Here is a 219,482-nt window from a genome sequence, read left to right as displayed (position 1 = left end):
AAAATTGTTGCAACAATCAGACTCACTTTTTAAAACACCTTGTAGAATTGGAACCAGGAGATGTGCGTTCATGAAAATAACACAATTGTTATAGAATTTTGAATAGGTCAATGAATTGAAAACCGTTTTCTTATCACCCATACAGATTTCGAGAGAAAAATTGTTGCAACAATCAGACTCACTTTTTAAAACACCTTGTAGAACTGGAACCAGAAGATGTGCGTTCATGAAAATTACACAACTGTTATAGAATCTTAGGTAGATTGATATAGTGAAAACTGTTTTCTTGTCACCCATACAGATTTCGATAAAAAAAATTGTTGCATCTGACTCATATTTTGAGTCTGTAAATCTGTATGGGTGACAAGAAAACGGTTTTCACTATATCGATCTACCCAAGACTCTATAAAAGTTGTGTGATTTTCATGAACACATAACATATTTTTCCAATTCTACACGGTGTTTTAAAAAGTGAGTCTGATTGTTGCAAAAATGTTTTTCTCGAAATCTGTATGGGTGACAAGAAAACGGTTTTCACTATATTGATCTATCCAATATTCTATAACAGTTGTGTAATTTTCATGAACGCACATCTTCTGGTTCCAATTCTACAAAGGGTTTTAAAAAATGAGTCTGATTGTTGCAACAATTTTTCTCTCGAAATCTGTATGGGTGACAAGAAAACGATTTTCACAGTATTGATCTTTCCAAGATTCTTCAACAGTTGTGTAATTTTCATGAACATACATCTTCTGGTTCCAATTCTACAAGGTGTTTTAAAAAGTGAGTCTGATTGTTGCAACAATTTTTCTCTCGAAATCTGTATGGGTGACAAGAAAACGGTTTTCACACTATTGATCTATCCAAGATCCTTCAACAGTTGTGTAATTTTCATGAACATACATCTTCTGGTTCCAATTCTACAAAGTGTTTTAAAAAATGAGTCTGATTGTTGCAACAATTTTTCTCTCGAAATCTGTATGGGTGACAAGAAAACGGTTTTCACACTATTGATCTATCCAAGATTCTTTAACAGTTGTGTAATTTTCATGAACATACATCTTCTGGTTCCATTTCTACAAGGTGTTGTAAAAAGTGAGTCTGATTGTTGCAACAATTTTTCTCTCGAAATCTGTATGGGTGACAAGAAAACGGTTTTCACTATATTGATCTATCCAATATTCTATAACAGTTGTGTAATTTTCATGAACGCACATCTTCTGGTTCCAATTCTACAAAGGGTTTTAAAAAATGAGTCTGATTGTTGCAACAATTTTTCTCTCGAAATCTGTATGGGTGACAAGAAAACGATTTTCACAGTATTGATCTATCCAAGATTCTTCAACAGTTGTGTAATTTTCATGAACATACATCTTCTGATTCCAATTCTACAAGGTGTTTTAAAAAGTGAGTCTGATTGTTGCAACAATTTTTCTCTCGAAATCTGTATGGGTGACAAGAAAACGGTTTTCACACTGTTATATATTGGGTAACTTAGTGGACTGTTTTAATAGGTCTTTGAAAATTATCGAGTAGTTCGTTCTGTTCAGTGGTGCTAATGATTGAGAATTAACTAACAATAATAATGATATCAAAAAGAGAGAATTTAACGTGTCTGTGATTTCCTTACCTTGATTTTGGTCACAACGGCACTTGAGGAATCGGTGAATAGAGAGAGAGAGAGATAAGAAACTGCACTTTTCCAGTACAACTGCAGTTTTCTCGAGCACTTTCGGTTCTTTCTCCGGAATCGAACCTTTTGTCTATATGTTCTTCCTCTCGCGGCAGACAGAAAACCACAGTCTTCTCGCGATAAGAATATAAACAAAAAAAATGAAAACAAAAACTCTACTTAATCAGACAAACACACTATACAGGGAGGTGGTGACGATACACACACTATTGATCTATCCAAGATCCTTCAACAGTTGTGTTATTTTCATGAACATACATCTTCTGGTTCCAATTCTACAAAGTGTTTTAAAAAATGAGTCTGATTGTTGCAACAATTTTTCTCTCGAAATCTGTATGGGTGACAAGAAAACGGTTTTCACACTATTGATCTATCCAAGATTCTTTAACAGTTGTGTAATTTTCATGAACGCACATCTTCTGGTTCCAATTCTACAAAGTGTTTTAAAAAGTGAGTCTGATTGTTGCAACAATTTTTCTCTCGAAATCTGTATGGGTGACAAGAAAACGGTTTTTATTATATGGATCTATCCAATATTCTATAACAGTTGTGTAATTTTCATGAACGCACATCTTCTGGTTCCAATTCTACAAAGTGTTTTAAAAAATGAGTCTGATTGTTGCAACAATTTTTCTCTCGAAATCTGTATGGGTGACAAGGAAACGGTTTTCACTGTATTGATCTACCCAAGATTCTATAACAGTTGTGTATAAGTTTCATGAACGCACATCTTCTGGTTCCAATTCTACAAGGTGTTTTAAAAAGTGAGTCTGATTGTTGTTTCTCTCGAAATCTGTATGGGTGACAAGAAAATGGTTGTCACTATATTGATATACCCAAGATTCTATAGGAGTTGTGTGATTTTCATGAAAACAAGGAATCCCAAAAAATTATTCTGATTGTTTCAACAATTCCTTTTTTGAAATCTGTTCAGATGATAAGAAAACTGTCATCACCAAGTTAATCTACTCAAGAAACTATGGAAGTTGTGTGATTTTGTAGACGCACATCATCGGATATCATTTTTATATGGGGTATTGGAAAGTAAGTCTAATATTTCCAATTTTATTTTTCCCTAAATTTGTATTGTTGATGAGAAAACGATTATCAACGCGTCAATCTACTCAATATTTATAAAAAAGTTTTACACCAAATAGTCCTAATAATTTCACGTTCAACCTATAGTGAATAGTTATTTCCAGCCACAGATAATAGTACGGGTGCTAATAATTTCGTATCCCAACCACAGATTTTTATTTTCCTCTACGTCAGTATGTGTGGCCAGAAATCTGTGGATAACTTTACGCCAATAATGTTGATTATAATAGTGGTATAGTGATTCTCCATTAGATATATCTGAGAAAGCAAATGCAATAGTATCTAATACCGGCCAAGTGTGTGAAGTGGAGTGTTCCATACAGGCCACAGCCTGTTAAGAATTAGTGACAATTTATAGTGGTAAAAAGACTCAAAAAATCTACATTATTTCGTCTACCTGTGAAGTTAACACCTAACTACCAGAAATAGTAAAATAAACTCAGTTTTCTTCAGTGAAAAGTGCACGATTTTTGAAATACGAACTATCTCTCAATGATTAACTTGACTCAAAAAAAGGGGATTCTCAACTAAAACGAAACATAAAAAACACTGAACTGATAAGCATACAACTTTCTGTGGAATCCTTAGAATCTACAACACCTAAGCAGATCAGTGGCGCACACAAATAATTTTCTTTTGGGTAAAAATGGTAAACTTCAAATGCTGCAGAAACAAACCTGTCCCATCCTACTATATCTGTACTCAATGCCTAAACATTTTTCATCAAGCATGTGCACTTCGCAACAAAAACAATTTAAAATTTCTGAAGGATAACAAAGTAATCTGCTGTTCAAATGAACTTGACAAGCCAGAAGATAATTCAATCCTGGTAACAAGTATGCTTGAGAAAACAATTGAAGAGCTTTCAGAGGATGCGGTGGCAAAAAATAAATATATAAAAAAAATGAAAAGTGATATGGTCACATTCATCAGGAATGCGGAAAAATCGGAAGAGGAACAAAATGAGTTGTTAAGAAAGCAGGAACAGCTGCTACTGGAGGCAAAATTTCAAATTGATGAACTACAAAAAACAAACGAGAATTTGAGCACTAAACCCACCTGTTCAGTCGGTATTCAAACCAACTCCAAAAGTACGAAACAAATTTACACACAAACAGATTCTAGTAGAAGCACGTCTGTCTCCCAACAAACAGATAATGAAGAAACTATGACAAAATTTCAAAAATTTCAAAATGATGAACTACAAAAAGCAAACGAGAAATTGAGCACTGAATCCACCTGTTCAGTCGGCTTTCAAACCAATTCCAAAAGTATGAAACAAATTTACACACAAACAGATACCAGTAGAAGCACGTCTGTCTTCCAACAAACAGATAGTGAAGAAACTATGACACAAAAAAAACATATTTATAAACCCATAATGAGAATACAACAAACAAGAACGAAAATATCGAAAAAGAATAGAATTTTACTGGTATCGGGGATTCATGGTAGGGAATTAGCTAATATTATGAACAATATGACTACAAATTTTATTGTCCAGTCTTTCTTAAAACCCTTCGCAAATGACGACGAACTGATTTCCACAGCTATAGAAAATTCGAAATCTTTTACTGAAAATGACATCATCATTCTATGGACAAATAGACTGCACCAAAATCTAATCGACAAATTCCTTCTGAAATCTCAGCATACTCGCTCAATTGTAATATCACAACCCTACAGATATGATTTGAGAGACACAAATCAAGTGATTTATGAAAATAATTTAAATTTTTTTAAAGCTTTGCATTTAACAAAGATACAAACCACATTGTTCCTGGATTGCAACAATGTGGTAAGAAGATCAAACTATTATAGAGATGGCATCACACTGAAGAAGAGTGGGAAATTCCTTATCAGTAAATCAATTGTAGAACTACTGAACCCCTTCAATAGAGTAGATTCGAAGCAAACCATTTTACAATCTCAGCCAAAAATAAATAATCAGGAAAGGGCAGATCACTCAGAAAATATTCATAATGAAATAAATAACATTAACCCCTGCAACTCCGAAGATATCATCACTCATCCCCAGTCTAGTAATTTTTTATATCCCCGACTCTCCCAACTGCAAATAGGCCTTTAAGAAATAAACACAAACATCACCTCAAAAATTATCAAGAAGTATTAGTGACCAACTCAATCCTTTACAACGGCTTGACAATGAAACAAAAAGGAACACAGAGTGATGTACCAGCTAACCTACAGACAAATTCTTCAAATACTGAAGTCACAATCATTCATCAGAATATACAGTGCCTAAAAAACAAAACCCTGGAAATAGAACTTTTACTTGAAAACTTAAACCCGAAACCTATCTTTATGTGTTTCACTGAACACTGGTATACAAAACAAGAAGAAAGTTGTATGAAACTTAATGGCTACGTACTCAAGTCAGTGTTTTCCCGAGAACACCGCATACATGGCGGATCCAGTATTTTTGTTAGAGAAGACACAAGTACTTATGTTGAAGAATGTACTGAAATCTGTCAATATAGTGTTGAAGGGCATATAGAATGTTCATCAGTTGTAAGTGTGCCAAATCGGTTAATTCTGACCTGCGTATATCGTCCTCCCTCTGGAGATACTGATATATTTTTCAATTCATTAAACCAACTACTAGATGTGTGTTTGTCAAAGTATGCAATGTATGACTTGATCTTATGTGGGGATTTTAACATAAATTTATTGAATAATAATCCAATACAAAATTTATTTTTAAACGTCTTAACAACTTATAATATGCAACAAACAATTTTTGAGCCAACAAGGATAACAAAAAAAACTCGAACACTTCTAGACAACATTTTTGTCAGCACAAAAAAAACATATCGTTCAAAAGTTTTGAATACTGCCTTGTCTGATCATGAAGGACAAGTTATAACATTAGATATTTCAAATGAGGAAGGGCATAGTACCACACAACTCAAAAGAATATTTTCTAGGGCGAAAATGGAGCAATTTCGAATAGAATTGACCTCAATGAATTGGCAAGAAATACTTTCTACCGACGACCCAAACATAGCATATGGCATATTTTATGACCTAATCAAAAATCTAGTTAACATTATTTTCAGGCTGAAAAAATGCTCGAGAAATGTTAAAGACTGTAAAAGCTGGATGACCAGGGGCATTAAAATATCCTGCAAAAATAAAAGAAAACTTTATCAGATGAAACTCCAAGGAAAAATTTCACAAGACTATTTACATAAATATTGCAAAATACTTAAAAAAGTGATTAGAGAGTCAAAAAAATTGTGTGACAACCAGTTTATTAATAACGCTACCAATAAAGGGAAAGCAGTGTGGACATTGGTACAAAAGTACACAGGGAAAACAGAAAAGAAGAACGTTTCAATTCTAAGAAATATTGATAAAGAAGAAAAAGATAAAAAATTAATCTTAAACAAAGTAAATAGCTTCTATATAAATCAATGTTCTGAGTCTATCGTCATGACAACAAATGAACATACAAGTTTACATCCAATAAATATAACCCTATTTCTTGCACCAACAACTGAACATGAAGTAATCTCTACAATAATGTCACTGAAAAATCTAAAATCGGTTGGCTATGACGAAATCCCGGTAAAACTCTTGAAATATGTTGCACGTGAACTATCAACACCCCTAGCAATTATTATAAACATGATGCTTAATAAAGGAATATTTCCTGACAAATTAAAAATAGCTCATATAAAAGCAATCTTCAAAAAGGGTGACAAGGATCAAATAAAAAATTACAGACCTATAGCATTATTATCAAATATTAGTAAGATTTTTGAAAGAATCATATATAATCGTCTTATATCCTACCTTGAAACATTCGAACTATTAAGTGATACACAAAACGGTTTTCGAAAGGGTAAATCGACAACAAGAGCAATTTATCAAGCTTTATGTTCAGTCATAAATAGTCAAAACAACAAGAAACATAGCTTAATGATTAACTTAGATCTTTCAAAAGCTTTTGACAATGTCAATCATAAAACATTGCTAAATAAACTTGAGGCTTATGGAATCAGGGGAACCTCAGCTAACTTGATAGAATCATACTTATATAATAGAAAACAGTACGTGGTCGAAAAATGTCACATCACAAATGAGGTTATAAGGTCTGATGAACTAACAATAATTAGAGGGGTACCACAAGGATCAATTCTAGGTCCATTGCTGTAGATTCTCTATACCAATGAACTACAAATGGACAACAACCTAAACACTATACAATTTGCTGATGACACAACCGTTATCCTTGAAGAACAAAATGGAGATGACTTGGAAAGAAATGTGTTCAATGCTTTAAGTACCCTGGAAGCTTGGTTTGCACAAAATCACCTAAAGCTGAACCCTAATAAAATACAGGCAATCAAATTCTCACAGTCAGCTGAAAATGATTATACTTTTTCGGATGGTAAATCAACAATAACAACTAGTAAAAGTTCAAAATTCTTGGGAATTGAGCTAGATTTTAGACTAGATTGGAAATCTCATCTGGATACTTTGTCAGAAAATGTTGCAAGGCATTGCTATGCCCTAAGAGTCATCACTAAAACAATAAATGTTCAAGCGTCAATGTCTGTCTATTATGCACAAGTCCACTCAAGACTTAAATACGGCTTAATTTTTTGGGGTGCATCTGTGAACGTTAAAAAAATTTTTTCACTTCAAAAACGTTGCCTTAGAATTATTCATAAATCCAAACAAACTGATAGCTGTAAACCTTTATTCATAGAAAAGAAAGTACTAACCCTATACAGTCAGTATATTCTCGACAGCATAATGTTTATTAAAAGCAATCCAAAGCTTTTTAACGACTTTGATAAAGCACACATCTACCCAACAAGAAATAAAGCAGATTTGGTTACTAATATTCCTAATTTTACTTTTATTCAGAAAAATATACCGTATACTCTAATAAAAATCTATAACAAACTTCCAAATGCACTAAAAAGCCTCTCTAAAACAACACTCAAAAATAAACTTAAAAACTTTCTTCTAAATAGAGCATACTACTCAACTGATGAATATTTTAAAGATACCATCCCTTCAGATTTTACCTGCTGAAATGTCTCACATTTAATTGATTTTAATTTTTAAATGTTTTTAACTGTATATTTATTACACTGACATGTTCTACGCTCATCTGGGCATTTTACTTCATTGTAATTGAACAAATAATAAATAAATAAAAAAAAAAAAAAAAAAATCCAAGTTAGTATATGAGAAAACATATGACCAATTTTGTGAATGGTGCGACAAGAAGCGTATAAGTAAAGGTTTCTGAAAATGTACTTTTATGCTATTTTGAGAAAAAATGAAAAATTATAAAACCTCTTATGTTATGGAGTGTCATCAATGTTGAAAAGTATATTGAATATCAAGGATTGATATAAATAAGTTTTCAAAATTGGTCCCGCTCGTTGATAACAAAAGCGTTGGATACCGAGGAAAGAAATCTGAAGCTTTGTTAAGGGATGATATCAATAAATTTATTCTAGATGCTGATAACGAAACAAGTTTACTTTATAAGTTACAGATATAATCGATATTTGCAAGATTAGTTGAAATTTCAATATTATTTATTTGTAGGTTGTCCTAATTTTGGGTATCAGATGTGCTTTTTGCCATGAAGAATTATTACATATAATTATTAATGCCATTGAATATGCTGGATATATATTGATTGTTAAAATACCTGATACCTATTAATTGATTACATTGAAATATACCGCATACAAAAAGTAACATATTATTTTTTGAATATTCGAGAGGAAAACCAACATGTAGGGGGATGAATAAAATAGGAGAAATTTACAGCTTTATTGCAAAATGGCTTGGAAAAAAGCTACACAAGTCAATGTTTCAGGAGAAGCTCTGTAAGTCTTCTGATCAATGCAGGGGGCAACATCACATCCATAAAACGGTGCGGTGGTTGAAAATCTGCCTTCCTAGCAGAAGCATAAGAAGATAGTTTGAATAATAAAATTGAGATTTCTAACAGAATATTGAATTGTCCATCTTCCTTCAAACAAATTAAAATATCTGATATAATTGAGGAATCAACTCTTCAAGAAATATCTATTGTTTCTGATCAGCAGCAACATGAAACATCTTCGAAAATTTATGTTGGAAGTAATTGTTCAAACTTAATAAATGACATTTTTTTCTGATGAATAATCAATCAAAAATTGACTATAAAATTTAAAAATAAAGTTTGTGAAGATCAAATCGTAAGGTGTAGTTTTTGAAATTACTATGGATCTTCATCAAATAACGGCCGAATCAATACTAAAAACTCACAAATCGTTCGGTCTAAAGCTGATTCAACTATTTTAGTTACTTGTAGCTTGTTTTTTAGGAAAGATTGAAACACATTGCCGTATATTTCATTTTATCTTCAATTATTTTACATGAGAACATTAGCAACAGCAAATTTTCCAAAATCATGGGGTTTAACACTCATTTTGATCAATTGAGCTTGGTGTGTGAGAGATAGATGTGATTATTTCCAGAAAAAGGAAATAATACTATAAACTCAGTTTTGAAATCCAAATTTTTAGAGATAGGTATGTGAAATTATTCGGTTAAACAGGTTTAATGCATTCAATCAGGGTGAAATTCTGTAAACGCTTTTTAGCGTTTTGTTTTTATGCATCGAGGGAAATAATAATTTTTTAGACAACCTGCATCTTCTGATTGAATCCAAATCATCACATTTGGTGAAACTAGTGTTTATTTCCTATTTGATAAATTCAAAGGCAGAAGCTGAAATTAGTTGTCAATCAACAACATTGACATAATTTCTTATTTCAAAACTCCTTGACATCTGTCGAAGAAGTAAAGAAATAAATAATCAAAAAGGAACTGCCAATATTTTGAAGACGGAGGCAGATTTTGGCCTCCGAAACGTTAAGCTAAGTATCGTATTATTTCTTAACAATTTTACGACAAGTTACTGATAAATAGAAGATTTTTCTTTGTGAAAAATACTTTGATTTTTACGCAGTAACTTATCGGGGTAAACTAAAAAGTTTGCCCTTCTACACTTGTATAAAGTTCAACATTATAATTTTTATATTTTTCAGATTGTGGAAGGTAACAAATAGGTACCCAAAAAAAAGGTCGATAAAAAACTGATTTTCCTCCACAAAAAAAATTACTCATGGAATAGTTAAAGAAATATCGAAAACTTCTTCAATAATTCTATCAAAATTGCAACCTGCTTATATTCTCCTTCAAAAATTATTTTCTTTCAATAATAATAGTTTAATTCGATGAATTTTCAATCATAATGGATACATTAAGGTCAAGCATTACTATGGCGAAGTAAACAGGAGAATTCTAAAAAAGTTCCAAGAAACTCGTCTTTGAGTATTTTGTCCAGTTCACGTTTTGCTAAAGCTATTTTTTCTAATTGACATATTACAAAGTTTTATGAAAAAATTATTTTGATTACATACATAATGTTATTTTTTTTGCCACCTAGCTATGGCTATTCGCGATCCGTTTAGCCATCCATCTAGGGATATTCATGGCTATTCGCGATCCGTTTAGCCATGCATGGACGCCGCCAGGACTGTTTTCAGAGAGATTCCTCGCATCTACACATATTATTAACAATATAAGTAGTTCATCAAACGACTCTGAAGTTGATGTATTTCTTGATCAGTTGAATATTATCTTAAATTACATAACAAGTAAATATACAGAAATAATAATATGCGGAGATTTCAACATAGACGTCACAAGAGAAAGCCGCCCTAAAAACAACTATTTGACTTACTTGAAATGTTTCATCTTATTTTGCCGTATGCTGAACCAACGCGTAAGGCAAAATATGGGAAAAAGATAACTTCTAGTGGACTGGATTATATAGTTACCAACATAGCGTACGTCTCCTGTGAGGTCTATGATATGGGGGTATCAGATCCTGGACTTCCTCTTTTCCTCTCGGGAATGTATAGATGGGGTCAAAATATCACCAGTACTTCATATAACTTTTTTTTCCTAAAAGTCTTCGTAACCAAGTTACGGGTCCTCGAAGTTACAAAATGAAAAATGTTTTTCTTTGATAACTTTTCAAGTGAATATTCAAAATCATCCAAATTTTGGTAATTGACTAAACAAATGAATTCCGTCGATGAGCTTTCATGCAGGAGTCAGTTGTTTTGCTACAAAGTCAGGAACGGACTACCCCCGATGGTCCACACCCCAAAACTTTGAAATGACAGATATTTTTCAATATTTTTCAACAAAATAAGGTTACTTGGACAATTTTATGAATAAAAGTACTCGTGTGGAAAGTTGATCGGAGCAACGAGTCTTGATAAAAATGTAGTTCTACTCGACGACATCAAACCCGCTCGTCCACCATTATTTGAAATGAATAATTATCAAAGCAGAAATAATAATGATAACGTTAATTCAACAACATTTATAACAGGAATAATACAAAGTATGCTAAAATGAAGTCGTAAACAAAAAGTACGGTACCTATATGGAAGTTTAAGTCACAATTGTGATAGCAGATATTTTTTCAAAAGAAATATCAAGTTCTGTAGATTCGTGGTGTTTTTAAACTAACAAGCTACTCTACTATGAAATATCGAATTCATTCCATATTTTGTATGTACATAATACGTGTGGAATAATCACGTTTCGTGTTGATCAGTTATCTGAATCTCATGAAACTCAACATTCGAATGTTTCAAATTCTTCTTCACAGCTAAACTGTTGAGGAGTTTCACTGATAATTATAATTTTATGGGAGAAATTCTTTAACACGAATCTAAATTTAGCTGAAAAAACGCACATCGGAAAAAATATTTACTATACTAATAAAAAGCAAACGAATGAACTACAAAAACGGCTGCACATGATCAGGTGAAAAATATCCAGGGAATAATTATGTTCCATTTCTTTCACAGATGTTGACAAAAAAACCTTTTAGAAAGTTTTGATAAAAAATGAGAAACTGGAATGCGATTTTGTTTTGTTGAGTGGTGCGTTGACAAATGACTATCATTGTATTGTCAATATTCTATAGGATATTTTGAATTTTTTTGATATGGCCGAACAGTTTACATTCAATGAATATGCAGATATGCATGTATTTTATGGACGAGCATTTTGTAATGCTGCAGAAGCTCGTCGTCTGTATTCCGAGCATTTTCCCAATCGAACGGTACCGTCAAGAGAAACATTCGAGCGTGTCGATCGCAGCTTGAGGGAGACAGGTATGTAATAATTGATAATTAATTTGAGCACGTTGTTTTATTTCGATATTATTGTAGGTACAGTTTTGCCAAAACGAGGTGGTGAGGGCGCTCCTAGGACTGTACGTACCGTTGTATTGGAGGAAAATATTTTGGAAGCCGTCGCTGATGATCCTTCAATGATCATCAGAAATCTATCAGAACAGTTCCATACATCCAAGTCCACTATTCATAGAATAATTAGGGAACAACTGCTCCACCCATTTCACATCCAGAAGGTACATGCCATGACACCTCAAGATTTTCCAGCAGACTGGAATATGCCAATTGGTTCATGGATAGGCAAAGAGAGGATATGACTTTTATTAATCGAGTTTTATTCACTGATGAAGCAGGTTTCAGTAGAGATGGAGTTATCAACTCTCATAATCTCCATATATGGGCCGAAGAAAATCCCCATGGGATATTGCAAACCAAACACCAACGGAAATTCAACGTGAATGTTTGGGCTGGTATCATAGGAAACCATCTTATAGGACCATTCGTTCTACAGGACCGATTGAATGGAGAACGTTATTTGGAGTTCATTCAGAACGATTTGAATGGACTTTTGGAACATGTTCCATTGCAAACCCGAAGAGATATGTGGTTTATGCATGATGGCGCTCCTCCTCGTTTGATTGTGCGTGACCATCTGAACCATATTTTCCACAATAGATGGATTGGTAGAGGTGGGCCATATTCATGGCCACCGCGGTCTCCGGATTTAAATCCATTGGATTTCTTTCTGTGGGGGCATCTAAAAAGCCTTGTTTACGCTACACCTTTTCACACAAGAGATGCATTGTTGAATAGAATAACATTACATTGTGAAGCCATACGAAACGACGCTGGAATGCTATTTCAAGTACAGATAGGGTGTCTTCGCAGACTAAGAAAATGTATAGAGAGAGAAGGTGGTCATATCGAGCAGTTTCTGTAGCGGATTTTTCATTTCTGTTTGCTCTTGAGGCTCTTGAGTTTCGTTAGTTAAACGTGTTTGCATTATAAAAATTCGTTATGAACATTTTACCTATCATTTCCATTTTCCTTAAAAACTAATATTTTCGAATAATGGTAGACATCTCAGGATGAATGTTGTTGAATCAACGTTATCATTATTATTTCTGCTTTGATAATTATTCATTTCAAATAATGGTGGACGAGCGGGTTTGATGTCGTCGAGTGAAACTACATTTTTATCAAGACTCGTTGCTCCGATCGACTTTCCACACGAGTACTTTTATTCATAAAATTGTCCAAGTAACCTTAATTTGTTGAAAAATATCTGTCATTTCAAAGTTTTGGGGTGTGGACCATCGGGGGTAGTCCGTTCCTGACTTTGTAGCAAAACAACTGACTCCTGCATGAAAGCTCATCGAAGGAATTCATTTGTTTAGTCAATTACCAAAATTTGGATGATTTTGAATATTAACTTGAAAAGTTATCAAAGAAAAACATTTTTCATTTTGTAACTTCGAGGGCCCGTTACTTGGTAACGAAGGATTTTAGGAAAAAAAGTTATATGAAGTACTGGTGATATTTTGACCCCATCTATACATTCCCGAGAGGAAAAGAGGAAGTCCAGGGACACCCTGTATAATGAATGAAATGAAAAATACAAAATACATTGTCACTCGGAAAATTAATGACGTTTCAATATCAGAATTTAAATCACTATTAATCGCGGATGACTTCTCATATGAACAAAATGAGAGTGTTGATGTCATGTTCAATAACTTCTTTTCACATTTCCAATGGTGCTTCGATGTTGCAATACCCAAGCAAAAAATGAAACCATCAAAAAATCGAGTTCAGTAAAAATTCTATTTTCAAATGAACTCTATGCAAAGCTGGATGATCTAAAACAAATTAATTGGTTGCGGAAAAATACCAATGATCCTGTAATACATGAATACTATAAAAAAAACAAAAAGGAAATTGATAGAGAGATCTCCATTGCAAAAAGGGATTATCATACAAATATTATTCAAAATTCCAACAATAAAGTGAAAACACTATGGAACTTAGTGAACAACAAAACCAACCGCATAAAACAAAAACAGAAAATCACCTTAAATTACAATCACAAAATCGTAATTGAAAATAAAGATATAGCAAATGTATTTGGAGTTCACTTTGCTAACTCTGTCAAAGAGAAAATAGATTCCCTTGATCTCCCTTGCGATATGTGTACCAAAGTTGAAGTGATGAGTCCAAACTCCATGTTTTTCGCTCCCGTTACTGAACATGACATCAAGCAAATAATTCTTAACTAGAAGAAAAAATTTTCTGCTAGCATTGATGAAATTCCTGCCACAATTGTAAAAGAATCAGTTGATATTATATCTAGCACTTTAACGTTAATAGTAAACAACTCTGTAATGAGTGGAACATTCCCAGATGCACTAAAAATCACAAAGTCGATTCCTATATTCAAAAAAGGGGATACACAGTGTGTTGAAAATTTTAGGATGATTTGCCTCCTCAGTTGTTTTTCCAAAATAATGGAAACAGCAATGTACAACCAAATAATCAACTATTTAAACAAATATAATATTATTACTTCATCTCAGCATGGACTTCGACCTGATTTGACACAATATATATATGATAATATCAACGAAAACAAAATTGTAGGAGGACTTTTCTTTGACCTGTCACGTGCATTCAACACCATAAAGCACGAGTATTTACCAACCAAATTAGAGGCAATAGGTATACGAGGCCCAGTTCAGCAGTGGATCCTATCATATATATCTGGGAGGACGCTAAAGGTGCAGATTGAGGACGAGTTCTCTGATAACTTTGACATTACAATTGGCACTCCCCAAGGTGGTGTCTTAGGCACCTTGCTGTTTTTGCTTTATGTGAATGATTTACCCACTCACATTAAGCATGGACAAACCTTTATCTATGCGGATGATACCACAGTTATTATTGTGGCTGACACCGCTACTGAATTCCAAAAGAAAATTAAATTGGTTACAGAGAAATTTGCGCACTGCTATGAGATGAATCATCTAATTAACAATACAGACAAAATGGTGTTCATAGAGTTTACAAGTCCCCTAAGGCGAACACACAATCTTACAATAAATATTGATGGTATTGAAATAAACACATCAGAGTCAGCACGATACTTAGGTATGGAACTAGACTACAAGTTCTCATTTAACAACCAAATAGATTCTATTTGCAAAAAACTAAATAAACTATATTATGCTTTCTATACACTCAAGTCAAATTTTCATAGACCTTACTTGATTAATTTATATTATGCACTGGTATATAGCACCATCAGCTGCAACATCATAGTATGGGGAAGGTCCACAGAAACATCCAGAGTCTTTGGAATACAAAAAAAAGTTCATCAGAATGATATATGATTTAGACTACAGAGAATCGTGTAGGAACACCTTCACAAATAACAATATTTTAACATTCACATCTATTTATTTGTATGAATTACTGACATAGGTATACCTTTTTAAATAAAGGAAAACTAAACAAAAACAGTGAGTACCACAGATACGATACGAGAAAGAAAAATTACTTTCACCTACATCCCATACTCAGATCACATCACAAAAAATCACCTCTGTATGCAGGGGCATATTTAATCAACTTATTGCCTGAAAGCATGAAATCGGAAAAAAACTTTCAAACATACACTGAAAAAATTCTTAATCCAAGGAGCATTTTATACTTTAGACAATTTTATTCAAAAGTGTGGCTGATTCATTTTCATCTATGTAGTATGCATTATACAGTGTGTCAATTTGAAAACTTCCCACCCTCAATATCTCCCTTCCAGTACATAATATGAAAAAATGGTCAGACAGGTCAACTTTATTTGCAAGGGGGACACTCTGAATGAATATTTTCAACCCTCGGGGTTCAACCCCCTAGGAGGGGTGGATGTTACCCTCAGAATTTCAAATGGAAAGGGGGGTCAAGTGGCACATCATTTTGAAGGGCATTCAATTCTCTTGCCGACGGTGCCCTCATTTATTATTTTCCGATCAGCAGTATCCGAAAATGTAGTTCTAAACTAATAGAAGTAATTAGAATTGGCCTATACTAAAATGCCTGGTTATCAAGTTAGTATGCAAAGAAATACAATTTATTGACTCTCTTATAAGTAAAACTTGTGATGACGGGTCAGCTTTTCAACTTTCCATCAGGGGTAAAATTAGACAAGCCTCAAAAAATTTACATTAATTAGTTATCTGATTTCGGTGACTTTCATTTGGGTTTATTATCGGATTTAAAACTCTTATCCCTTTTTTGTTACTTCTGCTATAAAAAGTATCGTTTTTTGAGCAAAAAAGGTGTTCATTGCATTCAAGCCATTTGGTAGTACTATCATTTCAGTTTCATTTGTTGAGCTGATCAGCGATACCTTAGAAAGTGTATAAATTGTAAGAATGGTTTACACTATCCAAGACCGAATTGAAATAATTTTTATTTATGGAGAGGTGGGCAAGTGCGCACGAAGGGCGGCATCTCTTTTTAATGAAAGAAATCCAAATCTTAATATAAGTCACCGGTATGTGCTTGATTTGGTGACAAAGTTTTCCGAAACTGGTTCGGTGAAGAATAAAAAAAGGAATAACCCCAGAGTACTGAATGAGGATGCTCAAATTGAGGTGTTGGGAACATTTGCTGCAGAGCCGACTAGCTCCTTACGATCAGTAGCAGAACAGACGGGAATGTCACACGAGACTGTAAGGAAAGCACTGAAAATGCACAAATTTCATCCATATAAAATGCAGATTCTCCACGAGCTCCATGAGGATGATTATGACAGAAGAATAGAATTCTGTGAAATCATGACTCTTCGAATCAATGCTTTACCTAATCTTCTGTTCAATATCTGTTTCAGTGATGAATGTTCATTTTTCCTGAATGGCAATGTTAATAGGCAAAATTGTCGCTATTGGAGTGACGAAAATCCTCACAATTTTCGAGAAGGACATACACAACACCCACAAAAAGTTAATGTTTGGGCTGGTATTCTTGGAAATGCCATTATCGGACCTTTATTTTTTGAAGAAAACTTGAATGGTGATCTGTACCTAGATATGCTTCCAAAATGTTCGAGAGGAGTTCGAAAACAGACTGTATTACTGTTTAGAGCAGAATGGACAACATTTTGAACATATTATCAGATAAAGCGTAACAAGATGGTTGAAATTTGTTTTTTGCAATTTAGTATTTTTTGTTTGCGTATTTCGTTAACTAAGTAGTTCTACATTCCTCTCACATCCACGAATTCGAATATTACTCAAGGGTTGGAACGATGCTACCTAGTACGATGCTCACCTTTTCCAATAGTCCATTACAATCATTTGTTTTGAATACCAACCTGAATACCAAACATCTAGTGCGGGCGAGTTTTAATCATTTATTCTTATTCAGTTCTAATCACCGTTCGTTTGGAACGTTATTGTTCAAAAACTGCTCATCAAAAACTAATGAAAAAGGTATCATTGGCAAGAGAATTGAATGCCCTTCAAAATGATGTGCCACTTGACCCCCCTTTCCATTTGAAATTCTGAGGGTAACATCCACCCCTCCTAGGGGGTTGAACCCCGAGGGTTGAAAATATTCATTCAGAGTGTCCCCCTTGCAAATAAAGTTGACCTGTCTGACCATTTTTTCATATTATGTACTGGAAGGGAGATATTGAGGGTGGGAAGTTTTCAAATTGACACACTGTATGTACTGTTTTTAATATGTATCCATCCAATATGTTTTAACTTTTGTGTGAAATCAATTTTTAAGACTCAGTTCGAAATGGGATCACTGCGAGATCTAAAAATATGGTTTCAAAAATTCATTTGATATCTATCTCCTCAGATGTCGAAAATCATATAAAGTTTCAATGATATCAAATTCATCAGTCCATAAAATTCAATCTACTTATAAATGGGACAAAGATTAAAATTTTTTATTGTATAGTTTTTGCTAGTAATTCTGAATACTCAATTAATTTAATTTATAAATTTTATTCAATTAAATTCGAATACATAATATTTACTGTTTATATTTTTTTTATTACTTTAAGTACAATCAATTTGGTACTGCTAAGTACTGAAAATTTTTCGCATTACAAAATACTAAAAAAAATTTATTCAAATTTTCAAGTACCATTATTCAAGTATTTATATTTCAAATCCATTTTCATAAAAAAAATTGTATTGATATTTTCAATCTTCTTCATTCTGGAATAAATGATATATTGTAATGTCGGTACTTTTTAAGAACAAATCTCTCAATACAATAAAAATTCTATCTAAATACACAGAACATGATTATTGTAACCGCTTGGTGGAATGCGCTACGCACTCTTAGACTCTGTCGATGGTTGGCGTTATTACTTGGGAGTCCCAGCTGTAGCACTGATACGCGGAATTTGTTCGCAGATCAATTGTTGGTATACTCAAATCTGCTTAAACAACGATTTTATTAGATAATTTATTGCATAGGTTATTAATTTTGTGTGCAAGTTATGACCGACATTAGACGATTTTTGTTTAAAAAATATTATGATGAAAATGACTCCCCTCATAATAAATCAAAATAAATCAAGCAGATGCAACGTTTGATTTTTCAAGTAGAAGCACAACTAACCATTACTGGTTAGTTGTGCCAGGTTGTGTCTGGACTTTATTGGTTATCAAGTTAATGATGATTTACGTTTGGAATTACTAAGACATCCTTGACACCCTAGCAAGACATACAATTTTAAAAAGTATGTAAACCTTGATGTTTTATGACATGAATGGCTTACATCATATCCGAGGTTAGCTTACACAACTTTAGCAAAAGGACCCCTGTGTAAGATATTCGTATGCTTTTCTTTTTATTTCAACCTCCAGTGCAACACGGTCTACAAGGACAGTTCATTGTTTCTCCTTGCCTCATATTTCAAGTTTCATAGAACTGCTGTCTCACACGACAAGTAAGTGGCATTGTGACGGAATGGCTTCATCAAATACATTTGAAAAAAATGGACTTAGCGTTCATGAATTTTTAAATACGGAATATCACAAGGAAACTTTGATTCATTATTTCAACAATGTCAATATAGGTGAACTTAGTGCTAAAAATAATGGTTCATCATCATAATTTCCCTCTCTGCTGAAAATTCAACAATTATTTTTGCTCTATAGTCGACAAAAATTTCTGTGATCATTTCATTACGAGTTAACCTTACGGTTTATCTGAATAATACACAAAAATGATCCGACAAGCCATAGCATCCAAGTTTGTCCAGCAAACCCTAATGCCACACACGGTCAAAGGCCTTAGAAATTTCAAGCGCATCAGCTCTCGACTCTTCATGTTTCTCGATTGCGATATTCCAAACGTGGGTGATATACGATAGAAAGCCATATTGATGATCGCTCAAGATGTTGAAGTCTTTCAAATATTCAAGGATATGGTGGTTTACGGGGCTCTACATAATTTTTGATATCACTGATGCGAAGCGACTGGTCTATTAGTTATTTGGAATATTTTTCTTGCCGTTTTTTGGGAATGGGCTGAACGTCAACAATCTTCCAACAAGAAGATAAACCCCTTCCAAAAATCAAATAGTTCACTCCTCCGCATCTTCTGCTGATATACAAGACATAAATTTAGCTGTTTGAGAAGAACTTGAATTGTTATTTCTTATTCCACTCTCATTTTGGCCCCTATCAAATTCAGTGAAATGATTGGGTGTAAGAACTTCACAAAAATAACGAATATTTATTGTTGTTGAGGATTATCTATTTGATAAATTTTCATTTATGTATAAACACTAATAGACTATAACTTCTCAGGGAGAATCATGAAGTAAAAACAATAAGTGGAGCAGCGAACAGCTCATAAACTATTATTATAAAACTAAACACTACAACTTTCAAGCACATGTGTAATTTAATATTATATAATATTTCACAAAATTTCGTCCTTAAATTGAATATATCAATAGATGTGTAACGTTTTTACCGAAAAAATCACTAATTTTCCAAGCCTAGTCTTTTCTGTATTATTTTAATGTTCATTCAACGTTCATTGGATAATCAGTGTTAGTTGCTTCTGTTGTATGAGAACCTAAATTCCTCTTTTTTCTACGAGAACTGGGAAAACTGACAGATGTGTTTGAATACTGAAAGGAGCAATTATATTTCTTATTCAACTTGTGAATGAACTCTTCTTTCAAGAGTTGAAGACACCTACAAAAGAATAACTTGTTACATGTTTCAGAAAACCTGTTATAACTTACAATCTGTATGCAGGAGAAGTTCTGAATCTACCAATTTCATAGCTAGGGGTATGAGGTTTATGTACTATAAAAACATCTGGCAAAACTATGAACTCATAGTTTTGTGCCTCCAGTTCCATTATGTGAGACACCTTGTTCCAACCAAATCCAACAAATCTCTCATCATAAGGAACAACATCACTTCTAACGACAATATAAGGCTCATAATCAACTTTCCATTTGACCTGTGGAAAATAAATGTTTGTCAAAAGTTTGTACACATACTGCGAAATTAATACCTTGTAGGGTTTTGAAGTAGTTTTCCAAATTTGATAATTTGTCGCAGCATGTCCTGGACTCCATATATTTGACAAAAATGGTATGACGGATCTATCTTCCATTTCCTTGAGAAGTTGTTTCTTATCTACAGGTGCTTGGCCACCGTATTTTTGAATTTCAAATGCAGGTACTATCAAGGCCTACAATGATATTACGTTGTGATTACTTATCAATAACAAATGGTTTGTCGCTGTTTTCAGAGTTGTAAACAATGTTCGAAATAAGCAAGTAAAATAAGCATCCCAAATATTGATTTCAATTATTTGATCTTCAATCTCTGATGTTCAATCACGATAATTTGAGTTCATTTTTCAATTTGCTCAGATGCCTTGAACAACCGATTCCACTCTGGCGGACTCGCTTTACCATAACATTTGGTAACGCTAGAGCCTAAACAAAGCAGGTCACTTTCAGGACGATTTCTTTAAACTCTTTTTTCCTGTATCTCACTATTGAGATTATCCGTAGTGCTCAAAAATACTCAAGAAGTACAACTGTGGCACTTGACTCATAGGGTCAATCTTTTGTTTTACATGGATGACCTTAAGCTTAACCTTAGCCACTGAAGAAAAGAATCTCCATCAGATAATACGTATGTTATTGGTATCGGGATAGACAAACGTGCAACGGTCCATCTCAAAATAGGACGATGCAGAGATTAAAAAGATCATGTACAGCTCATAGAAGAAACCATCCTGCATCATATGAATGACCAAAAGACGTATACTTGCCGTGTGGTGGAACAACGCCACCCACAGTGAATCACTCTCTCTGCAGTAAGTTTCCCTACTCCTCTGAAATAGTAAGGTGGATCAGGAATAGCTCTATCAAAACGACATAAAGACCCGAAAAATTATGTATTCCAGGATATTTTGCATGCCAAATCATCCGTTAGACAGTTTTATCTTTCCCAACAACAGGAAGGCCGTGGACTCTCATGTCTGGAATGGCACTTAGCTTAATAGATATGGAGCTTGTAAAGTCGTTAGGAGTTCAGATCTCCTCCTCTGCATGGTTCGCAACAATAAGTGAACAGGAATAGGAGTATTTTTCTTCAATGCAGCTGCCCAAGCAGCTGATGTAGGTGTTCCCCAAGGTAGCGTTTTGGTCTCACTTCTTTTTGTTTTATATTTGAACGATATTGAACTTTTTATTGAATCTGAGTTCATAAACCTATTTGCTGATGATATGTTGCTTATGTGTAGCGATATGAATTTAGATAGAGGTATTCATAAAATGGATAGGATTTTAGGAGCAGTAAACGAGTATTTATGCACTAACAAATTGAAGTTAAACGTAACAAAAACAAGAGCAATGATATACACCACGAAATATAAATACAGTTCTCTAGATATCAACGGTATCAACCTCAATATCAATAACGAAAAAATTGAAGTTATGTCATCAGTTAAATACCTGTTTTCAACTGGATAATTTTTTAAATTTTGACAATCACTTTGAATATATACATAAGAAAATATCGAAAAAACTATATTTACTCTGTAGAGTAGCACAAAATTTGTCAATGCAGTCCAAAGTAACAGTTTACAATACCATTATTCAACCACACTTTGATTATTGTGCATCATTATTATTTTTATTTAGCCTCAATAAATTAAATATGCTACAAAAACTACAAAATCGAGGGATGAGAGTAATCTTGAAAACAAATCGCCGTACTCCCATAAAAAGTATGCTTGATTGTTTGAATTGATTATCAGTTGAAAGTAGACTCTACTATTTTACAATGACTCTAGTATACAAAATTGTAAATGGAATGGCACCAGAATATTTTAAAGATTACATCAAATTCAATAAAAACATTCACAATTATAATACAAGAAATTCCAATATTATACATATAAACAAACCAGCAGTCGGAAGTACCATGAATTCATTTATTTTTTAAGGGCTTCCCCGAGTTCAATGAATTACCAGAAGAAATTAAAAAAAAATTCATTCTAAAAAATTTTAAAAGAGAATTAAAAGAGAATTCAAAAAAAGTAATAGAATACAAATTGTATAGTTATGTGGAATTATTTGGGACATTATTGGCTATCATCTATTGTTTTTAATTGTTCGTTAGGGTATTTTTATCTGTAATGAAACAAAATATCACTGTTTTAATAATAATTTAATGTATATATGTACCTATATTTCATTATCTATTTAAATGTTACTTAACATATGATACTGAAATCTTTATATATAATATTCATCGTCTGGCTCCATGCTAATTTAAATCTCAAATTGTTTAAATTTGAAAATGTTTGCATATTTTTTTTTATATTTCATTGTGCTAGTGTTATTATTATTAGGTTTCCTATTTCAATAAAGATTATTATTATTAATACAATATGTCACGACAATTATTTTTTTGAAATTATAATATATACTTATTTCAATTTTCGACACTGAACGAGGTAATCACAACTCTGTCACTGAGGATTAACGAGGTCTTATCTTTAAAAGTGCGATTTATGGCACGCCTGACCTGTGGGCTCGAAGCACCTTTTCACATAGCGGTGACCCGATCCCAATTGGCTACCTTCTCGCCTGGCCTTTGCTTTCCTCAGGTCAAGAGTGCTAAAGTCAAAACTGAGGAATTCATTATAGCTTACCAGGTCTTAAACACCTCAATTCAGAACCCAACTGCGGGGCGCCTAAGACCCTAAGGCACTTGCAATCGGCAGGTTCAGCAAACATGGTCTCAGACGACTGTGAAATACTGATTGTTTCTAATAAGGGCATCATTGACAACTCTCTATATCACTTCCTTGATGTACTTTATTTATTAATAATGGATAACAATAGTGATTGTATACAATAGGTGCACACCATCGTGATGGCTGATTGACAACTGGATTCGCTGCCGTGTTGCCGCTTCTACTGAATACATGACAACGACGACGAGACAATGGTGTTGCCTTATACTCCAGGGGAAACTGAATCTTTTGTGGGGAATGAGAAGTACCAAATTAATTAAAACTACTCATTTTTGCACCCTCAGGCTTATACAAGCTAATACGCCTGATGTAGTTCTTCTCGATCATCAGGGTAGTACGACATTAGTCGTGGAATTCAGTTCTGGCCGAGGCAAATATTGTTCAGAAAAAGGAAGAAAAATGTATGAAATATCAATATATCTTCCTTGAACTTCGCAGATTCTATCAAGACCACTTTGGTAAAATTGTTGTTCTGATTATTGTAGTCCTTGGTGGAAAGATGCCTTCCCTACTCTCGAAACTCAAGGTCACACCAGCTTGCAGAAGGCTGTTATTTTTGGCTTAGTGTTTCTGCTTAGGGCACACAACTCTCGGACTCAATGCTCATTCACTTTACGGTGTTATCGTTTGATGGCGCCCTCCAGATGAGTCGGACAGGGTAAAATAATATCAATTTCATTCATCGTGAAATGCAATGCATATGCAAGAAGTATATGCGTATATTAAACCAAAGTGATAAATAAAGGGTTTTCTTCTGAGGATGTTAGCTGTGTACCAAAAGCTAGTAAAAGATATGAATATGCAAACAAATCAAGTACTATATAATATTCAGTATCTACAATATAATATCTTAACATATATACAATACATATTAACAGTTGTATGTACAATAAGATTTGATGCTTATAACACGATTTAAAATTTTGATTCGATTTTAGGGTAAATATCTATTTTTCATTCATTTCACCATTTACCATAAGATAATGTTATTAGTGTAGTTGTAATTTCTACTTCATTAAATAGTTTTAGAAACAAATGGCGCACATGTTTATCATCTACTAACACATCTAAGAAGAAGTTAACAAAAATCACCTATATTTTATTTCTGGTTTCCGGCACTTTCATTTTGGTGGAGAATGTAGCAGAGAGAGAGAGAGAGAGAGAATATGCTTTATTGTATACATGATAAATCATGGTTACAAAGCTTAAAAATAGTGCAAAATAATACATATAAAATATTAAAATCAGTACAAGGTGTGTGTACACACACACCAACAGACACACACATGCATAGTACATACATTAAAAACACAATAAAGTCCTAAGCCTGATTCAATTTTTACAAGAGAGAAAATATATATATATATATATCAATCTGGATAACAATGTGTGAAATTATGAATCATATACCTGAACCACTATTTCGCTTTACGAATATTTAAAAATGAACTATTACTAAGAATTTTGGAGTATGAATAGTACAACTATGATAGCGTGTCACTGAAATATTCCTCAAGGTGGTAATACGGTCTAACAACCAAAATATTTTTTACAGCTTTTCTGAACTGCTTAAGAGGTATAATGTCTTCAATTTCATCGGGTAAATGATTGAATATTTTGCATCCATTGTAAATGAATGAATCTTTAAATAAAGTGGAAGTCGGTCTCGGAAGTTTAATATTATTGTCTTGTCTAGTAGTGTAATGAACTTGGGGTGACCCAAATCTGTCAATATGTTTCTTTATTAATGTAACAGTTTCAAAAATGTATAAAGCCATTACTGTTAGAATTCCGAATTGTTTGAATAAAGGTTTGCAAGAGTCGCGATAATTAGCTTTGGACATATATCGTATAGCACGTTTCTGTAAAACCAGAATACTATTAAAGAGATAACTACTGCAGCTTCCCCAGAATGCAATACCGTAGCGCAAGCGGGATTCGATTAAAGAATAATAAATCAATTTTGCCGAATGCAAGTCTAATTCCTTGGCTACCAATTTAACAGCAAAACACCCAGATGATATGTTTTTCCTTAATGCTGAAATATGTTCATCAAATTTTAGCTTACCATCAATAAATAGTCCTAAGTATTTAGTATATCCCTTACTTTCAATGCTACTTACTCCAATATTGATATCATTAAGCGTACATTTGAAAATAATTAGATTTGTTTTTTTAATATTAAAAGAAAGTATATTACACTCACACCATTTGGAAATTTTGGATATATCTTCAATGATTATTTTATTTAAATTCTGGAGAGACGGACTGTGCCAGATGATGGTAGTATCATCGGCGAATAAAGTGAATCTACCGGATATATGTATACTTGTCAAATCATGTATATATAATAGAAAAAGAACTGGACCTAGGACAGACCCTTGTGGAACGCCAGATCTAATTGTTTCTAATGAGGAAGATTCTGTAGACTTGACAATTTGATTTCTATTTAATAAATAGGACTCAATCCACTGGTATGAAAGTCCCCTAAAACCATAATAGTTCAGCTTCTGCAGCAGTATTCTATGATCAACACAATCGAAAGCCTTGGAGAAATCACAGAACACTGCCGCAACTACCTCACCCTCATTGATTTCAGTATAGATATCATATAGTAGGTTAAAAACGGCATCGATTGTATTTTTATTATTTTGGAAACCAAATTGTGAATTGCTGATGATATGTTTGTTGAGAAAGTTTATGATTCTTACTTTCACCAATTTTTCAATGAGCTTAGCAATAGCAGGAATAAGTGCGATTGGACGATAGTTAGAGGGATCATTAGGGTCACTTCCTTTATGTAATGGTACTATTACTGACGTTTTCAATTGTTCCGGAAATATTCCAGTGTTGAAAGATTGGTTTATCAGGTGAACGAGTGTTTCAAGTGCTTCATCAGGAAGGTTCTCAATAATACTTATGGAGATTTCATCAATCCCAGTTGTTTTTTTATTTTTGATTATAGCTACCACTTGTTTTAGTTCTTGAAGTTCCGTTTCATGCAAGACAAAGGTTTCTACTACTTTGAATCGTTCAAAATTCTCTAGGGGATCATCATTTGATGTTATGTTTTTTTTTATATTACCAGCGACTGAGCAGAAATAATTATTCAAAGTATTAGGTGAAATAGGTAGATTATTATTTCTAGCTGATTTCCCTCTAAGTTCGTTAATTATTTTCCAAGTTTCAACGGTTTTATTATCCGATTCGATTATTTTATTTTTATAATGGCACTGTTTAGCCTGTTTAATTATTTTCCTATAAATATTTCGATACTGGGAGAAATAGTTGTGAAAACTTTCATCTTTGGTATATTTTCTTAAATAATGCAAGCAACGCAAATTTTTTTCTGATATTTTAATACCTTTAGTAATCCAAATTTTTTTCTTCTTAGTTTTAATTTTTCGAATTGGAAATGATTCGTTGAAGACATATAAAGAGGAGTTATGGAACTCTGAGAACTGAATATTTTCATGGAGTGAAAGAATCTTTTCCCAGTCGATGTTTGAACATTTTTTATGAAAATTACTGTAATTACTTTTACTAAATATTCTTCCTAACCTATGATTCTTTTGATTCTTGTCCAAGCTAATATTTAAGGTACACATTATGGCTTCATGATCAGAAAGGCCTGAAGGTAATACTTTACATGATATAGAATCATCATTCATATTAGAGCAGATGTAATCAATAGTTGATTCTGAATACTGTGAGATTCTTGTTGGCGAGTCAATATGCATCATTAGGTTATATGAATCAAGGAGATTATTCAAATATTGTGTTTGATGGGAAGTCTCACTGTAATTAATATTGAAGTCACCAGTTAATATCACAGTAGAAGAAATTGGTAACTGATCAAGAACCTGTTCCAAATGATTGAAAAACAGGTCTATATCAGAAGATGGAGCCCTGTAAATGCATAAAATATACATATTGATTTGCTTGCAGTATATAACTGAAATCTCAAATGATTTTTCAATAGTTAAACTTGTAAAATTTATGTTCTCAAATCTTAGCTTCTCAGAAAGAGATTTTTTAATAAGTATCATTGTACCACCATGAAGAAATTCAGATCTGCAGTAAATTGATAAAGTTAAATAATCAGCCAAGAAAAAAAGTTCGTCAGCTTTTAGCCAATGCTCAGTTAATAAAAGAATGTCAGGTTCACCTATACTAGTCAAAAATGCATAAAGTTCATTACTCTTGTTCCTAGCTGATTGAATATTAAGTAACATCAAATACATTGACTGTTCACTCCTGACTTTACCTATAAAAAAGGTATAGTTTTTGATGAACAATAAGTATCAGTGTTCTTGAACTGTTCCTGAGTGATTCCTGTCACACAGCAATCATTACTTGATAATAAATTGATTGTTTCTAAATCCCAATTATCAATGAGGTCCATTAGTGCTTTGGCAATATGAGTTTTTGGAACTTTTTTTAGTGAAAATCCATCAGTGTTGTAGTTTTTTTTGCGAATAACATTATTGCACTCAAAGAATCGTGCTGTACAACTGCTAAGTCTAGAGAGATATTTTTTGAAATTTAAATTGCTTTCATAAATCTCTTGATTTATATGTGCAATGTCGTATCTAAATGGCTCTGAAATAATAATTCTTCGGGTGTGAGCAGATTGTTCAACGAATTCCTTAGCTATCATCTGGTTAACTTGATTTGTCCACAGAATGACAATATCGTCGTGAGTGAAATTGTTAGATAATTGGAGTGCAGTTCGAGCTAATTCTCTATCACAGGCTCCTTGCTTCACAATAGAAGATACAGAATAAAATAACGTTTTATTAGACAAGTAATGAGCCAAGTCTTTACCATGGACATTCGATACTATCAAAATTCTTCTTTTGGTTGTTTTCAAAGAGGTATTGGTTCGTTGACATGTTATTTCAGGCTTACGAGGGTGAGTGAGTGTTGTTATATTAATGTTCCTACCTTCTATTTCGTTGTTGTAAGTCGTCTGTTTCAGTTTAAGTAGCTTCAGTTCCTCCACATATGCCATATTGTCCATTGTGAGTGTTTCAATTGATGTTAGCATATTATTTTTGATGATGTTGAATTCTTCAATTTCATTCATTAATCTTTGTAGCTCTTTAGATATTTCCTCATTTTTATCTAAAAGCTCTTTATTTCTTTTCAGCATAGCTACGTTTTCTATCTTCAGCTCATCAATATTCCTTTTATATTCGTTTATGTCCTTGATATAGCCTTGTTCCGTATCAGTCAATACATCTTGTAGATCTAGTGAGGATCTGCGTAGTCTTTGTATGAACATATCCTTTTCTCTGATTTCTTGATTCAATTTATCCACAGTATCGATTAGATGCTCTAGTTTTTCTTCGTATTTGAAATTATTTGTTGCTGCCTCCGAGTCTTTCAATTTTATTTCTTCTTTTAGTTTTACCATATGAGATTCAAGTGCCGCACGATTCTCTTCCTCCCTGGTTCTTGCGTTGGAACATTCTCTCGAACATATGATTTTGTGACCTTCCACATTCGTTGCATATTTTTTCCTATCTAGACAGCTGCTATGGTAAATGTTATAACATTGTAAACAGCATACTACTGAAAGTTCCTTATTTTTACAACATTTGAAGTAAGACGACATTATTCAATAAAGGCAACATTAATAATTGAGTTACCTACGCCACTGGACTATTACTTCTTTATCTGGATGTTGATAGACTTTTTCTTCTGTTGGACTGTTTTTATCATTCAAAGTTTTTGTGCCATCTATATTTTTGCTATTATTTTTTTTTTTGTAGACCACAGATATAGAACTGGATATTATACATAATTGATCGACAGGCAACACTCCACAGCTAAGTGATATGCTTCTAATAATTATTTCACTTGAGAGAACTTTTCTTTATGAGCGTTCACATATAAAATTTAAAGGATTATTCAGACTATGTCGGCTGTTATAAGCTTATTTATGAGAGCACTCGTTTGACATAAATAAAACTTATTATAAAAAAAAATCAAGTTGAAACTATGGAATAAAAATTGTGGAGGAGATGCAGAAAAAAATTGTAGAGTTCTGAAATTTCTTACTTTTTTTATCAGTGATCCCATGGAAGAAATATGTTGTCTAAGAGTATCATACAAATCCTTACTAGGCAGAAAGTCAATATCTGCCAGAAACACATAAGGAGTGTGCACATTACTCAGTCCAATATTTCTCAAAGTATTTATTGGATAGTACTCCTGAAAAATAAGTTAATCAGAAACTGCTGATCCAATTATATATGGAGAACTCACTCCTTCTTTGAAAACAGCATGATATGCCACATTCAACCTTCCTTGCAATGTCTGAGAGTGACTTATGAAAGTAATACTTTGTGACAGTTCATAATCGGTCACATACAATGTTAAACTTATTGGACCTGAAATATCTTTAAGCTCACAAAAACTTTCACATGAAAATAAAATGTTAGCAATTTTCTCTGAATACTAACCTGACCACGATTTGACAAGCTCTTCGATCATTTGCAGCCTGTCAAACGACAACTGAGCAACAAAAGTAATATCATTGTCGACTGACATATACTTGTACTCCCGAAAATACAATAATGTCCTCCAGTGACTGCTGGTGAGTTTACGTAGCTCTAGACAAAATTCCCCAGATTCGTTCTGAAAAAAAAGTGTTTGGAAAAAAGTTAAGTCACCTTACAATATATGAACTCACTTTTATTTCTCCTCGAGATGCATCACAAGAGTGCAATTTTTTTCTTAGAAGGTTTCCATTGTACTCTAAAAACCCTGTTGCTAAACTACGAAAATATTCCCCATCTTTATTCTCAACATTATATTTCTTTGGTGAATTCCAATGGACTATCTACAAACAAATATTTTCATTAGGATACAGATATCATGTAAACTTAAAATCAGTAATAAGATCAATTAGATAATGGTTAGTGAAATACAATTTTTCATAAAAAATTTTGTTGGCTTTTGGTTTTGAATAATTAACTTAAAAGAAACTTTTAAATCAAATTATACAAGTGACTCAAATTGCACACAAAAAAAGTGAATTAAATATTTTTGAAGAAACCAAGCGCACAGGTATTTCGCAGAACTTTACTTGAAATAATTAAATATTATTTAATGAATCGAAGAGGTTTTGAGACAGAATTTCTCAAGTTGTCCTTCTTCATAAGATACTTTGACTGAACCACATGGCCTCAATCCAAAAATGTATTTTCTTGGCTTTAAGCCTATTTTGTTTTATATAAGTCAAATATTACAATGTACAATTCACTTAGCTTGATACTTCCTGTTGCCTGACAAGTGAGCACTGATGATGATGAAAGTCGAAAGCGCTTTGCAAGAATTTTAAAATATTATACACTTTAATACAAAACCTCTTCGATTCATTAATTCAAATAAGTGTATTCAGCTTTTCCAAATCCTTTTAAATATTATTTTATTATTGTATATTGTATTCAAACAGTTCAACTGAAGAAACTAGTGTGCAGTGAAACACGAGTTGAGTAAAGTTCATAGTGTGAAAGTTTCAAAGTATAAATAAAATGTTGGCTGGCAATAGATTATTTTTACAACTTTAGGTCCGATTTTTGGGCAGAGTTTCAATGCAATACCTTCGGTGGGACCTTGTTAGTTTGAAGTATTATTGCCGTTCGTCAAAGGATATGAACCTATTTCAAGAAGCCCTTTGAAAAACCGCTCACACTACAGTTGTACTGACAGCAATCTTTGTAAGTACAGGAAATGGATAAAAATACTTGAAGTACACCAGGACCAACTCAGGAGCACAGTAGACTTCCCAGAAGTTTAGGGTAAATTTTAAAAGACTTATTAATTTACAGTAAACAATAATTAATTTGACCGAAAGTTCCAAGTCTGCTGGAACTGCAGCATTGTCTGGCGAGAAATTGAAAAAGAAAAAATACCAAAATCTTGGAAACAACTATCTGTTTCATCCAGTAGCGGTTGAAACTTTTGGTGTTTATGGCCCGGAGTCTCTGTTATTCGTTCATGAACTCGGAAGGAGAATAGGCCAAGCAACGAAAGATCACCGTTCTACCTCTTTTTTGATAGAAATAATTGATATTGCTATTCAACGTGGCAATGCTGCTTCAGTACTTGGAACTATTCCTCCTTCACATAATTTTGATGAGATCATGCATTGCCCTAATTTCAGTACGAAACTGAAACCTCTTCGAAACAAGCCAAAATATGTGGATATTTATCAGTCTCCTATCAAGGTTAATTCACAAGTGATTGATCCACCTTCTTCTTTTTCAGTGCGGTCAGTGGACTCAGGTCATTCTTGGCCCCAAAAAATGAGTTGCATTCCTCGTAGAATTGGTACCATTTCAGTGGAAGCGCTTCTTGAAGCAAGAGCCGAATCGATCCCTCTACGAAACCCTTTTTCACTTGGAAGGATCGATCGCAGCTTGAGAAATGATTCTTATGGAGATTCTGTGAAACGTGTTCTTCCTTACGAATCAGTAGAGAGTTGTCCTAAAAATCTAGAGAAGAAAATTGGATTGGATAATTTAGGAAACACTTGTTACATGAATAGCATTTTACAAGTGTTGTTCATGACGAAGAATTTCAAGAACGAAGTTTTAATAATGAACGAGAACGAGAATGTTTCCTGCTTATTCATCAAACTCAAACAACTGTTCATGCAGCTGCAGTTTCGTAAGAAGGTATCATCTTTCCCTCCAACCGATTTCCTGAAGTCTTTGAAGTCCACTAAATACTCGTTAGGGGTTCTTATTGAATACTCTTCGTGAGCAAAACAATAGCAAAATCAATACTCCCAGCCGCTCTGGACTGAATGATTCCGTACAACCCATCTCGTCTTGTGTTTGTAAATCTTTTGCTGGAAAAATCCTCACTTGTTTACTTTGTGGTAAATGTTCAAGAAGAACTGAAAACTTATGTGAATTTCTGAAACTTCATCTAGCTTTTCCTAATACGACTAATTACCAGTCCGTGCAAAGCTTATTGTTAAATCATCTGAAAATGGAATTTTTAACAGGCGATGATCGACTGTATTGTCAAACATGCGCCAAACTAACTGACTGTTATAAGGAAACAAGTATAGCTGAGGCACCAGTCAATCTAATAATAACACTGATGATTTTCAAACAAGACTCAACCTCTAACGGAAGCAAGAAACTCTTTGGAAGGTTCGAAATAGATGAACATTTCAACCTAGCAGACCACTGTTATAATATTCATGCAGTCATTGTTCACTGTGGTTCTGGCGTTGAATGTGGTCATTATTACGCCTTGGTCAAAGAAGAAACGGCCTGGTATAAGTTTGACGATAGTCGTGTCACGAAGTGTTCTGGTGATGCATTGAATTTATTGGAGCCTCTGGAGACACCCTACATTTTGTTTTATGAGAGAGAGGACATTGTTAGATCAAGATCTTCAGATGATGTGGTGCTGCAGGTTTTTCCGGGTTTTCCTGCAGCTGAAAAAGCAAATGCGCCACTGGAATCAATGAAGTCGCCCCGGAGCGCCAATTAATTTTTATTGTTGTATTTATTTTATTTTTATCGTTGTTTTAACATATTGTAATAATTTTACAACTTCATGCAATAATTTGACCGAACTCCCAAGTTCTAAAAGTAGTTATAAATTGGAATATAGATCTTCATCAGTTGATTAAGGAATACAGATATAAAGCTGCAGTTAGAGTTCAACATCGTAAAAGCTGCTTCCGAGAAAAAGAAAAGTCACTTGAGAAGGGTAACCTTGTTCGAAAAAACAAAGTTGTAAGAGATAATCAAATAAACACTATAAATTATGCAAGGCGTATTGAAAGTACGACCCCAATATAATCATATTTGTTTTTGCAAATACTACTAGGTCAAGGATATGTAAACATTGAAAGCAAGCACTCCCATTTCTCTGATTATCCCCTTACAGCTAGGTTTCTGGTTCTGGATGTGTAGAAACGTTCGACGAAATCCAAAGTTACTTTTATAATCGAAAATACAAACATGAATCATAACATAACATTTTACAGAAGTTTAGAAGCATTCTTGTCCCAAAAAACATTTTTATATGGTGAGTCAATAAAATTAATTACAAGATACCCCTATGGAGAGCTAACTTTTTTTGTACAAATCTTAAATGTGTACTGAGTAACCTGTTTCATAGTAGAATATTTTCATGCTGTTTGAAATGGCATATTATCGGTGAAGTGTTGTGATATACTGATTGCAAGAAAGAATTAAAGTAATACTCAAATATTGCAAAACAACTGAAAAGTAGCAAGTAATAAAAACTTTACGTCATTTTGACATTGATGGAATTGACACACATTAACTTAGAAGCTTAAGTTCTCACAAGACTGAAAATTGGTAAACCAAGTTTATCCGACTTCACCGAGCTGTCCGAAGAGTTGTAGGAAAAACAAAATTCAGATATAGAGTTACCCAATAATATAGACATTTATTGTGTTGTTTTGATGCAACAGTGAAGGAAAATAACAGAAGATAAGTTCATCTTAAGAAACAGAATCAGTTCTCCGAAGATCCGAAATTGTTCGTTTTTGCAATATAATCTACAAAATTAGAATTCTCGAATGAAAACGTTTAGAATGTTTAAAAAACAATAAAATCAGGAATTCCGGTAATTTACTGAATGATCAATTAAAATTGAGTAACTCCCCTTCACTAAATATTTTTTCAAATGTGGAAACTGGGATATAAGCTCAGGTAATTTATTTCATTACAAACTTGGGTAAAAACCAGGTACTTGAAATGTAGGAACTTCAAATTGTAGAATAAGGTATATTTAGCATTGAATATAAAGACACGCCCGAAGAAGCCATTGTCTGACGAAACACGTGTTGCGTTTTTGTAAAATCGTTTAGTGAAAACCTCAAAAAGTGTTTTTTGAATACGTTAAACAATAAGTGCTACATTTGTAAAAAGGTTGTCCACTTAGCTAAACAATGTTATTTCAGAAAAAAGATTGAACAAAAAACTGTTAAACTTTGTACAAAGAATGCTGGTTTTTTGAAAGCTCAGAAAATTAAAATAAAAAAGGTGAAAACAAAACAAGTGATATCAATGCATTAATGGTATTCTCTGAAAATAAAATGAAGAAACGATTAGTTGGTATTTGGAAACTGGAGCCAGTGTGCAGCAACCAAAGACTCTTTAAACAAATAAAGTGAGCCATCTCAGTGGTATATCAGAGTACTTTAATGTTAAAACAATTGAAACCCTAAGTAATTGGCACTGCAAGCTAGCACACCAAAATGTGAATAATATAAAAAAAATCCTAAGAAACAAGAATATAGATTTTATTGATGAAAAATTTGTACAGGAATCCCTCGGAGGAGCATGCTACTTTCTTTTGCTGAATGATGATTTCACCAACTATAGACATGTCTACTTTCTTAAAAATAAAACAGAAGTAAAGAAAAATTAGGAAAATTTTATATCATTAGCAGAAAGAGAAACAGGTCACTGTAAAAGGCTTCCAATAAAAAGTGTAACATTAATAGATGTTTATAGCTCAGTTGCAAAACTGCCATCAATTAGGATTTTTTTAGCTTTTAATCTAACAATATGAATAGGAGTGCCACAAGGGTCAGTTCAGGAAAACTAAAGAGGTTCGATGAAAAGGGGCAATCGTCAGCCTGTATCCAGCAAGCCCCGTAAAAAAACGCAGATGCCCTGTCACGGAGACCATGTACCGATGACTGCTCACATTACCGACGAGCAGAATAGAAGGAAGCAGCTATTTGTAGAACTACAGCTGTAGACGACAACTGGAGGACATTAAGATCAGGAAAGACAAACAGAAAGACCCAGATCTTGGTTTAGTCATCGGATAGAGGAAAATTAACCAAAGACCATCTTGGCTGGAGGTAGCCGTTTATTTGCCAGTGGTTAAGTCCTACTGGGCCCAATGGAACTCCCTTGCCTTGAAAAACGAAGTTCTGAAGCGGGTGTTGGAGTCTGAAGACGGTAGAGAAGAAATGCGTCAGACAGTGGTACCCAGGAACAGACGACGGGAGGTGCTCAAAGAAATCCATGAAGGAGTCACTGAAGGACATCTGGGAGTAACGAAGACCCTCCAGAAAATAAGACAACAGTTTTACTGGGTTAATCGTCAAGCCAACGTCAAGGAATGGTGCAGAAAGTGTGCTGTATGTGCTGCCAGTAACGGACCTCGGATACGACCGAACCAGCAAAGCAGCATTTTCCAGGAGGAAAATGAACTGACTTTCCAGGAGGAGACTCAAAGACCTACAATGCACAGGGTTTACAGCCATCCTGTGCCACTGACGAATTGCGGAGTGGCAAAGCCATTGTCGATCCCGAACAAGAGTTCATGCAGAGGTAGAAACGGACAGGACTTTCGAAACATGAGATGTGTCGCCGGCGGGCGTAAAACGCAGAAATATCGACGTACAGCAGCTGGAGAAGGCCGTCCGACGCCAGGCGTCAAGATGCCCCCAGGCAGCAACCCTTAGAGATTCCTGGGATGAGTGGGGTGTTTTGCGCGCAGGAGCGCATCACATCTTGAAGGTGCTGGAGGGTGGTGGAAGGCCAGGTGGTCACCCTGAAGGTGAGAGAGGTGAGAAACTGTATTGACGAATCTCATCCTCTCAAACTTATTTTAAAAAATGTATTGACGTGTCTAATTACTCTGTGTTTCTAAGACCAATAACATTATTATTATTATTGGTTTCAGCAGCTCAATAGATTAATTACCTTGATCTAATACCTGATTCCCTTTTTCATGTAAATCCCTCGACCGTGGAAGATCTACTCCATCATTGTATCACCTGTAAGTCTACAGTTACGAGAAACCCCAGTAGATCACCTGACAAGAGCATTGCTGGCAGAGGGGTAGCCTTTCCGGAAGAGTATACCTCACCATTCAAGGAGGAACGAAGTCAACATTTCAGAATTAACAAATATAGTCAGAACACAATAGACCTTTCATAAATTGATAACTCTTGTCTCTTATGAGTTGAAACCATATATTTACATTCAATCATGTATTTTTTTTTGAATAGTTAAATCAATTCTCGACACTAAAATTTATATTTGAAATAAATTGTTATTTGTGAACTTCCCATTTTCCTTTGACAGCAATATCTTTCTCAGGAAGGTTTGGCTTCACAGGCTTGTTTTGAAAAGGTCGCAGTTAGTTTTTGGATGTCTCACTTGCTTTAAGAATTCATTTCTTATCAATTTACTAAGACAAGTATCCCTAATCCACACCCAATACTAGTTCGGGGTTTTAAAAAGTTCATGCAGTATCAATTAAGATTTTGTTTGAAGGTGATTGACAATGTTTCGTGATGAATTTCACTAGTTTAAAAAACACATCATCTGAAACACATCAACAGCGTGAGACCTTCCATCACTTTCACAATGGAGAAGGAAATCCACAATGAATTGCCATTCTTAGACGTTTTGGTGAAGAGGACCGACACTAAGTGGGAAACATCTGTATACCGAAAACCCACTCATACGGGACAGTATCTGAACCACGAATCCAACCACCATCAATCGACAAAAAGAGGAATCATCAAGACTCTATTAGACCGTGCTTTTGGGCTTTGTAATACAAAGGAAGGTCTCGAGAAGGAACTAGACATCATCAAAAGTGATCTTCAGCGGAATGGATACTCCAAAGCGATGGTAGAAAAGACTTTGGCCAAAAGACAGCAGGAGCCTCGCAAGGAAGAGAAGCCGTCACAACCAGTGCTTTCACTTCCCTACATCAGAGGATTATCGGAGAGGATAAGAAGAATTGGTTCCAAGTACAACATTAGAACCTGTTTTAGATCCGGTAACACTATCCGTAGCAGCCTCACGAAAACCAGGCCCCCAAACGCGGACTGCGATTCCAAGAATTGCATTTACCGGATACCCTGTGAGTGCGGAAAATCCTATATTGGTGAAACTAAGAGGCCATTGAATATTCGCATTGCCGAGCACAAGAAGCACACACAGCGAGGAGAAACCAGCAAATCAGGAATAGCAGACCATGTTTGGACCCATCAACACAACATCGAGTGGTCCCAAGCTGAGATCTTGCACAGAGAGGAACATTGGTTCAGGAGAAAATTTAAGGAAGCCGCATACATGTTGTCCAACAACGTATTCAGCCAGGCCAGCGTAGATATACGAAACATATGGAAACCCATCATCAAACGAGAAATGACCAACTCCCGCCAAATCGGTCATCTCTCACGGAATCAGTGAAGCGGAAAATGGAAAGTAGAGAAAGTGAAAGTATTTCAACGACCTATAAAATAGTCATCTCTCGGAGGAATCAGTCCAGTCATCACCCGAAGACGATTGTAGATACCAACAATCGAAACGTCGTGAACTAACGTGACTTGGAATCTCTACACTTTTTTATTTTTATTATTTTCTTTTTTTTTTTTTTTTTTTTGCATTCCTTTAATTTTTATTTATTCAATTATTATATTTTTACTTGTAGGTTATTTTACTATCATTTCATTTCAGGTTTATTGTTGCTTAATATAATTGTTATTTTCAACTATTCTTTTTTAATTATTCTTTTTTACTTGTTTCAGGGATTTCAAATCATTTTATAGACAATGGAAGTCCGAACTAGTGAAATTAAGATTTTGTTGGAAGTTATGATGTTCAGCAGACACTGAGCCTTTTTTGAAACGACTTAAGTGCTGTTGAAGGGAATTTTCAAGTTTCTGGGTAAAGAAAATCTGTTGATTCGGAACTTTATTGCTAGGTATTATCTTTTTGAATATTATTGTACATCTTATATTTTATATTCATTAGCTATTCCTGAATAACTCCAAGTACCTATATACTTTCTTCAAAGCCCTAAACTAATTTTGGGTGTGGGTACGGGACACATACCTTAGTAAATTGATTGATACTGAATACAAAGCAAGTTTGACCTCTGCATTCTCAGCTTCCTCAATTGGGAGAGGACCGGAAAGAATCAGAGATAACAGAGCAATATAGGGAAATGAAAAGTTTTGTCCCAAAAAATCAATTATTGCTTACTTAGCAGCATTCGATAAATATTGTGCAAATCAGTCAGCAAAGTTTCTGTGTTCATAAATTTTATCGAAACCATATGAAAGAGTAATATTTTTAGCAGCATGAGATTCCTCATGCTGCTAAAAATATTAGCGATTCATTCTGTGAAAGTATCTATAGAAGAGAAACAAATCTTCAACCTTTCTTCGATACTCTAAGATTGCTCGAAATCATTTCTAGATCCTCAATAAGATATGCAACCTGCTACTGTAGGTGAAGATGTGCAACTGCAGCCGATGTCTTGGAATTCAAATGGAATAACAAGACAAGTGTGTTGTCGTCAGCAAAGCAATATATTGTATTCTTGTTTTTTCCAATAAGTCGTTGATACATAATAAAATAAGTGAAAATTTGATCCACAATTTAATTGCAAAAAGGACTTCAACCATTCGATTTCATGCAATATTCCAATTCCAAGAGATTGCCGGCGGTCATTTGTTTTTTCCATCTATATTCAGGTTTTTTCTCTGAACTTCGTCAACATGGATCATTTGAACTTTCAAAATGTGGACAAGATGGTCTGCTATGTTGGTCTCAAACAACTTTCAGTTATATTTTGACGGTTTGCTAACTTGGTCATTCCATAGTTCATAGGAGTAATTTCACAATGAAATTCGGTTTATAAATTGCTTATAACCATTAGTTCACTGCAGAATCCATTGATGTACTTTATCAGAATGAGTAATACATCTCGTACGTGATTTTTCTTGAAAAACCTGATGTTAACTTGAAATTAACAAAGTATTTTTTGATACATTTTGAGATATCCCGTGCTTCGCACATACGTAAGATATGAATATTTTCCTTATGCGTTCATAATTCTCCCAAACCCTTTTCTATTTATTCATGTTTACAATAATTTTCGACCAAAAACTCTTATTGCTACACCATTCTTTAACAAAGAGTTTAAAAAAAAACTTCTGTCATATTATCAAATGTATGAATAAAACACTACCAGAGGGGATAGGACTCACACTTCCAATGTTCATAATGCGGAGCATAAGATTATTCGAAAGGTATTATGTTCTATGAAAGATACATTAATTTTATCTCATCATATAATAGGTAAGACAGAACAGTTAACAGCTTTTCCTTCTGATTCAATACTAAATCACACCCTTTATTCGACCTTCATTATAATTTAATAAAAACCAAATTCCAACCGAGTTATTTTAGATAAAAACAATAAATATCCGCAATTTGTAATTACCTTCACTTTCCTGTCTTTATAACACTCATAGCTTAAGGTATGATCACTGAGCTGCGTATTCCAAACACAAGGCACTTCGTAAAGAAGTTCTGGGTGTTCCTTCAACACCAAATTTATTATGTCCTGATCAGCTAACTGGGTGGAACCATATATAAGGGCATCCTTCTTAGTTAGATTTGACCATAATTTAGGCCAATCAATCTTCTTTAAAACATATAAATTGTACAACAAAACGCCCGAATTGAAGCTGAAATAGAAACAAGTTGATCTACTGAGGTAACACTTCATTGTGAGATTTTCACTGAACGCGTGCTGTTCTGTAAACTGTTCAGTGAAAATCTCACATTAAGTGTTACTTGAATAAGTTATGCATTTTCATCGAATACTGAACCAATTCCATAACATACCAAGTTAGTCATATAGTGAGAACAAATAGTACCTTCCCTTTTCAAGTTTTGAACGAAAAAAAAAACATCATGGTCGGATAAAATTTAGGTATCATTTTAAGTATTTTTTGATAAGAAAGAAAGTAGTCTTACCATCACTCGCTACCGAGTAAACTCACTTCAGAAGATTATTTACAAATTCATTGTGGAATGTTTCTGGGGTAATTTCGTTAGGAGCACCTCTTATTCTAATAGCACCTCTGGAGTATACTGTGGTTGTGAAAAGTAAACTTTAGTTTTCACCAATTCTCAAAATAATATAAGCGTGTCATATCAAGTAATGCACGGGTCCTCCTCTAAGGGATTACCTATTCACTGGTTTGGATAATTGTCATCTAGGCACTTTCAAACCAGCTCTACGCGATAGAAATGTACCTCATCTGGCTGAAACCAAGTATTAGTTGAAAACTCATTCAGCTCTGACAATTTTTCAAACCAGTAGACAGGCAAACGTGATACTTCAGAAGAGCCCACTACATCAGTTGATATAACGCCTCTAGATGTTTCTGAAGGAATCGTGACATTTGAAGTGTACGATACACAAACACAATTTATTTCAGAAGTCGTGGATAGAAAAAGAGGTGCTTGCAACGATATCACCCCAGGAATATATTATATTGAAAAAAAAAATTGTAAACAGACTTCTTTATTGTCAGGGAGTGAATAAAAAGCATTTTGAATATTTATTGGAATTTACTGGAGTGAGCTTTGCACATTTTTTTTTAATCGTAATATTTAGTTTGTAAATCGTAAGCACCAGCTCCAGAAGTCACATTAATCACATAAGTCTCATTTTTTCATTTAGTGTATGTGTTCAGTTTAAATATTCTGAATTGGAAGTCTTATTTCGTCCTGTATTTTATCTTCAATTATATCATCATCACCATTGTCTTTTAAACGTGTATTCCTTAATAGTGAATTTTCACGATAATAATAATAAAAATATTATTTAGTAATAATAATTATACTTAATCTTATTTGATATGTGGTTCACAAAAAATTACACAATGAAGGCAATTGGTTTATAATTGTTTAAGGGCTCAAGCAAAAGTTTTATTACAATTTTTTATTTGAATAGTCTTATTGAAACTATTAATATTGTGATATCTGTTGATGAAATGGTCATTTGTTCTTTTCAGATGTATGTACACTTTTACAATAAATCAACGCACCATTTTGAAATTTCAAAATGTTGGCATTGAAAAAAAACTAGTATAATTTTATAGTTTGTGAGGCACGTATAAACTATATGTGGAATCGATATTTATTGACTGTCGAAACCACATGTCTTTGGCCACTTGCCTGGCCAACGTCTTTTAAAAAAATATGGACCTATGACGCCGCCAGTCCAAAATCCACACCAAACAGTGACTTTATAGGGATGCAATGATGCTAACATAATGTATTTTTTGCCACATTTACTATTTATTCCTTTGCAGGTAGTTTGCCGACTACTTTATACCAGTTATTATAAATTTCTTATTTATTCTTGTGTATATTTTCCAATTCACCAATAGAAACATCTTGTTGAATTGTTGCATTATTATATGTTACATTATTGCATCTGAAAATATTCTCTTCTTTCGCTATGATACTCTTCACAAAACACAAAATATGAACAGCAATCCTCTATAGATTAAAATGTTTCATATCAGCATTTTTCTACCCTTTGTGCTATTACTCACAAAAATACATGATTTCCTAAACCAGTGTTCAGTGTATATAAATGATGGTTGCATTTCAAAAGTTGTCATTAGGTCATCTACTTCTAAAACTTTATTTTTGAGTGATTACATATTTTGATGAAAAACCAAGTAGTGATTTCCATTGAACTTGTATTTTTGATCAGGTGTTGTATGAAGTTCACATATTAGTTCATCAATTATGCTATTTTTATGGTCAGGCATGAAAAAGCGATTTTAGATTTAATCAAGTATGAACGAAAGCAAGTATGAACGGAAATATATAAGGGGTTGAAACCAATAGTGGTCGAACACATAACGTATACATCCATAGTCTGGTGGCCACAGATGAAATAAACGACCGCTATTAACAAATTAGGCCGGATACAAAGACATGCATGTTTAAGAATAATCGAAGCAACGAAAACCACTACAACAGCTGCATCGGAGAAGTGAATTTATATATATATATATATATATATATATATATATATATATATATATATATATATATATATATATATATATATATATATAAAACATAAAGAATACTGGGAAAATATACCCAGGGACACATGGAAAACCCTTATGAAGGGAATATCCGAAAAGAGAACTGAAGAACTACGTCAACAAAGCAGGGATCAATTTGGAACAATTACGAGGTTACTTATTTATTTATTCAGTATAAACGGAAACCCCTGTTTTACAATGATTGAATACAAAATTATATAATTAATATCCTACACAGTAAAAACCAACTAAAACTGATATATAATCGCATTAAAAACCAACATAGTAAAAACATAATTAAATAGAAAATACATAATCCTTGGCCTCCTGTTTGAATACTTCCAAAGAATTATGGAAAAAGTTGAGACCTGACTCGTTAGCCTCTCGAGAAAACCATTTTCCTGGAAATCTGACTCTTGATAACAACAAACCGCCCATCTTCGAGGGCGCTAAACGCCCAATAAAGAACGACTGGGAAGTCGGAAGAAGAGGTTATCACAACACCGGCAGTTGAATGGGAGCCCAGTCTTTTCAGCCCTTCAAATCTCCCGGAGAGGATGGTATATTTCCAGCTCTTCTTATAGGATTGTCTCTGGCTAGAAAGGGTATAGAATCGACCATAACTGGCTGGATCTATGCCATGCTTGTAAACAGAACTGCAACTACGACTCTTCAAGGCGAGGCTATCAGGTTCAGGGTCACCAGGGGCTGCCCTCAAGGTGGGGTACTATCTCCCCTTCTATGGTCGCTCCTGGTGGATAGTCTGCTTGATGCCCTCGACAGAAGAAAAGTCGATCTGCAAGCTTATGCGGATGACCTTGTCATCCTGGCAAGGTCCACGTCGGGAAGGGTAGCTTGTAATATCATCCAAAGCGCGTTGGACGTTGATCACAGTTGGTGCCTGAGGGAGCAGATGTCTGTCAACCCCAGCAAAACTATGTTAATCCCCTTCACCAAGAGAATGAAATTGGACGATCTAACGCCACTTTCCCTCAATGGTGTGGTCATTCCATTTGGAACGGAAGTGAAATATCTTGGCATTGTCCTTGATAAAAGACTCACCTGGAACGCTCACTTGGAAAAAGTTTTACACAAAGCCAGACTTTCTCTATGGACATGTCGAAGGATTTGTGGTGAAACTTGGGATTTAGGTCCCAAACAAATCCATTGGATTTATGTGATGATTGTCAGACCAATGATCACGTATGGTGCAATTGCTTGGTGGCCGAAGGCTTTACAGAAAACGGCCCAAGCGAAGCTCTCTGGCTTACAGAGACAGGCTTGTCTGGCTATCAGTGGTGCCATCTCCATGGCCGTCAGCGGCCATGGAGATCCTTCTTAATCTACCTCCTCTCCACATTTTTCTGGAAAGAGAGACTAGATGGACTTCATACAGACTTGTGCACATTGCCAATTGCACAAATCAATTCAATGCAGAGTGCAACAGACTGTTAGTTGACATTGGAAGTCACAGCATTCTGGAAATGACCTCTGACTGTATGCCTCCAACTGTCAACTACGAACTACCTTATAAAGTACTATTCCCGAGTAGAGAAGACTGGATCCTGCGGGAGAAGGAAATATTAAGAGCAGATAGTTGTTGATTCACAGATGGATCAAAAACAACATCCGGTTCTGGTGCAGGTGTTTTCAGTCGCAGACCCAGGACAGAGTTATCTACCTGCCTAAGAACTTATGCGACTGTATTTCAAGCGGAAATTTACGCTATTGAATTATGTGCGGAGAGATTGGATAAATCCAACCTCACTCAAGTCAATAAAAATATTCTCGGACAGTCAAGCGGCGTTGGAAGCTCTTGGCTCCCACCGAGCAACGTCTAAATTGATAGCAAACTGTCAAAAAAGACTCTCCTCGATAGAAAGACTAAACAGATTGTCTCTGATCTGGATTCCTGGCCATGAAGCTGCTGACTCTCTTGCAAAGGAGGGTGCTGCAAGCGGCTTCATTGGACCAGAACCTGTCATTGGCATCGCTTTGCCAAACAAACAATTAACACCTGGATGGCAAGAAGAGTTATAGACTTCTGGCAGAATCTTCCAGGATTGGCTCACTCCAAAGCGTTTATTCACCCTTCGAAGCTTGATTCCAAACAGTTGTTGGACTACAGTAGGGATGAACTACGATGTCTAACAGGCCGTCTTACAGGTCACTGTCATTTGAATCATCACATGCAGAGACTTGGACTGTCGGAAGACGTTGTGTGTGTCGCCTCTGTCTGGAAAATGATGAAATTGGAGAGCATATACTTTGTGCCTGCCCCGCTTGGAACCGAATCAAGTTCTTTAGTTCGGCAGATCCGTACTCTCACCATCTAACCTGAAATACCACTCACCATACAAACTAATCGGCTTCGTTAAGAAGCTGGGTTTATTTGACCGAGTGTGAATAGGTGTGAGCCACAATAAACCCTTATGGGTTGCGGTGGAGGGTCGAATAGACCCACTCACTTTAGACCTACCTACCTACCTACGTTAGCCTCTCTCAGAATTCTTGATAGAGGACTATAGTGTCCATAGTTTGTCACGTGCCTGTTCACCATGAAGACAGATGTATCATCCCTTGTTTCACGTTGCTCCACTTTAAAATTAATCAAACTGAGTAGTTCAGGACAATAAAAGTGCCCTGACAATATTTGCCCTGGACACTATTCATGGAGAGGATACCTGAACAAAAGAAAGCTGTACAATGCAGATCTTAACTACAGGCAATGCAACAAATACAGCTCATCTTGTTTGATGCAAATTTGAGAAGGCTCTAGATCGCAGGAGGCAAATAATTTATGGACTTCTACAAACCAGCACATGAAACAATATTGTTGGAATGGGTACCATCAAAAAGATGGGAAAAAACCTCAAGAAACCTATGAGGAAGAAATGAGCGAGACAAAACATCTCTCAGGTAGTAGGAAAAAACCGTGTTCAGAATGATCCAACATTCCTCCACAATTATCTACCGGGTAAAGTTTGTTGTCCTCAGCGATATTAATTTGAGAATAAAACAGTGACATAGAGATGATAAAACTATCTTCCTAGCCTTTCGAAAAGAACTTGAATAATGTATTCTTGATCCCGTCGATTTTCAATAGCGAATTCGAGATTAGGAGGAACCCTCTGTTGCAATTATTTAATTGATGAATTTTACAGTTTTTCGAAACATGAGTTTCTGATCCAATTTCCAAACATCTGAATTATGTAACTTTCGAGTTATTGTTTGTTTGATGTGATACAAGGTACCATTTTTATTGAAATTTGCGATGAAACAACCTAATAGAATAAATAGAGGATGGATAATTGTATATAAGTGGACAGAATGAATTTCGACTAGTCCGATGAGTCTTGTACTTTTGTATAAAATATTATAAAAAATGAATTATCTATATATCACTTCCTATTCCCTAGCAAAACATTGCCTGTCACTGTATGCATTTATCCAGTATTAATTATGGTTTATGCATTTTACACTTCCAAAAAATTATACCTCATTCCAAATTACTTGATCTCTGAATTGATTTCATATTAAATTTTGTAGTCGTGAAAAAAATCAATAATTTATAATTCAAGGATTTCTATTTGAATAAACTAAGATAAGCCACCAGCAGGACTATTGTACTAAAAAGCTACAAAAAAGCTATGGCTGTAGTTGAGGTACAACAGTATAATTACATATGTCAACATTTTACTGTTTTTTGGGTGTATCACCTCCCACAATTTGAAAAATAAACAAAGCTAAATCAACAGAGAATCTGCAGGATTGTATATGTTTGCCATAAAGGAATATTTGACCTAGGCTACTTTCCAGAGAAGTTCGAGAAAGCCTTAGTCATTCCTCTTTTTAAAAAAGGAAATAGAAGTGAATAACTACCGACATATTTCATTACTTTGTTCTTTTGAAATTATATGAAAAAGTGTTGGCTACTAGAATAGTGAATTACTTAGAGTCAAGCAATATACTATGTAATAATCAACATGGATTTATGAAAGATCATTCCATAGAAACCCCTGCCTATGATTATCTCAACATATGCTCTAAAGTTGATGCCAATAATTTTGTAATTAGTATTTTTTTGATCTGTAAATGGCATTTGACACTGTTTCACCAGATTTTCTATATATAAATATAGAGAGGCTTGGGTTTCCACATAACATACTGACTTGGATTAAATCTTATGAGTGGTCGGCGGGTCGGGACATGGCCACATAACTATATTTGCAGGTGATACCACAATGACAATCAGTGGGTCTACACTGGAAGATATATTAACAAGAGTCAAAGAGGTTATTGATGGATATACGTCATGGTGTGAACGCAATCATTTGATATTAAATACCTCCAAATCTGTTTTGATTAAATGTTATAACAAAAAAAAACATTCCAGATGGAATGGATATTACATGATGTTAAATTTCTAGGTACTATGCTAGATGAATCTTTAAATTGGGATCTACATATTGATGAGATTTGCAAGAAACTTAATGCAGGATTCTTCGCGATTAAGCAAATGAAATTGCTTGTAGATAAAAAATCTCTTGCAATGGCACATTGTTGCCCAAAAACACATTATGAGACTGATTTTTGATATGGATTATTGTGATATATATATATATATATATATATATATATATATATATATATATATATATATATATATATATATATATATATATACACACACATCGGAAAAGTCTAGGGATATTTTTTAAAATGGCAATAATTTTTTTTAGATCGCTTTAGGGAAAAAAAGTTGACGGGTGATTATTAAACGAATGCAACTTACAACAAAATTTATTAAATGGTCAAAAATACTGAGTGCGCATATAAGCAAAACTAAAAAAAATATGGCTCTTCTTTGGCACCCCGAAAAAAAATCATAATACAAAAAAAATTGGAATCAGTGCAAAGAATGGCCTCCACGCTGGTTTATTACGGCCCTACATCTATCGTGCATCGACAAAATGAGATTGTCAATGTCTTGTTGAGGTACATTTGCCCATTCAGCGATTGAAAGCTCTCTCAAATGAAACGTTGTGTGAATGTTCCCCATATGCGGAGTAATTCTTCGTTGAAGCATGTCCCACACATGCTCGATGGGATTCAGGTCCGGTGATTGTGCTGGCCATGGCAATACATCAACTCCTTCGTTGGTGAGCCAGTCAGTCACTAGACGCGCGACATGTGGACGAGCATTATCGTGCATTAGGTGGAAGTTTTCACCAACAGCACCAGCAAACTGACGGACGATAGGTAGAAGAATGGTGTCGAGGTACTGTCGAGCTGTGAGGGAGCGATTTGGAAAAACAAGATCGGTTCTGCCGCCGATCATGATTCCGCCCCATAGCATTACTGTACCACCTCTGTATGTGTGGACTTCCTGGACGTGTCTCAAACGTTCATTATTTCCAGGTCGTCTCCACAGTCTTACTCGACGAGAATCTGGATGAAATCCAAATCTGGATTCGTCTGTAAACAAAACTGTGGCCCAATCATTTGCATCCCAGTTTTGATGTTTTTGACACCACTCTAATCTTCTACCGCGATTGCCTCTCGACAAAGGTGGACATCTAAGTGGCCTTCTGTTGTGGAGATCTGCTTCATGCAGTCGATTTCTGACAGTATCACGACCAATGGTTACCTGGTGCGTCTGCTGCAACACGTTAACCAACTCAGGTGCTGTGATTGTCGGTTGTCTTCTTGTGGTTAAGACCAAAAATCGGTCTTGAACTGCAGTTGTAGCGCCTCCTCGCCCTGGATGTTGTTCGGCTGGACTGCCAGTTTCACGGAAACGCCGCCACAATCGACTGATAACACTTTGGGAGACCCCCAAACGAAGAGCTACATCATTTTGTCGCATGCCACCTTGAAGAAGCCCTACAGCTCTATTCATCTCAGCCAATGGTAAGTGATGGCGTTCCATGTTAAAGCACAATATTTCCAGTTTAATTGCTGAGCAAGAACTGCACAGAATGTACAAACTCGACACTTTCAGATTATTCATTTTAGCCGAAAACCTACAGTTTGTAAAAAACTTGATAAAGATTAGTTACCGTTTTTGCAGGCTTTGTTCAACCCATAGAAATCTACAGGGTGGTCGAGTGTACCAATTTAATCGAAATTAAACGACCTCATGCATTTATTTTTATGATATTTAGTATGTTATAAAAATATCCCTAGACTTTTCCGATGTGTGTATATATATATATACAAATGTGTGACGTGTGTAAGAAATAATCTTGCATCTTTTGAAACGTATGCTTCTACTCATAATTATCGTATGGTGGTATGTTAAAGATACTCTCGCACAAATCAAATACATTTAAAAATTCTTCAATATACAATACTATCTCACTTTACAATAAATTGCCTGATTCAATCAAGGAGTCAAAATCATATATTATTTTTAAGAATAATACGAAAATATTCTTAATTAAAAAAATGTTATCATAGTTTAAAGACTATTTGAGTGTTAATTCCTGAGAATAATTCCCAATATAATATAATATATGTATTTGTTTAAATTGCACCATTTGTATATTGGGTGCCGTGATTTATGTTTTTGAATTTATATTGTATCTTTATTCTTCTTTAATTTTTTATCCAAGTATGACTTACTATTGTTTTCATTCTTTATATGTATATAACATATATTACAATTGTTGACTCAACATGGATACATTAAGTACCGAAAATGGTTAATAAAATTATTATTATTACCTACTAAGGCAAGGGGTTGAAAACGGAAATATAAACGAAACTAAAATGAATTCTCAGAAAACATCCTATATGTGTATTCATGTAGACTATTGAATATGACATTTCTTTCCTTCTTTTAACGTGTGTCAAAGTAAATACAACTGTTTGCGATTGAGGCGGTGTCTAGAAGTTGATTTTTGGGGTTTTGAAATCAGAATTACTTTTGATCATCTAAAGAAAGCTAAGTATAGATATTTAATTTTTCCCATTGAGTATTCAATTTGAAGACAAAGTTTATCAATAGGACAAGCTATACCGACTAATTGGACTTTTCATCAGTTTTATTACGCAGTAACTTTTTGGTGTGAACTTTTCAGTTTGCCCTTTATTAGACTTCAGCAGACCTCTAATAATTTCGCTTTATTTTTCAGATTGTGAAAAGTTATATATAAAAAAAACCAGTAAGAATTGTTAACTCTTCCGCAAAAAATGTCTTTCAAAAAAATATGTTGACATATCTACAAATCTCATATAGTCCAAATTAAAGCTTCACAGGAAAAGACACCTAATTATCTTATTCTGATTAAAAACAAAATAATATTCAATGAATAGTAAGAGAGTTGCTTTTTGAAAGTTATATACCTTTTGAAGTGGTTGTTTCATAACCACAATTTTAATTTATCTTTCACTTCTACTTCAAGAAATTTGTCATAATTGATTTGCATTGTGACAACTTTCTTAAACTAAAAGTTTGGTGTATGGAACCGGACAATAACATATAAGGTATTGAGGTATAAGGTATTCATATTTTTCATTCATCTATGAATGAAAAATATGAAAAATTCTCGAATACATTACAAAGTCATTTCTTTAGGACATTTCCAATGAAGAAAAAAAATCCCCAAAAATGTCCCAAAATCGTGGATCACCGATGAAATCAAAAGATCGAGTGTACAGTTGAAAGATCTGTATATTCTTCAGAAGAATTACCCTATTTTGAAAGGTCAATATCAAATACAAAAACGAAAACACCATAATCTTGTGGAAACTTGTGGACAGTTATCAATAAACTGAAAAATAATAAGAAACCCATATCATCCAATATAAAAATCTCCCATGAAAATAAAGAAATCTCCTGTCCTGATGACATTGCAAATCTGTTCAATAATTTTTTCATAGGTGCTCCCAAACAGGTTATAGACGATATACCACAGGTTGAAAGTAACAACTTTGATCATAGCCTCAACAGAAATCTTACTTCAATGGTTGTACTTCCTTTCACCGAGGAAGAAATGCTAAATATATTTTCTAAACTCAAAAATAAATGTTCGTCTGGACCTGATGACTAACCTAACAATATAATAAAAGAATTCAAAAATTATTTGGTGAAACCTATAACTCACTTAATAAACTTTTCACTAGAAACAGGCATATTTTCCGACGCTCTCAAAATAGCGAAAGTGATTCCACTCCATAAAAAGAAGGAAAAAAATATAATGAATAACTATAGACCCATATCACTTACATCAGTTTTTTCCAAACTTTTTGAATATTGTATGCTAGAGAGGCTAAACTCATTCATTGCAAGGTTCAGAATTATCCCAGAAGAACAACATGGATTCAGAAAATCTAAATCTACATCTACGGCAACCACAGATACATATATACACATTGTCAATGAATTAGAAAAAAAAGAGCCCTATAGGCATATATTGTGACTCAAGTAAAGCCTTTGATTGTGTTCCACACGATCGACTACTTGACAAGCTTTGGTCTTATGGTATCAAGGGATCTGCTTTTAGCTGGTTCGAATCTTTTCTCAAAAATAGATATCAGTATGTACAAATATCTTGCAATGAGAATAGCGGTCGAAACACAATTCACCACTCTCATCTTGCACCTGTGGAAGTTGGAGTTCCTCGGGAAAGTGTTTTTGCTCCAGCTCTATTTTCAATCTACATAGCAGACATTGTAAAATACCTATCACATTTTAAATTAACATTATACGCTGATGATCTCTCCATATTAGTATCACAAAAATCTCACGATCTCAATCAACAAGCTTGCAATGATCTCATGGAAAAAATCATTCTATGGTTCTCCATATCAATGCTAGCAAGATACAGTTTATTATTTACCACACAAAACAGAGAACTGCTGAAAATATAGAAATTCATTTAGGGGAAACGACTCTAGAGAAGTGCCACACCATTAAATTTCTAGGTGTAACTATGAGTGATACACTTGATTGGGAATCTCACATAAGTCAAACAATAAAAAAATTTAATAGTAAGCTTTACCAGATCAGATGTCTTCAGAGAGTAATTAATATAAATGTTCTTAGAAATTATTATTTTGCAGGAATACACTCCCGACTATCATATGGAATTTTGTTATGGGGCACGTCGTCTTCAGCACAAAAACTATTCCTAGTACAAAAAAAAATGCATACGTGCAATGTTAAATAAAAATCAGAGAGAATCATGCAAACCTCTTTTTAAAAAATTGAATATACTCCCACTTTTCTGCTTATATATATTGGAAATTTCCTGTTATATACATAAAAACAGAAACAAAATTTCCTGTCACAATGAAATCCATAATTACGCAACAAGATTCAGTCATCATCTTTACACACCCCAAAATCAGTTAAATATATGCCTGTATGGCCCTATTTCCAATGGATTTAGGGTTTACAACCACCTATTGACAAAACATCGATCAGGAGGTATCTTACTTCAGATTCAGAAAAACGCTGAAAACATACTTACTGGATAACTCGTATTATACTATGGACGAGTTCTTATCTTCGTAGTGAACTCTCTTTGCTCCTTATAGCATTTTAAAGTACATGTATTGTTTGCCTAATCTATGTTCAAATTTCTTTTGACTTGTTTGATACCTTTTAGCTCTTTGAAACCAATAAAGATTATTATTATCATTATTATAATTTATCTGGATATTTGATTATTTTTTTAAGGACAAAACACAAGCACTACAGGAAAATCCCTAAAGCACTCTAAGACCGGTGAATGTGCGAAAGTAGTGATTCCCTTTGGATTTGAATCGCTGGAGATAAAGTGCATTTGGAAAAACGTTCTCAGGGAGTTTATTCCACATAAACGCAGTGATCTGAATGAAAGAGTTTTTGAATAGTGAAGTTCAAGGTGTACTGAGTTAAACCTTAAAACGATGAGCAATCACAATTTGTCGCATATTTCTGATATGTTCCGCTCTTGGTGGAATCAAATATGCGAAGTCACTTGAACATCTCCCGTGAAAGTATCTATAAAAGAGAGACAAACCTCCAACCTTTCTTCGATGTTCCAGACTATCAAGGTTGCAAGTAATGTTCGTGTCTCCAATTAGGCGGATGGCTCTTTTCTGGATGGAATTCAGCAGCTTCAGGGTCTGCTTAGGGGCAGAGCTCCGTACACAAGAACAATACTCCAAAGAAGGTATAATCTGAGCTTTATAAAGCATAAAAAGTTGCTGAGATGTGTACAGTTTACTGGTTTGGGACAGTGTTCCAAGCTTTTTGTGTCTATTTTAACCCCAAATAAACTTATCGAAGTAGAAAGTGAAATTGTGTGTCCTGACATTATTATATCCGGTTCGGAGACATTTATCTTTTTGGAGGTTGGTCCCAATCAACTTGGATGATTGGAGTTCTACTGTACATAGTCAATAAATTTAGGAGGTGAAACAAAATTGTAACTCTAAACAGTCACTGTACCAAATTGTCCAAGCACCAGCAAAAGCATATATAAGCAGATATAAGGGTCAATAAATAACACTTGAAAGTACCTCTTTCTACAAATCAAATTTATTTCTGAAAATTGATTCGCTTTTCAGAAACCTTAAATTATAGTATCCAAAATTTGGATACGCATTACTTTTTATTGTATTTGAATGACAAATATTACCCTCTTCCAATGGCAGGCCAAGTATTGGTTCCTAAGTAATAATCACTTTGGTTTTCAACTATGCCTATTCCCTGTAACAAAAAAAGAGCATCAACCCATACTAAAAAAAACTGATTTTCAATAACTCATATTTCAGCATGTAATTGTAAATCTAATAATTTATTTCCAAATATCAACTGCAGCGGCTATTGTGGTATTAGACTTGTTTACTGTTCAGACTTTATTAACTATTGAATCCCACCCAAGAAGCAGTATATCTATTAAAACCTATAAAGTGGCTACCTAATGGAATTGTATTGGTAACTTTTAAACCATAAGAGTTAGAATGTAGGTCAAGAAGAAAAAAGTTGCATTCATAGAAGCACTGTCAGTTGGTTCAAACAAATCGAGAATATCTGGGCCGGTTATTTGGATATCATAAAAAAATTAATTCTGTCATTTTGATTTTTTCCCTCGTTATTTCAAAAATGTTAGACATTTTTTATTCGATATATCCCACAGGATATAAGAGACATTGGGATGACCAGAAGTTTCTGAAGTCTGTGAAAGAATTTTAATGCAATCTAGAGCCTTATACTATAGATGAATATTTTAACACTCCATTTTAAATTTTATTTTCTTAACGCTATACTTCTATGTGCATGTGAAGTAATTTATTCAAATTTTGTATCTTCCTACCGTTTGTAATTTTGTTTACTGACGTATTTTTCGGACAAAGTTTTTTTTTCACCTTTTATACAAGATTTTTACATTACTCTGTAGAAATAAATGAATATCTATCTATCTATCTAATCAGATTTCGAACCCAATGTTTCGTACTCTCTGGGCCACCACCAACCTATTTTTTTTCAATACAGACCTATATATTTTATGACACTTTTCAAAATAATTTTTCACGCTGATATCCACGATATATCATACAATGTTATTCAAAGTTGATTTTCAGGTGATTTTGACCTTTATCCAAATTTCTTTGGTTCGGATCTGTACTAAATTTACCTTCAGTTTAATTAACAACATGCAATACATTTTGCAATTCACTATCTTAAACTGGATGGAACGTATCGGAATCAATGCAAGAAACAAGTAATAATTATTTACATATTCCGAAATAAAAAAAACCTAATTCATAATAATCAAACGCAACTATCATTTATTTGAAAGAAAAAATAAGTGATTATCCGAAAGTAAATAAAAATTAATGAGGTAAGTGTTCGAAATGTCCACCATTTTGTAAAATGCACTTTGCGGTTCTGGAACTCAGAACTCCTTATACATTACGGTCGGTAGCCAAGCAGTTCGGCATGGGTGCTTTGTTCACTCACTCGAATTGACTGCCGTGTTGGTCGGTGGTTCAAGCCCTAGTCTGAACGATCGATCTTCACTTGCTACCGTCCAACCCGTGTTAGGAATCACACGTTAAAAGGTAAGACCTCGTTAATCCTTAGCTCGCACAAGTTTCGACCTCTGAGAGTTGTCGTTCGTAGGGGTGCGACAGCTGGTTAACGGAAAAATATTTTAAACAGATTTTAAACAGAGATTTGCTCATTTCGTCTCCTTCAAATTTTTTCAAGATCATTACGATATACTTTTTGCAAGGCTTAGTATTCAAATTTAAAAACATTGTATCCACATCTGTTGACTTTTTTCTAAATTTAATTGAAATTGGGTCAGAACATTGATATCGTTGACAGACTTGTTTTTTCGTAAAGACTCTAATTTTGAATGTATTATTTTCAAGTAGTAGGCTGTGGATGCAAAAACATAACAAGAAATGTCATATTATTTGTCACTTCGTTCATTATTACGTCACAAGAACTTCTTGTCGTTAAATACTTTTCTGTGTAATTTACATCATTGAAAAAGTAAAATCTGGTTCTATTCAAAACAGAAAGAATCCAACGTAGCGCCCTTAAGAAAAAATAAAGTTGATGATGGTGGCCGGAAGACGAAACGTCGGATAGCAAATCTGAAAACAAAATTATGTAGCAGGGAAAAAGTGGTAATGTGGAAGTGCAATTTATTTCCAAATCCTTTGAAAAATATAGCCAGAAAAAAATAAAAACCATTCTCCGAAATTTCTGTTTTTTCCGGATATCTCCGGAGATACCTTAAATTTCAGAACTTTCTAACGGCATATTGTTAGTCAGGTAAATGCGCAACATTCCCTAATTTAACCATCTTCGTATCTCTCATAGTTTCCGAGATCCCAATGGTGAGGATCGTTTTTGAAACACCCTGTATAGGGTAGTTACTCAGTAAAACCGGTAAAACAGACATAATTCAACTTTTTCAAATGGAACACCCTGTATTTTTTCATTTGTATGAAATGTTTCTACTACTTTTTATCAGAAGTATACTAAAAGAAAAACTGATATTTTACAAATTATACCCAGTTCTATTATTTGTTGTAACCACACAAAAATATTTATTTACGTTCACTTACTAAATTTTTTTTCAATATGAACAATAACGCCTATATTTTTTATTGAAAAGAGGATTCCAAAAAATGTTAAAAATGGCAACCATTTTCTGCAACACATAATGTCAGTCTTTTTTTAAATGAATCCTCTACACGTTCCAGCATATCCTCTGGTATTTCCCTGAAAGCTCTAGTAATTCTTCACTTCATGTCTTCTATAGATGTTGAAGGAGTTTAGTAGACAATCCATTTGATAGACCTCCATGAAAATTCCACCGTTACCTACCCATTTTTGATTGAAATGATCAATGAGGTATTTCCGTACCTTAGATTAAAAACGTCTTGTTGTAGCCACGTTCTGAGTCATGTTCCATATGGAACCCAGTCCAATAAATTCGGAAACTCATGCGGAAGAAATCTTACATATTTTCAGTTCTACGGACTGATAACTTATTTTCCAAAAATTCCACCCCAAATATTCAGTGACCAACGCTGTTGATGGTTCAGGCAACGAACAAAATTGGGGTTTTCCCTTGCAAAATAATGCATGTTATGCTGATTCACAATTCCATTTTAATGAAAAATCACTTCATCAGAAAATAACACAAAATCGAAAAAATTATTTTCTCGATTGATCTTTTCTAAGCCCCGTCGGCAAAATTGAACACGTTTTTCAAAATCTTTTCCTCTCAACTCTTGCATCAATTGCACGCTTGTTTGAGAAAATACCAATTTCCTGCTCAGGTCTCGGGTACTCACATGGGAATTTTCAACAAGATGAAGAGCAATTTGAAATGTATTCTCTTCATTTGTTACAGGGCAGACATGTTTGAACTTCTCGTGATTGACATTACCAATTCTTTCAAATCTTGTTAATAGAGCCTGAAATGCCCTTCCATCTGGTTGTCTTCTTTCAGGGAACTTCTCTTCGTAAATCCTAGATGCAAGGAGGCAGTTTCCATCACTTTCCCCCAAAGCATAGACCATTTCCACAATATCTTCCAATACATAATTCATGATAAAAATGATTAAATCTACACGCAAAAGAAACTTCAACACATGGCGGTTATTGACAAATTCTGAGATTCATTTTTTGATGTCAGTCTTGGATAACTGAGTTTTTGAAGAAAAAATCAGTATAAATATTCTTTAGGTTTTTACGCATTTCTTAGCATTGAAACCGCTGATAACTATCACTAGATGGTATGAAAAATGCTAATGCACTAGCGATTAGTTTGAATAATCGAAAAACAAATTTAAGTAAGTGAACGTAAGAAAATACATTTTTTGTGGTTACAATTACTAATTCTTAATATAGTTTGTGAAATATCAGTTTTTTGTATAGTATGCCTCTGATAAAAAATGTAGTGAAATGTTGAAACATTTCATACAAATGAAAAAATACAGGGTATTTCATTTGAAAAAGTTGAATTATGTCTGTTTGAAAATGAAACTTGACCGGTTTTACCGAGTACTCTATATATTGTTTCCGAAAGTTGAGATTCCACAAATTACCATAGTGATTTTGACTATTTCTAAAAAAAAAAAACACTTAATTGCTGTAGACATGCGAGTGTTGAATTAAAAAAATATTGTCTGCAAAATAGGTTTTTCTGGAATAACTTGGCAATGCCGCAATCGAAATTCGAAAACAAAAATTCCTTCAACAGCTAAGAAAAATATGGAATCGAATGACGTATTTATATACTGGGTGTTCTATTTAAAAAAATATATAACTTTGGTTGGCCATGTTCGGCTGATTCACTCAGTATCTGAGAAAATGATTTTAAAATGAAGTATTTATTGATATGACTGCGAAAAAAATTGAGCAGTTCAAAAAATTGTTTCCTCTGATAGCATTGGACCGAGGTAATCTTGTTGACTCACCCTGTATTTCAATTTGAAAGTAAAAATATGTTGAGAGTTTTTCATGAATTAGCTATTATTTTGTTGCCTTTCGGCTATTACCTAATAACTAACAAAAATTGTTTCATTGAAATATCACAGTACAATTTTGTTTTCCAAATATCAAACTTCTTTCTATGACATCAGCTAATTTATTACCTCCAGAAAATTCATTTGAAATAAATTTCAAACTAGTAACATAATTAAATTAATTTTAGAATATGGATTACAACTGAGAATTATCTCAGCACTATTTTAAAACGTTTGAAATCCCTTCAGTTGAAAGAAAAATGTTCACACATTTCATATTAATTTTGATTTTCACAAAATTAGTAGAAATTGCAAATACTTTAAGAAATCATAAGGTATTTCGGCAATACAAGTGATCACCCCTTCGATTTATAGTAGCAATAGATGAAAAACATGAATTTTAATGTCCTCAAAACTGGTGTATGTATCAACCCTAATATAAAATAACATAGCACAAAGCAGTTGAATCGGAATTAGTTCACTTTCTTGAAATCTTACTTGCTTTTTATTGAACTTTCTGAATAACTTCCACAACTCATAAATATCACTCATAACAGTCAAATCGGTATCCAATACTAATATTTTGCTGGTAACTTTCAATGGTATTATTTTGGGAAATAATAGCTTCAGCAACCCATGAATCCCAGAATAGTGGCTGTTTGGGATCCACCTAATATCAGCTATGAATCTGTTCAAATCATAAAATGTTGCATTTACTGAAAAAAAGTCACTCTTCCAAATATTCATGATAAGTATCACTTCACTTACAAACCTTGAGGAACATTCCAACTATTTATCAATTTCCTTAAAATATTTTCTGAAATTTTATTGGTTATAATATGAAAATGTAAAGGATTCGCCCTGTGAAAATATATGGATTTCAGAAGGGTATGGAAATACACGTTGGCATTATATCCTGAACAAACCACTCCAATATGAATTATTTCACATGGATCATCCTTCAAATCATTTTTAGAAGTAAAACCTGCTCCGACATAGCTCTTGTCTATATCATTTTCTAAATGTACGACCTCTTTCTTACGAGTTGGCAGACTTGGTGCTGAAATGAAGATTTTCAAATTAGAATAAATATGTTTGTCAAAGCAGTCAAAACTTACAAGTATACAGTTTGGGAACCATGTTGATGAAAAGAAATATGAAAATTATGACTAAAAATGGAATAATCATCCATTGTCTCGAAAATTTGAAAAATCCATGTTGTCTTTTGAAACGAATTTTACAAGTTTTTCAAATATTGCTGAAAATGTTGCGGTACATTCAGGGAGAGGCTTCTGAAAACAAGAGTAAGAGTACACTGTACTATTTTTGGCAAGAAACACAAAGGCAGAGCTCCTGGTAGATATATTTCTAATAAATGTATCTATTGTCCTGGAAGATATTATTCAATCTGCTTTATTTATAGGAGCATTGTTCACTTCATATAGAGTCGTTGAAAATTATATTCTTTGAATCATTTAATCATTTGCTAGTTAACTAATTTTGAAACTTTTGGATTCAAGCTTACATTTGTGTACACAGTGTTGCCATAGTTCAATTGTCATATTATATACACCATTACATCAATGAAGATGCATAGAAACCCTGATGTTTGAACTGAATCGTTTTTCTTTGTCAAAATCTCTGGACGGGAGAAATAAGATTGACCAACTTCATACACATGTTGATAGATGGGACAACAATCGTTTCCAGATGTAAACATTGGCATGCGGTTTGCGCCTTTGCGAATGGGATGCAGAAGTACGTTGGGTCTCTTTATTGTATAAAGGATTTTATAGTGCCGTAGATCGAGTGTTTTCGTCACAATATTTCACATATGAAGGGGTCCAGGTGATAACACCAACCAATTTAAAATTATCCATAAATTCAGCACTATTTGTTCTTCACAACGGATTCAATATCTCCCGGAGCGTAGGGCAACATCGATGTCTCTTTAATACCTTAAGAGTGCCGTAGATGGTAATAAAGCACTTTTAGGGCCGCGTTATGTCGATGGATATAGGTCGAGACCGCATATGCTGGACATGCTGACAGCAAGTGCATTAGGGTCTCGGATGCCTCGCGCCGGATCTGCACCTTGTGTCAGGAACCTCTATACCCATCACGTGGCTGCGGCAAACTAATGTGTTGAAGACACCATCCTGATATGCCCTGATGAACCCCTCAGTTTACAACTTCAGCCCACTCGACCTAAGGAAAGCCAAGTCAGCCAAGGATAAGCCCTTGTGTTGCCACTTCTGCGGCAACACAAGGGCTTATCCTTGTGTTGCCGCAGAAGTGAGGTGATCTCTGCCGCTTTTATATGAGCCTTTTGCTGAACGGGTTCTAACTCGGTGACAGAGTTATGATCACCTTGTTGAATGCTCCAATTCCTGCTCTGTCATGGTCGCGGACCATGCATAGAAGGAATTCCGAACAGGCTACAGGTTATTATTACTATTTTCAAGAAAAAATTCAAAAACAACCAACTCAATTTACAGAAGATTTAGAAAAATTTTGCCAAGATAATGAAGCAACCACTCCAACAGCACAAGACGCATCCACTTCATCTGTTCAATCAACTCCGAAAAAAACGCCTTCTGCTATTCCTACTTAGAGATAGAGAGAAATGTGATGCTATGCTAGAAACAATTGAACAACATTTTGAGAAACCTAAGCCGAAAGAAAATAGATACGACATTCTTGGAAAAAACGTGGCTCTGAAAATAAGGAATATATCATATAACACTCAAAGATTGGTAGCAGAAAAAATAACTAATGAAACTTTATTTATGACTTAGACAAATTCTGTTTGTCAATCTGGTTAACAGTGAGCCCAAAAGTGTTTCTTTATCTCGTCAGCATATTGATAATAATAACAATGGTTTTTCTCAATAGTCTGGATCAAGATATTTTTAGTTGCAATATGCTTTAAGTGAGGGAAGCGATAGTTCCCTTCTGTCCCTATCTTTGTATTATTCAAATTTCACAGACTGAATTTTTAATATTTTGTTTTTTACAGTTATTTTCCTGTTTTGTACCTACTAGAAATTATAACTTTTGTAATAGATTTCACTTACCTTTGAAGTCGGAGGTGTACTGAGTTGAACCTCAAAACGATGAGTAGTCACAGTCCATCGCGTATTTCTAATATGTACCGCTCTTGGTGGAATCAAATGTGCTAAGTCACTTAAACATTTTCCTGAAAGTATCTATAGAAGAGAGACACATCTCCAACTTTTCTTTGATGTTCCAGACTATCAAGGTTGCAAGTGATGTTCGCGTCTCCATTCAGGCGGATGGCTCTTTCCTGGATGGATTTCAGCAGTTTCAGGGTATGCTAATAAAATACTTCATAGAAGGTCTGATCTGAGCTTTATAAAGTATCAAAAGTTGCTGAGGTGTGTACAGTTTTATGGTTCAGAACAGTGTTCTAAGCCTTTAAGAAGCAGCCTTTGCAATTCCAGCGACATGATTGTGCCAAGACATATTGATGTCAATTTTAACCCATAAGAAAATTATTGAAGCAGAAAACGGAATTGTCTGACTCGACATTATTATATCCAGTTCGGAAAGATTTTTCTTCTTGGAGAAAACCGATGACTGGGTTTTTGTGGTAATGAATTGAACCTGGTTGCTTTCATCCCAATTTGAAATCACTTCTAGATCCTCATTAAGATATACAACCTCCTGCTGCCGGTGAACATGTGCCTCCGTAGCCGATGTTTTGGAATTCAAATAGAATGACAAGAGAAGTGTGCTGTCGTCAGCAAAGTAATATATTGAATTCTTGTTTTTTTCTAATAAGTCGTTGATATACAATAAAAAGATGGTTGGAGACAATATGGATCCTGGGAAACACCGGCGTTGATGGTGAAAGTATTCGAGAGACATCTATCGACGGCCACTTGCAGAGAACGTTTATTCAGGAAGCTGAAAAGCCATACACAAAAATGGTCCGACAAGCCATAGCATCGAAGTTTGGCCAGCAGACCCTCATGCCCCACCCAGTCAAAGGCCTTTGAAATATCAAGCGAAACAGCTCTTGATTCTCAATGTTCCTTGATTGTTTACTCCAAATATTGGTGACACAAGGTCGCCTGTTGATATTTGTTTCCGAAAGCCATATTGATGATCGCTCAAGATATTGAAGTCTTTCAAATATTTGAGGATATGGAGGTTTATGGATTTCCTCATGATTTTTGTTATCACTGATAGAGAAGCGACTGGTCTATAGTTAGTTGGAAGATTTCTCTTTTTGAGAACAGGCTGAACTTGAGCAATCTTCCAACAAGAAGGTCAAACCCTTTTCTTGTTAGATAAGTTGAAAAATCTGCAAAATACTGGTGCGAGTTCATTTGCGCACATTTTAAGTACGATGACGGGCACTTCATCAGGGCCAGAATCCTTGTTGATATTGAATTGTTTCAACATTCGCCTGACTAGACGCTGTTGAAAAGTAATTTCCGACATTGTGGATTCTAGTGTGGAAATAGTGAGTGGTGTAGGTGTCTTTCCCAAAAAATCGACTGTGGAGTGGGATGCAAATTGTTCAGCTATAGTACATTTACTTTTTCTATGGCTGTTGTTGCAATTGAACCATCTGCTTGTGTTAGTGGTGGAATTGTGGATTTTGTAAAGTTCTGATTAACAGCTTTAGCTACTGACAAGAAGGATCCAGACCCGTTGACAACTTATGCAAATTATATTGATTGACTTATCTATGTCAGTGATTATCTAGTTCTGTGCATTTATGCAAGCTTTTGAAATTTTGACCTTGATATATCGAGCATGCGCACTCGGTCCGTGGATCAATGTCTTCTTTCTAATGGCCAGTCTAACTTATGTCTGTGAAATTCTTTGAATCGTCTTAACCTAATGTTGGAATATTATTCAATTTTTACTAACAATGAATTTGTAGAGATATTGATAAGAAGTGGTGAAAGACATGTCGAAAGATACCCGCTATGGTCTATTGTATAGTGAATATGAGTATTCTCCATATTTACGTATACCCTTCGAGAAATTTGCAATAGTTGTTGTTTGTTTTCCATTATTTGCGTTCATATTTTGTATTTCCTATTCCGTCCTTTTTAATTTTGAGAGCGCAACTTATACACATTGTGATGTTTATAACATGCTACCTTCCATATCAGCAGCAATTGGTAATTTTTCACCACAAAGGGAAATTTGGCAAAGTGCCATTGCCATACACGCTGTTCCTAGGTTTTACATAGCTTTTGAGTACTTAAACCACCATTGCAGTGTTCTTCCACCCCAGGATATATGGATTGCACAAGTAGCTTTTTCTCTGAATCTGATCGAGAACATTGCCCTTGTATTACTTTCATTTTTTACTTCTTCACAGTCATATGGTATGATAATAGACTATTTTGTCATCTTCTCTTCACTACTCATTATCATTCTGTTCTAGCTGTACATGAAAAAGCTTTCGTTACCTTCATAATAGGATCTGAAATGTATATGATCTTAACCTGTTTTCTACAAGGTAGATTCAAGAAACAATCAAGAATCAGTTTGAAATGGAAGAAGCGATTTCTTATCATGAATATGGCTGGGATTGTGGCGTCTGTATATTTTTTCTTGAGACACAATTCATTTTGTGAGCCCTACAGTAAGTCGAATTCAGCTGTTTATGTAGGTCAATAAAATACCAAGTAATATTTGATTACGTTGGATTCCTACCTATTATCCTCCTGAAAGAACATTGACATAACACAATAATCATAGTTATGCAGGTGTTGGGATTGTTTTTATTTAAATCGAAAGGGGATATTTAAAAAAAAATTTTGGGAGATTCACATATTTTTTTTGTATAAAGATGGAAAAGTTGAAAGCCAGAACCTTTGTTTTTATTTACTTGGAACTTTCATTGAAGAAAGTTCCAAATATATTGGCATGATGGATATGTATAGACATTTTTTAGTGGTTTCGATTTTATTGTCTCAATTTTAAACATGTATATGGTTACATTTTAGTTCCAATTGAATCTTTTTTTTTTTTTTGGCCTGTAAGATATCAAAATATTACATTTGAATTAGTGGGTACTTTTAATGTAAATGTTGGATATAATTCAACAGGAAGTATTTTTAGCTGATCCCACTATTGCTACATCAGAAATGGAAAGAATTTCGAGATTGTCTAAATTTGATGAAAGTCGAACATTTAAGGTTTCATCAGTGGTGTTAGGCTGCACCATTACTAGACTCAACTGTTCTTAAAGGACAAATCTGAGTAAATTAAGGTGATGACACGATGACATCTTCCCACACAAAACAAACAAGGCATTGCCAAGACAGTCTGTTGCAAAGCCAAGTTTTTACTGCGACTGCCGAACAATATTTGTCTTTCACTGCAAGGCAACTATATGAAACCAGAGCCCAAAACAAAAGTTGCCTATTTCAGGGACAATGAAAACCATTTTCTCAAATCCTGACAATAAATAGCCATTTTTGAGATATTTGCAAAAAACTGAAATTGTTGTTGGATTTCATTTATTGATTTTCTTATTATTCATTTCAAATAATTATAAAATGAGGCAGAGGAATTATTTCAATTTGAATTATAAACTGGTATAAACTAATTTTCGCTTCAAAGTTTCGTCCATTGGATCCTGTATCAACTTTTTTCCCAATGCAAACATCAAGCCTGTTTCATCAATTTCAGAATAAAACTCAATCATATATCAAAATACATGTATTTCTCATTATATTTCTCGCAAAAAGTGCAATATGGGTACAAACCAATATTTGCATATTTATTTGATATATAAAAAAATCAGAGTAAATCCTGCTTATTAGGCTTTGAGCTCAAGAAAGCTATGTAGGCCATTTACTTAAAATTGATAAGTTAAATAGATAAAAAGGGTCTTTCATTTAGCGATTCCTATCATTAAAATTAAATAAAACAAAGTGTGTTTGAGATATCGAATTTTTTATTAGTTTGAAAGACCTATTGATGCCATTATGTGTGGAATATAACATCGTTCAAATGTATGCCACGGCTTGCTCCACCCAGAGCATGACTGTGGTGCATAAATTAAGCTGAATATGACCGATGGTTTGGGGTAAGATGGCTTTGAGGACCGCCGTTGTTTGTAGCTTATTCATATACCTGTGACTTAGGAAAACCCTGCCAGAAAAAATCTAATAGGGTCAAATCGCACAATCTTGGTGACCTCCACGTGAGATGTCCATGCCCTCACACCCCTTGTGCAGAATATCCATTCTGGTATGAGCCAGAAGAAGTTTATAATCATGGACCTATAGTACTCGCCGTTAACAATGATAGCCTGGTCAAAGTCCTTCTCAAAGAAATATGGACCGATGACGCCGCCAGCCCAAAATCCAAAACGAACAGTGACTTTTTCGAGATGCATTTACATTCAGTTCCTAAGTCAGTTGAATTTTTTGCGGGTACCTATAGGCCCAAGTCACGACGCAAAATTCGCCAAGTTGTTGTCTGCGAAAGGCCGAGTTCTTGTGAGCGACGCCAAATCGACTGCCTCGGAGTCTCCTGCACACTCTCACAGACAGCAGCAATATTTTCAGCAGATTTTGCGTTGCGTCGACATATGGATGTTGGTCGATCAATGATTGAACCGTAAAATGAGCGAAGCGCGCGGTACGTTGCCCGAACAGATCGCATTTTTTGATAAAATAATTTCATTATTTGCATGTGTTGTTAAGGCGCTCTCAGAGCACTGCATGTGCGAAACTAGCGATTCACATTGGATTTGAATCGCTGGAGATTAAATCCATTTGGAAAAAAGTTTCCAGGAAGTTTATTCCACATAAACAGTGAAGTTCGAGGGTTGCTGAGTTGAATCTCAAAACGATGAGCAGCCACAGTCCGTCGCGTATTTTTGATATGTACCGCTCTTGGTGGAATCAAATGTGCCAAGTCACTTGAACTCCTCCCAAACCTTTCTTTGATGTTCCAGGCTATCAAAGTTGTTCGCGTCTCCAATCAGGCGGATGGCTCTTTTCTGAATGGAATCCAGCAACTTCAGGGTATGTTTGTGGGCAGAGCTCCACACATGAGAACAATACTCCAAAGAAGGTCTGATGTGAGCTTTATAAAGCATCAAAAGTTGTTGAGGTGTGTATAGTTTTCTGGTTCGGAACTGTGTTCCAAGCTTTTGAGAAGCAGCCTTTGCAATTCCAGAGACATGATTGTGCTAAGACATATTGGTGTCCATTTTAACCCCTAACAAAGCAGAAAGCGGAATTGTCTGACCTGACATTATTATATCTGGTTCGGAGACATTTATCTTCTTGGAGAAAAATGATGCCTGGGTTTTTGTGGCATCGAATCAAACCTGGTTACTTTCACCCCAATTCGAAATCACTTTTAGATCCTCATTAAGATATGCAAACTTCTGCTGCCGGTGAAGATGTGCCTCCGCAGCCAATGTCCTGGAATCCAAATGGAATGACAAAAGAAGTGTGCTGTCGTCAGCAAAGTAATATGTTGAATTCTTGTTTTTTTCCAATAAGTCGTTGATATACAATAAAAAGAGGGTTGGAGACAATATGGATCCCCGGGGAACACCGGTGTTGATGGTGAAAGTATTCGAAAGATATGAACGTTTATTCAGAAAGCTGAAAAGCCATACACAGAAATGATCCGACAAGTCATAGCATCGAAGTTTGGCCAGCAGACCCTCATGATATACACGGTCAAAGGCCTTAGAAATATCAAGCACAACAGCTCTTGATTCTCCATGTTTCTCGATTACGTTATTCGAAATATGGGTGGTGCAAGCCGCTACCGGCTTGCACCATGGCAAGCCGGTAGCGGCACAGATGCAGATGGCTGTTATTTTTGGCTCACTGCGCTTGTTCAAGGTACATGATTCTCGGACCCAATGATCACTTACCCCATTGTGTGGGGAGTGGTTGTTTGTTGATAATGCTGGCGCGCTCTCTCGAATGTATCAGGGCTTCGGGGGATAGGGCCTGACCAGCGCACAATACGGTGAAAAAAAATGCTTAAGACATAATCTTGTTCTTGTAGGCAAAGCTTGGGTAGTAAATACTTAAAAAATGCAATACATACCAAATGAAATTGAAATAAAAATGGTGCCTGGGTACAAACTATGTTAAAATGGAGGATATAAAAGATATGTATACATAAAAGAGTAAAAGTCAAGTTTATAAAAGAGTACACATAAAAAGTAACAACCTTAATAAATAAAGATAAATATGAGTAAGTCAGTTAAAAACTATTGTTAAAATATTTGTTCAAAGTATAATATGGTCTATCAGATAGAAATTGTCTGACTAACTTCCTGATTAGATTTATATTGGCAGATCTTATGTCCATAGGCAAATGATTGTACATTTTTCGACCGTTGTAAAATATGGAGTCTCTGGTAATGTTTTTAGTTGGCACAGTGAGTTTCAGAGTGTGTCTGCAATTTCGATTGTTGTAATGGGAAGAGGATGCAACAAAATTTAATATATGCTTATTCATTAAACACACAGATTCCAGTATAAATAATGCAGTTACCATTAGAATATTATGTTTTTTGAAGAAGGTTCTACAGGAGTCTCTTGGTTTAAGGTTTCCTATATACCTTATTGCCCTTTTCTGTAAAATTAGTAGACTTTTGAATAAAGTTGGACTGCATGCTCCCCAAAACGGTATTCCGTAGTATAAGTGAGAATCTATGAGTAGATAGTACACCATCTTTGCAGTGCTGAACCCCAATTCTTTATAAATCACTCTAACCGCATAACAGCCAGAAGAGACTTTTCTAGTGAGTTGTTTAACATGATCCACAAATTTTAAATTCTGGTCAATGAACACTCCTAGAAATTTAGTGTTATTTTTAGATTCCAGTGATCTATCTTCAAAAAAAAGTTTGTTAATTGAGCATCTTTAACTTTTTTTAAGTCGGCAGATATTATTTTGTGCAACTGACAAGTGTTTTTATTATTCCAAATAAGGTGAACTTCCCAGAAATATTAAGCTTGGTGAGGTCATTAATATATAATAAGAAAAAAATGGGACTTAACACAGAACCTTTTTTTTGAAAGTTGAGTTGTTTTGACCATTCGCGTCCGTTCCATTAAATAAGAATCAAACCATTTGTGAGTTACTCCTCTGCATCTATAACGTTGGAGCTTTCTCATCAGTATTTTGTGATCAACGCAGTCAAATGCCTTTGACAGGTCACAAAATACTGCGGCAGTCTTTTTACCGACATTTATCTCAGAATAAACTTAATTCAGAAATGAGAAAATAGCATCGTGCGTATTTTTATTAGTCTGGAAGCTGAATTGATTTTCACTGATGATTATTCATGAATCCAAGTAGTCGTTTTTTAAATAGTTTTTCAGTGATTTTTGCGATGGTTGGTATGAGAGATATAGGATGGAGATTAGAGGGATCATCAGAATCTCCGCCCTTATGCAGAGGAATAACTACAGAGGTTTCTAGAAAAAAGAGGACCATGCCTATTTGAAAGGATAAATTTATCAGTGAAACCAGTACATTTAGGGCACTAGGAGGTGTATCATTTTGATCGAAATGTCATCGTAGCCTGCAGTATTTTTGTTTTTAATATCCATCATGGTATCAATTAATTCATTAATGTTGGTTTCATAAAGAGACAGATTCTCATCCACGCCCAAAATTTTTAGATGTACAAATGGACCATATGGGCTAGCAATATTTTAATTTCACTCATATTTTCTGCAATAGAGCAGTAAAAGTAGTTTATAGTATCTAAATAAATAACTAATTTGTCAGATGTAACTTCAACAATATGGTCGTTACCAATTGTTCGATTGATAACTTATTTATGTTGTAGAAATTCATATTGAATATAGGATAAAGAAATTAACTATTATCTGATTTCTACTAAGTTTTTCATTTTTTACTTTCGGTTTTGCTTTGTTGAACCATTCTCAAGTAAACTAAGTAAACTGAGTTTACAATCACCCGAAGACGATTGTGGATACTAACAATCGAAACGTCCAGAAGTAATTTGGTTTGGAATCCTTTAATTTTATATTTTTAATTTTCATTTCTTGTTAATATATTTTTTTTTAATTTTTCAGCTCGTGTTAATAGTTTAATTTTTTTTTTGGTTGTTGCTTGTATGTTATTTCATTGTAATTTAAGTTTTTTTGCTTAATATAATTGTTACCTTTCAGATTATCTTTTCAATTTTTTTACAGATTCTTTCAGGGATTTCAAATCAATTTATATCATATTAGACAATGGAAGTTCGAACTGATGAAATGTATTCACTTTCTTCAAAGCTACATTTATATCTTTATGAAATATTGACAACAATGTATCATCAGCAAATTAATTTATGAAATCTCAGTTATGTCACGAGCTATTAAAAACAGAATCCAACAGACTCTCGGAGGTTTTTCATATTTCTTTTAAAAATATTTTTTGTGGAGTAGTCAAGTTTGCTGTTTTTTTGTGTTTAATAACCTTCTATAATAAAAATAACACAACTAAATAAATGGCAAACAGAAGTTGAGTATTGTGAAATTTAAACCAACCACTGTGTCCAGTTAATCAGTTACTTATCCTATCCATAAATTTTGCCTACAAATTGAATAAACAATAGAAAAAAGGAAATTTCTATACTTAGCTTTTTTTAGATGGTTGACATTTTGAAAAATAATCCTTTTCCATTTTTGAAACCCCAAAAAAATTGCAGATCACATATTCAAAATGAATTAATTTTAGATCCATAGTTGAGTATACATTTCCCATTCAGTGATTTGTATTTTTTTTAAATAATCTTCAAACCATTTTAATGAAGTTCCTTTGATGCCAGTTGCTTCGAAATTTTTAATTATTATCCAATGAACAATTGTTTTAAAAACTCTAAGTCTGTGAAAACGGCCACTGCATAATCTCCATTACCTAAAAAGGCTCATACTGTTTGCTGACATTGCAGTATAGTATATAGTACTATATCAATTCTGTTATAAATTCCTGTTTTTTCTAAGTAAACTAACCATATCATTTCTCAGTCTTTTATATCTAAAATTCAATTGTTTCTAATAGACTTTCTAATTCAACTTTCTAGTTGAACTAGACTTTCTAGTTCAACTTTCTAGTTCAACTTTCTAGTTGAAAAAACCAGACATCACCAGAAGATGGCAAATGAGACTTTGCCGAAACGTTGTGAAAATAATCCTTATTGAAGGGGAGAAAATACACAGCACACGGAGCGAAACCCGAGAAAACAGCTCATCATATATATATATATATATATATATATATATATATATATATATATATATATATATATATATATATATATATATATATATATATTAATGTAAGTCACAAACAGGATTTGAAGCTTTATTACTTCTATTTAATTATATGCGAGCGCTTTCGATAGCTGGTCGTACTATCATCATCTAGGCTCTACTCACCGGTAGAGCCTAGATGATGGTCAAACCACCAACGCTGACATAAAAACTTGGAAAGTTGACTTGGGTGTGTGTCACACCAATAGGTGGTTCAACTTATGTTTCGCTTGCGTTTACGCAGCTATTTTCATCAAGTACTTTCTCGGTTTTTTTCTCATTTTGTCTTCAATCGAGGACCGCCTGCCCGGTACTGACGATGCCCAATAAGTTGAAACAGCTGTCTACCGGTGGCTCTTAAATTGAAATGAAATATGGGAATGATCAAAAAGTACTTATCTATTTATTTTTTGATTTTCATGGAATTATTTTCCAGCAGCTTGACTGCGGACCTCTATTTATGAATTACATACAATATATGTGTTTCTCGAAGTTTTTCTCGTCATTGTATTGTCATTCAATTCCCGGTCAGAGGTACCTCAAAAAAGTAGGAATATTTAATTTTTGGGTCTGGAACTCAAAGCTATACCTACATAAACTGCACATATTGGATGAACGTGTAATATAGCAAGTAACAAGCAGAAAAAATTAATCTCGAATACTGCTAACCATATACGTCGTTCACGATTATATGTTCAAATTGCCTTCCATTGTCCACATATTCCCTATTGCAATAGTATTTCTTATGGCAATTGTCCAGCATTTGTGGAGTTACAGTTATGCAATCCCTTCTCATTGTTTCTTTCAATAAGTCAATATTACCCAAGGTTACAAATATTGATGTTGTTTTTTTCGGAGACAGACGTCGGGAAACACATGTATTGTAATTTGTAGCTGAATTCGTCATTACAGTAGCTACAAAAATCGTATTTAAAAAAATTAAGTTGATGATTAAATCTAATGAATGAAACGTTGCATTGCAAATTGGTTTGTATCAGACTATAACAATTAAAAAAAGTACTGAAAGTTTACCTGCTTTTTTTATATCATTCGAATTGGAGGCGGTAGAGCCAAAACACTAGTTTTTCGCCAATATTTCAAGAACAACCATTGATATTCTCGATCTGAAATTTAACCAACCTTGTAGGTCATACCGTTTCCGAGATAGCAATAGTGGCATCAGCTAAATAAAATGGACTGTATATATACATACAGGTATATATATATATATATATATATATATATATATATATATATATATATGTACATACATTCGCATTTGTGCTGTTTCTGCAACCAAGTATTGCCTAATCTTGCACTTGGCTATACCGTACTGATGACAGCTAATGAGCCAGAAACACGTGTCAACACGTGTCTGCGGTTTGCTTATTTTCTGAGTGCTAAGTATAGGAATTTCATGTTTTCCATTGATTATTCAATTTGTAAGTCAAAGTTAAGAATATGACCAGAAATAGTTCAGAAATTTATATTACGCAGTAACTTTTCGGGGAACTTATTGCACTTCAGCAGATTCTCTATTGATTTCGCTTGATTTATTTTTCAGATTTTGAATGGTTATATACACCCAAAAACAGAAACAGAAAATTCGTCTGCCTTATTTTTTTACTATTTGAAATAGAGGTGGTAACGTCAACAAAAGAAACCGAACAATTTTAGTTTTTCTCGAATTTTTCGAAAAAGGCCATTGATAGACGTGATTTGGAAAAGTTTTATTACCCCCCAAAATTGTCTAATTTATCCAACCTTGTGAATCTTACTTTTTCCGAGATAGCAATAATGGGATAAACTATAAAAATGGACTGTAATACAAATACATTTAATCGAAACTTGCTGAATAATAATAAATTGAATAATTACAATGAATTGGGAAATAATGAGTTTGAAGATACAGAGTAAAAATGTATGGAAATCTCTATAAAATTTACGGGTCTGCTCATAAAATAGTAGATAAAAGTTTACACCCTAGATAACTTTCAACATGGAATTTAATAGTCCAATATGATTTTACCGTAAACCTCATTCTCAAGGTAATGTATTTATGTCTAGGGTTAATGTAACCTTCAGAGGTTCAATAAAGATCAAAGTCCATCATCGTAAAGTTAGAGGCGAGTGGAACTCGCTCTAAAAGAGCACTCCAAAGGAAATAGAATCCTTCTAAGTCCACGTCGTTTTTGGGTTACGATAAAAGTACGATTAAGGGTCACGTTAACTCTAGACTTAAATAACTATGAAAAACCGAAGTTGACCTAGAAATAACTTTGAAAATAGTTGGGTGAGATTTCTAGGGGCTTCCATACTATTTCCTCACTCTTTATAAAAGTATTATAATTGTAAGGAAACACATGAAATGTTTCAATCTTTGGGTGTAATTTCTGTAATGTGTAATTTTTTATTATTAGCGTTGGGATTGGGTTGCATCTATCCAATCTGAAGATCATATTCCACTTTGCCTATTTGTAACTATTGTCACAGAAAATAACAAGTATTTTTAATTAATAGTAATTTAACATCTCTAATGATGAACACTTTGTTTTAAGAAACATTCAAATATTTCCCTGCAATGTAGAGGTTCTCCTTTTTTTTGCATTTCTGATTAGATCAATACGGTCTGGTATATGAATCAATCCCATTGGATTATGTACCGATACATGGAGGAGAGCCATACGTTGTTCACCTAAGTGTAAACAATTCTGTGTGACATTCAACTGTAACAACCCTTTTCACAAGTGTGGCTGAAACAGCCTGTTTGACAAGAAGAGTTCAGGTTAGGTTAGGTCCTAAGTGAGTGGGTCTATTCCGGCGTCATCACACAAGGGTTGCAACAAGATTTGGAATAATGAGTTCCTATCGTGCTCCTTACAATAAGTTTATGTCCTAGGAATATCATTTCAGCAAGGTCGAGTTTCCTCAAAAGAGTCATTGCCTAAGTCAAAGTTGACTGTTTTTGAGCATAATGAAAAATTTTCAGTACAAATCATGAATTTGTGTTAATATACAAGCCCAAGTATGATGTATGTGAAAGAACAGGCACCGATTTTATACAAACATTACTTTCCCACTCTAATCGATTATAAAAATGCAGCGATAAGTTGGAAAAGTTTTGTTTCGTATGAATTCATTCATAGGTCAATGTTATATAGTAAAATGTATAGGGTTCGTAGGATGGAGCAAGGCTCCATATCTCTGATCCCATAACATTTGAATTCATTTAAGAGAAAGCAATAATCAATTGATTCGGAGGTTTTTTTTGATATCAAAATATATCTCATTAGTTAATCACCTTTGTCAGTGAGACAAACTACATATTTAAGTGACTGATGTTTTCTGATGATTCACCAGCTAAAAATCATACTGGATTTTAACTATCTCACAGATTTTTCCCAGGCTATTCAGGTACTAAACCACAGGATGATTCAGATGATATATTTTTTATGACTCTTTTCACCTCTTTACTATTAGTTGCTTTCAAAAAGAAAGAAAAATGAATCCTATCAAGGCTAATTTACTCTTTCATAATGCTAGGTGCAGATTGTTGGATGAATTCCTCAACAAAGAGTTCAGTGCACGAAATTTGGTACCCAGGGTTTTTTGACGTGGGAAATCATAATTTCTTATTAATTTTCATGTAACATCTAGAGGCGTTGCCTACCTACGCTGTCATTATTTATTACAAATTGCCCTAACTTTTTTGACAGTGAACTTTTGGTACTTTTCATGAAAAAACCTAATTCCCACACGTTCTCCAAGTAAAAAAGTTACACTTCCTCAACAACGCTGTAAGTGATCGTTTTCGAGATATTCATTATTTTCTATATCGATGCATACCTATTACCTACTTAGCTCATACGACGAAGTGAAGTTGCAGAGAACATTACAAAAACTAAGTATGTGGTGAATCTCGTCAAAATAAACAACTTTTTCCTATGAAATGTTTATCGAATTATCATTCGTTTTCGAGATACAAATTGTTGAAATTTTTCAAAACATGGTTGGTTTGTTATTTGAATCTTTTTTAATTTTCATGTAAACTCTAGAGGGCTCTGCGTACCTGTGCTGTCATTATTTATTTAAAATTTTTAAAAATTTTTTCATGAAAAGTACTAAAAGTTAGGACAATTTGAAATAAATAATGACAGCGTACCCTCTAGATGATACATGAACATTAATACGAAATTATGATTTTCCACGTCAAAAAAAACCCCGGGTACCAAATTTCGTGCAAATAACTTATTTTTTTGCAAAAGTTATTAAAAGTTATTTTTGAAAAATGAACCGTTCAGTTTCACACCTTGTATCTCCGAAATGAAGCATTTCTAGACACAAGTTTATATAGACTTTTTTTCTTAAAATGGTCTCAGGAATACGTCAGTTGAATACTTTAGAGTACTTATCTTATACCCTGTAGACACGTGATGAATTTGAAATTTCATTCAGAATTTTTCGAATCTTAATTTCTAAAAATATGAGTTGCATAGTTTTTCCATACTAAAATACATGAATTCCTCACATGGAGATATATCTAAGTGAACTGAAAACAGATGTGACAAGTGTACAGTAGGTTTCCTTCATTTGAGGACAAATATATAACAATTATATCTTCTTTCAAGTTTATATTTTGCAGTTCTTCAAATGTACACTGGGATTATCTGGAATATATATTTTTATGACATTGTTTTTTTACAAAGTTAATAATGTTAATATGACTATTGTCGATAAAGAACTAACTTATGAGAATGTATGTTCTTATTGTATATCGATAACTTACCTCGATCGATAACAAAGGGCAGGTCCTCATTTATGTAGATGATTCAACAATTAACTGCTAGGCTATGTTAGGTTAGGTCCAAAGTGAATGGGTCTATTCGACCCTCCACCGCAACCCGCAAGGGTTTATTGTGGCTCACACCTATCCACACTCGACCAAATGAACCCAACTTCTTAACGAAGCCGATTAGTTTGTATGGTGAGTGGTCTTTCAGGTCAGACGGTAAGAGTACGGCTCTGCCGAATTCTAAAAACCTGTTTCGGTTCCCAGCGGGACAGGCACTAAGTATATGCTCTGCTGTTTCATCGTTAATGAGGTAGTCGGATAGTCAAGGTGCAAGATTCCCACCTTGATACCCGCGACAACCTTCTCATATGAGGGTTTTTGCACGTCAGCTACACCTGACGACGCCTTAGATTCAACCGTGCAGGGTTTTTCGCCTCTGGTTTTGGTGAATAATCACTTGAGCGTAAACGTTTGCTCATGGGGGGGTTTGTTTCTCCACCTGAGATAGATTCTGCATTCGCCGCTCAAGAATTTGGTGCAGGGCGGTTTCATAGGGTACCCCTCTCTTGAGGAGACGACTCAGTCGTTTCCTGGCTGCAGCACCAAACCTTTTTTTAGGGTCAGTTATTGGATCAGGAGTTGGAGAGTTGAGAAGCTCTCGCTCCTGATCTAATTTTACATGGAGGTCAGTTGGAGTCGTAAGCTCGACATCCATCTCCTCTGTAGACTCGCTCCTGATCTAAGTTTACAGGGAGGTCAGTTGGAGTCGTAAGCTCGACATCCATCTCCTCTGTAGACTCAGCGCTAGAAAGAATTTTTAAGTTTCCTCTGTCCATAAAAGTCCAACGATTAGCTTATGATTGAGCCATCGTTGGGATGCCGTTCAGTTAGGGAATAACAGAACCACAAGTGATTCTGTCATTCCCGTATCCAGCGGGGGTACGTGGAAGTAGGCATCCGATGGCCGGTTTGCTCAACCCCCAAGTACCAAGCCAATGCACTCGCCAAAAACAGCATGCACAGTGGTTCAGGCAGTGAAAGACAGCCATTTTGACAATTAACTGCTAACGATACCCTTGACTCAATGAATGATATACAACTAGTAGTAAAGAATTTCACTCAATGGTTTGAGAGAAATTAATGATGTGAATAAAATGGTCCTCATCTAATTCAGTAATACTCAAAATCACTTGAACAACATAAAGTTCAACATATGCCACACTGATATCTTAGCACCAGAAAGAACAAAATTCCTTGGTATAGACTAAACTGCAAATTAACCCACAACAACCAAACTGATATCATATTTAAAAAATCTGAATAAACTGTATTATACTTTTACTAGTCTCAAATCTAACTTTCACAGAAACTACTACACGGCAATCAGCTGTAATATCATTACATGGGGTAGGTCAACTGGAGTATCACGAGTGTTCATTTTAAAAAAACGATTTATGAGACTCATTTTAGGCATGGACTTTAACGAATCTTCTAGAAATACTTTCAAACGGAATACTATTCTAACTTTCCCATGTATTTACCTATATAAGTTATTAATTTATACATTTAATAATAAGATAAATTTACAAAAAATAGGGATCTTCACGAGCAGGATACTAGATATAAACACAACTTTCACCTAAATCAACTTAACAAAACATGGTACACAAAATCTCCCCTGTATGCTGGCGGCTACTTTTATAACCTGCTTCCTGAATGCGTAAACTTAGCAAAAAACTGTAAAATAAATTAAATCTATCCTAAAGGAATTTTTTGCTTCATCACTGATTTTATTCACTAACTGAATACACTGATTCAATGTTAGGTCTACATCCAATGAGCTATAAACAATTCTGCACAGTTTCAACATGTTTCATATGTATTTTTTATTTTCAACAGGTTTTGTAAATATAGTTGGCATCCAACTTTTGAGATCAATTACTTACTGTCCTTACATGTAAATAACTTATTATTCAAACTTTTATATTTCTTTTTATATTTATCCTATCTTTGTGACTTATGTCATGTAAATGATTTATGGAGATTAATAAAATTATCTATCTATCATTATGAACATTATGATGCACTGTTTGGAACCTTTGGTGTAGTAATGAATATTACTAGAGTTTTTTTTCAACACCAAATCGTTATTTTTAACACCTCAACACGTGTTTCGATCACTAAGTGATCATCACTTGGTGTTGGGAAAAAACTCCAGTAATATTTATAATGAACATTCCTTAAATCTTGATGAAACCTTTATACATTTTTTTTTGCAGTTTACACACTATTTGCTCTCTCCGAATATGTCGTTGTCCTTTCGAATATGGCGTTTCACATAACGGCTCATTATGATTTCCAAAATAAGGATTTAGTTGTCTACAAACACGGCGTCGCCCTAACGGAGAGATAATATTTGGTTATATAGCTAGTCATTTAATTTTCAGTTGATCAGTTTTATATAACTTCAATTTATATATATTTATATAATTTATATAACTCAATGAAATGTTTTATGATATTGGTATTCCTTCTTTTTAAGATCTTTAATTTGTTGACAGTGAACTGACGTGATAATATATGGGTTTTCAATTTTATAACCCATTCGCCCTAATTTTCTCACAAATGACTGTAACTATTTCAGTATTTTGAATTGGAAAATTGAAAATTCTTTTGGAATATTTCATTGGGTGTGAAATTGTCTGTAGGTTTTGTAAAAAAAATTAGTATTTTGGAAAATGTGATTTTTTATACACTATTTTTTCATTGAATTTGAGAAGACCATTAGAATAAGAAAATCAAAAGTGACTTGTTAATATGCTTCGCGAGAATGTTGATGAAGACTTGTTTGGAATAGGTATATCATTCAAATTAAACTTAAAATTCATATTGAACATGAGTTTTTAAAAAATTTCCACGAATATTTTATGAAATGGTTTTTATCTTATAAATGATTGATTTTCTGTTTGTAGTCAATATTCTCGCATAATTACAAAACATGGGGAAAAACAAATACATAATTTACTTCCAGAAAATTGGATGGTACAATTTATCATTGATAACAATTACAAATTATGTGGTGTGCTTGTCCACTTCTAAATTGAAATAAACGATTTTGATAAAAAAACTCAATACAAATTTTTATTACTTGTATTTGAATTTTACCCCAATTCACTTTGTGAGAGATGTAAATATGTAGTTTAGTATTTATTTATTACAAATTTTATCAGAATGTGATAATTATAGTGAAAACTTCATAAGTACCCTTCTAAAAGTGTGATTGTTTATATTTGACATTGCAGCATTTTGAATGCTATTGTCGATCACTTTCTGTTGATCCACTGGAGATTTTTGAATGCCGCAATGCTGTTTATTGCAGTTTTCTATAAAACTGATTTTATTGTATTGTACAGACTGTTTTGTGTTTGAAATCAAGTAATGTTTCTTACTAAAAAATACATTTCCGAAAGAGTTTAGTTAACTAGCCGATGGGAACTAATACCCAGTTTGAGGGTATTTCTGATTTGTAAATAACATATCTAATTCCAAAAAAATTTTAGACATTTTTACTTTCAGACGTTTTCTACTATCAACTAAAAAATAATTTCGATTAGTTTGTTAGTCAGAATACTTATTTTTATTTGAAGTTTGAAAATAATAATACGAAAAGTTTACTCAATTTAGCAGGTCTTTGAGAGGTATGTTAGGTCATAGCTTGTTTTCTGCTGCTATTTTGCTAGGGCAAAATTCATACAATAAGACTCAATATTTTCAACTAGTTTTTGTGAGGGGAAACATTTTGAATTACTTTTTTTATTTTCATTCACAAGTAGAAGTATTATTTCTTATATTATTTCATAAATTTTATATCACTCTATATATCCTCCATTATAATGATGTTTTTTGATAAACTTTCAATTTTCTTTGTAGTGAATGGGTTCGACTGATATGTTTTTATTCGAAATCTACCGTTATTCATAACTTATATTCAGCTATATTTCTATTTAGATTTCCTTTCTACTAACTAATTCAATTGCCTCTCTACGTAGACAAAAACTTTTGGATAGTCAAATAATTCTGAGCTTGAGTTTTTGAGATTTTCAGTAATTTCGTTGTACTTTCATTAAATATAAGTTAACGAATAAATATCAAAAATGAGATGTCCATGCAGACAAGTTTGAAATAAAAAATCTAAGAACTAATGGCTGATTGTCATTCCTCAATCTCTGTTAGAAAAATAACTTCTCTGTAACAAATTTTGCCAAATAAATATTTGGAGAAATAGAAAACAAATGAATACCGTTATTGGATGAGAATTGTCCGAAATATTCTTCAACTATTTTCATATATGAATTCCCATTCTATATCTAGTCAGTTTTTATCAAGTTGTTACTGTGTTCAGTATCCGTTTCAAATATCGGACAGCCTGTATAAACTCATATCTATTTGTATTCATATACTTACTGACTTTCCTGTCTGATGAAGAATTTTAGCGAATTTCTTTAATTTATCCAATACTAAATTTTACATAGAAATGAGAGTTAATTTAATTCGCATTCTTTAGTCGAACAGGGAAGAACATAATTAATGTAAATTCGTGTTGCACAATTTAATGCATATATTTGCACCAATTCATTTGTATTGAAAATGGTGAAAAGAAAAGTTAAATGCACCAAATATTTTTTATTAATATATTGTCAAAGGAAATTTAAGTGGATGTGGATACTAATAATTTTTTATAGTTCTGGAAAGACTACTTGGTAATATTGTATTTTGGTTGTGGGCCATTTCAAAGAAAGGTGTACATACTATGTTCCAGTATATGGATGTAAGTAGAGAAATGAATAAAAAGCTGAAGTACACGACCTGAGTAATCAGTTGAGTTGAAGAAAAACGAGAAAACGAGTGTTTTAATGTCAGAAAATTAGTTGTGGAAAAAATTATATAAACGGTTATACCGGAATCTGGTTACAACTTCCTTAATTCAAACGTAACACTCTGTATATTTTAACATTTTTGAATACCTGACATAATTCTAATGTGAATTTATGCAATACAACCTATACCAAAAGTGAACCATTCTCAAGATATTCATTTATTTACCTAAAGAAACTAGGTATTCTGCTCTCTAATTGTTATCCCATGAAATTCAAAAATTTGATGGAGTACATATATAAACTATGATTGGTTCATTAAAATACCTAATTTCATGGGCTTGTACAGGTAACAATTCCAAAATGTTATACAAATTGTTGGGAATCAATGACTAATTTTGAAGATATAAAAATGGGTTGATACTCAAATTTTTCAAATGAAACGCCCTGTATTTTAAAATAATTAGTAATTTAAGATAGATATGACATTTCGAGATGATTTTGACTCATTTTCATGAAACATTCCCTATATCAAAAATCAACCGTTCATTAGATATTTCAGTTGTTCACCACAAAACTACGGTTTTTTTCCTCTCTGTGCAAGATCTCAGCTTGGGACCACTCGATGTTGTGTTGATGAGTCCAAACATGGTTTGCTATTCCTGATTTGCTGGTTTCCCCTCGCTGTGTGTTTTTCTTGTGTTCGGCAATGCGAACATTCAATGGCCTCTTAGTTTCACCAATATAGGATTTTCCGCACTCACATGGTATCCGGAAAATGCAATTCTTGGAGTCGCAGTACGCGTTTGGTGGCCTAGTTTTCGTGAGGCTGCTACGGATAGTGTTGCCGGATCTGAAACAGGTTCTGATGTTGTACTTGGAACCAATTCTTCTTATCCTCTCCGATAATCCTCTGATGTAGGGAAGTGCAAGCACTGGTTGTGATGGCTTCTCTTCCTTGCGAGGCTCCTGCTGTCTTTTAGCCAAGGTCTTTTCTACCATCGCTTTGGAGTAGCCATTCCGTTGAAGATCATTTTTGATGATGTCTAGTTCCTTCTCGAGACCTTCCTTCGTGTTTTTTGAGAAAACAAGTGAACCTCTCGAAAACGTTTAATTTTTTCTATAGGGTGTATTGCATACATTTACATTAGAATTATGCCAACTCTCACAAGTTTCTCAACTTCTGAGAGTTGTCGTTCGTATGGGGGCGACAGCTGATTAACGAAAAAAAAAACGGAAAAAACATATAAAAATGTGAAAATATACAGGGTGTTACAATTGAAGCAAGGAAGTTGGTGCCAACTTTCGGTATAATTGGAAATGTTGGAAAGACGCCATTATTTTCATTGAATAAAGAATATTGAAAAACCTACATTATATGGAAATCATCAGGAGGTACCATTTTGTTTTCTTCAGAATTGTGGACTGAACGAAAATAATATAAACGTTGACAACCTTGATTTTTGCTGTTACGATTTCAGGGGACGATATTCGCATTCTGTGAATTCCTGAACTTCTTGAAGACTTTAAGAAGTCATACAATCTGAAATATAAATTTTATCTCACCGAATACAAAGACTAACAGTGCAAAAGTTATTGAAAAAAATAAGTGTTCCAAAATGGGGCATGGTTTTTCAGTTCCTTACCAGTTTTCAGATATGGCAGACTCGAAACTGGTTAAAATCTTGCCTGGATCTAAATAAAGCAATATAGTTTGCCTTCCTTCTTCTTTCAGCTCAGCTTTTCGCCATTTCGCTTTTAGTCTAATCAACAAGTTCAAAAACATGAAAAATAGAGATAAAGGTCCTAAAAATATGAGCGATAGCTCATTCGATTCAGAGTCACCTCTAGAAAAATGTGTTTGAAGGATTTTGGTGCAGGTAAAAAATTGCAATTGTTAACAAAATGAGATTTAAAAAAAATGGTATTTAGTTTTTCGTTAATAACTCAAAAAATATTAATATTTAAGCAATTTTGAATAAAGCTCGTTAAAGAAGAGGAAATTTCCGGTAAAAAAGTCCCGACTCCCGAAACTCTATCTCCATTATTTATGTCGCTAAAGTTTATCAAAAGAAATATTTTTTTTGAAATTTGAAAAAATCTAGTATCTTTTCAACACTTGAATGAATCGAGTCCCGTAGAAAAAAAGTTTTATCACCATTTTTCAAAAAGTTATTCAATTGTTAACTAACAAATTTCTTCCCAATCTCCGTTGGCATAAATAATGGGATGAAAGGTATAAATAATTGGCCTATAAATTTTAAACTCCGTGGAGCCCTGCGATAAAAGTTCATACAAATTTAATAATTTGTTGATTATGATTTTTTATAACCATTGCAGAATGAAATATCTAAAAATTGTTGGTAAACATTTTTTTTTCAATTGATATTTAGCTATGTCTGTTTTCACATTAAACAGTGGCATTTATCAATATAGGATATGAATTTTTCACGTAATTTGTTTATTAAATTGTTTTAAACAAATAGAGAAATTCAATATTTTTGAAAAATTTTTTTTGCCATTTTGTTGTCTAGAGATAATTATGATTAAAAACATTATTTTTTCTCAATTTTAATCATTAATTATTTAAAATCGATTTTTTTATATTTCGATTGTTTAAATAATTAGTTGAGAAATATTTTGCTTTTTGATTTTAAAAATCATAATTTACACTTTTGAATAGTTTGGCAAACATTTTTTAAAATTTATTATTTAATTGTTTATTAGTTTGATAATTTGTTATAAATAAATATTGACCAACGTTATATTTTTTTTCTGAAGCAGAACAAAATTATAAAAATAGCTATTAAAAATTATAATAAATAAAAAAAATTATGGCACTTTTTTATATATAGCTGTTTTTATAATTTTTTTCTGCTTGAGAAAAAAAAATATAACGTTAATCAATATTTGTTTATAACAAATTGTTAAACTAAATAATCAACTGAATAATACATTTAAAAAATAAATTTTGCCAAACTATTCAAAAGTGTAAATTATGATTTTTAAAAGCAAAATTATTTGTTAACTAATTATTTAAACAACTGAAATAAATATAAAAAAATTGATTTTAAACAATTGAAAATTAAAATTTAGATTTTTTTTAAATCATAATTATCTCTAGACAACAACATAGCAAAAAAATTTTTTAAAAAATATTGAATTTCTCTATTTGTTTAAAACAATTTAATAAACAAATCACGTAACAAATTCATATCCTATGTTAATAACTGCCAATGTTTATTGTGAAAACAGACAGCTAAATATCAATTGAAAAAAAATGTTATCAACAATTTTTAGATTACCTATTATGAACTTTTATCGCAGGATCGTATGAAGTATATATATCAAAAGGGCTCCACGTAGTTTAAAATTTATAGGCCAATTATTTATACCTTTTATCCCATTATTTATTACAACGGAGATTGGGAAAAAATTTGTTAGTTAACAATTGAATAACTTTTTAAAAAATGGTGATAAAACTTTTTTTTTCTACGGGACTCGATTCATTTAAGTGTTAAGAAGATACTAGAATTTTTTCACATTTTTAAAATGACATTTTATGTTATAAAAAAAATATTTCTTTTGATAAACTCTCTTTAGCGACAGCGCGCGTTATGCCGTAACAAAGTCTATTTTCAAAGTCAAATTAAAATTATAAATAATGGAGATAGAGTTTCGGGAGTCAGCACTTTTTTATCGGAAATTTACTCCTCTTTAACGAGCTTTATTTAAAATTGCTTAAATATTAATATTTTTTGAGTTATTAACGAAAAACTAAATACTATATTTTTTAATCTTATTTTGTTAATAACAATTGCACCAAAATCGTTCAAAAACACTTTTCTAGAGGTGATTCTCAATCGAATGAGCTATCGCTCATATTTTTAGGACCTTTATCTCCATTTTTCATGTTTTTGAACTTGTTGATTAGACTATTCCTTTTTTTTATGATGTTGAAATTATTTCAAGACGATAGGTTTTACATACGTTATTAGAAATGCTTCTGATATCTTTATGATACTCTATAAAGCTGCCCGAACCTTTCACACTACTTCCTACTTGTTGATTTCAGATCACTGGGTATTCTTATTATTGGCCAATGAGGACTTCCAATGACCTATTACGGGTCCTCTTCTCGTTGAGTTGATGGAAGTTTGGCGAAACTAGTGTGTAAACACGTACTTAGCACCATGGACGTAGCATGATACGGGCAGGAAGGGGCAGCTGTCCCCCTTTAGAAGAACGGTTTTTCGCTGGTAAACTGTAATATAAGACCTAATATACTAACTGGCTTGTGAAATCCAACAATAGGCGATGTGATCTCTAATATAAAATGTCACTTATAACGACAATTCATAGAGTAGTTTTTTTTTATAGAAAAATGAATCGTAAAACGTTCAGTATAAACCCAAAAGAACTTAAAAAGAATATTAAAGAACCCTAACTAAAATAGACAGGAGCGGAGCGGGTGGGTGGGATGTTGTGCGCCTTAATAGGTCGTCGCTAGCATTCATTCTCCACAAGTTATACCAATATTTCGATAAAGTTTATTATCATTTTCAGGGAAAAGCTACACATTTTGTACGATGGTAATAATATGAAAGGTCAACTTACTGTTAATGAGGTTGGCCGGGTCGAAAAAGATGTTGCATTTAAAAAATTGAAACATGTCAATACAATAAACAAAGTCACCAATTAAAAGAGGTTGACTCCTCACAAGATACAAAGAAGAATATTACATTAAAATTTGATAAAAATCGATAATTGTTTTAAAATTATGGACTACCGGTAAAAGCCATGAGGTTAGGTTTACAACACCTCTTCACTTGTTTCCTCCTGAAGACCAATGAGGACGTTGTTCATTCAATTTAACATATTTGATTTTTGGGTTTTCTCCTTGAGTTACTTACAGAACAGCAGATGACTCTGATCACACTTGCACCAAAATCAGTTCTCTTTTGTTCCATGGATTATCATCTACAAACAAACACACCTTTTCAAACCAAATTACATGACAGCTGACAGTGTCAATTGTTCTGTGTCTCTCTTGTTCTCAATCTTATGGCTTTTACCGGTAGTCCATAATTTTGAAACAACGATTTTTATCAAATTTTAATGTAATATTCTTCTTTGTATCTTGTGAGGAGCCAATCTCTTTTAATTAGTGACTTTGTTTATTGTATTGACATGTTTCAATTTTTTAAATGCAACATCTTTTTCGACACGGCCAACCTCACTAACAGTAAGTTGACCTGATGTTCCCAATTTATTTCAGAATAATCAAGATATTTAACAGCGTAGGTATTTTTGTTTTAGAGTCTTTGAAAAGGAAAAAAAGAAGAAAGTAGAAAAAAAGGCCGAAAGAATTTATTAATGACAACCAGTCAAAAATTGGATATGATTAAAAGTTGTTGGTTATGAGAGTTATGATTTTGCCAAAGATGCCGAAGCCGCTAATCTCAAGTGTAAATTCAATCATACTTGGTTGCAAACTTATTCGCCCTGGCTGGTTTATTCTAAACGTTTGAGAAGTGCAGTGTGTTTATATTGTTTGTTTTAAAAATATTCATGAATAGTGCGTTAAGCATGTCTCATCATAATATCCATAATGCCTGTTTATGAATCTGGCCAAAGTTAAGATGGGTGTTCTACAATGGCTGGAAGTACTGGTGGCGTTATAAAAAAGACCGAGGGATAAATATAAAAAAGCCTTATATTTTCATTATGCAAGCCACACATGTTCAACTTAGGATTAAATTATTTAAATCAAGTGCCAGAAATACGAAACACAATCGGCACGTTGTAAGACATAATCATTTTTTAAGAAAATATGTTCCTTAGATTCCGGCATCATGTGAGACACACTGGTCGCAAGAATATAAGAGTGTTGCCATTTTTAAGAAACATTTTGAGGAAATTATTAGTTGACTTGCAAATATATCTACAGAAAGGAATGCTGCTGCAAGAAAAAGTGCTTTTTAGTTACATTGTGCTGCTACTAAATCAGTATTCATTATATGTATTGCATTGGTAGCCAAATAATCAGGTATTTTGGAACCTGTTGCCAATGCATTGTAATCGAAGACCATCGATTTGTACACATTTGCGAATCATATTAGGAGAATTACTTTTATTATTAGAGATCATCGTGGTAACGCAAACAAGAGAAGTCAAAATATTTTAGACGTTTCATTGGAACTGATTTGCAAATTCTGGAGCAAGTTTTTAGTTTCGAAGATACTAGATAAATAATTCACTTTTGTTGGTATCCTGCTGGTATTTTGGAGAATTTTTCGGATAACATCAAAATTTCTCAAGAACTTGGGATCGACAGAAAACTCAAAAACCATTCTGAGCCAAGTTCTGGTTTCATCTACATGCTTTACAGTGAAAGTTCCAAAAAAAGACAGAAAACGACTTCTTAGTTGGCCTTCGCTGTCAAGACTTGGTTTTGAAACTGTTTAGCCTGAATGAGAAAGATTTTCAATAAATTGATGGATGTAGCTGTTATTATGTGGTAGGAGATCATCATGAAATATGAGAAATGAAAATGTCTATGTTTTCTACCAATTTAATTTGTAAGTAAAGTTACTGCAGTTTCGTCCTATAAGGACATTTTCAAACTTATACTTACATTAAACTAAAAATGAATGATAATATTATTATCCCTTAAATAACACCACTGTAGGTAATGACATTAGTACTTAACTTACACAAGCCTCTTGTGAGTTTATTTGGAGAAAATAAGGGCATCCGGAGTGAAATCGAGATCGTTTGCAGAGATGGGCAGTATTCATAGCATCATTCGAATACGTAAAGGGCAAAGAAAATTATATGCCAGATTGTCTCTAACGAATTGTTTTGCAGGTTAACACAGTCTCAGGAGAACACGATACTAAGGGATACCGGTTTGGATCAGGAGGTGGAGAAGCATGTGAGAACATGTAACCCTTGCCGTGAAAATAAGGGAATTCACCGATGGAAGTGGTACAACCATGGCCCTTGAGTGAAAAGCCATAGGAGCAAGTCCATCTGGATTTTTTAGATCCCATTCAATAAAGGAACTTTCTCTCTGCTAGCTATTGACACTTATACGAAGTGGCCAGAAGTATTCGAAATGAGGACTATCACAACGAGGGACATGGAGATGAAATTGAAAGCGATATTCGCTAGGTTTGGTCTACCAGACACCGTAGTGTTTGATGGAAACATTTTTTAAAAGTAATGGAATTCAGTATCTGACTTCACCACCGCACAACCCAGCAAGTAACAGAGCCGCTGAAAACATGGTTCGTACATTCAAATATAAACTTAAGACAGCGTTAGCAGATCTGTCGAACAAAGGAGTACAACTACATATACCTACTTGTCTTTCGTTTTCTAATAAACTACAGGAACACAGAGCACTGTTCAACAGGAACATCACCTGCACATCTGATGTTCGGACGCCCAGTCAAAACGAGGTTGAGCCTTTTACATAAAAGAATCAACAAGCCACAAGAAGCGACAAATGTTACCAATAGAAGGCAGGAAAAATACATTCCCGAGAGGAAGAAGCTGAACACCTTCGAAGAGGGAGAGGTGTGGATTAAGGATTACAAGACAAAGTCCGAGAAGAAATGGGCTAAGGGGATAATCATAACGAAGATAGGAAATTGATTTACTTATGTAAGCTTCCAAAGAGACAATTATGGAAAAGTTATACAAATCAAATTCGGAAGGGATGGGGGAGAGAACTGCGAAACAGAGAAGCAAAAAGCCTTGCAGAGGATTGATGAGGTCAGTAGGGTAGGTCGAAATATTTCCACAGTAAATACCATGAGCGGAGAAAACGATGTAACCTATATCACGAGAATAGTCCAAGTAAGCACTGGGGAGACACACAGTGTTGAAGGTAATGGTCTTAAAGATATGTCAAATATAACCAATGGTATGTTTGAAGAGTTTGTCATATTAAATAGTAAAGAGGTTAAGAAAACTACAAATGCTCACTCTAGTAACATGCCCGAATTCACTTCACTAGAAACTTGTAACCCCCACTTAGAAATAAGGAGTAGTTCTAGTAGATCTAGAAGGGCGCCAAGTAAATTCAATTGTTAGGATATGTTTATTGTTTAAGCAATGTAGTGACGTTAACAATTTGAACCTCCCGCTAATGGGATAGAATATGTATGCGCGACACATAGCCAAAGGCAGGAGGAAGGACACTCAGTATGGGATGTGAGTTACGTACTCTCGTATGTAGGTATATGTCAAGAAGTCAAGGTGTCGTCCGTATCTGTAACTGAATGTAACCGGTGTATGTCATTGTACATTGAATGATAGGTGTAAACGAATCAATCTGGACTCAACGTTATTCCCATCAACCCACAAACATTACAGGAACAAAACCAGAAAGCTAAACACAGTGTTGGATGTATAATAAACAAGGGCAATATACAATATTTACAGAAATGAACAAAAACTAAATGTAAGAATAATAGGTAATAATAGAAACAAGAAACTAGACGAACCATAATAAGACATTTGCTGTTAGCGATCACTTCTGGCATCGAAGACTTCTGACAATGATTAACTGAAACAATTAAAATATTACGGAAGTACTACTAATAATATGAAATATAAACGCGCGTGTACAGGTGCGTGCCTGAGGGGGAGGTAATGGGGTAATTATTCCCCTATAATCATGACTACATAGAGAAAAAATTCTAACATTTTTTATTTTCAAACTCAAAAAATGATGTATGATGAAGACACAACTATGGGTTTTTACACCTATATTCTAGTCTTCTAGCTTCTAGCCACAACAATGAATTATAATCGCAATCAGTGTGGCGCATTATGGAGTTGAGTGAACAGGGTTTTTATTTGTTATTGTACGCCGACGGCCGAATTCACCAAGCAGGTGCTTATGTTAATATATTATGTGTTTGGAATGAAAAACTCAAAATGTACTGATCGAGTACATTTTGAGTTTTCTGAATATTACTGGAGTTTTTACCCAACACCAAAACGTTATTTCAACACCTCGACTTTCGATCATCAATTGATCATCTTCAAAAGGAAGATCAAACTGAGGATTATTATACAATCACTGTCTATTTTCCTGTCATTGATAGTGTTATAGAGGATTTCAAATTCAGATTTAACAATAAAGCTGTGTTCTATTTTTCAAATGTACCTTCCATCTGCTTGGAAAATTCACATGTACAGCTGACAAACTGTAAAAATAATTTGGTAGCATTTTTGTCCCAATTAACTACAAGCGAATCTGAAACTTCTTTGTGTACAGTAGATTAACATCAGAACTGGAACTATGGATAAATGAGCGGAAGAATTGTCACGAAAAATCTGATACTGGAATCGATTCATCATTGCGGTGTGATAAAAATTATTATCTACCCTTTAATTTATACTATTTTACATCAACCATGTCAGACACTCGTTTAACAGGACTTGCCTTGATAAATATTCATCGGGATATAAAAATTAATATAAATAATATTATATATAGCGCTTGAAAAGGAATTTGGAATTTCCAATTTAATACCATTCATCCATTAGCTGATTAATTAACGGAAAAACAGATTTCAAACAGATTTTTTTTAAATATAACCTGATTTTGTATTTTTTTTTTGTTTTGCCATGTTTACCTATATATTTTTAGTTATACATTTTCTCATTTTTGAGTCATGGTTTTCGTTTTGAATAATATTCTATTTATTTATTTTCAGGTATACATTTTCTCATTTTTGAGTTATTGTTATCGTTTTGAAGGTTATTCTGTTTATTTATTTATTTTTTCAAATGATTGAATACGAAAACCTTACTTTTTAAAACGTATATGAACCCTTCATAGTAAATATTGGGTCCGAAATGGGTGATTACCCCCCCTCCCCATGGAATTACCCTAGGCACGCGCCTGCGCGTGTACAGATTAAGGACCAAAAATAAGGGGCGAAAATTAGAATACACATTAATAAAGCTTAAGAAACAATAATGGCCAAAGACTAATTGAATAATCTGAATAATAAGTGACAAATACACCCACAGGTAAACTAGAGACGTAATTAGCGAATCAGAACGAATAATTATAAACTAGGTACATGATGAATGAAGAATTCAATAAAGAGATCAAAGATACACGAGTTAGAAGAGGTACAGAGCTGTATTTCAGCCACTTACTGGTACTGTCAAAAATTTGAATAGAACTTTTTTTTTTGTTATTTTCATTTTCTTCAGGTTGGAAATTTTTCCCTTACCCTTTCAACTGTCTTTCATCAGGAGGACGAGTGGTTCATAACTGAAGGTGTTTTTTGGTAACGACATAAAGATCAATGACCTCTATGCCGCTCTGGCCTTGTGTACCCCTTCCTGACTGGGGTATTTGATGAACAAACTGTTAATTTCAACAGACATCGTGGAGCCTTCACTCAACCGAGCGACGGGGCCTTCTGAATCGAGTGGGATCGTCTATAGTGTAATCTACAGCTTCCCTAACCAATGAGCTGTCATGAGATTCCGCTGACTCGAAAACTCTCTGATTCCTCAACTGAATGGACTGCCGTATAGTTAACAGCTTCAAATCTCTGCGAATCGCTTCATTCCGCACGAACCATGGAGTATTCACCAGCATCCTGATTAGTTTGTTATGCAACCTTTCCAAAATGGAGAGGTTTGATGGAGCGGTTTGTCCTCAAGCGCATGAAGCATACATAATGACAGGCTTGAACATCGTATTGTATAATAAAATATTATTTTTAAGATTGAGCTTGGAATTTCTGTTGATCAGAGGATAGAGTTTGACTATCCTCATTTGTACTTTGCCCTTGATATAATTGATGTGATTTACTCAGATGAGTCGGCGGTCTACCCAAAGACCTAGATATTTGACTCGCGTTTGCCATTCGATTCCCTGTCTGAATTCGTGACTCTTGTGTCTGGAGAAATGTTACGTCTCCCCAAATCTATCGCCTGACTTTTTTCTGGATTCACCTGAATCTTCCATTCCAGGTACCAGCGTTCGAGGTCGTCCAATGCGCGTTGCATGTAGAGGACCGCCAACCCTCGACCCATGGAAGAAGCGAGGAGAGCCGTATCATCAGCGTAAAGAGAAATCTTCACGTGATCGAACCTCGGAAGGTCGCTCACGTAAAGGCTGTACAATAGTTGAGACAGCGCAGCTCCTTGATGCACTCCAGCTTGGATTTCCCTGACGGGAGACAGGGTTCCTTCAACTCGGACCTGAAATGATCTGCCTTTCAGAAAGGACCTAATCCACCGGATCAGGCCCCGAGACAGGTCAAAATCGAGCATTTTGTATAGTAGACCTTCATGCCATACTGTGTCAAATGCTTTCGAAGCCCAGGAGGACGAGATGGACTGTCTTCCTATTGTTTAGCTCTGAGATGGAATGTTCGACCAGTCTCAGGGCCTGCAGCTCGGTGGAGTGTGCCCTCCTGAAGCCGAATTATTCATCAGGCAGAACATTTCGGTCTTCAACTTCTTCGGTCAATCTTTGCAGCACAACACGTTCAGCCTACTTAGCCGTTGAGCAAAGCAGACTAATCGGACGATGATTATGGGGAAACAGTGGGTTCTGGCCCTGTTTAGGAATCATGACGACTACGGCATGCTTCCATCTTCAGGGGAAGTATCTGAGGGCGATTGAACTGTTGACTATGTCCAGTAGGTATCTGATGAAGTTCTCCGGGAGCTGCTTCAACAACCTATCGTTGATTGAATCAATTCCCCTTCTTGGGTTTAATAGGACATGTGAACAAGGAATCAACGAAACATCTAAAGTACACGAAACTGAAGTCAAGTCAAAAATGATTATTCAAGCTTTTGGATAAATTACAAAATATTTGTTATAGTGTATTTTGTGTGGGGCCCTGCTATAGGCTTGTGACTCTTCAGGGTTAGTGGATTGTGTGTGTGAGTGTTGTCTTGTGTAATGATGTCTAATGTTGTGTTGTCATATGTTCCTCTTGTTTTTCCGTTGTTCCATTAGAGTAGTTCGGGTCAGTATATGTACATATGCAAGCTGAGACAAACAGATGTAATCAAACAATATAAAGAAGAAATAGAGATGAATTAACAAAAAAAGAAGAAGAAATGACAAACCTACCTGCGTAATAACAATACCTGTTGTATGGTCGAGTTGATTGCAATAATCACTTTCTATACTGATAGTTGATGTGTTTATTAATTGTAATAATAATCGTCACACAACATTAGATCTGTTAGTTGAAAAATTGAAATTGTAAACAAGTAGAGTCGCTATATGAACCTATGAAACATGATACTACATTTCTCCCTACCAAAAACAAAACAAGGAATGAATGTTTTACTCAGTCACGATAACGAGCAGGCAGTTTTCCGTTCCGCGACGAGTTTTTTCTGGGCTTCGGAATGATGGCTTGTTCTTCTTGAATGCTGTCGTCACTGACTTGGAATCTTCATCTTGCAATGCATCAGAAACACATTTCAAACTGGAAATATCTCAAGTATTCTTCATTAGTTGATATTGTTCCCTTAATCTTGAATAACACAGTTCAAATTATCTGGTTGCTTCAGCTTGTTGGCTGCATGCGTTGAATGTTTTTGTAGTACTGTTTGATATGTTTATCTGTCTTCTTAACTTTTAACTTGTAGATGTCATATTGGTGAATTTTAAATCATCTGAATAAGCGTAATTTTAGTTCTTTGTATATTTATGAGCAAATCACTTTTTGTATGGCTCCAAATTACTATTTTATGTGTATTGGCATATGTTGCAGGTCTAAAAGCAGTGAAATAATGCAAATAAATTGCTTGTGTTTGTGTGACTTTTTAACCGTCTGTTGAAATTTCATGAAAATCCTTAAGGTTACCATATTCGCTACTTTTTACCTCACTAGTTTGTTCTCTCACCATAAAATGTGGTATGGTTGAGCTGATTGCAATAATCACTTTCTATACTGATAGTCGATGTGTTTATTAATTGTAATAATAATCGTCACATAACATTATAGTCGCTATATGAACATGAATAACAATTGAATTCAAAACCTATGACATATGATACTACAATATCTAGGTACTAAAACTAGAAAGAAAAATCATTAAAGGAAGTATACAGGGTGTCCCTGGACTTCCTCTTTTCCTCTCGGGAATGTATAGATGGGGTCAAAATATCACCAGTACTTCATATAACTTTTTTTCCTAAAATCCTTCGTTACCAAGTAACGGGCCCTCGAAGTTACAAAATGAAAAATGTTTTTCTTTGATAACTTTTCAAGTGAATATTCAAAATCATCCAAATTTTTCTAATTGACTAAACAAATGAATTCCTTCGATGAGCTTTCATGCAGGAGTCAGTTGTTTTGCTACAAAGTCAGGAACGGACTACCCCCGATGGTCCACACCCCAAAACTTTGAAATGACAGATATTTTTCAATATTTTTCAACAAATTAAGGTTACTTGGACAATTTTATGAATAAAAGTACTCGTGTGGAAAGTCGATCAGAGCAACGAGTCTTGATAAAAATGTAGTTTCACTCGACGACATCAAACCCGCTCGTCCACCATTATTTGAAATGAATAATTATCAAAGCAGAAATAATAATGATAACGTTAATTCAACAACATTTATCCTGAGATGTCTACCATTATTCGAAAATATTAGTTTTTAAGGAAAATGGAAATGATAGGTAAAATGTTCATAACGAATTTTTATAATGCAAACACGTTTAACTAACGAAACTCAAGAGCCTCAAGAGCAAACAGAAATGAAAAATCCGCTACAGAAACTGCTCGATATGACCACCTTCTCTCTCTATACATTTTCTTAGTCTGCGAAGACACCCTCTCTGTACTTGAAATAGCATTCCAGGGTCGTTTCGTATGGCTTCACAATGTAATGTTATTCTATTCAACAATGCATCTCTTGTGTGAATAGTTGTAGCGTAAACAAGGCTTGTGGAAAATATGGTTCAGATGGTCACGCACAATCAAACTAAAATGAGGAGGAGCGCCATCATGCATAAACCACATATCTCTTCGGGTTTGCAATGGAACATGTTCCAAAAGTCCATTCAAATCGTTCTGAATGAACTCCAAATAACGTTCTCCATTCAATCGGTCCTGTAGAACGAATGATCCTATAAGATGGTTTCCTATGATACCAGCCCAAACATTCACGTTGAATTTCCGTTGGTGTTTGGTTTGCAATATCCCATGGGGATTTTCTCGGCCCATATATGGAGATTATGAGAGTTGATAACTCCATCTCTACTGAAACCTGCTTCATCAGTGAATAAAACTCGATTAATAAAAGTCATATCCTCTCTTTGCCTATCCATGAACCAATTGGCATATTCCAGTCGTGCTGGAAAATCTTGAGGTGTCATGGCATGTACCTTCTGGATGTGAAATAGGTGGAGCAGTTGTTCCCTAATTATTCTATGAATAGTGGTCTTGGATGTATGGAACTGTTCTGATAGATTTCTGATGCTCATTGAAGGATCATCAGCGACGGCTTCCAAAATATTTTCCTCCAATACAACGGTACGTACAGTCCTAGGAGCGCCCTCACCACCTCGTTTTGGCAAAACTGTACCTACAATAATATCGAAATAAAACAACGTGCTCAAATTAATTATCAATTATTACATACCTGTCTCCCTCAAGCTGCGATCGACACGCTCGAATGTTTCTGTTGACGGTACCGTTCGATTGGGAAAATGCTCGGAATACAGACGACGAGCTTCTGCAGCATTACAAAATGCTCGTCCATAAAATACATGCATAACTGCATATTCATTGAATGTAAACTGTTCGGCCATATCAAAAAAATTCAAAATATCCTATAGAATATTGACAATACAATGATAGTCATATGACAACGCACCACTCAACAAAACAAAATCGCATTCCAGTTTCTCATTTTTTATCAAAACTTTCTAAAAGGTTTTTTTGTCAACATCTGTGAAAAAAATGGAACATAATTATTCCCTGGATATTTTTCACCTGATCATGTGCAGCCGTTTTTGTAGTTTATTCGTTTGCTTTTTATTAGTATAGTAAATATTTTTTCCGATGTGCGTTTTTTCAGCTAAATTTAGATTCGTGTTAAAGAATTTCTCCCATAAAATTATAATTATCAGTGAAACTCCTCAACAGTTTAGCTGTGAAGAAGAATTTGAAACATTCGAATGTTGAGTTTCATGAGATTCAGATAACTGATCAACACGAAACGTGATTATTCCACACGTATTATGTACATACAAAATATGGAATGAATTCGATATTTCATAGTAGAGTAGCTTGTTAGTTTAAAAACACTACGAATCTACAGAACTTGATATTTCTTTTGAAAAAATATCTGCTATCACAATTGTGACTTAAACTTCCATATAGGTACTGTTCTTTTTGTTTACGACTTCATTTTAGCATACTTTGTATTATTCCTGTTATGAATGTTGTTGAATTAACGTTATCATTATTATTTCTGCTTTGATAATTATTCAGCGGGACGAGCGGGTTTGATGTCGTCGAGTAGAACTACATTTTTATCAAGACTCGTTGCTCCGATCGTCTTTCCACACGAGTACTTTTATTCATAAAATTGTCCAAGTAACCTTATTTTGTTGAAAAATATTGAAAAATATCTGTCATTTCAAAGTTTTGGGGTGTGGACCATCGGGGGTAGTCCGTTCCTGACTTTGTAGCAAAACAACTGACTCCTGCATGAAAGCTCATATTCACTTGAAAAGTTATCAAAGAAAAACATTTTTCATTTTGTAACTTCGAGGGCCCGTAACTTGGTTACGAAGACTTTTAGGAAAAAAAGTTATATGAAGTACTGGTGATATTTTGACCCCATCTATACATTCCCGAGAGGAAAAGAGGAAGTCCAGGGATACCCTGTATAAAAGCGATATGAAAATTGAAAGGAGGAAGTGCTGAAAAATCTGAGAAAGCATGATGCTAAAGCACTGACAAAGCTATTCAACAAAATATGGAAAGAGAAAATACCAGTATACTGAAAATCAGGAATGGATACTATTTTCGTTAATAAAAAAAGGATAATTGCGAATGTAAAAATTACAGAACGCTGAAGCAAGTACAAGTAGAATACAGAAATTTGAAAATGCTAGTAATCACGAAATGTGCATTCGAATATTTTATTTTCATATTTTATGGAGGAGAAATTTGAAAATGCTAGTAATCACGAAATGTGCATTCGCAGAAGATTTAATAATATTTAGTAAAAACGAAAACGAGTTACAATTCACAATACAATTCTAATATATGAAGCACTGAGCCAAGAAGACTGAAGTCATAATAGGAAAAGTGTTTTTATCAACATCTATTGAAATGAACTTAGAAGAAGAGGACAGACAAAAACATTCAAGGTTTTGGCAGTTGAAATACAATAAGGTAGCAAAAATGACGCTGAAATAACTCAACTACGCGTTTCATCAGAAAGATATCCCAAAAAACCAAAATTTCCATCTTCAATATTTTAGCCCATTTTTATATACCATGAAGAATGCTGCATTCTATCTAGGGAACAAAAAGTAAAATCTAGGCAGTGGAAATGAAGTACCTCAGGGTTGTCAAAGCCATTAGCTGAAAAAATTGTATCCGATAAGTATCCGTACGAGAGGAAATCCAAAACAGAACCAGGCCTAAAAACCATTGAAAGACAATAGCCAAAATGGTTTGGCCACATAATGAGACTAGCAGATATAGGACTAACGAAAGTAAAATGGCAGACATACTTGACCTATCTGTTAAGAAAAAAACATCCATTTATTCGTAAAGCATATATTGTGCAAAATTCAATTCTTCTTTTGAAATTGTCGTCATATAGGTGTTGAAAAATGTTCATTTTGTACGGGCAAAATTTATTTAACTTTAACCTAGTGCTTTCATGGCACATTCCTACTTGACCTGCCACAATGCGAAGTGATGAGGAGGGTTCTGCAGCAAATGTGTCTAAAACGTCTATTTACGCTGCTTCATCTAAAACACTGATATTATTTGTGGTTTTGTTAGCAACTGCACCAGTTTAGGTAGTAAGTTTAGGACATATTCATGATTTAATACTAATAATAATAATTCTTTATTCTCCAGAAGGACAATACAAGTATTGTATAGGAGTAGTCGTTTATCTAAAATTAACAGAACATGATAACATTCAGTTAAATTGTTTATAACAAAACAATAAATTTGCAGGTATTATAGTCGTTCATCTATAGTAATGGTGAACAGTAAAAGTGAACATTAAAAAATAATAATATGATAGTAGGTACATACTCAGTTAATTGTGTAACACATATTTACATATACAGACATACATATATATACATATATACACTTATACACATATATTCACCCAAATACACAAATAACACACAAATCATAAAGGATTTACAAATATTTATTATAGTGCCTGATCGACTTTATAATAGCATCTTTCAATTAGTAAATGTTTAAGACATTTTTTAAAACATGTTAAGGTTCGACTCTCTCTTACATAGTCTGGTAATTTATTAAATAATAAAGGACCTAGTGAGCTTGGAGAGTTTTTAGATAATTGGACCCTAGAAAAGGGTATATTCAGCTGATTTTTTATTCTTGTGTCAGGTTTATGAATGCTAGATCTCATTGAAAAACTGTTATAGTTACTAAATATATACACACAAACTTCAAAGTCAAAAAGTGGAGGTAGCGTCATGATTTTACATGTTTTCAATACGTCAACACAGCTTTGTCGAGGGGATAGACTAAACATTACTTGGAGTATTCTTGTTTGTGCAACAAATACATCATTAGCTCTCGAAGAGCTTCCCTAGAGGAAGATGGCATATCGAAGTCTGGAGTCTACTTGGGCATAGTAGAGCATCAGCAAGTAATCATTAGACATTGAAACAGATTTCAATTTATTGATTAAGATTTTACAGTGTTCTCCCAAGGAAATATGTTCGTCTATATATAATCCAAGAAATCGGACGGTTTATCAACTGACTGTAAGTCTCCGAAATCAACTACACTAGCTTCTTTTTGTCTATTATGAAAGCGTGTACATTTTGTTTCATTTGTATTTAGATGAAGTGAGTTGGCTCTAAACCACTGAGCCATATCAAAGGAATTTTTTTTTACATTTCTGACGTATACAATATTAATCCCTATCTGATACACTAACTGATGTATCATCAGCGTAAACAATAATTGAGCTATTACATATCTTCATAATATCGTTGATATAAAGCATAAATGAGGTATGTCCTAGGACCGAACCCCGAGGAACACCTACTTCAGAATAATCATTGCACGATGACATATGGTTACCAATAGTGATACGATTATACCGTTTACTCAAAAAAATTTTATCCATTCATGAGTGATACCTCGGATACTGTATCGAGACATTTTATTCAATAAGATTGTATGACTGATGCAATCAAACGCCCTGCTTAGGTCGCAAAATACCCCAATAGGGCACTCACCCGCATCAATGCATTTAATGACTTCAAGAACATATGAGTGTATTGCAGTTGTGGTCGATTTATTTTGCTCAAAACCATGTTGATCCGCAGTTATGATATTGAAATGCTTGAGATAAGATAACAATCTCTCCAAGAATGATAATTCAAATATTTTGGAAAAGATGAAGGGTACCGTAATTGGTCGATAATTTCTTATTAGGGAGGAATCACCTTTTTTATTTACAGGTGTAATTTTACCAGTTTTCAAAGCTTGCGGGAATGTTCCATTTGCAAATGATAAATTTATGAGATAGACTAGTGGTGTCATAAGATGTTTAAGAACACGTTTAACGATCACATGGGGCATTTCATCCGATCCAGAGAAAAATTTATTTTTCAGTTTTCTGTTGAGAATGACAAATAGTTCATGTTCATTAAACGGTAGGAGGAGAAAAGAACTAGACTGTATTTCAATATTATTCAAATATTTATTAGCTGTATCTTCATCAAGCGATTCAATTTGTGAAATTAATTTATGTGGTTCTTCTTTGAAAAAATTGTTGAATATCTCAGAAATTTCCTCAGGAGACTCGAATATTTTATTTTCATATTTTATGGAGGAGATTGATTGCTTGCGCGATTTATTAGTTAATTCATTCACTATACACTCCATGCTGCCTTAGTAGGGTTGTCTGAATTATTTATTTTATGCTGAAAGTAATGTTTTTTTAAGTTATGTACTGAGCTTTCGTGCTTTTTCTTTTCTGCTTTGTAGAAATCATTCAATAGAGGATGTTGGCTTTTAAGCACAAACATGTCATTTAATCTTATGGACCTCTTAATATCGTCAGTAACCCATTTGCAGTTGGGCTGCTTCGTACGGTGATGTTTATATTGTTTAACTTCAGGGAAATGTTCATCAAAATAGTACAGGAAAATTTATAAAAAATATTGAAAGGCACCATCCATATTTTCCATGGTGAAAAGAGACTCCCAATTTCCATTACAGATATCAAATTCAAATGAAGTAATTGTATTCTCGGAAAAATTTCGCTGATTGATCTTGGCTCATCAACCGGAAGTCCGGGGTCAAATTACTGATGAAATATAGTTCATTGAACATTGTTTCCTTCTTCTTGTGCATCTTTGATATTCCCTATAGATAAAACGAATTTCTGTTCTTTGTTGCATCATTGTTAAAAATAATTTAATAAATACAAAACTCGCAAAACAAATTTTACAGTAACTTGATTTTGACAACCAGAAATGGCCTCGGAAATGATAAATGAAGAATAATTCAACAAAAAACTCAAGAATGCTTCACCTGGGTCCTTTTTTTCTAAGGTATGGGGAGAGTTTTCAACTTGTGATATGTGGCAAAATAAGTAGAACGACTAAATTAGTTGAACATTGAAATCATATCACAAAGTGTTTTTTATACCTTCATTACAGTTTTCACCAGATATTTTGCGAACTGTTAACATGAAAGGTCTAGTGGGTACCTATGTAATATTTTTGAAAAGGTAGTTGAACAATCCTCAAGACGAGTTATCAGTCAACTTCTTTTTCTTTGCATTTGAGAATTTAGGGGTTGTCTATATGTTCAACTCCAAGTGAACGCTTGGACCTGACGAGACTTGGGGGTCAAGGAGATTACGATACCGTCTTCCAGTCATGTAATTTCTGTTCCAGGTGGCTCTTGGAAATGGCTTCAAAGCAGAAGCCGAAATGTTGAAAAGATGAAAATTACAGAAGCGGTTCAACCCGGATCATTATTAAACTACACTTAATTTCGACATTATTAAAAGAGTTTATATAGAAAAGTTGTTTGAATTTGAAAACAATATTTAGATTTGAAATCACATCAGACACCTACATAACAAAACAAAAAACATCCATTTCTGATGGTTCTAGCCTCATAAAGAGTACCTACTAGTATCTCATATACACCTCCCGCATATTATAATAATATTTTATGCAAAATGCAGTCCAATTTATTATTCGAAGTATATCGATGTTTATTGAAAATGGTTTAAATTTTTACTAGTTTTTTGGTGCAAAATTGGTATTTGATTGATATCTTATGTCCATAATAACTATCAGTATAATTTAATGACAAGAAATAATTTACCAAATTAATTATTGCTAAACAAGTGAGTAAAATAAATGTATAATTTACGATTACTTTAATCATAGTGTTACCTCAAAGAGTGGTATTAATTTACATATGTATTAAACATAAATAAAAACCAATTTACAAAAACGATCAGAAATTTGAATAATAAATCACTAAATCTTTAAATTTCCACATCTCTTTCTTCCATCGCTAAATATTTCATTGTTCGTTTCAATTCCCATAGAAAATAGTTATAAGCAAAATTTCATATTAGTATTACTTTCCTATCCTGAAAAAAAAATATTTTCAAGATTTCATTCCACTCGGTAAATGGCAAGCATTAGGTGGGCGGTTTAAACATCCCAATAAATCAACAGACTATCGAGTCGAGTCATATAAGCTACTCTTACTTAGTAGACTTCTAGTACACAAACAGCGCTGTAGTGGAGAGGATGCCTTCATTTGTTCCACGCATTGGAACATGTGCTTCGCGTATTTGATCGAGGAGAAGATGAATTGTTTGTTTTAGTCTTCGAGATAAGATTTGTAGTATCTTGTTTTGACTTTATAAAATGTTTCATTCTTTATTTTTGTTTGATGGCTTTGTGCACTGATCGAGGGTGAAAATCAAGGATAATCTTCCTATTGAGGGTAGCTTGTAGGTATGTATTTATTTTTTTGATGTTTATAATGAGAAGATGATTTTTATAATGAATATATTGGTTTTTTTTTGCTTGTTCGTCAGTCATTGATAATATTTTAATTTCATTTACATGAACAACATTATTATGTCACACATTTCGACAAGTGATCCTTAAGTATAGCTCATGAACATATGATGATGTTTTGAAAACATTTTTTTTAGTAGATACTCGAACAAAATTCGAATAAAACTACACACGTGTTGTGGTTTTGTAAACACCCTGTGGCACCACTACCAGCTGTATTAATCACTAGTGAAGCAGCCAAAACACTGCGATTTTGTAAACTGTGTAAAAATAAATCACACAAGGTGTTTGTAATATCTACTTTTGTTATGATTTTTCAACAAGTATCAAAATTCGAATATTTTTATTGTTCAATTCAGGAGGACAACAAATAAGCAAATGCTAAAGAATGAAAAAAAAATTAGTTATGTTAATGTTTCAGTCCGAAACACGTGGGGGAGACCGGGTACAAAAGTAACACTTTGTTCTTTTACCTTGATTTCTGGCTGGGTGCTACTGTTGTCATTAAATTATTATAACAATGTATAAATTCAGTTTATGTTCTTCATACTAGTAGCTCGATTCATCATATTACGGTGTAATAACACAAATCAACTTCTGTATTTTGAATGTTCAAAAATTATATATTTAAAAAAACATATCAATGAAAATTATTCTCAGTTTAAATAATGTTCTTAATAATTTAGTATAATGTTGATCATTCTTTTATAATCAGACTTTTATAATTTAGTCATTATTGTCTTATTCCACATGGGACCACATTTTACATTCGATACATTGTATCCATTGTTCATTTGGTCGACTATTGCCAAAAGTTTCTAAACTGACAAGACAAGCAATATTCGTCGTCAGATTTATTTTCTTTTTCTTTAGGTGCCGTCTTTGTCTTTTTTCCTTTTTCCGTTCCTTTGCAGACATTAATTTTTTCTCATCTTCATCAGTATTCGTTTGCAGTACCATTTTCTTGGCTTTATTTGGCTATATAATGTTATAATGTTACATTATATTTTTTTTGCCAGACCTCTAATTTTTGCACCATCTTTGAAATGCTCCTCAGCCGGTTTTCGATACATTTCCGTGTCGGTAGTTCCTCGTTCAGTAGTTTTAATGCGTTGTTGCGGCATTCTGTTGAAGTAAAGACACACATAAAAATATGATAGATAATTAAATCATAATGGGGACAAAACATGTTACTTTTGTACACGTCTACATTTTTGTCAAAACGTGCAACATAACCTTGAAACGGAAAGTGCTAAACGGAACGTGCTTGCATTCAAGCAAGAATGGATATGCAAATATTCAGATTACTATCTTCTTTTTAAGACTATGTTAACATTCAATAAGAATACGTCGAAAAACTTGCTTTTGATTTGTGATTTGTGGATAAATCTAGAGAGTATTTGTTACTTTCGACCCGCCGTTACTTTGGTACCCGCTCTCCCCTACTTTACCCAATCACAAGAAATGCAATACTTTTCTCGACACGTGTTTCACCAACCAAGTTCAAAAGATGAAGAAAACTCCATTAGTATTGCATTTCTAGTGATTGGAAGAAGTGCTTGTTCTGCTTTTGTTCACACCACAGGTTCCAGTTTCATGTTTTGTAATGTTTCAGTCATCTGAAAAAGTGCTCCAGTTATGATGTAGATTCATTTTAGTTCAGTGTATTTGAACTACTAGTACGTTAACACGAAAAAACACCGAAATGGTAGTTTTATTCAATTTCATTTCATATAGCTACTCATTTTGCCCGGATGATATTTTTCTTTTCCACATAAAGCTAAAGGGTTTCAAATGTATCAGCCTAAACCCATGGGACAGCTCGAAGCCTCTTATAATTTTATAGGAAAACAATTATGAACGAATTAGGGTTATAAAGGTCAATTATGGCAGAAATTTATAGTGGTCAATACTTCTAAACCAATCAACCGAACAGTATCATTAGCACTGTTTCAATGAACTTAAGAATCTACCTTATAGTGAGACCAAATTGATTTGAGAGCAGTGCTCAATCCCACTTATCACGAACAAGAGATGAAACAGAATCATTTTCATTATCCTGGGTCTAAAAACGAAATAATCAGGGCTTAAGCAGGGCTCAGTTTTAGGACCATTATTATTCATTATATTTATCAATGATTTGCCTGAATATGTGAGGGACTGTCACATAACCATGTTTGTAGATGACACCACTGTTACAGTCACTCGACATACTATGGACGACGTGGTAACCAAAATTAGTAACATTATCGATGAATTCACTTCTTGGTGTGAACGCAACCGACTAGTCTTGAACACCTCAAAATCATTGACAATGAAATTTTATAACAGGAATAATAATACTCAAGATGTAGTGTTCTCTATTGATGAAATAGATATGTCATAAGAAGTGAAATTTTTAGGAACAATTGTGTATGAAGCCTTGAATTGGAACTCTCATATTGATAGTGTCTGCAAGAAACTCAATAAAGCATTTTTTGCAATAAAGCAGATGAAAAACTGCTTAGATCAAAAAAGTCTGATTAGCATCTATTATGCAATGGCCTTATCACATATTTCCTTGAACATCATGTCTTGGGGGTGCAGTTCGGATTTCAACAGGGTATTTATAGGACAGAAACGTATTCTGAGACTAATTTTTGACGTGGAATATCGTGAAAGTTGTAAACCAGTTTCATAAGAATGAAATTGCTGTCTGTCCCAGCACTGTATATTTTTAAATGTGTAGTTTTTATTAGAAAAAATCTTACAACTCTCACAACTAATGGATCCTCTCACAATTTTTATACAAGTCACGCTGATCAATTGAGAATACCCCTCCACAGGACAGCTAAATTCTAAAAATCATCCCTATATAATGGGATAATCCTGTATAATAAACTGCCATCTTCGATTAAAAATCTGAAATCCGAAAATGTATTCTATAGCCGTGTTAAATCCTTGCTCATTGAAAAGTGTTACTATAGTGCCAGGAATACCTAAATGATAATTTAATGTAGTTATTTTCTGAATAAGTCTAATATGAATGTCATAAATGTTATTTATTAGTGTTATAGTATGCTTTATGTTTTTAATTAACCTGCCATATGTACATATGTACATATTGTCTTCTTTCAGAAGATTTTCTAGAAGATAACCCGTTTGATGTTACCTAATCAATATAACATTTCCTCTTCTATTAAATTCCATAATAATTCTTAGAAATTTTAAGTTGCATAAATCATTCCTTCAAGGCACCTGAAACTTTTGTTTGACTAAATTTGGCTCCAGCAGCTTAAGCCAAGTGATATTTGAAACTTTATAACTTCTATTTATTATAAGCGAGCGCTTTCGATAACTGGCTGTGCTATCATCTTCAAGGCTCCACTGAAATTGAACGTTTCATCCTCTTGTTTATTCTTTTATGCGGTTAGAACGCCTTAGGGCAGGTACTGCAGGAACTGTAGGTAAATTTGCCTGTATTTGTGGTGGATTTTCTCTAGGTTTACTGTTTCCAGGAATGTGTATTGTTTTTTGTAGTATATTGAATGTTAGGCCTTGTTGTGTTTTGATTTGTATTTGTTCCTCGATAAGTGAATTAGGACGTTAATTTTATGGATGTTTAAGTTTTCCCAGATGTCCATACGGTTTCCTTCATTGACTTGTTTCACGAGTTAATGTTCTCTGGTTCTCTGGAAAGTTATGTTTGTTTTGTATGGCGTATGTTGCGAGGTTTGATTTATAAATTATTCAGTTTATGTATGCATTTTTATGCTCGTCGTACCTTTGGATCAGTTTTTTCTTGGTTTGGCCGATATAGAATTTGGTTGAAGTTTTTTGGTTTGGTGATCTACGTATGTGAATGCAGTCCATCGTTGTGTTGTTTCATCTGTTGGAGTAGTTTGATCCTTGTCTGTATTTTTTGTTTAATTCTACTTTCTAATGTATCTATTGTCTTTTGGGTGTATCCGTTCTCGTTCGTTATTTGGTGTATGGTTTTCCTTTCCTTGTTCCGGGCTTTAAGGCTAAATGTTATCCTTAACATTCTGTATATGAATGCGTTATAGGCAGCCATGTTATGTGATTGTAGGTAGTTTGAACTTGCGGGTATGATGGAGCTTGTTTCTGTAGGTGTATATCGCCATTTGAAATTGTGTTTTGTTGTTATATCCAGAAATATTCAGATTTTACTAATCTCAAATCGAACTACTTGATTAACATGTATTACGCCCTTTTCTACACGGCAATCAGCTGTAATATCTTTACATGGGGTAGGTCAATTGAAGTATCACGAGTGTTTATTTTACAAAAACGATTTATAAGACTCATTTTTGGCATGGACATCAACGAATTTTGTAGAAATACTTTCAAAAAGGGTGGTACTATAACTTTCCCATGATTTTACAATATAAGTTATTAATTTATATATTTAATAATAAAGATAAATTTACAAAAAATAGCGATCTTGACGAGAACGATATTAGATATTGAACAACATGCATTTAAATCAATTTAACCTGCTTCCTGAATGCATGAAATTAGCAAAAAAATGTTTAAATCTGACCTAAAAATTGTTTTGCTTCATCACGCATTTTATTCACTAACTGAATACATTGAGTTGAATATTAAGAACTACATCCAATGAGCTATATACCATTTTGCACATATTGTTTTATATGTACATTTTATTTTATATTTTTACCGAGTTTTATGAATTTTTGGCATTCAACTCTTGACTTATATTTATAAAGATTTGTTTCTGTATGCTCCATCAGTTACTTATTGTTGTTACGTGTAAATACCTGATTATTCAAACGGTTATACTCATTTTTATATTTATCTTATCTTTATGACTATCCTTGGACTTATCTCATGTCATGTAAATGCTTTATGGAGTTCAATGAAATTATCTATATATCTATTATTATTGACCATTCAAAGTAGTTGTTAATAAATAAATGTATCCAGTGAGCTAACCAACTACAACCTTGATAATACATTAGTACATAATACATATGTCTATAAAGGGGTTCCTTTTAGAGTCGGCTAAACCTTTTTGACCCTCTCTGTCAACTGCACAGAATATTTGCATTTATGAGATGTACGTAAACAATTCCGAGAACCATTATTTGGAATTGACAAACTTATTCGAAATCTGCTCTCGAGCAATGTGTTGAAAACTAGCTAAATTAGTTTTGCCAGCATCCGGTCCAGACGCAGCAATATTTTTCGAATGCTATTTACAATAAAAGTAACCCTACGACGAAAATGTTTCAAGGAATGATCAGTAAAATATCTTCAAAATCCACTTTTGCATAACGTTTAAATTATGTAATTTATATAGAGCTTCATCCTAGTATTCTATATAACTGGAATTGAACTTACAAATGCAAGATATGTTTTCAAGGAGTACAGCGAGATATTTGAATTTGATAAGCAATCCCCTTAGCTCTCAGTTTATTTTAACATGATTAACCTGAAGGTACCTTCTTAAGTGCCTGCCTATGATTTTTCCTAAGTACTTCGACCTATCTTTTTAAATGTTGCATTGGTACATAGTATGACTTTTCATCATTAATTGTTAAACTGTTGAATTTGAACCAATCACATACACCATGTAAGTCTTGTTCGGCTTTATTTTTTATATCTGTCCAAGTTTCTTCCTCATAAAGTATTGCCATTTCATCAGCAAAACTGATGATTTTACCTGTAGATCGATATGTCATGAGACGGTTTATGTACAGAGAGGTCCAAGAACCGTTCCCTATGGAACTCCATAAGAAACAGCCCTTGAAGAACTCACTTATCTACTGATTTCTATTACTTGTTTTCGTTCTGACAGATAGCTCTCCATTGGTTGGTATGAGAATCCTTTTATCCCATAGGATTGGAGTTTTTTGTGACACACTGTATCGAAGACTTTTGATAGATCTACAAAAACGAAAATTAGGAGAATTTTTTGTCTATGGCCTTATAGATATCAGGGGTTGAAGCATATATTACATCTTCGCATTCAAACAGTTTGTTGAACTCTAAATTTTCCAAAAAATGTTTACATTTGTGTTTTCACGATTTTCTCAAATATTTTAAAAAGCACCGACAACAAAGAGACTGACTGGTAATTTTCGATTTTTGCCCTATTTCCATTCTTGTATAAGGGCTTTATGATTCCTAACTTTAAGCAATTTGGAAATTTACCTTGCAGTAAAAAATTGTTTATTGAATATGTCAGAGAAGCAATAATAAAATTCTCTAGCTCTTCAACCGTTTCAAATCTAATAGTATCCCATTCAGGGGATTTTTTTGTTTTCAAATTAATTATCATGTCTATTAGTTCTCCTTCACTCACATGTTTCAAGAATATGCTATTACTTAGATTGTCGATATTTTCCGAAAAAGTTGGTGGTGCTGTTATTTTTTGACGCATATTTTTGTCCCAGTTCACTATAATATATGTTGAATTGATTATCAATTTCATGTTTAGAATTCGGGATTCGGTCATTAACCTCTATAGATTCGATTTTTGTTTTGGAATTTCGTTTCGGACATATTTCGTTAAGAGCATTCCATAATCCGCCCGAGATATTGGGACTTTTGGAAATGATTTCATTCATGTAATTTATTTTTTGAAGTTCTGATTTTTCGACTAAGGTTATTCTTGAGAATTTTTACCTCTCTTTTAGTGTAGTATTGCCAGAGTTTATTCGTAATTGATTGTATACCTCATTTTTTTCATTTACATTTTCAAAATATCTGATGTTATCCACGATCTTCTTATTTTATTGGTTTTCAGTTTTATAGTTTTGGTGTGTTTCTGAATATATTCTTTAATTATACATATGGAATTTTTCATCGTTTCCTTTACATCTCGGGAATTGTAAATAGTTATTCATTCTTCTTTTTCCATATCAATTGTTTCGAGATTTTAACTTCTTGTCCAATAAGAAAAATATTTGAAACCCAAGATTTGAAAATTAAATGACCAAAATATTCAAATGAGTTGAAGATATGAAAAAAAATGACAGAATGAAATATAAATCTACTGATCTGAGTTAGATTTGAATCAAGAACATAGAAACATTTTAAATTGAAACAAATGTTATTGACAATACATAAAATCATGAATATGCTGAATATAATAGATAGGTGATAATGAATTCAAACTATTGCTTCGGTTGTTACGTGTACACAATGCCATACCTATTTTTTCTTGAATATTATATTTCACTGTGAGTCCTTTATTTTTTATTATTTTTTATATTATTTTGGTTATTCTATGGACTCACTTGAATGTTTTAGATGTTTTATTTTTAATAATCAATTAAATTCTCAAATAAGGGGTACTAAATTTGTTATTGTTTCTTGGCAATTAATGTCCTAACCTCTAAAGGCGACACGATGCGACAAGTTGTAGCATATAAACAGGAAGTTGGAGTTGGAGTCAGGTTAAAGGTTGGTGCAAATTCTCATCAATATCTGGAAATCGTAGCGACAAGTCGTTGCGTGTAGACAGTCACTCCGATAAATCGTTGCGATCTAGACGCCAGTTGTGTCGTAGGGTCCATGTTTATTCTACCTGTTTTGTATTTGTTGTGAAATTTTACCATTTTCTATGGTGTAATCAGTTATGGTTCTAGATTGACCAGACCAAGTAGTCGTACTTGCTTAGATCACATTTTCGTGAAGACAATCAAAAATGCAACTGAAATAAAATCATAGGTACTTATTTGAAACAAGCATTACGGGTCACTACAATGGTTGCTGTAACTTCCAATTTGAAAAAAAATCAAGTTAATGAAAACAGAAAAACTAAGAATTACGCTAATTATGATCTATTCTTCCCAAAAAATGAAATGATATACTAGAAACACAGAACACCTTATATGAATTAGAAGACATTGATGAGATGGCTAAAACTTTTGTAAATAGATTTACTTTTCTGATTGATGAAAACACACAAACAGTTGAACATGAAAATTAAGAAATATGTAGAAAGAAATGGGTTACATCAGAACTAATAACGATGATACATGTAAAAAAACCAAAAATATCAAAAGTTATTGAAACAACCCAACGATATTACATTGAATATCACTCATTTGAAAATAAATTGTCTATATAGGTTACTGATAGATGCAAAAAAATATGTTTAAATATGTTTTTTCCGTTAATCAGCTGTCGCACCCCCACGATCGACAACCCTCAGGAGTCAAAACTTGTGCGAGCTAAGGACTAACGATAACTTACCTTTCAACGTGTGATTCCTAACACGGGTTAGACGATAAAAAGTGAAAATCGATCGTTCAGCCTGCGGCTTGAACTACCGATTCACACATCGGTCGATTGAGAGAGCGAACAAAGCACCCATGTCGAACCGCCCGGCTACCGACCAAAGAAAAAATATTCCTCCATAAAAAATCAATGAGGGTATAAACAGTTTTAAACCACACTGGAAATCTGTTAATGAGTTATGCAATAAATCCAAATCATCGACAAAAATAATGAATGGTAAATTGAAAACTGGCACAATAATATAATTATTGATAAATTTCAAATATGCAACTCATTTAACAATTACTACACAGATCTCGGACAATCATATGCGAACACGATATTGAAACCTCTTTCACGGAGAGGAAACAAAAAACTTTCATCTGTTTCGAAACAGATGAACATGAGGTGCGAGAAATAGTCATGGAACTAAAGTCAATAACAAATCTCCGGGTCACGGTGGTATCCGCTAATAAACTTCAGAAATTATTTCAGATGAAATCAAATTACCTTTGACGAATATTATTAACAAATGATTCGAAACCGGATGTTTTCCCAAAATATTCAAGATCTGAATAATTTAACCATTATTTAGCGCCGGATTTAGACTTCGACGGCACATAGGCAGAGCATGTAGTGGAGGCTCTCAAATCGTTTGTGGTTAGCTGTTGAAATTTCTATTAAGGCACAGTTAAAGAAGGGAGCCACTGAATAAATTGGTTAACATAAAATTTATTCAAAATCAAACTAGAGGTACCTACAAGCTAAATCATTTTTCGTCTGATTTTCACATTAATGAACGTATCGATAATATCGTCGATGTCTGTTTCCCTCAAAACATCACTCTCTAAACTAAGGAAAGCCAAAATATTTAATGTGTCCACGGTCATGAAACTTCGGAGTTTCTTTTTCAGTTTCAGTTTCGAAAAGGATCTTTTAGCCTTACAATTTGTCACCATTAGTGTGAGATAAATTCTCAGAATTACCTCAAAGTTGGGAAAGCACTCTTCAACATTGTTTTTACACAACAATTCTTGCATCCATCTCTAATAGCTAATCTCTCCTCTTCTTTTTTGTTCAAATTCTTCATAGTGAACTATGAATACTTTGAATTGTATGAATTCGTTGCCACCTACTACGTCGTCGTAGTAGGTTTTCAACAAGTTTTGGCTGGCATACAAAATTTCTTGATCAGAAATAGTTGTTGAATTTTTCAAAAATCCAAATCGTGCATTTAGAAGTGAGTACGCGTCTATTCTCTTCTGAAGAGCGGTCATGAGCTGGTCGACAACTGGGAGGTAGCTTTGAGTTCTAAATTTGTCCGAGGGTGAACTTCCGAAGCTTGGGGGCAATCTAAAGTGAACAACTGGACGTTTCTTTTTATTTTTCTCCTTTTTTCTTCTTCATAATTTCGGCAATCAACTAGCTCGATATTCATTAAAACTGTCTCTTTTATTTTCAATGGTTGATTTTAATGAAGTAAGCAGTGCCGCAGCAGTGTTCAAGTCCAATCTAGAATTTTGTAGGCTTTTGCTGACTTTGTTTATATGTCCCAAAATATTTTCCCAAAAAACTGTATATTATTATATAGCTGTTTCTAACTTTGCAGACCGGTCATGCAGATCGACAGCTCTTGCTCTTGATTTAGCTGTGTCTTCTTCGTCCTCAATAATTTCTTCAAGGGCATTTATAATAGTCTAAGATCCGGCTGCAGAATTAGTGCACTCATCGAGTACATGTTAAAAACTACATTCTTACACATATTTATCCCTAGAAGAATACATTTCTACTAGGTTGCCTCTCAAAACTTGGCCGCTAATATTTTTAATTGAATTATTTTCAAATGATTTATCGGAAAACATTTCATTCATTTGTTTTTTGAATAAAATATCGTTCACTTCATGACAATACACATGAAGACTCTGAAAAACCACGGTTGCCGTTGCGCACTTGGCCGCACCTCATCGCAGCCAGGTATAAGCAGGTATGATTATGATACATTTATTCGTTCATAATGTATATTTATTAGCTATACATCAAATTATAGCTGAATTTTTTCTGTTGATCATGATACACGGTTGCCTAATTAAATCTGGCCGCAAATAAGGGTTGCTGACTATTAAAAATGATAAATATTGAAGGTAGAGTGAAAAAGAGCTAGCGCGAAATATTACCAGTCAGAAAAGGATAGCGAGTACCAGGTGTACGACACTTTTGAGCCATTGCGCATGCGCCTGATGATAGTGTTCTCAACCACCAGTTAAAACAATAGTAGATACAACTTAATAAATATTCCAAAAAAAGTCTTTTCAAAATGATAAATGTAAAAATTACTCACGTAAAATAAAATTTTATTGAGCAAGTACTGTTTGAGTAAATATTATATTTTATTCAAATATTCAATCATTTATTACATATAACTGAAGCATTTAAGTAACTCAAAAATTAAACAAACGTATCTTATCTATCTGTAAATTTTATTTAAAAATCTGAATCATCAGAGCTTTCATTTTCCCTATCATAGCAGCTATCACTTTCATAACTTTCATCGCTAGAAATATCATAATCATCGTCATTATTGGAAGAGTTGTTTGTGGAATCACAGAGAACATTTTCAACTTGCGTTGGAGCTGAATCTCCCAGAAAACATGTTGGTTTTAGACAACCATCTAATAGTTGCCAGCCGTTATTTTCCGCGCTGTACATGATACAATTCGGCTCAGTAGCATTTAACCACATTGAATTAATAAAGATCGTCCGCAACAACTTTTGTTTCAAAGACTTCCAACACGGTGGAATGTGCATTGAGTCGAAACCTTTAATTTTTTTCATAAATTTTTCATTATTTTGTTTTGAAGCGTACGTTTTGTTAAATAATAAAAACCTTGCGGCGTTTACACTTTGACACTTTAGAAGTCCATACATGAGGCACGTAAAATGTTGGACTGCATCAGTTTTACTTTCATTAGATGTCGATAGGATTTGTCAAAGACGCAAAGACTTGCTGAATTTGTAGATGCTTCATAAATATTTTCAAGGGCCGAATTTTTCCTTTGCTGAAGAATGCAGCTGTGTAGTCGCAACCAGTGTATGCGTGAAAAGCAGGAAGAGCGAGACATAACGTTTTGCCTAATTTCATTGATAAGTCTGTACAGTTTATGTAAACTTCATCCTTTTTATAATTTTTTTTGATGAACTGTTTGCCAACCAAATTTGCAAATTAGGAAATTTATGCATATTACCTAATAAAATTACTAAAACGTCAGTGTCTGTTGCTTTCACCAAAATTTTTGATTTTTCAAGAGCTTTGCTTATGTGAAAAATGATCCTTGTATCAGCTTCTTCATGTTTACATGCTAATTCAGTTTCTTCAGTTTTCACTACGAGATTATTAACAAACGAATATGAAAAACATTGCTCTACAACAGTAATATAATTTTTTTTATTTTTCAGTATTGTAGCAAACGAATCATCAGCCCAATGATTTGCAAAGAATTTTACGAGGGCTTCTTTGAAACGAAAATTCTGGTACTCGCTATCCTTTTCTGACTGGTAATATTTCGCGCTAGCTCTCTTTCACTCTACCTTCAATATTTATCATTTTTAAGAGTCAGCAACCCTTATTTGCGGCCAGATTTAATTAGGCAACCGTGTATCATAATCAACCGAAAAAAATCAGCTTTAATTTGATGTATAGCTAATAAATATAGGCAACCTAGTAGAAATGTATTCTTCTAAGGATAAATATGTGTAAGAATGTAGTTTTTAACATGTACTCGATGAGTGCACTAATTCTGCAGCCGGATCTCGTACTATAAGACCTTTGAAGCCTCGCAAGAGTGCTTTAGTGGCTTCAACTTGACATGACCAACGAATTATTGTCGTTCTTTCGGGCACAAGAATAGATTGGTCACTTTTTGCTTCTCTTACACAGCGACTAACTGTATTGTACCTGTTAGTTGAAGCAGTAAAATATACATACAGCTCTTCTAAAAAATCAAAGAGAAACTTATTGCTCTGAAACAACAACTGGCTGCCGATTGTATGACAAGATTAAGTGAATGCCCAACACACGGCACCCAAGCTGCTAGGCTGTTTTTTTCTCTTGTATTAAGGCTCGTACCTAGGCCAGTATATCTGCCACTCATTGCAGAAACATTGTCGTACGACTGTCCACGAATGTTATTCAGATCCAGCTCGTTTTGTTCTATGCCTTATGATCCTGGTTAGGCATAAACATAAGAAAACGCTCAACAGGAGCGTGCCCCTCAATAAACCGAATCACTAACGCCAATTGGTCGAGATGGCTTTTGTCAGGAGTCGAGTCCAGAGAAACTGAAAAATATTTTGCAGTTTTCACTCGATCCTAACGGCTTTTCCTAACATTTCAAGCAGTTCCTCACAAATCGTGGATGACAAGTAGTTTGTGTGACCACTTCCGCGGTTGCCATGTTCTTCTAAATGTTTTTTTTAAAAACACCGTAATTAGCTAAAAGTTTCGTTGTCCCCTCTGAATGCCAATCCCCATTCGCTAGAAAAGCTATGACTCGCAATACTTTTTTAAGAACTTCTGTCCAATATTTAACACTTTTTTCCATTTGCTCCGACAGTTCTAGATCTATGCGACCAATTCGTTGGGATCGCCCACTATAATCGATTGAAGCCTTTAAATGATTTTTCGAGTTTTCATGTTCAATCAATCGTGCGACGGCATTTCTCTTATCACAAAAACCCTCATGGATAAACTGGGTAAACTCACCCGTACGGGTGAGAAAAGATTGCATACAAAACAGAAGAGATGCCCTTTGCTTGGAGAAAAACATAACCAACACTGTTTTTTACCCTCACCGTTTTTTGTTCTTTGAATGAAAAAGCATTTCTTGCATTTGCTTGAATATATATTTGTTTTTCCAGACTCGGTATAAAATTGCGGGGCTGAATTTTTATCGAATGGTTCCTCGTTGCAATACTGAAGGGAGTTTTTCGTCTAACTATTTGTAACAAAACTCAGTATTTTTTTGTTTCTTCTGATCTGTTATCGATTTAATTTAAATTTTTTTGTGGTGTGGTGGCGACCCCTTGTGGTGGCGGCTCATAGGCAACTGCCTATGTTACCTATGTTCAAATCCGGGCACTGCCCTTATTTATAAATGGAAATGAAACTGAAGTGGTCAATTATAAACCCTTTTCCACATCATAGCAATACTATTTGAGAAAATATTTTAAAAACGTTTGGTACGCTTCACAAGAAAATTGAAATTAACTGTTGACAGTCAGTGTGACTTTAGAGAGGAATGATCGACAGAAGATGCAATTCTATAGTCAACATCTTATATATATGAAGCTTTGGATGAAAAAATTTCACACTGAAAAATTGTGAAATTGTGGTATTACAGGAAAAACAAATGACATATTCGAGATCTGTTTGAATGATAGCATGCAAATGGTTTGTATAGGTGGTGTATTGGGTAATCCTTCCAAAGTGACTTATGGTGTTACGCAAGGGACATTATTGGAACCAATTCTCTTTACCACTTATATAGACGATTTGCTGCAACATTTTGAGTTTCGCAGACGATACGGCTATCGTCTACAGGAAACCAACATGGCAACAACTGAAAATATAGGCGGACTTCTTAAAGATCGAAAGATCTTTAAGACATAGTGAATTGACTATAAATTTTGATAAGACAAAATACCTTCTGCGTCATACATCATCCAATTGCCAAATATAGGACACCTCAATATAATAGATCAACAAAGTAATTTCCAAATACCTGAAACTGACACTATCAAATATCTGGGAGTAACATTGGACAGACACTTACGTTGGAATAGTCACATCAAAAACATGATCAAAAAGATTAGAGGTACTCTTTATAGATTCAAATATCTGGGAAATTATCAAGATGCAAAACATTTGAAAACTGTACTTTGCACATGTTTAGTTGCAGCTTACATATGGAATAAATTGTTGGTAAAGAGATCTTTTCTGTGAAATTAAATGTCTAATGACTTTATAGCATATTATTTTATGTTTCTCAATATTGTATTTCTTTCTTACTCTATTTTGTAAGTTGTTGAGATACTCCTAGTACTAATTCTTATATTACTAACACGCAATGTATTCTTTATAAATGCTTCTGTGATTTGTTTCTTGCATCGCCATCTATTACTATTTCTAGATTAATTGTTTCATATGAGATTTTTCATTAAAAATTTTGATATAGCGATTTGTTAGAAACTCGTTGAGATCGCTTCATATGAAGAAAATACGGTGCACGAGTTCAATTTCCTAGATAGAAATAATGAGGATAATAATTGTGTTTGAATGGTATCGTATTGTTTACTACTCTGTGGTATCATCAATAAACAAAATAGCCGTTAGGTACTTGGCGGTTATAGAAGAGTTTCGGGTGACAAATCTCATCCCCACAAGTTCCCAATGAAATATTTTTTATAGCATAACTGAATTATCACAGAATATTCTTAGATACTTCTTGTTATAATATGTAATGAAAAATTATGACTGCCCGACGCAACTATGCGGTATTGGTTTCAACTCTTTTAACAAACAATAGTTTTTTCATAGATCAAACATTTTTAGCATCACCAGATTTTCACAGAGTCCCAACAACCAAAAACAGTTCATTTTTTATTGAAAAATTTGGACTGCCCGAGAGGACCTCCTCAATTCAAAAGATTCCAATGAAATCCATTTTCTAGCATCACTCAATTGTCATAGAATATTGTTACGGTTTTTCCCGTTGGTATACCAATAATTGACTGTACACTGTATAATAATTAAACTTAATTTTATTTCACTTTCAATATAACAAAACAGTTTAACTCAAACTTCAAATATTATTCAAATATCTATCGCCTTACTAGATCACTCCGCGTACTGCACTGTCACTTTCACTTTACTGTCTCGATAGGCGAGTGGATCGCGTTTATATGTGGCAATCGAAAGCACTGGAAAATTCTTTGGAATTCCATCGATGCCGATGGCATATTCTCGCAACGTCCAGAACAGCCGCGACCATCGTACATTCGCGAAATGTCAGTCGGACTGGGAGCGTTCGTAGCCACGTCACAATTGTTTTATGGCTACCAGTGGCGGTCGGCGTTATTTCTCAGGCAATTCTTATACGTTATAGTGAAAAATAAAATAAATAAAAAAAAATTGTACTGAAAACTAAAAAATTATTCGGAAGGTCCTAAGAAGCAGTCATTACAGCACTCTCCCAAGCAATCTACGGTATTTATCAGATAAAAAAATCGTTGGGCGTAGCGTAACCTGAGTAAATATGTAAATACTACGCTCAATGTTTTTATCATTTCTGTTTATCTGGCCAATACCATAGAATGAGAGGAACAAACTCAAGCCAAACCAACCGGCCACCGTCTCATATAGAAAAATAATTGATATAATTGATTATTAAAAAGGTGAAAATCCACTCCCCGTCTTCCTGAGCAGTGACACTTTTTCAGTTCAAATCGTACAAATTTCGTCAAGCAGGTTCAATTTTTTTTTATGAAAAGAACTAGGAGACTTTTAGACATTCTTTAAAATTTTGGAGATGTGAAATTCGTTTTCTCTTGGAAATACTGATTTCATTGATTATATAAATAACTACTCAAACCCAAACCGAATTATTTAATAATAATAATGTTTTGCAGTGTAAAATTCGCGTTCTGCATTTCATAGATATGTTAATCAACATTATATTCGAACGCCACTGGTCAGTGGTGTTTTCGGAGATTTAGTCTGTTAAGTCTCTTCACACCGTTTAATTCATTCATTATTTTGTTAAGAAAATGTCTATATTCAATTAACCGCAAAGAAAAGAAAAATCAGTTTTGTAGCTATGATGTGTGATGTTTTCAATACTGAAGTTACTATGTAACATTGTGTATATGCAATTTCTATAATTATAACTTATTAATTATTGGTGTAAACTTCATTCTAAATGCTGTCAGAAATGAAAAAAAATATCAAATCATCGATTTAGTCATATAGATAGAGGTAAATATCATCAATAAGGAATAAAAAATAAATCACAGTATTATACGTGTAGGTATACCTAAATATGCAATATTTGACTGAGCAAAACCCGCGAGACTAAAGTCCATATATAGCTTGCTTATCTTGAAATTAATTTGGCTGATGTGATAAGAATGTTTATGAAACCATTCAGAAATTGAGTAAATTCAAATTCTCAATTTGAAATAAATCTTCGGCACGTGTAGATATTTGTTATTGTATGTTTTACACTACGTATTATCCACAGGAAATCCAGGGCAATTGATTTCCAGGTTCCAAAAATACGAGATGAAATACTTAGTTAAAGAAAAAGTTTGAATGTGATTCATTTTATGTTTGCGAATACGAAATTCGAAAGATACAAAAATAAGTACTTGTAAAAACGATTTGAATACAGTAGTAAATAACAGAAAAAATAATGAGAACAATATACCAATATATCTTTATTATCTATCTATGATTATGATAATAAAATACTAGTATAGTTTATTATTATTGTTACAAAAAAGGTGATATATACTGATATACAGTTTAATTACGTGTTTCGCTTCAAGCTTTAATAACTTCTTGAAATTTATGTCAGGAAAAAACTTATTCAAAACATATTGAAGATGATTTTATTATTGATAAAATTTCTCTCCTCAACAATTTTGATAAAGTTAATAGTTTTCAGGATAATGATTCAGAACAGAAGCTGATGCTACGCATGAGTAGAGAAGGACGCATAATTGAGAGCGCGCGTTATGAACAAAAAATAGGTATAAACGATCAATCATTTTCAAATCAGAATTAAGGATATTATTGCACTCGGGATTATTGAAGAATGAAGAACAAAATATACAGGGTAATTCACATTCGACCCACACCATTGGGATCTCCTTAACTACAGGAGATACGTCGAAGATCAAATTGGGGCAAAGTTGCGTTTTTTTTTGCTTAACAAAATACTGTTTTGAAAATAGGAAAATTCTGAGTATTTCCGGAAATATACGAAAATAACTGAAAATCGGAATTATCGTTTTTTTAGCGTTATTTGACAACATAGCTCAAAACTAAAAACACATTTTCATTGATACTTTTTTTCAGATACACGTTTTCATGTTCAGATTTGCTTTCCGATGTTTTGTCTTCTGGCAATCATCATCAACTTTTTTCTGTTATGGGCGCCATATTGTTTTCTCTATACAGAAAAATAGTGCTTCTCATTTTGATTTCGTTGATGTATAATTTGTTATGATTTGCTCTTCTAAACCATATGTATAAAAAAAACAATCTGAGATGGTCATGACTCCATCGAAAAATTTTGTTTAATATACAGTTGTCAGAGATCATTGAACATCATAAGTTTACACAAAGACTTCAGTCAAAATGTCTTCTTTCTCAAATGAAGAAAAAAGAGATATGTTGAAACTGTATTACAAATTTGATAGGGATAGTAGGAAAACAATACACATTTATTTTGAATTATATCCAGAAAAACAACAGCCGAATAGAACATTATTCGGTATTTTGGACAAACACTTGGCTGTGTACGGTGCATTTCAAAAACCAAGAATAAAATCATGAGCATGTTAAAAATGCCCAAAAAGTATTATACACCCACTGTGTCATATTCTTGCTCTCCATAGATTCTGTTCTCTAAAGAAAATTTCCAAAACTGTAAGGTCAGGTGACCTTGACCCTGACTGGTTCAGAATTTCCTAACCACCTATTAGAAAATCTTTGGTGTGAATAATCGCAAACTGCTCTTTTATTGTGTAGAGGAGTTCCATCATGCTGAAACCAGCAGATATTATAATCAACAAGAGGAAACGTATCCATATATTTTTCGATTTCGTTTCCTAAAAAGCAAAGATAGGTTTTTCCGTATTAAGTTAGAGAAGAAATGAGGTCCAAGTATTCGGTTGTTATAAATTCCAGCTCACACAGCTCACATGAAACTGAACTTGCATTTATCTAAAAAAGAGACAAAAATAATTATACTTCTTCGAACATGGAAAGAACAATTATTTCACTTCGGCTAATAAGTTATTTCTAGTATATTGTTGGAAATCATGCCCGAATGAAAATAACGCCCGGCGCCGCTGGTAGCCATAAACGAGGCGTGACGTGGCTACGAGTGTACGATGATTCCTCGCAACTCTAGAAGCAGCGGGAATAATGCTGCGAACTTTGGCGAAATTTCTACGGCATGCGATTACGATATTTAAAGGCTAGTCACAAGGATATCTACACAGTCAAATGGACGTTACAGTGCGGTACGCGAAGTGATCTAGTAAGGCGATATACATTCAAATAATAGTTGGAATTTAGTTGAAGTGTTTGTTGTATTTAAAGTGAAATAAAGTTGAGTTTGATTATTCAGTGTAGTCAATTATTGGTCAACCCACGGGGAAAAACGTAACATTTGGTGTCGGAAGTGAAATAATTGACTACAAATTTACGGTTTTATGGTGAGAACAAGGAGTATCAATTACGACGAGATGGAAGAGCTTACGGAAATGTTCAAGGATTTGCAAGCGGGCCTGACGGGGAATGAAAATCGCAGAAGACAGGAAGATGAACGCAGAAAAGAGGAAGAAATATTACGCCAAAACGAAGATCGTGAAATACTACTAGGTATTTTGAAAAAACAAGAAAGAAACAGAGAGGAATATCATAAATTATTGGTAAATATTGAGAAGAAACAAGAAAAAGACAATAAGATGTACCTTAATTTATTTGAAGATTTGAAATCTTCCCAAGTGAGTAAAGAAGGAAGAATTTGAAAATGTCTTTTAGGAAAAGGGATTAGAACAAACAGTCGATGAGAAGTTTGATGGGGACGGAAGGAAATTTGAAATGAAATAGTTTAAAAAAATTGAAGAGGTTGTCCGGAAACTTCGGAAAGGAAAAAGTCACGGAAACGCAGATACCCTCTCAAGAAGACCATGCCTGATATCAGGATGCAAATTTTGCCAACGCCAGGAGGACAAGGATACCCAGCTACCAGAAGAAGAACTTTCCACCAGACGTGATGAGGTCCCTTGTCCAGGGATACGGACAGCCAATTTGAGGAATCACCTGACCACGGTGTGGAAATGTTGAAGTGTTTGTTGTATTCAACCTTTTCTTCATGGTTTCTCCTCAAAGGCAAATTTCAGGGGGCGCAAATATTGTTTGTGAATTGAAATAAAACAATAAAAATATATTCTACATATTATGGTCAGTATGAAAAGGCATTTTTTCCAACGCCTCTTATGGTACACACATTTTAATTTCTAAGAAGTCCTATATGAGGCTGGAATCCGGGTATAACTTATATGTACAACATACACATTTGGTTCGTAAGGAAATTGCCTTCAAAATGCTATTAGCTAAGAGGAAAATTTTTTCACTCCATTAAAAAAAAGTGCCTTAATCAAGTTAGTGGTCACAATGTAGACATTTTCAACACTAAACACTAGCGAAGTCGTTTTAAACAAAAGAAATATTATATAAAGTAAACAATTTACTCTGTTAGAAAGGATTTTTGCTATTGTTTAATGTTGAAATTATCTGGGTGTGAGCATTCGCTATCTCTATCTGTCTAACACTTCCTAATACACAATATCATTCGTTTTGCCCTCTGCTTGAAGAATAACCAAGCTTGCAGATGTACTCACACGGTAACAGGCAACATATAACTGACCACGTGAGAAATAGTCTTAATTGGATAGAACTGGCTGATACTTGTTGAAAATCCATATTAAAATTCATCAATACAGTTTATTGTATGATTTTCTCTATAAAGGGTTTGAAAAAACGCGACACGTGTTTCGCTATAAAATGGCTTCTTCGGGCGTGTCTTTACTAACTATATTCTACATATTCAATGCTTAATATACCTAATTTTACAATTTGACGTATCTACATTTCAAGTACCTGTTTTTTACCTAAGTTCGTAATGAATTAAATTAATTTAAATTGAATTAAATTAAATCCCAGTTTCCACATTTGAAAAAATATTTGGTAACAAGGTATTATTCAATTCCAATTGATCATTCAGTAAATTACCCGAATTCCTGAATCTATTGATTTCTAAACATTCTAGAATATTGAGCTTCAAATTCTTCTCTTCTAAATGTAACACGTCGTATTCATGATTGAACTCATGTCCATCTGCTAAAAGGTGGTTTGCAAATGTGGAATTGGTTTTTCTATCTACAAAACTACTTCTATGCTCTTTAAATCTCTAGGAAAATGGTCTCCCTGTTTGGTCAATATACAGTTTCGGGCAAGAGCCACAAGTCAGCTTATCTATCTGACACCGAAGTTTTGTCTTTATTGTTTTTAATAAATTTACTCAGACTATTATTCGTTCTGTGAGCTACGTTTACGCATTCTTTATTTAAAAAACGAGCAATATTATTGGTTGATTCAACTAATAATGACAATGTTCTATAACTGACGTTATCGCATCTTGAATTTGGGTAGACCAGGTCCATGGCTTGCTTTCGTAGATTTTTGGGCAGAATGGAGTCTATAATATCTACCTTAAACCGTTGTTGACCGCGATTTGTTTGATCAAAAGCAGCTCTCTCTGAAAATTACTCTCAGGCAGCGGAATATTCAATACTCAATAAACATTTACTTTTGAAATGTGAGGATAAACCATTTGTGTAACCAATTTTTCATTGACACTCGCTAGAGGAAAATGAAAGAATATAGAGCTATAAGAATAACACCTAAACCGATATAATTAAATATATAATCGTAACTGTGGCACCCGCTTGTGTGTTTTTTCCAGCACACTAAGCGTGACGACTTCATTATTACCTATTTTGCTACTGAAGTTGGTCTCATTTTTTCAAATGGATTCTATTTAAACGAACTCATCCGATATTCAACAGGAAAGTGAACATAATAAACAACATGTACTAGAAGAGAACTTTCAATTACATGAAAGCAATGATAACATTGCGAAACGAATGAAATTTCATCTCCGTGTATTACGGTAACGCCGAAGTCATCAGTGAAAGTTAACGGTTTCTGATTATAACCGAGGTAACCTTGTCTTCTAGAAGACAACAGAAGTGTTAAATCGAAGATTCTCGCGGGTTTCATTCCGTGTTGTGTTTTTGATCCTCACAAGGACCATATTCACGATGTTTCAGCAAAGTCTCATTTGCCATCTTCTGGTGATGTCTGAATTTTGGACCAAGACTGATTCTCTGCAACTCTCTTTCCTGATTTATAGGTGTGGCGGGTACCTTTCATCGGAGTTATTTTCCCTACCTGAGTTGATCTGATTACATGTGCTGGCCTACCTACGTTTGTCATTTTGCTGAATTATCACGTGCCGAGTTTTGCTATTGGGGTTGTGCAGTCTGTTTGATTTGGTGGAGTGATACGATGGATCTCCATGCTGCTGTTCATTATCTGCCAGCTTTCTTGATCGTGTAATCAGTGATTTCGCCACCGAGTGAATTTGTTTTGAATGGTGGTGTCAATTTGCGATCGGGTATCTGTTAGTGTGTGTTGTTTTTTGATATATCGTGTAGCCTAGTGTACGGTTAGGCTTTTTCATGATCAACACATGAGAAATGCTAGCTGGTTATCTTTTACAACTTTTTTCGTGAAGTTGATCCGATGATGAATTCCATTTAGGTGATCGTGAAACCCTGAAAGATCTTGGTGCCCATGTGACCAAATCACGAAAATGTCATCGACATATCTCAGCCGGAGTTTTGGATTCAGGTCTGACGTTGCCACTGTTTTGTTTTCGATTTCATTCCTAAAGAGATTGGCAATAATGGGAGATAGTGGCGATCCCAATGGTGCCCCCTCAATTTGTCTATATCAGGGGTCGGCAAGTAGTTTTAGGTAGGGTTCGGATACTGTCGGAAAATTTTAACAAAGCCCAGAAAAAAACAACCGATAAACATTATTTGCCACCTATGTATTATTTTGGTTTCAAATCAAATTCTGAATTATAAAACACAAGACTTAAAATTAATGTGACGGTCTTGAGCAGGTTTTTTATAGTTTGGTTCTTGAGAGGAACAGCAAATTAGAAGTGTGTTTTCAAGGTGGGCGTTCGTTAATCTCGAACGATATTTGTTTTTCAAAAAATTCATCTTTGAGAAATATGTTTCACATATGTATGTCGAACCAAACATAGTGGCGAAATGTATAGCTAGTTTTTTGCAATATTCATATTTTTCTGGGACATTTCAGCCCAAAATTTTTCAGTGGATACCGTTTTATACATTTGCAAAGACACATCTTTTTGCAAATCAATTATTATCTCTATTTGATGGGATGTCTTTGACAGATTGAACAACTTGGTAGCCACATCGGTCGATTCTGCTGCTACATCAACTTCAAATGGTGATTTGAGAAACGGATAGCTTGCCCATCTCTGCAAAGTATTGGAATCTTGTAGCAAATTCGTTTCTAAAATCGGCCAGAAATTTTATAAACACGGTAATGTCTTCTTCAGAGTTCTTTTTATATTCAAGAATTGTCGAAAAATGAATAAATTCTTGTCTTGCAATATCTTTTTCAAAGATATCCAGTTTGCGACGAAAAGCAGACACGCTTTGTATCAGATCACATATTAATTTTCCATTTCCTTGTAATTCTGTGTTGAGCGCATTCAAATATTTCAAAATATCTTTTAGAAAAGCCACGACCAGCATATTACGCTTGTTATAAACTCAAAGTGCTTTCTGGCCCCCCCCGTATCTAAGTTTTGCAAGAAGGAGGTTACTTCTTCTTTTATCAGCCAGAAATGTTCAATAACTTGACTTTTACTTAGCCAACGAACATTGTTGTGTTGCAAAGAAAATAACTCCTTGAAATGTCGGAGCTGATAAGCAGAATGAGACCTCATAAAATTTATTAACTTGACCAAGCTGTCCATCACTTCTTTCAGTGTAGCACTAAGCTTTCCACAAAGGGCTGCCTAGTGAATTGTGCACTGATACGGTATTATATCCGAGTTTGTATTCCTGATTGTCTTTACTATACCTTTTTCTCTGCTAATCATTGCTGGGACCCCGTCAGTTGAAAGCGACACCATTTTATCATAACTAATGTTAATAAACTCATCAGTGACCTTGAATAAATCTTCTCCTCGAGTATTACCTTTCAACGGCAATATTGCTAGCAACTCTTTCCTGAAAATCTGACACTAATATCAAGAAATCTCATGAAAATAGACATTTGTTCATCATCAATAATGTCACATGATTCGTCAAGTGCTATGGCATAGCAAGGTGCCTTGTGCAAGAATTCAAGAAGAGTGTTTTTAATAGCAGCAGCTAAAATTTCCGTTTTTTGTTTATTACTTCTAGCTGATAATGGAATCCAAAAAGTACAGTGACTACTTCCAACATACATTCCTTCACCATCTCAGAATCTGAAAATGGTTTTTGGTGTTTATTAAGCGTCCAGTACACATGTAACGCTGCTTCTGTGGTTTTTTCTTGCTCGCTCATGCAACGAACTAGTAATTTCGTGCTTTTTTTGTAAGAACTGAGATATGCATATAGTTTTCCTTTACGAGCCTCACTGCCAAGAGGAATTTTTTTGTGAAATTGCTAATGAATTGATTCGACACTTTTATTGCATTTAAGGCACACTGGAACCGCTTAAGGCCTATCAAGCAGCGTAACACAATATTGTTCCGTCCATTCTGCCACGAATCTCCTATTTTCACTGTCCACTTTACGCTTTTTAGGATTAATATTTGGATAGGTACGAAAATATTATGAAAACGCTAAAAAATCACAAAACAAATGAACGAGTCTGCTTTTTCCCGCTCACACTCCGACAACTCCGATTTCGATACTTGCTCGCGCTTGTTTCAACAAAACAAAACAGTTGCAAGCGCGCACAAATACACACACACACACGGTAGATGAGAAACTTATAAAACCATATCAGTTTTAGGTACTTGTAAAACAGACTGACTAGGCAACTTGAAATAAAATAAGTACATACTAAGTTGAATTCTATGCGGCTTAAACATATTACTTTAATTGATAAAGGTGTACTATACCTTATCTACGTATTAATTTATACTTGGTATATAACACATTACAATATTTGGCGGTCCGAGGTTCTACCTTTCGCGGTCTGCAAACGGACCGCGGTCCACCTGTTGTCGACCGTTGGTCTATATCGTTACTCGTTATAAATGAAATACGTGTTTTTGATGCAATTTTCAACCAAGGTGATGATATTTTCTTCTGGTTTATATTTATTTCTGATTATTTGTAGTGCCTTTACGGGTGGGCACATGGGTGAATAACGAAATCACATGAAAGCTTACAAGGATATCGTCTGGGCTGTTTGTGTTTTCCGTATATCTATTAAATGATCGGCATTGCGTATGTACGAATTAACCTTTTCCGCATGTGGTTGGAGTGCGTGAGCAACGTGTTTTGCTAATTGATACACTGGTGAACCTACCGAGCTCGCGGTTACTCTAATTGGTGCTCCTTCTTTATATCAGGGGAGCCCACGATGCAAAATGTGGATTTACTCGAGCGTCATTGAGACATATTAGGTTGCAAAGCTTAGATCAGGAGTCTCCAAACTTTGAAGCCTTCGGGCCATAATGATTTTTTTAGTTTGTTCCAAGGGCCAATTTTTGCCCTTAACTATATTTCTAGACTAGGATAGTCGCAAAGTGCGTGACCTAAGCAAACTTACGCTTTTTTGCATTTCAATTATTATTGTGTATTGTGACACTTAACGACATCTAGTGGCGAGTAGTGGTACTACGTACTATCTTTTTCAGCTACCCGCTAGGTGGCATTAGGCGTAATTAAATATTTGGAATTACCGCGTTGGTTCGAGAAAGTTCTGGTTCTAGCTAATGTATTCCGATCACCTCGAAATGGCAGTAATAATTGCATATAAAAAGGCTAGCGGCGCAACTGCGAGTTAGTCTGCGTAGGAAAGGCGAAGGAAGCGAAACTGTCTATTGTGAAATAAAGTAACACCCGTCAATAAAAGTATTTTGATCTGACTTATTGTTTTTATGTGTGATTTGTAAGTATGGAAAAGAAGCAAAAAATCGACAGTGAATTCAGAACGTTCCAAGAAAAATGGAACTTTCAGTATTTGGTGATTGAGTCCAGTAATAAGGCGCTATGTTTAATTTGTAATGAAACCATAGCTGTTCTCAAAGACTTATAACATTGAACGACACTATGAATCGAAACATCTTCTAAGTTACTCCAAGTATACAGGAAATTTGCGGAAGGAAAAATTTGAATCTTTGAAACGTGGACTCAAATCGCAGCAATCTTTTGTTTACCAAACCGAATACTGAACAAGAGTATGCCCGAAAAGGTAAATTTATTTAAAAGTGTCAGTTTGTCAACAAACACCGTGGCTCGGAGTGTGCAAGACATCGCAGAAAATATATCATCTCAACTGTCTGACGAAAATGGACATCATGAGTCAACGGATGTGTCAGATACTGCTCAGGTGTTGATTTTCATTCGCGGAGTAGATAAAAGCTATGAAGAACTTCTTGATATTGATAGTATTCACGGCACGACAACTGGGGCAGATATTTTTAAGGGAGTTGAAAATGCCATTAATAAAAAGAACCTTCGATGGAGAAATTTGAAATCTATAACAACTGATGGAGGCAAAAATATGTATGGTAAAAATAAAGGAGTGGTTGCACTTGTGTCAAAGGCTGTAGAAAATGATGGTGGTTCAAAACCATTAGTCTTACATTGTATCATTCATCAACAGTCCTTGTGCGGAAAATGTTTGGAATGTCTGAAGTTCTAAAACCAGTCATATCAGTTGTTAACTCCATCAGATCCACTGGGCTGATTCACCGACAATTCCGCGAGTTTATTCAACAGATTGGAGAAAATGATTTACCATATCATAATGCCATACGCTGGCTTAGTTGCGGAAAAGTCCTTGAGCGATTTGTTGAACTTCGAGCAGAGATCGAAATTTTTTTAAATGAGAAGCAGCGCCCTTTTGCCGATTTAGAAAATAGTGAATGGATGTGGAGGTTAGCCTTCTATGTCGATTTGACAAATCATATGAACGAACTGAATTTGAGATTGCAAGGAGAAAATCAGCTTCTCCCTGATTTATATACCAATATCAAATCCTTCAGGCAGAAAATAATACTATTTCAATCGCAATTACGTAACAAATGTTTCACACATTTTGAAACATGTGAAATCTTCAGCCACACTACAGAGACTGAATTTCCCGCCAATTTTGCAATCGAAACTTTGAGTGCTTTGAAGATAAATTTTGATACTCGTTTTTTAGATTTTGATTTCATTGCGAATGAAATTGAGCTTTTTCAAAATCCTTTTGATTCTGACATTGAAACCCTGGCTCTGGAAGTCCAAATGGAAATTATTGATTTACGGTGCAGTGATATGCTCAAGAACAAATATCAAAATTCATCTTTGTTGGAATTTTATAAGAGTCTTCCACTGGAACAATTTGATAATTTGCATAAATTTGCTCGTGGGTTGTTTTCTGTTTTTGGTACTACTTACTTGTGTGAGGAAACGTTTTCCAAGATGAAGTACACAAAGAATGTTTACAGATCTCAATTAACCGATGAGCATCTTAAATCTCTTTTGATAAGTGCTACAAGTAAAATTGCTCCACAACTACAAAGTATTGTCGGTGGAAAATCGCAATTACATAAAACTCATTAGTGTTTTTGTTTTACTGTGATTCATTTCAATTATTTGTTAGTTATTAATATGCTTAAACTTATATACTTAAGTTAAGTTTTCTTTGTCATCATTTCTGTCGTTAAGTTTTACCTTGCAAGTAAATAAAACCGAGTAATTATCATTCTGTATTTTCTTCTTCGACTTATCACAGCAATAGTAACAACAATTAGGTAATCATTGGCTGTCGCGGGCCATATTGATGACAGTAAATCATTGGCTGTCGCGGGCGGGATTGATGACACTGGCGGGCCGGATTTGGCCCGCGGGCCGTAGTTTGGAGACCCCTAGCTTAGATGATAAGAAAAAAAATGTTATATAATATATACCTTTTCATCGGTGGGGGAAGGGGCTATAGATTTTTAAATATGTAAAAAATACTGTTGCATGGACATACTCGAGCGCGTCAGATATTGATAGCATCAATGTCCTACGTAATTTTAATAATGTTGGTATGCTAATCTGATTGTTTGCATGATGTTGGTGGTTGTACGTAAGGGTTAAAAGCGAAAAGAAAAAAATTCAATCTAGCGCGAGTTACGTGGTCATAGTTCCCACGACACGGCCATTCACACGGAGATTCAGCTGAGTAAGAGATATTCCAGGAATCCCTTATCTCGACATGCAGTTAGCATCCAGTTAACATTATATTAATAATCATTCTGTTTGTAGCTCTCGTAAGAGACAGTCGTCTCTAGTTTGTAAAATAAATTCTTTTTAAAAAGTTATTTTCTCGTTCCAATCATTTAATTGGCGCAGTCGGTAGGATTTGTGCAGCGTGAAAACGAACTTTTTGCGTCGTGGAGTTTCAACCCCTTCAGCACAAATTCAACAAGAATCCTTCGAGGACCACCCAGAACGAGCGGACAAGGAGACGACAGAGCCCCAGGGAAGCTGCAAGGAATCAACGGAGAAGGAACTGGAACTTACAAGTAAGTGCCAAATATTTCCTTCTTGCCTTCACGAACCCTCTGTATAAGGACTTCGGCGAAGATATATAGTATCGTTCATTGCGAACAAATTGTTGTCTATTCGAGACGAGTAATTTTAAGAAACTATTTATTGAGAAAAACAATTATTTATTTATGAATGAAATTGAAGATATTTTATCACGATTGAATAGTTTATCATTTCAAGAAAGTTCAGCAAATAATACTGAAAATTTTGATAATACTTTTCAACCCACAATGGTTCCACCAATTCCACCCCAACCAACTCAAATAAATTGGAACCTTTTCAAATCTAGAATAAACAATTTAAAAACTTTTGATGGTGATAGCAATACATTGAACAAATTTATCAGTAGATGCGATGCTATAGTTAACGCGTACAATGTGTTTAATGATGCTTCACTTAATGAACACGTTCTTGAATGTATTCAAGAAAAATTGACAGGTAAAGCCGAGTATATGGTTGGTAACAGAACCGAACTTAATACTTGGGACGCCTTAAAATCTGCTCTGAAACAATGTTTTTCGGATAGGAGAGATTTGGACTGTTTAGTTCAAGAATTAACTAGAAGTCGACCCCATAGAGGAGAAGACCTAATGACATTCGGTAGTAGAATTCAATTAATCAAAAGTAATGTAGTTCAAAGAGTCAGTAACAACCCAGACTTAACTCCAGAAGAAAAACTTTACCAAACAACTCACTATGATAAAGTAGCCCTCAGCACTTTCATTGCTGGTTGTCCTGGTATTTTGAGAAATAATATGCATCTCAAAAAGCCAGCCTCACTGGAAGATGCCATAGCATACGTAAACGAGTTCGAAAATTTTGAAAAAATGTATGGTTCGTTAAACGATTATAAACCAAAGTTCAATACTTTCGGTAGACAATCCATCATGCCAAACGTCAACCAAAATGGCCCTAGATTTATACAACCTCAAAGACAAAATTTTCAAAACGAAAATTTCTCTAACCCAAATTATTTTTCAAAAAATGAACATTTTTTCAATCCAAAATTTTCAACTAGACCTAATTGGCCTAGCCAACCAATTAATATCCAACCTAGACAATTACCACCGCAAAGATACCCTACAAACCGAGAAGTTTTCGGACCTCCTCAGAATGTTTTTAAACCAAAAAATATTCCACCTAATCAATTACCGAAACCGGAACCCATGTCCACTACATCAAGAAACCCAACAAAAATGTCTCAAAGACCTTTTTCTCAACAAAACAACACTTTTAGGAACCCTAATAATTACCGAAACCCTCAAAAAATGTTTACCCCAAGTCAAAAACCCAATTTTATATCTGAGGAATTATTTTCTAACGAATACGATGAATTTCCCCAATATAATGACACTGATCAACAATTTTATGATAATCCCAACCTTAGTGAAGAAGCATACTCTTCAGAAAATGCTGTTTATTTAGAAAACGAACCAAATTTTCAGAATGAATACTTAAGCGACATAGATTGTGATGAAACTGGAAATTTTCATTTAACAACCCAATTCGAAGATCATACTTAGCTGAAATCAATGCATTTTGTAACAATGCATTACCTTATGTCGAAGTTAGTCACAAAAATAAAATTATTAAACTACTAATCGATACTGGAAGTTCAAGATCCATTATTAAACCATCTATTATTGAAAAATTATTCCCAAACAAAATTTATCATTCAAATACTATTATCAAAACGGCTTTAGGAAGTCAGAAAGTAAGGTACCAAGCCTCGATACCTGCTTTTCCAGAGTTCAACACAAACTATGAAATTACTTTTATTTTATTTGATTTCCACGATTACTTTGACGGAGTTTTAGGATTATCAGACTTGATAAATATGCACCTGAATATAGACCTTGTTAATAAGAGACTGATAGGAAATCATGTTGTAATTCCTTTCAAATTCAGACAGTCTACAGATACGAGTTTTTCTTTCTCTGTCAACCCACAAGAAAGAGTACTTAAATATCTGCCTGTCACAGTTCCTGAAGGTGAAATTCTTACCCTTGAGGGAACGCTTAATGATCTTTTCATCCCGCAAATATTGACAACTTCAAAAAATGGTTACGCCCTTATGGAAGTACAAAACCCCACCGATAGAACAATATCAGTGAAATTGATACAACCACTTCCTGTAGAGAGCTTTCAATCCTCTACTTTCGAAATGTATTCTCATGAAACTTTCGAAAATACAGGGACGGACTCACCTAAACTGGCAACCGAAATTAATATCGCTGATTTGATACGTACAGACCATATGAACAAGGAAGAAACAAATGCTATACTGAAACTCTGTAAAGAATTTTCAGATATATTTTTCAAACCTGGAGATAAATTAACATTCACCTCCAAGGTCAAACACGAAATCAAGACCACAGACGAAATACCCATACATACCAGACCATACAGGTATCCATACGTTCATAAGAGCGAAGTTCAGCGTCAAATAAAAGACATGCTTGAAAAAAATATAATACGACCAAGCTGTAGTCCCTGGTCTTCCCCGGTCTGGATAGTTCCAAAAAAGATGGATGCTTCCGGGAAGCCAAAATGGCGAGTGGTAGTCGATTATCGAAAACTTAATGATAAAACCATTAGTGATCGTTACCCACTCCCAAACATAAACGACATTTTAGATAAACTGGGACGAGCTCAGTACTTTAGCACCCTCGATTTGGCAAGCAGTTTTCATCAAATCGAGATGGCCGAAAATTCAATCCAAAAAACGGCTTTTAATGTAGAGCACGGACACTACGAGTACCTGAGACTTCCGTATGGCCTTAAAAACGGTCCATCAAGTCTTCAGCGCGTATTAGACGAGGTTCTGAAAGACCTACAAAATAAGGTATGCATGATTTACATGGACGACATAATTATTTTCAGCACTGGACTCCAAGAACACATCCAAAACTTGAAATTGGTCTTCTCTAAATTACGAGAGGCACAATTTAAGATCCAACTGGATAAATCGGAGTTTCTCAGAAAAGAGGTAGAATTTTTGGGTCATGTTATTACGCCCGAAGGCATAAAACCTAACCCAAAGAAAATCAGAGCTGTTCAAAATTTTCCAATCCCAAAAACACAACGAGAAATAAAGTCATTCTTAGGACTATTGGGATACTATCGAAAATTTATAAACAACTTCGCAAAACTAACAAAACCTCTCACAAGTTGTCTTAAAAAGAACGCAAAAGTTGAACACACTAAAGAATTTATCGAATGTTTCAATACTTGTAAATCGGTATTGACTTCAGAACCGGTTCTCGCATACCCCGATTTTGAAAAACCCTTTGAAGTCACAACTGATGCTTCAAATTACGCCCTTGGCGCCATTTTGTCACAAAATGGACACCCAATTTGTTACGCTTCTCGAACACTTGACCCACCTGAAATTAATTACTCAACTATCGAAAAAGAACTTCTTTCGATTGTATGGAGCTGCAAATATTTCAGACCATACCTTTTTGGCAGAAAGTTTACAATTTATTCAGACCACAAACCCCTTCAGTGGCTTTTCTCACTAAAGGAACCTAATTCAAGACTTGTGCGATGGCGTTTGAAATTAGAGGAATTCGACTATGTTGTGAAATATAAGAAAGGAAAATGCAACCAAGCAGCGGATGCTATTTTCAGAAATCCTCATACAAATGACTTCAATGCTATCGAAACACTTTCAGTTCAAAATAATCCTGGAGACATAAACGAACTTATCGACATCTATTTGAATAACGACAATATTCCAGTCTTAGACAACGACGTTCTCAATGAAGTCCTGGAACCGCAAGAACCGAAAAAACAAATTAACATTTTATCTGATATTCAAATTGTTCCCCCAAAATTAAACGAAATCGAAAAAACATCGGATTCACAAACCGTTCACACTTCTCTCGAAGACCCTGTCTTTCAAATTCCCATTTCAGAAAGACCAGTTAATACATATAAAAATCAAATAATTGTAGCTATTGGTGACATAGAAAAACTTAAATGTAGAATAGAAAAGGTATTCGAGAATTTGCGATCTTATATTACCATACCCTCTAAAAATCTGAGCGAGAATATTGTTAAACTCATTAAAGAATATATCGATCCAAAACAAACATTTGCCTTCCATTTCAAAAACCCAACAGTCTCACAAATGTTCAATACAACAATCCAAAATTTACTCAAGAATTCTTCATTCAAAATTGTTCATTGTCCAACATTCTTAGAGGATGTAGAAACATCGAAAGAACAGAAAGAGAAACTTAAATGCTATCAAGTTAAGAAAACATGCCACAGAGGTATAAATGAAATGAGGACATCCCTCAGTTCACGATTTTATTGGCCAAAAATGGCAGAAGACATACAAAATTATATTAATAATTGCGAAACATGTCAGAAAAACAAATACGATCGGAATCCTCCTGTAATTAAATTCAACCTAACACCTACAACTTCTAAGCCATTTGAGCATGTTCACATAGATACATTCAAAATTTCAAACGAAACTTTTTCAACAATTATCGACACATTTTCACGATATGGTCAGGCATATCCATTAAAATCCTTAACCGGAGTTTTAGTAGTCGAAAATCTACTCAATTTTATTACCCATCACGGTTTACCACTCAAAATAACCGCTGATTCAGGCACCGAATTCAAAAATAAAGATCTAGAAAATTTTTGTAAAATTTATAACATTGAGTTGCATTACACAACTTCAAAAAACAGTAATTCTAATTCACCAGTTGAAAGATTTCATTCAACACTGATTGAGCATTATCGATGCTTAAAGGAAGAAGGAAAATCGTTCACACCTGAACAGCTGATGAAAAGAGCTGTCCTTGGCTATAATAATTCAATACATAGTGTTACCAAATTTACACCTTTCGAAGTAATTAAAGGTCATATTAATAACACAGACCCATTTGATTTAAATGATCGTATAATTGTTTCCGATTACGTTCAAAAACACAAAGAAAATGTCAAAAAACTGTATCAATCTATTCAAAATTCCAACCAAATTACTAAAGAAAAAGTAATTGAAAACAGAAATACCCAACGAAATGAACCCCCAGAGTTTGCAAATCAACAAGTTGCGTATATTAGAACAAAGGCGCGAAATAAAGATCGACCGAAATTTAAGAAAACTGAAATTATTGAAGAGACCGATATAAAACTTAATACAAATAAAGGCACCTACCACAAAACAATAGCCAGAAAACCAAAAATTTCAAAAAAACTTTTGTTACAGGGAGTAAAAGAACATGAAGATACACGTGTTGATACCGCTATACCTTCTACTTCACGTGCTCCGAGTCCAAAGTGACGATATTCAAATAACCCCTATAACCAACCCCATCCTTCCCATACAGCTGGGAAATGCAAGAATTATATACAGCAAACATACATTTTTATATTACATAGAACTTAGCTCTATAATAAAACAATTAAACAAACTAGACGACTACTTCCAAATAATCAAAAATAATTTTGATAAGGGAACAATTAATAACCCAATTTCCTATCATGGATTAGCATACAGCCTGCTAGTCAGAACCGAGTATCTTATTGAAATGACAAAAAAGAAATTAGAAAACCTCCAACCCCATATCCGTATTAAAAGAGGTATGATAAATGCCATTGGAAAAATCGAAAATTGGTTATTCGGTACTCTTGATGCTGATGATGGTAAACGATACGACCAAAGTATCGCTATATTAGAACGTAACCAAGAAAATATGATTAATGAGGTAAACATGCAAATCTCTCTGTCCAAAAAATTAATCAATCACTATAATAAAACTATCCAAATTTTGAATTCAAACCAAGAAAAATTAGAAAATAGTCTAAAAACATTTCAAGTTGCAGTTCAAAAAACCATTGGCGACCTGACGAATTACATTAGTTTTCAAGGAATTGTTTCACAAATAACCCTTGACTGCCAAAATATGATTACTTTTATCGATAATCTAGAAGATGCTATCACATTTGCAAAGTTAAATACCTTACACAATTCAATAATACCTAGTTCTGAACTGAAAGAAATAATAAATTATTTAAGCAACATCTACTCTGATTCAAAAATCCCGAAATTTGAAAGTATGTTGACATATTATCAATTTTTCGGTGCACAAGTAACTTTTTCGAATGACAGAATAATTTTCGCAATACACGTTCCTATTGTCGGAAACGAAGTTTCCGCCTTTATCCTATCATCCAAAATCACAGTATTTTTATCCCAAAATACCCATATTTGGCACGAGCAAACCACAATATCCAGTTCGAAGACAGTCCATGCCCAGTATTAGAGAAAACGTATTATTGTCCAGAAGATTACTTTTCCGAAGACCAATGCACATCCCACCTGATCGAAGGCAAAGTCGCCGATAATTGTCAGCCTCTTCCAATCAATGTGGCAGAGTCGATTATCGAACAAATCACTCAAGAAGAAATCCTGGTAATTCCGATACAGAGCGAAAGAATATTTTCCAAGTGTAAAACCGATCAATATTTGGAAATAAAAGCACCCACCCTAGTCAAGATCCCGAAAAATTGCCAAATTGAAGTGAGAAACAAGATTTTCACCAACAACGTGAAAATAGGAACAGGCAAGCCACTGATCTTACCTAAAATTGAAATGAAAAATATCGAGAAGTCAACAATATATGAAACACAAAATTTCTCGAGAATCAATTTTGAAGAACTCTACGAAATCAACAATATAGTGGACCGATTGAAACCAATCCACAAATTTAACAACTCCGAAAATAACACTACCATTTTTGGCGTTTTTGCAGGAGTTATTATCACAATAATTGTCCTGATATTGGCAGCTTTTAAGAAAAATTGGATTAAAACCCGTATACTGGGATGTTGTTGCTTCAAAACACCCCAAAAAGAAGAAAATACCAATGACGAAGATATGGTTCCAAGCCGCCAAAATAATTCCATTATTTTTTCGGCCTAAGGAGGGAGGAGTTACGTGGTCATAGTTCCCACGACACGGCCATTCACACGGAGATTCAGCTGAGTAAGAGATATTCCAGGAATCCCTTATCTCGACATGCAGTTAGCATCCAGTTAACATTATATTAATAATCATTCTGTTTGTAGCTCTCGTAAGAGACAGTCGTCTCTAGTTTGTAAAATAAATTCTTTTTAAAAAGTTATTTTCTCGTTCCAATCATTTAATTCGCGTCAGATTTTCTAATTGGGTGTTGAGTGCAACAAAAAAAGGTCTCATTCAATAATCTGACGATTTCGATCTGACGCAAACTCGCGGCCATTATTATGATGTGCAAAAAAATCGCCATTTTGAAATACACAAGCGCGTCAGATTAAGATCTATATGGTTCATCTTTATGTTTCAGACGTGCTGTCTCATAATCTGACGATTATCTAGAGGGATTCGCTTAATCTGACAAAAACAATATTTAAAAAAAATTTTTGATTCTTTGAACCTAATTATTTGAAAAGCTCTGGAAATAGCATGCAAATAAATAAGTGTATGTTTTTTAAGTAGGATACTTGTATTTATGAGAAAATAATTTATAAAAATGCTCAAAAAATTTTAATTTTTATAATCAATTGAGTAATTAATGGACAAAAAAGACAAATGAAAGTTTTTATGTTTTTTACCACTTTTATTTGTAAGTAACGTTACTGCAGTTTTGTCCTATAAGGACATTTTCAAACTTATATTTGAAAATGTCATTATATATTGTGTACTTTTGAAAATAATCTTATAGGACGAAACTGCAGTAACGTTGGTTACAAATAAAAGTGGTTAAATACATAGAAAGTTTAATTTCTCTTTTCTTCATTATGTTTTCCTACCACGTAGTAACGGCTACATCCATCAATTAATTGATTAATTATTCATCATCTTCATCTTCATCACGAACGAGTCTCTGTGATCAGCTGTAATGGCGTCATGGCAACAGAATTCAGAGTGGGGACGGAGTGAGAGAGTAATAGATAGAGAAAAAGTGAATAGAGAATAGGGGTAGAGAAACTCGGAGAGGGAAATATAGGTATCACACAGCTGCACGCATTAAACTTTATCGACGAATTTTTGTTATTTCGGCTTGCGGAAATCGTCAGATTATATATTTTTTGTTATCCCTGAATTATTTCCTTCAAAACAAAAAAATCAGATAGCGCTCGAGAATGTCGAAATGACGTTATTTTTTTACAACTTTGCTGTCCTCCCCTTTCTTTACGTCACTCTCAAATTGTCAGATTACTGGAATATACACTTTATAGCGGGTATTTAACTCACTCTACCTTAATCTGACGCCCTCGAGAATTTCTGATGATCAATTTTATTTTACTAATCTGATCCTTTATCCCTCAAAGGCGACCTTATATATGGGGCTCATATTTGGTGGAGGTACTTAACCGGGTACAAGGTATCCCCCTGTATATTAATCTGCCGCGCTTTAATGAATCCCGAAATCCCCGCTTGGATTCCCCTATTATTATGGACTTTGCCATAAAGTTGCCATAAAGTTTACGGTACTTCGATGATTTCTCTCTTGGAATTGGATGCCTTTTGATTTCTCCGTTGATTGGAGTTTGGTGTTTTTTTTTGTAGGTAAGTAGTTGGTTCTCTAGCTATTTTCTTGTAGGCTAGGTCCTCTAGTACTTTCATTTTGGTTTCGTAATCTTTGGTGTCAAACACTACTGTTGTATTGGCTTTATCCGCTGGTAGAATGATGATCTCCTCGTTATCTCGAGTTTTCAGTTCTTGATATTCATTGTGCGGTATATTTCTATTCGGTGGTTTGCGTTTTTGAGTACATGTGCGTTGTCCTGTCTAGTTGACTCTTGGGTATCTTTGTCGCTTATTCTGTTCAGGTCTGATTCCGAAATGTCGTGAATATGATTCTTGTGAGGATCAAAAACACAGAACACGGGATGAAACCTGGAAAAATAACTCATTATATACAGGGTATTCCAAGTCGGCACCGTTGCCAACTCCGTTGTTATTGATGCTACGATTTCGGTTGAATGGGCAAACTAGTAGTATTTCTTGAAGCCGAAAACAAAATAAATTGAAAGTCGCGTTTTCAAGATATTTCATAAAATGATTTTTTTAATGGAATACTCTATATCTTATCATGCGATTCAATTCGTAATAATATTCTCAACAACAAAGCTCATATCGTCTTTCTTCCTAAAGTTGAAAATGAGCGTCTTTGCGTCTCATGTGGAAATATTTCCTTCTATCATTAGTACAAAAATTTTCTCTTTTATGGCAAATAAAGATCTTTAAAATATCGAGTGAATATTCAAAAACACTGCCTTCTTGTTGAACACATATTTGGGTTCTTCTCTTGACACTACGTGTTGCTTTCAACATGATTGGGCCATCAATTTTATCATTATAATTCAATTAAACTCAATATAATTTTTCAGTTCATCCACATTATTATGTTTTATTTTGTATACCTAATTTTTCAGAAATGAAACAAACGTATTCCAAAAACACTTTATTGTGAGATTTTCACTAAATTGTTTTACAAAAACGCAACACGTGTTTCGCCATACAATGGCTTCATCTGGCGTGTCTTTCAACATGAAACAACATTTTTACGCCACTGAAATTATGTGCTGATGCTCCATCCTGCTGAAAATAGATCATGGCACGAGCCTTCAGATGAAAATCATCGAAAAACTCTTCCCAACAGTCTTGTTAATGAGTAAATGTAACGGGGGCCGTTCAAAGAACCATTGACCGATAATTCTGCCTCTGAATAAACTACACCAAACATTATTACTAAATCGTCTTTGCGGATTGTGGGGATGGACTAGAAATGGATTATGTCTACTCCAATAATGAAAATTATCTCTATTATATATCCCACAATTTGAAAATTCAGCCTCATCGCTCCATATAATATTTCTATAGAAGTTTGGATCTTGTCTGCATTCATTCATAAACCACCGACAAACCCCAATCGTCTCTCAGGCTCACCAGGTTCTAGTTTTGGCACCATAAAATGGTCTGTGGTTGGCACTGGTCTCAATTTATAAGGAAAAATCTTATGTTTTTTCAAAATTCGTTGTATAACAGACGAAGGAACAACTATTTCTCTAGATAAATTTCTGATGGAATTATTTGGATTTACCTTAACGTAGGGTAAAACGTCAATTTTTGTTTCATCCGATATTACAAAACGTTTTTTAGTTTTTCTCTTCTCAAAAACGTTTTCATCGTTCCTGAATCGACGATAAAGCACAGCAAAAACGCCGATTAGGTAATTCACGATCGGGGAACGAATTGTTGTACTGTTTGAGTGCTCCTACGTTATTTTTCTGGCAAATCAAGTAGGATTCTAACATATCACTTTTTTTTAAGGGAAAACGGCATTTCGAAAAATATTCTAACAGTAATTGACAGTTGGAAATATATGTTTAAAATATGTTTTTCCGTTAACCAGCTATCGCACCCCTACGAACGACAAACTTGTGCGAGCTAAGGACTAACGAGGTCTTACCTTTCAACGTGTGATTTCTGACACGGGTTGGACGATAGCAAGTGAACCATCGACAGACACATCGACCGATTGACTGTCGAACCGCCTGGCTTCCGATCGAGTTACAATAATTTATGAAATACTTGAGAATATTTGACAAATAGTATTTCAACGAAGTTTCAAGGCAATTTGATTACTCATAATTAATATAATTCTGTTTTATCGAATCAAACACATTTTTTTCCAACCGCATTTATATGACACTCCAGTATTTTCTGTTCTGTAGAACAGACGTGCCATGTTGAACTTTGTCAATCAAAATGAGCTGATATCAGTTTAAATGGGAACTTCAGAAATATTAAAATATGAACAGGAACTCACGAACAGAAAACAACTGGAACACAGGAACAATATCCAACGCAAATACAGGAACAATAAACACAATGGGAACAAAAACACGGCAGAAACAACAGGAACAACGGTGATTTAAAGAACGACAATACTAGAAACAACAAATACAATGAAAACTGGTCTGGGGGTTAATACAACAAGATCTTTCAACAATATTATCAGGTTGACAGTAAATATCAATGAGCAACTGTTTTCCATGGTGTTTTCGGGGCACCGAATGATTCAATGAAACTGATGTAATTCAATGCCTTCAAATGATTTCAGACAATAATTCAGCAAGTACGAAAAATAATCTGAATTCTACCTGTTCACCGAGTGCGATTTTTCTTTAAAAATTAAGTTGTTTCGGTGTTGCAATGAGTATGAAGATTAATTTTGTTTCGGATGGTAAAATGTTTCCTCAACATTTTGATAAAGGACCACGCACATTTCTTATGAGAAATGGCTTGCCTTGAATTTTGACGAAATTTTGATATGTTGTAGTTTTTGATGTGCTGATTGAAAGTGTCCACAGCCAAAGCTCAGAATTGTACAGTTTTCGAAATGTGAACCTTTGAATATAGATTTTTTCCATTTTTTGCAGTTTTTCCTCATCAATCGAGAGCTCTCACTTCTGGTTGGGATAGAATTTGGATGTTCAGCAACCAGAATTAGTTTTACGAATAATCTTCTTCAGTTATAATAGATGCCGCCATCGATAATTTTTCATACACTGCTTCACACTATCTCGATAATCTGAGAATGTGGCTCAGAATGGCTCAAAATGGCTCAAAATGGATGATAGCATGTCACAGCATCTGTATCTTTCATACCTGAGAGTACTCTCCAGATAGAATGAAGGGGTTCAGGTATTGGAAGCGAACTATTTTGCGCCGTAATATGTTTTACCTAAAAATGGGGTGATCCATCGCGAGTGGCGGACAGTGTATATCACTTTGGCCAACCCCATTCAGGTGGTAGGTGCATTTTGAGCATTTCCATCAGTCCTGAGAGTTTCATCATTCCACCTCGAATATTACGGAAGATACGGAGGTATTTCCATAAGAAGTGAGACAAATTCGGATTTTTCAGAACTGACATTTTTTTAGGAAAAAAGTGTATTCGTAGTGAGTTGGTAGTCCTGATCACGAATCTGAAGGAATTTTGAGCCTATTTTGCCGCCTAATATGTTTTACCGTAAAAATGGGGTGTTCCTTCGCGAGTGGCGGACAGTGTTTATATATATATATATATATATATATATATATATATATATATATATATAAACACGTATAACAAGCTGCTCGTGATTGAATGTACTGCTTAGCTCTAAGGTTAAAGTTAACTACCACATGAAATTTTTAATGCTTTCTTATTAGTCAGTGGGCTATGCTTGAAGACTGACAGTAAACAAATCTAAAGAATCGAACTTTAAACGTTCAAACCAGTCTCGAATATACGTACACAGTAGGTAGTACACGAATATTCCTGCACTGACGCCTGTCGGATATAATCCAACGCCCTTCGTGGCATTAGCCAAGGGAGTAGTTGTTTTCTGATAGGCGTCAGTCCATTAAACCTACTGTGTAGGTATATTCGAGACTGGCTTGAACGTTTAAAGTTCATTTCTTTAAAGTTGTTTACTACCAGTATTCAAGCATATCCCACTGACTAATAAGGAAGTTTTTCTTCCTTATTTAGAGGAATCGGGCAAATTATGGATATGCAGTTGGTTAGTACCTCGTCCACTAGATGGAGTGACATTTTGTTGTTCACTCTAACTTAGGAAGAGGAATGAAATACTCTGAAAGAATTCCGATTTTCAATTATGGAATATCATTGATTTCAGGTCGATGTTGGCCACTGACTTGTACTGATGAATGGCTAATGAGCCCGAAACCGGTCTGCAAGTGTGCCCGTTCCAAAATTGAAGGTCAACTCTTTCAGTTGTATTGCCAATTGCATATGCAGGAAATTTTCTGTGATGATTCCTGCACTGACGCCTGTCGGATATAATCCAACGCCCTTCGTGGTATTAGCCAGGGGCGTAGTTGTTTTCTGATAGGCGTCACTCTATATGCAATATTATTCAGAGTGGCGAAAAAAATTGCCTCAAAATTTGGACACACATTTAATTAAATAACTTCTAAAAGTTGAATGGAACACCCCGTATTTAGTGGCGTAATTTGACGCAGAAGTAGATTCCCTTCAAAACTATATTAGGGTTCCCTATACGTATCTCTTCTGCTTTTTATACAAAAGGCGTTTTTATATTGTATTTATGAGTAATATCTTCATCTTAAAAATGGAACACCCTGTATTGTAATGAAAAGCAAAAAAGTATTTTTGAAGTCATTTTATAGAAAAATTAAGAATCTTAAATAGTTTGTTTTAATGAATAATCAAAATGGTGTCCATTATTCTCGATGCATAGGCGAACTCTTTCTTGAAATGAGTCCTGAACTCTGGATAACATATTTTGCGATATGGAACGAAACACTCTTCTTATTCGTACTTTCATATCCTGAGGTGTCGTTGACGGTGTATCGTAAATAATACTTTTGATATATCCCCATAAAAAATAGTCAAGATTTGTAAGGTTCGGAGACCTGGCTGGCCAGTTCTGAAGACCTCCTCGTCCTAGTCATCTATTTGGATATCGTCGATCTAACTCGTTTCTAACACGTCTATTAAATTAAAGTGTGCAGGAGCACATCCACATCCGTTGACGAATATTAGGAGGTATACTTTTCAACAGCATAGGCAGATTATCCCTAATAAATGCGAGAAACATGGCGCCTTTTAAATGATCATCAAAAAAGAGTGTTCGTCATTGTAGTAGTGGAAGTTATGTCTGTTAACTAATCCGTTTTTCTGAAAAGTTGACTCATCGAAAAAAAGCACACAATCAAAAAAATCAAACTTTTACAAACCCATAAACAAAAATTCAGTCGTCGATCATAATCGTCTTCAAAAAGCTGATGATGTAGTTGAATGCGATACGGCTGGAATTTGTAATTTTTAATTATTCTTTGGATACTCTGTCTGCTTTTTCCAGTTGTTTCACATATTTTTCGTTGACCTTTTTTTCTCAACAATTGTTTTTTTCTAAAAACGTAGCCCTTTCAATTCAATACAATATCAATTCTACAAAAACAGATAAAATTTAAAAATATGGTAATTATTGGCTTGTTGAATGGAGTTCAGTATGAAAAACCTGCAGGAACTGCTAAAAACATCTCCAAAATTTATCTTCTTGCTCATTCCAAACTGGTTTCGTTCGATATCACAAATTTATTCCCACCCATTTCTCCAGAGAAGTCAATAACACAATATACAACGATTTAGAATGCAACCTTCTGTGGAGATGCATCATTTTTCGGGTATTTACGTCGGCGTTGATTTGATACAGCTCTTCCTAAGGCCACTTCACAACTCTTAAACGAGTAGAGTGAAATTGAAACGGCAAGCATAGTCGTAGCAACAACTTTGTTTTTTCACGACAGTACCGATGCCTATATCTTTCGGAGTTTGTCGTTGTTCCTCCCCGAATAAAGTAAATGTCTTTTCGGCATCCAGATGGTGAAGAATGCTTTCAATCACGAGCTGCACATCCTCCCCTTAATTCCCGCATCGTTGCACATTTGTCTACCCCGAATTTCATACCGATAGCATGTGTGTACTGTTCCATCACCCTCAAGGACTGATGGAGATACTTTATTCCATAGGCATAAGTTCAGGGTCATCCTCCGGAGGCTTAAAATCACCCACAGCGTGTGCCTGAAATTGGAAGTGTACCCTGTTCGATATAAATAGAGACCAGTTTTAGACTTAGGAACTAATGAATTTCATCTCTTGAACACGCCAACTAGGTGAAACGCGCGTTGACAAGAGTGTTGCAGTTCTGGTGTTAGGACACAGTGTTTGTTTTGAAGATTCAATACATTCCACATAAGTATTGTGATATATACAAACACATACTATCGAGTTTCAGAAATTCCCCTGCCCCCCCCCCACCCCCTTAAAATTCAGATCTAAATCCGCCCTTGCACACATTGTAAGTATAGATTGATTTCAAAATCTTTCACCTTGGTATCTCCAGATGTGATATCTGTGACTAAAAAACTTTCTTGTTCATTGCTTTTTTAAATGATACGTATTAAATAATATTGATAAAAATAATAACAATGGAAACATTCATGCTTATGGAATTTCGAAAATAAATATGACTCTTTGGATGATTTTTCGAAAACGAAAATAACTTCTTGCGCTTTCGTTAACTACTCTGTATGACATTACTACAGAATATTTTCATGAAAATGGTACGATTTGTTACTGCAACTATCATTACGTGATTGACACAGATTTCCAATTATATTCAATCCAAATTCATTATAAAACCAAATTATATCATTGAACAACTTTTACTAAATTTTTCGAGATTTTTAACGCTTTCGAGTTTCATACCAAATGAAATAGCAAAATTATGTGCATAATCATTTGTAGAATAATTTGCGAGAAATTCAACAATGCAGTAGACCATGAAAGTTATAGAAATAATAAGTTTCACAAGAATAAAATTTAAAAAACTATAATTATTTTTCGTTAACTTCCCAGGCGTTACAAACCTTGTTCAGAATAATTTTCAAAAACTGTTCAAAGTTTTCATCATAAATGTATCTTCATTCAATGTTTGATGATGAGTTTTGTATTTTTGTTGCAGAAAAATGTTATTCTAATTATAGTTCGAAATGAGTTTGTTTTGTTGTGGAGAAGGTACAGGTATAATGCTTCTGAGAAAGTAGCACGAAAACAATTGTTGCTTGCTTCAGGTTTTGTTTTTTGCGATTAACTCACTAGATGGTGGAAAGTTTCCTTTTTTGCAATAGTCATTGAGTAGGTACTGCAAATCTACTGATTTTTCTTAAATTTCAATTTTGGAATTCATTCATTTCAATACCAGTACATTTGCGTAATTACTTTTGCAAGTTGGTAGAAAGAGTATCCTGAGGAAAATTTATTAAATTTCATGAATTTGCAAGGACCTCAACTCTAAACATAGGTCTTAACTTCCAAAGTTCGTCTTCTATGATGGAATAGAAGAGACATTTCATTATACTACCAATCCGCAAGTATGTAATACATGCCTGTATTTTTTTCTGTTACAGTGTCGCATCAGCTTTTGTAACTAATAATAATTACCTTTGATAAAATTCAGTCAAATCAATGTATGTTTTCAGCCATCAATTTTGAATTCAGGGTAGGCAAGAACTTATCTACCTAATATAGTAAAAAACTAGTAAGCAGGAGTCCTTGTATATTATAACAAGATGGACTGATCAAGCCGGCTTAATATAACTCCATCTATATGATAGAACTGACTGATACTCAATGAAAATAAATTGTAATGTAATAAAAAAACACACTTTAATGTGAAATTTCCACACGTGTTTTGGTATACAATAGCACCCTCGGGCGAAACACGTGTGGCGGTTTTGTGAACTTTCAAGTGGAAATCTCACATGAAAGTGCGTTTTTTGAATACGTTAAATTCAACACACTAGCGCTCACCATGAAGATCAAGATAGAGGGACCAGTACCTCTACAATTCTGAGGTGGAGAGATACATCTGCACTGTTTGGAACCTTTGGTGTATTAATGAATATTACTGGAGTTTTTCCCAACACCAAATAGTTATTTTTAACACCTCGACACGTGTTTCGATCACCAAATGATCATCTTCAAAAGGAAGATTAAACTGAAGAAATCTTTCTCTTGAAGATGATTACTTGGTGTCGAGATGTTTAGGAAAACTCCAGTAATATTCATTTAGTTTCTGGTTGTTGTACTATATCTCAAAATAACCTGAAACCAACTTTTAAAAGTATAAAAAAGAGGTGGAGGCAGAAAAAATTGATAAGTGGTATAAATCAGGCGTTTGTCTATCAGAAACATGAAGAATAATGAGAAAACTCGTCTGGGAAAACTCACACTCACATTCCTTTATGAAGGAATCATCTGAAAAAATAACTGAAGAATTACTTCAATATAGGAAGATTCGGCTGAGAATAAATACAGGACTAGACACTATACATTTAGAGGACACCTGAGTAAAATAGGACTGTTTATCGAATACATCAACTGCTGACAATAATATTGATAAGTTCTATTGTCTAACAGTTACTCTTTCAAATAATAATACACAGAATCATACTCATACTGCAAAAAAGATACAAAAAGAATGTAATCAAAAAATATCAATGTTTATTATCTACATTGAAAATAAGTTTGCAATTCCGATAATATCATTCAGATTTGTAAATCTCGATGGGAATAAATACCATTGAAATTTTGACACAATATATAATCACTGGAGTATTAAACATGACGTTTATTCTTTCTCTGACAGTTCATAAAGAGAAACATAGTTACATAGAAACCAATTTGATTGGAAATTGTAGAATATTTATCTTATTCAATAATTTTACCTGAAATATCATTCGTTTATACGTCCATACGTTTATATAATTCATCATTACTAATACTCCTCACTTTTTTGTCGAACACTAAAATTTAAGGAAATTTTCTCAATACTCTTATGGGTCTCATAGATTAGGCTCCAAAAAATACTCGCATATTCAAGTTTTAACGTATATAGGTATAATACAAATACAGTTCCTGCAATTTCGAACAAATAAACCATACCACTTTAGAGATTTCGAAACTTCCTGTGAAATATTTATGTGTACCAAGTGACAATTTTTGATTGAAAATTACCCCTAGGTCTTTGATATCATTGCATTTCTTTAGATCTGAATTTTGGAATAGCATACGGGCTAGATCAAGTTTCAATTCATTACAGATACACCAAGTATCAAGAAATTCCAACTGATGAATTACTGAATCATTTATTTATAGTACTGTATGAGCTGACCAGCAGTATTTAAATAACCAAAACCGTTAGGCAAAATACCATAAGAATGTTTATCAAATTCCTTCGAGAAGTCCATATAAATTATAAATAATGCAACATTGGGACACAAGTAGTTCATTTTTTTGACAAAAGTGAGGCACTGGTTTACAGCTGGCAAGTAATTCATGGACAACCCAAATTATGTCCAGAGGTTGAACAGGAAATAAGATTTTTGCAATGGGTTTCATAAAGAGATGGGAGAAATAGAAGCAATAAACCCAAGAAAATGCTACTGCAAAAGAATCTCAATCCACTTGTGTGTACATTTTGTTCAATCATAATGAATGACTTCATCTGCAGCATTTTGTTATTGTAACAGTAAAGGTTTTAGGTAAATCATAAAATGTCATTGCTGCCAACATTACATTGCATCCTTCATATTTGAAAGAATACACAAGCGTCATTAATTTATGCATCCGATATAATCCACAAACTATTCAAAACTAAATGGTGTTATACTGCTCCAAACTACCTAACCCTGTAATGAAGATTTTTTTTATTTTGGAAATTCACTAACAGTGAAAACCTTATGTTAATATTTCTTTGTCAGCAGTTGAAACTCGGATATCTGGTAGTTTAAATCTTGTAGTATGGGAAACGTAAGGCAGAGTCATTCACAATTTGTTCCAGTGACTAAACGTAAACAATGTAAACTATCAAACGATAATAGCTTATATGAATGAGTTCAAAAATCTGAGAAATTGCCGACAACTGTGTGTACGGTACTGAGTGTAAGCTATCATCTATAGTTTTCGTTGATCACTTGTAGAAGAAAATAATTCTATAAAAACGTACCTATGTGTTTTATCATGTATTTTATTAATGATGCATGTGTTATTGTTCGACTTTCCAATTGTAATAATATAAGTTCCTAACATGTAGTTTCATTGTTCCACTCTTTAAAGCTAGACGATTTTGCACCTTAGTGATTTTCTATCAGATATGTAAATTGTACGTATTGACAAATCAACGAATGATAAATATAAAGAGTTTTTTCATCAGAACATTGGGCAAATGCAACACGACTCCAAGTTGTGACATACCTGTTACCTACCAACCTACCTTGTTTTGAATAAACATTATCGTTACAAAAATATGTCTGCGTGAGTGAGTATTCTGAAGGTCGTCGCACCTTTTGAACATCCAATTTTTCCTGGAAAAATGTTCAATTGATACAGGGTCAATCCCGAATTCGGAAAACAATGTAGTTTCGGATAAACTAATGTATGCACTCTAGATGAGAGTTTTCATCTACCACATGTATCAGAACGAAATCTATAAGATTATGTAGAAATCAGTAATTATTTCTAAATGAAATTCACGAAAAAAAGGGATTTGAATTAAAAAATAGACTGTTTGTTCTTTCTGGCTTAATATATTTTAGATAGATTCAAACCAGGGCCGTCGTCATGGGGGAGATGGGGGGGAGCCTCCCCTCCTGCTTTTTCGACTTGGGAAAAAGTTGGGAAGTAAATATAGAAAAAAAATAGTAAAAAAATGAATAAAAATTAAAAAAATAAAAATGAGAGAAAAGAAAGGAGGTAATAAGGAAAGGTAAAGAACCAGGACAAGTTTGGGATTTCCCAACATGTATAACTTGGAGATCCCATACTTTGAAATTCTGAGTTGTTTGAAAACTTCAAAAAAGTTTAATTTCTCTCAAGTAAGAGAACAGTTGAACAGTCCACAAATTATGAAGTGACAATTTTAAAAAATTACCAACTTTTCGCTGTTTATTCGACTTGGAAAATTTGGGAAATTTCGGGCCGTGAAAATAGAAGAAATAATAGTAGAAAACAATAATCACAATATTATTTAAGTGTTGTTTCCTTTCATATGTATTGAATATTCCTATAGATGGTGGATATTGTGGAAGACCAAGGATCTTGGTCCAAAGTAGAGTAATTTCCATTATTATTTTTATAATTACCAAAATATATTTTTGTTTGTGCATACCCTAACGGGCATAAGCATTCAGCCAATCTTTGGATAGCTAAGTAAGAAAATTAACATATTATAGTAGTAACTAATCCCTCGGCTTTCATTTTTTCAAAAGTTGGGAAATTTTTCTGGTGGGGTTGGGAAACTTTGGATTCCTTCCCCCCTTGTTTTTCTTTTCGCTACGGCCCTGATTCAAACATACGATTTGCAATATTATCATAGGCTGTGGTAATTGCATCTGGGGGATGCAATTACCACATTTGTTTCTTTGTTGTTGTCGTTTCTGTAGAATCAATTAGTCGATGAGTATTTATTATTACAAAAAATGTTGATGATATGAAAATGATACCGATAAGGTCTTCAAAAGTACAAGATAAGATCAAGGTGGTGATATGAAAGTGATACCGATTAGCGTCTTTACAAATACAAGATACGATCAAGGTATGAGACCCTCCGATTTCAAAGTTTATATGCCGATGAACGGATCAACTTTTCTCTTCTTAAATTCAATTTCTGAATATAGTTATTCATGGATGTTGTGCCAATTGTTACTTATATCAGTTGTTATTTTTGTTTGCCATAACAAAATGTAGTAAATGCTCTCCTTTTTCATTGGTGTCAGTGCTCTCCCAGGTCAGATGTTGTGTATTGGCATCACAGTCAATTACAAGCTGTGATCTCAGCTACCCAATGCCAAAACATTATAAGCATGTGAATAATGATAATTTGTTGAACAAGAATAAATGGATTGGGAAACTTTTTTAAAATAAGCTTTTATTTACATGCCCCGAAAAAAAAACTTAAATTTACTAAAATCCATTTAACATACTGATGTGGTCTGGATGATTCGTATTTTAAATTCTTGCAGCAGCTTTAGCACATTCATTATTTCGATAATAGGTTGCAATAATTTCTATTCTTTCTTCAGTAGAATAAACCATGTTAGAACACAGTGAACAAGGACGATTGAATAATAATTCGTGAAAAACTGACAGTGGCCAACTATCTACTTTTTGTTCTGCGACAACTAGATTCAACAAAAACTACCAGTGCAGAAAAAACTAATAGTGTCATCCATTTCAAAACGTTTACTACTAATTAAATAAATTCTACAAATCTAGAAGACCTGCGACAGAGAATTGTTCGGGAATATCGATTTCTGACTCCGGACATCTTCAATAATAATGTAAGGAACGCTTTCGAAAGTAGACTGTATTATTGTATGGAACTAGATAGAGGGCATTTTGAATACTTTTTCCATTGATTGTGTTGCAATTGGTATTACTTTTGTTGATTTCCTCAATGAAATGAGCGACAGCGAATTTTCTGTTTTTTCTCAACTAAAACGTTCAACATTTAATTTCTCAATAACGAATGAACCAATTTCGAAAAAAATTGCAGAGTTAATAGGGGGACAAAAAAGACCTTTCAAATGATGTATCCCTCAATCCCCCATGCAATTGAAAAAAATAGGGGGGTAGTTGCTGACCGCAGGGGGTTGAAGTTTCGGATATGATTTCTAAATTAGAATTAGCCTACCTAGAAATGAAAATTGACGTGTTCTTTGAAATTTTAGATTACACGTTCGTTTCTGACTTACAAGGGGTGGTCAAGTTTCCGTTGGAACGCCCTGTATTGTGATAAAATGTTTCAATTGGTTCAATTGAAGTTCATTTCCCTCTCATTTGATAACCATATCATGGGGATTGATGATCATAAAAAAACAAGTTCGCCATCTTGAGCAACCCGTCGTCATATTGGATGTAGAATGGCGTTACTTATCTAGCCATGTATTGTCAAACTGAACTTGTATGCAAAATTTCAGCTCAATCGGTTGTAGATAACTGCTTTGAAAATCAGTTAAAATATTTGACACCTAAATAACTTGAATGAAAGGTTGTAATAGAAAGGTGAAAAACGGAGTAGACACTGTGTTTTGATTATGCTATATTTCTGGATCCATTTGCTATGCTTTATCTTCAGAACCTGTGAAAAATTAATGGATCAACTCTGAAAATGCGTTTCAGCATTATCAGCTGATCTGTCTATTCAGCAGCAGGTTCTCAGTCAGTGATTATGCTTAGCCTAAAGACAAACGAGACGGTTTTTGCCGAGTCAGCCACAGAGTTGGCCGCCATTTTAATCAAAACTCACGACATAAAACTGCTTCCATTCGTTAGAATACCTCATCATGATTTTGATTTTAGAGTTCAGTTTGAGTATTTATTGATAGAAACATCGAAAATATGAATTATTTGATTTGTCTAGAGAACAGATATCTCAGATAGCAAGAGGTGAAGAAATTTCTTTGATTAATCTTTCAGGGTGCTTTTTACAAACTATTTTGAAGCTATTTTCCAGGTTTATTGGCCGTGGTCTAAGGTTTTTATGCCTGACGTTTCGTATATTACTGCGGTAAACGTTATTAAAGGCAATGTCGGCGGATGAAGTACCTTGATTATTGTCGAAGCAGATACTACAGCATTGGTTTTGGTTAACTAAGCTCTAGTCAATATCATACCGTAATTAATGAAAAAGAATGTCAGGGAGTTGAGTTCAGATGTTGGCAACGATCATTCAAATTCAGGAATTCATCTAAAAATATCTTAAAACAAATTCACAACTACTATTATTATTTTTTGAAGGTGCGATATTTGAATTGAACTGGAGACTTCAAATTTTTTTCTGGTAATTGTGGAAACAAATAACCTGTGTGTTATTGTGGTATCAGATGCAGGAACAATTGATGAAAACTCATCAGCATATGCGATAAAATTACTGCCTTCAATTATAAAATTAAGGTTATTTACATAAAAAATAAAGAAATAAGTACCTAATATGGAGCCGTGCGGTACACTCATTGTCATGCTTCTACGTTGAGAGTTGAATTTGAATGTTTTATTATTTTTCGTCACTTGCAATGACTCAAATTGATCCTGGAAATGAAAAGCATTTCATGCCTTAATATTTTAATTTTGAAGCCAGTTTTTGATGATAGGCACAGTCAAATGCATGGTTCAAATCATACAGAATTACTGCCATAAATTCACCTGAATCAATAATTCATTTTTCATTCAACGAATGCATTTTGAATATTCAACTGTAAACATTTTTTCATTTGATTTTAAGATTTGAATATATTAATTGAATATAATATTTCTTCAAAATACATTTTTTATGTGGTGCGGATGTATAAATACACCCCCGCTCCTGATTTCTCAACTGGACAAGATACCAAAGCTCAGACGGAAGTCACGTAAGAAGATATGATTTTTATTCCTTTTGATGAGAAACATAATATAGCATTGAACTACTCGTCGTTGAGAGGGCGCTACTACCTTTTTTCAATTGTACAGGGGTTGTTATGATAACTCATTTGATAAATACTTTAATTCTATATCCAATACTTTTCTATATTTGATAATGGGATCAGCTATTTATGAGTTATCAGTAGTTTTATATTCGTAAACAAATGATAAATATCATAATTTCAAGAAAACAAGTATTCAAAACTCACTTTTCGTTTCAAAATGTTTAATAGGTTTATAATTCATTTCCTGACAATAATGCAGTTTGTTTACAAATTTATTTCTCACATTGAAATGTTCCTGGGTTGATTTTGATGCAAGAACATCTTTTTCTGTTCACCTTGTCAACTGGTTTGGATAACTGACATACCCAAATGATTTTCCAACTAATGTTACGTTTCAGCAATATGAAGTACAGTATCTCCAATTTACGATAGGCTGGTTTAAAATTGGCTAGATGGCGGTTATTCAATCTGCTAGATCACCTCATATGATGCCCTTAGATTTTTTGTGCAGATTCATGAAATCCAGAGGTCATGGATATGATAAGAGGTTCTCTTAATGACATTACCCTTGAAGAGTACCAAAATATAAGAAATGAATTCGTAAATTACCTTCATTATTGCCGGACGTGAATGGTGAACATCAACATTTCTTGAAATAATGAGGTTTATCGTTTGTTTACAGATTCCCAAAACTAATATAAAACTGATAACATAATAGGAACAGTTGATTCGATTATCGAATGTAAACGAATATAAAACTGATAATAAGTCAGAAACAGCTGATCCGATTATAGAATGTAAACGCATATAAAACTGATGATACCTCAGGAACAGTTGATCCGATTATTGAATGTAAAAACGAGGTATTATACACTCCCTGAACATCAAAAAGTACTGAAAACGATATATTTTTTACGGTATTTTGGTCCGAACTTGATATATCACGTTTAATAGTTAAGAGGGGGGTACTATTTATGTCCACACTGTACTGTGGCATTTCACCTAAAACTCCCACACGGAATATTTCCGGAACTAGTGAATATTTTTCAATTCTGCAAATGCTAGTGAGTCCACAGGAATTGTGAGTTCAACTTGACACAAAAGTCATTTCAAATTTGTCATTATTAATTATTTCCGCTGAGGGAATTAGATTTCTCACTCATCAAAAAATAAATTTTTGTTTAAATGAGGGTTACAAATTAAGTTTTCGGTATTACTTCTTTCAGAAAACGTGAGGGTGAAGCTTTTGATAGTTTGAAAGCCTTTAAGTCTACTGAAAGTAATACAAATCATGGAATTATGAAATAACAAAAATTTACTAGCGCTCCGGGGCGACTTCTTTGATTCCAGTGGCGCATTTGCTTTTTCAGCTGCAGGAAAACCCGGACAAAACTTCAGCCAGGGCCAAAGCGAAAAGAAAAACCAGGAGGGGGAGGGAATCCAAATTTTCCCAACCCCACCAGCAAAATTTCCCAACTTTTGAAAAATGAAAGCCGAGGAATTAATAACTACTATAATATATTAATTTTCTTACTTAGCTATCCAAAGATTGGCAGAATGTTTATGCCCGTTAGGGTATGCACAAACAAAAATGAATTTTGGTATTCATAAAAATAATAATGGAAATTATCCTACTTTGGACCAAAGTCCTTGGTCTTCTACCATATCCACCATGTATAGGAATATTCAATACAAATGAAAGGAAACAACACTTAAATAATATTGTGATTATTGTTTTCTACTATTATTATTTCGACTTTTCCAAGTCGAATAAACAGCGAAAAGTTGGTAATTTTTTGAAATTGTCACTTCATAATTTGTGGACTGTTCAACTGTTCTCTTACTTGGGAGAAATTAAACTTTTTTGAAGTTTTGGTAAATTTCCGTTTTGAGGACACCCGGCGATTTTGAAAAAAATGTTTGCGTGTACTTACGAATTTTGATGCGTAGAATTCGAATCCGAAAGAAAAAAGCGGCGCTCTCCCTTATTTACAAAGTTACGGCCCTTCAAAGTTTTTCCATTTTCCAATAAAGATGTTAAAAAATGTACGGAGCTGCTTTTTGGTTACATACGTTTTTGAAGTTAATGGCATGGTTGGTACGACTGATGCAGTCCATATTCCTAAAGTAATTCAAATGTTTTTTACCTTCATTCTTCAGATCGTAAATTGGTTATTGGTGGTGTATTACGAATTTGAAATAGTAAGCGACGGCAAGTACCAACCGCTGTTTTCTGAAATGTCACTAGTAACTAACCTAAAAATAGAATAATGTCACCAGGAGAAGCATTCGTTTTTAAATCAAGTTTTTATAGGAAAAATGTTGATTATTGAAGTGAAAAGTGTCAAAGAAGGAGGAATAAGGTGTAAAGGTGACCTACTGAATAGATGCTTGTGTTTTCAAATAGTTTATTTTGTGAAAAAGAAGGCTGAAAAGTTGCCCTTTTCAGAACTTTGAAGGGCCGTAACTTTGTAAATAAGGGAGAGCGCCGCTTTTTCCTTTCGGATTCGTAATCTACGCATCAACATACGCCGGGTGTCCTCAAAACTAAAATTTACCGAAGTTTTAAAACAACTCAGAATTTCAAAGTGGAATCTCCAAGTTATGCATGTTGGGAAATCCCAACCTTGTCCTGGTTCTTTCCCTTTCCTTATTACCTCTCCCTTTCTCTTCTCTGATTTTAATTTTTTTTAATTTTTATTAATTTTTTTACTATTATTTTTCTCTATCTTCACTTCCCAACTTTTCCCCAAGTCGAAAAAGCAGGGGGGAGGCTCCTCCCCCATCAACCCCATGGCGACGGCCCTGCCTGCAGCACCACATCACCTGAAGATCTTGATCTGCCAATGTCTTCTCTTTCATAAAACAAAATTTAGGGTTTCTCCAGAAGCTCCAATGAATTCAAAACATCGCCAGAACCCTTCGTGGCAAGATTATCGTCAAACTTAAACCAGTTCGTTTCGTCTTTGACGAATGCGTAATAATGACCTGATTCAACGCCAAAACCACAGTGAACAATTACTGCATGAGGAATTTAATAGTGGTCTGTTAGATTGAAGTGTTCATCTATTTGGAATTTTCGTAAGAGTTTGGTCTATCCGTCAGAGGCTGAGTCATGTTTGAACATCATCAGTGTTGTTATTAGATTGAGTGGTGCCTCAGCTATACCTGTTTTCTTATAATAGATCAGTCATATTGGGATTTTCTATATAAAATAACTTTTCATTGAAATTCGTGATTGAGATTTTTTTCACTATTTTGTAGCAAATTTAATGATCTACGTGAGTTTTTTACTCACTTTTTCTAAAAAAAGTCTATCAAAGAAAAATCGAATTGAAACCCAAATGAGCTGATAATTTTTTTTTGAAACAACATAATTTTGTTAACATGCTTGAAAAAAGAAAATACAATTAAAATCATGCAAACCCATCAATTTATCGCATAACCTAATTCATATGACAAAATCTCATAGCTACATTTACGTAATATATAAAAAAGAAGTAATTTTTTTCTTAGAATTTGTTATGTCAAGATCAAGTAACATTTTGAATTCTTATTTATTTCGGACAAGCTTTCGTAACATATAAATTGTGTAATATAACAATTTGATGGATTTGAATTTTTTTTTGAGCATGTTAAATGGAGGTTTGTTGTTGAAAACGTTTTTTACTATTTAAAAAAATATTTTTTAGCAATTTTTTGAAGGACAAAACACAAGTACTACGGGAAAATCCTTAATGCGCTCTCAGAGCGGTGCCTGTGCGAAAGTAGAGATTCACATTGAACATTTCGTTCAATGCGCCATTGTTGCATTCTCTGAAAAAATACTACCTATGACTTCAAGATCGCTTTTGACGAGTCAAATTGTAGTCCCCGTACATATTTTGCTCGTCTTATGTAGTGAATCATCCTAGTTCACGAGTTGAAATTCTTCTTCAATAAACATAAAGTTCCTAAAACTAATAATTCAGAATGATGTGTGGAAAAATGTATTTTGATGATTTTACAGTAAATCCAAAACAATCCCTTTTCCCAATCACCAGAAATGCAATACTCTTGAAGCGCGTTTCACTAACCAAGTGAATATCTTCAGTTTTCATCTCATGAAGATACCAACTTGGTTGGTGAAACACTCATTGCATTCCTAGTGATGGGTAAAAGTGCTTGTTTTGGATTTATTCTACGCCAGAGGTTTCTGTTTAACTGTTTATTGATTTTACAGTACTCACAAAATGCAGCGAATTAAGATGAAAAATGAATACTTGGGAATAAAAATTGAAGATTCTGAAAGAGAAGGACATTAACAACGAACCAGTCCTAACTCCACATCGCCACTGAAGGCATTATATACTACATTGAATATTCAAATATCGATGGAAAAATTTGAAGAGATTATGGCAAATTTTTATCTTGATTTTTCAAAAATTTTATACAATTGTTAACTAAATGTATTTTCTCTGACCTCTGTATTGACAAATGGCGAGACATAAAAACTTTAAATGAAGCCTTGAAAAAAAAATGTTAGCCTTTTGGAGTTCTTTTTATAGGGTCTGCATTTTATGGGAATGCATTTCCCATGCATTCAAGTAAAATATATATATATATATATATATATATATATATATATATATATATATATATATATATATATATATATATATATATATATATATCATCAACGGATTGAAAACACATACTATATATATATATATATATATATATATGCTTTGTGTTTCAATTTTCCCCAAATCAACTCGATGGGATTGAAAACACATAAATAGGGGGAAAGTCTCAATATGGTGTATCCATACTTTTCAGCAATACTCTCAAGGGCATACACTTTTTCAAATATTTTTGTCTGTAATACTTCAAGCAGTTGGTTTTTGGTATAGTTATTTTCAAAATACAAATTGTTAACCATCAAAAAACTTTGTATTTCATTTTTCCTCGAATTTTTATTCGGTACTTTGATGAGCTGTCCCGAATGATAGGAAGCGTTATCAAAAACTATTACACTATTTGCATCCAAATTTGGGACCAATGTGTTTTCAAACCATTACTTAAAAATATTAGCTTCCATGTTCTTATGATATTCAACATTGCAGTCCTCAAGATTTTTTCCACATAATTTCAAAGAATTTGGAACCCTTCCTTTACTTCTTCCGCAATGCACAATGATTAGTCGCGATCCTTTGTTTGCAGGCATGTTAGGCATACACATTTTCGAACCCTCAGTCCACCCTTTTGTAACTGTGTCATGAGTGTCATACCAAGTTTCGTCCAAATAGAAAATTTGCCGTTGTTCTTGTCTATATTTAGTTATTTGTTCTAAGTATTCGTTAGGCAATTCCACTATTCTTCTGATTTTCATAACTGCTTGACGTTTGTTTATTTTTTAAATCTAAATCCTAGTTTCTTTATCCAATTCTGGATAAAGAAACAGCAGCTCACAGCAGCTCACGTTATGGCCGGAAGTATTGAGATTCTTCCTTATATTTCAATTGTAGGAATCTCATTGCTTTTGTAACAGTCGTATATTGTTTTTTTTTTTAAATGATTTTATTAGATAAACATCTAAAGGTTTTGGTAATCCCACATCACATCGCGTCTTTCGTTTATAAGGTTTGTTTTTGACTATTTTAAGTACAGTTGAGAAAGGAATTTCGATCACATCTGATGTTGCTTGTAATAGTTTTTTTCCCTCGACACCAAACTTGATATGTAGATTCTTATATACAATGAAACATACTCTCTGTGTTTCAATATTCAAATGCATCCGAATCTTATTCACTGGTATCTCTTTTTCGCATTGTTCACCAGCGATTGGAATCACTACACAGGAAAAAGTCTGCGTTGTTATCACACTCGTTATTACTATTAGTCCTTGCCCAAGGACGCCACATTTTAAACAAATAACAAATCTTTTAAGTAATTATAACTTTACCAATATCGAATTTCAACACTCAAATCGCGATCAGTTCCTGAAATGAACATTGACGACACAACGGCGGTGCTCATCGCTACATTCTATTGGTCACCGTAGCATGACTTCAAATTTAATTTTATGACTCTTCAGCCAATCATAAAACTCGGTTAGTGAAAATTATCCAATATGAACCGCCAGTTCTTCAGTCCACGTGGAGTAATTCGTAGCGGCATTATTTCTTTGTATTGGGTTTTTTGGCCTTTGAGTTCGCCGATAACTTTAAGAATTACTATATCAGTTACTTCGAGTATACCAAATGGAAGGTTTGGCTGAAAAAATACGAAAAATAAAAAGACTTCACTCTCAATATAGCGGACGCCCAAGATGACGGACTAGTTTATTTTTATGAACACCCGTGATATGAGTGTCAAATGAAAAGGTTTGGTAAAGGGGATACAAAAATAACATGATATCACTTTGAATGTTCGAAGGAAAATTAATTCAAAATGTCGAAAAACAAGATGGCCGTCATTCAGGTTTTAAGTTACATGCTGTAAAACAAAATAAACTTCATATTAAGTCAAAGTGTAATTACATTACACAATTCATATGACATAAAATTTTGTTTGATTTGACTATATTTTCTTTTTTTCGGAACATGTGAGTGAAAGACTGTTGAAAAAAAGTTTTTTAACTATTACCTTTTGTTTTGATTGGTTTTCGGGTTTTGTCATGGTCTTCTTTCGTTATAATCTCCAAACGTTTCAACTGCAACAGTCATCTTCAGTGGCGTTGTCGAAGTACTCTTTTTGACGTAGCAACTGCCATGTCGTTTATAGTGCTGATTTTTCACAAACTTTCTGTAATGGCGAGTTTGCGCGTACTTCCCGCACGATTTGGGTGACTTGGCTTCGTTTTGGCGTTTTTCAATGCTGTGTGCCATAGTTACATGGAATTGTTACACTCCCGCTGATTTTAGTGGCCCAATAAGACAAAGAGACTAGTTGGGAGTGGGTTTTGATAACCAGTTTATTTTCAATAAATCATTCAAAATATATCTAAGCTCATTCAGTAACTTTACGGTCCTTGTACTAGTAAGATAAACAAGATAAAATTAACAATATTTCCCATCTCTTTCCATTGTCGAAATTGTACCAACATTCAACTTAGTATTGATATGAGTTGCACACTGCCCCAATGGTTCTTAATCTCACAAACAATGTTTACTCAACATAACTAATAAGGTCTTTGTTTAGTTGAAAGATATTTTACTTAATAATAGGCAATTATGGAAAAATGATGTTCGACATTATTGTTCTTTTCAGATAAATGTTGTGTTGAGGGATTTTTCTGTGTTGTGTATTCCAGAACAGTGTATTTTGGGGAGTAAGTTAGTGAGGTAAGAGATTCAGTGTAAGTACTTATAATTTTGAATACTGACAACGTGAAATTACCATATGATTTGTTCTTTCTTTTCACTCATTGAATAATGTATATAAATACTAAAGTTCAGTTTGAATTTCAATAATATTTGAATATTATGAAAGTTAGATTTTTCAAACGATTAATAGATATTCAATTGAACCATAATGAAATTATGTATGGGTATGTAATAATTCAGTAAGAAACACAATTATTGAATTGGTTGTTTTACAATTTGTTTATGTTCAATCAAACTTTTGACGGCTCAAAATATCGATACACTGACAAAGTACTATGTATCTACTATTAGAAATCAGAAATCATTTCTGTTTCGACCCGCTACAGGTCTCAACAGTGGTTCAAGGCCGAATCATCATTTCATTTTATTGGACACAACTGTTATCGAATGACAAGTGATAACATCTCTCACATAGACATCATTTACGAGATCGAGACAAGACTCAATCCTCGAATATTAAAGTCTCTCGTCGATCCCATACATGACACGTCTTCGCAATGGGAGGTTTCAACGCCTTTTCACTATACAGGGTAATTCAAATTCTACCCCCACCATTGGGATATCCTAAACTACAAGAGATACGTCGAAGCTCAAATTGGGGCAAAGTTGCGTTTTTTTGTGCTTGTCAAAATACTGTTACTTGTAATTCCGGAAATATCCGGAAAAAACTGAAAATCGTAACTTTCGTTTTTATTTTCTTCTAGTGTCATTTACTTGTGATGCACTGTTTGGAACCTTTGCTGTAGTAATGAATATTACTGGAGTTTTTTCCCAATACCAAACCGTTATTTCAACACCTCGACACGTGTTTTCATCACCAAGTGATCATCTTCAGGAGGAAGATCAAATTAATCTTACTTACAAAGCTGTGTTCTCCAGTGATATATTACATATTTTCATCATACATCTAATTTTGTGGTATAATCTGATTTTGAAATTGTCTTTTAAAATTTTATTGGAAAACAACGATAAAAATAAAAGCTATCCTTATTTATACCGTAGATACATATTCTAGGTACCTGCGTCTTAAGTGTCTTGAATTAATTTCACAATATTGCCCTATCTACTAGTCTTAAATTAATTTTACAATGTGTCCTTATGTAATAGTCAGCTAAATCTAATGAATAAAATATTATTTTGAAAAGCTATATGGTATACTATTAGGCATTGGTCCACCATCGTTATTCATAATATTATTATGTTTACTTATTTCTACACTCTCATAGGCATCTAGATGCTCGTTGTTGTTAACTTGTCTAACTAACCTTAATGAGCTGAAGTCTATTGTAAAATATGATGGGCGACTGCTGATTTTTCAGGTTTTCCATATTTCAAGTGTGGTATATCCAATTATCATAGATCTTTTTGTCTGTCCATAATATTTTGCATCACAGTAGTGTGAGATATATTTATCTTGGTTTTTGTCCTTTTTAAAAGTCGAGATTTCGTTCATTCTCAACCTAAACTTCTTCTTCCTTATTATGTCATCTAGAATACACTTCAAGAAACCGTTAGTTGCTGCTATTTCCTGTATTGTACGTTTTTTTTTTGTGAACCTCTCATGTGTGAGAGGAGAAGTCAAAAGACAATGAACTAGAAAATTCACCCCAGCACGTTTGTACTGTCCACAGTGATGTGAACAGTCAGAAATATACCTATGCGTGCTTGTTTCTTTTCTAAATACATCGTATTCTAGCCTTCCATATTGGCTCCTCATTACCAAAACGTCAAGAAGTGGTAGTTGTCTTTTATTTCCTTAATCATACGTGAATTTTATTGATGGAAATACATGATCTAAAAAGGAAACAAAGTCCTCAATATTCGATTTTTGGTTATCGAATATCACGAAAACATCATCCACATACCTTCCATATCCTAGGAAAATACTTAGATTTTTCTTTCGTTTCAATTTCGAACCTGCTCATGAACAGGTTTGCCAGGTAGGGAGACAAGGGGTAACCCATAGCCGTTCCCTCCTGTTGTCATAAAATCAACCTTCTACCTGGAACCGGTTTTGTTTCATACACAAATTAGTAAGAGAAACGAATTTATCATTTTCCTCATTATCGAAATTATTTTTCCAATGAAAATCTCACAATAAATTGTTATTCAAATAAGAGAGATAGTTATTGATGTATCATTTATTCCTACTGACCATTCCATGACTGGAAGTGAAGAACCGTTGTGAATAGTTATTATTCTCTGCAGTGTCATTATCTCTCTTCGATAGGGAATCGATGAATCTGGAGAAGGTTGAGAACGAATAAATATGCTGATAACAGTCGGTGGGGAGGGGGGGGGGCGTTACGAGGCGGTGCTCATTTCATTGGTGTACGGGTATTTGCAAAAAACAGTTCTAATAACGCAATTTCAACTTATCAAACCTGAAACGAGATATCGCACACGTCATCTTAACGAATCGTGATACCTTACATTACCAATTTTTTTTGAGGTTGGTTTTCATTAAAATAATATCATAATCATTGAATATTTCTTTACTATGGCTGCCATGCTTTGATCAGCTTCAAATTCTTTTTTGAAGATTGTCACTTTGTATAGTTTCTATAACTGACAGGAGGCGTTTAAGCAGTTTCTTCTCTAATTCTCTCTGCGGATTTCTCTCTTACTTCTGTTCCTACAACAATTTCATCAGTTATATTTCCTCCCTTCGCTGCTCTTCTTCTTCTCTCGACTCACCTGAAATTATTACGTTTTCCTTTTAATCCATCTGAATCATTCTTTATCTTACCCTTCGCTTGATTTGTACAAAATATTTCATTATCCTCCATGTGGATGAAGTTGGTGTTTCTCTTTGTCACCATTGTTCCTACACCTAGAATTTTTACCATCTTCTTCCACATCATAAAACTGTAACTCACTCTTTGACGCGTATTTAATGATATTTTTGTTGATGTCTTCAAATGTCTGAACACATAAATACTAAATTTGATTTTGCTGTTTTCAATTATTTTACTCTTGTTGTTGAAGTTTATTGGAATATGACAACGTTTGTTGTATTACAGTCAGATCCAAAAAAAATCGGAACTAGAAATTTGGGGTATGTTGAGAAAGTATTCTAATGGTGTTATCAATACTTAGTCTACTGATAGTCTTTTGAAAGAAAGTTCATCATTTATGAACGACTAATAAGAACTTTTCAGTGTGGGATTACTACCTCATATGACTGAAAATATTATCTATGATATTACGGTCATATTATTTCTGATAAAGAAAGATAAAACACATGTGTGTTTCAACAAATGATTCTATGATTTATCTCAGAAAAAATCATTATGAAACTTTTTTCGAGAGTACTGTAAACAATTAATTACTGTATGAATGAATAATGGAGATAAATTCTAGAATATTGATAAAATTATTTAACGTACTTGAAATATTTCCACGATATTACTGCAGTGGTGCAGATATCGTATGGTATATTTGTTGATTTTTCATTCAACAGATGTTGTAGTGCGTGATTATCAAAAAAATGTTTGACCAAAAATTATGTGATCATTCTATTCGTCGTCCTTAACGCTTAAAATAAATGCGACCCCGAACATTTTTAAATAACAGTGTGTGAGTGAATCTCTAGAATTATTATAAAAATTTGTAAATCAATGCACAGATGAATCCCTCTGAGAAACATTTAAAAATATAACGTTGTAATTATATATAGTTACATGAACATTATAACAACAAAAAGGCTGGAAGTGCAAAAACACTATGTTGTTAAGATACTCATTGATATTCGTATTTAACGTCCAATGAAGAATAAAGAATAATTTACATGACTAACGCCAATTTTGTTTGTCAAAAAAAGATTCTCTTACTTTCTGTACAGTTGAAACTCGGTTCCTTCAGTATTCGATCAACCATAAACTCATTGGAAGTTACCCTTAAGTAACGATTAATTTCGTATTTCAAGTTGGCGAAGTACTTGCAACAAATATTTTGATTACTGGTGAAATGATCAGAGATGAAAGTGAAATTATATTCAAAAATTACACCTTTGATCTTCATAAACTTCATTTTCAAAAATATCACGACACGTTTCGCTATCACAGTAGCTTTTTCGTAGTGCATAACATACTAAAAGTTAATTCTTTACTTTAATTTTCACATACTCCACGTAATCATCAGTGATAATCACCTACTCAGCTACTTACTCAATCATAATTTTTTATAGTATATTATATCAATTCCACATTAATAATTATATGTCTACGAAGACTTGGAAACATCGGTTTCTAAGAAAACAAGTTCAGTAATGGTGATCTATTTATATCCAGTTGGTCATTCACTGAACTGTTTTAATCTTTAAGTTTATTAACTTCCATTGCTTTCGAATGATTTAGCTTAATTTTCTATAAGTGAAATTTCAAAATCTACGTTAAAGATATGATTTTCTTCTGAAAAATGATTTGAATATGTTGAACTTATTTTTTTATTTATACAGTTCATATGATATTCCTGGATGCGATTACTAAATATTCTGCCGGATTGACCAATATATACCTTTCGACAAGTTTCACAATTCAATTTATATATAATCCTGATTCCTCGAATTTGGATGTTTTGTCTTTATTATTTTTAACTAACTTCATCAAAGTATTACCTGTTCTATATGCAATTACAATATATTGTTTATTCAAAAATGAAACCACTTCTGTAAATTGTCGAAAAATATGTTGAAGTTTTGATTATCAACTTATCAATAGGAAAAATATTCTGAAAAAAAGAACGATTCGGAAAGTTTTTTCCCTATTGATGAGTTGCTAATCAAAACCAGAGTAGAGAATTAACTTTTAGTATGTTTTTACTACGAGAAAGCTACTGTGATAGCAATTGATGCCGTAATATTTTTGAAAATGAAGTTTTTGAAGATCAAATCGTTAGGTGTAGTTTGTGAAATTACTATGGATCTTCATCAGGTACCTAACGACTGAGTCAATCAGATAATCTGCTTGTAATCAATAATAATAACCTTTGATAAAATTCACCCTAACAGAAAGTATGCTCATAACTATCAATTTTGATTTCAAAATATTGGCCATTTTTTAGACCTATAAATAAAAAACAATATGTAGTGAATCATGAATACTCTGAGCTGTTTCTCGATGAAAATCAATAACACTATCCATTATAATAATTTTCACAATGAAGTTGCGTTTCACGATACGGTAGCTTCATCAGTTACTGCTACATCAAACTATTCTACAATAGTTTTATATAACACGTAGGTAACAGTAGGTAATGACATTTATCTAATAAGTTACCGACTGTTATATAAAACACATTTTAAAATAGTTTGATATACCAGCAACTGATTTAGCTACCGCGTAGCAAAACGCGTATTATATAAAATGTATTGTGGAAATTCTATTATAATCATCATCAAAGGGATTTGAGAGTTTTTCGATGAAATCTCTACGGGTGCAGCTCCACCCCGAAATCTCGCGGATAATTTTGTCATATTTCAACCAACATACATACAGGGTGGGGAACCAAAAACGAAACAGATCGAATATTTTCAAAACACATGTTTTCTGAAGAAAAAAAATGCAAAAACACGTTGATTTGTAATCCAAAGGGGACATCTTTCTATCATGACCTCAATAGACAAGTTGATGCTCTGTGTAAAAAACTCAACACGCTGTACTTTGCATTTATTACTCTGAAATCGAGTTTTCATAGGCACCACCTAGTAAACCTATATTATTCTTCAATATACAGTATCATTAGTAGTAACATCATTGTGCATAATTTTCATATCACAAAAAAATTCATAAGGTTAATATATGATTTGGACTATAGAGAAACGTGCAGAAACACGTTCATTGAAAACAATATCCTAATACTAACATCTATCTATCTCTACAAATCATTAATATATAACCACCAGAATGCTAAAAATATGAACGGAAACAGTGACTACCATAAATATGATACCAGACAGAAGAATGACTTCCATTTGCACTACTTGCCAAGAAAGCAACATATAAAAAGCCTGCTGGAGCACATTTGTTCAATATTTTGCCTGAAGACTTGAAACTCATTACCAATATGAAACATTTCAAACTATCTTTGAAAAAGTTTCTCATCCGCCATGCCTTTTATTTATTAGACGAGTATAAACAACTTAGCGACTAGGCGGTTATGTTTGAATGTATTTTAACATGTGTTATATTCTATATTTTATTTTATTTTTATTATTCTTAATTAATTTGTAACGACTAGGATGTTTGTGATGTTTTTTTCTAATGTTTATATCCAATGAGAATTTTTTCTTTCTTTATGTACTGCGACTTATCTCATGTTGTAAAGCAACCATAAGGGATTGAATAAATATCTATCTATCTATCTATCTATTTAACCCCTCGGTCACTATCACCCAAACAATTTGAATAGGAAAAGTAGTAAGTGTAACACATCATCAACTAACTTTCTATTTTGGCGCTCTCTAGCGGGAAAAAAACTGTTTCGTATTCCAAATTATGATACTCCGTTTGCAAGCTAATTTGACATGGCAAACAAAATGGTGGCTCCACAATGGCGGATAAGATTTGCAATTATGGTCCGATTCGATTCAAAATTGATAAGTGGTGGTTTTCAGAGTCGAAAATTATGTTTTTTTTGTCGATGCAAAAAGCAATATGGCGACAAAATTTGTAATTATGGTTTGAGTCGACCCAGCACCGAAAACGAATTCTTAAAAACACATGTTTTGTGACAATAATGCAAAAACACGTCGATTTCAAATCCAAGGGAGACATCTTCCTGTCGTAACCTCAACAGTCATACCTCTCTTCCCACCTCTTGGTCACTCATACAATTTTAATAGGGAAAGTACTAAGTGTGACACAGCTTCGAAAAGGTAATTCCATATGAAATTCAAACATGTGAGTGTTAGCTACCTAACTTTTCATTTTGGCGCCCTATTGCGGAAAAAACAACTGTTTCGTATTCCAACTTATGATATTATATTTGCCATATATTATATATTTGCCATACACGAGTATAAGTTCGTCTCAAAAGATTGTCTGACGTTTTGAAGCATTTCGGGATTATTTGACGACATTCGGTTATAATACTTTGACGTAAAACTTCTAAGGAACCTGGCTGAGTGGCGTACATTTTACTTTTTGAATGGCCCCACAAAAAATCTAAGGGAGATGAATCCGGAGATCGAAGGCATTCAATGCATCCTCTTCTTCCAATCCAGTGTCTAGGAAATCTTTCATTCAGGTACTGACGAACTACTGCAGCAAAATGAGGAGGAGCTCCGTCCTGTTGGAATATTATATGACCCTCAAGAGATCAGTTATCGTTTTCTATTATGTCCGTTATTACATACTAATTTTGATTCGAATCGGACCATAATTTCGTCCACCATTTTCGAGTCACCATATTGTTTTTTCGCATTGATAAACAAATCATAATTTCCGACTCTGAAAACCACCACTTATCAATTTTGAATCAAATCGGGTCATAATTGCAAATCTTGTCCGCCATTGTGGAGCCGCCATTTTGTTTTTTCCTTAGAAACATTCCTCAATGCATTGTCACCAAATTTATGTCAAATTAGTTTGTAAATGAAGTATAATAATTTGGAATACGCAACAACTTTTTTTCCCGCAAGAGGACGCCAAAAAAAAAAGTTAGGTAGCGAAAATTGACATGGCCGAATTCCTTATGAAATTATCTTTTTAATGGTGTGTCACACTTACTACTTTCCCTATTCAAATTGTTTGGGTGATAGGGACCGATGTCCCCTTTGGATTACAAATCGACGGGTTTTTGCATTTTTTTCAGAAAACATGTGTTTTGAAGATTTTCGATCTGTTTCGTTTTCGGTGTCCCACCCAGTATAGCTTTCTCTTGAAACGCTCCGCCCATTGCTGAAAACTGTATGAATATTCACTCGGTAGACTTTGAGTTTATCGCGTTTCGACAGAAAGACGCGTCGGCAGAACTTTGTTTCATAATCACAATACATGTTACTTCCATCTGAACCGTTATCTCCAACAATTGCAGTCCCGATCATATCAAGAGATCTTCCAGAAATAACTAAGTTCAAGAGATTATTTCTTGAAATGCTTGACATGAATACTGATATGGAACCATTCGGTTTAATAAACCGACACCGGTCCTAACAAATGAAAGTTATTTTCTTAGTTATTTTCTTTATCCTATATTCAATATAAATTTCTACAAAATGAATAGGTTATCAATCGAACAAAATTACGAATTAATTAAACGCCATGAGTTTAATATGCTGCACCAGGTCAAGTTCAGGTTATTTCCTCATCAAATTATAGTGCATATTTTTAACATTCATCAAATATTAAACTTTCACTAAAGCAGATTTGCATCATGAAGCAAATAAACCACACAAATGATATTGAAATGAGACTATTTAATGAAAGGTAAAAATGTATAAGAATATATCTACGTGACAAGAAGCGTTCCTGATAGAATATAAAATTAAGATGACATTAATATATCAAAATATTATTTTTTCGTTGTTGCCCCTCTCCATTTTGTCAATATACGTTGTTAAATGCATCTTGCTGCTGTAGATTTTCTGCATTTCTGTATGAAAAACATCATAATAAAAATAATTAATAATGGATTAATGATGGAAAATTAGGGTTTGTACTCAACTGATGTTAATGTTATTATAGACAACCTGATTATATTCTCTGATGGAGAATATAAAAAGGCAGGTAGAACTAATTTCACCATTGAAATCATTCACAATAAAGAAAAATCAACTGCCCTGGTATGACCATGAAGTTGTTGTATGTAGCAAAGCAAGAGATAGGGCTTATAAAGCATTTAGGAGTAGCATTGAGGTAAACGAAAGACAATTGAACTGGAATATATATATATATATATATATATATATATATATATATATATATATATATATATATATATATATATATATATATATATATATATATATACAGTGTCACCGATAAAGTCCGCATCAAATGGGAAACTTTTTTATTTATCGTTTTATGTGAAATTTGATTTTGGCAGTAGATTTTGCTTAAGAAATGATGTCAAATGGCGTCTACAAAATAGGTCACGTGATTTCCTTAACCTGTCAAAATTGACATTTAAAAAAAGAAACATCGAAAAATGACATTATTCTTCAAAATATCCAAAAATATCAAAGGATAAAAACATTTTCTTTTGTAATTTTATACCCACACACCAAGTTTCAAACCCATAATAAGTATTTTATATTTTCACTATTTTTCCGCACTCCTGCTTTTTCTACTTATCAAAATTTAAGCACTCCTGTACTAAATCATTTATTTTAACTAAACTCGTCACCGAATTTCTTTTTTTGTAATATAATAATTTTTTGTAATAAGCAAATGGCCTCACAATATGAATTAGAACAAAACGGAACATTAGGAAACATCATTTCGTGATTCTTGAAGCCCATTCATTAAAAAAAAAACTCATAGTATTTACATTTACCTACTCCGCTAACAACACTAATTTAAAAAAACTGGGTAGGCTGTGAAAAAATATGAAACTACATAATGTGTTTTAGAAAACGTCACTGTCACTGAATAAATTAATGCCCGTTAGTTCAATGTAATGTATGAAAATTAAAATAATATGTTCTTTACAATAAAAAATTGAAATTGTGCTAATTTGTGGTGAAAACACATTGCATCGACAAGTGGCTGATATTTTTAACGCAAGACATCCTGGTAGACATGTACAGCAATCCACTGTAAGTAGGATTTTAATAAAATTTAAACTGACTGGTTCAGTTGAAAATACTTTTAAAAAACGTCATAATCCATCACGCAATAATGATGAGGTTCAGTTGGCTGTCTGCCTGGATGTTATCGAACAGGGAAAATCAAGTATTACCAATATTGTAGATAGAACTGGCGTTAAAAGAGAAAGCGTAAGAGCAATTTTACATAAAAATAAATTCAAACCCTACAAACCCAAATTTATAAATACCTTAAAGGAAAGAGATTTCGATGTTCGACTAGATTTCTCTTTCTGGTACCAAGGAGAAGTAGAATTAAACAGAAAATTTCCTTACAAAATCCTATGGACCGACGAAGCTACCTTCACATCGAACGGCGTAGTCAGTTCCCAGAATTGTAGGTGGTGGGCTCAGGAAAATCCTCATTTTGTGATAGAATGTCGGGACCAATATTCATTTAAAACAAATGTGTGGTGCGGTGTTTTAAATAATCAGGTAATGGGACCATTACCTTTTTTTTCTACATTCTTTTTTAGACACAATTTAACTTCTCAGGATTATTTGCAATTTCTAAATACTGAGATTAGTGATATAGTGGACAATATGCCGGTTGAAATAAGACACAGTTTGTGGTATCAATGTGACGGGGCTCCTATTCATAGTTCAAGACAAGTCAAAGAGAAACTATTAGAAATGTTTAGGGGCAAAGTTATTGGGCGAAATATGGAGCAAATATGGCCGCCTAGGTCGCCAGATTCAACCCCAATAGATTTTTTCTTGTGGGGTTACTTAAAACAAATCTTTTATAAACAAAGACCTTTTCGTGACGTGAATCACCTAGAAACTGTTATTAGAAACTCTATTTTAAACATAAACCCTGTGAGTATCAGCAACTCAATAAAAGATGTATCAAGAAGGACAATTATCTGCATAGAACGCGATGGAAGACATACAGAAATGTAGTGTATTTAATGTTATGAGTCTTTTTTTCGTGTTTTTTTTGCTATTAGGTATAGGTACATGTTTATTTTCAGTTCCTTTTAATTAGGATTAAATTCCACTGTATTTTTTGTTAAAAAAACAATAAACACTCTAAGATATTGTTTCCTAATGTTCCGTTTTGTTCTAATTCATATTGTGAGGCCATTTGCTCATTAAAAAACTCAAGTACTGAATAGTTTGGAAAGCCCCGTTGAAACTAGATGAACTTTGCATCAAGTTTGACAACTTTTATTTTTCAAAATATGTTTTTAACATCAAAGAGGCTCTTAAAATATTATTATATTACAAAAAAAGAAATTCGGTGACGAGTTTAGTTAAAATAAATGATTTAGTACAGGTGTGCTTAAATTTTGATAAGTAGAAAAAGCAGGAATGCGGAAAAATAGTGAAAATATAAAATACTTATTATGGGTTTGAAACTTGGTGTGTGGGTATAAAATTACAAAAGAAAATGTTTTTATCCTTTGATATTTTTGGATATTTTGAAGAATAATGTCATTTTTCGATGTTTCTTTTTTTAAATGTCAATTTTGACACGTTAAGGAAATCACGTGACCTATTTTGTAGACGCCATTCGACATCATTTCTTAAGCAAAATCTACTGCCAAGATCAAATTTCACATAAAACGATAAAGAAAAAAGTTTCCCATTTGATGCGGACTTTATCGGTGACACTGTATATATATATATATATATATATATATATATATATATATATATATATATATATATATATATATATATATATATATATATATATATATATATATATATATATATATATATATATATATAAACCACAGAAATGGAGTGGTGAATCTTCTCAAAATAAAAAATTAAGTTATTGTAAAACAGAAATAGATAATTGTTCAAGGAATCCGAAAAAAATGTGGAAAACACTCAAAACTCTTATCAAACCCAATAATGCACCTATACCTACCCAAATAATTTTTGAAACAACAACAGCTAATTTAGATTACGACAAGGCTGAAATGTTCAATTCTTTTTTTATTGATAGTATATTATCAATTAAAAATAGTATTCCCTTAGCCTACCCTTGGTCAAACCATAACGTTCCAATATAATTGAATGCACTCTGGTAGTTTTTAAGCCTTTAACCTTGAATGAGCTTAACATTTTAGTAAATAGTTTAGACAGCAAGTGCAATTCAGATATTCTGAATAATAAAGTGCTGAAAAGTATCTTTCATGTGATTGGTCCGATAATCTTGAACTTTATCAATACGTCACTTACTACTGGTGTTTTTTCTCATCAGCTTAAAACAAATACAGTTGTACCAGTTCCCAAAATAATAAATACAAACGAGGCTATCAATTTCCGACCTATCAATACATTACCAAGCTTGGAATAAGTACTTGAATTAGCTGTGTACGATCAAATTCTTGACTACATCAATACAAATAAACTTTTAATGGAATACCAATCAGGGTTTAGAGAGGGTCATTCATGTGAATCTGCTTTTCAAGTAACACTATCCAAATGGAAAATTGATATGGATGCAAATAGGTACATTGTAGCAGTGTTCCTCGATTTTAAACGAGCTTTCGAGACTATAGATATTTCAATTCTACTTACGAAACTACAGTACTATGGTTTGACTGGCAACGTTTTCAATTGGTTCTCTAGAGAGGTCACAGTGTACTGAAGTAAAGAACTACATTTCAACAAAAAAAGCCATCAATACCGGTGTTCCACAAGGTAGTGTATTAGGTCCGTTACTGTTTATTTTATATCTAAATGACATCAATCATATTCAGGACTGTGAATTTATAAACCTCTTTGCAGATGACACTTTGCTGACAGCAAGCGATATCAGCTTAACGAATGCTGTCAAAAAAATTAATAATATGCTTATTAGAATATCCGAAATCCTCAATATCAATAAAATGAAACTCAATATAAACAAAATCAAATCAATGATCATAACCACTCAATGTAAATATAATCTAATCGACAAAAAATCCATAAACACAAAAATATATAGTGAAACAATTGAATTTGTTGAGGAATTCAAATACCTCGGATTTATGACAGACAACACTCTAAGCCTAGAAAAACATTTTAATTACATTCATAACAAAATTATTAAAAAAATATTCTTCTTTACAAGAATTAGTAACACGTTGACATTTGAAACATCACTAACAGTCTATAATACGATAATTCGACCTCATTTTGATTACTGTCCAACACTTCTCAACCTTTTTGATGCGAACTCTATATCCTCTTTGCAAAAACTACAAAATAGATGTATGCGTATACTCCTAAAATGTAATAGATACAACCCTATAATGCTTCAGGTTCTCGATTGGCTATCTGTAAAAGACATGCATTATTGGAAAATTTCCTACCTATTTCAACCAGTTCATAACTTATCAAAATGAAATCCATGATTACCCTACACGAGGGAATAAGAACTTATATGTTACCCGAACAAAATATACCATGACAATGAATTCTCTTTTCCACAAGGGTCTCTTGGACTACAATAAACTTCCCAATGATATTAAATGTAGTGACTCCATTTTAATTTTTAAAAACCGTCTTACTAAATATCTGAAAGAAAAATATGTTTGAGTTTAACATATCTTCCACATTTATATCAGCTTTTCAGTTCATTGGTCTATCGGGAGTTGTACACTCCATCCTCTGATTTTATTTATTTTTATTATTCTTGTTATACTTTTGCTTGTATTTTCAAAATGTGATTGTTAAAACAGTATTATGTATATTAGGATTCCTATATTAATAACTGCTCTTATATCTTACTTACTTGTTGAATCAAGAGACGCAAACTATTCGCGTTCAATACCATAAAGTCTCATCACCAATTCTAGGCTGTCTAAGCCATTGATAGTGTCTTACTGAGGGGAGATATCATCGTCGTCACTTACTGGGACTTGTTCTTTAAAGACCGTTGAGAACATCCTGGAAGAACCCATGTCACTGTGAAATGTTACAGAATAGTCTCGAATGCTATATGGGAGGGGCTACCTATTGGTAAGGGGTATATAAAGCACAATTTATAATTTTTTCTTTTCATTTCAGCTACCACACAATTTCATATAAACTACATTACGGCAGCCCTGTACCCCTGCTTGTAACTTGGATAAAACTCACTCAAACAAAATTATGTCCTCAGCTATCCCTCCATCCATCCTAAAGACAACAAAACAAAAATAACTCGGTTGTCAGCCTGCTTGAATTTATTTTATCGTACGATAGATTCAAGTTCGTGATATTTTCCAAGATATCAATTCGAATTGTGTGATGTGTGGGCAATTATACGAGTAATGTGCATATTCTTAAAATAACTTACGCATTCATTTGATGAAGATGAATATCGTCTAAATAGCAATTGTCACATTATACGTAACCATTATTTCAAACATTAAAATAGGTATACTAACTATTCTTAAAAAATAGATACATGCCAACTCGGGTTTTTTTAAACTTATAAAAGAAAACAGTATGTGATAAATTATTTCATTATATTATCTGCCTGTGTCTGCCTGTCTGAACGCGGTGAACTAAAAATTACTCAACGGATTTTCATACGGTTTTCAGCAATGAACGTAATAATTCAAGAGGAAGGTTAAAGTATATGTATACTTCAACCTTCCTAACAGGCAGACTTCAATTTATAATATCTATGGATTTTTCCTCTATTCTAGTTATTGATCGAATGAAAATCTATGTCATTCTTGAAGTTTTGTAGCATTTAGGTAATATGAATGTTATTTCGATTTTCATTTTTTGTAATTGGTACTTCCATTATGTTTACATTTTGGAATAAGCTTAGAGTCCGGTCAAATTTTTCCGAAAAATTAGAGTAAAGCTACCTAAATTCCCACCAAGCTGAAAATCAGTAAGATTGTTTAAAAAATGATTGAAAATAAAATTTGAAAGTTTCCCATCTTTCCCCTGTCTGGGAAAAATTTTATTCAAGGTCAAAGGTCAAAAAAATTAGTATTTGTAATTTTCTGCAAAACGGAAGTTTTATCATAAAAATACTTCAGGAAAAACTGTATATCATAAAATTTTCTACAAAAAAAGGTGTCAATACTTTTTTTCCTACGATCCACCGTTTTTGAGATATAACAATTCATAAAGTTGTAAAAGTTGTAATCGTCATAATATGCATGAGTACGCCACGTATATACATCTCTGTAGTTGTAATATACATATGTTGAAATATTTTTTTATCGGTTATTGTAACTTACACTTATTTAACAACACAAATGCGACATACATCATTGATGGCGGATACTTACTACATCGTGTTGTGTGGGATAGCGAAGAAACATTTAACGTTATCTTAAAAAAATATACGTACAGTATGTACGTCGACATTTTGGTTCCAGAGTTACTGTCATATGTGATGGCTATAATGACTGCACTAGAAATACCAAAGCTGCAGAACAACGTCGTCGAACTTAAGCAACATCTACATCAATTGATATTTTATTTGATGAAAATATGACAGTACCAACCAGTCAACAAAAATTTCTTACAAATACTCACAAGTCTCAGTTCAGTTCAATGTTGAAAGAAAAATTTATTGCTGAAAATATATTGGTAAAACAAGCTAATAATGATGCTGATGTATTGATCATTGAAACAGCAATAAAGCAATTTAATTTGACAAATACAACTATTGTTGTTGGTGAAGATGTAGGCTTACTCGTATTACTCACTGCTCGACCTCCAAATGAAAAAACTATTTTCTTCTTAAAACCAGGAAAAGCTACACATCAATCGGAAATATATTCATCAAAATTTTATCTACTTTTGCAAAGTATCAAAATCATGTACTATTTTTACACGCAATGACTGGCTATGATACGACATCTGCATTTTACAGGAGGGGTAAAATAACAGTTTTCAGAATGTTTGAAAAACAAAATTCAGATCAATGTGCTGAAGTTTTTAAAAATAGTAATTCAACTCGACAATAAATTATCACTAACGGCATTCGCTTTCTTCTTTTTATGTAAGGAGCTCCTGAAAAAACTACCTGCTTAGATAAGTATAGATATGTATGTTTCGTTAAAATTACCAAAAGTAAAAAACAAGTACATTTACCTTGTCTTCCGCCAACCTAAGTTGCTACTCATCAACATCGTTTTCCAAGTTCAAGTGTGGCTTGGTTATCAGCTAGACCCAACAGAACTGGGGTTGGATGTTGGTTAACAATTCATTAGAACCAGTCCAAACCAGTCCACCTGCACCGGAAAAACTGATGAACACAATTTTTTGCAACTGCAAAAAGGGGTGCACTGCTAAATGTGGTTGCAAAAAAGCCGGACTGTTTTATTCTCTGGCATGTACAGATTGTCAAGGCCGGTCGTGCTCTAATGTTGAATCACCAATAACACTGAAGGATCCGTTTGATTCCAACGAGGAGACATGAGATACATCGCTATTAACGCTGTATACATGTACTCAGGATGAAGATGAAGAGAAAAAGAACAAGAACAAGATGAAGAAGAACAAGGATAAAAAGAACAAGAAGAAGAACAAGGCGAACAAGACCAAGAAGGTCAAGAAGAAGAACAAGAAAAAGAATTTGAAAGTTACGACTCGGACGATTAAATTTCACTATTTTTTTTAACTCAAATTGTTTCTATTGATTTTCAGCTTGGTGGGAATTTAGGTAGCTTAGAATGTCTAAATTGAACGGACTATTATATTGGACGATATAAATTAAAGATCTCAACAAAATTCCCGCGACATATTTCGATTCTTGCACCACCTATCGACATGTGTATAAAATGAGTCAATCTCATCTCTCGCAACGAAAGTTTTTGACAAAACAAAAGGGAATTGGTTAAAATACCTGGGTTTCCATGAATATTTGAAAAGTATCAGCCCTATCTCGTGAACAAAGCCGAAAACAAAAAAGAAGCGTTCCATATATCAATCTTACTCTAACCGAATTCACCAGTCTGATGGAGATTTAAATATAATGAAAAAATAAATACTACTCATGATGTATGTTATTGAATTTACCAATACTTGCCTATTTGTGATGCACTGTTTGGAACCTTTGGTGTAGTATTGAATGTTACTGGAGTTTTATCCCATTATCAAACCGTTATTTTCAACACCTCGACACGTGTTTTAATCACCAAGAGATCATTTTCAAGAGGAAGATTAATTAATCTTCACTCTTTCTCTTGAAGGTGATCACTTGGTGATTGAAACACGTATCGAGGAAGAATAAATAATTTTTATTCTTACTCTTGAAGGTGATCACTTGGTGATTGAAACACGTGTCGAGGTGTTAAAAATAACGGTTTGGTGTTGGGATAAAACTCCAGTAATTTTAATTACTTGCCTACTGGAAAACTACTTCACTGGCCAATAAACGACCCACATTGATTGGATTTTTCAGCAAGCATAGGGGGGAAGTCCCCTAGTGGCGGGCACAAGGTTTTCAGAAAATAAAATGAAAACTATTTCGAGATATGTAACTTTATTTATATATTAGTCAAGTCAACCAATTATAAAATCAATATCAGTTAACAAAAATACAACTTTTGATTAAATATATTTGGGAACTTCACTTTAGCTTTGGTAAAAAAATTAAATTTTTGGCACTGGTACCTAGTAGCGGACGGACTCAACTTCAAGCCCCCAGCGCCGGTAACTAGTGAAACGCCGTGCATCGGTCGCATATATGCACATCTTTACATTCAGGAAATTCGGCACATGCTTCATGAGCCCACGCTTGACAACTAGAGCATTGCATCCAGTCTTCGTCGTGGTCCTCTAAGCACACTACGTAAGTAGTTTTTCCGATGTTACATATTTGAGTCAATGGTTCCTTTTTCTCCGTTTCATGTTGAGTTTTTCCTTTGGCCTTCACACCTTTGGTTCGTTTCTCCTTCTCTTCTATTGCTGTTTTGAACTTGGATCCCATTCTTTTCTTTTTTTCCTTGAGGTTTTTTTTTCATTCTCTTTTTCTTCAGCAGCAATTTTGTAGGGTGATGAATTTCGCTTCTTTCACTTTTTTCCGAACCTCTGATCTTTTTATGGCAGCATCCGGCAATGGTGACAATTTATGGACAATCTGAACAACATATGGATCAAAGCTCGTAGACGGCTTGGGACTGCTGATTATTGGTTCGTTGGTAGATTCTCTAGGAGTGACTGTCGATTTTTCTGAGACCAAATCGTTGGACAGTTGTGCACCGCAGGACGTCACGGAAACTTCCCCGCTGCAACTTGGTACGTTTTAGGAAGTTTCTGGCTCTTCTAGTGGAATATTGGTCATGTCTGCAGCCAAATAATCCACGTCAGAAAATAAATGCCTATCAAATTGGTAAATTCCTATGCATTTGAACCCAGACACCGCAATATCCAGATGAGCTACTTTAGTAAACACTTCTTTGACCAGACCTGCAATATCGTAGTCGGTTATCCGAGATCCGGCGTTTGCTCTCATCCACATGTCGCATCGTTGGTTATAAGCATCTTTGAATGGCTTCATGAATATTCTGTCCAGCGGTTGGAGCTTGTGGGTGGTGTGTAGTGGTGAGCTCATCACATGAACGTTGTTTTCTCGGTAAAAATTGATAACCGTCAGTGTTTTGTGGCTGCAATGGCCATCCAGCAGGAGCAGCACAGGGCTCTTTATTGTCGGATGTGAGTATTTAACGAATATCTAAAACCAATGTACGAAAAAATCACAGTTCATCCAGCCGTTTGGCTGGGTCACGCCAACGCTTTCGGCTGGAGCATTGATGAGCCGAGCATTCATCCTTTGCCTAGGAAAGACAAAAAATAGCGGTATGAAGTGGCCATTGGCACTCATACAAAACAAAACTGTAATATTTTTGCCCCTTTCAGCAGAAGTGAGCTTTCCCACTTAACGGGCAGCCTTCGGACCGAGAACTTTTTGACGTTTGTGCATGCAGCTGACTCCAGTTTCATCACAGTTATAAATGTTGGAAGGTGGAAATCTGTACTGTGTTATTAGTCTTTCTATGTTGTCTTAAAATATATCGACTTGCGGTTTATCAAACCCTTCGGCTCGCATCATGCTTGTTGACTCTGGTGCTCTCAATGGAATGTCTGGATGTCTCTTGCATGATATCATAATAAAAATGCTTCTCTTTGTTGAAAAGATGGGGGATCTTCATTGCTTCAGCCAAGTCGAAAGCTAACCTCAGAAACTCATTTTTCATCAGCGGCAGACATCTATTGGATAAATCTTTTACGTGGTCCACTAAAACTTGTTCGTACTCGGGTGAGAAGGTATAAGTGAATCTACCGAGGTTTGGTTGCAACGTCACTTCTTCTCCACGGTTCAATGCCGATGTTTTATCATGTAGAGTGCTTTTTGGGATACTGTAGCGTAGTGAAGCTTCCCTCAAACTCATTTCTTTGGACAAAACCTTATCTATCGCAGTTTGTAAACTCTTTTGGTCCCATTTTCCTTTCTTTTTCGTCTCTTTCATTTCGATTTATCTCCGTTCTTCTATCCTCTGAAACAACTATGTCAAATCCGACCGTGCAGCTGGGAAAGTTAAACATTCGAAACTTCTTTGAAAGAATTATTTTCTTACCGTTTCAATCTCTTCATCTATCTGTTTTCATTTTTGACAGCCATCAATATTGTAACTGCCATAAACAAAAGAAAGAAACAGATATTCCATCAATTTTTCTTTGAAAGTTTTCATTTCGGATAAATAATGAGAAATAGAACGCCGAAAAGAGTTTTATCCAAAAATAAAATAGTTTTTGACAGTTCCAAAAGCATCATCAATGCACTTACTATCAGTTTCTCTTAGACTCGTATAAACCTCCCACATGAAAATTTCATTTAGAATTTGTAAATAGTGAGTCGTTCTCACCTCCGCACCGATTGTACCTGATACATAGCCAAAAATTAGAATGCCAGAAGCAAATCAACATTTGATTTGAAACCGGTCCTGAAATAACCTGGAGATTAGTCGAATTGTTCAGAGAGGAAGTGTAACAAATGGATAACATTTATTGTATAATTGGCAATAAAGAACCTATTTGAATTGTCAGTAGCTGCCGCCATCGCAAAAGTTCAAGGTAGTGAGATTTGAAATCGGGAGTTCCTGTGAAAGAGTTGACAGATTTCCATTTAAGTACGTTTTTTTATTAATTTAAATTATGAACCTGTATAATAATATTGCTTCATTTTCGTATACTTTTCATTTCATTTGAGGAAGTATATTGAGTGAGTTTGACACCTTTGAAAATTCGTTTAATATGTTATCTGCTCTATAGATATTTCAGTGAAAATCTTTGTTCACTGAATTACCAGGAATTATAGTATTCATTGAGTTATGTAGAATGCTACATATATTTCGAATATAAATTTTTGAAGCAATGTTTTGCCAAAAATAGCAAATAATACTTTTCAAAGTCGCTCGTTGCATTACAAATGACTCTGAAAACTATTTTGTAATCGAAAATAATTATTGACATTATTTCTCAAACAAATATGCTGATTTTAGTTTTGAATACTAGTAGAAATAGACGAATTATTGAAGGTAAAATACGGTGATACTGTATAATTTTGCCAAACAGCACCGTGTTACAGAAAAATTCGGATTTAGGTTCTACTCACTTTCTACTTCAAAGCTGACCCTGTACCAGAGGTTGCTTTTGCCTGAGAGGGGCGCCACCCCTTCTCGGACGGCTTTTTCATTGAAAATGAATCCAGGAATAAAAAGAATCAATAACTCTATGCAACTTGCGTTTTTTTAAGTTTTTTCTGGAAATCAGTACTTTTTGACTTAGTCACGAGTGAAAGTGCAAATTTTTCAACTAATAAACTCACGATTTCAAAGGGGATTTTCACTAAAAAAAATTAAGTATTTCATGGAAAAACTCATTCTCAGTAAAATTGTAGTTCATAACACAATGTTATCAACTGACTTCAATAGCCAGTGCACCAAAATTATAAAAATATAAAAAGTTGGACATATTTTGTAGATGTTAATCAGGTTGGTTCACGGTGGAAAGCACATTAGACGTTTCTGGTGAAACAGATACCGGATCACTTTGAAAATTCAATGGACATTCTCTACCCAACTAAAATATTTTCGACAATGCGGTGTTGCCAATTCCATTAGAAAGTAGTAGCAACTTTGATTTTTCAAATGGAACACCCTGTATATAATATTATTTTTGGAATCTATAACAATTACCCGACAACTCTTATCAAATCTTCAATTTACCTCTAAAAATGCTGATTTCTTCGAGTTAATACTATGGTACCGAAATTTAGTTTGTGATACTTGGAGGTTTCCCACACTTTGACGTAGTCTTCGTTACTTCACTACAGGGTGGTGAAAAATATAGTTTTTTGGTTTGTTTGAAAAAATGAATGAAAGTTGATTATTTCAAATGGAACACCCTGTGTATTATCACAAATTCAGAAAGCTGTTGAAATTTGCTTTCTTTCTATGTATGTCATGCGTATTTTTAACTAGTCAAGTTTCGGACTTATGTGCATTTATTTGTGAAAATGTCCCTTCAGAATGGTAATACCATTCGGTATTTTGTAAGCAGGTCTGATTACTATTTGACAGTAACGTTGTGACATTCTCCTAATAGTATTGACATTTTCGCCACTTCAGAAGTTTCAAATACCGCCAAAATGATGGAACAAAACTATTCAAACGAAGTTCTCATGAATATGTTTGTTATTTTTGGACAGTGTGATAGAATCATCAGCAGAACATGTAGAAATTTCAATGAAATTTCGTCGTGGCAAATGTGATTTCATTGGGATCCGAAACTTCAAATGTTTGAGTACTTAATCCTTTCTAACAATTCATCTCTCGAACGCAAGGATGTTTTGTTAAATTTATCTTCAAACATTCCCCATAGATGAAAATTCAATGGATCAAGATCGGGTAATCTTGCTGCAGGAGCTCCGTCTGATTGGTACCAACATTTCCGATACTCTGCAAAATATTCAAGTAGCTTCTAAATGCTAATGATTCCTCGTACCTCAATTTGTTGTCCATTAACATGCAGAAAATATTAAAATAAAATTTTTCTTCAAATTCGACTTCGTTTGTGACGTGGGCTTTTCACTGGACCAATAATGACAATTTTTTCTATTGAAAATTCCTTCTACCGAAAATTTCGATTCCAAATAATTTCATTTAGAAAAATGGATCTTCTTGAATGTGCTTCAACAACATTTCACAGAATTAAACTTCCTGTTGAGGGTCTTGAGGCTTCATTGCTTGAATTTTGGTGAATTTATATTCATGCATTTTATGTATTCACAAGATTCTTTGAACCGATGAATATTTTATACCCAAATCTTCTTCAGCACTTTTTTCGATGACTCAGGAAATGCGTGAAAATATGCTTATACATTAATTTGGTTGCCTTCAGAAGTTACGGGTCGAGGCAAATTTCTTGATGATTTTTGAGTTTATCCAAATGCATTGAAATTGTTCTGAATTTATATAAATTCCTTGAGGTTCATTTGCGGTAAATTCGGATGCCCTTCGTTGAACCTTCTACATGTCCTGCTGACCAGAAACGTCTAATGTACCATCTACCGTGAATCAGCCTGTACATTGATGCTGTTCATCTTTTCAAAAATTCAATTGTTTGCATCTTTTCAGCTTATTACTACATGATGTTAAGCAAATTTTTCTATACGAATTCAAATTGAACTAAAGCGCTGCCGAAACAGCCCGAAACATTAACCAGGCATTTGGCAATGATATAGCATTAATGAACGCACTGTTATTCATTGCTTTGCGAAATTTCTGTACGGAGATTTTAATAGAAGTGGTCGACCTACAGTAATCCAGGACGAAGATTTGAGGACGCTGGTGGTGACTGACCCATGTGGTTTTTTATGGTTTAAAATGTTTTCAAAAGGTCAAAAAGCTCAAAAAGTGGATACCTCACGATTTGAACGATCGACAGAAATTTTCACGTTTCGAGTTCTGTTCTTCTTTGCTATTCCGCAACCAAAACGATCGGATCGTGTGATGGAAAGTGGATCCTCTACGACAACACGAGACGTTCAGGACAGTGATTGGATACCGATGAGCCACCCAGGTAGCTCCCAAAGGCAAAAATCCACCAAAAAAACACCATGGTTACACTTTGGTGGTCAGCGGCTAGTGTAACTCACTATAATTTCTGCAAACGAGCCATACCACCGCAGCTAAGTCCAAAAATTAGCTATTTTTTCCCGGCGTAGCTACATCATAGGACCTTTTCTCATCGATGATAATTTGACTAGTGATAAATATTTGGAGAATCGAATAATACCGTGCATTAATAGGGGAATGGAGGAGGATATAAATTTATTCGAAAACGAAATAGTTTTTCAGCAGGATAGTACATCTCCAGTGAGTGATAGTGCAGCTCCAGTGAGACAATTTTTGGATGATCATTTCCCTGATCGCTGGATTGGCAGAAGAAGTCCTACAGAATAGCCACCAGGGTCTCCGGATCTCACTCCTGTAATTTTTTTTCATTGGGGTCATTTGAAGTGTAAAGTGTATGAGATAGAATCAACAACATTATAAGATATGAGAGAGAATATTATGAGGCATTGCATAGAAAAAACTCCCGAGATTCTCAACCATGTGTGTATGGCAATGGAAACTCGTAACATTGTATGGAAGTTGATGGAAACATTTTTTTTCTTCCCATTGTCCAGTCATCAAATTTTGATTCAAGAAGTAATAAAAAGTCTCTTTTTCTGGTTTATTGCTTCCATCTTTGTCTCTAGAACAAATATTTCAAAATGTGACCTCCTGTAGGTATAATTGTTGACCTGTTTTTTTATTTTTCCTGCAAATCATTGTTTCAAAAGTTATTCAGGGTAGCTCATTTTCAATTCAAATAATTTGTAGCTCCCGAACCATAAGTTCCAGACCGTATGTTTTATACTTTGTTGAAATCTGTTCATCATGGAGCATCTGATAATGTGAAACAATATAGGGTGATCCATTTGAAAAAATTTGGTGACATGCTCTGGGGGTGCGATAAGGGAAGTAAGAATTGTGGAATTGGCCGCGGTGGTAGCGCGCCCGACTCACGATCGGAAAACCGTGGGTTCGATTCCTGCCTCGACCAGATATTTTCCGCGAAAGAATTTATCTGGCTGAGGCTCGGATGATTCTGCAACCGTGTTAGGAATCACACGTTGAAAGGTAAGACCTCGTTAGTCCTTAGCTCGCACAAGTTTCTCAACTTCTGAGAGTTGTCGTTCGTATGGAGGCGACAGCTGATTAACGGAAAACAGATTTGAAACATATTTAAACAGACAGATCAAATGTGAATATGTCAAAATGTGTCCCCCTGTATACTAATGTTGACCTGTTTTTTTATTTTTCCTGAAAATCAATGTACCAAAAGTTATTCAGGGTGGCTCGTTTTAAATGAAATGCACTGTATATCTTTGTAGATATTGTTCTTTGTAAAGAGTTTTTTTAACTTGATTGCTTGCTTCCTTCTTTCAGAAGTGTCTCACATTTTTTGTATGTTGATGGAGATGTAGTAAGCCCAAAAATTTTTTCCAAAAGACTAATCTCTCCTAATAACTTCAATTTGAATTATGTTGTTGTTCTGTACTGTTGACATATGCTTAGTATTCGATGTCAAACCGTGATGTGAAATTCAAAAACAATAATTAAAAATGAATAAAAACAATTCACAAAAAAGGCGTATACAAAAAGGCAGTTGATTTAGATAAAGCAAAAATAATTGCTATTCGCTTGAGCGTGTAGAACATTCCGATACAATAAATATAATTCTGAAATAACCATTTCGAATCAGAAAATGGGCCAACTAAACAACGTGCTGCGTTTTGGCAACTGAGTGAATGTTTACGCATAGAGAGCACGACGTGTTGAGAATTATAATACTTTTTTGTGATTCCAGGCTCGTTTTGATAATTAAATTTATATTACAATTCAATTTCATTAATATATACTCTTCCGTTTACGGATTTTAGTTGGGTACTGTTCTATAGAATTTCAAAGATAATTTTTTGTTTTTTCAAACTGAAAAAGTAACAAAACGAAATAAGTACTTTCACATTATCACATTTGCCTATTGGAAACAGAAGACATAATGGAAATGAAATACATCTGTGTACAAAAAGATGTAACTCTTCTGTGTTCGGGGTGAAATTTTAATATTATTTTCATTGTGAGATTTCCACTAGAGAGTTTTCAAAGATCGTTTCACTATACAATAGCTTTCTCAAGGGTTTTTATACAGACCTCGATAACTTTATCGCCGGTAGAACCTTCGTCAATCAGGACCAGGCAACGTTGGACTTATTGACACTAATTCAAATGGCACTTATTTCGATTGAATTATATAAGTTTTCACTGAGATACTAAAGTTTGGATTAGAATAATAAAAAGGGACAACATTTTTAAAACAATCTAATATTATAACAATACGGGAATTTAAAAGGTGATAGGTGATAGAATTGTAAAGTTTACAAACTTAGAATTACTAAATGACTGATTTCAATAGCAATCTGTTTCAATTTTAATTGGGAAATGATTTCATTAAGTTTTTTAGTTTCAACAAATACATATAGACTTTTCATAAAATATTTCTAGTGTTTTATAAATATTATTCATGTAAACCAAAATAGTTGCGTTACAAAGAACAATATATTCGAAAACAGTGTATGTATTTTACTGTTGATAAAAAGATTATGAGCAATTAGAATCAATTTTCAAACAACCAAATGAAAAGTTATTAAATTAATTGATGTAGCCGTTACTGAGTGGTAGCAGATCATCATGAAAAATGAAACATGGAACTTTCTATGTTTCTTTGCCTCTTTTTTTTTGTAACTATCGTTACTGCCACAAAGGGCGAAATTGCAGTAACTTTAGTTACAAATGAAAGTGGTAAAATTTCTATTCTTCATATACTGTATTTTATCAGTTTGAAAATGTCCATACAGGGCGAAACTGCAGTAACGATAGTTACAAATGAAAGTGATAAAAAACATAGAAAGTTTTATTTATCATTTTCCGAAATGAAAAGTTGATAATAAAACGAAATTTTTGGAAACTGCTAATTATAATAATAATTATTATTCAACTAAACTACTCATTTGGTAGATAGAAAACAAAGTCCAACTGAATACACCACTAAAATATCAACTGAAAACTAAACGATGTAATTGAAATGAACTAACTTCTTCTTCAACCGAACACTGAAATAAATCAAATGCGATGTTTTTAAAACGCTCAGTAGATGAGTGTCGAAGCGTATATTCGTCATCTGCACCTGTATGACTCATAACCAGTAAGAATCAACTAAATCTAACATATTATCATGTTTCAAACGGTGTTGAACTTTGTGGCGTATTCCACATTCTGGAAAAAAAATAAATCTCTAGTCTAGCAACCTCGTTACCCTTTTGTCGTTACTTTCAGATCCATTTATCCAATCTGCATTTATGAAACAATTAGGGAGAACGGAAATTTCAGAAGAAGTAAATATAAGATTATGACTAGGATGGCGAAATGCTGAAATGATAAACTGGATCTTTGAGAAAAAGAGAAGTGTGAGTAGTGAGAGAAAGTTAAATAGTAGACCACTCCCAAAAATTTACTGTACATTTCGAGTTTCGTTGAAAAAATTGAAAAATAGTTAGTCATGTAGGCAGTTAGGAAGTTTCATTTTGTATAACGCGATTTCTGCAAGACTAACGGATAATGGGATTCAGCAAAGAATACAGGATCCACATAAAATTTCCTGAAGTGTTTAATCGATTCTAAAGTTCTTTATACCACTTGTTAGTTTGACGTCGCGTCGTCCATAGAAAAGACGCCAGGAAACACCTCACAGAGAAATCTAAAAAAAAAGTTTGATAGGGATTTCGTTTTTTTTAGTTTGGTGTTTCAGAAAAATGAACTGGTATTGACCTCATGTAATATTATAGGAGTTCTCATTTGAAGCTCATATATTGAAGTTCGAAATGTAGTTCATAGTTTCGAAGAAATAAATTTGGTATCTGCTGGTGGAAGATTTTCTCAAATAACATTTCACAGAAACTTTGTATAAGCTTCAAAGTAGGAAAAATAAATCCATTTACAGCATGTCTAGTGTCTAGTGCAGTGATCGCCAACCTGTCGATCGCGAGCTACCGGTAGCTCGCGGAGGCAATTCTGGTAGCTCTCACAACGATTTCAATTTAAAAGATACAAACTGCAAAAATCAGAGAAGCTTCCGAAAATTCCACAAAAAAATCTAATTGTCATAATATTAAACATAAACAGCGGCAACGTTGCGGTGAGCGATCTGCCGCTGACGCCATCAAGCTAGAATCGGCTAGAACCGACCAGCCGGACCAGCGCGTTAGTGTTCGAGAACGATCTGGATTGCTTTGAACGGGATAAATATGCACGGCGCGGCGACATTGCGCTTAGTTTAAAACTGAACGCGTAACCAACGTCCAGCGGTTGGGTTAGTAGAGAACAACAAAAATAATATGATGGCAAGCAGTTGTAAGAAGGTAAAGACATACCACTTTCATTCGGAATGGGAAGAACAATACTTTTTCACAGAAGTTAAAAATAAAAATGTGTGTTTGTTATGTAATAGTTTGGTCTCCGTTGCTAAAAAAGGAAATATTGAGAGACATCATAAAACTGTACATACTAATTTTGAAAAATCATTCCCACTACATTCTGCCGCCAGAAAGGAGAAACTGAAACAGTTAAAAAGCAGTTAATTGGACAAATCAATATTTTTAAGAACAGTCGATAAAAATAAGGCTGCAACTGAAGCGTCGTACCGTGTGTCCCAGATAATTGCACAAAAAAAGAAACCTTATGAAGACTGGGAAATGATAAAACAGGCGTTTTTAGAAGCTGCTGATTCGTTATTTGCCAACTTTAGAAATGAAGATGAGATAGTTTCAGCTATAAAATCTATGCAACTTTCTGCTAATACAGTGATGAGACGTGTAGAAGTAATGAGCAATGATATTTTTTTACAGTTAAGAACTGACTTAGATAACTGTGTTTATTTTTCACTTCAACTGGATGAATCAACAGATGTTGTTGACACTGCCCAGATGGCCATGTTCGTCAGGATGGTTTTTAGTGATTTTACGATTAAAGAAGGTCTTTTGAAGTTCATTCCACTGAAAGGACACACTACTGGACATGAGTTGTTTTCTCATTTAAAAAATATTGTTTCTTCCGAGAAAATTCCAATATCGAAAATGGTAGGCTTGACAACCGATGGCGCTCCAGCTATGGTGGGTTGTGATAAGGGTCTGGTGGCGTTATATCGTAAAGATGAAACTTTTCCGCAATTTCTCTGTTATCACTGCATTATCCATCAGCAATCATTAAGTGGAAATTTCCTGAAAATAAACAACGTTATGAAACTGGTGGTAAAAATTGTGAACACGATTAGAGCTCAAGCGTTACAAAGAAGATTATTCAGAACCTTGGCCGATGAAGTTGACTGTCAATACGGGGACCTACTTCTTCACTCTGAAGTCCGATGGTTAAGTAGAGGACGAGTGCTGAAACGTTTTAATGATGTCCTATCTGGCATAGTTCAATTTTTCAAATAACGCGATGAACCGACTCCGGAACTAGAAAATTCAATCTGGCTTAAAGATTTTGGTTTTCTCGTGGACATTACAGAGGAATTAAACGAACTCAATTTGCAGCTTCAGGGGAGAGACAAAGAACTAGCGGAAATGATTTCTGATATAAAAGCATTTATCAAAAAGCTGGAGTTGTGGGAACAAAACCTAATTAACAGCGATGCCAAGCATTTTCCTATTCTTTCAGAAAAAATATCTCAAAATCCATTAGAACCCTATGACAACAAATATCATGTAGAAATAATTTCTACCCTGAAGAATAACTTACTTCAAGAATGGCTTTAGTAGCGCAGTTTGTTGTTCAACCCTTTATGGAAATTGATATCCAACAGTTTGCAACTTGTGTTATGCAGAACTTTGGCGAAGATATCGCTGCAACAGAAATGGAAGTCATTGAGTTTGAAAATGATTTAGCCTTAAAATCGTTAGTCTCAAGTACTGAATGTATCTGGCCTATTGTAAGTAAAGACAAAAATTCAGTTCTATGCCGTGTTGACTTGAAAGTGAAAGCATTTTTCAGTTCAACCTATTTGTGTGAATCTTCTTTTTCCAATATGAAGTTTATTAAGAACAAATATCGCAATCGACTTACAGATGAACATTTGGATAATTGTATTCGAATGGCTGCATCAAATTATACTGCAAACATTAAAAAAATCATCGATGAGTCTGAGTGTCAGTCTTCTCATTGAACGTGCTTTTTTATTTTTCAATGTTTATGTTCATGATAGTGCGTTACTTTTTTGTTATTATTATTAACTATTTTTAAATCATACGTGACATGCCGTTGTGGCTGGATAAAAGTTTGTGTTTATTTTTCGAACACCTTCGTTTAATAGGTAGGAATGTAGCTATGTACAAGTACGTACTAGTAATATTAGTTATTTTGTTATTAGTTTATTATTAGTACCTATGTATTATGTATTACCAGTTAAATAGTGAAATAAATACATATAATGATAAATTAACTGTGGATTATTTCATTTACGTTGCGTTACGTGGCTTCCGCTGTTTATTCCAAAATTAACAAAGTAGCTCAACACATTGAAGAGGTTGGCAACCACTGGTCTAGTGAATAACATATATATTGGGAGACTGATTAACACTGCTCAGTATGCTTTAAGGATCTTCTTTCACTGCTTCTGCATACCAAAACAGCTAACTTACCGTATTCCGTTATAATTTCCATAGGGGTTGACAACGATGACCATATTATCTCAATTTTGTTTTTGTCACCACCTCGTTTATATTCTATTAGTATGAAATATATGTTAAATAAAGTTAATTGCTTCAAATTTTACTAAGCTAATGACACTTGATTGGATGATAAATTAAAAAAAAACCCGAGGCAACTCAAACTCATTATACACGAAAACAACATTTTTGAATTCATGAAAGTTCACGTACTTTGATCAATTGAATGAGGGAGGTATAATAATAATTTAATAATGATAATTTATTGGTAGTTTCTCATGGAATATAAATAAATACAATAATTATTAATATCTATAATATCTATAAAAATACAAATGAGGCTAGACACAACATGTGTTAATCTTACTGAGAATTTTACAGAAGTATAAAATCTATGAAATCAATGAATTTCTGATTGACCAGCGATGAAATATTTTTTGTAACAGCAATTGAATGATGAAAATTTACTAACTTTATATTTTTGTGCAATATCATTATACAAACTATATGTGTTGTGACTGAAGAATAAGGATCGTCGATATAAAGTGGTTCGAGGGAAAGTAACCCTCCAAACTTAAAATTTAATATGCGCTCATCATCACGAAATCTCATTTTTTTATACAAATATGATGGACATTTGTTTATTAATATTCTATGGCAGAGGATAGCCGATTGTAAAACACATATATTTTTCATAGTTAACCATTTGGTTTAATTGAGTATATATGAAATTTTATCATATTTTCCAATACCATATATATATATATATATATATATACATCTAAGACATGATTTTTTGAAGTCTACAAATGTTTTTTTATCCGTATATAACAACACAATATGCAAAATGACTCAGCACAAGTGAATTTGTTAATTTTACTTTCATACTCATTGATAATGAATGACAACGTGGATAAAGCATTTTCAAACTCATGTAACTTCTATGTAAATATTTTGTGACATGTTTTGTAAACCTTAAATTTGCGTCCATTTCGATGCATAAATTCTTTGCCACTTTCCCAGAGCATATTACTGTATCAGCAAAAATAATATTAAAATATCTTTCCACCGAGCTACGATCAGTACTACAAACAGGCAGATTAGTTTTTTCAAATTAATTTTGAGGTTATGAGCTTCATATTCTAAAATAAGATAAGCTAGATCTTCATTTAATTTTAGATTGGCAATAGCAACGTCATTAGAGTGAAATGATAGATTAAGTTGTGTGTCATCCGCATATATATGAGAACGAAAATGTCTCAAAACAGAAACTAGATCACAAGTGTACACGCAAAAAATAGGAGCTCAATAATCGATCTCTGAGGCACTTTGAGTTTAATAAATTCAATGCTTCATTTTTCTCTTTGAATGAACGATCTTTGAGATAGTTTTTTATTAAATTTGTAGCAGGTTCAGAGAACCCGATAAAGTCAAAAATAGCAAATGAAATCGGAAAACTAATAATATCAAAAACCTTGGAATAGTGTATAAATATTAAAGCAGTCGTATTACCTCTATCAGCAGCTTCAAGAATATCATCAGTTATTTTCAAGAGAGCAGTTGTACAGCTGTATTCTTTACGAAATCCTGTCTGGTTCATTGGTAAAATATTAACGAAATTTAAATAGCATTTGATTTGAAAACTCATAATATTTTCCAAAATCTTTCAACTTCAAGGTAGTAAGCTAATGCGGCGCAGATCGTTCAGGTATTTTAGTTAGATATTTTAGGAAAAGCCAATATCTCAGAAATCTTCCACATTTCAGAAAATATATTATCTTGAAAACATACATTTATAATATTAGTAAGATATGGTAATATTATAGAACAGCATAGAAGTAGCATATCTATACCAATTTCATCTGAACCTATGGCTTTTGTTTTTATTTCTGAAATGCATTTGTAAACAGTATTTTCTGTTACCGGCTCAAAATGAAATTTGTCATTAGATATATTATTTTTCAAATAACTCTAATAATAATTTAATAATTCATTACTATGTGTTAAATGTTGGTCAGAATTTCTCATGAAATATTTACTGATTTCAATAGGATCAAGTATTTCTGACAATTAGTTTTTTACGCGAGAATCTATCAAGATCTCTGAATTTATTCCATAATAATTTACTATTATGATTACCACTCATAAACTGATTAAGATATGCTTTTTTCTAATTTCTTATCATGATATTGGTTTGGTTTATTAGTAATTTATAATAGTTACAATCATTACATATGTTGATATTATTTCCATATGACCAGTCAAACTTAAGCTTTCGCCGTCAGTACCGATTCATGTTCCTTTAGTCTAGTCTAGTGCATTTATATGGTGTGATAATTTGAAAACATTTCAAGACAATACATAAGCAAATGATGCATCTAAAAATGTATTGGTAAGGTATGAATGGTATTTGTGAATAGAATTCCATACTTCAATCCGAAATTAACTTTTATTGATCTTTCATTGTGGAAAAATTTCTCGCAACCCCATGATAGAGTAATTTGAAATATCAGCATTTTGTCACTGGTTGAATTCACAAAATTAATATAAATATCAGGAAGGTATTCCATTAACAAACTTAATTAACTCTTTTCTGCACGTTTGCAATGAAGTACGTGAACCTAATATTTTTAATTGTATTTTTCAGGTCCGACAGACGTAAACATGGCAATGAAAGACTGGTTTCGGAAGATACAACCCGTTCAACTGTACGTGGTCCTACTGTTGACCATAGCCTTCTTCGTGATCGAACTAATTGTTAGTCACATCACCCATGCTCTCACACTTTTGATGGACTCTTACCACATGCTCTGCAATATCATGGCATTGGCTGGATGTCTCATCACCCTCAAGGTATGCGTCTGACGTACGTGTCTTCAATCAATCGGACCTAACCAAGGGTACTTCTAAAAAGGTCGGGGCACGCACTGACTTGAAATAAGCACTGAAGTTTGTTGAGAAATGATAAATTGATATATCTGATGTCCAATCTGGTCTTATACGAGTACGATTATTTGTGTCATCATTATTTTAACATGAAAAGAAGATGAAGAGAAAAATATTTCAATCGAGGTTATATTAGGGGCAATCATACGGTTTTTTACCTTTTTTTTTCTAAAAACGTTCAAACATTTGGTGAAAAAAATATTATAAAAATTCAAAGAAAGTAATTTTTGTGGAGGAAATCAGAAAGCCACAAATATTTTTTCCAAAAAGCTAATCTCTCCTGAAATATTCCCTTTTCATTTCAAGAAAAGAAATAATTGTGACACCACAGAATAGAGGACTGCCGCTAGACAATATTGCATTAACACAAAGTGAAGAATCATGGAGTTTTTTCCCAACAACAAATCGTTACCTGCGTTAGTTTTAAGACACTCAAGACGCAGGTACCTAGAACAGGTAGATACCTGTATCTATGTATGGTATACCTGTATAAATACCTGTATGATATTAATAAGGATAGTTTTATAGGTTAGTATGATTAGTTTAATCTTCCGCTTGAAGATGATCACTTGGTGATCGAAACACGTGTCGAGGTGTTAAAATAAAGATTTGGTGTTGAGAAAAAACTCTAGTAATATTCATTACTACACCAAAGGTTACAAATAGTGCATCACAAGAATTTTTCATTAATTACCCTAAAACTGATACAGCCCTCCCTAACCATCAATATTATATTTGTTAAAAGATAAGTTAAGCCAGATGGTTCAAATGGTTATTCTGGTTATTTGTAATCTTTAGTAGAAATATGGCCACCTTACTTTCGAAACTCAGACTAATATAGATTTGCCGTATAAATGCAGAAGGCTGTAATTCTTGGCTAATTTCATTTTCTCAGGATACATGAGTCAGTTGCCTCAACTTTTGTGATAAAAATATCGTGATTTGAAAGAATTATAGCATTTGATACTTCTTTCCATTCTGGAATATTTTTCTCCAAACCCTTCTGCTTGGAATCCTTTACCTTATTCTTATTCTTTCACAAGTTAAGTATTATTTCAAGTTATAAAAATTTCCCATATCAAATTCACGAAGAAATGCAGATGCAATAAAGAGTTGAAAACATTACTTGAGGCGCTTGGAGTTAGACTATCACTCAAACTTTAGAAAATCAGATATAGAATTGATAAAGTAAAAGATAAAATCAAGAGTACGAAACCCTTCTTCACTTGGAAGGATCGATCGCAGCTTGAGAAATGGTTCTTATGGAGATTCTGTGAAACGTGTTCTTCCTCACGAATCAATAGAGAGTTGTCCTGAAAATCTAGAGAAGAAAATTGGATTGGATAATTTAGGAAACACTTGCTACATGAATAGCATTTCACAAGTGTGACGAAGAATTTCAAGAACGAGGTTTCAATGACGAACGAGAACGGAAATGTTTCCTACTTATTCATCAAACTCAAACATCTGTTTATGCAGCTGCAGTTCCGATTTCCTGGAGTCTTTGGAGTCCACTAGATACTCGTTAGGACAACAAGAGGAGTGTTCCGAATTCTTGGGGTTCTTGTTGAATACTCTTCGTGAGCAAAACAATAGCAAAATCAATACTCCTGACCGCCCCGGATTGAATGATTCCGTACAGTCCATCTTGTCTTGTGTTTGTGAATCTTTTGCTGGAAAAATCCTCACTTGTTCACTTTGTAGTAAATGTTCAAGAGGTAGCGAAAACTTATGTGAATTTCTGGAACTTCATCTAGCTTTTCCTAATATGACTAATAACCAGTCCGTGCAAAGCTTATTGTTAAATCATCTGACAATGGAATTTTTAACAGTTGATGATCGACTGTATTGCCAAACATGCGGCAAACTAACTGACTGTTATAAGGAAACAAGTATAGCTGAAGCACCAGTCAAACTAATAATAACACTGATGATCTTCAAACAAGACTCAACCACTGACGGAAGCAAGAAACTCTTTGGAAGATTCGAAATAGATGAATATTTCAATTTAGCAGACCACTATTATAATATTCATGCAGTCATTGTTCACTGTGGTTCTGGCGTTGAATTTGGTCATTATTACGCCTTGGTCAAAGACGAAACGGACTGGTTTAACTTTGACGTCGTGTCACGAAGTGTTCTGGCGATGCATTGAATCTATTGGGGCCTCTGGAGACACCCTACATTTTGTTTTATAAGAGAAAGGACAAATCAAGATCTTCAGATGATGTGGTGCTGCAGGTTTTTCCGGGTTTTCCTGCAGCTGAAAAAGCAAATGCGCCGCTGGAATCAATGAAGTCGCCCCAGAGCGCCAATTTATTTTCATTGTTGTTTTTATTTTTATCGTTGTTTTAATAAATGTTCAATCAATAAAATTTGAAATTCACGAAAATAGGATTGCATAACTTGATGAGAGTTCCAACACTAGAACTGCTGCAGTTTTCTCAACAGGTGTTTCACCAAACAAATTGGCGTCAACAGGATGTGAAGAAGGTAGACTAATTCTTTAACCTGAAACTAGTCTCTATTCAGGTCGCAACACTTTCACTTTCAGACACCGATAAATGATTTCGGGTATAAACTCGCGAAAAATTTTTCTGGTATCCAAAATTGGATATGTGCTGCGTGAACAACGCCACGATGAAACTCAAATTATGGCTGAGATATAATGATGACTTTCCATCATTTTGGCTCATGAACGTGAAGAACTTGACTGTTTCGTGACATACCTGAACTCAATCTACGAGAATATCCAGTTTGCCACAGAGATATAAAAAAAGCAACGAGTTATTTTTCCTTTATGTACTAGTTAGAAGAAAACCCAACGGAGGAATTCAGCACACATTCTACATAAAATCAACACAAACTATAGTCTAATCAACAAGTTCAAAAACATGAAAAATAGAGATAAAGGTCCTATATATATATATATATATATATATATATATATATATATATATATATATATATATATATATATTTATATATATATATGAACCACAAATGTGCGGTTGGCTCCTGTTGTTAACTCCGTGCGTTTGTGTTGTTTCCTGATTTCGGCAAACAAGTGTTTCCCATCTTTACACTTGGCTGCACCGCGCTGATGAGGCCAATAGCCAGAAACACGTGTCCGCGGTTTGCCCACCTTTTTTGAGTGTTGTGTCCACAAATTGTTTAATTTTTGATTTATATCATGCACACTCGATAAAATCTCTATTTATATATATATATATATATATATATATATATATATATATATATATATATATATATATATATATATATATATATACATATATATATATATATATATATATATATACATATATATATATATATATACATATATATATATATATATATGTATATATATATATGTATATGTATATATATATATATACATATATATATATATATATACATATATATATATATATATATAGTTCATACAATTTGTATATATACTTCAAACAATTATAACAAATTGTATGAAGTATATATATATATATATATATATAAATATATATATATATATTATATATATATACTTCATACAATTTGTTACAAACAAATTGTTAAACTAATAAACAACGTTGTTGACCAACGTTATATGCCAAAGGTTCTGTTGTTCTAATCGGTAAAAAGAGAATTTCCGTTTTTTGCCATCCCTAGTCGTCAGGATTTTTAAAATTACCAAGCCATGTCTGCACTTGATAATAAGGCTCTTGATAATAAGGCTCTTGAAGAATGTTGATGCGTAGCAGAAGCTGTTGGTGGGTTGGTGGTAAAGTTGCCAAATTTACTGCGGTAGACTTTGTAACACCAGTCGAGAAGCGTTCGATTCTGCACTGTTAATCGTACATTTTTGAGCTGCAAATAATTTCAGCATAACTCGCTCTCCAGCTTATTTTATCTCGCTGACTGACGATTGAGGGTTATAAAACTTTTCTACTTCCAGTTTTAAAATTGGGAAAAAACAGATATATAATTTAAACAATCAGCAATAAAAGTATGATTAATTAGGAATTTGTTAGGCAATTTATCCTTTAACAAAATTGTTCTTAAGTTTATTGCAAGTTAAAGATCACGAAAGATACGAAAAAGTCAAAAAAATACCAAATTTTTATAAACAAATGCATGTAATAGGTAATAAACAATAGATACGAACTTGATCTTAGATTTATCTGAAAGAGAAATTTATTCTTTGTGAAAAAAAACTTCAATGTACTTTATCGTATCTCTAATAGTTTAAAAGATACATCAATTTTTTAATTGATAATGATAATAATCTTTATTTTCCATTAGACATATACATGTATAGGAATCGTCAAATTTCACACATAAAATCATGAGCACACGCACTATAAATGTGCATATATGTGTAGATAGATAGATAGATAGATCTTTATTTAAAATAGGTAACCCTAATATACATATATATCCCAATTAAATCAACGGTGTATATATACAACATTAGACAAACACAAAAAAAGAAATACAATGCAACAATAATACACGAAAATCACAATTTTAAAAAAAGAATTAATAGAATCAGTAGAATTACAAAAATTACAAGAATTGCTTTCAGTACGATATTTATTTCATCTTAATAAGTTCTTTCAATTGTTTTTTAAACAAATTCAACGATGATGTTTTAATGAAGTCTGGTAGTTTATTAAATTCTTGGAAACCTTTGAAAAATAAAGAGTTCATAGTACTGCGATAAGCAGTGCTGCTAATGTGAATGTCATTTTTACCCCGAGTGTTATAAGTGTGAATGTCTCTATTCAATATTATTAATGTATGAAAGTAAGCAGGAGCCAGGTTATTCAATATTTTATATACAAAAATCATTGTGAAATAATACAATCTTTTTTCGACTGAGAACCAATTAAGCGTTGCTAACATAGATCTTATGGGGGTGAGACGATTAGTTCTCAGAATTATTCTCATGCCACGATTTTGAAGTTTTTGTAGCATATTCAGCTTAGTAAGATCAAACAAAAACAGGGCTGATGAGCAATAATCAAAATGCGGCTGAATAATTGAATTATATACCGTGATTTTTGTTTCGGTTGATAATTCCTGGGCTATACGAGAGAAAAAATAAAGTTTTTTTGAAATTTTTTTATGAATATAATTGAAATGGGTATTGAAGTTCAGAAAGTTATCCAACTGGAAGCCCAAATACTTGATATTAGATACAATTTCAATTTGTTCATTATTGATGTTTAGGTTAAGGCTATTAATATTAATGGTATCATATCTGTATTTACTTGTGAATATCATAGCCTGACTTTTAGACACATTCAATTTCAATTTATTCAAACTCAAATACTTGCTAATTGATTGTAAAACATTATTCATTTTTTGAATAGCCGTATCTAGGCAGACGTCACTACAAGCAATTAAGGTATCATCAGCAAAGAGGTTAATGAATTCGCATTCCACAAAGAGGTTAATATCATTAATGTATAATAGAAACAATAATGGACCCAAAACACTTCCCTGTGGAATGCCAACATCATTATCTAACTCAGACGAAACTTCAGACTTGAAACGTACCCTTTGGCTACGTTGCTGGAGGTAGTTATTTAGCCATTGGTATACCTTGCCCCTTATCCCATATTGCTTGAGTTTATTCAACAATATTTTACGATCAATGGTTTCGAATGCTCTCTTCAGATCAAGGAACACAGTAATTACATATTTCTTATTATCCAATTGAGTTTTTATATGGCATAAAGTTAATTGTAACGCGGACTCGCATGAAAACTGTTTTCGAAATCCTGACTGATTATTCATTAAAATACAATTTGACTCAACATGATGTAATAACTGATCGTATACAGCCACTTCGAGTAATTTTTCGATAGGTGGTAATGTATTGATTGGGCGAAATTCATCAGGTTTATTGGTATTAGGAACTTTTTGAATTGGTACAATAGTGCTAATTTTCAAACTTTGTGGAATTTCACCAGTAGTTAACGATGTATTAACGAAATTTAGAATAGCATGTCCTATAGTTTCAAATATCTCCTTTAGCATCCTACAGTTCAATATTTCATGAATAGAAAATTTATTGTTCATGCCGCGGATTATTTTTCGTAAGTGAGGCATTGTGAGTACTTCAAATTTATCGAATGGCATGTATATATTATTATTTAAGTTGGTCCAGTCTTCATTAATATTTATACTATGAACTATACTGTGAATGCTTTCAATAAAGTAGTGATTAAAACTTTGTGCTATTTCTAAGTTGTCTTTTATAGTTTTTTGCCCATCTGATGTATCAAAAATTATATTGAGTGGAGTGTTCAGATCATTTTTATTAACTAATTTTTTTAGTGTTTTCCACATTTCTTTTGGATTGTTTCTGAATATATCAATCTTATCAAAATAGTACTGCCTTTTCTTTACTTTCAGAAGGTTTGTCACCTCATTTCTAAACCGTTTGAAAATTTGCCATTTACTTTGAGTTTCATTATTAGAGTTATTTCGGAAATCTCTGTAAGCTCTGTCCCTTAATTGAATTTTATCAAATACTTCATAATCGAACCATGGAATATTTGACTTATATCGACACTGTTCTATAGGCGCCATATCGTTGATTACTTTTTCACATTTTTCCAAGAGATCGCGATAAATAATTTCAACATTAGCGGAGTCCAAATTGAAAGTTTGCATCATAAGACTAATTTTAATATTATCTAAATTTTTAACATTAAGTTTTCTGAATTGCTTCACACCAACTTCAGATTTGATGCTATTAATTGAATTGACTGATATTATCGAGTGATCAGTGATTTTGGGGCAATTATGAACTTCAGTTTTTAAATTATTAATATTACTCAAGACATAATCAACTAGTGTTTCGCTAGTATTTGTAACTCGGGTGGGATCATTTACACATTGTTCAATTCCATATGATAGTAGAAGGTTTTTCATTTTCTCACCATAAAAAGAATTAGTAAGCGGATCTATATTAAAATCTCCAACTACAATGCAATTTTTATTCGAAGTGAACAGACTATCGCAAATAGATTCCAAATCCTCAATAAATTTTGCATTAGAACTTGATGGTGAATGATACAAACATCCAACAAAATAAATTTTCGTAATGAAATCAATTCTTAATATTGTGCACCAATAGTTATCTTGTAGTTTGAATGTTTTGAATACAGAATAATGAATGTCATTTCTAATATACAAAATAACACCACCCGTAAATCTACTATTAGAGTCACAGCGAACATAATTATAATTATTAATGCAAATTTCGTTATCTTCAATATCTATGGTAGTTCTGGTTTCACTCAGTAAAATGAGCTTAGGATAGTAGCACGCAATACATTCTTGAATTTGATCACGATTTTTTACAATGCTTTGAGCATTAAAATAGATAATATCTGAATTATATAGTATATTAGGGCTTACTGACCATTTTTTAGATCCTGTTTATCCACAATAGTTGGTTTATTGTTTATAAATTTAATTGTTTTATTATTGTAACCATTTTCAATCATATTTTTCAGATTTTCCTTAATAAGTTGAAAATATGCACGCTGTGCCTTAGTTTGATCCCCATATATTCTGATACTGGGAATATCACAAAAATGTTTATTTTTCAAGATGAACTTTGCATCATCTGATGATTTTAAAATAACTTTTATGGGTCTAATTTTATTAGCAGTATACTTTCCCAGCCTGAACATTTTCAACTGGCTCTTATCAATATTGTTATAATTTTTCAGAACATTTTCCACAGATTTGATATCTTCAGACATTCTTTCCGGTTGAGTTTTCAATTTTGATTCATTAATATTGAAGATAATAATGTTTGAAGTGCGCGATTGTCGGTCCACCATCTCACAAATCCAGTCTTCTCTACTTTGCATTTCTTCCGTAACAGGTTTTACTGAAACTGCTGAATTTTTCAATTTCTCTATCTCAGCTTCCAAGTTGTCTATTTTAACAATTAATTTGGGAATGAGTCGAATTCCGTTTTGACAATCCTCACAGTAGAACTTGAGAATTCTTTTACCCTTTAGGTCCATCACCTTCATCTCACTAGCGTTCAGGCCCGAACATTCTCTATGAGTGGGTCTTTGACAGCTATCACATGCTAGAGTCGGTTCAGCAGAAGTTTCTTTACAGGTGACACATTCCATAATTTATAGTTAAAATAATCCTAAAGCACCTGGACTATGAAATTCGTCCGTATAAAAAAATCGAAGATAAGCGAATAACTTTTTATTTTGAATACTTATCACAATTGTCCTTTTTTTTATACACTTTTTGTAGGCACTGCAATAAATTAAATGTTAATGCAGTTCATTTAAACTCTTTTAGCAAACTTCATCCACTAGTTTCAAATAAACAGCATAAAATTCTGCATCATTCAATATTAAATATTGTATTCTTCCTTCACTTTGAACTACACTTTGAAGAGAAAATCACATACGGCATCACATACACAAGGTTAACCTTTCCTTCAACACCTGTGATATGGTGTCACTATATCACGGGGTTGAAACGTTACTTGAAAAAATATACATATAAATTAATAATAAAATAAGGATACATAAACAATATCATAAGTAACAACAGATCGAAAGTAAAAAAGTATCAATCGTAAAAATACATTTACAATCGTCCTGAATTAAAAAAAAATTCGGCCAAATTATAAAAACATTCTTGAATTGAAAATCTTTTCAACTCTCTACTGAATTGATCAACGGTGCGTGCCTCCTTTATGTATTTTGGCAGCTTATTAAAAATTATTTTCCTCATCACAGATGGCGAATCTGATGAAATTTTGTACTTGCAGTACGGAATACGAAATTTTGATTTTTGCCTCGTATTCACATTATGGACATTTGAGTTCAGTAAAAACTTATCTTCATTCTTGAAAGTATAAAAAGATAATTCAAAAATATAAAGACTTGCAAGAGTCGTAACCCTGACAAGTCAAGTAGGCGCTACAATTACCGTATCGTATGATATTAGAAAGTATTATAACAAATAAAATAAAAATTATGGCACTTTCTTATATATAGCTGTTTTTATAATTTTTTCCTGCTTCAGAAATAAATATAACGTTGGTCAATATTTGTTTATGACAAATTGTTAAACTAATAAACAATTAAATAATGATTAAACATTTTTTTTTGCCAAACTATTTGAAAGTGTAAATTATGATTTTTAAAAGCAAAATTATTTCTTAACTAATTATTTAAGCAATCGAAATACAAAAAAATCGATTTTAAACATTTAAAAATTAAAATTGAGGAATTTTTTTTAATCAAAATTATCTCTAGACAACAAAATAGCAAAAAAATTTTTTCAAAAGTAGGTATTGAATTTCTCTATTTGTTTTAAACAATTTAATAGATAAATTACGTAAAAAATTCATATACTATTTTAATAACTGCCATTATTTAATATGAGAACAGACATACCTAAATATCAATTGAAAAAAAATCAACAATTTTCAGATATTTCATTTTGCAATAGTTATAAAAAATATAATCAACAAATTAATAAATTTTCATGAACTTTCATCACAGGATCGTATGAAGTATATATATCAAAAGGGCTCCCTGAAGTTTAAAATTTATAGGCCAATTATTTATACCTTTTATCCCATTATTTATCCCAACGGAAATTTCCTCCCCTTTAACGAGCTTTTTAAAATTGCTCAAATATTAATATTTTTTGAGTTATTAACGAAAAACTAAATACCATTTTTTTTAAATCTTATTTTGTTAATAACAATTGCTATTTTTTACCTGCACCAAAATCCTTCAAAAAATTTTTTCTAGAGGTGATTCCAAATCGAATGAGCTATCGCTCATATTTTTAGGACCTTTATCCCTATTTCTCATGTTTTTGAACTTGTGATTATACTATAACAAATACCTGAACGCGGCGTCACCTCACCATTCATCACAAATATAAGCGGTAGCTCTACGTCAGAGGACTTACAGATAAAATAGGATGGATGCTAAAACTACACAACACATAAAACAACGAGAACCATCAGAAATTCCCCGAACAACCCAAAAGACAAATTCTACCAACAAAACCAAGGAATATACTCGTATAATAGTGAAGATTGCAACGGAGAATATGTCGGCTAAACAAATAGGCGAGTATTAGCCAGATTACAAGAACACAAACTCTCATTTCCCCACATACAAACAACCTCAGCCCTATACAAACACCACCTTGATACAGGACACAAAATCGAATTCGAACGCTGTAAACAAATTACAAGCATACAACACCAGAAAACTAGAACCATAAGGAATGCAATCGAAATTGAAGAAGATCGGCAGTCTAAACAAGAGAGATGACGCTCACTTCCCCGATTATTCGCTTCCGAATAGAAGCGACCTAAGTTTAGAGTATAAATTGGTCTCCCGACTTACCAACCAACCTAAAAATCATTCTCAGTTATGTCAGTTAAAATTAGATTAGATCTAAAAAAATCAATTTTCACCTTTACCATTGCTGAAATATTTATAAAAGTAATACGATCAAACAAATATATCAGAGCAAATCTGTAACAGATAATTTTCATTGTCAGTTTTATTACAATAATTTTGGCAACGATCCCATCGAAATTCACAGTTATAGAAACTTTTTTCCGAAAAGCTAATTTTAATATTCTACTGTTTCAAAAATAGTTTGTGATAGTGTAATAAATATATAAGCATTGAATTGAATATACTTATTCGTATGTGCGTTGCCTTTGGAAATAATTATCTTACTCCTTTTGGTACATTTACGTGATATGTCTTATCTATTATGTATAATGAACCATTTGTTTGCTTGATACCATTCTAATTAAAGCACGTTTGTAATAAAAAATCTCGATGTGCTATCAAGTAATCATAATTGATTAGGGATAATCATTTATATTAACCTTCAGTATATTGAATAGAACTGGCCGATACTTGATGAAAATCCACAATGAAAAACTAATTAATACAGTTTATTGTATGATTTTTACTATAAAGGGTTTTACACGTGTCGCGGTTTTTGTAAAACCTGTTATTGCGAAAATCATACAATAAACTGTATCAATTAGTTTTTTTTCCTTCAGAGTATTGTGAATATTCAACTCTGATAACGTAACCAGAAAGTTCTTACTTGAGAATTTTGGTTTGCTTCCTTATTCAAACATGTTTTCTCAACATCTGAAGACAATGTTTGAAAAACTACTCATGATCGTTGATACACCACTTATTTCTATTTTTTAAAGAGGAAAATTTTGAGTGGGCGTTGATTGCAGAAACTTCTCCAGACATTTCTATCATTTTCAATGGTCGGTTCTATGATTACCAATTTCAGAAATGCCTTTTGTATTTTCCAAAAAAAGTGGGGATTGAGAGGGCATGTTCCAGAAAAAAAGACTGATGATGTTTTGAAAATTTGTTTCAATCTAATAAATCAATGTAATTAACTAATATGAAGAGAGTATATACAGCGCAAGTACCCCCTCAAAACTTTAGAAAAAATGATAAAATTGATTTGCAATAGTTTTTGAATTCAATTAATAAGTTTTAAATACCATGTACGTTGCTTTGGTCTATAAATTCATCATAATTAATAAAAAATAAAATTGAATTTTAGGAAATAAATGATAACATTTTCATTTACAGTATGGTGAGAAGTCACCATTAGAAGACAATGATCTTTCAAAGACACAAAGCGTCGAATCAAACGTAGGAGAAGAATTGACGACAAAATCCACGACGTGCCAGGATAAAGAGAAATCCAAATCATCTCATAACCGATCAAACCAAGAAAAAAAGTTAAGAAATACCTTCGGATGGGCAAGAGTCGATGTGGTCTTTACGTTGATATGTTGCGTCTTCTTGGCTTCCCTCAGCTTCTCAATTTTTGTGGAAGCGCTGCAGACTCTGATTCATATCGACCATCATGATGAAATGCATCATCCTATATGGGTTTTGTGTCTAGGTAAAATTAGCGATACTGCTTTTAAGTATACATTAAGAGTTAAAGTTCAACTTTTTGGTTTCAAAGTTAAGAATTTGGAAGTAACTACCATATCGATTTTGTTAATTTTGTGGGAGTTGTGAGTTCTGGAGAAATCTGAAAAACTGACATAAGAATTCCAGAAAGGTTAGCGTAATCTTTTCGGTGAATTCAGGAAATAGATATATAATATGCTATTATTACTCAATTTAAAATTGTCCTTCTTTTCTGCTTGTTTATATGATAAAGTACAGTACATTAGATAGCTATAATAATTTCAAAAAGATATAGGCATTCATTTGAATAATTTTTCTTTCGCGTTTTAAGATCATTTTCTGTTTATACATTGAAACCTATTGAATATGCAATATAAAAAATGAGAAATGAAACTTTCTACGTTTTTACCACTTTTATTTGTAACTATCGTTATTGCAATTTCGTCTTATGTGGACATTTTCAAACTAATACAATGAAACTGAAAATAAATAATAATGTGGGCCCTTTTATAACTAAACACCACTGTAGATAATAACAAAGGTACTTAACTCAATTGAGTACCTGAATTTTGTTTACCTGTGACGATGTGGGTATGCTAATTTGAAAACCGGCGAGTAAACGAGACCGATTCGATCATTTAGCAGGTTACATCCGCAATGCTTATGGTTGTGAATAACCAAGAATTCCAAATAATTAAGTTTCCAACATTTGCTTGCCTAGTACAAAATTCCCGTATAGTTTAGAGTCGAGAACTTGTGATTGCATTCCAAGGACTGCAATCAAGACTGGCCTGAACGAATTGTTTTTTAGATGATTTGATTTATAGCCAGTCTTGAACTATGCCCACTGAGTATATTTGAACATTTTTCTTTCTTTATACGAGGAATTGGTCAAATTTCGGATATGCGGTTGGTTACTTCGTTCACAGGCAGATGGGGCGATGACAAACCTGTTGTTTGTTGTCCGCTTCAGCCTAGTTCCAGGAATGATACTCTGAAGGAAATCGATTTTCAATTATCGGAAATCATCGACTTTATGTTGATGATAGACACTAACTTGCACTGACGAGTGGCCAAACAGCCCGATACCGGTCTGTAAGTGTGTTCCAATAATTAAAAATCTATTACGGCAGTTGTATCGCCAACAGCATATGCAGAAATAACTTGAGTTATATTGTATATAATCCAACGCCCTACATGGTATCAACGAGGGGAGTAGTTGTTTTCTGATAGGTGTCAGTCCATTAATCTACAGTATAGAAAGTTGAGACGGGCCTGAACGAATTGTTCTTTTAGATTATTTGACCTTCACATCCTTACGGAACTCGAATATTATCATCTTGCAATAATATTGTCAACATAACTTCCAAGCTAAAATACATTGAACAAGAGAATTAATGAAAAAGTTTTTTTTTTCTATTTATATCTATCAATAGATTGCTTTAGTTGTGTTGTTCTGTTGAATATTGAATAATACAGCTTTGTTTTCCATAAAAATCATCAACATTATCCACAGCTGAAACTATAATTCTCAAACCGATGGAAATAATCAACTTTTTTTATTTTGTCAAATTAATCTAATTCTGGTAGTTGAGAATATCAGATATGTCATGTGTTGCGATATTAATTAGATTCTTTTACGATTTTCTTCATGGAAAATATAACTATTTTTAGGAGCAGCTGGTTTACTAATGAATGGAATTTGCTACCTCTTGATTGGAGGCTATACGTATCACCAAGAGAGTTTTCTGTATATCACAGAAAGTGGTGATGTAGTACTGGATAAAGTAGTTATCAACCAGTCAGAACCCAGAAGACGATCCATGTTGAAAACCATCAATACGAATATTTCAGCTCCCAGACAAAGACAAGGCGTATGGGAGATGACCAGAGATATTAGTGGTAGGCATCTTGTGTATAGCTCAAGTTTGAGCTGAGACCGCCAAGACCAATGTTTATCAAATTTATCATACTTCTTATTTCAGGGTGTGTTTTGGTGATAATTTGTGCTTTGGTAATTTTCTTCACGGATAAAAATATTGCCAAATTCGTCGATCCTATCATATCACTTTTTTCTGCTGGTTCAATCATGCTCTTGAGCTATCCATACAGTGAGTATTATAATGATAGTGGTGATATTACTTGTTGTAGCATTATTAGGAAAATATCATTTTTGATATCGTATTTTTTAACACATTTTGACAGCAATTACTATAAAGATAGTCATTATCTTGTAATATTCTACTTTTAGTGAAGGAAAGTTGCCTCATATTGCTCCAAACGATCCCAGATACGATAGACATCGATTCTCTGAAAGCACAATTATTGAATCATTTTCCCGATATTGTTAATGTACATGATTTCCACGTATGGCAGTTGACGACACACAAAATTATTTCAACCGTACACATAATTTTTCAAAATCCAAAGGTTTGTACATTGAATAACGAGAGGGGGATATATCAATAAAATTATATATTTTTAGGTGTATACTAAAATAAGGAATGACTTGAAAGAATTCTTTCTCGAAAAGGGAATAAGTCAAGTAACGATACAACCCGAATTCTTCACGAAAAATGCTAGTGTAGATAGCCTGAGCTCAAATAAATATGCACCAGATTGTTTGATGGCATGTCTTGGAGAGGTCTGCAAGGATAGTCACTGCTGTCCGAATTATCAAGTAAGTAATGGATCACTGTTGAAATTGATTTCAATTGAATCCTTTATTCATCTATCCAGCTGCTTGTATTGATACAAGAATTTGCTTTAAAAAATTGTTTTCCATTCACATTGAAATCGAGACCGCTCGACTGTGAAAGTTACAAGGCACCAGGAAAGCCACATTCTGAAATTAGTATCAGATGTACATAATCTGTCAATGAAATGATTCTAAACTGTTCCACCCATCAGTGAATTTTTTTTCAGCCACAAGGTACCAAGGTATTGATTTGCTTGTAAAATTTGGAAGTGAAGCTGGCTCTAAATGAAATAATTGCAATTAAGTTGTTTCATGGAAGTTCTCAAAGTTATCTGGTGAGGTGGCCCAGAACAGCAAAACAATGATCTGAGAGAAATTTATATCTCTACAAGGTGCTTCAAATAATACTTTTTCGTCAATTTTATATTAGTCTGTCTTCACCTTCTACATTTAATACCCCTATCTGGAGATCAACATATTATATGTTATTCGTAGCCGTCCTTTCATTATTTGCTTTCATCAAAATATTCTCCAGAAATTTGACACATAAGTACTGTGACGAGTTTGAAACCTGCCCTGACCGATATCTCAGCCAGCGAATAAACAATGACTCATCGCGAAGGAATGCACTCGACAAGCCATCGTGAATAGAGAGATCCGGAGCGTTCGTTGACGATATAAAAAGGCCGCTCTCCGTCCCGAGCGGCAGTCAGTCAGTCAGTGAGTCTGTATTCACAAAAGCGAATCGTGCGTTTGAATAAAGAATTCAAGAATTAAGCGTTAGTTGCTAAGTGTGGAATATAAATTAGTTGTGATAGTGAAATATTGTTGAAAATAAATTTGTTCAAGACAGTTAGTTCTTTAATTCGTTACAGTACATTTTAATTTCAAAACAAAAGAAACGACGACAAATTTTCAATTACATGTCACTTTTTGTAGTAGTGATAGTAAATCTCAGATTTCACTGTTCCCAATGAATGAAAATCCATTCTTCGATGATCTAGGCCAGGGGTCTCCAAACTACGGCCCGCGGGCCAAATCTGGCCCGCGGCAGCCAATGATTTACTGTCATCAATCTGGCCCGCAACAGCCAATGATTACGTAATTGTTGTGACAATACTTTGTAGCTGTGGATCAATTTAACTTGTACCAATTATCAAAAGAGATTTAAGATGCTCATCGATTAATTGAGATCTGTAAACATTCTTTGTGTACTTCATCTTGGAAAACGTTTTCTCACACAAGTAAGTAGTACCAAAAACAGAAAACAACCCACGAGCAAATTTATGCAAATTATCAAATTGTTCCAGTGGAAGACTCTTATAAAATTCCAACAAAGATGAATTTTGATATTTGTTCTTAAGCATATCACTGTACCGTAAATCAATAATTTCCATTCGGACTTCCGGAGCCAGGGTTTCAATGTCAGAATCAACAGGATTTTGAAAAAGATTAATTTCATTCGCAATGACATCAAAATCTGAAAAACGAGTATCAAAATTTATCTTCAAAGCACTCAAAGTTTCGATTGCAAAATTGACGGGAAATTCAGTCTCTGGATTTGATATTGTTGTATAAATCAGGGAGAAGCTGATTTTCTCCTTGCAATCTCAAATTCAGTCCCTACATATGATTTGTCAAATCGACATAGAAGGCTAACTTCCACATCCATTCACTATTTTCTAAATCGGAAAAAGGGCGCTGCTTCTCACTTAAAAAAAAATTCGATCTCTGCTCGAAGTTCAAGAAAGCGCTCAAGGACTTTTCCGCAACTAAGCCAGCGTACGGCAGTATGAAATAGTAAATCATTTCCTCCAATCTTTTGAATGAACTCTCGGAATTGTCAGTGATTCAGCCCAGTGGATCTGATGAATTTAACAACTGACATGACTGGTTTTAGAACTTCAGACATATCCAAAAATTTTCCGCACAAGGACTGTTGATGAATGATACAATGTAATAATGGTTTTGAACCACCATCATTTTCTACAGCTTTTGACACAAGTGCAACCACTCCTTTATTTTTACCATACATATTTTTGCCTCCATCAGTTATATATTTCAAATTTCTCCATCTAAGGTTCATTTTATCAATGGCATTTTCAACTCCCTTAAAAATATCTGCCCCAGTTGTCGTGCCGTGAATACTATCAATATCAAGAAGTTCTTCATACACTTCATAGCTTTTATCTACTCCGCGAATAAAAATTAACACCTGAGCAGTATCTGACACATCCGTTGACTCATCCAATGATAGAGAAAACCACTCATGATGTCCATTTTTGACAGACAGTTGAGATGATATATTTTCTGCGATGTCTTGCACCCTCCAAGTCACGGTGTTTGCTGACAAACTGACACTTTTAAATAAATCTACCTTTTCGGGGCATATTTCTTCGGCTACTGTAATCAAGCATTCTTTTATCATTTCTCCATCGGTGAATGGTTTGCCACGTTTTCCGATTTCAAGAGCCACACGAAAGCTGTCGCGAGTTGCAGACTCTTGTTCAGTATTCGCTTTGGTAAACAAAGATTGCTGCGATTTGAGTCCGCGTTTCAAAGCTTCAAATTTTTCCTTCCGCAAACTTCCTGTATACTTGGAGTAACTTTGAAAATGTTTCGATTCACAGTGTCGTTTAATGTTATAGTCTTTGAGAACAGCTATGGTTTCATTACAAATTAAACATAGCACCTTATTACTGGACTCAATCACAAAGTACTGAAAGTTCCATTTTTCCTGGAACGTTCTGCATTCACTGTCGATTTTTCACTTTTTTTCCATACTAACAAATCACACATAAAAACAATAAGTCAATTCAAAATACTTTTATTGACAGGTGTTACTTTATTTCACAATAGACAGTTTCGCTTCCTTCGCCTTTCCTACGCAGACTAACTCGCAGTTGCGCCGCTAGCCTTTTTATATGCAATTATTACTGCCATCTCAAGGTGATCGGAATACACTAGCTAGAAAAAGAACTTTCTCGAACCAACGCGGTAATTCCAAATATTTAATTACGCCTAATGCCACCTAGCGGGTAGCTGAAAAAGATAGTACATAGTACCACTACTCGCCACTAGATGTCGTTAAGTGTCACAATACACAATTATTATTGAAATGCAAAAAAAGCGTAAGTTTGCTTAGGTCACGCACTTTGCGACTATCCTAGTCTAGAAATATAGTTAAGGGCAGAAATTGGCCCTTGGAACAAACTGAAAAAATCATTATGTTCCGAAGGCTTCAAAGTTTGGAGACCCCTGATCTAGGCGGTCAAGGAATCGGTTCTTCTCGTCCAATACACTTATCTAAAAAAATGATATTAAAACAAATAATAAGCTGGTGCTCCATCTGATTGGAGCCACATTTCATCTTCGATGTGATTAGGTAGAGATGTTTGATCCACCTAGAGAAATCTTCTCTGATGAATTGAAGTAATTCTTGTCCATTCAATTTGCGTTCGAGAAAATATTGTCCACGATACCGCGCCATACAGCAGATTCCACTCAAGTTGATGATCGTTAACATGCAGTTTATGCGGATTTTTGGTATTATAATATCTGACAAATCCATTTCTGTGCATCGTTCGGCAAAACTGTAATTTCTTCAAAAAATCTGCTCTTGTCTACTCTTGGAGTAGCTGCACGTAGTGAGGGTACAAGTTTTATTTTTCAAATACACACATCGCCAAAATTCTTGGACTCCCCTCGTAAATTGTGAAACAAAATATTTATCATGGCTGGTTTTTTTTACAGTTCATCTTTATTTCTTTCACCTGTGCTAGACATGTAAAAATGTTTTCAAAAACAATTTCTTTTAATTTTAGATACCAATTTTTAAAAAATGGTTCATACCGATTTAGCGCGTTAAAATGATTGATGAGTTCTTCTTTGCAATTATGCCTGGCAATAGAATTTCAGTGTTCCATAGAGCAAGAATAGTGGCTTTGCATGATGAGGGTCTGCCGAATCATCAAATCGCGGATAGACTAAGGATTTCCAGCGCTTCAGTTATCCGAATAGTTCATTTGTACCAGGAAACTAACAGCGTTGATTGGAGACGTGGAACTGGGCATCTTGGGGTAACTAATGCCAGAGAAGATCGGTATCTAGCGGAATATGTACGTTGGAATCGAACCGTAACCATCTCAGCAGTCCGAGCTCATTGAAGAAGAACGTTTGGCCGATTAATTTCTAGTACTGAAAAACATTATGTTCAATAACAAAAGTACCTTCTACAGGAATGAATTTGTCAATAGGCACAACAACCATTATTAAAGTCCACATAAACTGTACGTTAACGACGATAAATATAAATGGAGTTGTAAAGGAACAACATATAGCTACATTCCTGAATAGTATTAATGAGCATAAATACAATATATCCGTTCAAGGTGGCTATATTGAACCGAAGTTCAGATATTGGCCACCGATGGGGCTCGCTGCACACCTCTAATGGTACTTCAGTTAGAGCTTACCAGAATAAGAATATAACCGATATCAAACGGCCAAGCGCTCTATGCGCATGTTGACAGGCATAGACATCTTGTGTTGGGTCCGGATGAGGGTTGGGGACGTACTATCGCGGGCAGACTAGTCCTGACGTACGAGACATCGCGCTTCTCAGAAACGTCTCTCTGACTAGTGACATTTACGTTCTGTCGGAATTGGATTCTGATCACAATCCAGTTATTCTGGTACAGGGCAATGATCTTCCTTCTGATTACCGTATGAAATCTTCGACGGATTGGGATATTTTCACAACCCAGCTCGGAGAGATGCGCGCCCCTCCTGAGACACGTCATTCTCCAGACGAACTCCACGCGGCAGTTGAGCGTTTCGAGCTTTGTGTAAATGATGTGTTTCAAGGGGCCAACTCCAGGGAAGAGTGTCCGCTGAAGAGCTACAATGAGTTTTCCCCTCGTATCAAAGCCTTGATATAAGAGAGAAATCGCTTGAGAAGGCTCTATCAACGAACCCTTTTCCCAGGAGATAAAATTGCGGCAAGCAGGATGGCCAGTCAAGTCAAACAGGCCATCATTTATCACCGAAACGAAATGTGGGAGGAGCTCTTGGAATCCCTTGAGCCTGGGGACGACGAGCTTTGACGAGTTACCCGCAGACTCAAAGGGAAGAAGACTGCTCCCTCAGCCATTCACGGAAAGCGCGGAATGTGCTACTCCCCCGCCTTTGCCCATACGATGGAATGTCAGTTCCAACTTAACGTTGACGACAACGACGACATCGACCGCAATATTCTACTAGAAGATCGGGTTCACCGTATCCTCAGGGAAGATGACGACGATAACATCCGCCCGGCTTCTGTGAAAGAGCTGAAGGGTTATATCAGGGCAGCAAATGCCAAGAATGCTCCGGGGCTCGATTCAATAACCAATAGGTTGTTGAAGCGGCTCCCAGACAAATGCGTCGAGAACCTTCTTAATATAATAAACAGTTCGTTAGCCCTCCCCAGAAGGTGGAAGCATGCGATCGTTGTCATGATCCCAAAACAGAATCAGAACCTGCTGTTCCCACAGAACTATCGCCCGATCAGTCTGCTCTCATCGGCGGTTAAGCTGGCTGAAAGAGTCGTTCTGCAAAGACTCAACGAAGAAGTTGAGGACCGAAATGTTCTGCCTGACGAACAATTCGGCTTCAGGAGAGAACACTCCACTGAGACTGGTCAAAAATACCATCGCAGAGCTAAACCACAATCGAAAAGTTCATGTTGTTCTTTTAGACATCTCGAAGCCCTTCGACCGTATATGACACGAAGGTCTTCTACATAAGCTAGATCGCGTTCGACCTGCCTCGAGGCCTGATCCAGTGGATTGGGTCTTTCCTGAAAGACAGAACATTTCAGGTTAAAGTAGAGGGCTCTCTGTTTGACAACAGAGAGATCCTCGCTGGAGTGCCACAGGCGGTTGTGCTCTCTCCCACGCTGTACTCTTTTCACACCAGCGACCTCCCGAGGTCCGAGCGATGACACGGCTGTCCTCTCATCTTCTATGGGTCGGGATCTCGGGATCGTCTACATGCAAAGTGCATTGAACGACTTCGAGCGCTGGTACTTCGAATGGAAGATCCGAGTGAACCCGGAAAAGACTCAGGCGATAACCATCTTCTCCGGCCAGAAAAATGAGAATCTCTGGAAGTTAGGTCGAATGGCAAGCGCGGTTAAGTACCTCGGTCTTCTAATAGACCGTAGGCTCACCTGGGATCCGCACATTATATACGTTAAATCAAGGATCGATGGACGAATAGCTAGTCTGTACCCTCTGATCAACAAAAGATCTAAAATGAGCCTAAAAAACAAAATTATCATCCACAACATGATGTTCAAGCCTGTTAGGGTACACCTAACTGTTTCACATGCACAAAAGTCTGCAACGTTTAATGGACCTCACTTTGCCTTTTTGATGAATTAGTACGTGTATAAATGTCCTCACATTGTTAGGGTCTTTGAAAATATATACGGACCTCATTTCACTAGGAGCATACTACAATCTGCACTTGGTAGATGTATATTGAAAAAATAAATAAATTTCCCTTAAGATTTATACGAGTATATTTTCCATTTTTCTAGTGGAAGAGAGAGGCCGCAGCTTGTTTAGTTAAAACATTTCCAGACAATTCCTTCAACCGGTCCTCACTTGGTTGGGACTAAACTGTGTCCTCACTTTGATAGCTGGCGGTATATAAATATATATATATATATATATATATATATATATATATATATATATATATATATATACAAAGATTTTATCGAGTGTGTAAGATGTACAGATAAAAAATGAAACAATTAGTGGACATAACACCGCACATTTGTGGTTCCAGTTAGAAGACCTAGAATTCCCAGGCTACATCTAACATGACCACGTAGGCAGCTATAGCTACCTGCGTGACATCCGGGTCCAAGATATAAATACATACAAAGATTTTATCGAGTGTGTATGATGTACAAATAAAAAATGAAACAATTAGTGGTTTTTGGAGTGTTATGTCCACTAATTGTTTCATTGTTTCATATATATATATATATATATATATATATATATATATATATATATATATATATATATATATATATATATATATATATATATATATATCTATATATATATATATATATATATATATATATATATATATATATATATATATATATCTATATATATATATATATATATATATATATATATATATATATATATATATATATATATATATATATATAAATTATTAGATAAGTACTTCTTGATCACTCCCATATTGATTTCAATCTAAGAGCCACCGGTAGACAGCTGTTTCAGCCTGTTGGGCATCGTCAGTACCGGGTAGGCGGTCCTCGATTGAAGACAAAATGAGAAAAACCAAGAAAGTACTTGATAAAAATAGCTGCGTAAACGCAAGCGAAACATAAGTGGAACCATCTATTGGTGTGACACCCAAGTCAACTTGCCAAGTTTTTTATATCAGTGTTGATGGTTTCACCAATCAACCAACAACTGCGGTAGCAGAAATTTGGGAAGCTAACCTGAAATGCCATCGGAAAATGAATCCACAATGTTCCTAGAAATGATATGAAATCTAGAAAGGTTAGAAAGGTTAATGCAGTCAAGCTGCTGGAAAATAATTCCATGAAAATCAAAAAATGAATAGATATGTACTTCTTCCCAAATTTCTGCTACCGCAGTTGTTGGTTGATTGGTAAAACCACCAACACTGACATTAAAACTTGGAAAGTTGACTCAGGTGTCACACCAATAGGTGGTTCCACTTATGTTTCGCTTGCGTTTACGCAACTATTTTTATCAAGTACTTTCTTGGTTTTTCTCATTTTGTCTTCAATCGAGGAACGCCTGCCCGGTACTGACGATGCCCAACAGGCTGAAACAGCTGTCTACCGGTGGCTCTTAAATTGAAATCAATATGGGAGTGATCAAGAAGTACTTATCTATTTATTTTTTGATTTTCATGGAATCATTTCCAATGAATTATTTCCCAACGAATTATTACACAAGTTTGAAAGTTGATTCAAAATGAGGTAATATTTTTAGAAGGTTGATGATATTTCAAAAATGAATGATTTTCATACGAACACTTACAAAATTAATTGAATTAATCTATTATATTTAGTAATATTTTATGATTTTTTCAGCAAAAATCAACAGGAAAACTATTGTTGGAAGCCACACCACCACATGCTTCAATAGCGAGCTTAGAATCTGTAGAGATGTTGAATGGTGGTGCTCGCTCTGGAAAATGTAACGATTGTGAAATAAAGAATGACGAAGAAGTAAAAACCAATCACCCTTCTGACGAATCCAAAGCAACATCGCCGTGTCAAATTATTGTTGATAACGTACAGAGACAAAATGATATAGTTATCTATACGTGCAACGATGACACCCAAGAAAAAAGACAACCTACTTGTGTTCAAGGCAATAGTGGCACTGACGGCGAAACCAACACAACGACAGACGAGCAGCATATGTAAATATTTTAATCGAATTTGTTACATAATTCATCTAATATCATATTTTACATGAATACCTAAGTTTCATCACTCAACAAGGCTGTGCTAGGTTAAGTTTTAGATGAATATTGTTGTGATAATGTGAATTTTTATCAGAAGACCGTTTCAAATCGGTTTTAAAAATAAAATATTAATTAAACAGTGTTTGTTTCAATACAACCAAAATAATTGTAGGGGTTCGTCCGTTTCGTTCATTGACAAACTTTCAATCAAATATAGACCCGTATTTTTCTCTAGAAATTGTAGTCATTCCTATCCTACATTCGGCCACGTATCATATGACGGCCATTGTAGTAACAACTGTTCGGACCAAGACAATTAAAATAATGGTTCGACCAACAGAAATCATGAATAAAATACGGACTTAACATGTATTACTTTTACGTCACTTATGCATTCCAAGAAAAGTAGGTGAATATCACTTCAAAAGTTTTCCATATTTTTGGCCATAATACATTTTCAATAAGTAACGACGAAGATGATATTTTTTAACAAAAATTCATTTATCAACCTAAACTGATCAAGAAAATACGAATACGAAATATACTTTGTTTAAACGACGGTTAATCATATGAACATAAAAAACCAAACACGATAAAACTATAACAAATGTTTAAGATTTGTACATTTATGTAATTTGTATGTGTATAAGCGTAACATATTTCTTTTGACTCCATTACAAGTATCTAGGATTTTATATTTCACCGTCTCCTATTCCTCCTATTCTAACGATCAATCACTTTTACGAATCAACATGTTTTCTTTCTAGGTAGGTATTCAAAATATTTTTCCATGATACGTAACGGGTGCATCATTGAAAATTCCGTTCAGTAGAATTTTTTTCATAAAATCTGGAGGAATCCGCTGTCTCCGTTCCAAATCTCTTTTCAAAATTTGTCAAACTCAAAATTTCATCCAAAAACAATCTAAACATTGATACCATTATTGAACATTTTCATCCCGAGCCAACGCTGGTTTCCATCTAATATATAAAAATTAATTGTTGTTCGTGGGTCTCGCTAAAACTCGAGAATGGTTGGACTGATTTATTTTCGTTTTGAATTATTTGTGAACGTCCATGGAATGTTTAAGAGGTGACTAAATATGAAAAAAGAGAAATAATAATAATGGCTGGGCCGATTGTTATGATTTTTGTCTTCGTCGGAAATAGAAAAATAAGTATTGAAAAATGATATTTCATCAATAAAAATAATAATAGTGAAAGAACTCAAGAACGGCTGAACTAATTTTTATGATTTTTGTCTTTTAGAATTTGTTTCCGTCGGGAATAGGAAAATAAGTAATAATAATAGTAATAAAAATAATAATAATAATAGAAGAACTCAAGAACAGCTGAACCAATTTTCATGATTTTTGTGTTTTTTGGGTTTGTCTTCATCAGGAATAGGATAATATAGGATAATAAGTATTGAAATATGATATTTTATCAATAAATAATAATAATAATAATAATAATAATGAAAGAACTTCAGAACGGCTGGACCAATCATGATTTTTTCTTTTTGGATTTGTCTTCGTCGGGAATAGGATAATAAGTACTGAAATATGATATTTTATCAATAAAAATAAAAATAAGAAAAAAAACTCAAGAATGGCTAGACCAACATTTATGATTTTTGTGTTTTTGAATTTTTCTTCGTCGGGAATAGGATAACGAGTATTGAAATATGATATTTCATCAATAAAAATAATGATAATAAAAGAGGCAAAACATCAGTGATAATGAATATGACTGGAGTTTTTTCCCAACACCAAATCGTTATTTTAATACCTCGACACGTGTTTCCATCACCAAGTGATCATCTTCAAGAATATTATTGAAGTAAAAACTGGCTCTAAACAGTGCATCATTAAGTATCAGTGATAATAGTGGCATATGATAATAAAACACAACTGACAGCTAACATGTATATCACTGAAGAGAGCACTCTCACTACAAATTCCCATTTATTTCATTATATACCAATACCATTCATTTTAATATACTAAATAATTTTGTATCAATCTACAATCTAATAGTGGCATATAGTAATAGAACGCAACTGACAGCTAACATGTATAGCACTAAAGAGAGCACTCTTAAAAAATTCCCATTCATTCCATTATATACCAATACTATTCATTTTAATATACTTAATAATTTTGTATCAATCCACAATCTAATAGTGGCATATGATAATAAAACGCAACTGACAGCTAACATGTATATCACTGAAGAGAGCACTCTTACTACCAATTCCCATTTATTTCATTATATACCAATATCATTCATTTTATTATACCTTAATAATTTTGTATCAATCTACAATCAGCCATCTACAAAATATAATTCTGGTTATGAAATCACCAGGTTTTAATTTCATTAGTTCGGATTTTTATTGTCTAATATGATATAATATGATTTGAAATCCCTGAAAAACAAATGAAATTGAAAATTGAAGTGAATAGCTGAAAATAACAATTATATTAAGAAAAAAAAACCTTAATATGAAATCAAGCAAAAAAATTGAAAATTGAAACATAAAAATTAAATAAAAATCAAAAGATTTCCAGCCAAGTTACTCCACGACGTCTCGATTGTTAGTATCCACAATCATTTCCGGGTGATGACTGGACATTCGGGTGCTTTCACCTTTCCCCTCTTCCCTCCTCCACTTCACCGGTTTAACGTGAGATGGCCATTTGGCGGGAGTTGATCGTTTTCCCCTTGATTAGGAGTTTCCTTATGTTGCGTATCTCTACGATAGCTTGGCTAAATTCGTCGTTGGACAACATATGTGCAGCTTCTTTGGATTTCCTTCTAAACCAGCCTACATATGGATTATCTCAGCTTGGGAGCACTTGATGTTATGTTGATGAGTCCAAACATGATCTGCCATTTCCGATTTGCTGGTTTCTCCACATCTGTTTCTTGTGGTCGGCAATGCGGACTTTCAATGGCCTCTTAGTTTCACCGATATAGGATTTGTCGCAGTCCGTGTTTAGTTGACTGGTTTTCGTAAGGCTGCTACGAATGGTGTTTCCGGAACTGACGCAGGTATGGTGTTGTTCTTGAACCCAGTTCTGTGTATCCTTTCCGACAATCCTACATCGGTGAAACTAAGAGGTCATCGAATAAGAATTTCCGGAAAGGAATAAAAGAATTGGGTCCAAGTACAACATCAGAACCTGCTTCAGATCTGGAAACGCCATCCGTAGCAGCCACGCAAAACTCAGGCCACCAACCACAAGAAACATACACAGCGAGGAGAAACCAGCAAATCGGGAATATCTGAGCATGTTTGCACATAACATCAAGTGGTCCTCGGTTGAGATTATCTACAGGGAGGAAAACTGGCTTAGGAGGAAATTCAAAGAAGTTGCGTATATGTTGTCCAACGGAGAGCGGGAAGAGGGGATAGGTGAAAGCACTCGAATTACTTATAAATAATCATCCCTTGGAGAAATAATCTAGTCATCACCCGAAGGTTTTTTGTCTAGTATAATTGTCACCAGCTAATTCATTTTAGTTTTCAATTTCATCTGTCATTTCAGGGATTTCAAATCATATTATATCATATTAGACAAAGGAAGTCCGAACTAATGAAATTTTTTGGAATTAATAACTTTCCTCAGGTAAATACAGTAGTAACTATGTACAACTAGATAAAATAAAATTATAAATCAACTAAACTGAATGATGTTCTCATAATCATAACTCATCACTCCGCCTGAATAAGAAGTCCATCATTCAATCCTAGTAGTCTTCGGAGCTCTCAAAACATAACTCTTGTCAGTTCTTTCGTCAGTATATCTGCTTCTTGTCTATTCGATTCCACTTATCTCAGCTCTATTTCTTTGCTAATTACTTTTTCTCTGATGAAATATTTGATATCAATATGTTTGGACCGTTTTGTATCGGAAATCTTGGAAGGCTGAATACATCCCTGATTGTCCTCAAATATTTGTATGGGATTACAAAAGTCTATTCTCATGTCAGTTATCAGATTTTTCAACCGAATTCCTTCACAAGCAGCATTGCAAGCAGCAACGTACTCAGCTTCAGTAGTTGAAAGTGAAACACACAGTTGTTTCTTTGTTGTCCAAGAAATCAATTTCCAAATGATTCAAATAAATAACCAGAAGTTGCTTTCATTTGCCCAATCAGAATCAGCAAAACCAATAGTTACTGGAGCCCTTTCTCGTCGCCTGTAACAAAGTTTCAGTTCAGAAGTTCCGCGTAGATATCTTAAAACTCTCTTGAGGTGGATTGAAGGAGTTATATTTTTAGGAGTGATTCATTTTTTTTTTTTGGGAAAGAAAGTTTTTGGCTTTCTACTACTCCATCTTGATACAAAAAAAGATGAGGGAATCTTCCAAAGAAAGGAAGAAAGTAATCAATTTGAAAATAAGTAACTCTATTCATGGATGTTTAGATCATGCAGAGAAGTAACTTCCAAACAAAAAAAACTGAAAGAAAGTCCTCCTGAAACAGCTACTTTCATATAAACATTGAATTACACGAAAGAAAATAATTCTTTCGAAACTAATACTTCTATATGAACACTGAATTATACAGAAGATACTTTTCTCTACTCAGTTTGTATTTCAAACATTCGTTGCGGAATAAAATTCAGATATCATTCACATGAGTTCTACTTTAAATGAATGGTAACAAATTACACTTACATGGAACACTGTCACCCTCA

General features: G+C 33.9%; 3 protein-coding genes and 1 long non-coding RNA gene across 12 annotated transcripts; 3 read left to right on the top strand and 1 right to left on the bottom strand.

Annotated features, from left to right (window-relative positions):
• Positions 1-19,964: 19,964 nt before the first annotated feature.
• On the bottom strand, positions 19,965-58,917 carry LOC111512119 (xylosyl- and glucuronyltransferase LARGE2s). Of its 2 annotated transcripts, XM_023168214.2 has the most exons (13): positions 58,809-58,917; positions 58,402-58,575; positions 58,056-58,343; positions 57,782-57,999; positions 52,927-52,997; positions 39,655-39,901; positions 30,077-30,226; positions 29,847-30,021; positions 29,650-29,774; positions 29,443-29,595; positions 20,611-20,790; positions 20,333-20,556; positions 19,965-20,282 (listed from the first exon to the last, which is right to left on the bottom strand). In XM_023168214.2, the coding sequence occupies exons 2-13, from the start codon at positions 58,469-58,471 to the stop codon at positions 20,108-20,110; spliced, it is 2,076 nt and encodes a 691-aa protein (XP_023023982.2). In that variant the 5' UTR covers positions 58,472-58,575; positions 58,809-58,917; the 3' UTR covers positions 19,965-20,107. The 2 variants fall into 2 exon arrangements, with proteins under 2 accessions (XP_023023982.2, XP_023023983.2); XM_023168215.2 differs by having other exon boundaries at positions 58,052-58,343; positions 58,402-58,839.
• A 3,163-nt stretch (positions 58,918-62,080) lies between these two features.
• LOC111512122 (post-GPI attachment to proteins factor 2) lies at positions 62,081-79,248 on the top strand. Its single transcript, XM_023168217.2, has 3 exons — positions 62,081-62,655; positions 62,715-62,915; positions 76,666-79,248. The coding sequence occupies exons 1-3, from the start codon at positions 62,229-62,231 to the stop codon at positions 76,797-76,799; spliced, it is 762 nt and encodes a 253-aa protein (XP_023023985.1). The 5' UTR covers positions 62,081-62,228; the 3' UTR covers positions 76,800-79,248.
• A 5,063-nt stretch (positions 79,249-84,311) lies between these two features.
• LOC141486761 (uncharacterized) lies at positions 84,312-99,669 on the top strand. Of its 2 annotated transcripts, XR_012468021.1 has the most exons (4): positions 84,312-84,505; positions 84,580-86,076; positions 86,131-87,157; positions 99,436-99,669. It is a non-coding gene; the product is annotated as an uncharacterized lncRNA (long non-coding RNA). The 2 variants fall into 2 exon arrangements; XR_012468020.1 differs by lacking the exon at positions 99,436-99,669 and having other exon boundaries at positions 86,131-92,429.
• A 605-nt stretch (positions 99,670-100,274) lies between these two features.
• On the top strand, positions 100,275-214,912 carry ZnT77C (Zinc transporter 77C). Of its 7 annotated transcripts, none has more exons than XM_074185288.1 (9): positions 100,275-100,521; positions 185,203-185,333; positions 191,236-191,441; positions 203,204-203,522; positions 205,211-205,438; positions 205,522-205,647; positions 205,788-205,966; positions 206,022-206,216; positions 214,396-214,912. In XM_074185288.1, the coding sequence occupies exons 3-9, from the start codon at positions 191,253-191,255 to the stop codon at positions 214,732-214,734; spliced, it is 1,575 nt and encodes a 524-aa protein (XP_074041389.1). In that variant the 5' UTR covers positions 100,275-100,521; positions 185,203-185,333; positions 191,236-191,252; the 3' UTR covers positions 214,735-214,912. The 7 variants fall into 7 exon arrangements, with proteins under 7 accessions (XP_074041389.1, XP_074041391.1, XP_074041386.1 ...); XM_074185290.1 differs by lacking the exon at positions 185,203-185,333 and adding an exon at positions 158,876-158,949; XM_074185286.1 differs by lacking the exon at positions 100,275-100,521 and adding an exon at positions 158,806-158,949.
• Positions 214,913-219,482: the final 4,570 nt, after the last annotated feature.

Source organism: Leptinotarsa decemlineata, unplaced genomic scaffold, assembly GCF_025532065.1.
Source record: "Leptinotarsa decemlineata unplaced genomic scaffold, Ldec_3_MD MMD2_tig00026369_RagTag_RagTag, whole genome shotgun sequence".
NCBI classification, from domain to species: Eukaryota; Metazoa; Arthropoda; class Insecta; order Coleoptera; family Chrysomelidae; genus Leptinotarsa; species Leptinotarsa decemlineata.
The sequence above is the reverse complement of the archived record's forward strand: the minus strand, read 5'-3'. Positions and strand labels throughout refer to the sequence as shown.

Coding starts and splice junctions, on each gene's coding strand:
- LOC111512119 (XM_023168214.2), bottom strand. CDS start 58,471: ATGATTATTCCATTTTTAGTCATAATTTTCATATTTCTTTTCATCAAC. Junction 52,998..57,781: donor GAAAGTTCAATAAAAAGCAA/GTAAGATTTCAA, acceptor TTTTTGTTACAG/GGAATAGGCATAGTTGAAAA. Junction 30,227..39,654: donor ATAAAGACAGGAAAGTGAAG/GTAATTACAAAT, acceptor ATTTGTTTGTAG/ATAGTCCATTGGAATTCACC.
- LOC111512122 (XM_023168217.2), top strand. CDS start 62,229: ATGTCGAAAGATACCCGCTATGGTCTATTGTATAGTGAATATGAGTAT. Junction 62,656..62,714: donor TACTTCTTCACAGTCATATG/GTATGATAATAG, acceptor ATTCTGTTCTAG/CTGTACATGAAAAAGCTTTC. Junction 62,916..76,665: donor TTCATTTTGTGAGCCCTACA/GTAAGTCGAATT, acceptor TTTTTTTTGCAG/TTTACACACTATTTGCTCTC.
- ZnT77C (XM_074185285.1), top strand. CDS start 191,253: ATGGCAATGAAAGACTGGTTTCGGAAGATACAACCCGTTCAACTGTAC. Junction 205,648..205,787: donor GCTCTTGAGCTATCCATACA/GTGAGTATTATA, acceptor TTCTACTTTTAG/TGAAGGAAAGTTGCCTCATA. Junction 206,217..214,395: donor ACTGCTGTCCGAATTATCAA/GTAAGTAATGGA, acceptor TGATTTTTTCAG/CAAAAATCAACAGGAAAACT.